Here is a 288,358-nt window from a genome sequence, read left to right as displayed (position 1 = left end):
ACCACGAAATTTTACAGATATTTCATGTTGCAAACGTAATTCATCAGCAGTCATTGTTAAGGCCAAGCGTTTCAATTACTCTAAATAGTCTGTCAAAGTAAAGCTTACAAAATTTTTGAAAAGAAAGTCAAACGTTTTGTGTAATGATTTGTATAAAAGTATGAAATAAAAAATACTAAGGAAACGTTTGGTGCACCTCATTTTCTGTTCATGATTTCGAGCGTCGTTCAAAGACACGTAAAACGTTTGTCTGACCTAAATATTTCTTTTACACAAATAATTTCATAAGTTTTTGAGTGATTTCTTCAATTTTTTAATTTCAAGTTTCATTCAGAAAGCTTGAGCTTACTGACTGCTCGTTTGCCTTCCTGACGTACTTGATTCGAAGGAAGCCTTTTTGACATTTGAATACCGCACCAATGTATCTTTTTATGTGCAAGATAGCTAGGTCTTGAACAGACAACATTTATGACACTTCATTTAAAGCTGCTTTTCGTGAAATATTTCAAATTTTCCTCAGCTTATTAATTAAGTTCTCGTTCATTACCCTGATTACTTTCAAGCAGTTAAATATTTTCATGCCAAACTAGACCTCATGCTGGTCACTTTGATATTCCGTTTATCTGTTTCTCTCCCTTTGTTTGCCTATGAAAATTTGGACAAAACCTCAAGGTGTAAGTTATAGGGAGTGTTGTTTTCGCTGTGCTCACGCGTTTACAAAAACTTATCGAGTGTTAATCATATGATAAGATACTCCTTTCTGCGTGCTGTCATTTCCAAAAATCGTCCTTTCGATATCTCGAACCTTTTACGAGATACGACGATTTTTACTAGCACTTGATTCCCGAAGCGCAGGAAAGGTTCGGACGCGACGTGAGCGACCCGTCCGCGGATATAACAACCAATATCTTAAGAATGAAAAGAGATATCATTCCGGTCTCAACTTTAAAGACAATTTAGATATATTGATCACATTTCATACGCAATAATGTATGGCCTTAAATGAACGATACGGATAGTCTACACAATGTGACTTTACCTCTGCAAATTCTTAAAAATTTCGTTAGCCATGTACTCAATTTCTTGCAGCACAGTAACTATGACGAATAACGAAAGTAAATTCTGACCTTTATCATTTAAGAATATCAAACTATAGGTTGTTGAAGAATCAAATTTTTTCACCGAATAGTCTTCTTAAAATTGGATGTTAAGTAATTCATAGCTGCCGTCGCGTCCGCTCCACTGCTTTGCCAAGAAGGCACGTGGCTGTCGCTCTGTGTAGCGCGTGTTGCAGCGACAAGATTCGAACACGTTTGAATTCAAACCTCGCCAGTTGCAGCTGGAGACAGGCAGCGACACAGATGTCGCTCACGTAGGACACTTCCTTAACTACACCTGTGGTTGTTTTTTGTCGCCTGAAGCTGTAGCGCGCTGTCGCTCGCTTCTGTCGCTCACTTAGGACATGGCCTAACAGCACAAACACGTCACTGCCTACCGTGTTTAGCCTATCCTTTCGGAACACCGTTAGGTTCTTCGCAAAAGTTTCGGCTGAGCTTATATCCGGCTTTAGCCAGCTTTCACTGCCCCTAACGATTTGAGCATCAGTGCTTTCTATCAGCACTTGGAGAGCTGGTACTTTACCAACACAGCCACGACAGTTCGACTCAGATCACAATTTAGTAGGCTGAAGCTTAAGAGACCAGTCAGAAAGAATCAATGCGAAATGGGCAATCACAGAAGTTGTAAATAGAAACCTAAGTCCAAAGAAGATAGCTGCAAAGAAACCATGGTATCAGAAGAAATACTTCAGTTGATCGATGAAAGAAGAAACAACAAAAATATTCAGGGAAATTCAGGATTACAGAAATACAGGCCACTTAGGAATGAAATAAATAGGAAGTGCAGGGAAGCTAAGGCATGAAAAACGCGAAGAAATCGAAAAAGAAATGATTGTCGGAAGGACTGACTCAGCATGTAGAAAAATCAAATTAACCTTTGGTGAAATTAAAAGTACATGTGGTAACATTAAGAGTGCAATGGAAATTCCACTGTTAAATGCAGAGCAAAGGGAGGACAGGTGGAAAGAGTACAATGAAGGCCTCTATTAGGGGGAAGGCTTGTCTTAGGACATGATAGAAGAAGAAACAGTGGTCGGCATAAAAAGATAGGTGATCAAGTATTACAATCAGAATTTAAAAGAGCTTTAAAGAACTTAAGATCGAATAAGGCAGAAGGGACAGATAATATTCCATCAAAATTTCCGTAATCATTTGAAGAAGTTGCAACAAAACGACTGTTCACGTTGATGTGTAGAATGTATTAATGTGGCGACATACCATCAGACATTCGGAAAAATGTCATCAACACAATTCCGAAGATTTCAAGACTTGGAAGTGCGAGAACTATCGCAAAATCAGCTTAAATGCTCATGCATCTAAGCTGGTGCCAAGAATAATGTACAAAAGAATGGATAAGAAAATTGAGGATGAGTTAGATGACGATCAATTTGGCTTTACGACAAGAAAGGCACAAGAGAGGCAATTCGGATGTTGCCGCTGATAATGGCAGCAAGACTAAAGACAAATCAAGACACGTTCATAGGATTTGTCGACCAGGAAAAAGCGTACGATAGTGTGAAATGGTGCAAGATATCCGACATTCTGAGGAAAACAGGGGTAAGCTATAGGCAGAGGATGGTAATGTCCAGTGTGCACAAGAGTCAAGAGGGAAGAATAAGAGTAGAAGCCTAAGAACGAAGTGCTAGGTTTAAAAAGGGTGTAAGATGAGGATGTAGACTTTCGCCCCTACTGTTCAGTCTCTACGTCGGAGAACCAATGATGGAAATAAAAGAATAATCCAAGATTGTAATTAAAATGCAAGGTGAAAGGATGTCAGTGATAAGATCCGCTGATGACAGTGCTATCCTCAGTGAAGATGAAGAAGAATTACAGGATGTGTTAAATGGAATGAACGGCCTAATGAGTACAGAATATGGATTGAGAGCAAATTGAAGGAAGACGTGAGTGATGCGAAGTAGCATAAATGAGAGGAGCTTAACATCATAACTGGTAATCACGAAGTAGGTGAAGTTAAGGAATTCTGCTGTCTAGGCAGCAAAACAGCCCGTGGCGGACGGAGCAAGAACGACTTAGAAAACAAACCAGCACAGTTTCCACAACGAAACTTTGTCTCGAAACCTGGCAGAAAATCCAAAGAGATTCTGGTCGTATGTGAAGTATTTTAGCGTCAAGAAACAATCAATGCCTTCTCTGCGCGATAACAATGGAGATACTATCGAAGACAGTGCTGCCAAAGCATAGTTAATAAACACAGCTTTCCGAAATGCCTTCACAAAAGAAGACGAAGTAAATATTCCAGAACTTGAATCGAGAACAGCTGCCAACATGAGTAACGTAGAAGTAAATATCCTCGGAGTAGTGAAGCAACTCAAATGACTTAATAAAAGCAAGTCATCTGGTCCAGACTGTATACCAATTAGGTTCCTTTCGGAGTATTCTGATGGAATCATATACTTAAGAATCATATACAACCGTTCGCTCGACGAAAGATCTGTACCCAAAGACTGGAAAGTTGCACAGGTTATACCAATATTCAGGAAAGGTAGTAGGAGTAATTCACTAAATTACAGGCCCATATCGTTAACGTCGATATGTAGCAGGATTTTAAAACATATATTGTATTCAAACACTATGAATTAGCTCAAAGGAAACAGTCTATTGACACATAGTCAACATGGGTTTAGAAAACATCGTTCCTATGCAACACAACTAGCTCTTTATTCACATGAAGTGCTGAGTGATATTGACAAGGGATTTCAGATCAATTCCGTATTCCTGCATTTCCGGAACGCTTTTGACACTGTATCACACAAGCGGCTTGTAGTGGTGACTAGATTTTTGATTTCCTGTCAGAGAGGTTACAGTTCGTAGTAACTGACGGAAAGTCATCGAGGGAAGCAGAAGTGATTTCTGGCGTTCCCCAAGGTAGTGTTACAGGCCCTTTGCTGATCCTTATCTACATAAACGATTTGGGAGACAATCTGAGCAGCCGTCTTCGGTTGTTTGCTGATGACGCTGTCGTTTATCGACAAATAAAGTCATCAGAAGATCAAAACAAACTGCAAAACGATTTAGAAAAGATATCTGAATGGTGCGAAAAGTGGCAGTTGACCTTAAATAACGAAAAGTGTGAGGTCGTCCACATGAGTGCTAAAAGGAATTCGTTAAACTTCGGTTACACGATAAATCAGTCTAATCTAAAAGCCGTGAATTGAACTAAATACCTAGATATTACAATTACGAGCAACTTAAACTGGAAAGAACGTATAGAAAATGTTGTGGGGAAGGCTAACCAAAGACTGCGTTTTATGGGCAGGACATTTAGAAAATGTAACAGACCTACTAAGGAGACTGACTACACTACGCTTGTCCGTCCTCTTTTACAATACTGCTGCGCTGTGTGGGATCCTTACCAGGTAGGACTGACGGAGTACATCGAAAAAGTTCGAAGAAAGGCAGCACGTTTTGTATTATCGAATAATTTGGGAGTGAGTGACACAGAAATGATACAGGATTTGGGCTGGAAATCATTAAAAGAAAGATGTATTTCGTTGCGACGGAATCTTGTCACGAAATTCCAATCACCAACTTTCTCCTCGGAATGCGAAAATATTTTGTTGACACCGACCTACATAGGGCGGAACGATCACCACGATAAAATAAGGGAACACAGAGCTCGTACGGAAAGATATAGGTGTTCATTCTTTCCGCGCTATACGAGATTGGAATAATAGAGAATTGTGAAGGTGGTTCGATGAACCCTCTGCCAGGCACTTAAATGTGATTTGCAGAGTATCCATGTAGATGTAGATGTAAGGAGGGCACTCCCATGCCCCCTCCGACGGGGGCAGCCGCGCGAGCCGTGGCAAGGCGCCTCGGACCGCACGGCTACCCCGCGCGGCACGGCGAGTGTTCATCAAAGGCAAGGGTATCGTCAGGAGTGCCCCAGGGAAGTGTGATAGGACCCTGCTATTCTCTGCATACATACATGATTTAGGGAACAGGGTGGGCAGCAATCTGTGATTGTTTGCTGATGATGCTGTGGTGTACGGTAAGGTGTCGAAGTTGAATGACTGTAGGAGGATACAAGATGACTTATACAAAATTCCTAGTTAGTGTGATGAATGGCAGCTAGCTCTAAACGTAGAAAAATGTAAGTTAATGCAGATGAGTAGGTAAAACAAACATGTAATGTTCGGATACAGCATTAGTAGTGTCCTACTTGAAATAATCACGTCGTTTAAATACACTCCTGGAAATGGAAAAAAGAACACATTGACACCGGTGTGTCAGACCCACCATACTTGCTCCGAACACTGCGAGAGGGCTGTACAAGCAATGATCACACGCACGGCACAGCGGACACACCAGGAACCGCGGTGTTGGCCGTCGAATGGCGCTAGCTGCGCAGCATTTGTGCACCGCCGCCGTCAGTGTCAGCCAGTTTGCCGTGGCATACGGAGCTCCATCGCAGTCTTTAACACTGGTAGCATGCCGCGACAGCGTGGACGTGAACCGTATGTGCAGTTGACGGACTTTGAGCGAGGGCGTATAGTGGGCATGCGGGAGGCCGGGTGGACGTACCGCCGAATTGCTCAACACGTGGGGCGTGAGGTCTCCACAGTACATCGATGTTGTCGCCAGTGGTCGGCGGAAGGTGCACGTGCCCGTCGACCTGGGACCGGACCGCAGCGACGCACGGATGCATGCCAAGACCGTAGGATCCTACGCAGTGCCGTAGGGGACCGCACCGCCACTTCCCAGCAAATTAGGGACACTGTTGCTCCTGGGGTATCGGCGAGGACCATTCGCAACCGTCTCCATGAAGCTGGGCTACGGTCCCGCACACCGTTAGGCCGTCTTCCGCTCACGCCCCAACATCGTGCAGCCCGCCTCCAGTGGTGTCGCGACAGGCGTGAATGGAGGGACGAATGGAGACGTGTCGTCTTCAGCGATGAGAGTCGCTTCTGCCTTAGTGCCAATGATGGTCGTATGCGTGTTTGGCGCCGTGCAGGTGAGCGCCACAATCAGGACTGCATACGAGCGAGGCACACAGGGCCAACACCCGGCATCATGGTGTGGGGAGCGATCTCCTACACTGGCCGTACACCACTGGTGATCGTCGAGGGGACACTGAATAGTGCACGGTACATCCAAACCGTCATCGAACCCATCGTTCTACCATTCCTAGACCGGCAAGGGAACTTGCTGTTCCAACAGGACAATGCACGTCCACATGTATCCCGTGCCACCCAACGTGCTCTAGAAGGTGTAAGTCAACTACCCTGGCCAGCAAGATCTCCGGATCTGTCCCCCATTGAGCATGTTTGGGACTGGATGAAGCGTCGTCTCACGCGGTCTGCACGTCCAGTACGAACGCTGGTCCAACTGAGGCGCCAGGTGGAAATGGCATGGCAAGCCGTTCCACAGGACTACATCCAGCATCTCTACGATCGTTTCCATGGGAGAATAGCAGCCTGCATTGCTGCGAAAGGTGGATATACACTGTACTAGTGCCGACATTGTGCATGCTCTGTTGCCTGTGTCTATGTGCCTGTGGTTCTGTCAGTGTGACCATGTGATGTATCTGACCCCAGGAATGTGTCAATAAAGTTTCCCCTTCCTGGGACAATGAATTCACGGTGTTCTTATTTCAATTTCCAGGAGTGTATCTGGGTGTAAAGATGTAAAGCGATATGAAATGGAGCGAGCATGTGATGATTGTGGTAGGGAAGGGGAATGATCGATTTCGTTTTTGAAAGAATTCTAGGAAAGTGTGGTTCATCTGTAAAGGAGGCCGCACACAGGACGCTGGTGCGACCTATTCTTGAGTACTGCTCAAGTGTTTGGCATCCGTACCAGGTCGGAATAAAGGGAGACATCGAAGCAATTCGGAGGGAGGCTGCCAGTTTTGTTACAGGTAGATTCGAACAACACGGAAGTGTTACGGAAATACTTCGGGAACTCAAATAGGATTCCCAGGAGGGAAAGTGACGCTCTTTTCAGGAACACTATTGAGAACATTTACAGAACCGGCATTTGAACCTGACTGCAGAACGATTCTGTTGCTTCCAACATACATTATGCTTGAGGATCACGAAGATACGACACGAGATATTAGAGCTCATACGGAGGCATATAGACAGTCGTTTTTCCCTCGTTCTATTTTCAAGTTGTAATAGTACCGGTTATCCTCTACCGCGGGCCGTAAGGTGTACGATTGCGAAGTATCGACGTAGGTGTAGAAGAAAAGTCTACTAATATCAAACATAGGCCTTAATGTGAAGAAGAAATTTCTGAGAAAGTACGTTGGGAGCCCAGCATTGTATGGTAGTCAGACATTGAGCGTGTGAAAACCGTAACAGAATATAACCGAAGCATTTGAGAAGTGGTGCTGCAAAATAATGCTGAAAATTAGATGGACTGATAAGGTAAGGAAAGAGGAGGTTCTCCGGAGAATCGGAGAGGAAAGGAATATATGGAAAAAAAACACTGGCAGGGAGAAGGGACAGGATGGTAGGATATCTTTTGAGACATCATGGAATAACTTCCATTGTACTATAGGGTGCTGTAGAAGGTAAAAACTGTAGAGGAAAACAGAAATTTGAATACATCCAGCAAATAACTGAAGACGTAGGTTGTAAGTGCGATGAAGTGGTTCGCACAGGAGAGGAATTCATGACGGGGTGCATCAAACCATTCAGAAGATTGATGACTCAAAAAAAAAAAGGTACTAAAGGGTGTACTAGATAATATTGATTCTTTTAGTGTTGGACTACTGAGAGAAGTTTTAAGTAATTGTCATAATTGAAGTGTTGTTAATAAAATTTGCCATGAGATAGAAGTGGAAGCACAGGTTCTTGATGGAATGTGATTATCACATGTTTTGACATAACTATTCGAGGAGCAGTTGTATAAAGGTGGAAAAAGCAGAACGGATTGAAATGCAGGCCTGTATGTGTAGCTGTAATTATTTTGAAGGCTTGTTAACGTCGCTGTACATTTACGCATGCAGTTGTATTCAGGGTCAATAATTTCGTTGTGTATTATCGAACTGAGTGAACCTGTTGCGTAATGAATTAGTGCAGCCTGTATGCAAACTATGTGAAACGTAGTGGATGCAACTAAGTGTCCCTGTTATGTGCTAAATTTGTGCAGCTGGCATAGTTATTTCAGAAACCTTGTTGAAAAGTAGAAAGTGAGTAGAATTGACTACTATGCACATGGATATATGAATATTGCGCATATTTGAAAAAGTTAAGGGACTGATTTGTTTCTGTGTAGACATGTCGAGGCGTACTGGAAAGATTATTTTGCAGATTAAGGTAACATTTATGGATAGCTGGATGCATGTGAAACTTCAGTGGCCTTAGTATGTTTAATTGTTATTTATAACTGAAAAGTTACACTACTGGCCATTAAAATTGCTACACCACAAAGATGACGTGCTACAGACGAGAAATTTAATCGACAGGAAGAAGATGCTGTGATATGCAAATGATTAGCATCTCAGAGCATTCACACACGGTTGGTGCCGGTGGCGACACCTACAACGTGCTGGCATGAGGCAAGTTTCCAACCGATTTCTCATACACAAACAGCAGTTGACCGGCTTTGCCTGGTGAAACGTTGTTGTGATGCCTCGTGTAAGGAGGAGAAATGCGTACCATCACGTTTCCGACTTTGATAAAGGTCGGATTGTAGCCTATCGTGATTGCGGGTTATCGTATCGCGACATTGCTGCTCGCGTTGGTCGAGATCCAATGCAGCAGCATGGACTATCAGCTCGGAGACCATGGCTGCGGTTACCCTTGACGCTGCATCTCAGAGAGGAGCGCCTGCGATGGTGTACTCAGCGACGAACCTGGCTGCACGAATGGCAAAACGTCATTTTTTCGGATGAACCCAGGTTCTGTTTACAGCATATGATGGTCGCATCCGTGTTTGGCGACATCGCGGTGAACGCATGTTGGAAGCGTGTATTCGTCATCGCCATACTGACGTATCACCCGACGTGGTGGTATGGGGTGCCATAGTTACATGTCTGGGTCACCTCTTGTTCCCATTGACGGCACTTTGAACAGTGGACGTTACATTTCAGATGTGTTACGACTCGTGGCTCTACCCTTCATTCGATCCCTGCAAATCCCTACATTTCAGCAGGATAATTCACGATCACATGTTGCAGGTCCTGTACGGGCCTTCCTGGATACAGAAAATGTTCGACTGCTGCGCTGGCCAGCACATTCTCCAGATCTCTCACCAATTGAAAACGTCTGGTCAATGGTGGCCGAGCAACTTGCTCGTCACAATTCGCTAGTCACTACTCTTGATGAACTGTGGTGTCGTGTTGAAGCTGCATGGGCAGCTGTACCTGTAGACGCCATCCAAGCTCTGTTTGACTCAATGCCCAGACGTATCAGGGCCTTTATTACGGCAAGAGGTGGTTGTTCTGGGTACTGATGTCTCAGGATCGATGCACCCAAATTGCGTGAAAATGTAATCACATGTCAGTTCTAGTATAATATATTTGTCCAATGAATACCCGTTTATCATCTGCATTTCTTCTCGTTGTAGCGATTTTAATGGCCAGTAGTGTAGTCATCACCAGAGATGGCAGAAAAGAATAGAATTCTGCAGATGATCAAATGATAATACAATACTTAAGACATTGCCTGATATTATACACTGAAGAGCCAAAGAAACTGGTGCACCTGCCTAATATCGTGTAGGGCCCCGCGAGCACGCAAAAGTGCCGCAACACGACGAGGCATGGACTCGACTAATGTCTGAAGTAGTGCTGGAGGGAACTACACTCCTGGAAATGGAAAAAAGAACACATTGACACCGGTGTGTCAGACCCACCATACTTGCTCCGGACACTGCGAGAGGGCTGTACAAGCAATGATCACACGCACGGCACAGCGGACACACCAGGAACCGCGGTGTTGGCCGTCGAATGGCGCTAGCTGCGCAGCATTTGTGCACCGCCGCCGTCAGTGTCAGCCAGTTTGCCGTGGCATACGGAGCTCCATCGCAATCTTTAACACTGGTAGCATGCCGCGACAGCGTGGACGTGAACCGTATGTGCAGTTGACGGACTTTGAGCGAGGGCGTATAGTGGGCATGCGGGAGGCCGGGTGGACGTACCGCCGAATTGCTCAACACGTGGGGCGTGAGGTCTCCACAGTACATCGATGTTGTCGCCAGTGGTCGGCGGAAGGTGCACGTGCCCGTCGACCTGGGACCGGACCGCAGCGACGCACGGATGCACGCCAAGACCGTAGGATCCTACGCAGTGCCGTAGGGGACCGCGCCGCCGCTTCCCAGCAAATTAGGGACACTGTTGCTCCTGGGGTATCGGCGAGGACCATTCGCAACCGTCTCCATGAAGCTGGGCTACGGTCCCGCACACCGTTAGGCCGTCTTCCGCTCACGCCCCAACATCGTGCAGCCCGCCTCCAGTGGTGTCGCGACAGGCGTGAATGGAGGGACGAATGGAGACGTGTCGTCTTCAGCGATGAGAGTCGCTTCTGCCTTGGTGCCAATGATGGTCGTATGCGTGTTTGGCGCCGTGCAGGTGAGCGCCACAATCAGGACTGCATACGAGCGAGGCACACAGGGCCAACACCCGGCGTCATGGTGTGGGGAGCGATCTCCTACACTGGCCGTACACCACTGGTGATCGTCGAGGGGACACTGAATAGTGCACGGTACATCCAAACCGTCATCGAACCCATCGTTCTACCATTCCTAGACCGGCAAGGGAACTTGCTGTTCCAACAGGACAATGCACGTCCGCATGTATCCCGTGCCACCCAACGTGCTCTAGAAGGTGTAAGTCAACTACCCTGGCCAGCAAGATCTCCGGATCTGTCCCCCATTGAGCATGTTTGGGACTGGATGAAGCGTCGTCTCACGCGGTCTGCACGTCCAGCACGAACGCTGGTCCAACTGAGGCGCCAGGTGGAAATGGCATGGCAAGCCGTTCCACAGGACTACATCCAGCATCTCTACGATCGTCTCCATGGGAGAATAGCAGCCTGCATTGCTGTGAAAGGTGGATATACACTGTACTAGTGCCGACATTGTGCATGCTCTGTTGCCTGTGTCTATGTGCCTGTGGTTCTGTCAGTGTGACCATGTGATGTATCTGACCCCAGGAATGTGTCAATAAAGTTTCCCCTTCCTGGGACAATGAATTCACGGTGTTCTTATTTCAATTTCCAGGAGTGTATTTTGTATAATCAGTGTGTGTATCGTTAGCCAATCAACTGACTGTAATGATACTTAGAAAGAGTATTTTGCAAGAATACACTTTTTAAATGGAACAAGCCTATTGACAATAACAAAGAGTGGGTTAAATCAGAATGTCATAGGCGTTTGTTTCAGAATTCTAGTGCAAGTCATTTACGAGATATCACATTTTGGAAAGTTCCCACAACGACACTTGTACAGTGCCTGTGGCAGCATACAATAAACCACAACACAAGTGCATGCAATAGTTATGTACATTATGACCAGTAACGACATAATTCACCATAACAGAGTGTGCTCAAAATGACTACCGGCAGCGGCAATACACGCTTCCAGTCTGGTATGGAACGAATGCTACATTTTAGCGAAGATGTCTGAGCATGCCTTAGTGATAATTCTTTGCGTATCATCGGGTGTAGTTGGTGTGTCCTTGTAGACAGCGCCTTCAGCTCTCCCCACAGAAAAAAGTCTACGCCGTCATACCTGAGGAATGGTCCGACCAAGGTACAGGTCCTCTGCGTTCAATACAACGATCTGGACACAATTTGTGAAGACATGCGTTAGTACTTCGTGCTCTATGGGCTGGGCAACCATTACGCTGGTACCACAGGTTCCTGCTAGTCTGCAGAGGAACGTCTTGTAGCATCCGTGAAAGACTACAATACTTGTGCGCTCTGTGCTGTATCTATGAAAAATGGGCCTATGGGCTGATGGTTCACTGCCCCTACCACACGTGTATACTCCATGGGGGCTGACGTTCCACCTGACGAAGCCAACGGTGTCGTCAACAAACCAATAGTTCATGTTTCGGCGGTTTACCTGGCCATGATTGGTAAATGTGGCTTTATCAGTGAACAAGATACATGATACATCTGGAGTATTCTGCCTCTATGCCCATGTACAGACGTTAACACAATTCTTATAATCGTTTCCATGCAGCTTCTGATACAGAGAGGTGTTATAGTGATGGAACCAATGTAGATGGAGAATGCACAGGACTCTTGCCTGACTCATTCCACTTCCTCGTGCGATTGAGCGGAAGTTAACATGCGGATCAAATGCAACAGCAACAAGAACATTAATTCCCATCTCTTCTGTCGTCACTTGTTTCCTTCTGTTACGTTGTCTAGGTGTTACACTTCCACTTTCACGTAACTGGTTGAGGAAATTGATAAACAATTGCTGAGTCGGTTGACGTCTATTGGGATATCTTGCCTCATACACCATACATGAATGAACTGCATTCTTCCTACACCCTCCATACATCACGAGTATGTTGGCTTTTTCTGCACTGGTAAATACCATCAACCTATGGCTTTTTGTGCTACTGTAGGCGCCCCGGTGGTCCCGGTCGCCTACGGTGGACTGGAGGCTGAGCGGTGACCTCTCCAGTTGTCAGGATGCTAGCAAATGACTGTGGACGCGTCAGAAACGCCAAAGAAACATTATTAATTCATAACACCTTTATTCCTGCCGAGTACAATGTGGCCTGCGTAACACAGGCTGGCTGAGCTTGGTGATATCAACGACCTTCCCCGAGTCCTCGCTGACTCGTAGCGATGACACCAGCCCCGGGCCGCACTAGTCTTGCTAACGCAGCGCCGCGTGCTGTGATGTAGCTGGTGGAATGCCCTTACGTCGGCCACGCGTGGCTGGTGGCGCCTGGCTGGTCGGCGGTGGACAGCAGGCCACTGTGCGTGGAGGCTCCGGGTTGGAGTCCCGGCACTGTCAGCACGAGAGGCGTCCTCGTAGTGCGGGGTGTACTCTATCCCACCCCGTCTCCTTCCCTGCTCCTCCTGGTGACTCTTCTGCGGTGGACGGGCGGAACGGGCTGCAGTCCCCCAGTGTCGTCAGCTCACTCGGTTAATACGGCGGACGCACAGTCCTAGGCCCCACACGATCTCGACGACGGCTCACTGATGTGGTCAGCATTGGTGGCGAGCGAGTCTGCCGCGATGTCTGCTAATCCTGGGTTGATGACTGACAGCGGCAGCAGAGAGGACCAGAGCCGGTACTATCCCCTCACGTCTGCTGCTGGATGGGCCACCCTTACTGCAACATCTTAATAAAGATTAACATGTTGATCACCGAGCTGAGCGCTACGCAGCGTCCCAGTACACATCTAACTGCAAGTCTAACTGCGGCTGCCTTGTTGTTATCAAACCTGGTGTATTTAAAGGAAGCACTAGCGACGTCCTGACGTCATGCTCGTTTGTAATGAACGCATTCGTTCCACTTATACTGCTGATTCATATGTCGTACTCGCTCCTTAGGTGTTCTTGCGACAGAGTTACGTGTTGTTACGGCAGACCTACGCGAAGTTGTGAAACGCAGTACAGCTGACACTATACCTCTGTCTTACACTCTACAAAAGTCTCCGTCTAACACAAACCCGTGTGCTAAGCAATTCTCTCTCGCCTGTTGTGTGTAACCAGGTCATTGCCCCTGTGTGACGACGCATTCCAATACATGTGCAATCCTCTTACCTCTTGGCTAACCTACTGCCTCTGGCTCTCGGCATAGGCAATGAAACTTTGACAATATTCCACGTTTCCAACCCTTTACTATTCCACAACACTACACATCCCCGTCCTTTAAGAAAATTCGTCCTGGATTTTACAATTCTGGACTTACTGGTTGTGCATGCCATACTTCCTTATACTCTACAGGTATTTTAAAACTACTCCTTCAACACTGTCAAACTTTTCTTATCCACTAATAATCTATCTACACTTAATACTGATTCCAATCTTATCATTGGTTATCTATTTATATTACGTTCCACTATTCCCGATCCATCTCATAGGTATTTGATGCACTGTTGTTATTTCAAAACGAGACATCTTTTTCTGTATACAAAAGTAAGTTGCACAAATAAACACTAGAACTAAGATTATGCTAGTCGTTGACACACCAAAAATAATTGTGTTTTGCTTACATTTCTCCCGATATTGCTCCACGTGCTGCAGTAGTTGATTAACTGAGACCTGCGCTTTTTTGAGATAATCAGGCTATCTAAAGATTGTAGCAATGTGGGATCCAAGGACTCGTTAATAAACGTTAGGTTCTGGCGAGGCAATATGTGTGGCGGTTTCTCTGGATAATACAAGATAGGCTGTGTCACGTTAATCATTGTTGTACCCATGAAAGTAGTTGGTAGGTGAAAATGCTTCCCCACTATTTCACATCCAGTGCCATTAATCAATAACCCACTGCCCTGCAATTCAAGCTTTGATATATCTGTCAATCTACCATTTCTGTAACAAGTGGCAATTACAGTCTCTAGTTCGAACACAGAGTAAATCCAATGTTCCCCAACTTCCTGAAATTTCGGTCTCAGAAGTAACACGTTCTTTTCGCATTCTAAGGTTCCCATAGTCCCCAAGAACAACTGCATCTCACACGAATGATTGTGGGTTGCCACCTCCTTTGCTGGACAAATAAAAACACTTCCCCTAAAACAGTCTGTCCAATCTTCCGTAGACATTACCACATGAGCACTCCTCCATCTTGACACTAACAACACTTCCTGAGTTTGCACTTGCACCCACTTCCCAAGTGCACCGCATCTAATTGGATACGGGTGTACTGTATAACACTGGTACCGCCAATTGATACCCATCACTGGTATTTGCACTTCTACGTGTATACTCTCCTGATCCGTAATTGCTCTCACTTTAGCAATGCGATAGAATAACGGTAAATTCCGCTTCGCCGGAGGCACGACGTGACGTACTCCTTCCGAGAATTCTTTCTGCGCTTTCAGCAACGCCTTCAGCATCTGATCTGGACCTAACAAAGTGGCACTCAATTGCCCATACACTGCATGATGCATAGCTTCATACAACGCTTCCAGTTTGACACGTGCATCATCCACCCTGTCTGCTAATGCGCTCAATAAAGCTGCTACTTGTATTTTCCCGTCTATTCGGCTCAATCATGCCTGTATAGCCTCTATATCCCCATTCAACACTTTCCTGGTATTTGCTGGATACCGTTCCAGGTCAACTCCCGCACTGTTCTAGTGACGTTCAATATCCCCTGCTCCATGTTACCTATACACGTCGTGTGCCAATCCACTTTAGACTTTGTCTCCTCCGCCAACTCCTGCACCTCCCCCACCATACTATTTAATCTCCATTGTAACCTCCCCAGAAAATTTCGAAGGACAATTATTTAAATGTTAACGAGAATAGAACCTAGTGTAACCTACCAGCAAATAAAATAATTTATTGACAATGACAATTAAATGAGAACTAGCAATCTGACCCATGTGTAACCTCCCCACAAAAATGAAAGTCAATTTAATAAGAAATGAATGAAATCTCAATGACAATGAAAACACAAATAGACCGAAATGTCGATCTTTAGGCCCTGATTGAACTCAAATTCTTACCTCAGTAAAACTGGATCTGCTCTTATTTTTCGCCATAGCTTGGAGGAAATGCTTCGTAAAAATTCTTTGAACTTAAGTAAAAACTTTTCTTTAAGGAAATGCAAGGGAAATATTATTTCAAAAAAGGATTCTTTGTTAAAAATGGTTGCTTTAAAAACGAAATTATTATTGGGGCGATTCTTGAACAAATTAGTTACAGTTAATTTACATTACATTATCAGATGTGCGCAAAGCTGCTTCATTACCTTATTTAACAATATACCTCGTCCTGAATCCCGACCATAGAGCCATGTCGACGCCCGCCGACTCCTCACACACAACACCGACTGTCTCTCTCGTACTACTAGCACCGACTACTTACATGCAACTGCACTGCAAACTCGCAACAAAACTGAACTCTCGCGCGCTATTACTCTCTCGCAACTGAGCTGACTACATGCTCTCTGGTCAGAGATTCTGTGGCTCGCCATCGCTGCCTATGAAACGTACGCGTTTCATAACCCTCCACTGGGGGGGGCAAAAATTTGGCAGCGATGGTGAGTCATTTGGACTTGCCAATCGCGGCAAAATTTTTTTTAACTAATTAACTTTACAATTATAAAGAATATACAGATATAGAACATGAGATAAATATGGTGCACTTGCACCGAGTACAAAATATTTCAGACAAAGACAAAAATATATACAATGAATACAGAGCAATTCGCAAAAAAGGTATATACAAATCGTATCGCTAAATGACAAAAGTGCACATTTACTGTACTTCAGAATATATCAACAAATCGAAAAAAATGTCTGTAGCATTTTTACAACAAATAAACATAATGACAAAAAATCATGTTGACAAGTGACATGAGTGCACATGCACTGCAGTTTAGAACATATCATCAAATCACAAAATGTATTAATAAATGGCAAAAGTGCACATGTACTGTAGCACAGAAGATATTTTTCTACAACAAACAAACTAATTAAGGAGTGTAATAAAGTACACATGCATTATAGAAGTCTTTAGTAATTTCAGGATAACTGATCTCATCAACAAAAGAAAAGAAGTGCACACGCACTGTATATGACTTTTTCATTTTACAATAATTAGGGAAGGAATAGGAAGGATTGCGTCATGGTTGTAGCACTTAGGTTGCACGCAGCTGCACTGAAAGTCCATATCTTTCCACAGAAATACAACACCAAGTGAGACAATCTGCAGTTCTTTTCCCAGAAGTATTTATCAGTGTATCCAAGACACTGAAATGTCGTAGTAATATTCCCTGTTATCATATTAGCAGTACATCAGGTACACCAAACAGTGGGACCATAATAACGTCTTCATCGCTCACGGTGGTGGACAGCATGTCATGTCAACACCACGCTCTTACAAAGCACACCAACGTAGAATTAGTGCAAAAACCAAATATAGTGCTCTATGATCATGAGGATGGACAGGACAAATGGATATTACAGTAATTCAGGGTAGTTAGCTCAGAAGGTGAAGGACATTAAGTCACATACAAGTCGTCATTAGTAATTACATTAATAGTTTGCGGCATTCACAATTATTGAACATTTCTGTACCATGAATGTAGTATTACAGAAAATGTTCATAAAATTAAATTATTGGCATCATGGGTAATCGTATTACAATAAACAGTGGCAGTCCTTGGCCAGTTATAAAGCATACTTAGTATGACAGAATAATGTTCATCAGAAATCATCATTGAAAAGGAGAGTCAATTATTGGCATAGCATTAACATAATTCATTGAGTTATACTAATTATTGGCACTCAGTGGCCTAGCAAGTATTGAATAGTACAAAACATTATACTAATTATTGGCACTCAGTGTCCAGCAAGTATTAAATAGTACAAAACATTTATCATCATTCAGTATTATCATGAGAAGTCATCATTGAAAACAGGAGCTAATTAATGGCATAATTATTAACAATTCATTTAGTTACATTAATTATTGGCACTCAGTGTCCAGCAAGTATTAAATAGTACAAAACATTTTTCATCATTCAGTATTATTCAGAACTCTCTTAAATGAGTAGCATTATTTGAAACTGGTGTTACACACTAAGAAGTCATTATTAAAAATCAGTTAAGTACAGTCATAGCATTAATAATCAATATTACTCAGAAATCTCTTAATTCATTATTAAAAATCAGTTAATTACAGTCATAGCATTAATAATCATACACGTTATAAGTAGTCTCATTACAATAAACAGAGCAGTTATTAGCCAGTTACAAAACACATTTTTAAGAAGTCATTACTGAAGTGACATACTACTCAAAGCTAATCAGTATTATTCAGAATTCTCTTAAACTAGTATCATTATTTGGGACTGGTAATACATTTTTTTGTTTTGCTTTGTGCTAGCAATGCATTGCGTTGGGATCGATAATTAATTGCTGAGGCATAACAATATTTGCTTTTGACCTATTGCTGCAAATGAGGATAGGTAACGTCATTCGTCATGAGTCAGCTGTAGCAAGGTTATGAAACAAGGCAGTATATGTGATCACATTTATAAATGATAGACACAAATGGGTAAAAAAAAAGTAAGTGCTAGTACAGGTATAATAAGTAACAGGTTTAGTAAGTATCATGAAAAGCTTCTGCTGGAAAAAATACAAAATGGATAATTGAGCTGAAAGAAGAAATGCATACTATGCTGAAAAGTAGTGAACTTCGAATTAACAGATAGTGAAATGTGTATAAAATGTGTTCCATAGCTGTCCTTTCCAAAACCTTCAGTCATCCTACTATGCAATATAACACCTGCTGTCAAAGCAAACTGCAACAAATGCTTAAATAACTACATAGCATAAATACATAAACTTCAACATCATCCTCATCTGTAAAGAAAAAAACTTCATTATCCATCACTTCATTATCCATAACCCCATCATTATCATCACCTGTAAAGAAAAACTTCATTATCCATCGTAGCATATTCTTCATCATTATTCATCATCACTCATTATCATCTGCAAAAAAAATATCACTTCATTATTCATTATACAATTATTCCTTATCTCTATCATATTTCATCACTAAAACTAAGATGTGTAGTGCTGTCTGACAGCCTGCATCAATCGCCTCGTATTCTGAAAAAAAAAATTAGTTAGGACTGCTATTCTGCGATGTGTATTGTGTATTCTTGTTAATGCTTGTTAATCCTGATCCATTTACTCTTCCTCATAAAGTTTTTGCATCTTCTTTCGTTTATTCCATAGGTGAAATTCCCATTTCTGTTTCATTTATTTCCTTTACACGTTATTTTTTTCTGAAAATGATGACCAAAGATTAATGCCTTGCATTTACATCATATACCCACTAAATAATGACTGATTTATAGTAACATATTTAAGCATACAGCATAACATGACAGAAAACGTAATATGTCAAAAGCATAGACAGTGTTTAAAGGCAAAAATGTACAGAGAATATCACAATGCAGCAGCAAAAAAAGAAAAAAAAAAGAAAAAATGTAAAATAGTCACGATGTTGAGATATCATAGGGCAAAAAATGTCAAAGTCAACTGGTGTGTTATACCTTAACTATTTCACAGTGCATACAAACAAAACAGGAAAATAATCATACATACAAAAAAATATGAAAAATGTGCACGGTCTGATGTGTAACGACAAGAAAAGCGACCTGCTAACCTTACCCTGCCGGGCACTTGCCAAGAAAAATACGACAGTCATCAGTAGGTAATCACATAAATATAATTGCATAAATGGTCATAAAATGTGTAAGTTCGTCTGGAAAAATATGCACGGTCTGATGTGTAACCGACAAGAAGAGCGACCTGCTAACCTTACCTTGCCAGGCACTTGCCAAGACAAAATACACTCCTGGAAATTGAAATAAGAACACCGTGAATTCATTGTCCCAGGAAGGGGAAACTTTATTGACACATTCCTGGGGTCAGATACATCACATGATCACACTGACAGAACCACAGGCACATAGACACAGGCAACTGAGCATGCACAATGTCGGCACTAGTACAGTGTATATCCACCTTTCGCAGCAATGCAGGCTGCTATTCTCCCATGGAGACGATCGTAGAGATGCCGGATGTAGTCCTGTGGAACGGCTTGCCATGCCATTTCCACCTGGCGCCTCAGTTGGACCAGCGTTCGTGCTGGACGTGCAGACCGCGTGAGACGACGCTTCATCCAGTCCCAAACATGCTCAATGGGGGACAGACCCGGAGATCTTGCTGGCCAGGGTAGTTGACTTACACCTTCTAGAGCACGTTGGGTGGCACGGGATACATGCGGACGTGCATTGTCCTGTTGGAACAGCAAGTTCCCTTGCCGGTCTAGGAATGGTAGAACGATGAGTTCGATGACGGTTTGGATGTACTGTGCACTATTCAGTGTCCCCTCGACGATCACCAGTGGTGTACGGCCAGTGTAGGAGATCGCTCCCCACACCATGATGCCGGGTGTTGGCCCTGTGTGCCTCGGTCGTATGCAGTCCTGATTGTGGCGCTCACCTGCACGGCGCCAAACACGCATACGACCATCATTGGCACCAAGGCAGAAGCGACTCTCATCGCTGAAGACGACACGTCTCCATTCGTCCCTCCATTCACGCCTGTCGCGACACCACTGGAGGCGGGCTGCACGATGTTGGGGCGTGAGCGGAAGATGGCCTAACGGTGTGCGGGACCGTAGCCCAGCTTCATGGAGACGGTTGCGAATGGTCCTCGCCGATACCCCAGGAGCAACAGTGTCCCTAATTTGCTGGGAAGTGGCGGTGCGGTCCCCTACGGCACTGCGTAGGATCCTACGGTCTTGGCGTGCATCCGTGCGTCGCTGCGGTCCGGTCCCAGGTCGACGGGCACGTGCACCTTCCGCCGACCACTGGCGACAACATCGATGTACTGTGGAAACCTCACGCCCCACGTGTTGAGCAATTCGGCGGTACGTCCACCCGGCCTCCCGCATGCCCACTATACGCCCTCGCTCAAAGTCCGTCAACTGCACATACGGTTCACGTCCACGCTGTCGCGGCATGCTACCAGTGTTAAAGACTGCGATGGAGCTCCGTATGCCACGGCAAACTGGCTGACACTGACGGCGGCGGTGCACAAATGCTGCGCAGCTAGCGCCATTCGACGGCCAACACCGCGGTTCCTGGTGTGTCCGCTGTGCCGTGCGTGTGATCATTGCTTGTACAGCCCTCTCGCAGTGTCCGGAGCAAGTATGGTGGGTCTGACACACCGGTGTCAATGTGTTCTTTTTTCCATTTCCAGGAGTGTACAATAGTCATCAGTAAGTGTTCATGTGAGTATAATTACATACGCGGTCATAAAAAAAATTAGGAAATGGCATTACACTGTGATAAATCATGAAGTATGTTCACTCAATAAAAGGTTTAATGTTTGAGACATGGTGATTGCCTTTACTCTTTCTCGTTCTCAAAGTTTCGACGTGTACAACATTGGGGTGAGGAATGCTGCGAATCCGATATGGACCTGCGTATAGAAGTTCAAATTTACTGCACTTACCTTTTATTCTGCTGGATAAATGGTGTGTACGTACTAATATCTTCTGTCCCACGTGAAAGTCTCGGCGTGTACAAACCTGTTTTTGCTGTCTTCTCCGGCGCTCTGCGGCACGTTTGATGTTGTTCAGTGCAATGTCAATTATTTCACGGTGTCGTAGTCGACGAGATGTAGGAAATGTTACTAATTCTTTAATTTTGTTAGGTGGTTCAACATTTTTCAGTATAACAGACGGAGATAGCATAGTGGATTCATTTGGAATGGAATTAATTACGTCCTGGAATGAGTGTATGTGTGTGTCCCAATCAATATGTCTTTTATGGCAGTAAATTCTACACAGTTTACCAATTTCTTTCATTAATCGTTCACAAGGGTTCGAAGAAGCGTGGTACTTGGATATATAGATCGGAGAAATGTTTCTAGCTCGTAACATGCGTGTCCATACAGTAGAACGAAATTGTGATCCATTATCAGAAATTACTTTCATCACATGCCCTACATGAAATAGAAAGTGCTTTACAAATGCTTTTGAAACAGTTTTAGCAGTAGCTTTACGTAACGGAGTGAAGGTAACAAATTTTGAAGTGAGTTCAACAGCGACAAAAATGTAGCAAAAACCTCTATTAGTTCTCGGAATCGGACCAAAAATGTCTACAGCGGCCATATGTCTTAATTTAACAGGTATAATGGGATATAACGGAGGAATGTGTGAAGTGGTGTCTGACTTAGCTTTCTGGCAAATTTTACATGACGCTAAAACTCGTCGAATACGTTTCTCGATGTTCGTAAAATAACAGTTCTGTCTCAGTATAAGAAAACATTTTCTGGCTCCGTAATGTGCATAACTTAAATGAGTGTACCAGATTAATTTGTTAACCAGTTCGTCAGGAATGCATAATAACCAATTGTTGCTGTCTGGATGAGAGCGGCGAAACAGAATGTTATTGCGTACAGTGTAGTGGTTTCTAATCGTAACATTATTCTTATCTTGCCAAAGGTGTTTAATTTCTTTCCACACGTTGTCTTTACTTTGCTCTTATGCTATGTCCTGTAATGACGATGAAATAAAATTTTCAAATGCAACTTGCTGAATGTACATGATGCTGGAATTTGTTTTGCAGAAGTTGGTTGCGACGTCTTGCTGATTGTTGCTGAGAGAACGAGATAGTGCGTCTGCTATAACATTTTGTGTTCCGGGAATGTGAACAACTGTAAAATTAAATTCTTGTAAATAAAGTTTCCATCTGCTTAATCTGTCGTGGGTAAATTTAGCTGAAAGTAAAAATTGTATCGCTCTATGGTCTGTGTAAACTGTAGTGTGTCTTCCATAAAGAAAGTGCCGAAATGTCGTGAAAGCCCATACAACACATAATGTTTCTAGTTCTGTAACGGAATAATTTCGTTCAGCAGGTGACAAAATGCGGCTTGCAAATGCGATGTTTTTGATTACTATAGAGCCATCTTCTTCAATTTCCTGGAAAATACGTACGCCTAAAGCGGTGTTGGAACTGTCGGTGGCAATGGAAAAATTTCTGGTAAGATCTGGGTGCGATAAAAGTGGTGCATTCAACAAGGCGTGTTTCAAGTTCATAAATTCAGAATGTGCTTGCTTATCCCAAGACCAAATAGCGTTTTTGCCAGTCAATTGGCATAATCTAGGTGTGTCTAAAGCAGAGTGATGAATAAATTTACGAAAAAAGTTAATTAGACCCAAAAAAACTGTGTAATTCTTTCTTTGTCGTAGGAACAGTAATGTCACGTAGAGCTTGAAGTTTTTCCGGATCAGGCGCAATGCCTTCTGCTGAAATTACGTGTCCAAGAAATTTTATACAAGTTTTGCCAAAATGCGATTTACTAAGATTAATTGTAAGTCATTGTGCATGAAAAGTTTGCAACAGTCGTTCTAAAATCAGATTGTGTTCAGACCAGGTAGCTTCTGTAATAAGAATGTCGTCTACGTACGTCGTGATTCTGTCTTTAAGTTCTGTTGGAAGTATTGTGTTCAAACCGCGAATAAAAGCTGCAGAAGAAATAGTTAAGCCGAATGGTAATTTGTAAAATTGATAACAGTCGCCAAAACAGAGAAAAGCTGTATACTTCCTGCAATTCGGATGGAGCTGAATTTGCCAAAATCCCGATTTCAAATCTAATGTAGAATAAATAGCAGTACCGTGAAATTTCTGTAGTAGTTCCTCTAGTGTCTGTGGTCGATCTGTTTCATTAACAATTATGTCATTAATGTGACGCGAATCAAGTACAAGGCGAAGTGAGCCATCTTTTTTCTTAACAATATGTAGCGGGTTTATGTACGGACTAACTGCTGGTTCAATAATTCCTTGGTCAAGCATATCCTGCAATTCTTTCTTAACCTGTTCTCTGTGGATATATGGAATGGGATAATGCTTGGCTTTAAATGTATCATGCTGTTTGACTTGGAATTCATACATAAAACCGGACATAGTACCAGGAATGTTGTCAAAAACTGGAGCTTGCTGTAAAAGAATTTTGTGTAGTTGCGTGCGTTCGTCGTCTGTATTTGCACAACTCTGTTTAACCTTATCAGAAATCATCTGCATTACATCATAGTCAGCTTCGTCTGGAGTATTACAGTTATGCACATACGTATCTGTGAACAATGTGGAATTATTGTCTAAGTGACCTCTGTGCGATTAATTGTCTGTTCTTCCGCAGATAAAGAGTGCTGAAATTCTAAAGCCAATTGTACATCTTCATCCTTTAGCATTAAATAGGAATTCTGAAAATCAACCACTGCGTCGTGTTGTACGAGAAAATTAGTACCTAAAATAACGTCTGTTCTCAATAAAGGAACAATCCAAAAATTTGAGTGAAATGTGTGACCTGCAATACAAAATGATAAATGTGTCTGTAATTTAACGTCTATTCCTTTACTCGATACTGCTCCTTTCACTTTCACTTTGCCTAATGGTAATGTAGGATACTTATTCTCTTTGTTACACTCGTTAAAAGTTTCTTCATTTATTACTGACATAGGTGATCCGGAATCGATTACTGCTGAAAATTTCGATGAACCAATTTTAATTTCGATGACAGGGTGTGAAATGGTTTTTTGAACAACTGGTCTTTCCTGTAAAAGAGTGTCTCTGATGTCGTCAAAAGTAATTACATTTTCGTGAACAACATTCTGCGTGTCTAAAGTAGTGCTTGTGTTACTGGAAGATGTGGCCTGTACAGTATCTAGTCAGATTCTATCTGACGTGTTATTATTGTCAGGACGATTCTGTGGCATTTCTACTATTTGAACTGTTCTATTACTTCTTCCAGACGTATTACGTTCTGGATGATACCTATTGTCGGGTTCATTCATGAGAATATGTTCTTGTGGATGATTTTGCTGTTGGTAAGACCGACTGTTATTATATGTACGCTGATAATTGTGCTCATCGTTTTTACGTCTGTCGTAATAGTCATTCCTATACGGTGCACTGCGATAGGAATTGAAATACTGTGTTTTCTGTACGTAGTTGTTTCTTTGCTGCGGTGCGTTACTATTTGTTGTACCAGGGACTACACGCGCACGCGGCGAAACATTAAAGCTTGGCTGACCTTGTGCATAACATTGTTGGTTAGGTACGCTAACCGACTGGTTTTGATGTTGTTGCGGAGAAAAACGTCTATTGTTACCAAAATGTGATTCCTGTTGCTCAAAATTTTGACGATATTGATAATTAGAATTTTGTCTGCTATTAAAGTTCTGGTGGTTGTCGTTCCTAAAGCGTCTGTTACCTTTGCTATTGAAATTACTTGGTTGACCGTAATTACTGTAAGTTTGTTGGCCTTGGTTGTTATATGAAAAATTTTTGTTTACGAAGGAATAATATGATTGCTGCACTTCTAAAAGCTGCAGCAGATCCCTGAATGCCGAAATATTTTCTTTTTGCTGACCCGTTAAAAGTGACACTCTTAATGATCGTGGCAATTTAGAAATACATAATTGAATGAGTGCAGATTCACTATATGGCTCACTTAAGTACTGGTTTTGTTGGACCATATGCTAAAAAAATTCCGTGACACTGGGAAAATTTGTATTCTCATAATTTGGTAAACTGATTAGTTAATCTTTAATTCCGCGCTGTGTCGTTTTCGACCAATACGCTGATAGAAAAGCATTCTGAAACTCTTCTACCGAATAACATTGTCTCGCGATCGGTCTCATACGAGTTGCCGGTTCGCCTTCCAAAAAACTACAAATAAATTCAAGTTTATGTGTTACGGGCCAAGTCGGTGGAAAAGCAAAGCTAAATTGTTGTATCCAATCTAGTGGGTGAATCTGTGTTCTGTCATTTCTAAACACTTTAAATTTTCTCACTGATAGAAAATGTTTGTAATCAAAATTATCATCTCTGTATGACGGAACAGGTTCACGATTGTAAGAGAATCTATTTGTCTGTGTCTGTTCGGAATCTAAGTCCCGTACTCTCTGTAGATTACCCAAATTATACGCGCTGCGTGGGTCTGAAAAATGTTCGTGAAGTGGCGTCTGCTGTGATGTGTTATTAACTGAAATACTTTTCATCTCTGTTACTTCTTGCTGTAAACTTGACAATTTTCTACGCAACGTGTTATTAGACGAATCGATCTCATTAATTGTCTGCTGTAAATTTTGGAATTCAGGTGTTTGGTTAAATGAAATCGGTGCAGTGTCGTCTGATTTGTTGTCATTATTACTTTAAATAACATCAATACGACTGGCCAATTCATCATATTTTTCAGTCAGTATTTTTGCCTGATCATCGATTTTACTGTCAGAAGCATTAATCTGTTTTTGTAATCTACGTGTGGTTTCGTTCAATTTTTTAACGTCAGCTTTGACGACATCGGAATCCTGTGTTAGTTCTAATTGTTCGAATCTATCTGTCACTGTTTGAATATCTACTGTGTGTGTATCTGTTTTTGATTTAAGATCAGAAATTTCATCACGTAATTCCGCGTTCAACTGTTCGATGGTATTAATTTTGTCGGGCACTATAGCAATATTGTTGTCTACGTATGTTTTTGCCTTCGCAAACATTTTACGTTTATCTTCTTGTCTCTGTGCAGTGATAGTTTCCATTACTTGTCGTTTTACTTTATTTTGATCCTGTATAAATTTACGGAAACGCGTATTACTGTTTTCTATGTGAAGATTAAAACGTTCGTCAATTTGAGTGTTCTGTTGTTCGAATTTCGCGTCTATCTTTTCATCCATTCTGCGCGAAAGTTCTGCTGTCATTGCTTTAAACTCGTCGCGTAATTGTGTAGCCTTTTCAGAGCATTGTTTAGCGACTCCGCTAATTTCGTCTCTAAGTGTTTCTGTTGCAGCAGTTTGCATATCCCTTAATTCTTGAGCAACAGATCTAATTTCTTCGCTACTTTTCCTTGAACAAGCCTCAATTTCCTCGCGTAACTGTTCCTTAGTGTCATGACACTGCGCGGCAACGGCTCTAATCTGTTCACTAAGCTGTCTGGAATTGTTGTCTAATTTTTCACTAAGTTTGTCTTGTTTTTCACTCTGTTGTCTGACCTGTTCACTAAGTTGTTTGAGATTTTCGTCATTGTTGTCTAATTTTTCATTAAAGTATTGTTTGAGATTTTCGTTATTTTCATTAAGTTGCTTGAAATTTTCCCTAAATTGTTTGTTATCTTCACTCTGTTGTTTGGAATTGTTGTCTATTTTTTCGCTAAGTTGTTTAATCATTTGTAGCAACAATGCCACAATTTGATCCGACCCAAAATTAGCAACACTATTCTCTGTGTTGTTTGATAGTGTACCTGCAATTGTCACGTTTTGTGTATCCGTTTGGATATTCTGTGATTCTAGAAAATGTTTGCTGATCGTATGTGCACTATCTGTCCCTACCTCGGAATTAAATAAATCCGACGCACTCTGACTACACTGTTCATTTTCATTAGACAAATTTGTCTGTTCATTACCTGAATTTACAAACCGGGTGTGTTAAGTTGGGCAGCACTCATTGCAGCAGAGTGCCCCGCGTCATCAATTGTCGCCAAATTAACAGAGGACACAATTGAGTTCGCTTGTTCATCATTAGGATGACTGTCAGTAAACGGTGAATTGTCATCATTATATTGCGTGTCGCAAGTACTATCGGTGAAGTTATTTAATTCGGTTATTTCATTCATAATACCTCGCGATATACTATTCATAGTCTTTCGCGGCATTTTTACAATAGTCACAATTATTCACAAAACAAATAAGCACAATGCAAAAGCAACACACAAATACAACAGAGCAACGAATTGCCGATGATCTGAGGAAAGAAAGTCACAAAATTAGTAAAAGCGTTGCGCCAAATGCTAATTATATTTAAGCAAACAAGAGCAGATATCTGACTACTTTTCAGAAGATTCTCAACGAAGTACGATCCTGGACCGGATGTCGCCAAGTGTAACCTCCCCAGAGAATTTCTTATGACAATTATTTAAATGTTAACGAGAATAGAACCTAGTGTAACCTACCAGCAAATAAAATAATTTATTGACAATGACAATTAAATGAGAACTAGCAATCTGACCCATGTGTAACCTCCCCACAAAAATGAAAGTCAATTTAATAAGAAATGAATGAAATCTCAATGACAATGAAAACACAAATAGACCGAAATGTCGATCTTTAGGCCCTGATTGAACTCAAATTCTTACCTCAGTAAAACTGGATCTGCTCTTATTTTTCGCCATAGCTTGGAGGAAATGCTTCGTAAAAATTCTTTGAACTTAAGTAAAAACTTTTCTTTAAGGAAATGCAAGGGAAATATTATTTCAAAAAAGGATTCTTTGTTAAAAATGGTTGCTTTAAAAACGAAATTATTATTGGGGCGATTCTTGAACAAATTAGTTACAGTTAATTTACATTACATTATCAGATGTGCGCAAAGCTGCTTCATTACCTTATTTAACAATATACCTCGTCCTGAATCCCGACCATAGAGCCATGTCGACGCCCGCCGACTCCTCACACACAACACCGACTGTCTCTCTCGTACTACTAGCACCGACTACTTACATGCAACTGCACTGCAAACTCGCAACAAAACTGAACTCTCGCGCGCTATTACTCTCTCGCAACTGAGCTGACTACATGCTCTCTGGTCAGAGATTCTGTGGCTCGCCATCGCTGCCTATGAAACGTACGCGTTTCACCATATATCTTCCTCGTCCGCGGTTTCAAACACTGTTTTCAGCAGTTTTCCGCCTGCATCCAACCACCCTCGTTTCCTGCGAACGAGCGTTTGCGGGAACACTTCCGTTACTTTTTGCAGCTGCCTTCTCAGCTTTTCGTATGAGAACTTCAATTCCTGATACTCGTTCCGTATGTCTTGAAACAACCCCTCCTTCTCCGTGGCCGCCTGTAGCGCCGTAAACCTATCCTGTAGTGTCTGTACATCATTCCTCACGCCCCATATATTATATGTGAACACAATTGTCCACCTGCGGCTTGACAATACCACATCTAATTGCCTTGCAAACAAAATTCCCTTATCTAGTGGTTGCACCTGCACCACCTCTCCTCTGCAACAGCGTAGCAGTACCAGACTGACGAAAAGTTTTTCTTGGGGCACATCCTGGCATGGCACCTGAAGGAAAAGGAAAGCCATGTCAATTGCTCCCTTCCTTACCACGTCTAAAACACACAAATGACAAGTAAAAACTACACATACCCTATTACCTAATAACAATAAATACGACACCCTCCTCCCCGAGGACACTTAATCTACTTATCCCTAGACCTAAGTGCGTAAGGAACGTTCCTCTACTGTTCTTTTAGCTTCGGTACCCTCACACCCTTTGTTACTTCTGGAGGAATCTGCGATAACGCATCCACTGCGCCCTTAAACAGCTTAATCCTACTCACATGAACTACTGACGACTTGGTTGGTAACTGCAACTTTACGTTCACTGGAGACACTATTTCATTTACCTGATACGGTCCAGAATATTTCGTCAAAAACTTCTTAGTTTTATCCTTCGGAACATAAGGATTGGCCAACAATACCCATTGACCAATTCTGTATTGCGGCAGTTTACCTGTTCTTTGCCCAATACTCTCTTGTTTCTCCAAAGCCGTACCCTTTGCCAAACCTCTCTCAATTTCTTGGCGAAATTCTCACTGACTCATCCTGTGAACCTACCTGAGGTTTGAGCACATCAAATGGTGATGGCATTTTCCGATCATAAATTACCTCATATGGAGAGAGCCCCGTTCCTGTATGAAATTTCGCGTTATATGCGCTTGTCAACAGATTTAAATACACGTCCCAATCCGTGTGTTCTGAATTTACGTAATGACTAATCATCTTAACTAACGTCTATGAACCCGTTCTGTTCGTCCATTCAACTGAGGATGAAATGGGCTTGTCCGCAATTTCTTAACTTTCAATAAACGGCATAACTGCTTCATCAGCTCCGACATAAAGATACTACCCTGATTTGTAATTGTAGTATCACGCACACCATACTTCAGCAACCAGTTATTTACTAAGGCTTGCGCAACAGTGCTTGCCTTCTGATCTGGAATAGCTACCATTATCAGGAATCGGGAAAAATGATGTAATATTGTTAATACATATCGATTACCCGCTTGGGTCTTGTTAAATGCTCCGATTACGTCTAATCCGATGAATGCGAACGGACGATCTGCGTCAGGTAGTCTCTGTAACTGAATTTTCTGATGACTTAAATCTGCTCTCTGCGCACACGGTATACAATTTTGCACATACTGCTCTACATCATTGCGACGTGTCTTCCACCAAAACCTTTCAGCTACCCGTCTATCAGTCGTTCTTTTACCACCATGACCCGACAATACATGGTAGTGCGCTTGTTTCAACACTTCCTTCCTCAGCGACTCCGGTACTACGGCGCGTAGTCCGCACTTCGTCTTCCTGCAAAGCAACCCATCCTGCATTTCAAACTGCGGTTGCGTTCGGAACAATTGACACTTTCTGTCAGTGGCTTGCGCCTTTATCCACACCTTCTCACTTATGCCCACAACTTGTACAGCTGCTATTTTTCTAATAAGCGCATCTGCATTCGTATGTTTTAGCCCTGGTTTGTGAATTACCTCGTAGTCAAATTCACTTCGTTTCAGTGCCCATCTCGTTAAACGACTCGAAGGATCTTTCAACCCCAACAACCACTTCAATGCTGCGTGATCTGTAATCACCTTGAACTTACGCCCATATAAATAACAGCGAAAATAAGAGATACCGTAAATCACTGGTAACATTTCTTTCTCTGTAGTTGAATAATTCTTCTCTGCCTTATTCAGTTGCCTGGAAGCACAAGCCACTGGATGTTCCTGTCCATTAACCCTCTGAGAAAGAATACAACCTACAGCAATATTACTAGCATCACAAGATAGTATGAACTCTTGTTCGAAATCAGGAAGTATCTACATCTACATCTACATGATTACTCTGCAATTCACATTTAAGTGCTTGGCAGAGGGTTCATCGAACCACAATCATACTGTCTCTCTACCATTCCACTCCCGAACAGCGCGCAGGAAAAACGAACACCTAAACCTTTCTGATAGAGCTCTGATTTCTCTTATTTTATTTTGATGATCATTCCTACCTATGTAGGTTGAGCCCAACAAAATATTTTCGCATTCGGAAGAGAAAGTTGGTGACTGAAATTTCGTAAATAGATCTCGCCGCGACGAAAAACGTCTTTGCTTTAATGACTTCCATCCCAACTCGCGTATCATATCTGCCACACTCTCTCCCCTATTACGTGATAATACGAAACGAGCTGCCCTTTTTTGCACCCTTTGATGTCCTCCGTCAATCCCACCTGGTAAGGATCCCACACCGCGCAGCAATATTCTAACAGAGGACGAACGAGTGTAGTGTAAGCTGTCTCTTTAGTGGACTTGTTGCATCTTCCAAGTGTCTTGCCAATGAAACGCAACCTTTGGCTCACCTTCCCCACAATATTTTCTATGTGGTCTTTCCACCTGAAGTCGTTCGTAATTTTAACACCCAGGTACTTAGTTGAATTGACAGCCTTGAGAATTGTACTATTTATCGAGTAATCGAATTCCAACGGATTTCTTTTGGAACTCATGTGGATCGCCTCACACTTTTCGTTATTTAGCGTCAACTGCCACCTGCCACACCGTACATCAATCTTTTCTAAATCGCTTTGCAACTGATATTGGTCTTCGGATGACCTTACTAGACGGTAAATTACAGCATCATCTGCGAACAACCTAAGAGAACTGCTCAGATTGTCACCCAGGTCATTTATATAGATCAGGAACAGCAGAGGTCCCAGGACGCTTCCCTGGGGAACACCTGATATCACTTCAATTTTACTCGATGATTTGTCGTCTATTACGAACTGCAACCTTCCTGACAGGAAATCACGAATCCAGTCGCACAACTGAGACGATACCCCATAGGCCCGCGGCTTGATTAGAAGTCGATTGTGAGGAACGGTGTCAAAAGCTTTCTGGAAATCTAGGCATACGGAATCAACTTGAGATCCCCTGTCGATAGCGACCATTACTTCGTGCGAATAAAGAGCTAGCTGCGTTGCACAAGAACGATGCTTTCTGAAACCGTGCTGATTACGTATCAATAGATCGTTCCAAAAAATGGTTCAAATGGCTCTGAGCACTATAGGACTCAACATCTTAGGTCATAAGTCCCCTAGAACTTAGAACTACTTAAACCTAACTAACCTAAGGACATCACACACAACCATGCCCGAGGCAGGATTCGAACCTGCGACCGTAGCAGTCCCGCGGTTCCGGACTGCAGCGCCAGAACCGCACGGCCACCGCGGCCGGCAATAGATCGTTCCCTTCTATCTGATGGTACCCACTCTTTAGATATAGTGTCGAAAAATATTCACACCGACCTAGGTTGTCCAATGTTTCCGAGATGTTCGGTATTGGATACGCATCTGTTACAGTTCGTGCGTTCAAAAAACGATAGTCACAACAAAACCTATACTTTTTAGTACCGTCCAATGACTTCTTAGGAACTACCACTATGTTGGCAGACCATGGGCTTTCACTGTTCTCTGTAATACCGTCCCTTAGGTGTTGATTAATAAATTCTTCCACTAGTGGTTGTAGGTGTTTAGCTATCCTGTATGGTTTTCTATAGACCGGCGGACTATCGCCAGTTGGTATACGATGCTGTGTAATAGGAGTTGTTGGTAATGGACCTTCTGAATTAAACAAATCTAAATACTCTAATAACAAAGCTTCCATAGCTTTACGATCACCATTCTCCAAATGACGAATCTTATCACGTAGTACATATGACTTGACGGTTTGCTTCACGTTATAATAACCTTGGGATTCACCTATATCCTCATCGTCGAGTATTTCCAAACTGGCTACCACTAAACCCTTTGGGAGATCCACTTCATCTGCCCCAAAATTATCTACACTGACCGGAATCATCAGTTCCCCATTTATATCCGTTACGCGCGCAACGCTCCTCCTAATAAAACAATGCATTTCATCCAATGCTTCATTGCTCTGCAGTGGCTCCACCACACACAGTCTCTGCTTTGGTACATCCGTACCTACTGACAACCAAACTAATTTCCCTGTACCCGAAGGCACTTTGACATGCGTAATCATCTTTAATGCCCTTGTACGCGGTTCAATTGGTGACATCTTAGCAACGGATGCACCTCGCGACGTAGAAACATTTACAGCTGTTGTACCCTTTGAAAACAAGTTTCCACTAAGTTCAGCTGTACGCTGTGAAAGACTAATTTTGGCATGATGTTTATCGAGGAAGTCCAGTCCGAGAATCACAGAATACCCTTGTCCCACAGTTGGCAGCACTTCCATTTGCTCTCTGAACTCTACAGTTCCAATCTTAAAAACGAGATGTGTTGTACCCAGTGATTGCAACTGATTATTCCCTACTCCACGTAATGTATACCTAGGAGTACCTAGTCTTCTCCTACCCACGAGGTCTAGACTAGCAACAGATACATGTGCCCCTGTATCAATCAAAAACTTACATCTGTTATTCCTTACAACACCCATCAAGCAACATTTCGTCTCTGTACTAGTTTCACCGTACTTCCGCTTACCGGGAATGTCTTCCGACGGACGAAACACTCCCGTTCCCGTTTAACGCTTTTTCCTGTTTATTCCCGTTACCATTTTGCTTACTACGACACTCATTCGCCTTGTGACCGTAATGTTTACAAGCATAGCACTGCGGCTGTCTGCATTGAGCCTTCACGTGACCTTTCCTCCCACAACGGTAACAATTCCTCTCCGACGCAAATATGCGTTTATCATTGCGAACCCTTGTTGCAATGTCTATTCCTGCAGATGCGTTGCAATACGCAGTGCTGCAGCTAAATCCCCAGGATTCTTCATCCTAACCCTACGAGAAAATTCTGCAGGAATTCCCCTGAGGAATACATCGAGGGCTCTGTTTTCCGCCTCTTGTAGTAACACACGATCCGCATCAGGATTACCCGATAATTCATAGGTCTGAGAATTAATTTTCCGTATCCTATCTGAAAAAGGCTCCACTGTCTCATTGACTTTCTGTGTCAAATTAGCTAACTTCTCCCTAAAAAATCTTGCACTATTCTGCTTACGATATTTTTGTCGTAACCCATCTGCCAATTCTTCAAACGTGCTCGCCTTACTCATGGCTTCCCCTGCAAGTCGCAAATTTGCCATACGTAACGTAGTTATGTCCGACCAATTGCTCATTGCAGCTGTTGCCAAAATATCGTTAATGAACGCTGTGACATTCTCTGTTGTTTTACCCGAGAAAGGCGTGATCAGGTTAGCTACTGAAGTATATATTGCAAGGTTGGACATTGCTACTGACTTGCACTCACTTGAACCCGTTTGCGACTCTTGGGCCGAACGCACGGTCTCTATTTGCGCCATTAATTCTACATGACGTAACTTATGCTGCGCATTCTCTTCTAACAATTTTGAGACCTAAGGACACAACCTGACGGGATACCAATTCGATTCTACACAGAGTACGCGAAAGAACTTGCCCCCCTTCTAACAGCCGTGTACCGCAAGTCTCTAGAGGAACGGAAGGTTCCAAATGATTGGAAAAGAGCACAGGTAGTCCCAGTCTTCAAGCAGGGTCGTCGAGCAGATGCGCAAAACTATAGACCTATATCTCTGACGTCGATCTGTTGTAGAATTTTAGAACATGTTTTTTGCTCGAGTATCATGTCGTTTTTGGAAACTCAGAATCTACTATGTAGGAATCAACATGGATTCCGGAAACAGCGATCGTGTGAGACCCAACTCGCTTTATTTGTTCATGAGACCCAGAAAATATTAGATACAGGCTCCCAGGTAGATGCTATTTTTCTTGACTTCCGGAAGGCGTTCGATACAGTTCCGCACTGTCGCCTGATAAACAAAGTAAGAGCCTATGGAATATCAGACCAGCTGTGTGGCTGGATTGAAGAGTTTTTAGCAAACAGAACACAGCATGTTGTTATCAACGGAGAGACGTCTACAGACGTTAAAAACCTCTGGCGTGCCACAGGGGAGTGTTATGGGACCATTGCTTTTCACAATATATATAAATGATCTAGTAGATAGTGTCAGAAGTTCCATGCGGCTTTTCGCGGATGATGCTGTAGTATACAGAGAAGTTGCAGCATTAGAAAATTGTAGCGAAATGCAGGAAGATCTGCAGCGGATAGGTACTTGGTGCAGAGAGTGGCAACTGACCCTTAACATAGACAAATGTAATGTATTGCGAATACATAGAAAGAAGGATCCTTTATTGTATGATTATATGATAGCGGAACAAACACTGGTAGCAGTTACTTCTGTAAAATATCTGGCAGTATGCGTGCGGAACGATTTGAAGTGGAATGATCATATAAAATTAATTGTTGGTAAGGCGGGTACCAGGTTGAGATTCATTGGGAGAGTCCTTAGAAAATGTAGTCCATCAACAAAGGAGTTGGCTTACAAAACACTCTTTCGACCTATACTTGAGTATTGCTCATCAGTGTGGGATCCGTACCAGATCGGGTTGACGGAGGAGATAGAGAAGATCCAAAGGAGAGCGGCGCGTTTCGTCACAGGGTTATTTGGTAACCGTGATAGCGTTACGGAGATGTTTAACAAACTCAAGTGGCAGACTCTGCAAGAGAGGCGCTCTGCATCGCGGTGTAGCTTGCTGGCCAAGTTTCGAGAGGGTGCGTTTCTGGATGAGGTACCGAATATATTGCTTCCCCCTACTTATACCTCCCGAGGAGATCACGAATGTAAAATTAGAGAGATTAGAGCGCGCACGGAGGCTTTCAGACAGTCGTTCTTCCCGCGAACCATACGCGCCTGGAACAGGAAAGGGAGGTAATGACAGTGGTACGTAAAGTGCCCTCCGCCACACGCCGTTGGGTGGCTTGCGGAGTATAAATGTAGATGTAGATGTAGAACACACATCATTCCCCTAGGCAGGATTCGAACCTGCGATTGTAGCGGTCGCGCGGTTCCAGTCTGTAGCGCCTAGAACCGCTTGGCCACCCCGGCCGGCTGAGGTGGTTTCTCAGGATCTATGCACCCAAATTGCGTGAAAATGTAATCACATGTCAGTTCTAGTATAACATATTTGTCCAATGAATACCCGTTTATCATCTGCATTGCTTCTTGGTGTAGCAATTTTAATGGCCAGTAGTGTATATTTCGAATGCAACCCACATACAATTAATGGGGGTTACAAATTAAACGGACTCCGATTACTCTGTAGTGAGCGACCGGAGATCATGGGTCCTTCACATCAAAACAACTTCCGAAACCTTGTCGGTTGAGAGTATATTCGCAGTGTATAAGGTTTGGGTGAATAAGTAACCGGGAATGTGGGTGATCAGCTGATGTGCCGTAGGCTTGAGCGAGACATGCTCTTATTTGTGAAGGGACAGCCGCACAACCGATGCAGCCCAGTGCTTACTTATGCCGCCTAATTGATGCTAGCGGGCGTCCGGAAGATGTCTGTGTCGCGGCTCTTAATTCGTATTTAAGGCCACTCGTTCCCGTGAGCAACGGCCCGACCCCAAAGCGTCACTTCCAATACAGTCAGGAACGAGCTGAATTATTTAGTGACATCGTTCCACTTGCGGGTAAATTGTTTAGAGAAAGTAACAGGAACAGGCTACTACAAATACAGTGGAACCTCGTTTACCCGACCCCCATTAATCTGGACTCCGGTTCATCCGGACCTGTTCTTTTAAGTACGAGGTGCGTTAAAAATGAAATGGGAATTTAAGAATTTATATGTTGTATTAGTCTGCTTCGCCCGATTTCTTCGTTGTTGCGTTGATAAACATGTCTGAAAAGTATGTATACAGCGTTAACCATCTGTCGAAAAGGTTACCTGTCAAAAAGGTTTGGCAGTATCGGCGGTAATTTATTTTGTATAAAACTGAATAAGAGAATCTGTATGAAACTTTGTTATAAGAAGGGAATAAAAGGTGGAAAATTTTTAAAAATGTTAAATATTGCTTTTAGTGAGTCGACTATGAGTAAACCAAAGGTTAAAGAGTGATATAAGAGTTTCGAAGGACGTTCTAAAGACGTTGAAGGTGATTAGCGTCCTAGGAGCCTCACCACATCCTTATCATATGAAACCTTGGAAAAGTGAAAGAAATCATTGCGGACTGGCGGCGAAAACAGTCAGAGAGGGCGTTGATGATGATGTCATATAAAACGCGCGAATACAAAATTGGTGCCAAAACGGTTGAATATTTAAGGAGGAAAAAAGGGCAAATTGATGTTGCACAACAGTCGCTATACGACGTTGACAAAGATACAGAGCTACTGAAACGTTTTGTAGCAGGTGATGAAACATTTTTTTACTTACAAGAAACCGCTTGACTGCGAGGTCACAAGTTCAGTCCTTAGGAAGGCTTACTTTAAAGAGTTGTGTGACCAATTATGACAGTAAAAATATTAGCTGCTAATGGATCACCATGTGCATCAATAGGGCGGCAGCAAATGAGAGTCCGGGAGATGCAGAGATCACCCTTCTATGAGATGTACGTATTACAATTCACAAAATGGACATCGTCGACATTCAAAAAATGTTCAAAACAAACCATTGTCTTGCATCGTGAACACCGAATGAGAAATGGCGCTCTACAGTGATCTCGAACTCCTTGGGAGCTACACTACTGGACATTAAAATTGCTACACCAACAAGAAATGCAGATGATAAACGGGTATTCATTGGACAAATATATTGTACTACAACTGACATGTGATTACATTTTCACGCAATTTGGGTCAATACATCCTGAGAAATCAGTACCCAGAACAACCACCTCTCACCGTAATAACGGCCTTGATACGCCTGGGCATTGAGTCAAACAGAGATTGGATGGCGTGTACAGGTACAGCTGCCCATGTAGCTTCAACCCGATACCACAGTTTATCAAGAGTAGTGACTGGCGTATTGTGACGAGCCAGTTGCTCGACCACCATTGACCAGACGTTTTCAATTGGTGAGAGATCTGGAGAATGTGCTGGCCAGGGCAGCATTCGAACATTTTCTGTATACAGAACGGCCAGTACAGGACCTGCAACATGCGGTCCTGCATTATCCTGCTGAAATGTAGGGTTTCGCAGGGATCGAATGAAGGGTGGAGCCACGGGTCGTAACACATCTGAAATGTAACGTCCACTGTTCAAAGTGGCGTCAATGCGAACAAGAGGTGACCGAGACGTGTAACCAATGGCACCCCATACCATCACGCCGGGTGATACGCCAGTATGGCGATGACGAATACACGCTTCCAATGTGCGTTCACCGCGATGTCGCCAAACACGGATGCGACCATCATGATGCTGTAAACGGAACCTGGATTCATCCGAAAAAATGACGTTTTGCCATTCGTGCTCCCAGGTTCGTCGTTGAGTACACCATCGCATCCGGTCCTGTCTGTGATGCAGCGTCAAGGGTAACCGCAGCCATAGTCTCCAAGCTGATAGTCTATGCTGCTACAAACGTCGTCGAACTGTTCGTGCTGATGGTTGTTGTCTTGTAAATGTCCCCATCTCTTGACTCAGGGATCGAGACGTGGCTGCACGATCCGTTACAGCCATGCGGATAAGATGCCTGTCATCTCGACTGCTAGTGATACGAGGCCGTTGGGATCCAGCACGGCGTTCCGTATTACCCTCCTGGACCCACCGATTGCATATTCTGCTAACAGTCATTGGATCTCGACCAACGCGAGCAGCAATGTCGCGATACGATAACCCGCAATCGCGATAGGCTACAATCCGACCTTTATCAAAGTCGGAAACGTGATGATACGCATCACGAGTCATCACAACAACGTTTCAGTAGGCAACGCCGGTCAACTGCTGTTTGTGTATGAGAAATCCGTTCGAAACTTTCCTCATATCAGCACGTTGTAGGTGTCGCCACCGGCGCCAACCTCGTGTGAATGCTCTGAAAAGCTAATCATTTGCATATCACAGCATCTTCTTCCTGTCGGTTAAATTTCGCGTCTGTAGCACATCATTTTCATGGTGTAGCAATTTTAATGGCCAGTAGCGTAGTTACGACAACGAGACTGTATCGAAACTGGGCAGAAAATTCAATGAGATTCTGATCGTATGTAAAGTATGCTAACGGCAAGACACAGTGCCTTCTCTGCGCGATAGGAATAGAAATACTATCGATGACAGTGCAGTTAAATCGGAGTTAGTAAACACAGCCCCTCGAAATCCCTTTAGCAAAGAGGTTGAAGTAAATTATTCTAGACTTCAAATCAAGAACAGCTGCTAACACGTGTAAATCGCATGTAGATATCTTCGGAATAGTGAGAAACTTAAAACACTTAATAGAAGGAAAAGCAAATCTTCCCGTCCATATTGAATACCAGTCAGGTTCCTTTCTGAGTATGTTGATAAAATAAATAGCTCCACACTTAACAATGTATACAAACGTTTGCGCGACGAAAGATCCGTACCCAAGTCGCACAGGTCGCACCAATATTCAAGAACGGCAATACGAGTCATCCACTAAACTATGGGCCCATATCAACTTCGATATGCAGCAGGATTTAGGAACACATTTTCTGTTCGAAAATGCAGGCCGGTGTGGCCGAGCGGTTCTAGGCACTTTTGTCTGGAACCGCGCGGCCGCTACGTTCGCAGGTTCGAATCCTGCCTCGGGCATGGATGTGTGTGATGTCCTTTGGTTAGTTAGGTTTAAGTAGTTCTAAGTTCTAGAGGACTGATGACCTCAGATGTTAAGTCCCATAGTGCTCAGAGCCATTTGAACCATTTTTTGTTCGAAAATTACGAATTACCTCAAAGAGAACTGTCTATTGACACACAGTCAACACGGATTAAGAAAACATTGTTCTTGTGAAACACAATTAGCTCTTTACTCACAAGAAGTGTTGAATCCTGTCGACAAAGAATTTCAGTTGATTCCATATATCTAGATTTCCTGCAGGCCGTATCTCACAAGCGGTTTGTAATCAAATTGTTTGCTTATAGACTGGCGTCCCAGTTATGCGACTGGATTAGTAATTTCCTTTCGGAGATATCATAGTTCGTAGTAACTGACGGAAAGTCATCGAGTAAAAGAGAAGTGTTTTCCGGATTTCCTCAAGATATTGTTATACGCCTTCTGCGGTTCCTTATCTACATAAGCGATTTAGAAGACAATCTGAGCAACTGTCTTCGGTTATTTGCAGATGATGGTGTCCTTTATCGTCTAGTAAAGTAATCAGGCAATCAAAACGAATTGTAAAACAATTTAGGTAAGATACCCACCTCGTGTGAAAGTTGGCAATTAACCCTAAAAATGAAAAGTGTGAGGTCATCGACATGAGTGGTAAAAGGAATCGGTTACACGATAAATCAATCAAATCTAAACTCCCTAAATTCAACTGAGTACCTAGGATTTAAAATTACAAACAACTTAAATTGGAAAGAACACATAGAAAATATTGTGGGGAAGGCGAACTAAAGACTGCGTTTTATTAGCACAACACTTAGAAGATGCAACAGAATTAATAAAGAACCTGCCTACACTACAATTGTCCGTCCACTTTTTGGAGTGGTGCTGCTCGGTGTGGAGTCCTTATTAGACAGGATTAACGGAATCCATCGAGAAAGTTCAAAGAAGGGCAGCATGTTTTGTATTATCGAGAAATAGGGAAGAGAGTGTCACGTATATGATTTGTATTTGGAGTGGACATCATTAAAGTAAAGGCTTTTCTCGTTGCGGCGGGATCTTCTCACAAAATTTCTGTCACCAACTTTCTCCTCCGAATACGAAAATATTTTGCTGACGCCAACCAACATAGGGGAAAACTACCATCATAACAAAATAAGGGAAAATAGAGCTCTCACTGAAAGATAGAGGTTTTCCTTTTTTCCGGAGCTATTCGAGATTGGAATAACAAAGAATTATTGTGAAGGTGGGTCGATGAACTCTCTGCTAGACACAATTTTTGTAAATCTACAGTTTTCAATCTGCATGTGTGAAAGTTTTACAGTGTGTAGACACATCCTTCCCTCTTGTTTTCAAACTTACTTCAACCTGTCCCCGTGAGTGGCGCCGTCACAGCATGTCTTCAAGATGGCTGCTACACTTGACGTTTGTCAGAAGCAACGTTCTGTCAGAATTCCTGTGCTGTGAAAACGAGACTGTGGGAAACATCCACAAGAGGTTGAAAAAGGTGTATGGAGATGCTGCTGTCGATCGCAGTACAGTTAGTCGGTGGGCAAGCAGGTTACGTGATGAAAGCGGGCACGGCAATATTGAGGATTGTCCTCGCAACGGCAGTCCTCGAACTTCACACACTTCAGACAATGTGCAGAGAGTTAACAAACTGGTGACTGCTGACAGACGCATCACAGTGAACGAATGGTCACGCTACGTTGGGATAGGGGAAGGAAGTGTTTGCAGAATACTGAAAGCGTTGGCGTTAAAAAAAGGCTTGTGCCAGGTGGGTTCCCAGGACGTTGACAGTGGCTAACAAAGAAACAAGAAAAACGGTGTGCAGTGAACTTTCGGATCAGTACGAGAATGGTGGAGATGAATTTCTTGGAAGAATTGTGACAGGTGATGAAACATGGCTCCATCATTTTTCACCAAAAAAATTCAAAACCACGCCTTCTGCTGGAAAAGTTATGGATACGGTGTTTTTTTGATTCAGAAGGATTCTTGCTTGTGGACATCATGCCAAGTTCAAAATGGTTCAAATGGCTCTGAGCACTATGGGACTTAACATCTGTGGTCATCAGTCCCCTAGAACTTAGAACTACGTAAACCTAACTAACCTAAGGACATCACACACATCCATGCCCGAGGCAGGATTCGAACCTGCGACCGTAGCGGTCCCGCGGTTCCAAACTAAAGCGCCTAGAACCGCACGGCCACACCGGCCGGCATGCCAAGTGGAACCACCATAAATTCTGATGCATATGTGACGTCACTGAAGAAACTTCAAGCTCGACTGAGTCGTGTTCGACCACATCGGCAAAAGCAGGATGCTTTGCTGTTGCACGACAATGCACGGCCACATGACAGTCAAAAAACCATGGAAGCGATCACAAAACTCGGATGGACAACCCTAAAATACCCGCCTTACAGTCCTGACCTGGCTCCATGTGACTATCGTCTCTTTGGGAAACTGAAAGACTCTCTTCGTGGAACAAGGTTTGAAGATGATGACTCCCTTGTGCACACTGCCAAACAGTGGCTCCAACAGGCTGGTCCAGAATTTTACCGTGAGGGTATACTGGCGCTGGTTCCAAGATGGCATAAGGCAGTTGATAGTGATTGAAATTATGTGGAGAAATAAAAAAAAATGTTCCTATAGGATGTATGTACACACTGTAAAGCTTTCAAACATGTAGAATAAAAGATGGAGTTTAAAAAAAAATAGTGTGCATTTGTTTTGGAGTGACCCTCGTAGATGTAGATGTGCTTCATCAGACAGTTGGTCATTGGTGTGTACGGCGTGTAACATCTGAAAGGTAACAACCTGCATGCATTATGAGCTAGGGAGTGTTTTCGTCGCATTCGTTGGGTGATCTCCTCATTAAGGAAGCGCAATGGATCAGGCCAAGTATACACGTTCCATAGGGACCATGTCTATCCCTAATGTAGTTTGTTGTTCCTCTGGATGATGGCATCTATGAGCAGGACAGTTCCAAGTGCCACACAGCTCGCAGGCACGTGAGTGGTTCAATGAGCGAAGGATGGGTTTACCGCGCACTTCTGGCCATCAAAGTCCCCGGATTTAAACCCAACCGATAATCTGTGGGACCACCTCGGTCGAGCTGTTCGCGCCATAGATCCTCAACCGAGAAGTCTAGCTCAGTTGAGGGTGCCTATTCTGTATCTTTCCGCTATTGTGCCGATCGTTTCGGTACTCCAGAGCACTGCATTATCCAGTATGCTTTACGAAAGCGACACCGTTCGGGTCTAGAGAACCGAAGCGCTGTTGTCGGTTCATGTCGTGCAAGCCAATCAAAAGCAAGCGGCCGCAGATCCGCGCATGCGCAATGCAGCGCGCACAGCGCCACGAACACAAAGCGGCTAGCAGACGACACAGGCGCGCTATTCTTCGAAGCACCGAAAATTGCGTTTCCGTTGCCATAACGCATGACGTCGCATTCCATCGAGCTGCGTGCCCGCCTTCGTCGCTCTTCCCTCCTCCTTAACAGTATCAGGTGCAGCATATCCATTTCCATGATTCTCGGCTAAAATGCATAGAAATTTTTACAGTTTCCCTGACCACATGTTTCCATGAATGCATAATAACGATAGCGTATTTGACTGCATTCTGCAGATTGTGGTAAATGCCGCATTATGTCATCTTATTCTCATTCACGATGACATCGTGTTTTGGATTTTACGTTTCGGAAAATGAGTTAGGAACACTGTTTAGTACCACATTGTACTAATACATGTATAAAAACACCCGAAAAATTGATTCTGAGAGTTTCAAAGAATAAGGAGATAAACAGAATGTGGTTATAACTCGCTCCTAGAGATCCAAATGATTAAGCAGCCCACTTCCCTGTATGATACGTCAACGATTTCGGTCTTGAAAACAAAATTGAAAAAACGCATTTTCGAGAGCTCCTGCAGTTCGTCGAAGTTTATAACATGCATCTCATGAATGAAAATGTTCTGTATATGGTGCTACAGTTTAAAAATATTACGGCAGAGATCTTTCATGTCTGTCTGCTGTTGTTGAGGATTCGATCGCAGATAAATACTTGTGACAAGCAAGATTATGAAGATGACTGCTGCTAGTTACATTCCCAGTAATTTAAGCTGTGCGTTTAGATTCCTGTCTAACCGCATACTCGGAAATCGCTACATATTCGGAAAAAATGGTGAATTATTTCTGACAAGAAAAATTATAAAGATCACTGTCGATTGTTTCACTCACAGCAATTTCATCTGCATCAATTTCATATTTCGTTTTTTAAACACACAGAAATCACGAAATCATTACTGCGGATGTGCGCTCTTACATGTAAGTAATAACGAATATTGCAGAAAAATCTTAACTTCCATGAATAACAATGTCTCAGAACGTGTTGCTTATATGAAGAGGAAAAAAATTTTTGCTCCCATCCATGCGCTAACCCGCCTCATTTCGTATCTCATGCTTGGCCACGCCCAACGATAGGAACACGGGCCTCAGTTCTTGTACTATTGCGTAGAGGAATGTAGGCTGACTTTGATGCCAAACGGTTCTGCGTAGTCATAAATGCGTGATAGTTTGGAAGGTTTCCAATATCAGGCTTCACATAATTGCTTTCCATTGTTACTTGAAAGCTGTAAACACGTTTCCATAATTACTAACTAAACCATTTGTGGGAAAAAGTACACAAAATCACTAGTAACGTCAGTTCACACTCATGTAATATACGTAAGCAGAGCCGATATCTTGATATTTAATGATTTTTAAACTCTTATTTGCATAAAAGTAACACGTATTTTGAGAGAATATTGACCGAAAACGTTCTTTTTTTTGGATATAATCATTCACAGTAACAACCTAACCTAACTATATTTCTCATAAAGGAAAATAGTCTATTATGAACTCACTTTCCAGCCAGATGCCTCCTCTGACGATTCTTTAGTAACACGACCACTACATCGAAAGTTAAAACCGCTAAATATGTTTAAAATAACAAACTATAGGTGTACATAAACCACAGCTCACCGATCGACAGGGCTACACCGATATACAAAACCTCTCGGTAGAATTGTCGTAAAATCGGTGGGAGGACCGTTCGGTAACAGGTCTCAGAAGCTTACTGAACAGCATATTTCGATAAAAAACCGAAAATGACATCACTACCGAGACTAACCTACTACACCGATCGGTATGAATGATATAGAATAGGGCCCCTGTCCACGGCACTGGACTCGGTATCGCTCCACATCCCTGTCAGTACGTTCCAGGACATCACAGACTCATCCTGCACGCCTCATAGCGGTTCGTGCTGCAAAAGGTGATTATTCAGCCTTTTTACACGTGATCAGCTTAATGTGTTAAGGCTCTGACCAGTCGACTTCAATGAAGAACTGGTCGTTTGTAAGCTTTCTACGGTTTAGTTCTAAGCGATAGTAATTATTCCCATTTACAAGTTGTCCACCTTCGAAATTAGTACGTAAGCCTGATTACGATACTCTTACCTTTTGATCCATCTTGTTAGATAGGCATACAAAACTTGTTTGATGTGGGTAAAACCCCACACAAGTGCCATCGCAGCATCTGTTCGTGCCGACCACCTAGCGTCCGACAACCTTTTCAAAATCTGAATTTTTGTTCTTGTTACTTTCAGTACTTTCGAAAGAAGACCCCATCGATAGGTAGAGGTGGAAAAAATGCGTGGAGGGTTTCAACGAGATCGAAGAAAATAAATGTTTCTGTACAGCACTTTGCAACGCACTTGGCAACAAAATTTAATGAATGTGCAAAGCAGGGACTGGTATTGTCATACCTTTACCCACGACAGTCTTTGATATCTAAGTTTTTGGGTGTACACATAGATGAGAATCTTAATTGAAAAATTCATATTTTGGATCTTCTATAGCGACTAGGTTCAGCAACTTTGCAATCAGAATAATTGCCAAATTTTGAGGATATAGAAATTAATAAGCTAACATACTTTGCATACTTTCACTCTTTGATGTCATACGGAATAATATTTTGGGGTAACTCGACATTTAGACAAAAAGTATTCACTTCTCAAAAGAAAGTGGTTAGAATAATGCGTGGGGTTCATAGTCGCACATCTTGTAGGCATCTTTTTAAAAAATTGGGAATTCTTACAACAGCCTCACAGTACATTTACTCACTTATGCAGTTTGTGACATTCATGATAATAATACCACAAAAAGGAAAGACTTACACTATCCTTTATTCAGTCTATCTTTGGCGCAGAAAGGGGTAAAATATGCTGCTACAACAATTTTCGATAAATTACCAGATGAAATAAAATGTCTGACAGACAGGAGTAATAGCTTCAAAAATAAATTGAAATCATATCTCCCTGACAACTCCTTCCATATCATAGATGAATTCTTGACTAGGAATAACTAAATGTATAAATATAGTATATGCATTTTGTGCCATTTAAGGTAATGGGGTAAATAATAGTGAAAGGGTACAGTACCGCCCGACATTGAAAATAGGTACTACATTCTTCGTTATTCTTGTCAGTACAACATATTTTTTGTAAAAATAACTCAATTTCAATTAATACAGCGAAGCCAGATACCAGTGTGGGAAAGAATGACAATTTATTTATTTAATTGATCACATGTGCACTCCCACAAAATATATCCCTACATCCAGTTTGGTGAGATCTGTGAAATGAATGAATGTATGGTCGTCTGCTAACTGCAGATAGTGAATGTGAATATATGATCATCTTTGAGGCGATCCTATGGCCACCTTTGGTGGAACCAAAGAGATGAAACTTACCGGAGCTTTGACCACCTGAAATGTGGTAGCATGGTCTTCCCTCACCTCGACAGAGGTGCGAGATGACCTGAAGAACGGCCATGTTTTCAGCACTCTGCTGCTGGATCTAGTGTTGGTAAGACCAGTCTTAGGCGTACTCCGTAAGGACAAAAGAGTGGAGACATGGTATGCATGTGAAATACTTAAGAGTAGTTTAGAATAATAATTTCTCTATTTCAGGAACTTTTGTGGGAAGAATTAAATGTCAGGCAGGTAATATTAATGGAATCGTAGTAATCTTCGGAAGTGACCAACGGTCACAATGAAACCACGTGTAGCAATAAGTTGAAATACTTCCGAGTGCTTAAGTTAAGCTGAATTACTAGCGTGTGTACTATAAGTTGGAAATATTTAAGAAATGGCGTGTGCAGGACTTGAAATTAGAGACGAGTACTTCCACGTGGTGAGTACTGTGTGAGTCTCAATCTGTGTATGAGACAAAGGATAAAGAGAAGTACTCGTCCATGGAATCAGTTGAGGACTCGCGTGTGTGATGAATATGTTCTTAATATTACTTTGCGTGTTGTGTTTCCGTGTGACGCTTGATTCAAACTATAATACTCTGAGAGAGAAGCAAGGTGAGTCAGCCGTCTATCCAGCAACGCCACTTGGCTTGCATTGCACAGGAAGACGTGCATATAACGTCCAGAGTTAGTAGTAGGAAAGAAAAGTTACGAAGTGGGGCAGTGTCGTGTGGAACTGCGATGAATACTAATTGAAGTGGGAAAGCTGAAAGTGATGGGATTATAATGTTGTGACTATTCCTATGTTGTATTCCATGTTGCAGTGTGGTGTATGTCATGTAATTTAAGTATGTGTGGTTTGCATGGGAGAGTAGCAAGGTAGTTTTAGAGGTAGTGGGTTATGCATGTTCCTTTTGTACCGCTCGGTCTGGAGGAAAGTTTCGTGATGATGGTTGTGAGAGTCAAAGTGTGAGTTATAGCAAAAGATCCACCATCCTATCCAGAAAGTGCACTGTAGCATTAAATAATTACGAGACCATAAGATAGAGAATCATCAATGTAAAGCCATGCCCACTGGGCGGAATTTCTCATGTGTTATTGTTGTGGGTTATAGAGTTTGTGTGTTTAGGTTATAGAATTTATCGGAATAAATAAGATAGTGAAAAGAAAAAGATTGGTGGCCTTTTCCTTCGAATAGTGTGTTGCCATGATACCCAGAATTTATAATGTGTGCGCCATTCATATGCAGTGCGATGGCCACGTGTTGATCAAAGCCGTTGAATAAGAACGAAAATGTGGTATTGCCAGTGCGTAGTGAACAGTCAGAGTTGTGTAAATTACTAATAGTCAGATGTGTGTTTCCGCTGCGCAATATCCAAGCAGCAGAATAACTTTTAACTTAATTGTGAGTACTAGAGTTCATGTTACTTGATAACAAAAAAAATGAATCCACTCGCTTGGCAAACCACTCATCTTGCAGGCCTGACTGCTTGATGCCACAGTATGAGCAATGCATGGGGTGCCTCTCAATAGAAATATTAATCCTAAACTTTATAATGTAATATATATATATATATATATATATATATATATATATATATATATATATATATACTCCTGGAAATGGAAAAAAGAACACATTGACACCGGTGTGTCAGACCCACCATACTTGCTCCGGACACTGCGAGAGGGCTGTACAAGCAATGATCACACGCACGGCACAGCGGACACACCAGGAACTGCGGTGTTGGCCGTCGAATGGCGCTAGCTGCGCAGCATTTATGCACCGCCGCCGTCAGTGTCAGCCAGTTTGCCGTGGCATACGGAGCTCCATCGCAGTCTTTAACACTGGTAGCATGCCGCGACAGCGTGGACGTGAACCGTATGTGCAGTTGACGGACTTTGAGCGAGGGCGTATAGTGGGCATGCGGGAGGCCGGGTGGACATACCGCCAAATTGCTCAACACGTGGGGCGTGAGGTCTCCACAGTACATCGATGTTGTCGCCAGTGGTCGGCGGAAGGTGCACGTGCCCGTCGACCTGGGACCGGACCGCAGCGACGCACGGATGCACGCCAAGACCGTAGGATCCTACGCAGTGCCGTAGGGGACCGCACCGCCACTTCCCAGCAAATTAGGGACACTGTTGCTCCTGGGGTATCGGCGAGGACCATTCGCAACCATCTCCATGAAGCTGGGCTACGGTCCCACACACCGTTAGGCCGTCTTCCGCTCACGCCCCAACATCGTGCAGCCCGCCTCCAGTGGTGTCGCGACAGGCGTGAATGGAGGGACGAATGGAGACGTGTCGTCTTCAGCGATGAGAGTCGCTTCTGCCTTGGTGCCAATGATGGTCGTATGCGTGTTTGGCGCCGTGCAGGTGAGCGCCACAATCAGGACTGCATACGACCGAGGCACACAGGGCCAACACCCGGCATCATGGTGTGGGGAGCGATCTCCTACACTGGCCGTACACCACTGGTGATCGTCGAGGGGACACTGAATAGTGCACGGTACATCCAAACCGTCATCGAACCCATCGTTCTACCATTCCTAGACCGGCAAGGGAACTTGCTGTTCCAACAGGACAATGCACGTCCGCATGTATCCCGTGCCACCCAACGTGCTCTAGAAGGTGTAAGTCAACTACCCTGGCCAGCAAGATCTCCGGATCTGTCCCCCATTGAGCATGTTTGGGACTGGATGAAGCGTCGTCTCACGCGGTCTGCACGTCCAGCACGAATGCTGGTCCAACTGAGGCGCCAGGTGGAAATGGCATGGCAAGCCGTTCCACAGGACTACATCCAGCATCTCTACGATCGTCTCCATGGGAGAATAGCAGCCTGCATTGCTGCGAAAGGTGGATATACACTGTACTAGTGCCGACATTGTGCATGCTCTGTTGCCTGTGTCTATGTGCCTGTGGTTCTGTCAGTGTGATCATGTGATGTATCTGACCCCAGGAATGTGTCAATAAAGTTTCCCCTTCCTGGGACAATGAATTCACGGTGTTCTTATTTCAATTTCCAGGAGTGTATATACAGGGTGAGTCACCTAACGTTACCGCTGGATATATTTCGTAAACCACATCAAATACTGACGAACCGATTCCACAGACCGAACGTGAGGGGAGGGGTAGTGTAATTGGTTAATACAAACCATACAAAAAAGCACAGAAGTATGTTTTTTAACACGAACCTACGTTTTTTTTAAATGGAACCCCGTTAGTTTTGTTAGCACATCTGAACATATAAACAAATACGTAATCAGTGCCGTTTGTTGCATTGTAAAATGTTAATTACATCCGGAGATATTGTAACCTAAAGTTGTCGCTTGAGTACCACTCCTACGCTGTTCGATCGTGTGTATCGGAGAGCACCGAATTACGTAGGGATCCAAAGGGAACGGTGATGGACCTTAGGTACAGAAGACACTGGAACAGCACATTACGTCCACATGCTAACACCTTTTTATTGGTCTTTTTCATTGACGCACATGTACAGTGCCATGAGGGGTGAGGTAAACGTACACACGTGGTTTCCGTTTTCAATTACGAAGTGGAATAGAGTGTGTCCCATTGGAAACGCGTCGACGTATGTGGTATCAGCATGATGGTGCACCTGCACATTCCGCAATTAACACTAGGCTGACCCTTGACAGGATGTTCGACGGGCGTTTCATAGGACGTGGAGGACGCATGAATTGGCCAGCCCGTTCTCCTGATCTTACACCTCTGGACTTCTTTCTGTGGGGTACGTTAAAGGAGAATGTGTACCGTGATGTGCCTACAACCCCAGAGGATATGAAACAACGTATTGTGACAGCCTGCGGCGACATTACACCAGATGTACTGCGGCGTGTACGACATTCATTACGCCAGAGATTGCAATTGTGTGCAGCAAATGATGGCCACCACATTGAACATCTATTGGCCTGACATGTCGGGACACACTCTATTCCACTCCGTAATTGAAAACGGAAACCACGTGTGTACGTGTACCTCACCCCTCATGGTAATGTACATGTGCGTCAGTGAAAAAGATCAATAAAAAGGTGTTAGCATGTGGACGTAATGTGCTGTTCCAGTCTCTTCTGTACCTAAGGTCCATAACCGTTCTCTTTGGATCCCTACGTAATTCGGTGCTCTCCGATACACACGATCGAACGGCGGAGGAGTGGTACTCAAGTGTCAACTTTAGGTTACAATATCTCCGGATGTAATTAACATTTTACAATGCAACAAACGACACTGATTATGTATTTGTTTATATGTTCAGATGTGCTAACAAAACTAACGGGGTTCCATTTAAAAAAACGTAGGTTTGTGTTAAAAAACATACTTCCGTGCATTTTTGTATGGTTTGTATTAACCAATTACACTAGCCCCTCTCCTCACGTTCGGTCTGTGGAATGTGGAATCGGTTCGTCAGTATTTGATGTGGTTTACGAAATACATCCAGCGGTAACGTTAGGTGTCTCACCCTGTATATATATATATATATATATATATATATATATATATATATATATATATTGGAACACGCAACCAACTAACTAACTAGCTCAATGTCATTCCCATTCAAAATTTGTCCACGACGATCTTTGATATTAATGTCACTCATTTAAAAAATGTAGTAAACTTTGGGCTAGTTGCTCAGCAGTGCAGTTATCTATGAGTGTTGCCCAGAAAGTAATGCATCGCATTTTTTTCTTCAACAATTCTTTATTGAACATAATGAGAATTACACACGCGAAAGAATGGTGTTTTATGTACACACCCTATTTTTCCACGCAATCTCCATCCCATTCTGTGGTTTTCATCCAGCGCGGAACAAGGGCGTGTATGACCTGTCGGTAGCAATCCTTTTCCTGGTGGCGGAATCTGTGTGGATCACCTCCTCATCGTCCTCAAAATGTCTTCTCGAGCCGTATTGCACCTGTCCTCGCGAATGACAACATCAGCTTGCTGCAACATGTCAGGTGTGACAGCCGTTGATGATCTCCCTGACCGCTGCAAATCTTGGAGCTCCGCCGAACCGCCTTCTGATGACCTCACCCTCTGTGCCCAGATACTAACCGTACTTCTGTCGACAACAGATACTCCACAGACTTTGCACAATGGTTTGCTAATATTTTCACAGTTCCTTTCTCTGCGGTGAGAAATTCTATGACGACACGTTACTTGTAACGTACATCACCTACAGACACCATTTTCAAACTGTCCTGCAGCTATGCTATTTGTCTGAAGTGACGGGAACTTGGCGCGCTCACTCACGAGACTACAAATAACACATACGTAATGTTTCGCATTCGTAGCATTCTTTTCGGCTGAGAAAAAAATGCGATTCATTACTTTCTGGGCAACCCCCGTATGTCCCAGAACCCTGTAAATCTTTCCACTGGTTCAGATGGTGGGACATAGTGCAATATCAGAGTCATTTGGTCTAGATGCACGATGTCTAGATTAGGATCCAATGAAACAGAATAATATTTGTATTTCTTAATTTCGCAAATGGCTTGCTGCCGTATGCTTGATGCAATTACATGGATAAATTCCTCACATTTGGTTTCTGACAAATATGATGTTTGTTGCTTTCCTTTATATGCATGAATATGAAAATGCCGTGCAAGAAAAATGTAGATTTTGGCTATTAATTCTAATAAATCTAAATAATTTCCATTGTGATGTGATCTAGAATTTCATCACTGTCCCTAAAAGCAAGACCTCGTTCTGCTAAAAACGTTATAACTGTAGTAATTTCTTGTAGTAGTGTCCACCACTACCAATACTTTTGTTCGGACTCACAAGTTGAGAATCGACACCAGCATTCTTGTTCTTGCGAACTGTTGTTGTGGTCTTCAGTCCAGAGACTGGTTTGATGCAGCTCTCCATGCTACTCTATCCTGTGCAAGCTTCTTCATCCCCCAGTACTTACTGCAACCTACATCCTTCTGAATCTGCTTGGTGTATTCATCTCTTGGTCTCCCTCTACGATTTTTACCCTCCACGATGCCCTCCAATACTAAATTGGTGATCCCTAGATGCCTCAGAACATATCCTACCAACCGATCCCTTCTTCTGGTCAAGTTGTGCCACAAACTCCCCCTCTCCCCAATCCTATTCAATACTTCCTCATTAGTTATGTGATCTACCCATCTAATCTTCAGCATTCTTCTGTAGCACCACATTTCGAAAGCTTCTATTCTCTTCTTGTCCAAACTATCTATCGTCCACGTTTCACTTCCATACATGGCTACACTTCATACAAATACTTTCAGGAATGACTTCCTGACACTTAAATCTATACTCGATGTTAACAAATTTCTCTTCTTCAGAAACGCTTTCCTTGCCATTGCCAGTCTACATTTTATATCCTCTCTACTTCGACCATCATCAGTTATTTTGCTCCCCAAATAGCAAAACTCATCTACTACTTTAAGTGTCTCATTTCCTAATCTAATCCCCTCAGCATCACCCGACTTAATTCGAATACATTCCATTATCCTAGGTTTGCTTTTGTTGAAGTTCATCTTATATCCTCCTTTCAAGACACTGTCCATTCCGTTCAACTGCTCTTCCAAGTCCTTTCCTGTCTCTGACAGAATTACAATGTCATAGGTGAACCTCAAAGTTTTTATTTCTTCTCCATGGATTTTAATTCTTACTCCGAAGTTTTCTTTTGTTTCCTTTACTGCTTGCTCAATATACAGATTGAATAACAACAACCCTGGCTCACTCCCTTCCCAACCACTGCTTCCCTTTCATGCCCTTCGACTCTTATAACTGCCATATGGTTTCTGTACAAATTGTAAATAGCCTTTCGCTCCCTGCATTTTACCCCTGCCACCTTCAGAATTTGAAAGAGAGTATTCCAGTCAACATTGTCAAATGCTTCCTCTAAGTCTACAAATGCTAGAAACGTAGGTTTGCCTTTGCTTAATCTATCATCTAAGATAAGTCATAGTGTTAGTATTGCCTCACGCGTTCAATATTTCTATGGAATCCAAACTGATCTTCCCCGAGGTCAGCTTCTACCAGTTTTTCCATTCGTCTGTAAAGAATTCGCGTTAGTATTTTGCAGCTGTGACTTATTAAATTGATAGTTCCGTAATTTTCACACCTGTCAACACCTACTTTCTTTAGGATTGTAATTATTAAATTCTTCCTGAAGTCTGAGGGTATTTCGCCTGTCTCATACATCTTGCTCACCAGATGGTAAAGTTTTGTCAGGACTGGCTCTCCCAAGCCTGTCAGTAGTTCTAATGGAATGTTGTCTACTTCCGGGGCCTTGTTTCGACTTAGGTCTTTCAGTGCTCTGTCAAACTCTTCACGCAGTATCATATCTCCCATTTCATCTTCATCTACATCCTCTTCCATTTCCATAATATTGTCCTCAAGTACATCGCCTTTGTATAGACCCTCTATATACTCCTTCCACCTTTCTGCTTAACTAACAACGAAATTATAGCTTGCCTATGTGGAGCACTTTTTTCGTGCCTTTTCAACACGATTTTCGCGTTCTTCCAGTCATCTAATCCATCCTTCGTAAACCGTGGAGAACCGGCTGAACGGCTGAATGCTTAACTTTGCAAAAACAGAGAATTTTCCCTTTAGATTCTGAATAAGATAACCACTCTCTCACGTTTATTCTGTAGTTTATGTCCTCCATGAGGAAAATGACTTGACATAATCGTGGTTTGTTTTATTTCTCGTATATTTTCTTTGAAGACAGAAATTACTGTTCAGATGTTGTACTTCGCTATTTCCATTCGCAATAAAATAATCTCCATCAAAGTTGCTCAGCCATTCACCAGCTTCGTTCGAATACAGTTTACATTCGTTTTGTTTATGGCTTGTACAATATGCAGTAACATCATAAGCATACTACATATTTTCCTTCTCTCTCTAGCTTGATGAAGTCGTCTCAGGCGGGACAGGGCTTGCCGCGCTTTTAACTTTTCTTTGATTGGAAGACAGTGTGGCGGAAATGAGAGGACTTGCTGTGCATCCGATTACAGTATCAGTTGCAGAACGGTGCGGTGCAACTTCTATATTTTTGACTTCAGATGTCTTTAGATTCAGCAACATCATTCTAAACACTAGAAAAATTCAGGATACGTACGATGGGGGGCCCTAAAATAACCGAAATTCCTTTCTAGGAAGCATGTACTTTATTGTTTTCAAATACAATCTTAAACTCCTTCGAAGTACTCTCCATTAGCATTAATACACTTGTACAAACGTTCATTCCAGTGTTCGAAGCACCTTTTAAATTCGTCCTCTTTGGTACCTGCCAGCACTTTCATGACAATGCATTTTACGTCTTCCATATCCGCAAAACGCTTCCCTCTCAAGTCTCTTTTCATCCTTGGGAATAGGAAGAAGTCTGAGTGTATTAAATCCGGCAAATAGGACGCGTGGGTCTAGGTAGTCGTCTTCGTCGAGGCCAAAAACTGGCGAACGCTGAGAGCTGTGTGCACGGGAGCGTTGTCGTGATGCAGGAACCACACGCCAGAATCCCACAAACCCGGACGTTTTCGCGACAAACTTCTGCGAAGCCGTTTCATAACCTCCAAATGGAATTGTTGGTCTGCTGTCTGGTTTCCAGGGACAAATTCAGAGTGTACGATCCCTTTGATGTCAAAAATACAGATCAACATCGTTTTCACATTCGATTTCACTTGTCGAACTTTTTTTTGGCCGAGGTGAGCCAGGTGACTTCCATTGTGATGACTGTTGTTTACTTTCTGGATCGTACCCATAGCACCATGACTCATCACCTGTAATGGTTTTGCTGAAAAAATGTGGATCATCTTTGAACGCGTCCTTCATTTCGAGACAGGCTTGAACGGACGATCCCTTTGATCTTCGGCGCCAATTTTGTTGCCACTCTTTGCATCCCCAAATCGATGGTCAAGATGCGCAGAATTGAGCTCCAGGACAACCCGGACAAGTTCTCGAGTTAGTCGATTGTCCTGTGTCGATCTTCACTGATGAGATCACGGATTTTGTTGATGTTGTCTTCGCTTCGAGCAGTTGAAGGTCGACCGGAACGGGGCTGATCTTCAACCACCATTTCTCCATTTTTAAACCGAGAAAACCATTCGCACACTTGCGTTTTACTAAGAGCATGGTCTTTGTAGGCTGTCTGAATCATCGCAACAGCTTCTCCTGCGTTCTTGCCGAGCAAGAAACAAAATTTTACTGCCGCACGTTGTTCGTAAGAACTAGCCATTTCCTCGTGTAACATCTTCACTGTACACACACTCAAACTACTGCAAAAGAAACCACACTTTTCACTGTTGGGTGACGCCGCGTGGCAGAATGACTCAGCAGAGCTCCTACTAAAACCCTCTGGCGGCACAACGTGCTACTACAAGTACACGATGTGCAGCATTACGATTCCGGTTACTTTTTGGTCCCCCTCGTATTTTTGATGTAACAGTTTTTCACTTTGTTTTTTCCCCCTTTTTATCTGTTGCTTTTTAGATACGTAGTGTTCAGTCGTATCTATAGGCCTGCAGCTAATGTTTGCTATTGCGATCTGCCTAGATGAGAAATACAAAATAAAATTGAATTCTGCTATTTAATCTGACGGCGTCACACATCAGTATTATAATTTACATCAGTTTTGTACTGAAGCCAGTCCTAGTTAGCTGTGTTAGGTGTAAGAGAGAATAAGTTCTCACTGGGGAGAACTGACATGGTGAAACAGACTTTCCGAAACCACCTATACAGTGGTGTAAGGTTGGGTTCCAGGCTTCACAGTCTTCAGTCGTTCATCGTGGTGGCTCTCGTTTGCGAAAAATTTAAGCAGATTAATTACTTGTGGTACGGTATACCTAATGTGACCATCTTTTTTTTTGTCAGAGAGAGACGCTTGCAGAATTTAAGAAAAAGACATATTTTACTATTTATAATTTATTCAAAAACAAAGACATATAAGAGAATATATTAATTATAAATAATTTGAATTAATCAATATCAGACTGCAGTTGCAGACGCATTTTTTCTATTTGTCGATGGAGGTAATCAGTTTCAAAATGTCGGGTCTAATTTTCAAGCGCCGGTCGATGTGGCCGAGCGGTTCTAGGCGCTTCAGTCTGGAACTGCACAACCGCTACAGTCGCAGGTTCGAATCCTGCCTCGGACATGGATGTGTGTGATGTCCTTAGTTAGGTTTAAGTAGTTCTAAGTTCTAGGGGACTTATGACCTCAGATGTTGAGTCCCATAGTGCTCAGAGCCATTTGAACCATTTTAATCTTCAAGTAGGAGTGGAGCTTATCACATGATTTGCTGATGTTAGTCTTCTTAAACAAAATGGCTTTCAAAACTGCGACACTTAACTGTGTTTTGTCGCTTGTCCATGTCTTATTCATTAAAGAAAAAACTGTTTCGAGAGGTGCGTTACTTCCAGGCACACATAAAACGTATTCAATAATAATAAGAAATTTCGTACAGTTCAGATTGTTATCACGGAAATGTGTGAACAACTCCACCCAACTGTCTCCAGTAGGAACATTTTTAGCTTTCCAGCTTGATATTTTTTCAGCTCTGACGTAGTTGGAAATCAGAGAAACCTCATCGAATACGTCCGTATCTTGGTCACTGCTGAGAAACCCTTGTGTAGTCAGCAAATCCGTCACATTTTGTATTTCTTCCCACGTAGATACTTTAGTCAGAGTTGTCCATCCAAACACTTCTAAGTCTGCATCGAACTGACACCACTGATCCAAGTATTCCTTGCTAGTCTTATAAAATTCAGCCGCCGCAGTTTCTGCACCCGGAACGACAGCGTCAGTTTCTTGTACTTTCGTTATTAGATTACGGACGGTGTGAGGAAGAAAAGGCGAACTCTCTTTACGTGCCAAGTTATCCCGGATACTTCTTATTTTCTTTGTAGATTCTATAGCAGATACGCATTGTGCTTCAATTTTTAACACCGTTTGATTGAAAGTCGCTGCCTGTGAATGCAAAAAGTATAACCATAATTCAGAAGTGGTATTTTCGAAAAACGTTTTTAAGATATTTGGGCATTTTCCGATGTTCAGAAAACAGCTTTTTAAGGGCTGTTATATTTATAAAATTCTTTCAAGACATTAACGCGAGACACTTGGTTTTGCTGTAACCTAGCAGTTTCTGATACAGTGTCGTTGGAGTCACAGAACTCTTTAACAGCTTCTGTACGAAAACTGTAGATGTATAAAACAGTAAATTTACACAGTGAACATTAGAAGCCCACAGGGAGACAGCCTGTAGCTGTTTCGATTGCGACGTGAACTATAAGGGCTCCACATCCAGTCCCAACGAGTTGCCCTCTGATCGATAAGTTCAATTTTGCAAAAACATTATTACTTCCTTCTCTATTCTTTCCTCCAAAACTGCAGTTGGTATTGTCTCCACAAAATGCCACAATTTTCTTATTTAAATCATTGCACGACAATACCTCCTTCAAATAATCTACAACAATATCCTATGTTTCACCAGGCTGCTCTCTAAACTCTAAAATCTTGACTGTCACACCTTCATATGGTAAAAAATATCGAATCAAAACAGGGAATTATTTTATTGAGCCATGATTAGAAGCATCCGTTAGTAAAGATGTGCAGTGGGCTCTTTCAATTCACCCATCAGCATAGGTGCCAGCACATTTATAACAATAGCGTGGGATTCTGGACGAGTATATCTAATTTTTTTTCTCAAGACATGTTTTAATTGAAGTAGACACACAGTCATTTGGGCGAAGGCTGTGGTTTTCTTGAACCATGTGATACGCACATTCACCTTCCACCGCAGCTACATCCAAATCCTTCGCAACCGACAAATCAATTCTTTCGAAAAAAGCAAGCATTGACAAGCTGGAAGCAGCAGCGCGATCGGAAAACATGTTTTTTTCCGATTTTAACTGTTTCTCAGTACCGCTGGCACCACCATGACCAACACTAAAATCGGCACGACACTTTTCACACGCAACATCTGATGCACCACGCATTTGTTTTGTAAATGGAAACTTATTTTACAGAGTAATATTGAAAATACACGTACGTTCAGGCATGTTTCTAATGTTACAAACACACAAACATGAAAACGTTGAATGGATTGTTTGATTGTGCACTTAACCCCCAACGTTCCAATACGGACTAAAACTAAACATCTACATCTACATCTACATTTATACTCCGCAAGCCACCCAACGGTGTGTGGCGGAGTGCACTTTACGTGCCACTATCATTACCTCCCTTTTCTGTTCCAGTCGCGTATGGTTCGCGGGAAGAACGACTGTCTGAAAGCCTCCGTGCGCGCTCGAATCTCTCAATTTTACATTCGTGATCTCCTCGGGAGGTATAAGTAGGGGGAAGCAATATATTCGATACCTCATCCAGAAACGCACCCTCTCGAAACCTGGCGAGCAAGCTACACCGCGATGCAGAGCGCCTCTCTTGCAGAGTCTGCCACTTGAGTTTGCTAAACATCTCCGTAACGCTATCACGGTTACCAAATAACCCTGTGACGAAACGCGCCGCTCTTCTTTGGATCTTCTCTATCTCTTCCGTCAACCCGACCTGGTACGGATCCCACACTGATGAGCAATACTCAAGTATAGGTCGAACGAGTGTTTTGTAAGCCACCTCCTTTGTTGATGGACTACATTTTCTAAGGACTGTCCCAATGAATGTCAACTTGGTACCCGCCTTACCAACAATTAATTTTATATGATCATTCCACTTCAAATCGTTCCGCACGCATATTCCCAGATATTTTACAGAAGTAACTGCTACCAGTATTTGTTCCGCGATCATGTAATCATACAATAAAGGATCCTTCTTTCTATGTATTCGCAATACATTACATTTGTCTATGTTAAGGGTCAGTTGCCACTCCCTGCACAAAGTGCCTATCCGCTGCAGATCTTCCTGCATTTCGCTACAATTTTCTAATGCTGCAACTTCTCTGTATACTACAGCATCATCCGCGAAAAGCCGCATGGAACTTCCGACACTATCTACTAGGTCATTTATATATATTGTGAAAAGTAATGGTCCCATAACACTCCCCTGTGGCACACCAGAGGTTACTTTAACGCAATGTTGCCGCAAGTGAAGTTGGCACCCGCGTGATGCGATTGTTTGCTGAGTTGAGCGGCATCATCTGTCTCGCTCTCTCTTCTCCACGCTGCCCGTGCTGCCACCGTCATGCGAGCGTTTCGAATGTAATGAATATAGGCAGGTAGTGGGTATGTCTCATCAATTTATCGTTTACTCTGTTTGCAAAAGTAAGACATTTTTGCACTGGCTGGGGACAATGGAACAGGCAGCCTGAAAGCGGGACTATCACGCCCAAGGCGGGGTCACGTTAAGTATACCCACGAAAATAGCAACTGCATGGGTACTGCCGTAGTCTCGCTGTACGCAGTTATGTTATGCAACATCCACTTCTTTTCTGTAAAATTTCTTGAGTCTTAAGTGGTTACAAAGGAACTTTTTATTTATCTGAAAGGTCTTAACTGTCTTCATACATTCTTTGAACATTATAACAACACATTTTAATTTATCTACCTCAGGTTTATGCAGCATCTTTCCTTTAGGAGTTTCTTCCCTGCCTTGCGATCTGCCTACATAATTCTTCTTTGGGATTTTGGGGATGTGTCTTCAAATCCCAATCTCAAGTTCTGGAATGGACATTCAAATGAGCACTGGCCCCAAATTTATGCAGTTTTCTGCTGCGAGTTTACATCTGACAGTGCTGCTCTATATAGTCTCTCTTACTTGTATTGTATGTTAACTGGGGACCTAGAAACGATGGAGAGGCTCCGTCCCCGCCGCAGCCGCAGTGGTCCACAACCCCACGATGACTACCGCAGTCCACTTCACCCCTCCGCCATCCCACACCGAACCCAGGGTTATTGTGTGGTTCGGCCCCCAGTGGACCCCCCAGGGAACGTCTCAAACCAGATGAGTGTAACCCCTATGTTTGCATGGTAGAGTAATGGCGGTGTACGTGTACATGGAGAACTTGTTTGCACAGCAATTGCCAACATAGTGTAACTCAGGCAGAATAAGGGGAACCAGCCTGCATTCGCCGAGGCAGATGGAAAACCGCCTAAAAACCATCCACACACTGGTCAGTTCACTGGACCTCGACACAAATCCGCCGGGCAGATTCGTGCCAGGGACCAGGCGAACCTTGCCGCCTCGAAAGCCGTGCGTTGGACCGCACAGCCAACTGGGTGGGCCTCTCTCTTACTTAATAAACATTCTACTGAATGAGTAACTCGAATGCCAAGAGTTTGGTTTCAGTTACTGATTTACTCTTGCTCTACATACTTTGGGATGAACTAGAGCATCACCTTTTCTGTATTATTGTCCTTGGAGATTGCTATGTAGACATTTTTTCTTCCTTTATGTGACTGTAAACTCCTTTTGGTGATCTTTTTCTTATCAGTAATTTTTTGTGGTAGCTTAAATGCATCTTTTTACAGGAATCTGTAAAAACTGCCATAGCCTCAGAAGAGAGAGAAGATTTGTGACACATGCTGTGATACTTCTTAAAGTATGGAATGGAGAGAAATATAAACATTTTTATCATATGAGAGCAGACAGACATGAAACCAACAGACTATACACAATGAAAAAGAAATTGATGTCAAATCAAAACCACTCCACCTGAATTACAGATTTTAAAATTATTAAACTGGCAATGGAAACATCCACAAGTTTAGGCAACAACTGTAAACCACGTGATACTTAGTAATTAACTTTTAGCAATAACATTCAATTCTTTGTGTAAATATAGTAAGTACTTGATTAATAACTCATTGGCTCCAGTATAAATGAATAATTTTCTGGAAGTTGCAGAATTTTCCCATTGGAAGCCTATAGTAAGCAGCATTTATTTATTAGTGGTTTGTTTCATTACAGGTCAGGTTTTTCAGCTTGCCACACATATAGTATAATTCATTACAGTCTTTCATTCTTTTTCTTCTCCAATCTTCTTGATGTTTACAGAATACAAAAATAAAAAAAGACAAAATATCAATTCAATGAGTAACATATTAGTATTGATTATGTATTATTGTATTAGGAACCCAGAAAATAAAGTAATGTTCTCAAATTAGTATAAGAACAATACTTTTACAAGATAAGGGGCTGTATAGTCATCATTCAGAACTGCTTCCAGCTTTTCATTACATTTATTTTGAGTGTACGATTATCCATCTTATTCTTCCTTCTTGCCAACAGATATGAGTCACAACATTGATTAAAATGAAACATGAAATTTATTATTCAAATGAGCATGACAAAAATGTACATAGCACAGGATAAAATGTTTTGTACTCTTAACAATGCATGGAAGTCTTCACATAACACTTTTACATCTGACGTTCAAATAAAAACTCATTCACAGAGCACATTAATCAATAACACACATGTCCAGTCTATCTTGCATAACGTCAAAAATACATGGTTATGTAGCACCTGTAGTTTCCAGTTTTGTATTCAGCAAACAACACGTGGGACACTAATTATTCATCATCGGTATTTACATTGTGTCTCAATCATATTAAAGTCTCTCTTTTATGTAATATTTACAGTATTCTATTTCAACATAGACTTCAGTGCAAGTAAATGAACACTTAGAAAGAAAAATGTCTGATCATATTCTACAGACACATATCTGATACTTCTACGTCCAATCCCACAAACATTGACAACGGGCTAATTAAATGCCATCAAGGTTGGCCCAGAATCTGCTGCTTGTGTAACAGCTCAATAATAATTTTCTGTTGTGACTGTTATGGTACACATCATACCTCGTCAGAATCCTACTTTATTCTTGTGAGTATTAGGTGCAAAAATGCCTCACAGCATGTTTTGGCCATAAATAATTACAGCCATTTCACTTCATGTATTAGCTGTTGCAGCTGCCTGTTGAAGAATTATTTGTCCTCTGTTTTTCAACTGTGCTCATCCTTCTGAAGAGAAAAATTAAACAAATACAATTAAATAGTTCAGCATGATCTAACTAAAGTATACATCATTACAATTAAATCATTCTGTTATGATTTTCGGTAGTATATTAGACTAATTAAAAAGAAAATATATCTGCTTCAATTAATATTTACTCTATTACAGCTTATATTTGATGTTATGTTTTACTTGTGATAGTGCTTATTTTATTTCAGTCTGTTAATACTAACTGATTGTTCAGTGTTTACTTATATTCATTCCTGTATTCCTGAAAAACTTTCTGCTGTGTAGAATTGTGATAAATGCTTATGGAAGCATGAATATATAATGCAAGACATACATTGAAAACTGTAGCAAAAGGAGAAAGATCCTGACATGATGTTCTTCAAATCTGGAGCTATAAAATTTTGATACAAACTAAATTACTCCTTCCACTGACCACTTTCATTTAATTTGGTCTGACACTCCCCTCAGGTCACAAATATATCTGTGTCAGACATCTGTTACATGCTCTAACATGTTTAGAGGCCTGATGGATAAATTATCACTTACTGTTCACTGTCACAATCATGTAATATCACACACAACTCCCATACAGTTTCATGGTGGTTAGGAATACCATTGACTATACTTTCTGGATATCCACATGTGGTACAGTTGCAAATCAGTGTCAAATTACTATAATCACATTGCACATTAGCTTTTTGGTGCATCTTGTAAAACATCATGGAAGAAAAATGAGTGAAAAATGAGGGTATCTGCACAGTGTTCATAAACAGTCACTTTGCATTTCTTGCAATTTCAGTATTAATGATGATACCATGGTAACTGAAACTAAAACAGCATCAGCTATGTGGTGAAAAAGGGTATTCCATTTATGTGTATTAAGGGAGTTCATCTGAAGATAATTTAATAAACTCACTTCATCTGAAGATAATGTAATAAACTCACAAAAAGACATGAGATCTAAGGAATAAGAGAAATACTGTCTAGTCAGAGCTGGCAAAACCCTACAAGAAGAGAAAATCATTTTTCCAACGTGCAAGCAGGAGTTAAGAATTATTTTATGGGAGGCAACCCAATTCTAACATATTTCTTACTTTTTCTGAAGAGACTTCCATAAGGGAAATCTGCATTTTACTAGCCAGTGAGAGGATGAATTTAGAGAATATTTTTCTAGACAAAGTAGTCCAGAAGGAAGAAGGTAGAATAAAGCTAGAGGTCTTCAAGAACTAGGTACATGTCAAAATGTACACCTCATGCCAGAATGCCGAAAGAAGTACCTGGGTTTGATTTATCACAACAGTGGGGATTTTTAATTAGTGAAAGGACTGGTAAAGGCTGCACTCAGCCTTATAAAGACAACTGCAGAGATATTCAGAGAAGATGTAGTGGCTTTAGTTTTCAAAAACTGGCATCACTTGTCTAGAGACCAATGTGGAAACCACACACTCCACAAGTACAAAATAGGGGAGAGTGCGTCATGAACATGATACACAAGTTGGGGTGGCAATTACTAAAACAAAGGTGCTTTTTGCTGTGACAGAATCTTTTCATGAAATTTCAATCACCAACTCTCTACAGTCTACATCTACATCCATTCTCTGAAAACAACTACAAAGTGCATGGCAGAGGGTACATCCCATTGTACGAGTTCTAGAGTTTCTTCCCATTACATTCATGTATGGAGCACAGAAAGAATGATTGTTTGAATGGCTCTGTGTGTGCTGTAATTATTCTAATCCCAAGTGAGCATTACATATGGAGTTGTAGTATATTCCTAGAGTCATCATTGAAAGCCAGTTCTTGAAACGTTGTTAATAGGATTTCTTGGGATATTTTACATCTGTCTTCAGGAGTCTGCCAATTCAGTGTCTACAGCATCACTGGAACATTCTCCCACCGGTCAGACAAACCTGTGATCATTTGTGTTGCCCTTCTCTGTATATATTTAATGTCCCCATCTGATCCTATTTGGTATGTGTTCCACACACTTGAGAAGTGTTCTAGAATGGGTCACACAAGTGATTTTTAAGCAATTTCCTTTATAGACTGACTGCACTTCCCCAGTATTCTACCAATAAACTGAAGTCTACCACCAGCTTTACTCACAACTGAGCCTATTTGATCATTCCATTTCTTATCCCAACAAAGTGTTACACCCATTGATATTATAATCATAGAATACAATGTCTTTTTGTTTTGTTTTGTGAGGTCCACAGTTTTACATTTCTGAACATTTAAAGCAAGTTGCAAATCTTTTCACCACTTTGAAATCAAACCAAGATCTAACTGAATATTTATGCAGCTTCTTTTGGGCAATACTTCATTACAGATAACTGCATCACCGGCAAAAAGTCTGAGATTACTGTTGATATTGTCCACAAGGTTGTTAATATACAACATGAACAGCAAGGGTCCCAGTACACTTCCCTGGGACACACCCGAAGTTACTTCCACATCTGATAATGACTCTCCAACCAAGATAACATGCTGTGTCTTCCCCACCAGAAGGTCTTCAATCCAGTCACAAATTACAGTTGATACCCCATATGGTCAAACTTTTAACAACAAGCATGTGTGTGTTACTGAATCAAAGGCTTTTTGGAAATCAAGAAATACTTCATCTACCTGACTGCCTTTATCCAGAATTTTAATTATGTTATGTGATAAAACTGCAAGTTGAGTTTCATATGATTGATGTTTTTGGAAACCATGCTGGTTGGGATGGAGGTCATTCTGTTCGAGATATCTCATTGTGTATCAGCTCAGAATAAGTTCTAAGATTCTACAAATAATCAATGTCAAGGATATTGGAAGGTAGTTTTGTGGATCACTTCTACTACCCTTGTAGAAAGGCATTACCTGTGCTTTCTTCCAACTACTGGGCATGGTTTTTTGTTTGAGGGATTTATGATAGATTATAGTTAGAAAAGGGACTAACTCACCTGCAAATTCAATATAGAATTTGATAGGCATTCCAATGGACCCTGGAGCTTGATTCAATTTTAATGATTTCAGCTGTTTGTCAACACCACAGACACTAATACTGATTTCACTCATGTTTTCAGTGGTACAAGGATTAAATTGGGGCAGCTCTCTTGGACTTTCCTTTGTCAAGGAACATTTGAAAACACAGCTAAGCATTTCAGCTTTTCCTTTGATACTTTCAGCTTCAGTTCCTGTCTCATTTGCTAGGGACTGGACACTAAATTTGGTGCCACTAATGGCATTTACATAAAACCAGAACTGTTTTCAGTTTTTTGAAACATAATTTGACAATCTTCTGCTACAGAGGTCACTGAAGGCTTAACACAGTGCCCTCTTGACAGCCAAATGCATTTCATTCAGTATCTCTCTATCTACAGTTCTATGTTTTGTTTCACACCTGTTATGTCATAGTCTCTGTTTCTTTAGACATTTCTTTATGGTGACTGTATACCCATGGAAGGTTCCTCCCATTATGAACTGTTCTACTGACTAAATATACTCCATTGCATGGTCAACTATTCTTTTAAACTTGAGCCATAGTTCTTCTACATGCTCCTGCCCTGTGCTGAAAGTTTCAAGATCTGTATTGAGATATGACACTACTGATTTTTTATCTAGTTTACTGAATGTGCAGGAAAATAGTTTGTTACTAACCATAAAGAAGACACATCAAGTTGCAGACAGGTATGATTAAAAGACACTCACCTATAGCTATCGGCCACAGCCTTCATCAGTAAACGACCGCCAACTCCAGCATCTTGGGCTAGAATGTCGGCCCGAGATGCTGGAGTTGACGGTCCTCTTAAATGATGAAGGCTGTGGTCGAAAGCTATATGTGAGTGTCTTTTTAATTATGCCTGTCAGCAACTTGACATGTCTTCTTTATAGTAAGTAGCAATCTGTCTTTTCCTACATTGTTGATAGTCCTACCTTGAGTTTCCATTGTTTGATTTGTGAACACATATATCTTTCTGCTTGTTTTAGTTGGGCTTTGTACTTTGGTAATCATTGTTGCCACAACTGTGTCATGATCACTGATAGCAGTTTCAGTATGGATGTCCTCAAAGAGGTCAAGTCTGTTTGTTGCCATTAGATCCAATATATTTCCATCATGAGTGTAGTTCTGAATTATCTGTCCTAGGTAGTTTTCAGAGAAGACATTTAGTAATATTTCAAAGAAGGGCTTATCACACCCACCGCTAACAATTCTATTATTTTTCCACTTCATTGTTGGATGATTAAAGTCTCCACCGAGGATTACAGTGTGATTGGGGAACTTAGGTACAAGTGAATTGAAGTTTTTTCTAAAGTTTTTGTTTACTTCAGAATATGACTAATGAGCAATAGAAGGACCCAGATACAATTTTATGCCCACCCCTGATACTGAGTCTTGCCCAAACAATCTCACATGCAGCTTCAATTTCTATCTCGGCAGATTTGAGTTTCTTGTGTAATGTGAAAAAATTTTTTGTTGCCAATTCTTCAGCAGTTGACCCTAGGCTTTTCATACTTTCACCTGTGAAAAGCATTTCTTTAGAGCTGACACTGATACTTCTGAGTTTCCTACAGCTATCATCACCTGGATTGGATGGAGAGTCACCTAATCAAAAAAAACCTTGTGTGCACACCACACACAGTTAGCTACTTGGATAGCAGCCTCTGATGTGAAGTGCACACCTGACCCATTTAGGGGCACCCTACAGTTCTCAGCTCTATGGCGCATGTCCAGGAAGTCACAGCCTAGCTTGCCACAGAACCTTTGAAGTATTTGGTACAGTCCTTCCACTCGACTCGGAATGAAAGGGCCATGATTAGTTCTGAGTCAATGCTGGTGAGCTCTGTTGAAACACCATTCACAAGTCTGGTCTTCTCAACCTTCTCTGCCAGTCACTGGAATGATCAAAATATGACCTCAGAGCCCAGAAAACAGGCATCATTTGCTCCAATGTGCACCACACTCTGCAGTTGCTTGCACCTGGTTCCATCAGTGGCTGCTGAAACAGCCTCTTCAACACACTGAATGAGGCCACCAGGCATACATACTGAGTGCACCTGGTGTCTTTTCCTGTCCATTGCTGACATTTCCCATCATTTTCCATAGTTTGAACTTCTGACAAATAATAGACCCCTACCCTTTTGCATTTGCCTCCTCTTGAAACTAGACAAAACAGGTTTCCCAAAAACAGGTGAAGTGAGTCCCACTGGCTGAGGTTCAGTTTCACTGAAAGACAGCACCCTGAACTTGGTTAGTGGGATTTCATATAACACACCGGGTCTGCCCTGGTCCCAGTCCACATTGTACAGAATGCCTGGATCTGCCATTGAAATGCCATTCAAAGTCAATTGAATGAATAATGACCAATCATGTATATCCTGTAGAGGAGATGGGATCCACAGGAGAGGATAGTAGTTGCGGTAACTTTGGCAGCCGTATCACAGGTGTATGACCCTCAGGAGCTCTTCCAACAAACTGATTCGCAGCAGATTCCAATTATTTGACAGTAGTCAGGGCTATTCCCACCTACCTACAAATGCCAACCAACTCATCTTGTGTTTGAGAGCAGCATTCACAGTAGGGCTGCATTGTGGCTGGTGCAATGTATTACATGACAGTGAACAAACTTCAAACTAAGCCTGCTGATTATCTTTTGTATCTGTTCAGCTAAAAAAAAAGAAAAATACTAATTCTGCATGAGAATTAAAGAAAATGAGATTTCTGTTAAGGCAACAGAAAAATTTGTAGTATAAATAACTAGTTTATTAAAATTTTTTTGGTTAATTATAGTTATTAGCAAACTTGAAAATAGAGTTAATTTATGATAAATCCAGATAAAATGCACTCTTCCTTATGGGAAAACTTTGTTATAAAATCTGATACAGTTACTAAATCACAATCACCAATTTACTACAAATTTGATTATGCACAGGATAATGGTAAATTCTGAAAATTCTCCTCTGGATACAAAAATATTTTGTTGCTGCACACCTACATAGGGAGGAACTACCATTGTCATAAAATAAAAGAAATCAGAGCACACACAGAAAGGTTTAATTGCTTGTTTTTCCCGTGCACTGTTCAAAACTGGAATAGTAGAGAAATAGCTTGAAGGTGATCCAATGAACCCTCTGCCAGGCACTTAATTGTGAATTGCAGAGTAGTCATTTAGATGTAGACAAACTAACAGTCAGTGAAACCCTTCTCAGAAGATGATGTCACAGTTGGCCAGCAGCCTATAGTTCACGAATCCGAATGAAGTTAATATTACATTACAATCAAAGCAACAGAAATTAGTAAACTCTGTACAGAAGGGTAGTGATTTCAGCATGTGATGCAGGTTAATGACATTCATAGTAAATGATTTTCAGAAGAGACAACAACATACCACACAAGCAAAAGTTTAATCATTTGAAAAAAAAAAAAATCATATCTATGTTGGTGCACTACATTTTGTTGTTCTTGTCCATTCTGATACGTAAATACACCCAATTACAAAAATAAACTTACAATTGAGGATTGGTTACATAAGGGTATCTGGTGGTCTTTCACAACTATTCAGCTGAAATCAGTGTGGATTCTTCATTATCATTATGAAACCATGCAACATTGGACTTGTATTCTGCAAGATTTGATTTCCTGTTTGATCATTGTGATTCAGGTTTTCATTACTTCCCCTCATTTGGTTTAGACAAAGTGCTGGAACGGTTCATTCAAAAAGGTCTCAACAAATTTCCTGCCCATCTATGTCCAGCTTGACTAATGCTGTGTCTTTAATAACTCCTGTTTCAACAGGTCATTAAAGGGCAAACTTCACCTCCTTTCTCCAAACATCTGATATAATATAATGCTTGTAATTTAACAATCACAGGCACAACCTGCCATCAAATGGTACACAAAAGAAGGAGAAGAAGTTATCAAATGTGCTGAAATTAAAAATGAACAGTGAAATACCAGTAATGGAAGTCTGATAATTATAATAATATTCATATTTGTTTACATCTAAATTTTGTAACATATCACTGAGAGGAATATCTATGCACTACAGTGAAAAGGCACATCATTTCAAACTGTGCTAGTTGATGCATCATGGAACACTTAAAAACTTATGAAAAGATGGAAGTTTATCTTTAATAAACTACTGCAGGCAATGACTTCTCTATTTTAATCAAGATGATTAATTGATTTGAGTCCCAATGGGACACGCAAATTATCTCATTCTTGCCAGTGAGACAGCCTTCCTTAAGTAAGCACATTGTCCTCTGGAGGATTCTCCCTGGGTATCAGTTTGTAAAAGGAATGAGAAATTCCATTGGTAGTGACATTGTTAGAGATGAGGTACAAACTTGGATAGAGTAAGGATGGCAAAGGGAACTGATTGTCACCTTTTTCAAAGAAATTAGCTTTGCATTTACTTTGATCCATTTAGGGAAATCATGGTTGGTTTGTTGATTTGGGGGGGGGGGGGGGGAGGAGGGGAAACAAACAGTGAGGACATCAGTCCAATCTGATTAGGGAAGGAAGTAAGCTGTGCCCTTTCAAATGAACTATCCCAGCATTTGCCTGATAGATTTAGGGAAATCACGGAAAACCTGAACCTGGATGGTTGGTTGTGGGTTTGAACCATCATCCTCCTAAATGGAAGTCCAGTGTGCTAACCACTGTGCCACCTCTCTTGGTAATAGAAAACCTACATCTGGGTGGTTAGACAGGAATTTAAACCGCACTTCTCAGTAATATGAGTCCAGTGCCCTAACCGCTGTGCCATCTCATGCAGTGGAGTGAGAAGCATCTACTTATTCAACAGTGTAAATGCATAGAATGCTTAATAGTCAGAATTAAGTCTTTAAATGCATTGTACTTAATGCAAATAAAGCAACTTGCACTGGAATTCTCCCTTTACCCAGTACCCACTATACCTGCTATTGGTTCTAGCTATACCTGCCCAAGAATATGATCCCTTGGTGCTGTTTTATCCTTATGGGATAATTTGCTTTGACTTGCATTAAGTGCCTTCTATTACTAAATTTGACAGCATCTAAAACATGTCTTCCTATGATAACTTTTTAAATTTCCATTCACTTTTTTATACAAGGTATTTCAGAAATACTTTTGCTTTTACAAACTTTTCGTGCAGCTTTCTCACACTAAAACAATAAGTCTATGTAGCTATGAGCAAAAGTCCTATTTTTTGGGTTATAAATGAAAGTTTATGTTTAATACATATTGAGGTAAGATCTGTAAATGATGACTGTAAGTAATGATGAAAATTAATTTTGTTATGTAATTGGCTGATATTATCTACAAAACTGAATCCAATGTTGCAGGCAGTGTATTCTGGATGGCTTGGTAGCAATGGCAGTTTTAAGTTAACATATGAGATGGAAGCATATGAGTCTGTCCACTGGGTCCACATCTTCACTCAGCAAGTCTAAAACAATGGAGGCAATGCTCGTTTGGTAAAGCCCATAAGCACCATTGCATGATTAGACAGGCCAGATTGGTATCCAGTACATGCTTTCACTTGCAGGGAGATATATAATAAAATATAGCCTGAGATAATATAGGAATGCTTTTAAAGGAGACCTTCATTGTCAAGAGGGTGTTATGGAGCTGTAACGAAATAGGCTACCAAATAATATGATTGGAATATAATAGAGGGAAACATTCCACGTGGGAAAAATATATCTAAAAACAAAGATGATGTGACTTACCAAACGAAAGTGCTGGCAGGTTGATAGACACACAAACAAACACAAACATACACACAAAATTCAAGCTTTCGCAACAAACAGTTGCTTCATCAGGAAAGAGGGAAGGAGAGGGAAAGACGAAAGGATGTGGGTTTTAAGAGAGAGAGTAAGGAGTCATTCCAATCCCGGGAGCGGAAAGACTTACCTTAGGGGGAAAAAAGGACACATATACATTTGCACACACACACATATCCATCCGCACATACACAGACACAAGCAGACATCTTGTCTGTGTATGTGCGGATGGATATGTGTGTGTGTGCGAATGTATACCTGTCCTTTTTTCCCCCTAAGGTAAGTCTTTCCGCTCCCGGGATTGGAATGAGTCCTTACCCTCTCCCTTAAAACCCACATGAAAGTCTTTCCTTCTCCTTCCCTCTTTCCTGATGAAGCAACCGTTTGTTGCGAAAGCTTGAATTTTGTGTGTATGTTTGTGTTTGTTTGTGTGTCTTTCGACCTGCCAGCACTTTCGTTTGGTAAGTCACATCATCTTTGTTTTTAAATAATATGATTGGTAAGATAAAGATTCTGAGCTGGCCAATCAGTTGGATGGACACACCCAAACCAGTTCAGTAGAATGTGTGGAAGACATAGATGCTATGCCCTGTGTGAATCATTTTAATGACTGCTGAGAGGTTGCACACAACATTGCTAGTGCATTTAAGCTCCACCAACAGTCACAAGGGCTTCTCCTTCTGGGGCACAGCATGGACATCATACAATGGCTGAAGCACTGACAGTTTGATCTTCACCTCGTATAAACAAGCACTAAAATATTCCTGTAAAAGTCCACCTGCTTTGATCCATTTGTCTTTGAGTAGCAACAAAAATATATGAAAATCAAACAAGTGAGACTTATTAATACAGTTGGCATGTCATTGTATTCTTTTGTATGAAAATGTATGAGGGAAGGTTAATTATTGTTTCATAATGGTGTTTTATAAAGGGAAAGAGAAATCAAAAGACATGGCTCCAGAACAGAATATTTTGTGAAAATGAAAGCAAATGTTTTGATTGATCATTCAGTCAGTTCTCAGTACAATATATCATAGACTGGTATATTATGAATGAAACACACATGATGGGTGTAATGTTCACAAACTGGTTTTCAACTGTTATTCCATCATCAGGAATGTGTGGTGCAGTGAAATTTTTGTATGATCAATGATTTTAAACTAGTGCATCTACAGGGTATCTCTATTACCAAAGATCAAACTTATTAATATCATATTTAGGAATCAAATGAAAGGAATCATTTCAGTGAAAATGCTATGTAAGATTATTTAGCTCAGATAAAATATGTGACACATTAGCTAATGAACTATATAACAAATTACAACAAAAATCATTCTTAGAAGAAAATAAATTGAACAACAATCTTGGGTGACATGTTACAAGGGAGAAGGTGAACAAAATAATCTTGCCTTTAACAGTTCCTTAAATACAAACATACAAGATATGCTAGTGAGATTAAGCAGGTAAGTGGAGTACCTGTTGATTATACAAAGTATATTTTTTAACAGGACAGGAGAAATTATAGTGTCTGAAATAAAGGAAAGAGTGGGACATGTGATTAAGATGGGCGATTTAAAAAATGGCCTAGATGGGATTATGAGTGTATCTGTGGTTCGAAGTGATGAGTAAGGAAACTGTATCTGGTCATTCAGTACTAAGCTTGGGGAGATGGACATACATTTATTAATTTCCATTATCTCAAGGTAGTTCATCCTCCATCTTGTACCGATGTGATGGAATACTTCATGTTACACCTTGTAACAATGTTACCAGGTGTCCTGCAAAAGTAGAGTCTCCTTTTCTAAGTTTCCAACTTCTATGGTGTTCCTTCAAGTGGGTGCATATTGCCCTTCCAGACTGACCTATATAGAATCTACCACAATTACAATTTGATATTCCACTCTTTTGAAAAACTGAAGTTCTGTCTTTACCTTTGGGTGAGAAGTGTCCAACAGTGCCATGCTCATAACATGCTGAGAGACTCTTCCTCAATATGGAACTGTATATCATTTATTGTGTTCTTGAGCTGGTGGGTCAAGAACAGGGTAAAGCAGAAAGTACAGCTGTTTTTGTGCATTATGGAGTCTACCATGATAGGAGGGTAGCCATTGGTTGATGCTATTTGACTGACTGCATGTAATTCAATTTTGGAAGTTGTCTCTAATCATGGTGATGGATATTATGTGATGTATCACTGAATTGTGTTTATGGGTCACTGGGTGTCGAGAATTGGCAGGTAATACACCACAGATATTGCACCCCTTCTACCATGGTGGAGTCCATAATGGACAAAAAGCAGGAGAGAACCCTGTTCTCAATCCACCAGTCCAAGAACACAATAAATGGTGCACAATTCCATATTGAGGAAAAGTCTCACTGAATGTAGCCACAGCATTTTTGGACACTTTTGCCCATGGAAGATACAAAATCACTTGTAATTGTGACAAATTCTATATAGGTCATTTGGTGAGGCAGTATGCACCATTACTTGAAGGAACACCATAGAAGTTGGAAACTTAGAAAAGGAGACTCTACTTTTGCAGATCACCTGCTTGAAGAAGGCCATAGTTACAAGGTGCAACATGAAATATTACATGACAACCATAAAGGAAGAAAGATGAAATAATGAGAATTAATAAATTTGGCCATCTGTCCAAGCTTAGAAATGAATGACCAGACACATTTTCCTTACTCATCATTTCTAACTGCAGATACTAATGATAATCCCATCCAGGCCATGTTGTAAATCATCCCTCCTACTCATATGCCTCATTTTGTTCCTTTATTCCAGTTACTATAACTTCTCTTTTTCCATAATAAAAAAATCACTTTTTGTAATCACAGCTGCTTCACTTACCTGCTTAATCTCAACAGTATATCTCATATCTTTGTAACTTAGGACCTGTTAAGGAACGTTTATTTTGTTCAGCCACTCCATTGGAACATGACACAAAAGTTTATTGTTCAATTTATTTTCTTCTAAGAACAATTATTGTAATTTGTTATATTGTTCATTAGTTTTGTTGTCACATATTTAACTTAGTTGAATAATCTAGGTCTGACAGCTCACTGGGTTACAGTGCATACCGCAAGCCTACACACACTGACATGTACCTACATGCCTCCAGCTGTCACCATCCAGCGCAGCTTAATGGAATGCTCAACACCTTGGTACATAGAGCACACTCAGTCTCTGAGGAACTGAACTTGCCAATGGAACTCAAACACCTGGAGACCATGTTCCACAAGAATGGGTATGGCAACCGCCAAATCCAAAGGGCCTTCCGACAACAGAAGTGCCCCAAGAACCGAGATGAAGAACAACCCAAAGAAGAGAAGCAAGCTCAGGCCTTTCTGCCATTTTCTGGCAATGTGTCATCAAAAATAGGGAGACTGTTAAGACGACACAAGATTGACAGTCTTCTGACCACCAGCAAAGATTCGTGACCTACTAGGAACTGCAAAAGATGATGTAGGCCCTAAGAAAGCGGGCGTATACAAAATCCCGTGCAGCTGTGGCAAATCCTACATCGACCTAACAGTTTACACGGTCGAGGACAGATGCAAGGAACACGAACATAGCACCCACTTACACCAACCCAGCCATTTGGCCCTAGCAGAACACTGCATTTAAACCGCACACAGCGAAATTCGAAGAGACAAAAATCCTGATGGCCACAAGTGCCTACTGGGACAGTATCTACAAGGAGGCCATAGAAATTCACATAACAAATAACCTCATCAACAGGGACACTGGGTTTCAACTTAGCAAGGCCTGGAAACCATTATTAAACACCATCAAAGAGCAACGATGCGAGCGGGCGCGAGATCCTTCCGCTATGGCGCATGGAGGTGAACTGCACCTACCACTGGATGTGGCTGCAGAGCTACCCCACTACCTCACCCCCCCCCCCCCCCCCCTTCCCACTACGCGTCACTCCGCCGGGCTGTCTGCACCAGGGTACGACTTGGGACCTTGCGGATATAAATACCATGGACACAGTGCAGACAGATCATTCCATCAGCACCACCTGATGATGGCGGAACAGTTATTCACCGAACTATCATGGAACTTCAGTGATCAGATCCGGCTGGACACTCGAGAACCTTGGATACAGCACATTCACCGGGAAAGCCTCAGATCACATAAGTATCAATTTTGTTTGAGTCTTATTCCAATTCCTCTACCATATCACCAGCAAAACAAAATATGCTCGTACTGGAAGATAATGCCTCTAGATTCAACTGCATTGGCTTCCCCAGCATGTAAACTTATTTGTCTCTGTTCTGGTTTGTTTATGGCCACTATCCAACCAAATATGTGCAATATCTTGGTTGCAGTGTCACCCACAGTGACCTGGCAAGTAGGTGCACCACTTCACGCCATCCTTTCCGCAAAGCAGGCGCAGCATGGAGTTGCCTCAACCAGCAGGCTGATGTCTTTGTGAGCAGCGAGAGGTGGCATGACTGTGACTCTGCCAATGGTAAACACCTTGAAGGCCATGTCCTGTCCAGTTTTGTCAAAAAGCACAACCACTAATAGCTTCCATTAGTCCACACTAAGTTAGTGGAAGCATTCTTTTCAAAAACTCTGCATGTAGTATACTGTAAGAGGCAATGATGAACATCAACACTGTTTACATCAGCTTTTCATTCACTGTGTTCTTACGACAAGCAGAATACAGATCTTTCACTGCACATTTATTACTTCATTTTATATAAGAAAAACTTTACCACTGAGAAAGATGAGTGGAAAAGAATGCTTGATGTATTTTGGTACGTGTCATTCTGAAAGTATTCCTTCTAAGAAAGAATTATAGGTGTCGGAAATTCTGTGCTGTTGGCTGAAAAGGCTCATTCTGTAGCTCATTTGAAGTCTTGCATAGGTATACATGATGTACTGCCAGAAAAACAAACAACCGCATGACAAAACCTTGATTCATCAATGCAAAAAGTCTTGTCTGGAACATAATTAGTGCTCGTGATGATAGTGAAACATTCAAACCTGTTCTAATTTTGTAGAGTCAGTCATTGGACTGCAGTGAGTTGTCTGAAAGTGTAGGTATCTCAATAACAGGAGAACAGTTTTTTACTCATAACAAACCTCCAGAATGTGACATTGTAAAAAGGTCTTGTACTCAAGTAATGTTCCATCAGTGGAAAACAACAAGATCCCATGTGCAGCAACAGCTCCAAAAATACTTTTATTTCCACAACATCCATATCCCTCCATCTCAAGAGTATGGTTGATCTTCTCCCCCCATGTTTTTCTGCTCCCTGGCTCTCATATAGACTTGTTTGTTCACATAATGACATTAGGAACACTTTGGAAAAAAACAGATCAATAAGTGTATTGATGCCTAAATTTCATATAATTTCAGTTCCACATCCTTGATGCTCACGAACGCTGGTGGATCTTCAGGAATGTCACTCACTCATCACTGGTATTTGTCATGCCTGTTACTGGACCAAACTACTCATCATCTTAATTTCATTTGCTGTTGTCTGCACCTGAATCCTCACTTGAATACTCACATGAAGAGGGTTTGTAGAGATTTCCAGCATCTGACAGTTCGTTCATAAGCTCATCTCATTCTGATTCATTCATGTTAACTAGCTGCTCAAGTTCTACATTCTACATCAATTGTTCAAGTTCTACATCATTCAGTTTCCTCTTATTCTAGCCTTTTTATGAGGAAAATTGAACACAGATAATGATAAATATCAGTGAACCATCTACAGAACAGCTACTGATGCTCATACAACAAAGACACGGATTGTATTGATGAACATGCTTCAAAATACACAAGCTGTTGAGTGATTATTGACAACAATTTATCTTGTAGTTGGCATATGAGCTGTACTTTCAACTCTGTACACCAACTATGAGATAACTAGCACCAATAAAAATGATGAAACAGATGGACTACAGATGAGATGACAAATCAAATGGTATGAACTGATTAACATGGCTTCTGGGTGTAGTTTACTCATTTTAGCCATAGGCAACGTGTTAATAGTGTCATAAACAGTTGTGACTTAGTAGTTGTATAATCATGGATATTTAAGTCTGTCTTTTGGACCATTAACTAGCAGCAAATTTCAGTGCATGTAAGTTGTGGAAGAAATATAGGTACTGAAATAAAAGATACATGGCTGTATACATACCTTGAATTATCTTCACCCTCTGCAAGAGTTCCTGGCAAGGGTCGATCAGCAGTTTCTGGCAGCAGCAAGACACAGAGACCCCCAACTACAGCACACACACCCAATAATCCCATTGGGACACGATCATCCATCTCAGACTGGAAGATGATTTAAAGCTTTTTTTTATTAATGAATCCCATAATGAGGACAGCTTCCATTAATCATTGTAAACATTTAATATAAACACTGCAGTCACTTGAAAAGAAATTGTAAATTAGTTCTACTTAAAACTGACAAGCAAAACACAAAACAGATTTCACCCTTCTTCATGGGATGGGCATGTATCAGAACTATTATGAGGTATTTTCTTGTTTTGATTTCTGCAGCTGGTCATCAAATGCAGTATAACAACAAAGTGACAGAAGTGGTGAAGCAGACACATTGAATGTGTTGAACAAATGAAAAATATTGAATGGTATTCAAACAAGGGAAGGAGTTAAAGTAGCCACTCACAGTGTAATGGATGTGACAGAAAGAAATCATTGGACATTGAACTTCAACTTATGCTGTGCGCTGTGGCAAAGTAACTGTGCACTCATTTTTTCAGAAGTGGAATGAAAGTCTGTAAGATAAGATGGATGTTCCAAATCTCTCTCTCTCTCTCTCTCTTTCTTTTTTTTCCCCTCAACTCTTCCATTTGTAATGGGCACTGTATAGATTTATTTTGACTTGCAAGATACACTCCAAGAAGGATATAACAACAGGTCATTTGTACTACAGTAGTGTATTTGAGTATTGTAACATGTTTTTTTGTGTTATTACTCACTCAAAATAACCTAGTTATAGATTCATTTGCAATGCACAAACAATATATTTCTCTCAATTTTTTCATATGTACGTGATTGAAAACCTAACATTTGCAGTAAAATTAGATAAGACTTGTACTCTGTAAACTAATAATTATCATTTTTCATGACCTGATTTGTTCAATATCTTTAAAGTTTTATATCATTAAAAAATTGGCTCTCTGTGGAAACAAAAAAGTAATTTCAAGAGAAAAGCTGATTCAGTTTTGATGAGAAGTGATTACATAAGAAATCCAATGAACCTCTTGCAGCAATAAATTATTCCCTAGACAACAGATGTGACAAGAACATTTGAAGAATGATGGAGCAACATTTTTAGATAAGTAGAAAGCTTTTATACTTATATTTATACAAAGATCGGCTAAGTGTTCAGATTGGCCCTCATATTCTGGGCACATTTTATTAGCAAACACACAGTATAGTTATATAAAAATGCAAATTGATTTATCAGTCAGCAACAAACAAATAGGGTGAGGCAAGCTAGACGCTTTACAGTGAGTAGCTATCTTTGCTCTTGCCTTTGTTAAAGAACTGTATTATGCAGCACACAAAATGTCAGCACCTCAGAATGTAGCTTTCAGTGATTTGCATCTTTACTTGCTAATATGAGAAATTTTCTCCTCTTTTTCAATAATAAAAAAAGTCATCAATAAGTGGTGGGAGATACAGTATCAATACAGTCACCAATTTTTTATGTATCCAGGAAGCCTTTCCATAGTACAGTAACCTAATGATGAAAACACATATTCAGAAACTGTTATAATTTTCATGCACAATGCCTCATACTCAAGTTATATTCAACTTTCATTTGTATATGGACTTTGAGTCTCTTCTATGCCTGATGGTTAGTGCAATATACAGTTCTTGCAATGTGATTGGATATAACAAACGTTATGTTGCTAAGATATTGACACATTTCTGCTGCAAATGGCATACACTGACAACCAAAAAAACATGGAAGGTACTACATATTGGGTGTAAAGTATCACAGTGTGTCTAAGGTTGTGATGGTGGAGATGAAACATGGTTTTCCTAAATGTGACTAATAATTATATGAAAACACAGGAAAAAATGTAACTGATGAAAATTTTCATGGATTATCAGCCAAGTGACAGCATCATCTTGAAGAAGCATTTCAACAAATTTCCTATGACACTGCCACTCAGACCCTTATCTGAGAAAATTCTAAATGAAGTACTTGTCACAAGTGCATTGAAGAAATATGCTGCAGTTATTGTGTTTAGAAAAAATAACCTTTCACATATGGTACAGAAATTATTATTTTCAACAATACTACAGGAATTATGAAAAAGTATACTTCCATTGTTAACTATTTCATTATATACACACCTCAACAGAAGTTTGAAATATAGAGTTTACTACGATGACTTCTTATAGTACACCCATTGAGGCTTGTACAATACCTTATTAACAAAATAAACATAATTCTTCCTGAAATCAAGAGCAATTTTAGTTGCTTAAAAAAAAAATCACAAAACAAAGCAGGCTCATGCCTAAGTGTACATCATGAAAACAAAAACAGTCAAAATCTTTATCTCATGATGATTATTGTCAGTCTTTTGTAGTGAGTATGTCCACCCTACACATGGATGAGTTCTTCAACTATGCAAGGCATGCTGTGGATGAGACCATCCAATTAATCTTGGAGTATGAGGCCCCACCCCACAATGGCCGCTCCAGTGAGGTCCTGAAGATTGTCACATGGATTCACATGTTGTGCAATGGCCACCTTCAACAGGTCCCATGAATGCTTAATTGCATACGTGCCTGGAGACTGTGCTGGCCAATGCATCTGGGTGATGTTGCATCTTTGAAGATACCGAGACACTGCTAGATAGAGTACAGTGTGGTCTTGCATTGTCATCAACTAGGATGAAGCTGTCACTGGCTTCACATCTGCTGGGCCTTACAATCATTTGTAGCACTTCTTGGAGGTGTCAGGGAGCAGTCTGTAAGGGCCTTACAATTATTTGTAGGATTTCTTGGAGGTGTTGGGGACCAATCTGCCAGAGGATCAAAACGCTCATGACAAGTGTTTTTTCTAGAAGTGATAAATATGACACCATTGCATTGCCAACAGCAAAAGAGATCTGCAAAGTATCTTGCACAAGCAAGGCTGTAAATGACATGGAAAGCCCTGCCTGCCTAATGAATCCAGCTGTAGCAGTGCTAGAACATAGAGAAGGAACAGATCTAGTAGTAAGTGGCAACAGGAAAACATTTGTAACAATACCAGCAACAGTAGCAATAAAAGACCTAGAGCCAATGTCTGCAGAGACAAAGGGAATGGTCACAACATGTACATCTACACAACCAACATGAAAAACGGCAATAGATGAATCAGGAGCAACTCCACCAGAAGAAAAGGAAACAACAGCAAGTAAAATGCACAGTGTAGCAAGCAGGTGGGACACAGTGCCTCCACACCAGCTGGAAAATATTTTAACATGAAGATGAGGAAGCCACCACAGTATGTACAACTAAGTGTTTAACAGTACTTCAACAGAATAAACAATTGATAAAAAACAAAGTTCAGCAAATAGAAGTAAATTTACAAACATTAGACAGTTCAGTTGTATATCTTATGGAACACTGGTGCAAAGGAAATGAAATCTCATATTTAGCCTTAGCCTCATATAAACGTGTTTGTTTCTACAGTAGACCTCTATGAAAAGTGGGGGTTCATTTATGTGAAGAGAGGTATTTCATTTAAAGACAGAAATGACCTTACTGCATTAAGTGCTGATAAACATTTTGAACTCTCAGCTATTGAAGTAACAGAACACAACATGTCAAAAAATTAATGGTAATTTGTGTGTACTGATCACTGAGTGCTGATGTGGATATTTTTTTCTCAAAACTAAATTAGAAACTAGCTAAGGTATTTTGCTCAAAAACAGGCATAATCATCTGTGGGGATCTCAATATCAATACAATGAAGTCAGATGATGTCAGCCATGCCTATTTAAATGTTTTTTACAGTTATGGCATGACTTCACTTGTAAGCTGTCCCACTAGAGTAACCAAACAATCTTCAACATTGACAGACCATGTAGCAACAGATATAGACAGGATAAAAATACTATATACATGTTCAAGATCTAGCCTTATCAGGTCATTTGTGTCAGATATTAAAAGTAAATTTTTGTGTAGAAAAGCCCCCTACAATAAAAGTATACGAAAGGCTCTTCTCAAAGTCAAACCTGCATGAATTTTCAACCCAGATACAACATGAAGGGTGGTAGGAAGTCTATGCGGAAATGAATGTGAACAAAACATATAATAATTTAATGTCCATTTTTAGACTAAAATTTGAGGAAGCATTCCCCAAAACTTTTCATACCATTACAATTTCAGAAAAAAATATATGGATAACCAGAGGGATTAAAAATCATCTGAAACTCCTAGGTATCTTGCTTCAATCAAAAATAGACAGACTGAGCCAGCCTTTTTGCAGTTTTATAAAAACTACAAGAAAATCTACAGAAAAGTACTACTAGCTGCTAAAAAACCCACAAACCATAAAATACTACTGCAGGCAGAAAACAAAAGCAAAGCTACCTGGAATATTATCAAACCAGAAACAGCAAACACAGGGCAAAAGCTTTTGAATTCACAAATTAAGAACAAAAATAGACAAATGAACCACCCAAAAGAAATAGCTAACTTTGTAAAAGTGTACTTCAACAGCATTGCTAAGAAATTACAACAGAACTTTCCAGACATGTATGTCTTAACCACCCAGAAACATCCACCAAATTGAATGGCACTCTATCTGGCAACTGAGAAACAGGTCGCACAACTTATACAGCAGTTAAAAAATAAAAAATCAACTGGCAAGATGAAAACCCAGCTTTTGTCCTTAAAGAATGTGCAAATTCCATGAAAGATCCATTAAAAAAAAATCAATGAATCATTCAAATCTGGCTGTTTTCCCGAGCACCTAAAACAAGCGAAAGTAATTCCCATACTTAAAAATGCTGATGTGGAAAATGTAGAAAACTGCAGATCAATATCCCTACTGTCCACCATTTCCAAAATTATTGAACAAGTAATGAAAAATAGGTTAATGCAGTATCTAAATAAGTTTAACCTTCTTTGCAAACAACAACATGGTTTCAGGCCCAAAAAAGGTATAGAATTGGCTATTGCAGAGCTTACATAGGTCATTCTTGAGGCACTGGATGAAGGTGACCATGTGAATGGAATCTTCTTGGACTTACCAAAGGCATTTCATACAGTGGACCATATAATTTTATTAGATAAATTAGAGTTAGTAGGAAAAAGAGACGTGGTTATGAAGTGGTTTAAGTCCTACCTAGAAAACCGGATGCAGCATGTTGAGATTTAATGTGCTTCAGAAGGATTTCAAGTATAACACTTATCAGATCCAAAAAACATTAATATAGGCATCCCACAAGGTAGTATATTAGGTCCAATCCTTTTTCTTATTTACAATAATGATTTTCCGCAGAGTATTAGATGCGGGGAAAAATACTATTTGCTGATGACAGCAAAAGTTACAAATAGACAAAATACATGGTATACAAAACAGCTGTCTACTATGAAAAATCAAGTTATGTTGTTGTACAATATTTATAAAAATCTGAAAACCGACCATGTTAAGCTAGCCTATGTTAGATCTAGGAATGAGTACAAAAAAGCAATTGTGGAAGCCAAACAAGCACACAATCTCAGAAGTATTGAGAAATCCACCAATAAGCGCAAAGCAGCATGGACTCTAATAAATAGTGTCACCAAAGATAAAAGAAGTGACAAAATTAGTATCTCTCCCCAGGAATTTAATGACTTTTTTATTAAATCAGTTGAGGAAGTAGGAAGTGCTATAATTAAACCTGAAATCAGCTCATCGCAGTTGCTGTCAAAAAATATTGCTAGGTCATCAACAAACACAAGTACCTTCAATTTTTCTGAGGTCTCACCTGGTTTTGTGTTAAGAATAGTGAAGCAGTTAAAATCATCAGACAGTGTAGACATATACGACCTGTCTTGTAACATGCTTAAGAAAGTAATAGACTGTATAGTGTACCCCCTAACATATTGTATAAACAAGTGTATACTGGAGGGTTTTTTCCCTCATGAGCTTAAACTGTCTAGGGTAGTTCCAGTACATAAAAAAGAAGATAAAAATTCTGTCTCAAGTTACAGGCCAATATCCATAGTCCCAGTTTTCTCAAAAGTTCTAGAATGCATAATTTACCAACAATTATCTGTTTACTTTGATAACATAGGATTAATAAGTGGATCACAGTATGGCTTTAGGAAAAGCCTGTCAACCATTGATGCCATAGACAATGTTGTTAAATACATCCATCAAGTATTTGAAGATAAATGCTTTGCCCAAGTGACTTTTTGTGACCTAAGCAAAGCCTTTGAGTGTGTAGAACATACACTACTACTCGAAAAAATGGACTTTTACGGTGTTAAAGGTAACAGCCTTAAGCTATTAAGATCATATTTACAAAACCGTAAGCAAGCCGTCTGTGTTGGGAAAGAAATGTCCAGTATAGAACAAGTTGAGGTAGGTGTTCCGCAGGGATCCGTGCTGGGCCCTTTCCTTTTCCTAATAATGATAAATGACCTGCCATCATTTATCAAATCCAGAACAGTACTCTATGCTGATGATACAACATTTCTGAACAGCAGTAATGATCTTAATAGCCTTAAAACATGTGTTACAGAGACAATTGAGCAAGCTTCACTCTGGTTTAAAGCAAATGGGTTCTAGCTTAATGAAAGCAAAACCTAGCAGATGGTATTTAGTTTAAAAGACAAGTTTCCATCAGATGATCCTAGTTGTGTTAAATTTTTGGGGGTATATTTGGATGATAAACTTTCTTGGAATCCACATATTAAGTATATTAGCGGTAAATTGTCTAGGGTAATATATTTGTTAAGGCGATTAATGCACTGTGTACCTAAAAATTATGTTAGAGTATCTTACTACTCATTTTTCCAAAGCATCATATCCTATGGCATTATTTTATGGGGAAACTCCACTTGTGTGCATGATATACTATTGCTGCAAAAGAAAGCTATTAAGATAATTACAGGCTCACCATACAAGGCTCATTGTAAACCTTTGTTTACTTAACAAAAAATCATGACAGTAATAAACCTATATATTTATTATGTTTTAATCTACACAAAAAAGAACTTACCTAAAGTAAAACGCAGGGCAAATATACATTGTTACAGCACTAGGACAAACAGCTCTATCTATACGCCCTACCACAGACTGTCAAAATCAGTTAACAGTTATGAACTTATGGGCCACAAATTATTTAACAAACTTCCACAAGGTATACAAAATTTACCAGAGCAACAATACAAACAAACACTTTATGACTGGTTAGTTGTAAACCCATTCTACAATGTAAAGGATTTCATGACGTGTGATATTAAACTGTAAAGTTCTTAACAATTCTGTCCTTCTATAGCATGTACTGTACTCTATTGTATTATATGTATAACTTTGTCTATTGCTGTAATGGCTTAAAGACAATAAAATTATTATTATTATTATTATCACAGTCAAACTCAAATACAGCTGACAGAAAAGGCTAATGCAGCCCTCAAAGATGTTCACAAGTGGTCATTGAAAAATAAAGTAACTTTAAAATTATGGAAAACTAATTGTATGTACTTCCAGTTACAATGATGATAAATTATCAATTAATGACAATGTAATACAATGTGTAATGGATACCAAATTTTTGGGGTTGAAGGTAGATTGTCAGTTAAAATGGAGAGAAAATGTAAAAGTTGTATCAACAAGACTAACCACAGCATGCTATGCTCTATGAATACTTGCACCTGTGTGCAATTTTCATGCCTGAAAATGACATATTTTGGATACATACACTCAGTCCTCAATTATGGAATCATGTTTTGGGGAACAAGTGATGGGAATATTAAGTCTGTCTTCAAGGTACAGAAAAGAGCTGTACTCATAATAAGGAATAGCAAAAATAGGGACCATTGTACTGATTTATGCAAAAAAACTAGAAATTCTGACTGTCCCGTGTGAATACATTTTCCAGACTGTTATGTATGTAAGGAAAAATATTCATCTGTATGCTACAAACAGTTCAATACATGACCATGAAACTAGATCCAGCCAATACTTATACCTAAACAGGAGAAACAAATCCAGAACACAGAACAGTATGCTATATAATGACCTAAAACTGTACAACAGACTGCCACAGGAAATAAAAGGTGTAGATGAGCTTCATATCTTTAGCCAAAAGCTAAAAATGTATTTATTAAGCAAAAGTTGTTACAAGGTAAATGAATGTTTAGAATAATTATAGATAGCTATTTAGTAGACACAAATACCACATAAGCCTATATAAAGCAACAGCATTTGTTATAATTATAAATATTGTAAGAATTGACCTGTAAAAATTATAAGAATTGAATTGTAAACATTGTAAGAACCCATGTACTTTATTTCATAAGACACAATTGACAACATCCATATAATTTGTATTGTTATACAGATGAATAAATGTATCAAATCAAATCTTGTAGATGGAGATCAGAGGGGCCTGCCATCCCATCATTATTGCTGCCCTGAATATTACACTTACACCTGCAAACACATGGAACTACTGAACATATCAACATTCCTAGTGTCATCTAGCACTTCACCAGATCCTAACATGTCTAGTGTCTGGTTGCAAAACTATCCTGGTCTTGTCAGCAAACATGACATTACTCCATTCTGCAATGATCCAACGTTGATATGCAAGAGCCCAGGTCCTTCGATTTCGTTGGTTCCATTGGTTCAGTGTAAAATTCCCACTGGTCTTCTGGAATAAAGACCACCGTAATGAAATCTTCTATGCTCTTTTTATTCTGTGATATGAATCCATGATGCCCAGAAGAAGTCATTTCCAACATTTCTGGCAGTTGATGTTGGGTGCCTGTGAGCTGACAGTTGGATGAAGCAATCCAGCACTGGTGTTGTCATACAAGCGTGACCACTGCGAGGCCTGTCATTTACATTTACCATCTCTCTGTACTTTCTCCACACCTTAGACACACCACTTTAAGTGGCATCTTGCTGTGTTTGAACTGCTGAAAGTAAAGTCACTATCCTGGTTCTATCAAAGTATTGTATGACTGTACATGGCATGCTACTGCAGAGCTGAACACAAACTGAATGAAGCTCTTGTTGATATGAAGCTGTTGTGTGCCGCTGCAGCAGTGGTATGTTTACATGACTAGGAAATGATCATAAAGTATGCCAGTATAAACATCATCCAGTATACAGGCTCTAATTGGGTAATGCATGAAGTGCCTAGGTCATTGAGATCTGTAGTGTTCTAGACTACATTTTATGATAATATTCCAAACTTCTGTTGAGCAGTGTACTATATAATAGCTTTCAAACCTTAAGTGCTTCAAATGACACCTAAAATAGACTAGTCACTTGAGAATAGTAGCCTAAAAGCTAAATAATAAGTGTACTTCTGAAAGTAATTCATTACAAGATACATACCAGATTCCATAGATAGGGTACAAGCATGAGTGCTATTCCTGCAGATACATTTGATGCACCTACTCCCAGGTTTCTTATCACTGTAGGAAACAGTTCTGCAGTGAAAACAGGCATTATCACATTTGATGAAGATATAGCAAATTTTCCTGCCATTGCTAAGGCAATTGTTACCCATTGCAGATCTTTATCTGAAACAAGAAATAGTTCAATGTGTGAAATCTTTTTAACCAGTAATAAATATATGCAGTTAACTTCAAAAATGGGTGCTGACAGAACAATTGAGGTGTTGACATGGGAAAGCCTGAAACAAAAATAAATAAATAAACTGAAAATAAGTTTTTTTGGTGGAAAATGTAGTAAGAACTCATGCCAGTGACATGGTAAAGTCAGTAAACTGGAGTGTTAATATATTGTTTTTGTAATACATATATATACAAACTGTAATTGTAATGTAAATGTAATGTTGATGAGTCCCCAGTACATCAGATTCTGATTTGACTTTGTATGTTATGGGATAACAAAAATTTTGATTCTGATTCTGAGTAAGTCACTGTACAGTGTAGTTTAGTCTGTCCAGCAAGTTTGAAGATCTATACATGGAGAAGGAAGTAACTCCATGTTAAAGGACAATAGTATGATCAAGAGTAACCTTTTAAGCAGAGTATCACATAATTTTGTTGTATGTTTAATTCAATGAACTCATGTAACAACCAAGATACTGAAGCAAGTAAGTTTGTTTTTGAATGAAATGAACGAAATGGTGTACATTTTAATGACATTCAGAAACTTTTGAAATGAGGAGTACAGTGATATAATACTTTTTAATGAATTAAAACTTAAAGGAAAAATGGCCAAAGTGAGCTATTTGGTTGTAAACACCACAAATTGTTGCGCTCATGGCACACTCTGTCATCATATGCAGCAAAAATCACTTGTGAGTGTGGCTACAAGTGTCAAGATATCAAAGAACTCAGATGTAGACACTATAGCAAGTTTTAGAAAAAAGTCACCTAAAGTAAAAGACATTTTCTTTTTATGCTCATACATTTTGTGATAATAAAATACGATGTCATTTAATCAAAATGCATGTCATCTTTCCTGACATAAGGTAGTCATTATTCATGAGAAAAGTTAACTAAACTATTCTGAAGTCTAGATTTAAACATCTACAGAATGTAGATGTCAGATCACTCATAACACAATAAACATTAATAAGAGGTTCTGTTGCTGTGTGTTTAGTAAATGTTTCAAGAAGCATTTCTTCCATCAGCCTATTCAGATACTTATGCAACGATGGACCTAATGATGACCAAAGGGAAAATAAATATGTACCAGATAAGCTAAGATGCACAGGTAGCAAAAGAATATATGTACATAAAGCAGAAAAGCCACAAAAATCTTTAAATATGAGAACAGTAAATCCTGAATGCCATCAAGTGCCATCTTCACACATTTTTGGATATGCAACAAGTGATATTCATACCAATGCTGAACCATTGCAATACGTTTTATGATAAACAGCTGTGCAGCTACAATCTGTGCCAGTATATTCATAATACTGGGGAAAGTTTCATGTGTTTGTGACACAAGAGTTTGTTTTACATGAGTTTTTTTATGTTTTACAGCCAGTTTATATAATTGAAACTTCTTTTTTACATACCAACAAACATTTTTAACTTCTCCTGTAAAATCTAGCTCTTTTATGTTACATGATTCCCCTTGTCAACACTTCAGTTTCTGTACTTCCTCAGTAGTAAACCAATCCATATTGAACATGATGTGTTTGTCCCAAAGTTATATTATGTCTATATCCATGCATGTCAATTTTAACACCTATATATGAAATTTGAATGTGACGTGCAGCAACTATAATAACTTGTTAAGCAGAAGAACACTTCTATGAAGTTAAATACAGTTCTACACTTTGTGCCGTCAGCATCTCGGGACCATATGGAAAGATGGAAATTTGATGTCAGATGATCACATTATGCAGTGTTAAATTCTGAATGTACTTCCATAACTCAAATGTTAAAAGCTATTGTGCAGTATAACAAGAAAACTTCAAAATCAAATTGTGAATAAATATGAACAGGTATTTGCAGATGTTACACACTTACCAAGTGGTACTGGAATTGTAAGTAGACAGGCAATGCCTGACAGTAGCAATGTCAAGCAAAATGGCCATCGGCGTCCCATTTTCAGTAGGAACAAAATACTTATAGCAATGGAAGGCAACTCAACTACACCTATATATAAGAAATATAAATGAGTCAGTTTGTGAAACATACATAATTGAATAAAAATCACTATAAAGCAGTTGTTATTTCCATATCTAACATATTGTAAATGAGTAGGGCTCCCTTACGTACCTGAAAGCACAGTATTTATATACACATTTCCACCAATGTTTCCCAAGTTCAGCACCAGACCATAATAGACTATGTACACACTAAACCATATAACATACAGCACAAGGGAATTCTTTCTTAGATTAGGGGTGCGAAACAAATCAAGACAGCCAGCGCTTGCATTCTCAGAACCCTCCTTTTGTGGTATCCCCTGAAAACATATTCAGAAATTATTACTATGAAATGTAGAAATCTCATGCACACAAGAAATTATTTTCAATTATCATTATCTGTCTACTACAAGTGTACATTTTGCTTTCCACTCAGAATTATCTGATACATACCCCTTTTTACATTATATCCTAGAAAGTGAATTATGACATTTATGGACAATATTTGTTGATCACACCTGAGAAAGCAACAAAACTCAAATGCCAAAGCACATAAAAATATTATTGCCTACTTATAACCCGTTTCTTGCAGGATTAAAATCACGGGATTAAAATTAAGGTTACCCAAAACTTACAATTACATTTTCTCTCTGTATTAATAAACAGTACATACCCTAGTTAACAAACTATTTATACCGATACTCGACAGAAATAAGTGTGTGTGTTTGGGAGTGATTATTTCCACAAAATTTATCTCCCTCTTCTTCCATAAATCATACAGGCAAAATGTACAATACTGATTGCAACACAGTGATGCATTTATCAGATCTGAATAATCTTGTACATGCTGTCAGATTAGTGAATCAAGAAACACCATATATTGTAATGGAATAGCTGTATGCTAAAGAAGACAATAATTTCCAAGAAGATTGACTTAGTAACTGTTCCATGTCATCTTCAAAAACAAGCTTATCACTATTTCAGTGAGACTGCAGAAACCTTTTTCAGGAGTAATCTTTTCTTTACAATTATTTTTAGACTTATGAATAGAAAAAAACTCCTTTAGAAGCATCCTACAATGGCACTGAAACTTTGGCAGGACTATTGTTAAGTTGTTGTTCTACATTTACCTAAAATACTTCAACTGGCGTAACTGTAACGGCAACAGCAAAGCAGTGGCCTGTGATCAGAGGTGGAAAGGGAGGCCAGGCCTCCTCACTTTTCTGTAGTAGAAGTAGTAGTAGTTGCAGCAATAATTATTTTTAGAATAAACATTTATGCACTTTTGCCAAACGTGAGAGACATTAACTTACGTTATTTCTTCTAAATTGCCAGCACTAGAGAGCAAGTCAAAATGTGAAAGCTTAAGGCTAATCTAAAGCATACGGAGTCACAAAGCATATGGCAAACCCCAAGGAGGCCAGACACATGCCAGGCCACCTGTAAATGCTCAGTTACCATGGTAACCATTATGTCACTGCTAGAAACAGGAGAAGAAGTACAGGCTGCCTTAGCCATGCTGCTGTGTGCCTCTGTGCCGTGGCAGACCACTTGTGGTACCACCTCTCTAGGTTTCCCTTATGTTGGTTGTCCTGTGGTAGTGAATCCTATACAAGTACTGATGTAACACTTTTGAGTGAGGACATCATTACTTCCTTGCAAGAGCTTTCATTTTCAAGGAGAGGTGAAACTGAACGACATGAAACAGTGAATGTCCAACACCAGCTTTCTTCAGAAATGTAAATTTAAAACATGGGCACTACAAACTTCATGGTATGAGCAGCACAAGTGGTTATGTGCTAGCCCTACAAAAGGAAAATTCTTCTGCTGGCCATGTTTGCTCCTAAGCACTAGAAAATCTGTATGGTCTGCGGAGGCATTTGACGATATGAAGAACCTGTCTAACGGTTTAGCATGGTATGTTTCTTCTAAAAATCACCTAAGTAGTTTTATTTCATTTCAAGAACCATCCAAACAAGTGTTTAGTTTTTCAGAGCTACTTAATGACCATCCCCAACCATGAAGTGAAAGCGAACAGAGATCATAAAAATTCTAGTTGATATCACTAGTCTTTTGTGTAAGAGGGAGGTAGCCTTCAGAGGTCATGATGAGACAAAAGATTTATTGAATCCCAGAAATTTTAGAGCCATTTTTAAATTTGTGCTAAACAGAAACAAAGATTTGAACACACATTGGAAGAAAATGGGTTATTTCCAGGGATTTTCAATTTTGCTATTCTCAGAAATCATTCAAGTGTGTGGGCCTATAAGGAAAGACTAATTGAAAAGACAACACCTTGATCTATATGGTACCAGGCTTTCTTAATTGTCAGAAAGCTTCACTGCAAAAAGTAACTAAATCTTAATTAAGAAAAATTTCAAGTTGAATACTGTTCTTCATAAAAAAAAACTGATTTTGATTTCTGAAAGGTTGTCTTCTGCTTTTGCATCATCACCTTCATGTGAAGACAATATCAATACAAACTGGAATAATTAGTGTTACCAACAAGTAATGCGTCCAATCACTCTGCACAAATATAAGGGAAGGAAATTCAGGTGACACAGGACATTTTTGGTGGAGTAACAAAGGTGAAAACTGATGAAAGTGCAGTAAATATGCACTTAAAGTAATGCTGTACAGACTACCAACACAAATAATATATGGCATTTGAATACCATGGTGTCACTGGCAGTACTGCAAAATGTTTCAAATCGTATCTTGCAAACAGGAAACAAAGAGTGTCAGTACAGGATACCAGTGAATTAAGCCATAAGTCATCATCAGATTGGGAATATATTAGGAGTGGTGTTTCACAAGAGTTCATCCCTGGCCATTGCTTTTTCTTTGTGTATGTTTATGACTTTCCACCAGTTACATTGTCAGATGTAGAGTGTGTGTATCTCCAGATGATACAAGTACTGCAATAAATAGCAAGTCAAGCACCATTTTAGTAAGTTTTGTGGACATTGCCATAGAAACTGATGGTGTTAAATTCCTGGGTTTACAACTTGACAATAAATTTAGTTGGGAGGTGTGGCAGTGTGCCCATATACTCTGACACCATGACCTCAACATTTGTATTCTGCACCCTCTATGAGAAAGCAATGCAGAGACACCTGTTTCACTTGATGTCAACACGACTGCTGGATGAGTGTTCCCAGCAGCATGCTGCCAATGCAGCCTCACTCTTTTGTGCTTCAGGTGTGCTAGGTGAAATTCTACCCTCAGACTTGGACAGTTAAGTGTTGCTCTAAGATGAACATTGAATGTGTTTGGATTCAACCTGGACTTCTGTTCAACTAATGTCGGTTCATGCTTGTATAATTCCGGTGCTTGACTCACCGCCATTGTAAATAAATGTGTGTTGTTGTTATTGTTTTCGATAAAAGACAGTAGATATTACAGGAAAAGCATACCACAGAACTGTGAAATGCTTAAACAAATTCTTATTAAAATGAGGGGTGGGGGGGATGGGGTGAGGGAGGGGGTGGGGAGGGGAGGGGAGGGGAGGGGAGAGGGAGAGGGAGAGGGAGAGGGAGAGGGAGAGGGAGAGGGAGAGGGAGAGGGAGAGGGAGAGGGAGAGGGAGAGGGAGAGGGAGAGGGAGAGGGAGAGGGAGAGGGAGAGGGAGAGGGAGAGGGAGAGGGAGAGGGAGAGGGAGAGGGAGAGGGAGAGGGAGAGGGAGAGGGAGAGGGAGAGGGAGAGGGAGAGGGAGAGGGAGAGGGAGAGGGAGAGGGAGAGGGAGAGGGAGAGGGAGAGGGAGAGGGAGAGGGAGAGGGAGAGGGAGAGGGAGAGGGAGAGGGAGAGGGAGAGGGAGAGGGAGAGGGAGAGGGAGAGGGAGAGGGAGAGGGAGAGGGAGAGGGAGAGGGAGAGGGAGAGAGACATAGAACCTCTGACATTTATTTTCATTTCATGTTATGTAGGGTAACTTTTCAAGTAAAACAAAAGTTTTCAGAGTCCAAAAGCATTTGCAGTGTGAATTCACCAAGATCCTACAGAAGCCTGTTCAGGGAACTGGATTATACTAACTAAGGCTTATAAGTATATGTATTCATAATAAACTTTGTTGTAAATAATATGTCCACTTTTCTAATAAACAGCTGAGTTTACAAAATCAGTTCTAAGAACAATAACAGTATCCACACAGACTTGAAGGCATTTACTTTAGTCCAGAAATGGGACCACTGTTCAGGAGAACATACACTCCTGGAAATGGAAAAAAGAACACATTGACACCGGTGTGTCAGACCCACCATACTTGCTCCGGACACTGCGAGAGGACTGTACAAGCAATGATCACACGCACAGCACAGCGGACACACCAGGAACCGCGGTGTTGGCCGTCGAATGGCGCTAGCTGCGCAGCATTTGTGCACCGCCGCCGTCAGTGTCAGCCAGTTTGCCGTGGCATACGGAGCTCCATCGCAGTCTTTAACACTGGTAGCATGCCGCAACAGCGTGGACGTGAACCGTATGTGCAGTTGACGGACTTTGAGCGAGGGCGTATAGTGGGCATGCGGGAGGCCGGGTGGACGTACCGCCGAATTGCTCAACGCGTGAGGTCTCCACAGTACATCGATGTTGTCACCAGTGGTCGGCGGAAGGTGCACGTGCCCGTCGACCTGGGACCGGACCGCAGCGACGCACGGATGCACGCCAAGACCGTAGGATCCTACGCAGTGCCGTAGGGGACCGCACCGCCACTTCCCAGCAAATTAGGGACACTGTTGCTCCTGGGGTATCGGCGAGGACCATTCGCAACCGTCTCCATGAAGCTGGGCTACGGTCCCGCACACCGTTAGGCCGTCTTCCGCTCACGCCCCAACATCGTGCAACCCGCCTCCAGTGGTGTCGCGACAGGCGTGAATGGAGGGACGAATGGAGGGACGAATGGAGACGTGTCGTCTTCAGCGATGAGAGTCGCTTCTGCCTTGGTGCCAATGATGGTCGTATGCGTGTTTGGCGCCGTGCAGGTGAGCGCCACAATCAGGACTGCATACGACCGAGGCACACAGGGCCAACACCCGGCATCATGGTGTGGGGAGCGATCTCCTACACTGGCCGTACACCACTGGTGATCGTCGAGGGGACACTGAATAGTGCACGGTACATCCAAACCCTCATCGAACCCATCGTTCTACCATTCCTAGACCGGCAAAGGAACTTGCTGTTCCAACAGGACAATGCACGTCCGCATGTATCCCGTGCCACCCAACGTGCTCTAGAAGGTGTAAGTCAACTACCCTGGCCAGCAAGATCTCCGGATCTGTCCCCCATTGAGCATGTTTGGGACTGGATGAAGCGTCGTCTCACGTGGTCTACACGTCCAGCATGAACGCTGGTCCAACTGAGGCGCCAGGTGGAAATGGCATGGCAAGCCGTTCCACAGGACTACATCCAGCATCTCTACGATCGTCTCCATGGGAGAATAGCAGCCTGCATTGCTGCGAAAGGTGGATATACACTGTACTAGTGCCGACATTGTGCATGCTCTGTTGCCTGTGTCTATGTGCCTGTGGTTCTGTCAGTGTGATCATGTGATGTATCTGACCCCAGGAATGTGTCAATAAAGTTTCCCCTTCCTGGGACAATGAATTCACGGTGTTCTTATTTCAATTTCCAGGAGTGTATTTCTGAAAACTTTTTGGTAAATATAGAAAATTTAGTTACAAATAAAGTTCAGTTTAAGAGGAACCTGAAAGACATGGTTGTTGCCAGCTCCTACTTCATTGATAAATTTATAAACACAAACAGCTGATGTACAGCGTGTACAATGGCTCCATGAAATAAAGAGTTTACCTAATCTAATTTTTTTAAAAAAAGCGTGGAGGACATAACAGTTAGGAAGCCAGAAATAAAGTTCTGCCTCTTTGAATGCTCTACCACCTTATCTCTCAACAGGTATTTATCATGTGGGCCACACAACTGCATGAAGTTTCAGACACATTGCAGAATTACATTAAATGTAATATTCTGAAATTTTTCTGTTGTTAAATTAATTTATTGTGAAATATTAATACACACACCCCAAAAATAAATATTACTCACTTGTTGTAAAATTTTATCTGCACGTGGTGGTAATTCTATTTTGTTAAATCTAGCTGCTTCCTCCAAAATAACAAGAACTTCGTCTTTGCGGCCAAGAGCAAGAAGCCACAATGGAGATTCTGGCAAAACCCTGGTGAACAGAGCAAACACATTTTCATTTATTGAAATGACACACACATAGGTACACTGTTTCATACAAGGATATGGTTAAAATATGTGACTTATATTAAAATTAAAGCTACATGTGTAACACTAAGTAAACATAAATGGCACAGATTTCTTTCAGATTGTTCACTTGGTATTCAGACTCACTCTCACTGTTATTGGTGTTTGTTTTCATGTGAACAGTCAGCTGTAGAACTCATTGGTTGGGTAGCAGCTCCCATATTTGCAACAGCATTTCAGAGCACAGTGATTTCCTTGTGAGTTGTAAAATGCTTCTAATAACTAGAAAGAACTTATTTTGACTTACTGTTTGCTTTTCAGTTTAAATTCTTAAATTTCTTGTATGTTTGTGTATCTAGTAGCCATAGTTTCATGTTTTAATAACTATGTACAGTATATTTCTTGTGTTTGTATTGAAAGAGGTGCTTGTTTTCATGCAAACAGCCAGTTACTGTTGTAGGACTCATTAGCTAGGTGGCAACTCCCATCTCTGCAGCAACAGTGTGTTTGTACCCACAGATCCATGCTTCAATAACTGTCTAATGTGTAGTTCCATTGTCTATAGTATGGAGAGGGACTGTGATTGCTGTGTTCAGAGGCAAGTTAAGCTGGTGACACTTTGCCCACAGCTCCAGGTGGTGCTGGCTTCAGTTACACAGCTTGAGTCTGTTGCCAAAGGGCACCACTGTGGGTGTTTGAGATGGCAATGCAAGGTGCATCTAGCACGTCCCTCATGTCCCCCAATAAATCCACTAATGTGACTACTCTTGTTACTGCCCACATTGAGGATGACCCCTGACCTGTAGTTGAGTGACAGGTCAAATGCATTAATGGGACTGCACCTCTTCCAGCATGTGGATGTATGCTGGCCCTTAATGAAATCTGCCTAGTGGATTAAAAATGATGGATCGGTGTGCTGACCCGCCTGAGTGTGGTTTATAGGCAGGTCCCCACATCCCACTATGTGAATATCGGGTTCCCATGTTCCACCTCAGAAACATGCTACATCATCATTTAGAACACTTTATCATACTTGCATACAGAATTTATGCTATTCAGACAAAGATCCTGAGCAAGATGCAGTTGCTTGCCCTTTTCCATAGAAAGCCTTCTGGCTTGCACAATGAGGAAATTTACAGAGGGTGGGTGGGAGCTCTGGTGTTAGGTGTGCAATGGGACCCTTATGGATATGGCTGCCAAAGAGGGGAATAAATCCAGTGAGCACTCAATGAGCTTACCAGGAGGAATCATTCAAGATGTGGAACGGGCACCTCCGGATGCCATGAAGAGCACAGGGTGCAGCCAGCTGCCAGTAGTGGCTCATGTCAGTACCAACAATGTGGGCCCCTTTGGATCAGAAGAGATACTCTGTGGTTTCAGGTTATTAGCTGAAGTGGTAAAGACGGCCAATCATGCTTGTGAGAAAAAGGCAGAGTTCACTATCTGTAGCATCGTTGACTGATCTGACTGTGGACCTTTCGTACAAAGCCAAGTGAAGGATCTGAGTACGAGGCTCAGATGGTTCTGTGACCACGTAGGTCGCAGATTTCTCAACTTGCGCCATAGGGTGGTGGGGCTTTGGTTTTCTTTTCTTAGGCAAGGGGTCCACTACACACAGGAGGTGGCTTGGCTACAACGGTAGCGGAGGCTATATGGAATGGACTGGATGGTTTTTTAGGTTACAAGGTCTTGGGTAAGTACAGTAAGGCTTTCAGTCTCAAATGGTGCAGGACAAATACAGGAATAGGGTAGTCTTAAAAACAATCTGTATTATTGTTGTAAATTGTCATAGCCATGTTGGGAAAGAACCAGAATTGCAGACGCTAAAAGAAAGCACTGAAGTTCAAATCATTGTAGGTACCAAAATCTGGCTAAAGCCAGAGATAAGTTCAGCCAAACTTTTTTGCAAAGAACCTAGCCATGTTCAGAAAGGACAGATTAAATACAATTGGTGGTGGCATGTTTGTTGCTGTTATAAGTAGTTTATCTTGTAGTAAAACTGAGGCAGATAGTTCCTGTTGTGAGTTAGTATTGGTAGTGATTATACTTGACAACCAGAATAAGTTAATAATTGCTTCCTTTTACCAACTCCCATCCACCTTCCCCCCCCCCCCCCCCCCCCACCACCACCACAACCGCCACCACCACCACCGCTGCCCCTGACTCAGATGATTGTTACTGAACAATTCAAAGGAAACTTGAGTATAATATCAAATAAGTGTGCAGCTCATATAGTTATAGTTGGGTGATGACTTCAATCTACCCTTGATACAAATATGTGTCCAAAGCCAATGGTAGGTATAAACTATTGTCAGAAATTGTACTAAATGCTTGCTTCTAAAATTATTTTGAACAGTTAGTTCAGGAGCCCATTGGAGAGGTGGTTGTAAAAACACACTTGACCTCTTAGCAATAAATAATCATGATCAGATAGGGAGCATCATGAGGGATACAGGGATTAGTAATCACAAGGTCATTGTAATGGGACTGACCAACGCAATAACCAAATCCATCAAACATAAACCCAAAATATATTATCGAAAAAAGTAGATAAAAATTCCCATATGCCATCATAAGACACAGTCTCATTTCCTTCCCAACTAACTATGTAAATGCAGACCAGATGTGGCTTAGATTCAAAGAAATAGTATCAGAGGGAATCAAGAGATTTATGCTAAATTAATGAATAAAAGATGATATTGATCCCCCATGGTACACAAAAAAGGTGAGAACACTGTTGCAGAATAAATGAGAAAAGCATGGAAAATTTAAAACAATACACAATCTTGGAAAATTTAAAATGATACACAATCTCTGAGATTGACAACATTTTACTGAAGCTTGAAGCAGATTAAATTACTTAATAATGCCAAATCTTCCAGCCCAGATAGTACACCACTTAGGTTCCTTTCACAGTATGCTAATACAATAGCCCCTTAGCATAGCAATCATACACAACAGCTCACTGAATTAAAGATCTATACCAAAAGACTGGAAAGTTGTACTGGTGACAGCAATATTCAAGAAAGGAAATAGAAGTAATCTCATGAATTACACAGCCATACCACTGAAGTCAATTTGCAGTAGGATTTTGCATATTTACTGTGTTTGAACATTATGAATTACCTCAAAGAAAATGTTCAATTGACAAGTAGTCAGCACGGATTCAGAAAATAATGTTCTTGTGAAACACAACTAGCTCTTTATTCGCATGAAGTAATGAGTGCTACCAAAAGGGGATATCAAATTAATTCCATATTTCTAGATTTCCAGAAGGCTTTTGACACTGTACTTCACAAGCAACTTCTGATCAAATTGTGTGCCTATGGAGTATCACTTCAGTTGTGTGACTTGATTCTTGATTTCATGTCAGAAAGGTCACGGTAAACGGTAATCAATGGAAAGTGTTTGAGTAAAACAGAAGTGATATATGGAGCTCTGCAAGGAAGTGTTGTATGACCACTGCTGTTCCTAGTCTATTTAAACAAATTAGGAAGAAATCTGAGCAGCCCTCTTGGATTGTTTGCAGACAATGCTGGCGTTTATCAGCTAGTAACGTCATCCCAAGATTAAAACCAACTGCAAAATAATGTAAACACAATATCTGTATGGTGCAAAAAGTGGCATTTGGTTCTGAGTAAGTTGTCATCCACATGAGTACTAAAAGAAATCCATTATATTTCAGTTACAAGATAAATAACACAAATCTAAAGGCTATCAATTTGAAGACTTGAAATAAGAAAAGGCTCTAAGTGCCCTAATAAGCAATTTTGAAGTTTTGTGTGAAATGGCATCTACACACCAAGTCCATCACTGTATAAAAAGCTGTAACTCCTATGAATGAAAATGTAGTGACAAATGCAATCAACAGATAGCATGCAGTTTGACAGCTACTGCTGTTAACATACAAAAGGCTCTGTGTTCTGCACACTTCATCCTCAGTGTTGGATAAAATGGTGGAGGAAGAGATGTTTGTAAAAGTTAGAGTGGAAAGAAATGTAGAATGAAATTAGAAGTTACTGTGGTAGCAATGAGGGCAAAACTTCACGCAATAAATGTATTTCTGCAAAAGCAAGAAAAACACATGATACATGAAATAAAACATTCTATCTTCAGTACCATGAATGCATCTGACTTCTTAGATTTCAAGAAAGCAGCAGATTGTAATACAAATGCAGCAAACCTAACCATGTCCAAAGTACAGTGGCTACTATTAGACAAACATAAGCCTCATGAAGTTATGACCAGGAGAAGCTTAAATGAAATTGAGGCCTGGGAAGGAATTTCTATTTTGAGAAAAGGTGTATGAGCACAGGACATCAAGAAAATGCAACTACGTGTTCTGGATGTTATAAACCACATCTGTGAAAAAAGAAGAAACATTGATTGAAATAATGCAATAAATGACAAATAATGACCACATAAAATTTTGCAAAAGTAGAATGAACTTTTACTATCTTTTACCTGCATTCTGAACTGTGGCACTTTTTCATTGCATTTCCACTCTCAGTAAGTTTTTGGTGCTATTACAATACAAAGTTTGTAATTTCCTTTGGAAACTAGGTCCATATTATGAATAGGTTTCAAACAAAACACATTAATAGTGCAAATATGACCATTAATCATCTAGCATACTTAAAACTCATTTTCCTCAGATTCATGATTTTGGCACTTAGAGCTTTTTTTTAATTTCAAGTCATCTTATTCAACTAAATACCTAGGAATTACAATTGCTAACAAACTGAATTTGGAATTATCACATAGATAATGTTGTGGGGAAGGCAAACCAAAGACTGTTTTATTTGCAGAACCATCAGAAGATGCAAGAGGTCTATTAAAGAGACTGCATACACTGTGCTTGCCTATCCTCTGCTTGAGTAGGCCTACTGCTGTGCGGTGTGGGATCCTTAGCTGATAGGATTGATAGAGGACACTGAAAAAACCTAAAAAAAGGGCAGCTCATTTTCTATTATCACAAAATAGGGGAAAGAGTGTCACAGATATGATAAGCAAGTTGGGGTGGTAGCCATTAAAACAATGGCATTTTCTCATTGTGATGAGATATTTTCATGACATTTCAGTTACCTACATTCTCCTCTGCAAGCAAAACTATTTTACTGTCACTACCTATGTAGGGATAAATGATCATTGTAATAAAATAAGAAATATCAGAGCCTGTACAGAAAGATCTTTCCTACACACTGTTAAAGAATTGAATGATAGAGAAATAGTTTGAAGGAGGTTCGAAGAACCCTCTGCTGGGCACTTATGTGTGAGTTGCAGAGTATTCATGTAGAAGTAGATACAGGACACACAACCATCTTTCTTATAAAGCCAATGAAACATAGCTAGTATTATTTCTGAAATAATGTGTGGCATTGTAGTCAGTTGATACCACACAAGGGGCAATCGTTCTGTGTACAGAGGTTGGCACTAAAGGTTTGGCTGTTGTCTGACAGAAACTGGTGTTGCACAAATCCTGGCAGCATGAGTGCCACACCACCTGAAAGGTATATGGTATACCTAAGATCCTGATCTTGAACAACCTTGAAAATCTTCTTAATATATTTTCCATTTCTGAGGTACAGAGATTGAAAGTTACCCTAATTTTTCACATAAAATACACATGTAAAATCCAATTTGAAGCAAAAACATAGTTTATAAAGTGATGTAGCATGGATAAATACACTGCAAAGCGCCTCTGATATCATCAGAACGGTTCTGGGAAGCCTATGTTGTAGTACTGAAGCACATATAAAATTTTTGTGCACATAAATTCTGGTCTGAGGTGTAAAATAATACAGTTCTGCATCATTTCAGTTTCATATATTTGTAAGTAAACTGTCAAAATTTTACTGTCCCATAAAGTTCTTCTCATACAGGTGACATTCTGTGTGCAATCACCGCACGTAAGATGCAACCACTGCCTTCTCAAGCACCGTGTGTCAATATTCCAGTGGCAGCAGCATGGCATACTTCAAAGTGTTCACAGTGGGGGTGCCACAAGAGATGAAGCAGTCATACTACTGGAGTCGATGGCTACAATCTGAATGCAGCCACACATGATTAAGTCACATCGGTGTGGCCTGGAAGGGGAGTCATCTGGTGGGCCTGCTGGAGTACGGAGCAGGTCACCTCTCATTCATGGTGCTTACTGTGACAGTGTTGGGAAATGAACTTTGGCTCAGACCTGGACACAAATGATTATGCTGAGTTATGTTTCACCTTGTTTTCAGAATAAATCTTCTTAGTTTTAATTAATTCCAACTTTCCATTTGGTAGTCTGTGTCTGAGACACAACACATTCCCTGCTGCAGCAAGGAAAAGAAGGTAACAAATGGAAAAATGCTGCTATCAGAGAACAAAGAAGGAGAATATGTACTTGTTTATTAAAAAACTCTGACTGAAAAGTGGGGTACCAGTTACCTCATTCTACCTCCCTCAGCATCTTTAAAAATGTTCACAAAAATTTTGGTATGAGAACATTTTTTTTATGCTCAGAAAGAAGAAGACAGTGGAACTGGTAGTGGGCAACAGATGGAAAAGTAATAAATGCTGGAGATAGTTTACTAGACAGTGGCTGTGATACAGAAAGAGCAAAGGATACAATGGCAGTGCGAGAGAAAGAGAAGGACACTGGCAGCAGAACACAGTTGACAGTGACATAACAGTGACAGGAAAAAGAGTGAAGGAGACAGTGCCAGTGAGAGAGGAATAAAAAGATGGAGAAAGTGGAAGTGAGTGAGAGCCAGTGATAATGAGAGACACATTCTATGACAATGACAACGAGGGAGAGAGAAATAGTGACAGTGAGAAGAAACGACAGCAGTGAGAAGGAATGAATGAGATAGTAGTACTAAGAGAGGGCAAGAGGGAGAGTTGTAGTAGGAGGGGGAGGAGGCCAGAACAAAGGAGACTGTGTATGTGAGACAACAGACAGTGACAGGTAGAGAGACACAAAGAGATAATGACAATGAGATGAGCTGAATGAGTGAGTGAGAATGGGCAAGTGGGAACAGATGGGTATGAGTGACTTAAACCAATGGACTAGTGGGCGTGAGCAAGTTACAGTTAGGGGATCTTGAGGGACTGAGATGTGAGTTGTGTGCTAAAAAGGACCCAAATATGAAACTTCCTGGCAGATTATAACTGTGTGCCGGACCAAGACTCGAACTCGGGACCTTTCATATCAGCACACACTGCACTGCAGAGTGAAAATCTCATTCTGGAAACATCCCCCAAGGCTGTGGCTAAGCCATGTCTCCACAACATTCTTTCTTCCAGGAGTGCTAGTTCTGCAAGGTTTGCAGAAGAGCTTCTGTGAAGTTTGGAAGGTAGGAGACGAGGTGCTGGCAGAATTGAAGCTGTGAGGACAGGGCGTGGGTCATTCTTGGGTAGCTCAGATGGTAGAGCGCTTGCCCGCGAAAGGCAAAGCCCCCGAGTTCAAGTCTCAGTCTGGCACATAGTTTTAATCTGCCAAGAAGTTTCATATCAGTGCACACTCTACTGCAGCGTGAAAATCTCATTCAGGACGCAAATATCGGGTGATCAAAAAGTCAGTATAAAAGTTTGAAAACTGAATAAATCATGGAATAATGTAGATAGAGAGGTAAAAATTGACACACATGCTTGGAATGACATGGGGTTTTATTAGAACCAAAAAAATACAAAAGTTCAAAAAATGTCTGACAGATGGCGCTTCATCTGATCAGAATAGCAATAATTAGCATAACAAAGTAACACAAAGCAAAGATGATGTTCTTTACAGGAAATGCTCAATAAGTCCACCATCATTCCTCAACAATAGCTGTAGTCAAGGGAATAATGTTGTGAACAGCACTGTAAAGCATGTCAGGAATTATGGTGAGGCATTGGCGTCGGATGTTGTCTTTCAGCATCCCTAGAGATGTTGGTCGATCACAATACACTTGCGACTTCAGGTAACCCCAAAGCCAATAATTGCATGGACTGAGGTCTGGGGACCTGGGAGGCCAAGCATGACAAAAGTGGTGGCTGAGCACACGATCATCACCAAACAACACGCTCAAGAGATCTTTCACGTGTCTAGCAATATGGGGTGGAGCGCCATCCTGCATAAACATTGTACGTTCCAGCAGGTGTATATCAGCCAGGCTGGGGATGATGCGATTCTGTAACGTATCGGCATACCTCCCACCCATCACGATAGCAGTTACAAAACCAGAATCATGCATTTCCTCAAAGAAAAAATGCCTGATAATGGTAGATGTGGTAAATCCAACCCATACCGTGACTTTCTCGTCATGCAATGGAGTTTCCACGACAGTTTTAGGATTTTTGGTAGCCCAAATTCTGCTGTTGTGGGCGTTGACAGCTCTTCGGAGCATGAAACGAGCTTCATCGGTCCACAACACGTTACTCAACCAATTGTCATCTTCCGCCATCTTTTGAAACGCCCACACCACAAATGCCCTCCACTTCACTAAATCGCCAGGTAACAGTTCATGATGCCGATGGATTTTGTATGGATAGCATCAGAGGGTACGCCTCAGTGCCAACCAAACAGTAGTGTATGGAATGCCGGTGCGACGTGCGACTGCACGAGCGCTGACTTCCCCGTGCATAGATGAACCCGCTACAGTCTTCATTTCTTCCTGAACTGTCTCAGCAGCATTACACCTTGTGCTCGGTCAGCTACTACGGGGTCTATTGTCTAAACAACCCGTGGCTTGGAACTTCGAAATCATTCTCGCCACAGCTGCATTTGTCAACGGACCTTTACCCATTCGAATCCCCTTCCTATGGCGATAAGATCATAACGCTGAACTAGCACATTCCCCATTCTGATAATACAGCTTCAGTAAAAGCGCCTTTTCAGGTAACGTCAACATGCTGTGACTGCTGGCGCATCTGATTCTCTCTCTCATTACAGCTCCTTTTATACATGATTGTCATGTGCAGTTACTGACGTTTTGTGTCCAGCGCCATCTGTCTGACATTTTGTGAAGTTTTTTTTCCTTTTTTCTGTTCTAATAAAACCCCATGTCATTCCAAGCATGTGTGTCATTTGTTACCTCTCTATCTACATTATTCCGTTGTTTATTAAGTTTTCAAATTTATACTGACTTTTTGATCACCCAGTATGTTTGCATGTTATGTCTCGTTGCAGACTGAAATGATGAATGGGGGGCACTGGCAAAGCCACATTGTCCCTCAGCTTCACAGCACCTCCACATTGAGACACCTATATACAGCAAACCAGAGAAATGCTGTTTGTGATCAACAGTAGGATGACACAATTGTCTTAGATAGGGCATCAGTGTATTTCATGTCTTATGCTGAACTTTAACTATGAACATTATGGCTATTTACTTCAAGTGAATTGTCTCATAAAATTGTCTGTATTCAGTGATACTTTAACATACTCAGAACACTCCTGTGGAAATGGATCATACAAAGTTAAGTAATTCTTCATATCTATCTTGTAGCAATGTGAACTAATATTTTACATGTTCTAGATTGCACTGAATCTCTTTTTTGAGCAAGTAGAGAACCCAACATTGAATTTAGGATTGTATTTTCATCAGGTAGAACAAACATGCAACAAGAATTGATGGCTTGTTCACCTGACACATGGTTTCTGTGTGCACATTGTGGACATACTTCAAGGGCTGCCTGGTGTTGCCAGATATCTGTTTTTGAGTTTTGCGTATCTGAGCTACCATAGGAAATGTGTCCAACTCATACTGTACAGTTTCAGGTGCAGCAGACTGAATGTCTGCAGCTCACTGTATGGCTACTGACATTACTACTGTCGCCAAGCAATGCTAAATTTCTCCCATACCATAGTCAGGAAGCAGAATGTTCAGAATACTGGGCACAATTGGATGCCCATTTTTCTGCTTATAATAAGATGTTTGTTGTCTGTATGTGAGGCTCTGTTCAGACATTAGATCAGAATCAGTCAAGTATGATGATCTTGTTAAACTGCTCAACAAGCTTTTTGATGGTGAGGTTCATGTCACAGCAGCAAGGTTTAAATGTATAAGGTCTCCTCAGTGAGTTGTTGCCTTTGCTCCTAAATTATTTACATTCAGCCAGAATTTTCTGTACCCTATTTAAGTTCAGATTAAAATTGATACAGATGCCTATTTCATTAAGATACTGCCAATACAGATTGCTGACTCAGCATTCTCTCTACTACAGTGAGAGAAAAATTAATATTTATCCATATTAAAAGTTGCACTTATGATACAACATGGAAACTTTGTGAAAGAAAGGTGCCAATGTACTTGAAGAAATCAGACAGCATGTGTGTTAGTGCAATCCACTGTAAATTAAAACAGAAGTGATAAATAATCTCTTTTTTTCACAAGTGAATCATTTTTTAAGCAAACTGTACCTTATTTGATTTTTATAGCTGCACTAAGATACATTAGCTACAATTTATATGTATTACTGAGTATATATTTTAGTTTTAGATACTGCACAATACACTACTTACCACCACAGACCAAGCAGAATAACAGAAGGCAATGTAATCGCTAACTGGAGATTGCTCCAACCTCGAACCAGATACGCAATACCTGCTATTATTATGTAGGCCACAGGCACTGGAAATAAGTAAGACACTCCAGAAATGGTACGCCATTTGCCCCCAACGAGTTCCATGCCTATAGGAAAATAATTCATTTCATTCAAAGTTTTGTTTTTCACTATTACTGCTTATGTATCTATAATTGTAATGTTTTCAGTTCATTAAATATTATTGAAAACTTTGGAATTATTGTGTGGAATGGTTTCCTTATATTGTTAAAGCTTAGTGTTGCTTCACGTGCTACATATTTCATATTTCCCGTATTCCATCTATTTTCCTAAAACACAAAATATGTATTTCAGTATCTTTCACTAACTTTTTTTTGCATTACATATGTCCTTCTTGAACATCACAGTTTGGCTGCACTTACATAATTATTACTATTTTGGTCTTGAAATATGAGTTTGTAGCTACAGATAAAAATTATTTATTATAATTTTAAATAACACAAACAAAACATCTTAAGGGAGTGGTCATTCCTCCTTTGCTTTCCTCTCTTTCCCAACAACAATATAATTTAGAATTTGTGCCATATTAAATTTACAAGTCATAGTCTTTCAAAAATTTTGAGGATGTGTAAATCACTAAGTTGTCATTGGTTTTTATGGTTGTAAAATACCTAATTAATTTTTATTATACTCACATAGTACAAATCCACTGAAGACAATTCCCACAGAAATGAAACCCAGTATTAGACGTAGAACCACATAGAGTTCAAACCAAGGAGAGAATGCCATCACTGTTGCCACACTTATCTGTAGTGCAAGTGAGACCATCAATGTTCGTTTTCGACCAAATCTGGATAGAAAGAATTAAAATGTTGTATATCTTGTTGAAAAACAACTCTTAAAATAGATAATATGAAAGGTAATGTTTGATCAGCTCTTAAAGTACCTCACTTGCTTTTAATATAAAAATACCAGAAAAAATGAAATTCAATATTTGTTTGACGCCAAATAAATTAAGTTGGACAGCTCCAGTAAATGCTGCAAAGAAAATTTTTCATTTCAGATTAAATCCATTAGTATATCTTTTCAGATTTCAGAAAGTCTCCGTTAAATTCTGAGTGAGAATTCTTCGTCCTGCTTTGAACTTTCTTATCAAACAGCACAGCAGAGTCAAAATGACATGAGAATATAGTTACTAAATGGAGAATAAATCAGTTTTAAAAATGGACACTAAACCAGTTGCAGAATATTTATTTCATGAAAAGCAAAGTCATTACAATCAGGAAATGCATTTCACATTTAGAAAGATATCCAGAAATAATTTGTAATTGCTAGATGAGAAAATCTGCATACCACGATGAAATGCAAAGGATAAACCTCAGACTTTTTTCACCCCTATAATATATTTATGAAAATACAGAGTAAATAAAATTTATTTACTCTGTATTTCATCATTTGGAGGTTAGTTATGTTCACATAGGCCCCTTCTAACAGTGTTTTCTACCATAGGGCACCAACACACCAAGAATATTTCGCCACAATGGAAGAATAAGAATTGAAAACTGATGATTATGTAAAATGTATCTTGCAAATCATGTGAACAGCCACCTGATGATGAACTTGTCAGTTTGAAACCACTTATGGCGCTATTTACTTAAATAAATAGCAGTATTAATAGTGGATGGTTGCTGTTTTCTTCTTTGTAAGAATCAACCTACATTACCTTTAAGCTACTTCTGTACTGTTCCACTCTCAAACAGTGTGCAGGAGGAACAAATGGTTAAATTTTTTCATTTGAGCTTTGATTTTTCTTATGTTATTACAATGATCATTTCTTTCTAAGTAGGTGTGCAACAACAAAATATTTTTGCTTTTGGAGGAGAAACCTGGTGATTGAAATTTCATGAGAAGATCCTCCTGCAGCAAAAAATGCCTTTGTTTTAATGACTGCCACCCCAATTTGAGCATCACATCCATTACCCTCTCCCCCCTATTTCATGATAATCCAAAACAAGCTGTCCTTCTGTGAAAATTTTTGATGTCCTCCATCAATCCTATCTGATGTGGATCCCATGTCATACAGCAGTACTCCAGAAGAGGGCAGACAAGCATAGTGTAGGCAGTCTCTTTTGTAAAGTTGTTACATTTTCTAAGTGTTCTGCCAGTAAATCAAAATCTTTGGTTTGGTTAGCCCCCAACATTATCTGTGTGATCATTCCAGTTTAAATTATTCATAATTGTAATCTCTAAGTATTCAGTTAAGTTTACATCCTTTAGATTTGTGTGATTTATCATGTAGTGGAAACTTAGTGCATTCTTTTTAGTCATCATGTGGACAACTTCACACTTTTCATGATTAGAGTCAATTGACACTTTTTGCACCACACAGATATTTTGTCTAAATCAATTTACAATTCATTTTGATCATCAGATGACATTACATGATAGTAAATGATAGCATCATCTTCAGACAATGTAAGAGGACTTCTCAGATTCTCTCCTAAATCATTTATGTAAATCAGGAACAACAGAGGGCCTATATCAATTCCTTGGGCAAAGCCTGATGTTATTCTGTTTTACTCGATGACTTTCCATCAATTATTGTGAACTGTGATCTTTCCTATATCACTGGTGAAGAATTGTTTCAAAAGCCTTCTGAAAATCTAAAAATATGGCGTCAAATTGACATACCCTGTTGATAGTGCTCATTACTTTGGTAGAATAAAGAGCTACTAGTGTTCCACAAGAACAATATTTTCTGAATCCATGTTGGCTATTTGTCAATAAATCATTTTCTTCTAGATGATTCATAATGTTTGAGCACAGTATATGTTCCAAAATCCTACTGCAAATCGACGTTAGTGATGTGGATCTGTAATTTAGATCATTGGTTATCCCTATTTGCTTTCTTGGGTATTGGTGTGACTTGTACAGCTTCCCAGTCTTTGGGTACAGATATTTCTATGAGTGAGTGGTTGTATATGGTTGTTAAGTATGGAGCTATTGTATCAGCATACTCTGAAAGGAACCTAACTGCTATACAATCTGGACCAGAAGCCTTGCCTTTCTTAAAGTGTTTTAAGCTGTTTCGCTGCACCAAGGATATCTGCTTCTCAGTTACTCATGTTGGCAGTTGTTTTTGATTCAAATTTTGGAATTTTTACTTCATCTTCTTTTCTAAAGAAATTTTAGAAAATTGTGTTTAATAACTCTGCTATAGTGGCACCATCAATAACATCACTATTGTTGTCTCTGAATGCAGGTATTGATTGCGTCTTCCCATTGAAGTACTTCACATATGACCAGAATCTCTTTGGGTTTTCTGCCATATTTTGGGACAGTATTTCATTGTGGAAACTATTAAAAGCATCTCACATTGAAGTTCACACTATATTTTGAGATTCTGTAAAACTTTGTCAATCTTGGGGATTTTGTGTTCCTTTAAATTTGGCGTGCTTTTTTGTTGCTTTTGCAATAATGTTCTGACCTATTTTGTGTGCCAAGGGGAAGAGTACCATCTGTAATTAATATATTTGGTCTATATCTCTCAACTGCTATCGATACTATTTCTTTGAATTTTAACCACATCTGGTTTATGCTTACATAGTCAGAGTAGAAGGTACAGAGACTGTGTCTTAGGAAGCTGTCATTCTCAGTATACTTCTGTCTTCTGTCCCTGCAATGCTTCATCTGAATTTTCCATTGATTGAAACAGTGCCGGAAGTCTTCCTCTGTGAGCTACTTGATGATGCATGTTGCTTTCTCTTTCACTGCTTCAACAGGCTGAAATCTTGTTCCTTTTAATACAGATTTGACCTTGGAGAATAAATAAATTTCACATGGTGCTAGGTCAGGTGAATAACATGGATGGTGTAACACTGTTATGCCATAGTTCACTAGGAACCTCTTAACAGACAAAACAAATGGGCAAGTGTGTTGCCTTGATGCAGAACCCATGACTTGTTCTTCCACAATTTGGGCCATTTTTCTCTTATTTTCTCTCAGAGTTGAGCTAGATTCTCAAAGTAGTAATGCTGGTTAATAACTTGAGTTTCAGGAACCCTGTGAAGATATACAATCCCATGAATGTTAAAAAAATCATCATCACTTTGAATCTTGATTTTCTTTTTCCAGCTTGTTTTGCTCTCAGTGAATTTCAGCCCTTCCAGTGAATGGACTGGAGCTTAGTTTCTGGATCATAAGTGAAAAACCAAGATTCATCACATGTTACTCTTTCCAAGAAATTTGGATCAATTTCAGTGGTATTCAAAGTGCAGTACACACATTTTCATGAGCTTTCTGTTCAATCATGAGAATTTTTAGCATCAGTTTCTCAGGAACTTTTCCCATGTTAAACTGGTTTGAGAAATTGATCAAATAATCAACTGATGGTCAGATTGAATCAGTTTATCTAGTTTTTCAGTATTTTTGTTTGCTTTTTATGTTGAATGGCATCCTGGGCATGACTCATCTTCAGCATCTTCTCAGCCACTTTGGAAATGCTTGAACCACTCAAAAACTAACATACATAGTAAACAGTCTGCATCATACACTTCTTTTAGTGAAAGATAGATTTTAGTAGCAGTTTTTCCAAGTTTCATATCAAACTTTACAACAATTCATTGCTACATTATTACACTTCTCATTTTTCACACAAATGAAAATAGCTCTTACACAAATGGAGGCCATGGGCCCACTGACTTGTCTACAGACACCAGAGATGCTGCATTCAACTGAGAAGGCTTCATGGTTCACAGCTGTCAGTCATTTGTATATGGCACAAGCATACTGACTCTGTGACAGCATCAGTTCCAGTATTTTATAACCAGATTAGTTGCAAGATTATACAACCAGCTATATCCAAACTACATAATTGACACATTGAAGATATCTCTGGCTTCTCAAATTACATCCTAAAATAAATCATTTACATTATAGTGCCTCCTCTGACTTATGTTATAAACTGCATGTTTGAAGCCAAAAAATTCCTTGATGTTTTGAAAACCAAAATTATTTTCCCAATTAAAAGAAGGGAGATTAAAAACTGTCCCAACAGTTCCAGGTCAATAGCCCTTATTCCCATAATATATCCGGTCAGAGAACACTTCATGAAAGAGCACTTTTGAGCACAAGAAGCTAATCTCTTCTTCACTAAATGGCTGTAGATCTGGTCTATCCACTATTGAAGTTGTAAAATCTATGGCTGCAGATATTCTGGAAAACTTTGAAAGCCATTCTTTTGCTTGTGTTATGCTCCTTGATTCAAGCAAAGCATTTCATACTGTATCACATGATATGTAAATTTTAAAAATACAGAATCAAGGATAATGAAGTATCATTAATCAAATCATATACCTTAGATAGGAAACAAGTTGTCAGTGCAAATAATTGTAGGTCAACTGCCATCTTTGTTACTACAGGAAAACCATAAGGTTCTGTCCTGGGCCATTTTGTCTTTCTTATATATACACTCCTGGAAATTGAAATAAGAACACCGTGAATTCATTGTCCCAGGAAGGGGAAACTTTATTGACACATTCCTGGGGTCAGATACATCACATGATCACACTGACAGAACCACAGGCACATAGACATAGGCAACAGAGCATGCACAATGTCGGCACTAGTACAGTGTATATCCACCTTTCGCAGCAATGCAGGCTGCTATTTTCCCATGGAGACGATCGTAGAGATGCTGGATGTAGTCCTGTGGAACGGCTTGCCATGCCATTTCCACCTGGCGCCTCAGTTGGACCAGCGTTCGTGCTGGACGTGCAGACCGCGTGAGACGACGCTTCATCCAGTCCCAAACATGCTCAATGGGGGACAGATCCGGAGATCTTGCTGGCCAGGGTAGTTGACTTACACCTTCTAGAGCACGTTGGGTGGCACGGGATACATGCGGACGTGCATTGTCCTGTTGGAACAGCAAGTTCCCTTGCCGGTCTAGGAATGGTAGAACGATGGGTTCGATGACGGTTTGGATGTACCGTGCACTATTCAGTGTCCCCTCGACGATCACCAGTGGTGTACGGCCAGTGTAGGAGATCGCTCCCCTCACCATGATGCCGGGTGTTGGCCCTGTGTGCCTCGGTCGTATGCAGTCCTGATTGTGGCGCTCACCTGCACGGCGCCAAACACGCATACGACCATCATTGGCACCAAGGCAGAAGCGACTCTCATCGCTGAAGACGACACGTCTCCATTCGTCCCTCCATTCACGCCTGTCGCGACACCACTGGAGGCGGGCTGCACGATGTTGGGGCGTGAGCGGAAGACGGCCTAACGGTGTGCGGGACCATAGCCCAGCTTCATGGAGACGGTTGCGAATGGTCCTCGCCGATACCCCAGGAGCAACAGTGTCCCTAATTTGCTGGGAAGTGGCGGTGCGGTCCCCTACGGCACTGCGTAGGATCCTACGGTCTTGGCGTGCATCCGTGCGTCGCTGCGGTCCGGTCCCAGGTCGACGGGCACGTGCACCTTCCGCCGACCACTGGCGACAACATCGATGTACTGTGGAGACCTCACGCCCCACGTGTTGAGCAATTCGGCGGTACGTCCACCCGGCCTCCCGCATGCCCACTATACGCCCTCGCTCAAAGTCCGGCAACTGCACATACGGTTCACGTCCACGCTGTCGCGGCATGCTACCAGTGTTAAAGACTGCGATGGAGCTCCGTATGCCACGGCAAACTGGCTGACACTGACGGCGGCGGTGCACAAATGCTGCGCAGCTAGCGCCATTCGACGGCCAACACCGCGGTTCCTGGTGTGTCCGCTGTGCCGTGCGTGTGATCATTGCTTGTACAGCCCTCTCGCAGTGTCCGGAGCAAGTATGGTGGGTCTGACACACCGGTGTCAATGTGTTCTTTTTTCCATTTCCAGGAGTGTATATGAATAAACTACCTAGTTCTTTACCATATCAGACAGCAATATATGCTGATGATACAACTCTCATACTGACTGATCCTAATTAAGATGAAGTGGAATGGAGAACACTGACAGTGGTGGATATGTCTACACAGTGGGTAATATATAAATAAACTAACACTATATAAAAACAAAGCTGAAACAATATACTTCTGTCTCCACAAACTAAGTGAGCAGATAAATAGGTCTGAATCTTTTAGACTACTAAGAATTTATTTGGACCCACAACTGAAAAGGGATGCGCACAGATATCAATTTAACATTAAACTACCACATGTGACTTACAGGGTGGTTATAATTAAACTTCTGCTACTTGAGCCATTGCATATGCAAAACTATTTACTGTATAAGCACCCAAACTGCATAGAAATGATTTTCCGACAGTGTGCTGCAGGATTTGCATTGTTAGTGGTGTTAGTGCCATGACTTCCCATTAAACACTTATACTGGAACCAGTACAGTGACACAGGGTTGAAACACGAGTATTCATGTACACTAAAGTTGCTGACAGTCAGAATTGTTCTGGACAGTATCAGCAGGGCTTTACTCTTAAAACTGTTTTATCAAAACAACAGCAAGAGTGCTGCTATTCTTCATGAGTATCACTGCATTAAAGGAATATGGAGAGGTCTTCCTTCCACAATGGGGTTGAGGAACATGATTCGGTAGTTCAAATTAATTAACGATTTGGGAATTGCTCCTGGGAGAGGCTTACAGCCAATTGCACCACAAATTGTTGAAGAAGTTACTGTTGCCAGGGCTGAGAATGCTGGACACAAAGTGTGATCTTCAAGTAATGCACAAGCTGCATCATGAAAACAGAACATTCCATGTTTCTCTATTCAGAAAATGCTGTGAACAATTGGAAATGGTTTCTCTAATGCAGTTCCAGGCTGTCATGGTTGCAGATGAACATCACACTGAGTAACGTTTGTAACCTGGAATGTAAAGATCATCTACAATTAACAAATGTTACCCTCTCATGTGGAAATTAAAATGATGGTTTATTCTTTATTTCTCTTCTTCATAGCCGTACAAATGTTTCCTTAAAATCTCATTGTCTCATTTTTAACGGGACTCACTCAAGTAAAAAAAGTTTAATTTTAACCACCCTGTAATTAATATCGAACTAAAATGCTGTGTCAGTACAGAACAGCTTCAGGCTTTGTATTATGCTTTCTTCCACTCTCACTTAAATTATGGAAATATTCTGTGGGGCAACTCTTTTACTGCAAATACTGTGGTCATGTAGCAAAAAAGGCAACTTGCAGCCTCCATGGTATTGTGATTAAATGTTACATGTATCTCATGGTCATAAAAGAGATCAGATAGCTTTTACTTTCATAAGGAGTAAATTTCATTGTACTACACTGGGTACTTTTGTGAACTGTCTTCACAACTTTCTTGAGTATCAGTTCAATCTTCTCCTTTATATAGCAGCACAAAGTTTAGATGAGAAATTTACCTACATCCAAACTCTTGCCATACTCCACTCCACACTTATAGGCTGCTGAGAAGTAACTTTCTGAGTAAGAAAGTCACTACTGCTATTTTTCTCATAATGCTATCTGGTTGTTGTTTGTCTATTACTATATAATTAACAATCATGTGAATACAATGGTTAATACTGAGGAATAACTTTAAGGTCCAGAATTTTCTGTACTATATTTATACATCTAGTAGCTCTTATTTAAAACTCAGTAACTTGAGCTTTCAGAGGCTAAGCCATTCATTGCAGGATAGGTATAGTTGTAATGGTATATTAAACAGGGTAACATTTACTATTTAAAGCACTAAATTACAGAAAATAGAACTTACTTGTCTGATACCAGTCCAGAGACCAGACCACCAACAGCAACACCTGTTAGGAAAGTCATCTCCGCCACATTCGTCAATTGAGCACGGTCACACACCAGCGACCACTGCCAACATAACATAAAAATTTCCATAGTAAAATTAAATTTTATGTATAGGAAGAGTGAAGGATGAAATAGACAAAAATACATTACCATCTGAAAGATGGAAGTGCAAAATGAAGTGGAATTTTATCATGAGAAGTAAAAGCTACACAAAAAATTATTAACCTAAAATTTTATTAACAGTATCTAGAACTGAAGGGACCGTGATACTCCTAACTGTTATATCCAATAACATAAAAGTTGTAGTGAATGTTTCATTCATGTTGAGTTCTGCAGCTACCATATGTTGTGCAAATGCAAAAAACATAGTTCTTTGTTGTTTGCACAATATTATAATTTGTTATTCTTTTACTACACACTTGGCTCCAACTGTTTTGCTGTTTTCATGTGGAACCTATCTACAACCCAAAAATTGTGTACTGTGCAAGAAATATATGCACATAGCAAATACCTGTCAGGAAATCACTTTATTTCAAAAACTGTATAGCAGTAATGAAAATTCCTGGATGGAAAAATGCATGAAATGAGAGAATGTGAATCACTTGCCTATAACAGAGAGATCTGAGGATCATAGAAATATGTAACAGAAAACAGTATTCACACAAGTTTTCAAGCTCTACAGGCATTCACAAACACAACTGTATAAGCCCCTAAACACACACTCCCATGGCAACAGTGAGACTGATTACTGATTATTGATAATTGAAAGCTGTTGCCAGGATTGATCGAGGTGGGGAGGGGGATAGTGGAATAAAATGGGTCAGATCTTTTGACAGAAGACTCAGCAGCTGCACAGTAAGAAGAAAGGAGTTCAGAGGGTCGAGAATGCAAGAGACGTAGAATGTTAGAAGGGGGAGGAAAGGAGAGGAAGGTGGAGAAGAAGAGGGGAGAAAGGGAAAGCAGTGGAAAAGGGGGACAGGGAGATAGGGAGAGCTAGAGCCAAAGAGAGAGAGATACGTAAGTGGGGTGGTGGGGAGGGGGGAGTGGTGGGGGAAGGTAAGATTAGACTGTGGGAAACAGGTTAGCAGAGGTTTAGGTAAGGGGATTGTGGGAGCATGTGATATGCTGGAGACACAGTTCCCACATGTGTAGTTCAGAGAAATTTGTGTTGGAAGGGAGCATCCAAATTGCCCACATAGTGATGCAACAGTTGATGTCACTTGTGTTGTGGCGTGCAGCCTGTCTTGCAACTGAATAGTGAAGTTTGTGGTTTGCCGTAGTTTAGCAGTGACTATTCAAGTGAGCCAACAGTTGGTATCTTGTCATCTCCACATCGTATGGTGTACAGGAATTGGCACATACCTGGTATATTACATGGGTGATTTCACAGGTGGCCCTGTCATTTATTGGGTAGGAAATGCCTGTGACTGGACTGCAGTAGTATGCAATGGGTGGGTTTATTGTACAGGTGTTACATTTGTGACTACCAGAAGGGAATGATGACACATTGGGTGCGGGGCTGGGAGCAGGATTGGAATAGAGGTGGCCAAGGACATTCTGTAAGTTGGGTGTGTGGCAGAACACTACTATGGGTTTTGGTCATGATATCCCATATCCTGGGGAATGACGAGAGATGGTTGAAGCCCTTGAGAAGAATGTGGTTGATAGTTTCCAGTCCAGAGCAATACTGGGGGATCAGAGGAATGCTGCTCTGTGGATGGTTAAGAGGTCCACTAGAGTCACAGCAGGAGATGGCATGGGAGACCTGTTTCTGGATGAGCTTCATGGGATATTGTCTTCCAGTAGGGGCTCTGACAAGGTCATCACTACATTTTAACAACTCTTGCATTTTATTGCAGGTGCAGCATCGATGGGTAGTGATACTGCAAGGAAGAAACTTTCTGACATGGAACAGGTTGTCACCTGTTCCATGTCATGCTGAAAGTACTCTTGGTGGTTGGTGCACTTGATATGAACAGGCATCTTATGGAGTCATCTGAGAGATGGTGATCAACATTTAGAAAGATGACTCACTGAGTTGATAAGGACCATGTGAAGTGGATTTGGAACTAAGTGTTCAAGCTATAGAGAAGAGAGTAAAGGTTGTCCTTGCCAGGAGTACAGACTATATTACTAAAAGTTCTTGGTAAAATGCAGGATACTGCATTTGGGGTTTTGAGAGCATTTTGGAGAAAAACCAGAGTGGTTGCACTTGCTTATCAGTGATTGTTGGAGTACCGCCCCCATTGCTACCTTACTGGCATCGGTAGTCACTGTAAGAAGTGCGCCCACACCAGGTGGGCTAAAGCCACTGCTGAAAGCAAACTGTCGACTATATGAGTGAAAGCCATGTGCACGTCTCTGGTCTATGTGAGCTGACAACATCTGTGGGTGTTCGGTCCTTTTAATTCATCAGTGAGTGGAGCCTGGATATCCACTGCTTGTGAGATGTTTTGCCTGTAAAAATTTAAGATGCTGAGATGCCGCCTGAGGCCGTGGAATGTTTGTGGTCATGGAAGACTTCGTACCAGTGCCAACTGGCTGTCCATCTGACATTTTCCTCAAGTGGAGTCATTGTATCCAAGAAACGTGACTTGTTTCTGGTGAAGCTGTAACTTGTCCTTTATGGTGTCGACCCCTGCTCCATTTAAGGCACTGACAACTTGTTTGAAGTGTCTGTCATGCACTTATTGTCTTTGGAGAACACTAATACATCGTCTATGTAGGAATAGTAATTGGGGATGTTAAAAAGAACACGGTCGATGAAATGCTACCATGTTTGTGCAGCATTGTTTAGTCTGTATGGCAGTACCAAGTACTTGAACAAACCAAAAGACATGATGATGACAGTTTTTTGAATATCATCCAGGTGCATGGGAATTTGGTAGTATGCTTTCTTGCAATCAATGACAGAAAACACAGTAGCCTCTGCTTGTTTGTGGGTAAAGTCTTGGATGTTTGGTACAGGGCAGGAATCACGCACAGTTCAAGCATTCAGTGTATGATAATTACTGCACATGTGGACTGATCCGTCTTCCTTTGGAACCACTTTTATTTGTGAGGCCCAAGGGCTGTCAGATTATCGAAGCACACCACATAACACCATTTGATCGACTGTTCTTTCCCTACATTGAGTTTTTGAGGATCTAACGTATGTCCCTTGTGTTGTGCCATGGATCACAGTGTAGTTATAATCCTGTGGATCGTTCCATATGGCACACGAATACAACATTGAAGGGACACTGGCATGGGCCAGAGAGCCAAGTAAAGCAGAGCGCAAAGTACAGGGTTATTACAAATGATTGAAGCAATTTCACAGCTCTACGATAACTTTATTGTTTGAGATATTTTCACAATGCTTTGCACACACATACAAAAACTCAAAAAGTTTTTTTAGGCATTCACAAATGTTCGATATGTGCCCCTTTAGTGATTCGGCAGACATCAAGCCGATAATCAAGTTCCTCCCACACTCGGCGCAGCATGTCCCCATCAATGAGTTCGAAAGCATCGTTGATGCGAGCTCGCAGTTCTGGCACGTTTCTCGGTAGAGAAGGTTTAAACACTGAATCTTTCACATAACCCCACAGAAAGAAATCGCATGGGGTTAAGTCGGGAGAGCGTGGAGGCCATGACATGAATTGCTGATCATGATCTCCACCACGACCAATCCATCGGTTTTCCAATCTCCTGTTTAAGAAATGCCGAACATCATGATGGAAGTGCGGTGGAGCACTATCCTGTTGAAAGATGAAGTCGGCGCTGTCGGTCTCCAGATGTGGCATGAGCCAATTTTCCGCGAGCTACGCGTGAAACTTGCCTGCACGCGTTCAACCGTTTCTTCGCTCACTGCAGGCCGACCCATTGATTTCCCCTTACAGAGGCATCCAGAAGCTTTAAACTGCGCATACCATCGCCGAATGGAGTTAGCAGTTGGTGGATCTTTGTTGAACTTCGTCCTGAAGTGTCGTTGCACTGTTATGACTGACTGATGTGAGTGTATTTCAAGCACGACATACGCTTTCTCGGCTCCTGTCGCCATTTTATCTCACTGCGCTCTCGAGCGCTCTGACGGCAGAAACCTGAAGTGCAGCTTCAGCCGAACAAAACTTTATGAGTTTTTCTACGTATCTGTAGTGTGTCGTGACCATATGTCAATGAATGGAGCTACAGTGAATTTATGAAATCGCTTCAATCATTTGTAATAGCCCTGCATGTACCTTCGTTGACTTGTCTGTCAAGGTTGGCTTTGGGTGTAGTTCTGGTGTAGCTGACGAGAAGGCTGTGGGTCCCATAGATCAGTGGGCGCATTGCTGTTTTAATGCAGCGATTGTAGCGCTGGTGGTTTTGAGCTCCTGTTTAAAGCCGGGGCCACACGAGCGGATTGTTTCCGCAACGGTCGACGGCCTGCGGCTAGACGCAGTCCTGTAGCCATGCGGCTAGCTGCGGAATGTTCGTGCGGAGAGTAAAATACCTAGTCATCTATTTTGTCTCGAGAAAAATTGTTTCATGTAAACGAAGGAAAGCTACATCCGTCCATGTAGTTAGTTTCTCATTACAACTAATACTTTTCGTGTAAAAAATTAAAAACCACTGTTCTGGAATTCGTCTGTGTTCTTCGCTACGCAATTTCTCTCATTCGATTGTGAGGAAACTATACGACGAAAAAAATGTATTTTTACGCATGTTATAGCCTGATATCACAGCTTGATAATGAACAGGTTTTCTTTTCGCTGCTGCCCATGGTTATCGTGATACTTCATAATTAAGTAAAATACAGCGCATATTTCGAAAAGTTTGCAGTAAAAATGTCGTCGCTGCCTACTTTGCGTTTGGTGCATTTGAGGTCGTATAATGCTGCGTACGAATTGTAGCTAAGATATCGAAATTGTTTTTAACACTGGAAGGAGAGCCATATCTCTTTCCAGTCTCGAGTAATCGAGTGATATATATTGGCGCTTGGCCGCAGCTGCCTACGGCGCGCCACGCTCGAGGCTATTCTCGCTCATAATGCAGAGTTGTGCCGTGTTTATTTTCCGCATGTCGTTATTCAAGGCACTGTTGGTTCAAATGGTTCAAATGGCTCTGAGCACTATGGGACTTAACATCTATGGTCATCAGTTCCCTAGAACTTAGAACTACTTAAACCTAACTAACCTAAGGACAGTACACAACACCCAGCCATCACGAGGCAGAGAAAATCCCTGACCCCGCCGGGAATCGAACCCGGGAACCCGGGCGTGGGAAGCGAAAACGCTACCGCACGACCACGAGATGCGGGCCGAAGGCATTTACAGTCACACTTTATGTTAACGTTGCATCTTTGAGAGGTTCATCATTTTAAAAAGAGGAAAAGACACTTGCAGATTCAGGTGCAGAGTTAGCTATTTGCTGTATGTGTCATTTTTTCTTGTCTACACTGTTTCATTCACGAAACATTAAATAATTATTATCAATACAATTTTTAAGAAAGTAAATAAAGTCGACCTGGTAACTGTTTACCTTGAGATTAAATGACAATAGAGACGAGAAAAAAAAATACACTTTTCATTCTAGTACAGCGCGATATGTTCTTAGAATGAAGATAGTTTGCTTTGTAGCCGCGAGGAGGCCAAACAAATAGAATTGTTCTCTCCTTTTTTTAAGCTGGTAGTCGCGATGGATGCTCGACACTGTGCAGTAGTGGCATACGTAGGGTTAAAAATACTGAAAAAGAGAAAAATACACCGAAAGTACTGGGTGCATCCAGTAGTGAGTAGTCGGTTGTTGCAAGGAGCGTTTTACGTTATATTTAACGTGCTACGAGAGGATGAAATGAAAATTTTCAACTATTTCCGAATGTCTTTCTCAAGCTTTGATGAATTACATCACACGCTTAGAAACGCTTTACAGAAGCAAGACATGAACATGAGACTCGCTATACCTTCAATGGAAATGCTGGCTATAACTTTAAGGTAAGTGAATTCTGATGTGTAAGTATCCTGTCTCAGCCAAAAATTATCTCAGCTAAAATTAAAGAAACCCAGTAATGTCTATCACTAGTTTTAACAACACTTTCATTTCAATTTTTGAAAAAAAAAAAGATAATGATTAGGTCAATAAACGAAGAAGTTTATTTCTCTTTTCTTTATTGATATTGAATGAAATGTTACATGTAAATCTGTCTTTTGAGGATAAGAAACATCAATTAACTGTAAATGAAATTAACAGAATGGACATGCAAAAAGGGAAAGTAACTCCTTTTAATTCACTTTTCTGCAAAAACCCTCTACTCAAGAGTCAGAATCAATAAACTCAGGTGAAATAGAAGGCGATTGTTCTCTAGACGTCAGAATTCTTTCAGCTCGATACTGTTGAGACTGCATCTGCACTAATTGAGGAGCTGCACGCTGGTTGTACATATCTCCTTGTGTATGTAATGTTTGGCAATGTCCTGGGCTTACTGCATGCGTTGGTGCATGTTGCATAGGTTGCTGACACGCTGCATAACAGCCATGAAATGGTTGCGATTTTGCGTTTCGGATGCGCTGAAGTAGGCGTAAAACTTCCATACGGAATTCTAGTTTTTGATCTAAATCAAACTTACGCAGCGTGGGCAACAAGGAATAAAAAAAACGGCCTCAGCGGACGGAGAACGAATTGGAGGACTATCCAGAAATTTGCATAATTTAGCTTCAAGATCTGTGTTCACGCTTCTCACTTTCGTTTTCTTTTGTGGAACTGATGAGCCTACTGAAATCTGCTCAGGTGTTGAGGCGTCAACTGATGTTACTGGATTGCCGGTGTCGTCTTCTGCCAGGGAAAATTCCAAAGTATGTTCCAAGTGCTGAATTTCGTCTTCCTGTAGACTTGAAACTGAATCTCTTGTTTCTAAAACAGGTGCCAAGAACCCCAGCTGGTCAGCGTACACATATTTTAATATTCTTACTGCTTCTGAACCAGATTTCTTCACGTTCCTTACATATAATAGTCCCTAATGTTACGTCACTTTTGTTGTGCCTTCTGGCCTACAAAGGAGAAAAAAAGAAACGGAAATTTAACGTAACTTTAAAATCTTTAACATCATTAAATAATGACTAAATATTGAACGTAATTTTTATACATTTATATCTTTGGTTTTAGGTATTTGGCTACTGGTTGTCACTTAGTTGATCTGCACTATACATACAGAATAGGCAAGTCAACAGCCAGTGACATAGTGAGGAAAGTGTGCTGTGCGATTTGGGGCTGCCTGCGTGACAAGTGTCTGCCTCAGCCGACAGAGGAGGAGTGGAAGAATATTGCCAATGGATTCTAAATCCGTGCAAATTTCCCAAATTGCATAGGGGCAACCGATGGTAAACACATTCGGTTGGTCAAACCTAAGACGAGTGGTTCACTGTTTAATAATTATAAGGACTTCTTTTCCATTGTTCTTTTAGCAGTGGCAGACTTGTATTATAGATTCGTTTTTGTTGACATTGGCTCGTTTGGAAAAGATTCAGACAGCACAATTTTTAAAAAAATCTACCCTGTGGAAACGTCTGAACGAAAATACATTGTGTATACCAGAGCCCTCTCGCTTACCAAATGCCACTGGGACGTGGGCGTACCCAGAAGATATTCGAACTCGTTCGCCCAGATCCGGGAGTAATTTTTTCGTTTTCGGCACGTTACTGTCGGCAGGGAAGTTTATAGAAATAATAAATTTACCGATAAGCAATCCGCTCTGCTATTCGCAAGCATGTTACGTCGCCAAGGAACAGCGTATTCACTTGTAGGCAGTAAGGGATCATGACTACGCGAAGTTTCTAACGAACATCATTTCTCCTACCATATTTAAATGTAAAATGCTTTTCTGCTCCTAAACTATTAATTTTTTAGCTACAGCTGACGCTAACTGTAGATTTATAGCAGTTGACGTGCAGGTTATGACAAGCAGTAGATGGGGAGACATTTAGTGCAAGTGATTTATAAAATAATTTTTAGAACGTTCTACAAAACTGGCCATCACCGAAAAATCTATCGGGCACTTCAGTAAAAGCCCCATTAGGGCTGACTGAAGACCTTGCTCACTTGCATGATTTAATGAGTCCATTTTCTGGATTCTTACTAAGTGACGAAGAAGATTATTTCCCACGAAATTATCGGCGACTAAAGTGCTAGTGGAACGCACTTTCGGATTTTTGACGAGCAAGTTGCATATTCTCCCAAAGAAATAAAAACTCCTTTAGAACACGAAGACATTGTTATTCAGTGCATCTCCTTCTTTCACAACATATTAATCGATAAAGGTAGATCCAAAATCTCCCTTCAGTTGAGTTTTTACTAGGACATAATCGAAAACAGCGCTTTGAAGCATGCTTTCAGAAGCAAACAGTGGAGCTTCAAGAAGGATGAGGAGCGGAGGAGAGGTGTTCAAAACCTGTCAACTGTCATTACTGCAAATTTACCTCATGAATCGTTTATTGAATATTGTACCTACTGGGGCTATCATTTCTTTATTAAAATGATAAAATTTGTACGTAACTCAAATATGATAATATACCAAAGTTTATGCGTGTCTTGTCTGTAGTATTTTTGGTAGTGGTTTATTTTAATTTTTTGTACTTATACAGTTCATTCCAAGCTTGGCATGCCAGACCTCTGTCGTGGCAGTGTTTGTTTTTCTGATCCCACAACACGGGATGTTGACGTACATATGGGACTTTCGATGTCCATCGCAAGAAATCGCATCCAGCTATCGCACGAAACAAAAATCGGAGTTACCGTGCAGCACTGTTCTGCATCGCTCTGCTCAGCCCGCAATCTAAACGGGCACCTCGCTATGCTACTGTTGAAACCAAGCTGCCCCCCACCCCCACCCCCGCTCATTACACGATTTCAGCTTCCATTCCATTGTCATCGCTTGGTTCGGCTCGACATCGCATTGCATTTCATCGGGGGAGCAGTGTAAATTTAAACTAAGCTACCAGTTTTTTTTATAGTTCCATGGAGTTATTTAACCATCAAATGTACATCAGGACATTTTTTAAAAAAGGTGAGTTTAGTTACATTACCTACTTCTTTGCTCGCGTTTTTTAAGAGGCAGGATGTTTAACTAAATTTTATTTTTGTGTGGATATTATTTTATTATACTGTAATCTGTGAAGCAATAATAGTGGTTATTAGTATTCGATGTTCTCTATACAATCTGCGATATGGTGCATAAACAAATTAATGCTGTTTATGCTGGAACAGCTCTACTGACATGTTCAGCGAATAATGTATAATGAAATGTGACTCGAAATATCTTGAGAGTGTTACAACAGCAAATTACTTTCGTTCCAGACATAAATTGATTATTGGTTGAACTACAATTCTGTCTGCTTCGTGTTGCATTTACTAAAAATCATAGGAGTGTAAATGATGTGAATATATTAACAAGTTCACAAATAACAATAATATCTCATGGCTCACGGCCAGGTGGAAGTAATAACCTGGCAATTGAAACTTATTATAGGGTAGAGTTGCCTTAGTTGGACCACATTCGTATTTCGCTATGTGTCGATAACTTAAAACCTTCAAGTTGGTTATACTGGTGAGAAATGCAGTCAACGTCGTGTGGCCCAGTGGTCAATTGACCCTACCAAGTGAAGCAAGAATATCTGCCATTGTTGTATTCTCTTCGTCTTTGTTGTGTTACAAATCAGACTTCTGTATAGGCAGTATAGTTCGTAAGTGCCTTTCATTGGTCAATAACTAGATATCGCAAATTAGAACTTAATTTTGTATGTTCCCGTAGCATTATAATGTTCGTTCTAGCGGCTGCCAAAGAGCTACTTTCGAGCGCTAGAAAACGCGTTTCTGCTCATGCGCAGCTACGATGACGTAAAAACCCGTTGCCGGAGAACTAGAACTATGGTACAATTTGTGGAGGAAAAACAATATAACTGAAGCTAAATTAAAGGATATGGAAGTCGTTGACCTGTTTAGCGAGACCAATATTTTTTCCCTAGCATGAAAAAAGCACTAAAAATTTTCAGCACTATTGCATGCACAACAGCGACTGTGGAACGATCCTTCAGCACACTTCGAAGAGTAAAGACGTCGCTCAGAAGCACTATGGGAGAAGAAAGGCTCACAGGACTGTGCCTGATGAGCGTACACCGCAATTATGTAAAAGAAAACTGCGAGATGTTAGAGAAGAAAGTAATTGAGAAATTTGCGGCAAATCCTAGAAGATTATTACAGAATTAAAAGTTGTATTTTTAAACAAGTGCATTCTTATATTTAAAATGTTTATTGAAAGCAGTTTTTCACTAGTTTACTGTTTTATTTAATAAGAAATGCTGCATGTTTTCTCGGATTGTACAAGTACATTCTTGTATTTAAAATGTTTATTAAAAGCAGTTTTTCACTGGTTTACTGTTTTATTTAATAAGAAGTGCTGTCTATTGTCTCGAGTCCTTGTTTCCTGAGACTAGTATGACCTGCCCCCTCTAGTTCAGATCCTGGGTACGCCCTTGCACTGGGATAGTTACACCGTATGTGTTTGTTGGTGACGAAGCATTTGGACTCTCAGAACACGTACTACGACCATATGGTGGTGAAATGTTAACACGCGAGAAGAGAATTTTCAACTACCGTTTGTCACGGGCTCGTAGGTACGTTGAATGTTCCTTCGGCATATTGTCGAACAAATGGCGCGTGTTCCAGCGATCCATGAATGTGAAATTGGATTTTGCTGTTGACTTAACAAAAGCATGTTGTGTTCTGCATAATTATGTGCGCGAGAGAGATGGGCACCAAATTGAAGAAACATTTATTGTGAATGGATTTGAGACTGCAACAAACTTGGATGAAAGAAGAAGAAGCGTATCAGCAATAAGAAACAGAGATGTAATGGCAAATTATTTTGTATGTGAGGCTGGTAAAGTGCCTTGGCAGGACAACAAAATCTGAGGTGTTACATAGAGCAGAAAATGAATTTTTTATGCATTTCCCTTAATATTTACAGTTTTATTAATTTTATTGTTCTAGCTTGTTATTATCGGTAATAACACCTTTAAATTCACCTGAGACTTAATAAAACTAACTAATCAGCTATTGTTGACTCTGTCATACACTATCCAGAAACTCGTTTGAGAGCAGTGCTTACTGAACCTGGTTTGTTTAATGTTCTATTTTTAGTGATTTATCACTCTATCCAATATTGTAATTGTCCAAGGCAATCATGTGGCTTAATTCATGCAATGCAAAAGAATCGATCCGTTACTGCCAATTCTTACATATTATTGTCCAAATAGGCTGTTCTTTTCTATTGTTATATTTGTGCATTGTTGTTACATTATCAATGTGTAACATGTCAACAATAATAGAAATGCAGGACTTTCTCAACACTTATCATTGTTCAGCAATCTATAAGCAAAAATACTTAACGAGTTCCAGAAAACTAATTTGCTAACTATGTTGCAATTCAGAGTGATCTTTTAACCAATTGTATTATTATAATAGTGTACGAAAAACTTACCAACGGATTTTTTCTCTGTGCTTGAATGATCTGCGAAATCATCGAATAATGCACAGCAGATTTCATGCCATGCTGCATCCTTCTTATTTCTGTTCTTGTATTCCTCGGTCCTTACATCCCAAATACAAGGCCTTTTTTCCACTTCCATTATCAGAATCTCCGTATCTATTTTCTCAGTGTCTAGTGGGCACATCGTGGAAGTCACTTTGAAATCACACGGAACGGAGCACGCAACTGCCTGCTGCAAATGGCCACTCTACTCCGCTCCCAGCACTGACTGCTGTCAGCTGCCCCTTCTCCGCACACCTGTCGCACCGCCCGTGTGAAATGCCCAATTGATTCTCATGACCCATAGCGCTGCTTGTGCCGCAGCGGGTTTTCCGCCTCGCTATGGGCAATGTGGCTGGCAAGCGGCAAAATTCCGCAGCCGCTGACGTTCCGCCCCGTGTGGACTGCTGCATCTACCCCATGCGCCATAGCGGTGCGGTCATTTACCGTGTGTCTGGCGTGCCGCAGCTATTCCGCTCGTGAGGCCCCGGCTTAGGTGACTAAAGTCATAGGCACAATGAGTGGTTTTCTTCACATGCATCCAGGAGCTGTAATTGGTTTGTAGTCAGCATATCCAGTGCAGTGAAGGTTTGTTGCATTATGTGGCACTGATGTGGGGGATGAACCGGTGGACTGCTGCTGGTACGTCCCCATGTTGTAGGTGCGGCCCCGATGGCAGTGTGCGTGTTGTGGTGGTACAACACAGACTGATGCTAGTCAGGGGAACATAAGTGTCACAAGAAGTCCACCCCGAGAACTGTTGGCTATGTACAAATTCCATTTGCGTTATACTCTGTTGGTGAAAGTCACTGTTCTGGTCACGATGTCGCATACTCATATAGGAACGTTGTTGGTGGCCAGGAGGTGCAGAGGTTCAGAGGTGGATTGTGCCAAGGCGAGGTGCCACAGGAATATACTGAGGTCAGACCCTGTGTCAATCAGAAAGTAGATGCTGTCTAAGATGTCTGTGACGAAAATATATCCACCTCTTATTGGGGTGATCATGACCAGAAGGCAACTTGTTGTAGCATGGATGGCGAGTGCACCTATTCCTGCCCACTGGCGACGTTTGGGTGCTGGCAGAGATTGGCATTTTTGTGCCTTATCACCTAATGTTTGGTGGTACCAGCTTGCAGCATTAGCACTGTCCGATACGGACATGGTTGTTCATCGTGACAGCTGAACATCGATAGTGCTGGGGTGGTTCAGACATTGTGTTGTAGTGGGTTGTGGTGAACTGATGTTTTAGTGTGGCGTGTTGCCGTGGGGCGGTCCGTATGGACGGTGGTTGTCCCAACATGCGAGGGCATATATTCTGTCGGCCAATGTAAGTCTGTCTTCTGCTGGTTACTGCATGTGGGCTATCAGTCCTTTCTGGACCACAGTCGGCAACTTTGCAAGCCAGATAGTCCACAACATGCGATCGTTGATGACTTCTGGATCAGTCAAGTACCACTGAGATAGGTGGTGTACTGATTAGCACGCTGGACTCACATTTGAGAGGATGGTGGTTCAAACCAGTCCAGCCATCCTGATTTAGGTTTTCTGTGATTTCCCTAAATCATTTCAGGCAAATGCCAGGATGGTTCCTTTGAAAGGGCATGGCTGACTTCCTTCCCCATCCTTTCCTGATCCAATGGGATCAATAACATTGCTGTTTGGCCCCCTCCCACAAATCAATCAACCAACTAACCAACCAGTCAAGTGCCAGAGGTGGCGCCACAGCTATGACAGAGTGCCTTCGTCAAACCATGCTCTGTACAGCACTTAATGTCATTGTTGCTCCAGTGGGTGTGTGAGTTTTCTCAGAATCGCTCATGTCACTGTCTCATTATTTTGGAGTGCAGCGGTGACAGGATGATGTCACTTGCTGGTTCAGTGTGCTCACCTAAGTGATACAGTAGAGTGACGGATTGTTTTGAATTGGCATTCAGCTGTAGCAAACCATAACATCGCATCACTCATTTGGTAGTTGGGGGAGCTTAATGTTCAGTCCAGTAAGGGGTCATGGCATGCTGACAACTGACGTGCACAGTGCATGTTGTAGTATGTAGTTGCTGTGCTGTCTGCTGAACAACTGTGGTGACGAGGCCAACATGGCACAGTGATTTTTGCCACTTGCTATTCATCTGTCTTGATATGGAATGCTGCCGAGGCGAGTCCATAGAAGCTCAAAATGTGAGATAATCACCACAATTAACAGGTGAAATTATTCCGCTGAGGTCGGCGCTAGTGGCAGTGACTGTCAGAAGGAGGCCAGTTGACAACGTGGGGGCAGAAGCCCATTGTTGTTGTGTGGCCTGCACTGGTGACGTGGTGGGTGGTCGAGGTACAGTTTATCGCATGAAATTTTCTACACTCCTGGAAATTGAAATAAGAACACCGTGAATTCATTGTCCCAGGAAGGGGAAACTTAATTGACACATTCCTGGGGTCAGATACATCACATGATCACACTGACAGAACCACAGGCACATAGACACAGGCAACAGAGCATGCACAATGTCGGCACTAGTACAGTGTATATCCACCTTTCGCAGCAATGCAGGCTGCTATTCTCCCATGGAGACGATCGTAGAGATGCTGGATGTAGTCCTGTGGAACGGCTTGCCATGCCATTTCCACCTGGCGCCTCAGTTGGACCAGCGTTCGTGCTGGACGTGCAGACCGCGTGAGACGACGCTTCATCCAGTCCCAAACATGCTCAATGGGGGACAGATCCGGAGATCTTGCTGGCCAGGGTAGTTGACTTACACCTTCTAGAGCACGTTGGGTGGCACGGGATACATGCGGACGTGCATTGTCCTGTTGGAACAGCAAGTTCCCTTGCCGGTCTAGGAATGGTAGAACGATGGGTTCGATGACGGTTTGGATGTACCGTGCACTATTCAGTGTCCCCTCGACGATCACCAGTGGTGTACGGCCAGTGTAGGAGATCGCTCCCCACACCATTATGCCGGGTGTTGGCCCTGTGTGCCCCGGTCGTATGCAGTCCTGATTGTGGCACTCACCTGCACGGCGCCAAACACGCATACGACCATCATTGGCACCAAGGCAGAAGCGACTCTCATCGCTGAAGACGACACGTCTCCATTCGTCCCTCCATTCATGCCTGTCGCGACACCACTGGAGGCGGGCTGCACGATGTTGGGGCGTGAGCGGAAGACGGCCTAATGGTGTGCGGGACCGTAGCCCAGCTTCATAGAGACGGTTGCGAATGGTCCTCGCCGATACCCCGGGAGCAACAGTGTCCCTAATTTGCTGGGAAGTGGCGGTGCGGTCCCCTACGGCACTGCGTAGGATCCTACAGTCTTGGCGTGCATCCGTGCGTCGCTGCGGTCCGGTCCCAGGTCGACGGGCACGTGCACCTTCCGCCGACCACTGGCGACAACATCGATGTACTGTGGAGACCTCACGCCCCACGTGTTGAGCAATTCGGCGGTACGTCCACCCGGCCTCCCGCATGCCCACTATACGCCCTCGCTCAAAGTCCGTCAACTGCACATACGGTTCACGTCCACGCTGTCGCGGCATGCTACCAGTGTTAAAGACTGCGATGGAGCTCCGTATGCCACGGCAAACTGGCTGACACTGACGGCGGCGGTGCACAAATGCTGCGCAGCTAGCGCCATTCGACGGCCAACACCGCGGTTCCTGGTGTGTCCGCTGTGCCGTGCGTGTGATCATTGCTTGTACAGCCCTCTCGCAGTGTCTGGAGCAAGTATGGTGGGTCTGACACACCGGTGTCAATGTGTTCTGTTTTCCATTTCCAGGAGTGTATATAGGAAGGGCACTGCATTGATGGATGTGTGGAGCACTGATGTAGTGTTCCTGTTGTTGGACCGGTAGAGTAACTATTGTTGCAAGTTGTCATTGTCAACACACTAGATACGCTAGTAATTTAAAGTTGATCAAAAGTTTTCACTCTGTTCACTATGCTAGTAGACACCGTCACTTCACACATCCACAGCACTCACACTAGTTACGTCAAATATTTGGCGAGATGATGATGTAGTAAGCACGGAGCGGACATGGGTGATCATGATCACGAATACAAATGATGTAGTCACGACTTGGTGTCACCAATGTGGTGAGTTTCCACAGTCTAGGTGACACAACAGTGCATTATTACCAACAGTACTGTGTTCTGTACACACAGTTTTATTTCCACTTAGTATTATACATAGTGTCTGTTCAATACGAAAGCAAAGAGCATACTAACTATGGCTCAGAAGAGAGTGTATACATTGTCAATCGACGGTATTATTGTTCAGAGTCCCTACAAGGAGTTTTTTAGCTGTTGATTGGATTTGTGGTATCATCCAGATGGTCTATATTCAATTAGTGTAGGACGGTGCCATGCTAGTACCTATGGCAGTGCCACAGATTTCTTTTTAACAGTTGGCCTTCAAACTTAAAATAATAGTGGGTCAGGATGTGGATGGGTTGGAGGATTAGGAAAGAAGTGGTGGGTTTGATACCACGAGGACACTGGGTAAGGTAGTGTTCCATGGCTCCATGGCCATGGGCATGCAAGATGTTGCGGAGCACAAGGCGTTGTATCAACAGTGACCAAAATTAAGTCTGGTGGTAGTGTAAAAGGAACAATGGAGAGATGGTGAAGAAAGTGAACAGGTCTTCAATGTAGAATGAGAGGTTACAGGTAATAGTTTGGAGGTGTTGGTCATCAAATGCTGAGGTTCATTCTGCAGGAGCATTTTACTTAGTCACAGTGGGACAACCGATATGGAGACCTGTGGGATTCAAATTGTTGAGACTGGGAACTAGGTAAAAGAGAGGAGTTCTGGGGGCTGATAGGGTGAAGAGAAAGGTGGACTCAAACATCAGATTTTCGGATGGACCTAAGGTCTTGAGAAGCTGTTGGAAAACATGCCAGTCTTCTGGCATAGGATAATGGTTGTCAAGTTTGTATCCAGAGATAGTGTGAAACTGGCAGAGACCCTCAGCCCCACAATCACTACGATTCATGACCACTGTGGCAGAGCCTCTGTTTGTGTAAAGGATGATGAGGTCTGGATTGATTCTCAGGTTGAAGATAGCTGCGTCTTACATGGGAGTGATGTTGGACTCACTGGGAAGGGATTGAGGAAAGGAAGGTGACGCCAGGTTATAAGTCAGGAATTCATGAAAGATTACTGGGAGAAGGGGAGGAGGATCACACGTTGAGGAAGATTGGAACTGTTTTCAACATGGTGCTATGTGGGGTTTTTAATGACTGTAGACAGTGGCGTACCTGGCAAAGAAACATTTCTACTGCAGAGAATAATTAAAGGAAAGAAGGTTTACACATTACTTTATGATGTGAATGTAAAATGATTCAGTCCACATCATTACAATTTATCACGCAACATGATCCATAGAACAGGAAAGTAACAAACTAACTAACTAACCAACTAAATACACAAGTGCAGCATTTTGAACTCGTGTTTTGGGCTAAAAGTGAGGCCTCTAGAGAGTAATGAGATGTCTGCTGGTGTCAGAGTTTTGGCAGAAAGGTTAACAACAGTACCACTGGGTATTCAGGAGCAGTGGGTTACACCTTGACTGGAGGACTGCTTGGGGATGTGGAAGGCAGAGTAAGTTAGCACAGCATGGTGTAGTAGCTATGAAAGATTTCTAGGCAATTGGATCAGAGTGGTACGCTCGTTCTTGGCTACAGGTAATCCCAAGTGGGCATATGACAGAAATGGCTGAGACAGTTTCCTGAGATAGTGCTGTGACTGATGTTCACACTGTTGAAGAGGAATAGTTTCAGCTGCAGTGATTGCATTCAAGAAGTTGTGGTGGCAGTGTAAAAGGATTTTGCAAAAGAAGTAGAGAATGTCAACTATTGTTTGAGCTTGATTGTATGATTATGAAAGACCAGACTGGTGAGGCTAGGGACTGATGGAAATGGAAAAATGGAAATGGAAAACGTGAAGATTATTGCACTAGGTTTGGCATGCCAATTTTTATAGTAAGCCCCATAGGTGGGATACCATACTCCTGACAAGATTACAGTAATAGGATGTGTGACTGAAGTTTTTCCAGGTGAAAGGAGAGTTTTTGGATTTCCTGAATGCAGAACAAGCAGGGATTCAGGGTTGGCTGAAATTACAGTACAGTATTCTATGTGGGCATCACAAGTAACAAACTGTCTACTCACAGTAATGGCCATCACAAAAGAGTGGAAAACCAAAAACTTGAGCATCAAGTTGCTAAACATGCTGCACACCACAACACAAATGACTTCAATAGCTGCTTCAGTACACAGGTCATTGTGATACTCCCTTTCAGCACAAGTTTTTCTGAAATAAATAGGTTGCAATCGTCTCCCAACATACCCTGCACTGTCTTAATCCCCCTAAACTATGAAAACTAACAGAAAAAGTAACTCGGTAGCTTCTGGGTGCCTCACCAATGGAAGCTGGCAGCTGAGTAAGCTGTAATCAACAGTTACTGGCAGTCCAAAAACAATCAAACAAATGACAACTGCATGAATCTACATGTTACTGTTATTAAAATGCATTACTGTGCCTCTCAGATACAAAAATATGCAGTAAATTTAAGAATAAAACTTCACAAGGTCTTATGAAGCATGATGGCATCCTTTTATATGACTGAAGAGATCAGACTCATATCAAGCACCAATGAAAATTCTTACAATTCCACTTCAAAATGACATCTCATATTAATTAATCATATTAATCAGTAGAGTCATATTTGAATGTATTTGCTTTGTTTGGTAAGGGACTGATATATTTACCACTTAAGCAATTAAAACAAATATAGTAGACGTAGAAACAATGGAGGTCTCGAAATGACTGACATGGTAAAATGATAAAATTGTTGTAGAAGGCGTAATGTATTGCTGATCTAAATTTAAGCAAAACGACCTGTTTCTAAATTTGATACCATTTGGTTGGAGCAAATCAGTAGTAAAGAGGAAGCACGCATATTTAAAGTGGCGAGGTGTAACCCATTTTTGTAGTATATTGTACCATGCGGCAGGCAACAGAATTTATTTTCACAAAGACAGCAGTGTAGTTCAATTTAGACATTTTTCAATGTGTCGCAGCTCAACTTGGACTCAGAGTATCACATATGGACTATCATTCATACAAGGCAATCTGAACAGTAACTCCTACACCATTAAATTTTAGAGTCACAGGTACAGCTCATTCATTAGTCAACTTCACATGTCAAACTTGAAAACAACAGTGCTTGTCCAAGGTTCAACGATATTGAGAAAGCTTTTTACTTAGTTTCAACAAAATATGTATCACCAGCCCTTGGAAAAAAAGTAATTTCACATTTATAAACCAGGAAAAACAAGACTGAGTTTATATTAATGGTGCATATCTAACCCATCTTCATTTAGAAACTTCCTGGCAGATTAAAACTGTGTATGAAACTGGGACACGAACCTGGAACCTTTCCCTTAAAGGGGCAAATGCTCTACTGACTGAGCTATCCAGGCATGGCTCATGACCTCCCACACAGTTTTACTTCTGCCGTACATCTCCCCTACTTTCCAAATTCCACAAAGGTTCTCATGTAATGTTTTGAGACTAACCCTTCTGGAAGAAGGATGTTGCAGAGAAATTGCTTAGCCACAGTCAAAGGGATTGTTTCTAGATTGAATTTTCTCTCTGCAGTGGAGTTCACAATTACTTGCAATATCACAGCAAATTAAGGCTGTGTGCCTCTCGTGCAGATAAACGTAAGCAATTAATGGAAAAACTCAATACATCAAGTTTAGAAATACACCTGAAAATCAATTACAATATGCTTAGACTAAAAAAGGAATATGTAAGCAACAAAGAGCAACAGGAATTGGTCTAAATTAACAACAAAAACATAAAACCAGTTGCTGAGATGATATATTTAGTGCAACTGAAAACAGAGGCTAGTTGGATAGTAGAAAAAATAAATATATGGATCTTGTGCTGCACTTCTAGTATATCTACCAAATAGTGTTTTCAAAATGAAGATGCCAATGTGTCTGAAACAGAAAGTTAACTACTGCTATTACTAGTTTCACTTATGGCAGTGAGACATTGACATTAGATATGAAATCCGTTGAAAAACTGAAGGCTGCTCAGCAAAGCAGTGTAGATACATATGTTCAAAATTACTGATAAAGGGAGGAGAACATACAAATGTAGCAGGAAACAAACTGGAGAGCAAGATTAAATTATGGCTGTAATAAACATTAAATAATTTTTTATTCTTCTGATCAAAATATGCAACAATAATGTCTCAAAAGATTATTTCAATTTTATTTATAAACATCTAAACATGTATTGTTAATATAAAAAAAATTTGAACTGTATCTCAGTTATTTAAAAAGACTTCCTGTCACTTGATGTTAACATTTGAGTAATTGTAGTATCACTGATTAGGATGACATCTTTCATGAAGAGCTGTAGTGTAAGTTAGTCAGAGAGATAAAGGGCCCTGCACATGCCCAGATTGGCTATAGACATATAACTCAAAAGAATCAAATCTAGATCTATGTAAAAGCCTTGGAACAAGATTTGTCTGAGTCAGTTGTGAAATTTACTTCTGAGGCCAAAATTAACATTCTGTAACTAACAGCAAATATATCAATGCAAATAAATCAATTTACAAGACAAAAAACTGACATGATGCAGAAATTATGAGCAACTTGGGATCAGAATGGAAACTACAATCAACCTTCAAGGAATTGAACAAAAATATAACTAAAGTAAAACATTGCACTTCTCTTTTGCTTAATGACCTTCATATTACATGATGCACATCCATTGAACATTGGATACAGCATAAAATCAGATTTACTGAACTAGTAGTATGCAACAAGAGAAAAGTTCAATAGGCACACAAGAGACAGCAAATAACAAGAACAGTACATTTTGTATTTGTTGGGGTTAGAACTACCTACTTCTGCCATATAAGTGCAGGTATACAGACGTACCTGGCTAATAACAGTCTCTCCAAATTCTGATGTATCAAAATTCCATTCTGTGCACGGCCTCGTTGTGAGACCTGGTCGTCTTAGCTCATCAAGGATCTCCTGTGCTGAAAGATTGTAGTTCACATCCCATATGTGGCATGAGTCAAATGTTCCCTGAAACACAAGTGCAAAGACATTGTGTAAAGTCTTAATAATTAAGGATACAGTACTTGCAACTAACAGTTCATAAGAGCCCTGCACATGCCCAGATTGGCTATAGACATATAACTCAAAAGGATCAAATCTAGATCTATGTAAAAGCCTTGGGACAAAATTTTCATTTTGTCAAATAGTATTTTATGTTTGTTTGTGTGGCTGTGCTCAGCAACTGTCTTCTGTTTCAGACTGCTCGGAGCGACACCAATCTATCAGCAGTCGCCGTTTTTCTTCTATTCATGGCGATGTATTCCAACAGACTTAATTATTTTCACAGCATTTGCTACAAATCAGCACCGTGTTTGAAACTGGCCATCTCTGTAATGAGCAGAGCCCGAATTTCCATACAAATTCGAGTATTAACCATTTTAGGGAATAAGTGCATATGTCGAAGGATTTTTTATTTGATATCTTGTATTTATAAATTTATATGGGGTACAGATAATTTTCCTGGCTTCGCTGGAGTTGTTGCAATTACTTGCATAGCCATAACAGGTACTATCTCTCCTCATATGAATTGTGACCAAATTGATGATGATGTAAAATTTTTGCTAATTTCGTTGAACTAATTATTATTCTAGAACTGAAAAATCTTGGGAATTTTTGGAGTGCTTCGTTTCATAGAATCGTGTGTAAAATACAACACAATACGTCTAAACCATTTTCTTCCCATGTCTGTGTTAAGATGTTAGTCGACAAAGCAAAAGTGTTTCCTTGTCACCCACAAAGTAAAGTGACCGAGGGAAGTACAATAAGCACATTTTTAGTTAGTCTGCCAGTGACATGTCATAACTTTTTGTATCGATAAGCCTCTTTTTCCCATTGGCGCCATCGTCAAAATCTTTCTGTTGTGGCACTAAAAGACTCGACGGAAGTGGAGCTGTCTCATAGTGTATTGTCTGACGTTGACAATTAAAACAATAAAGCAATCAGCGATCAATTACTAGTGGTAATAATTGATGTTATATAAAATTCTCAGACACGATCTGAAACGCTCAATTTTTTTTTGGTCATCAGTCTACTTTCCTGTGCTAACCTCTTCATCTCAGAGTAGCAATTGCAACCTACGTCCTCAATTATTTGCTTGACGTATTCCAATCTCTGTCTTCCTCTACAGTTTTTGCCCTCTACAGCTCCCTCTAGTACCATGGAAGTCATTCCCTCATGTCTTAGCAGCTGTCCTATCATCCTGTCCCTTCTCCTTATCAGTGTTTTTCGCATATTCCTTTCCTCTCCGATTCTGCGTAGAACCTCCTCATTCCTTACCTTATCAGTCCACATAATTTTCAACATTCGTCTATAGCACCACATCTCAACTGCTTCGATTCTCTTCTGTTCCGGTTTTCCCACAGTCCATGTTTCACTACCATACAATGCTGTACTCCAGACGTACATCCTCAGAAATTTCTTCCTCAAATTAAGGCCGGTGTTTGATATTAGTAGACTTCTCTTGGCCAGAAATGCCTTTTTTGCCATAGCGAGTCTGCTTTTGATGTCCTCCTTGCTCCGTCCGTCATTGGTTATTTTACTGCCTAGGTAGCAGAATTCCTTAACTTCATTGACTTCGTGACCATCAATCCTGGTGTTAAGTTTCTCGCTGTTCTCATTTCTACTACTTGTCATTACCTTCGTCTTTCTCCGATTTACTCTCAAATCATAATGTGTACTCATTAGACTGTTCATTCCGTTCAGCAGATCATTTAATTCTTCTTCACTTTCACTCAGGATAGCAATGTCATCAGCGAATCGTATCATTGATATCCTTTCACCTTGTATTTTAATTCCACTCTTGAACCTTTCTTTTATTTCCATCATTGCTTCCTCGATGTACAGATTGAAGAGTAGGGGCGAAAGGCTACAGCCTTGTCTTACACCCTTCTTAATACGAGCACTTCGTTGTTGATCGTCCACTCTTATAATTCCCTCTTGGTTGTTGTACATATTGTACATGACCCGTCTCTCCCTATAGCTTACCCCTACTTTTTTCAGAATCTCGAACAGCTTGCACCATTTTATATTGTCGAACGCTTTTTCCAGGTTTTTGAAATATTGTTTTTCTGTATTAATTGATTAGTGCTAAGACATCTTTAAAACAGTTTCATCTTCCTTGATTTATGTGAGCAACGCATTTGAAGATGAACGTCTGTCTGTATAATGCGAAATCTCGAATCTATGTTTCTTCCGCATCAAATTTATAACATTGTAGCTTTTTGGTACGCCGAGCGCTAACTCGTCAGTTGCCAACCCCGAACCCGAGGCAGATAAACATTCCCCCCTCACACGTCACCCCACAGCGCAGCGACACTGGTACTCTCTCGCTCTCGACCACATGCACGTCCTTGAGATAAAACACTAACTTCAGATGAAACTTCCTGGCAGATTAAAACTGTGTGCCGTACCGAGGCTCGAACTCGGGACCTTTGCCTTTCGCGGGCAAGTACTCTATCACCTTTTTATTTTATTTAATCTCATTTTTTTCGTTTTCGTTCGTTGTATCTGCTCAGGGTGGACGTCGCAAGACACCCGTTCCAGTTCGTCGTTGATCCATTAACTCAGTTCTTTTATTACAGAGGCAGCGAACCCCCTGACCTCACACGCTGAGTTACCATCTGTGCTACCATCTGAGCTACCATCTGAGCCATCCAAGCACGACTCACGACCTGTCCTCACAGCTTCACCGAGCGAGGTGGCGCAGTGGTTAGCACACTGGACTCGCATGCGGGCGGACGACGGTTCAATCCCGTCTCCAGCCATCCTGATTTAGTTTTTCCGTGATTTCCCTAAATCGTTTCAGGCAAATGCCGGGATGGTTCCTTTGAAAGGGCACCGCCGATTTCCTTCCCAATCCTTCCCTAACCCGAGCTTGCGCTCCGTCTCTAATGACCTCGTTGTCGACGGGACGTTAAACACTAACCACCACCACCCACCACCTCACAGCTTCCGTTCTACCAGTACCTCGTCTCCTACCTTCCAAACTTCACAGAAGCTCTTCTGCGAACCTTGCAGAACTAGCACTCCTGGAAGAAAGGATATTGCGGAGACATGGCTTAGCCACAGCCTGGGGGATGTTTCCAGAATGAGATTTTCACTCTGCAGTGGAGTGTGCGCTGACATCAAAATTCCTGGCAGATTAAAACTGTGTGCCGGGGTACTGGCAGAACTGAAGCTGTGAGGATGGGTTGTGTGGTGTGCGTACTGTAAGACCTTCGGTACACACATCATCAGATTATTTGACTTGTCGCTCTAACGAAGTAGGCGAGTGTCAGCAATATGTCTCGTGGTCTTATCGTGGCGTGTTTATCTTCTGCCGTTAGGTCAGACGATAGAAATGCCACTTGCACGCTTAAAGTGGCAGATTGACTTTAAACAGAACTTGATTAATTTTCACACACATTTATTAAAATAATAACAAGCCTAAAAATAACTTAACTTGGTTCTGGATATTATTTACAATTGACAATCTGAAGTCCCTTTGGTCTTGATACGTTAATCTTTTTCTCACATATCTCTGATACTTGACATAGTGTCTATACATTTCTCTTCATGGCTATGTACAGGAATATGATAATCTTATTAGGCGCAGACTGAAACTTGACTACAGACTAATGCAGACTGAGTCATCGGAGGTCTGTACACTCGTTATATTACCTCAAGCGTTCAGGTATCACTGCGCGAGTGTGATCCGCGAATAGAAAAGGTTCTACGTTAGCAGCAATCTCATTGGTTGCGTTACATATTAATACGCGGATCGGCGGAAGCAGAATTTGGTCCGTCTTTATGGCAGCGCCATCTCAAAGAGCGGAGACGGACGGGCGCTGCTCCTGCGCTGTTGTGCTTAGCGGGGCGCGCTCTGTTGGGAAATCGGTGTACGGGCTGACTACGCGGAACTATGTACACAACAGGTTGTGAGTCGTGCTTGGATAGCTCAGATGGTAGAGCACTTGCCCGCGGCAGGCAAAGGTCCAGAGTTCGAGTCTCGGTCTGGCACACAGTTTTAATGTGCCGGGAAGTTTCATATCAGCGCACACTCCGCTCCAGAGTGAAAATCTCATTCTACTAACTTCAGATGTTCACACTGTAACAAATACTCTACCGCTCATAATCCAATGAACGCATGAACATCAGTACAAATTTCTGTAGAAGTGTGAAGTATACTCATCACACTTACCAGTATTACAAGATGAGACCTTGTCACTAAATGAAGTGAGGAAACAATTTGGGAGCAGACGTTGTTGTGGTTGTTAAAATGTCGTGTGACTAGGGCCTACCGTCAGGTAGACAGTTCGCTTGGTGCAAGTCTTTCGATTTGACGCCACTTCGGCGACTTGCACGTCGATGGGGATAAAATGAATGGGGGCGATATTGGACGACCGAATTACGTCCAGTCGCAACTATTCGCACGGCTAAGGATGTTGTTTTTGTTGTGGTCTTCAATTCTGAGACTGATTTGATGCAGCTCTCCATGCTACTCTATCCTGTGCAAGCTTCTTCATCTCCCAGTACCTACTGCAACCTACATCCTTCTGAATCTGCTTAGTGTATTCATCTCTTGGTCTCCCCCTACAATTTTTACCCTCTACGCTGCCCTCCAATACTAAATTGGTGATCCCTTGATGCCTCAGAACATGTCCTACCAACCGATCCCTTCTTCTGGTCAAGTTGTGCCACAAACTTCTCTTCTCCCCAATCCTATTCAATACTTCCTCATTAGTTATGTGATCTACCCATCTAATCTTCAGCATTCTTCTGTAGCACCACATTTCGAAAGCTTCTATTCTCTACTTGACCAAACTATTTACCGTCCATGTTTCACTTCCATACATGGCTACACTCCATACAAATACTTTCACAAATGACTTCCTGACATTTAAGTCTATACTCGATGTTAACAAATTTCTCTTCTTCAGAAACGCTTTCCTTGCCATTGCCAGTCTACATTTTATATCCTCTCTACTTCGACCATCATCAGTTATTTTGCTCCCCAAATAGCAAAACTCCTTTACTACTTTAAGTGTCTCATTTCCTATTCTAATACCCTCAACATCACCCGACTTAATTCGACTACATTCCATTATCCTCGTTTTGCTTTTGTTGATGTTCATCTTATATCTTCCCTTCATAATAAGAGCAAAAAAAGAAAAAGTTCATAAAATTTATAACATAAATGTCTTGTTGTAGACATATATGATCTGCAGACACATTTGGTTATAAAAGCAAATAAGTCAATACGATAGCATATTTTTGCAAAAATTTTCAGTTCTTGGCTGAATGGAAGAAAGTGCACGGCGTAAATCACTAGCAATACTCAGTTTGTTTCTGGATTTCGTTTTCATTGCTACAATTGCTGAAAACGCCCTCTCGCACAAATAAGTACTTGAAAATTGTAAGTACAGTTGTAGTGCTTGCTGTGCTATGCTGGATAAACTTTCAGATATTTTACCCAAGTAATGACTTATCCATCTTCTCAAAGTCATATTTGGCTGCAGAATCGTTTTTAATTTCCAAAGCTTGTTCTTGCAGTGTTCCCGACAGCACATCTATGTCAAGATGAAAAGGATCTGTGGCCAATCTGTAAATATTATTCTCACACGAGCTAGCGAAGTAGCGTTTGAATTCGTCGGGTAGACGCTCCAAATGATTTGATATTTTATTCGTGGTACGAGTTTGCTTAAAGATTTCCATAAAGAGTGTTTCTTGCAGAATTCCAAATAATTTCTGGGAAACAGACATAATTCCAGGCTACGATTTTATGTCTCCAAAGTTGCAACTTAGCAATATACGCTGTAATGGCATCCGGATGATAAATTATGTTCGAATCTCCACCTTGCGATTTTAGATTCAGTGAGTTCAATTAATCGAAAATATCTCACAGATAAACCAACGAAGTTTGAATCTTGGCTTTTGGAGTTCCCATATTCAATTCAGTTTTGTTTTGAATTTCCAAAAACCGAATCACTTCATCGCTAAGTTCCAATAATCTAGCTAACGTGTTTCCTTTTGAGAGCCAGCGTACTTCCACATGAAATAACAGTTTTTTAATGTTCTGTCCCCAAATGTTCACAAATGGCCGTGAAAAGACGGGTGTTTGACGCACTCTTTTAAACGTGATTCATAATTTGGTACATAGTTTTTAGACATTGTTGAGTTCGTTTGGAAGTGTCACAGTGAATTGAAATAACATTGGGATTCTTTTCTCTGACCATCTACACGAATCCTGAGCGAGATCCAAGCATTGACGGAGCGCCGTCTGTGCTTTCGCCGATCAGCTTTTGTCACGACAGTTCGTATTTGCAAAAGAATTCATATATCGCTGTCGTAATATGGATCGCTTTTGAAGTAGTCTTTAGGTATGTAGAAAACAGCATCTCGTTTTTAGTTGTTTCGTTTTGCATGTATCGAACTAAAACTAATAGTTGGCAACAATTTGCAACATCTGCACTCTCGTCTAACAGTATTGCGAAAAATTCCGATTCTTTCATGATCTGCACTACCTGATTTGTTATTTCTTCGGCCATATTATCAGTCCGACGTTTCACAGTCAGAAAGCGGTATTTGTGATAGATTTTATTTTCTTTCTGTTGCAAGGACAATATTAGCTGCTATCAACAAACAGGATCTGACAAGTGTTTCTCCGACACTAAGACTTTTATTAGCCTTTGCGATGAGTAGCGATAACTGATAGGAAACTAGGATCGATTTTTCAGAAGACTGAGCAGGACTCAGTACTGTTCAACGACATAGTTTCAAACTCGCACATTTTGCAGCAAAAAGCTCCATCGGCTTAACTCTTAAAGCGCTATTTTTAGTCCACCAATGCTGTTCGAGACAACAAGGTCATTGGTCAGTACTTCATGACAAAAAAACACATTGCGGCTAGTCTACACGATTGGTTTGTACAGCAACAAAACCGTATCACTGTATCTGAGTTTCGTGTACAAACTCCTGACAAAGTAAAAAAAAAATTGCTTTACAAATCGACAGTTCAGTTTTAGATCAGAGGTACACACGACTAAACTACTACTTGTTTGATCGATACTGACTGAGCAGTCCAACTGAGACTCGAGCGCTAACGCTGCTTAGAAACAAAGGCACTACTGGCGACAATTATTATATCGATGAAGCTGTGAGAAATCCTATACACAGAACAGTTGGCACGGAGTACTCCGCATCGGGCCGACGTGCGACGATCGGCCAAGTTTTCGCACGTCTGTTGTACGCTACGAATTCCAGCAGTCGGACTGGCTACGGTCAGTTACTGCGATTACATTCAGGCTGATGATCTAAGACGAAAATGAATCTTAGAGAACACAGGAGGTAGTGTGTTGGCAGAAGACAGTTCGTCGCAGGTACTAACACCTTTGAGTTGATTAAATAGCTACTGTTTTAATGAAAAATGAAATGATCGTGTGGCATTGTTGGCGTGGACTCCCCAAACGGGAAAGTTCGGCCGCCAGGTGCAAATCTCACTACAGTCGACGCCACATTGGGCGACTTTGCGCTTCAGTGATGACGATGAAAGGATGAGGAGGACAACACAACAACCAGCCCACGAACGAACAAAACCCCAAGCTGGCCGGGAATCGAACCCGGGCTCCCTGCATGGCAGGCAAACACATTGCCACTCGGCTAAGCAGGCGGATAACTTTTTTAAGTTTTGAAAACCAATGGTCGAGGCCATTCCTATGAAACAATATCGAGAACCACGTCTTTAAACCATTAGAAAAGCAGATGAGGTATGTAAAATATTGATGTTCTGGTAGGTGAAAATACAGATCATGGGAAATTTATGGTCCGAGCAACCAACTGCGTGTACTATGGAATGTTCCCAAGTAACACTACATCTTATGTACAATTCAACACATATAAGAGAGTTTATAACTACAAACATATTTCAACAGTGATTCAGTTTTCAAGTACCGGTAGCATCTAACAGTGAATGACGTAGTATAGTTAGGTGTTACATCAACAGAATATCCTAAAACCTCAATTCAGTAGAGTATAATGTTGATAAGTCTCCTTCACAGTAAATGACTCATGTAACTTGTATGTTACAATACAGTAAACTTCAGATTGTGATCCAAATGTTTGTTACTAAGTCTTTGTATACATCTATCTCGTTTCTGTTAAATGCATTTATTCGTCTTTGGAAAAATCGCCATGGCAGTCTGAATACAAAAAATGCATTGTTGCAACATTTGCCTAACTAGAGTGATGTGCAAGTAAAAGGTACTTCTGCACACAGAGAGATTACTTTGCTCTCTGTCTCTATCCTGCTGTTGTCTACCATGTTATACTCCACATGAAGACACCATAAATAAGAACAATAATAATAAACATCTATGTCGTTTCAAATAACACCTCCAGTTTGCGATGTTCTCTTTTTTTCTTTTCCGGAAAACCTTACCCAACAGTTCTTGGACGTGTAATACTAACACATTACCCTCTTTCTGAACTCAACAATTCACTCATCATACAGGGCTGCTGATTCAATTTTTCCGTTAACAAATGGGAAGTTCCTGCACACGAAATGGATTCCAAGCACAGCAGTCATGGTCCTGATGTCAGCTGATAGTATGTGTGGTGAGACATTACGAAATAATCTGTGCATAGGGTGCGCAGTGATTGGAAGTAAGAAGTGAATGAAAAGTCTAGCGCTATCCTTTTCGTTATTAAATACAGAGTGTACATAAAGTGCGAGAACACTTTCAATTATGTCCTGCACAGGAACTAAACATTGTATAGATGTCATACACATTGCATTTCGAATAGAAACTCTGAAAGTTTTTTTTACAAACACTCGATATGCGAACCATGTGTGACCCGGCAGACATCAATATGGTAATCGAATTCTTGCCATACCCGTCCCAGCATGGCATCGTCGACTGCGGCAGTCGCTTCCCGTATCCTCTCCCGGAGATCTGCTACTCGTACATCACGTGGTAGAGGCGGTACATACATCAGATCGTTAATGTGTTCCGACAGAAAAAAGTCACACGTAATGAGATTTAGTGTCTTTGTTGAACTCCAACCACAGAAAGCTCGCTGCGCACCTGAACTCGCCATGTTTGTGACTAGCGCTGACTATCGGCAAATTAACAAACTACGCTCTGGCGGTATACATGAAAAAAGACTTTTAGGGTTTTATCTTCAAAATGACATATGTGTGATATCTGTACAATGTTTGGTTCTTGGGCAATAAATAATTGAAAGTGTTCCCGGAGTTTATGTACACCCTGTATTTTATTTGCAAAACGGTACTGAACGCTAGGGATAAACTCAACGAGGCTGCGTTCTTTTAAACAGGTTAGCTCTCTCCTTGGGAGCATGAGGGCTCCAGTCTTTATTCAGCCATCTTCATTTAGGTTCCTCTGCCTTCTCTAAATTTCTTCAAGAAAACGCTGGAATAGTTCTTGTTTGAAGGCCATGTCTGACTACCTGTTCCATCACTGTCAAACTAGACCTGTAGGTATGTAAATGTCTGTGTACATGAATTATGTTTTTCCTTTTGTTCTTAAACTGTAATACCATGAAATGTCCTATACCCTTGTAAGATTGATCCATGGATCAATAAAACTGCTACTACTCTTGCTACCACTTTCTCTTTCTCGAAAAACTGATACAGTGTAATCAGTAAACTATCATTGTCGGTTGTTACTACAATAAATTATGTATCTCGTTTCTGTTACCAGTATGGAACACTGCATACTGCAAATAGCCTGATATTAGGTGCACTATCACCATACTCGGTGCTATACTTTCTGTGCACACCCCAAAACGGATGCTACGGGCAATTTTTCTTGGATTACACCTCACTTTTGTTTCGTTGCATGTCTAAGTTAGCTGAGTGAAATTTGGACTCAGTAGGGTACGGGGCTACCTGCCTCCGTAACTGAGATCACTAATGCACGCTTGTCTGGTGGTACTCAACTTAGACGTAAGCCGGTTCAAATCCTGGTGATGGACGAAATTTTTACTGCCAGTATCTGGCCAGTAATGGAAGGAAAAGTGGTGGCGTAAAGTTCAAAATCACCAGTCTTCGTGCCAATGTCCTGGATTAAATTCCAAACCTCTCTGCGGGGTCTCATGAAGTGAGGGAATGTGACACTACACTACTGGCCATTAAAATTGCTACACGAAGAAGAAATGCAGATGATAAGCGGATATTCATTGGACAAATATATTGTACTAGAACTGACATGCGATTACATTTTCACGCTATTTGGGTGCATAGATCCTGAGAAATCAGAACCCAGAACAACCACCTCTGGCCGTAATAACGGCCTTGATACGCCTTGGCATTGAGTCAAACAGAGCCTGGATGGCGTGTACAGGTACAGCTGCCCATGCAGCTTCAACATGATACCACAGTTCATGAAGAGTAGTGACTGGCGTATTGTGACGAGCCAGTCGCTCGGCCACCATTGACCAGACGTTTTCAATTGGTGAGAGATCTGGAGCATGTGCTGGCCAGGGCACCAGTCGAACATTTTTTGTATCCAGAAAGGACCGTACAGGACCTGCAACACGCGGTCGTGCATTATCCTGCTGAAATGCAGCGTTTCGCAGGGATCGAATGAAGGGTAGAGCCACGGATCGTAACACATCTGAAATGTAACGTTTACTGTTCAAAGTGCCGTCAATGCGAAAAAGAGGTGACCGAGACGTGTAACCGATGGCACCCAATACCATCACGCCGGGTGATACGCCAGTATGGCGATGACGAATACACACTTCCAATGTGCGTTCTCCGCGATGTCGCCAATCACTGATGCGACCATCATGATGCTGTAAACAGAACCTGGATTCATCCGGAAAAATGACGTTTTGTCATTCGTGCACCCAGGTTCGTCGTTGAGTACACTATCGCAGGCGCTCTTGTCTGTGATGCAGCGTCAAGGGTAACCGCAGCCATGTTCTCCGAGCTGATAATCCATGCTGCTGCAAACGTCGTTGAACTGTTCGTGCAGATGGTTGTTGTCTGGCAAACGTCCCCATCTGTTGACTCAGGGATCGAGACGTGGCTGCACGATCCGTTACAGCCATGCGGATAAGATGCCTGTCATCTCGACTGCTAGTGATACGAGGCCGTTGGGATCTAGCATGGCGTTCCGTATTACCCTCCTGAACCCAAAGATTCCGTATTCTGCTAACAGTCATTGGATCTCGACCAACGCGAGCAGCAATGTCGCGATACGATAAACCGCAATCGCGATAGGCTACAATCCGACCTTTATCAAAGTCTGAAACGTGATGGTACGCATTTCTCCTCCTTACACGAGGCATAGAAACAACGTTTCACCAGGCAACGCCGGTCAACTGCTGTTTGTGTATGAGAAATCGGTTGGAAACTTTCCTCATGTCAGCACGTTGTAGGTGTCGCCACCGGCGCCAACCTTGTGTGAATGCACTGAAAAGCTAATCATTTGCATATCACAGCATCTTCTTCCTGTCGGTTAAATTTCGCGTCTGTAGCACGTCGTCTTCGTGGTGTAGCAATTTTAACGGCCAGTAGTGTATTTACGGTGGTCCATCCATCAGTTGAGGCCGTTACGCTCGGTGGATCCTTCGGTGCTGTTTGCGAGGCGCAGGCTATGTACCGCCACCACGTGTCACCCATCCTTTCATCCATAACAACTGAAATCCAACACTACACTGTACAAACACTGATCACAGTCATCCACGCGAGACCTATTCACACTTAACACTTCATAACACGTCGGCAGAAGGCAATGTTAAACCACCTCTACTGTGGTTGTATAGAATATACTCATATTCTGAGTATGGGACTATTTATTATCAGGATAAGAGGAAAGGCTGCTGCTGGGCAGTCAAAGTTAGAAAACGTAGAAAAAAAGCCATTAACTTCGCAATACATAACTTCTGACAACAACTTTGTTTATTACCTAAGGTAACCAGGAACTGACTTAAATTTTCGTAACTGAATACATTTTCATTGCAGAGATGAGTCAATGATCCCAAGACAGGTGGAAAGAGGACAAGAGCTACCCAAAATATTGCTTGTTGGCACGCACTCTGGGTCACTCCTTTAGGCTTTCACTTTCAGGGAAGAGTAGATGATGTACCAAGATTAGATTAGATTGGATTAGACAAGATGTTCTTTTCGTTCCAATAGATCCACAGTATGGATACCTTCCAGGTCATAGAATATGACGAAAAACAAGAATACAAAATAATTATTTTCGAAGAAAAACACATATGATATCCTAATGTACCTTCCACAGACCCCAAGTGAAATGATCCTCATGGGAGCACAATAAGTAAAAAATTTTTAAAATATTTTAATTTGAAAGGTAATAACAATCTTGGCACTAAACATGTAAATGTTCAGTATGCTGAGGTGCATACGATAATTCTTAGGCTGTGGTAGCCATGCATCATAAATAGGAAAATTATTTCACAACACTTCTACATCTACATCTACATTTATATCTTTAACAACATATACAGGGTGAGTCACCTAACATTACCGCTGGATATATTTCGTAAACCACATCAAATAGTGACGAATCGATTCCACAGACCGAACGTGAGGAGAGGGGCTAGTGTAATTGGTTAATACAAACCATAAAAAAATGCACAGAAGTATGTTTTTTAACACAAACCTACGTTTTTTTTAAATGGAACCCCGTTAGTTTTGTTAGCACATCTGAACATATAAACAAATACGTAATCAGTGCCGTTTGTTGTATTGTTAAATGTTAATTACAGCCGTAGATACTGTAACCTAAAGTTGACGCTTGAGTACCACTCCTCCGCTGTTCGATCGTGTGTATCGGAGAGCACCGAGTTACGTAGGGATCCAAAGGGAACGGTGATGGACCTTAGGTACAGAAGAGACTGGAACAGCACATTACGTCCACATGCTAGCACCTTTTTATTGGTCTTTTTCACTGGCGCACATGTACATTACCATGAGTGGTGAGGTACACGTTCGACTGGCGTTTCATATGACGTGGAGGACGCATAAATTGGCCAGCCCGTTCTCCTGATCTTACACCTCTGGACCTCTTTCTGTGGGGTACGTTAAAGGAGAATGTGTACCGTGATGTGCCTACAACTCTAGAGGATATGAAACAACGTATTGTGGCAGCCTGCGGCGACATTACACCAGATGTTCTGCGGCGTGTACGACATTCATTACGCCAGAGATTGCAATTGTGTGCAGCAAATGATGGCCACCACATTGAACATCTATTGGCCTGACATGTCGGGACACATTCTATTCCACTCCGTATTTGAAAACGGAAACCACGTGTGTACCTCACGGCAACGTACGTGTGCGTCAGTGAAAAAGACCAATAAAAAGGTGTTAGCATGTGGACGTAACGTGCTGTTCCAGTCTCTTCTGTACCTAAGGTCCATCACCGTTCCCTTTGGATCCCTACGTAATTCGGTGCTCTCCGATACACACGATCAAACAGCGGAGGAGTGGTACTCAAGCTTCAAATTTAGGTTACAATATCTCCGGATGTAATTAACATTTTACAATGCAACAAACGGCACTGATTACGTATTTGTTTATATGTTGAGATGTGCTAACAAAACGAACGGGGTTCCATGTAAAAAACGTAGGTTTGTGTTAAAAAACATACATCTGTGCATTTTTTTATGGTTTGTATTAACCAATTACACTAGCCCCTCTCCTCACGTTCGGTCTGTGGAATCGATTCGTCAGTATTTGATGTGGTTTACGAAATATATCCAGCGGTAACGTTAGGTGACTCACCCTGTATACTCCGATAGCCACCAAGCGGTGTGTGGCGGAGGGCACGATTCGCCTCAGTACGAGCTCTCATTTCCCCTATCTTTGAATGATGATCATTACGCGATTTGAAAGTTGGTGGTAATAATATATGCTCTACATCTTCGGTGAAGATTGGATTTCGGAATTTAGAGAGCAGCTCCTTCTGGTTAGCGCGTCGTCTGTCTGCAAGTGTGGCACACTTCAAACTGTCTATGAGATTTGTAACGCTCTCACGATGGCTAAATGTACCAGTAACGAATCTTGCCGCTCTTATTTGGACCTTCTCAATCTCTTGAATCAGACCCAATTGGTAAGGGTCCCATACTGGCGAACAGTACTCTAAGACTGGACGAACTAACGTATTTTAAGCTATTTCCTTTGTTGAAGGACTGCATCGGCAACAGCCTTGCCGCAGTGGATACACAGGTTCCCGTGAGATCACCGAAGTTAAGCGCTGTCGGGCGTGGTCGGCACTTGGATGGGTGACCATCCAGGCCGCCATGCGCTACTGCCATTTTCGGAGTGCACTCAGCCTCGTGATGCCAATTGGGGAGCTACTCGACCAAATAGAAGCGGCTTTGGTCAAAAATACCATCTTACGACCGGGAGAGCGGTGTGCTGACCCCACGCCCCTCCTATCCGAATCCGCCATCGAGGATGTCACGGCGGTCGGATGTTCCCGGTAGGCCACTCGTGGCCTGAAGACAGAGTGAAGGACTGCATCGCTTCAGGATTCTACCAATAAACCGAAATCTAGAGTTCGCCTTACCCGTTACTTGTGTAATCTGTTCACTCCATTTGAGATCCTTTCGAATAGTCACACCCAGATACTTGACCGATGTTACCGCTTCCAAAGACAGATCATTTATTTTGTACTCATACATTAATGGGGATTTTCGCCTTGTCGTATTAAGAGATAACTGCCAGTCATTACACCAAGCATTTATTTTTTGCAAATCCTCAGTGGTTTGTTCACAATTTTCGTGTGATACTACTTTCCTGTAGACTACAGCATCATCGGCAAACAGTCTAAGGCCACTGTCAATACCATCAACCAGATCGTTTACGTTAATCATAGGACCTATTACGCTGCCCTGGGGCACACCTGAAGTTACTCTTCTTTCTGTTGAAGTTACCCCGTTCAGGACGACATGCTGCTCCCTGTCCGCTAGAAAACTTTCTATCCAACCGCATATGTCATTGGATAGACGGTAAGCGCGCATTTTTTGTAGCAAGCGACAGTGCGGAACTTATTTACAATGATATCATTACTGCATTAAATTTGTACAAATGTCAGATGGTACATTATCAGTTAGATATACACATCAGTTATTTCTGCTAAGAAATTCATTAGTGGAGTAGAAGGAGTTAAACATCAATAAATCGTTTAGTCTTCTTTTAAAATGAACTTTATTAGTAGAGCAGGTTTTTTTTTTTTGCCTCATGGAAAGTTACTGACCCACGCCCGGGTTCCCGGGTTCGATTCCCGGCGGGGTCAGGGATTTTCTCTGCCTCGTGATGGCTGGGTGTTGTGTGATGTCCTTAGGTTAGTTAGATTTAAGTATTTGGTTGGTTGGTTGGTTTTGGGGAAGGAGACCAGACAGCGAGGTTATCGGTCTCATCGGATTAGGGAAGGACGGGGAAGGAAGTCGGCCGTGCCCTTTGAAAGGAACCATCCCGGCATTTGCCTGGAGCGATTTAGGGAAATCACGGAAAACCTAAATCAGGATAGCCGGACGCGGGATTGAACCGTCGTCCTCCCGAATGCGAGTCCAGTGTCTAACCACTGTGCCACCTCGCTCGGTGTTTAAGTAGTTCTAAGTTCTAGGGGACTGATGACCATAGATGTTAAGTCCCATAGTGCTCAGAGCCATTTGAACAATTTTTTTTTGGAAGTTACTGAAAATGTTCAACAACTACCGATATTTCAACAGGTGGAAACCCTGTCATTTTCACTAGTGATTTGGGGCAGTAAAGTGAGGAGCAGCTCCCTCAGGTTCTCTCGAGAGTGCTCGGCTAAGTGGCAGTTAGTAGCAAATGCAAAGTACGAGGCCGGCAAGTACTGCAGGCCCTAACGTTACAACCCTGCACACCTGCACAGGTCGTACGTTTTCGAGGTCTACTCAGTCTGCAATGAGTACCGTGGGCAGCCCTGGGACCAAGGTGAATCACTGACAGCGTGTCCGGCCACACAAAGGCCTCTGTGACAGGCCCCAGCCGGCAGCGGTGGCCGAACGGTTCTAGGCGCTTCAGTCCGGAACCGCGCTGTTGCTACGGTCGCAGGTTCGAGTCCTGCCTCGGGCATGGATGTGTGTGATGTCGTTAGGTGTAAGTAGTTCTAAGTTTAGGGGACTGATGACCTCAGCTATTAAATCCTAGGCCGCGCGGAATTAGCCGAGCGGTCTCAGGCGCTGCAGTCATGGACTGTGCGGCTGGTCCCGGCGGAGGTTCGAGTCCTCCCTCGGGCATGGGTGTGTGTGTTCGTGCTTAGGATAATTTAGGTTAAGTAGTGTGTAAGCTTAGGGACTGATGACCTTAGCAGTTAAGTCCCATAAGATTTCACACACTTTTTTTTTTTTTTTTTTTTTTTTTTGTTAAGTCCCATAGAGCCATTTGAACCATTTGAATTTGACAGGCCCCAGCCCGCAAAGGTTGTCGCGCTAGTGGGTTTGAATTATAAGGAAGTTACTTTAACGAATATTCTCAAAATATGTAATCGTAACACTAATCGAGTCTTACTGCATTAAATTATTTGACTTTTTTTTCAACTTTTAATTCACTAACAAAATGCCAGTTCGCTCTGTATCAGGTATAGTATACTTTAAGCAACTCACATGCACAGTGATTGAAAGAGGCAACGATGTTATCAACACGTTACTAAAAGAAAATAACACATTCATTCAAATTAAAACGAGAAAAAGCTTCCTAAATCAGTTTTAATTTATTGGAGAAAAAACTATGCAAAGATTTATTTCTGAACAGAACTACAAAATACCTAACTTTACATATCAAATAATTATCATGACATATTAACTTAAGAGTATAACACACTTTCCTTCTAAGGTCATTTTCACATACGAATTTGTTTGCAATTTTGGTAATATCAATAGTCATTTCTTTATGAACATTAAAAATTGCCAAATCATTCAGTCTTTTGTGTATCATTGTTGACTGCAAACACGTTTTCAACGGTCTAAGTGCTGAAAACGACCGCTCAGACGTACAAGAAGTAACAGGTATCGTTAAAATAATCCAAACAAACCTCGCAAACCCTGTGAGCATTTCACGCCTGGTATCACTGTTTCCTCTACTTAAAATACCGTATTTGCAATGTCTGACAAGCTGGCCACTTCCTCTTCCTTCGTTCTGCAAACATCTTGAAACATGTCCCTATGCAATGTTAGCTTGTCTGTATCAAAGTCTACCCAAGAGAACTGCAGCATTCAGTCAGCACCAGTCCGACCGACGGCAAAAGCTTCCAGTTGTGAAATAATTCCAGAACCTTTGAGTCAGATCCACGATTTAGTGAATCCACAGCCACATCACCGGCCGTTGTGGCCGTGCCAATCTAGGCGCTACAGTCTGGAACCGAGCGACCGCTACGGTCGGAGGTTCGAATCCTGCCTCGGGCATGGATGTGTGTGATGTCCTTAGGTTAGTTAGGTTTAATTAGTTCTAAGTTCTAGGCGACTGATGACCTCAGAAGTTAAGTCGCATAGTGCTCAGAGCCATTTGAACCATTTGGAACCACAGCCACATCAATTATTTCAAAAAATATTTGTCTGTACATTTTCTCCGGCGTTTGATACATATGATGATCACTACCTTCGTGGTAGCGTTTTAGCATCTTCCTTTTCTAGAAAAAACTGGTTTATCAGTGTTAGGTTCCTCCGCTTTCCTAATGGTTTCATTCTAAAACTCAAAAAATGAATCCCTTTGTGAAGCTAAACTTGTAGACAAAGTTTCCACCACTGTTTTGATTTCTCGGCATAACACTGATTTCTTCTTAAAAGATGAATGAAGTTTCCTAATCCTGCCGAAAACTGAAATTAACATTTTCAGGGAAGTAAAATTTGAATTGACACAGGTTTGAAAAATATCCACTAGCCTTCCCACTGACTTCACTTCTTTCTTGTGACAGGTCTTCCAATAATTTCAAGAGAACGTCATAATTACTTTCCAACGATTTTAGTGATTGTACCCTGACACACCACCTCGTAGGATAGAAAGGTCGCAAAGTCAGTTTGTGAACGTTTCTTACAACACCGTCTTCGTTGTCTTCTTGTAGCAATTAAAACACCGCTAGTCTCTTTGGCGAATGTCTTACGAATGATTTTAATTCACGAAGAATCACCAGAAAGTCTCGCACATAACTGATACCTTGGTTCGCATCTTCTACTACCAAATTCAAATTATGCGCCGAACAATGTACAAATATGTAGGAATGCAGAGTCTCGCGGCGATAACATTGAATAAAATGTTCTCGGGTTTCCAACCGCGTCAATTGCTTAAAACAACACGACCTTTCGGGCAAGCACTCCTTGGCCATTGTCAAGTGGTATGACTGTCAGTGGGCTGTTGGTGCGCTCCATTCATTGCCTCTTCGTCTCTGGTGAAAAGCGATGGAGCCATGTTTCATCACCTGTCACAATTCTTCCAAGAAATTCATCTCCACCAGTCTCATACTGTTTCAAAAGTTCGCTGCATACCGTTTTTCTTGTTTCTTTGTGAGCCAATATCAACATCCTGGGAACCCACCTGGCACAAACCTTTTTTAACGCCAACACTTTCAGTATTCTGCAAACACTTCCTTCCCCTATCCCAACGTAGCGTGACAATTCGTTCACTGTGATGCATCTGTCAGCAGTCACCAATTCGTTAACTACACATTGTGTGGAATGTGTGCAGTACGAGGCCTGCCGCTGGGAGGACAATCCTCAATATTGCCGTGCCCGTTTTCATCACGTAACCTGCTTGCCCACCGACTAACTGTACTGCGAGCGACAGCAGCATCTCGATACATCTTTTTCAACCTCTTGCGGATGTTTCCCACTGTGTCGTTTTCACAGCACAGGAATTCTATGACAGCACGTTGCTTCTGACGAACGTCAAGTGTAGCAGCCATATTGAATACATTCTGTGATGGCGCCACTCACGGGAACAGGTTGAACTAAGTTTGAAAACAAGTGGGAAGGATGTATCTACACACTGTAAAACTTTCACACATGCAGAATGAAAACTGTATTTTTACAAAAATAGTGTGCATTTCTTTTGGAGTGACCCTCGTAGTTTGAGAGTTCATTAATTTTCATGTCCCGTTAAAATCGTTGTTGCTGAACAGCTGTCTGTTGATTTACTGCCGGGATGTGCTTTCATACACAGAACAGGTTGTGTTTTGGACTATTCAGGGAAAGAATTTTTAAAGTTCTGTCCATGTGAGGGGTCTCAATTATGCAGTCATGGTCAACGTTATGCGCTCAATAATGTGAATTCCAGGGAGTTCTGATTCGATGTTGGAGATTTGGGGCAGGATGAAGCATAGCGGTTACGAGAGTTGTTAGATAAATTCCTGGACGTTTTGATCCGCCGGTTGGGAGCAACGGATAGAACAAAGTATCGAATCAAACACATCAGATCCCAGTGCGACTACCGACTTACAGTTTGTTACCGCCCAAGAGCTGAGGAGAATTCATGAAAAGTTGCTCTTGGAAGAGGTAATTGCACCATCTACTTCTCCATATGCCTCACCAATGTGTTTAATCACCAGATCCAATGGCGAAGGGTATAGGCTCATTGTCAACTACATAATTTTAAATGAGAAAGTGGTTTTTGAGTCATTTCCCATGCCTGACCTTCACACATGCTGCACTTGGTTTGTGGGAGCACGTTTTGGACCTGAGTCAGGCTTACCACCAACATCTCTGTATGACGGTTTTCTGCACTGATTGGAACTTGTAACAGTTCAACTGCAGCAGTCTTATCACGTTTTAGGGGAGCTGAAATATCGTTGTGTGTACCGGGTGATCAAAAAGTCAGTATAAATTTGAAAACTTAATAAACCACGGAATAATGTAGATAGAGAGGTCAAAAATTGACACACATGCTTGGAATGGCATGGGGTTTTATTAGAAGAAAAAAAAATTCACAAAATGTCCGACATATGGCGCTGGACATCAAAACGTCAGTGGCTGCGCATGACAATCGTGTATGGTTGGTTGGTTGGTTCGGGGAAGGAGACCAGACAGCGAGGTCATCGGTCTCATCGGGTTAGGGAAGGACGGGGAAGGAAGTCGGCCGTGCCCTTTGAAAGGAACCATCCCGGCATTTGTCTGGAGCGATTTAGGAAAATCACGGAAAACCTAAATCAGGATGGCGACAATCGTGTGTGAAAGGAGCTGTAATGAGAGAGAGAATCAGAAGCGCCAGCAGTCGCAGCAAGTTGACGTTACCTGAAAAGGCGCTTTTAGTGAAGCTGTATTATCAAAATGGGGTTACGATCCTATCGCCATAGGAAGGGGATTCGAACGGGTAAAGGTCCGTTGACAAATGCAGCTGTGGCGCGAATGATTTCGAAGTTCGAAGCCACGGCTTATTTAGACGATAGACCCCGTAGTGGCAACCGAGTACAAGGCGTAATGCTGCAGAGACAGTTCAGGAAGAAATGGAGACTAGCGGGTTCGTCTATGCACGGGGAAGTCCGCGCTCGTGCAGTCGCACGTCGCACCGGCATTCCATACACTACTGTTTCGTTGGCTCTGAAGCGTACCCTCCGATGCCATCCGTACTATATCCATCGGCATCATGAACTGTTATCTGGCGATTTAGTGAAGCGGAGGGCATTTGCGGTGTGGGCGTTTCAAAAGATGGCGGAAGATAACGATTGGTTGAGTAACGTGTTGTGGACCGACGATGCTCATTTCACGCTCAGAGGGTCTGTCAACGCCCACAACTGCAGAATTTGGGCTACTGAAAATCCAAGAACTGTCGTGGAAACTCCATTGCACGACGAGAAGGTCACGCTATGGGTTGGATTTACCACATATACCGTTATCGGGCCTTTTTTCTTCGAGGAAATGCGTGATTCTGGTTTTGTAACTGCTACCGTGACGGCCTGCTGGAACGTACGATGTTTATGCAGGATGGTGCTCCACCCCATATTGCTAGACGCGTGAAAGATCTCTTGCGCCCGTCGTTTGGTGATGATCATGTGCTCAGCCGCCACTTTCGTCATGCGTGGCCTCCCAGGTCCCCAGACCTCAGTCCGTGCGATTATTGGCTTTGGGGTTACCTGAAGTCGCAAGTGTATCGTGACCGACCGACATCTCTAGGGATGCTGAAAGACAACATCGGACGCCAATGCCTCACCATAACTCCGGACACGCTTTACAGTGCTGTTCACAACATTATTCCCTCGACTACAGCTATTGTTGAGGAATGATGGTGGACATATTGAGCATTTCCTGTAAAGAACATCATCTTTGCTTTGTCTTACTTTGTTATGCTAATTATTGCTATTCTGATCAGATGAAGCGCCATCTGTTAGACATTTTTTGAACTTTTGTATTTTTTGGTTCTAATAAAACCCCATGTCATTCCAAGCATGTGTGTCAATTTGTACCCTCTCTATCTACAGTATTCCGTGATTTATTCAGTTTTCAAATTTATACTGACTTTTTGATCACCCGGTATAATTAGCTGGACGACCTATTTGTTAACATTAAGATCTTTGATGAACACCTTAAACATCTTCAGCAGGTGTTAACCTACAGTATTTTAGGGACGCGGGATTAACAGTCAAACCTGCTAAGGTTTATTTAGGCCGTTCTGAGATACCTTTCTTGGGTGATCTGATTTTCGCAAATGGTGCCAAGATCGGCCACGACCGCACTAAGGCTATTTATAAATTTCCGCCACCTCGACATAAGTAGGGGATTACCCAGTTCGTCAGAATGGTAAATATTTTTAGTAGGTTTGTGTAGAATTTTGTCCAACTAGCCGCTCCCTTGAACTGACAGCGTCGTAAAGGAGAACCACTCAGGTGGTCTAATAGCCATCAGTCTGCCTTTAACATTCTGAAGCAAGCGCCCAGCGGTTTCCAGTGTTAGCCATTCCCGATTATCAGCATCAGCTGATTCTCCAGATGGACGCTTCCAATTCCGGAGTGGTTGCTGTTTTGTTACAGGATTTTGATGGTGACCGTAGGCCAGTCGCCTATACTTTGAGGGCTCTGTCAGGGACAGAGGTCAGATACTCCGTGTATGAATTGGCAACTTTGGTGGTGCTATTTGGACAGGAAAAACTTACGGTGTATTCGGAACACCGTCATTTCTTATTGGAAACTGACAGTCAGGTGCTATTCTGGGTGTTGGCGAGGACCTGGAAAACCGACAGGACAGCCTAATGGGCAGCCCAGAAATCAGCTTTCCAGTTTTGATGTCACCTACAACCTATCAGAGTTTGTCGGTTTAAATACTTTTCACCCTGTAAGTATACAAAGTCCCATATGTCTTCAACCATGCGTCTGCATCCTGTACTCGAACATCTATTATGTACCTTCCTACACAGCGGGGGACATTTTACTTGAAAGTCACTTGCCCAGTGTCGGCGAATAAATACGATAGTGCCGGCCGGAGTGGCCGTGCGGTTCTAGGCGCTACAGTCTGGAACCGAGCGACCGCTACTGTCGCAGGTTCGAATCCTGTCTCGGGCATGGATGTGTGTGATGTCCTTAGGTTAGTTAGGATTAATTTGTTCTAAGTTCTAGGCGACTGATGACCTCAGAAGTTAAGTCGCATAGTGCTCAGAGCCATTTGAGCCAAATATGATAGTGCAGTGCCTGTGTTATTCCAGCCGGCCGGAGTGGCTGAGCGGTTCTAGACGCTTCAGTCTGGAACCGCGCGACTGCTACGGTCGCAGGATCGAATCTTGCCTCCGGCATGGATGTGTGTGATGTACTTAGGTTAGTTAGGTTTAAGTAGTTCTGAGTCTAGGGGACTGATGACCTCAGATGTTAAGTCCCATAATGCTCAGAGCTATTTGAATTTGTTATTCCGAACTACGATGTAATACTCCTTTATTTTTGGTCTTCAGTCTTCTGACTGGTCTGATACGGCCCGCCACGAAGTCCTCTCCTGTGCTAACCTCTTCATTTCAGAGTAGCACTTGCAAAAAAATATGGTTCAAATGGCTCTGAGCACTATGGGACTCAACTGCTGTGGTCATCAGTCCCCTAGAACTTAGAACTACTTAAACCTAACTAACCTAAGGACATCACATACACCCATGCCCGAGGCAGAATTCGAACCTGCGACCATAGCAACAGCGCGGCTCCGGACTGGAGCGCCTAGAACCGCACGGCCACCGCGGCCGGCTAGCACTTGCAACCTACGTCCTCAATTATTTGCTGGATGTATTCCAGTCTCTGTCTTCCTCTACAGTTTTTGCCTTCTACAGCTCCCTCTAGTACCATGAAAGTCATTCCCTCATGTCGTAACAGACGTCCTATCATCCTGTCCCTTCTCCTAATCAGTGTTTTCCACATATTCTTATGCTCTCCGATTGTACGCAGAACCTCCTCATACCTTACTTTATCAGTCAACCTAATTTTCAACATCCGTCTATAGCCGTCACAAAATAGATAAAATGTTTTGCAACGGCGAATATGACCAAGGACTCGAACCGGAATTTTCCGCTTATTGCGCCTTAGTCGCCGCAGCGCCTGTTCCTTTGGACATGTATGCATGTCCAAATGAATATTGCATCCTGTATGGGAACATACACTACTGCCATTAAAATTGCTACACCAAGAGGAAATGCAGATGATAAACGGGTAGTCATTGGACAAATATATTATACTAGAGCTGACATGTGATTACATTTTCACGCAATTTGGGTGCATAGAACCTGAAAAATCATTACACAAAACAACCACCTCTGGCAGTAATAACGGCCTTGATATATCTGGGCAATGAGTCAAACACAGCTTGGAAGACGTGTACAGTTACATCTGCCCATGCAGCTTCAACACGATACCACAGTTCATCAAGAGTAGTGAGTGACATACTGTGACAAGCCAGTTGCTCAGTCACCATTGACCAGACGTTTTCAATTGGTGAGAGATCTGGAGAATGTGCTGACCAGGGAAGCAGTCGAACATTTTCTGTATCCTGAAAGGCCCGTACAGGACCTGCAACACGCGGTCATGCATTATCCTGCTGAAATGTAGGATTTAGCAAGGATCGAATGAAGGGTAGAGCCACCGGTCGTAACACATCTGAAATGTAACGTCCACTGTTCAAAGTGCCGTCAATGCGAACAAGAGGTGACCGAGACGTGTAACCAATGGCACCCCATACCATCACGCCGGGTGATACGCCAGTATGGCGATGACGAATACACGCTTCCAATGTGTGTTCACCGTGATGTCGCCAAACACGGATGCGACCATCATGATGCTGTAAGCAGAATCTGGATTCATCCGAAAAAATGACGTTTTGTCATTCGTGCACCCAGGTTCGTCGTTGAGTACACCATCGCAGGCGCTCCTGTCTGTGATGCAGCGTCAAGGGTAACCGCAGCCACGGTCTCCCAGCTGATAGTCCATGCTGCTGCAAACGTCGTTGAACTGTTCGTGCAGGTGGTTGTTGTCTTGCAAACGTCCCCATCTGTTGACTCAAGGATCGAGATGTGGCTGCACAATCCGTTACAGCCATGCGGATAAGATGCCTGTCATCTCGACTGCTAGTGATACGAGGCCGTTGGGATCCAGCAAGGCGTTCCGTATTACACTCCTGACTCCACCGATTCCATATTCTGCTAACAGCCACTGGATCTCGACCAACGCGAGCAGCAATGTCACGATACGATAAACCGCAATCCCGATAGGCTACAATCCGACCTTTATCAAAGTCAGAAACGTGATGGTACGCATTTGTCCTCCTTACACGAGGCATCGCAAGAACGTTTCACCCGGCAACGCCGGTCAACTGCTGTTTGTGCATGAGAAATCGGTTGGAAACTTTCCTCATGTCAGCATGTTGTATGTGTTGCCACCTTGTATGAATGCTCTGAAAAGCTAATTATTTGCATATCACAGCATCTTCTTCCTGTCGGTTAAATTGCCGGCCGGAGTGGCTGTGTGGTTCTGGGCGCTACAGTCTGGAACCGAGCGACCGCTACGGTCGCAGGTTCGAATCCTGCCTTGGGCATGGATGTGTGTGATGTCCTTAGGTTAGTTAGGTTTAATTAGTTCTAAGTTCTAGACGACTGATGACGTCAGAAGTTAAGTCGCATGTATTCAGAACCATTTTTTGTCGATTAAATTTCGCATCTGTAGCACGTCATCTTCGTGGTGTAGCAATTTTAATGGCCAGTAGTGTACATAATGGATGTACGAGTACAGGTTGTAGACACATGGTTGACGACATACGGAAGTTTGGGTCTGCTCGTGAGTCGTGTTCCGATAGCCTATTTGTATGATAAGCGAGTAACGCTGGTCCGGCACAAATTTTCATAGTCCCCACTCCATTGTACAGCTGATAGTTGTTCATATTCGCAACTGGGCATACATTTCATGCACAAAAATGGCCGACGTCAGAATTTACTGATGTCGAGTAATAATAATCAACATATGAGGTTGCAATAATTCTGTCCCCTTGTTTATTTGAAAAGGAATAGAGCAGGAGTTCATGTAGCATTTAAGCAAACATTTCCATCTGTATTAACAAAGTCATTCGATAATTTAATTTCAACTGCTTCCTTGGTAACGCTAATCCAGTAACTAGAAGTGCATGCCAGAATCTCCGTGGTGTCTTATTCCAAAGAATGACCGGTGCCAAGACAATTTTCTGCTATAGCAGATTGTTGTGAATGTGTGTGGTGCTTGTGCTCAGTACACCGGTCCTCCTGCAGTCTTTGTGGTCTGACCAACAAACAACACGCAGCAAGCAATATACATGAGGGCTCGTAGTACCGCTTCGAGCGTCGAGCGGGAAGGTTCTTGTTTATTTCACTTGCCGCAGAGTCGCTTGTGTGGAGTTTTCCTCGTTAGTGTTGTCCTGTCTGCCGAGTGAGTCGTAGCGCCTCCGCTCCGCCTGTACTGTCTTGTGTTCGTCCACTTGCAGCGGCGACGGCCGCTCCGCTATGGCTACCACGGTTTCTACGTGTGTTCCACGAAAAGGTACTGTGAGCTTTACTTTCAATAAAACAACGCGACACGTGCTGCCCAGGTCTCTAGAAAGCCGCGATTGGCTTGTCGATTCAATCCAAGTGAACTCCGATCAGGTCCACACCGCTTATTTGGATGCAGACGAGTACGTGTTTTACGTGAAATTTACGGGTCCCCTTCACGTAGAAAGATTACTGTCGCGACGTTGTTCTCAAGTCCCGTTCAAGCATCGCGACAGTTCCGTTAGTATGGTGTCCTTCGCAGATGCTGAAATCGAATATAGTAATGTTCGACTGTTCAACCTCCCGCCGGAAGTTGATGACAATTTTCTGGAGGACATACACTCCTGGAAATGGAAAAAAGAACACATTGACACCGGTGTGTCAGACCCACCATACTTGCTCCGGACACTGCGAGAGGGCTGTACAAGCAATGATCACACGCACGGCACAGCGGACACACCAGAAACCGCGGTGTTGGCCGTCGAATGGCGCTAGCTGCGCAGCATTTGTGCACCGCCGCCGTCAGTGTCAGCCAGTTTGCCGTGGCATACGGAGCTCCATCGCAGTCTTTAACACTGGTAGCATGCCGCGACAGCGTGGACGTGAACCGTATGTGCAGTTGACGGACTTTGAGCGAGGGCGTATAGTGGGCATGCGGGAGGTCGGGTGGACGTACCGCCGAATTGCTCAACACGTGGGGCGTGAGGTCTCCACAGTACATCGATGTTGTCGCCAGTGGTCGGCGGAAGGTGCACGTGCCCGTCGACCTGGGACCGGACCGCAGCGACGCACGGATGCACGCCAAGACCGTAGGATCCTACGCAGTGCCGTAGGGGACCGCACCGCCACTTCCCAGCAAATTAGGGACACTGTTGCTCCTGGGGTATCGGCGAGGACCATTCGCAACCGTCTCCATGAAGCTGGGCTACGGTCCCGCACACCGTTAGGCCGTCTTCCGCTCACGCCCCAACATCGTGCAGCCCGCCTCCAGTGGTGTCGCGACAGGCGTGAATGGAGGGACGAATGGAGACGTGTCGTCTTCAGCGATGAGAGTCGCTTCTGCCTTGGTGCCAATGATGGTCGTATGCGTGTTTGGCGCCGTGCAGGTGAGCGCCACAATCAGGACTGCATACGACCGAGGCACACAGGGCCAACACCCGGCATCATGGTGTGGGGAGCGATCTCCTACACTGGCCGTACACCACTGGTGATCGTCGAGGGGACACTGAATAGTGCACGGTACATCCAAACCGTCATCGAACCCATCGTTCTACCATTCCTAGACCGGGAAGGGAACTTGCTGTTCCAACAGGACAATGCACGTCCGCATGTATCCCGTGCCACCCAACGTGCTCTAGAAGGTGTAAGTCAACTACCCTGGCCAGCAAGATCTCCGGATCTGTCCCCCATTGAGCATGTTTGGGACTGGATGAAGCGTCGTCTCACGCGGTCTGCACGTCCAGCACGAACGCTGGTCCAACTGAGGCGCCAGGTGGAAATGGCATGGCAAGCCGTTCCACAGGACTACATCCAGCATCTCTACGATCGTCTCCATGGGCGAATAGCAGCCTGCATTGCTGCGAAAGGTGGATATACACTGTACTAGTGCCGACATTGTGCATGCTCTGTTGCCTGTGTCTATGTGCCTGTGGTTCTGTCAGTGTGATCATGTGATGTATCTGACCCCAGGAATGTGTCAATAAAGTTTCCCCTTCCTGGGACAATGAATTCACGGTGTTCTTATTTCAATTTCCAGGAGTGTATTTACTCCATATGGTAACGTGAAAAACGTTCGCCGTGAACGCTGGTCCACTCAACACAGATTGCAGTGTTATAAGTGGAATTCGCTCCGTGGAAATGCATGTCAAAGGCAATATTCCATCACATTTACAAGTGTGTAGTTACCGCGCCCGTGTCATGTATACTGGTCAAGAGGGAACCTGCTTCCTATGTAATGAAAGTGGACACGATCGCTGATCTTGTTCCTTCCACTCCCGCCGTCGCCTACTTCTGCTTCGAATTATAATGAACAAACAGTCAGTTCCGATAATCGTGTCAATAAATTTCCGCCTTTACCTCCTCGATAGGTTCAGAATCCTATTGGCCCCAGGATGGAACCTACAACGGGACTAAAGCGACGTCACACACAGGATGGTGATGGTGAGGATTTCGCTGTGCCTTCTGCGCCAACCTCCTCCGCATCGATTGTGTCCCCTGCTCCTCTCGATCCTACAGTACCTCCCGTCCGTGGAACGGTGAGTGGCGAAGAAGTTATCTCCAGCATCCCTCCTGCTCGCGAAGTGGCTCCTTCTGAGCTGCCTGTGTGTGAAGAGGGAGCGGAGCCCCCCCCCCCCCCCGCCCCCCCCCCCCCCACCCCGCTTTCATCTTTGTGTCCTCTGTTACAGTCTGAGACGATGCAATGTCCTCTTGCTTCTCCGTCTTGAGCCGCCGACGGTTTCCTGCATTTGCCGACTACAGCAACTCCCAAGGAAAATAAAATTAGCGACCAAGTACCACCTGTTGTATTGGCAGTTTCACAGAACGTTTCCGCCTTAGTGACTGGAACTGCATTAGATGCTCCTGGTTCTGATTGGCACGAAGCTGTGCCTATGACCCCTCCCACACCTCCGTCTGCAGAGGCTGCCATCCCACGCAGCCGACAGAAACAGCGTATACAACATGACCGTGCAGTGGCACTTAAGAAATCTAAGGAGAAAGGTTGCGATGACAGGGGTTCTGGTCCCCTGATGTCTGATTCCTCTGTGGATTCCGCAGTGGACCTTGACTCTCGGCTGTCTACCTAATTCTACTCGGAGATTCCATACATACTTGTCCAGCTGTGATCAATGACCCAAGCCTACACTTACTTTCCTTAAATGTTAATCGTGTGGAATCAGAATTGCGATTGGCTTCACTGCGTCAGTTCATTTATGATTCATGTGTCGACATAGTCTTCTTACAGGAGGTGCAATTTTGTAATTTCTCCTTACCTGGTTTTCGTGCGATCTTTAGTGTAGCACCCGAATATTCTACGGGGACCGCCTTATTCTTTCATGAAGGCATTCCTATTGCTGAGATGGAAATATTAGATTCTGGCAGGGGCATAGGTTGTCAACTTTTTTATCTTACCTTGGTTCTTTTATATGCCCCTTCTGGCACTGGTCACACAGTGGATCGTTCGTGTTTTTATATAGAGGATATTGTTTATCTGTTGCCTAAGAGCCCTCTGTGTAGTCTGTTGGGTGGTGATTTTAACTGTGTATTGCGTCCTGCAGAACGATCTCCCAATTTTAATTTCTCTCGTGAATTACATGATTTGGTCTGCTCCTTACGCCTAAGAGACATGTGGATATGTAAATACCTGTTGTGTACATAGTTCCGCGTAGTCAGCACATACACAACTTTCCCACTAGAGTGCGCCCCGCTAAGCACAACAGCGCAGGCGCAGCGCTTGTCTGTCTCCGCACTATGAGATGGCGCTGCCATAGAGACGGACCAAATTCTGCTTCCGCCGATCCGCGTAGTAATATGTAACGCAGCCAATGAGATTTGCTGCTAACGTAGAACCTTTTCTCCTCGTGGATCATACTCGCGCAGTGATACATGAACACACGAGGTATTATAACGAGTGTACAGACCTCCAATTAGTCAGTCTGCATTTGTCTGTACCAGTCTGCATTTGCCTGCACCAGTCAGTATGAGTTCTATATTTGTCTGCACCAGTCTATAGTCAAGTTTCAGTCTGCACCTAATAGGATTACCATATTCCTGTACATAGCCATGAAGATAAATGTATAGACACTTTTGTCAAGTATCAGAGATATACATGAGAATAAGATTAACGTACCAATACGAGAGGAACTACAGATTGTCAATTGTAAATAGCATCCAGAACCAAGTTAAGTAATCTTTATGCTTGTTATTATTTTAATAAATGTGTGTGACAATTAATCAAGTTCTGTTTAAAGTTGGTTACCGTCAATCTGCTACTCTAAGCGTGCAAGTGGCATTTCTATCGTCTGACCTAACGGCAGAAGATAAACACGCCACGATAAGACCACGAGACATATTGCGGACACTTGCCTACTTCGTTAGAGCGACAAGTCAAATAATCTGATGGTGTGTGCACTGAAGGTCTTACAGTACACACACCACAATACCGACGTTAGCTAAATATACTCACTTTATTGCGACTTCTAGTAGCAGGTTCGATAGGTTTTACTTATCATACTGCCTGAGCGACAGTATTCTTAACGTTGAAGTTATCCCAACTTCCTTCACGGATCACTGTGCTGTGGCCACAACTCTCGATCTTGAACGGCAACCAGTCAAATTGTTTCGCCCTCCCTGTATGTTAAACGTCGCTCGCCTTGCTGATCCCTTTCTCGATGACGTGATGCAAGTCGTGTGGGAGTATAGTGTACGGTCCACTGGGAAATACTCTTCCATCCTTGACTGGTGGACACAGCTAGCAAAACCGAGGCTCAGGCAAACTTTGGTACTTTTCTGTGCTGCCAGAGCGCGAGACTTTCAGAGAACTTATGAATATTACTGTTCCATCCTGCGTGAACTTTATGCTGCTTCGGTTCACGCTCCTATGCGAATTGCAGGTGTTAGGCGTGTAAAAGCAAAATTTTTTACCTTGAGGAGAATACAAATGGAAAGTTTGAAAATCCGATCGACGCCACCTTCATTGGTGACGGAAGAACTGACTTCCTTATATCATTTGCTTCGGTATCGGACTCGTCGCCGCCTCGCTTGTATTCATTCTCTCACTACAAAATGGTTCAAATGGCTCTGAGCACTATGGGACTTAACTTCTGAGCTCATCAGTCCCATAGAACTTAGAACCACTTAAACCTAACTAATCTATGGACATCAAACACATCCATGCCCGTTGCAGGATTCAAACCTGCGACCGTAGCGGTAGCGCGGTTCCAGACTGTAGCGCCTAGAACCGCTCGGCCACGCCAGCCGGCTTCTCTCACTACAAATAATGGACGTACCCCAATGGCGCAAGCTGATGTAGTGCGTATCTTACACCAGTACTATGTAGAAATCTTAGACGTCGATGAGTCCAATGAAACATTTTACGACCCATTTGTCAGCATCTTGGATACGACAATTACACCTGAAAATAATGCAACGCTAAAAAAAGGCTCTGAGCACTATGGGACTTAACTTCTGAGGTCATCAGTCCCCTAGAACTTAGAACCACTTAAACCTAACTAACCTAAGGACATCACACACATCCATGCCCGATGCAGGATTCGAACCTGCGACCGTAGCGGTAGCGCGGTTCCAGACTGTAGCGCCTAGAACCGCTCGGCCACGCCAGCCGGCTTCTCTCACTACAAATAATGGACGTACCCCAATGGCGCAAGCTGATGTAGTGCGTATTTTACACCAGTACTATGTAGAAATCTATGACGTCGATGAGTCCAATGAAACATTTTACGACCCATTTGTCAGCATCTTGGATACGACAATTACACCTGACCATAATGCAACGCTAAAAAAAGGCTCTGAGCACTATGGGACTTAACTTCTGAGGTCATCAGTCCCCTAGAACTTAGAACCACTTAAACCTAACTAACCTAAGGACATCACACACATCCATGCCCGATGCAAGATTCGAACCTGCGACCGTAGCGGTAGCGCGGTTCCAGACTGTAGCGCCTAGAACCGCTCGGCCACGCCAGCCGGCTTCTCTCACTACAAATAATGGACGTACCCTAATGGCGCAAGCTGATGTAGTGCGTATCTTACACCAGTGCTATGTAGAAATCTATGACGTCGATGAGTCCAATGAAACATTTTACGACCCACTTGTCAGCATCTTGGATACGACAATTACACCTGACCATAATGCAACGCTCTTAGCTGCCTTTCAGCCTGAGGAAGTGTACGAACTTATTGTGGGATCGCCTTCTCAAAAGTCCCCGGGTCTAGATGGACTTCCCAGGGAATTTTACGTGCGCTGTTGGGTGCCACCCTTACCTCCCTTTTGAATGAAGTTTTACAGGGTAGAGTAGTGCCGACCTTATTCAAAGTGGGAAAAAATTTTTTGATCTCGAAACGCACTGGACCGCCTGTCCTTTGAAGCTTTTGCCCACTTACTTTGTTCAACTTTGATTATAAGACTGTGGCGAGGGCAGTTAACAGTAGGATGTCGGCTATGATGGAGACGATTGTTGCAAAACATCAAAGCTGCGTACCTGGTCACACCATTCTTAACCGTATAGTCGAGTGTCGTGACGTGGTTTCCGTTGCTCCTGTAACGTCCGTTTTTTGTGCCCTTGGTTTTCTAGACTTCGATAAGGCATTTGATAGTGTTAATCACGACTTTCTGCTCCGGATTCTGGAGGCAGTTGGTTTCACTGTTGACACACGGCGAGTGCTCTCAAATCTGTTTACGGGTATTTCGGCTTCGGTGGTTGTTAATGGCCAACTGACACCCCCAGTAAATATCCATAGGGAAGTGCCTCAAGGAAGCCAGCTGTTCATGACTTTGTTTGTGTTGTCTCTGGAGCCCCTGCTTCGGATGCTAGAATCCCAGCTGATAGGTTGGACGTTTTCCGGCGGGACAATAGCTGTTCGTGCATGTGCGGATGAAGTGATGGTTCTACTTCGCGATCCTGCTGAAATGTCTCGACTGAAGGCTGTAATCGATGATTTTTGTCAGAGTTCAGGTGCTAAACTTAATGAAGGTAAATGCAAGCTTCTTCCCTTGCGAGGTTTTGATGACGCGGTTGTTCCATGGGCTACTGCGGTGCATCGGCATACATCTCTCGGTATCATCATTGATCGTTGTCCACTCAAAATGGCGACACTCAACTGGAAGTTCGTTACGGACAAAATTCAGGGAGCGATACTAGAGCATGAAAGGCGTTCTATTACGATGCTCCAGAAAGTCCGAATACTGGATACATATATCTTATGCAAAGTTTATTACGTGGCCCAAGTTTATCCGCTACATGGCGAAGAAACTACAACAATTCTGTGGTCGTTTCTTGTGGAAGAGACACATATTTCGCTTACGGTATGAGGTGATAACGAAGCCTCGTTCGTTTGGGGGCTTGGGCAGAGGAAGATGCAGATGCTATATGTGCGGCGTACTATTTTGACGATGAGTCAAGTCTCATTTATTTCTCTGTGTCCGTCCTGCTAGTCTTGAACCCCCTATTGATATCGGTAGCATAAATTTTAAGTTAAAACACATTCATTAAAGAATAAATATACTGGGAAGCAGTAGTTAGTATTTCCTAGTCCCCTAAACAGGCTTCTGCACCACGTTCATGAACTACATCACAGATAATTCCTATTACACGGTTTGAGATTCGGAAAACTTTAGCTTGGCTAGATGAGATGTCAACAAAAAATTATTCGGTTTGATATTTTGGAATGAAATTAAGCAAAGTATACTTGTTTTTAGGCTTCCGTACTTCGGTCGATAAAAACGGAATTCTTACAGTATAACTTCGTTATCCATCTGTCTGTCTGCCCGACTGTTAAGACCCCTTTGTCTCAGGAACGGATAGACTTGGGAAGCTGAAATTTGTCACATACTGAGGTCTGTGATTCCTAACGATGTAGAAAAGTTAGGACTGTACTTCAATGCAGTCCAAACCTATAGACTACTTCCCATTCACCTAGGATCACGAAATTTGGCAGGAAGCAAGGTTCCACAGTACATGTAAAGGGAAAAAATCAGAAAATTGTTAATTTGTAATTATATCACACGAAAAAAATACTTTTGTGCCATTTGTTATCCGTATATCTGTCCGTTGCTCTGTTACGATACCTTATTCTCAGGAACGGGTACACGCATGAAGTTGAGATTTATGTCACATACTAAGATCTACAGACCTTAAGCGAGGTAAAACATTAGAGCTTCTGAGGCAAAGAAATCAGAAGTATGGGCATTTACGTCCCATATTTTGATACCCGGAAAAACGCTCATCAAAACCTATAGGGCTACTTCCCGTTGACCTACAATCATGAAATTTGGCAAGGAGCAAAGTTTCACTGTACAAGTAAGGGGAAAAATTCTTTTTAATTTGTATCTGTATCACTCGAAAAAAATAGTTTGTTTGGTCATTTGTTATTCGACTGTCCGTCTCTTCATATGTTGACCCTTTTCTCTCAGGAACGGGTAGACGTATAAAATTGAGATTTATGTCACATGCTAGCGTCTATCGTTCCTTGGCGGTGTAAGAAATTTAAGGTTCTACGTCATGCAATCAAAAGATACGGCCACTTATGTCACATACTTTGATATCTTGCCGGCATAGATATCAATAACAGGCAAAAATCGTTGATGTTCTAGAGTCCAGGGATAGGTGAACTGTGTATATACATAATTAAGTTTCTATGGAAACACGGTGCGTGAGTCTTACTCGTACTTACCCAGATTTTTTTTAAAAATTTCTATATCAGCTACAATAACTCACGTAATTCTTCGGATACTCATTAATAACTAGGCTTAGCGACACACTGGCCTTATGGTTCAAAGAAAATAGTGTGCACGCAAACTAGTTGTTAATATCCATGTTCGACAGAGTCAACACCACGGTAAAATGTTTACGTTTGGGAAACAGAGGACAACCAGTGACCCTGGAACCTCAGAACGCCGTTAACGTATGTGAACAAAGTTATTCGGACACACCCAAGTTGTTCTGCAGGGGTCGTGTGCGTAAAAGCCACGGACCACGAGGGCATGAACATTTAGCGAGGTAGCGTGGTATGTACAGCTGAAGTAATGATGGGCCTCAGAGGAAGAGGGAGCACATTCTAACAGCGGCAGCTAGTAATTTTTCACAGTGCTAAAGGCAAAAGCTGTCATAAAATCACTCGAATGTTACAAATGAAGAAAAGTACAGTTTTTCATATAAGCAGAAGGTTCCCGTGAGAAAGGCAGGATTGACAATCTACAACATATGGAGAGGAGTGTTATATCATCAGAAAAACGAAAATTGTCCCCAAGTTAAGTGCTCCAAAACTCGCTACGGAGGTTGCCAAAGACATCGGGAAGAAGGTGCATCTCGCAAAATACGGAGCATGCTCAGAGGAGGTAACTTTCACGGCCGTATTGCTAGACGGAAGCCCTGCACAAGTAAAATAACTCAAAGAGAATGCTGTTTGCCAAAGAGTATGTTAGAGATGACAATATGTGCTGAAATGACGTTATATTCGCTGACGTATTTCGATCTGATGGGAGGATAACGGTTTATCGGCGACGTAATACTGAGCTTCAAGAAAAAATCAGAAAGCAGCTGTGAAGTATGACGGTGAACATGTCAAAATGTGGGGGTGATGTCCTTATGTAAGTTAGGTTCAAGTAGTTCTAAGTTCTGGGGGCTGATGACCTCAGATATTAGGTCCCACAGTGATCAGAGCCATTTGAACCATTCCATCCATCGGTGTAGTACAAAAGGCTTTGATCGCTTCAGTTAAATTTTCCGTTTACAGACGCCACCATCCATCGTTTCTCGTTTTATCCTATGCAAAGCGAGCAAAAAAAAAAATCTCTGCAATAACTAGCCATCATTCTCGACAGATGACTCGATTTCGCCTTATCTTATTTACAGCTGCTGGATACATCTCAGCGCTTTAAATGATTATTGCTCGCTTTTTTTTCCTTTCCAAGTAAAACGTACAGTGTCACGGCATTGATGTCTTTAGTGTATTCTTATGACTCCAGTGGGCACAGAGCAGTACGCTATTACGCATTCAGCTGAGCAATTCTGCCACATTATTAAGTTCCATAATGCTGCGACTATGGCAGCGATCAGACATTTATAATTGCACATGTGCTGAAAAGCAAGCTACATGTGACGACTGGTTATCGGCAAACAGTGTACTGTGTGTATCCGACCATTGGAACAGTACATGAACTTGCTCATTTGGCGAAATAATACCGCCATACCATCATTAGATGTGTTGTGTAGAGTGATACATGCAGAACTGTTTACTGCGGGCCCAATATGTCTTGACAATAGTAAATGACTGCTTTTCTTTGGATATTCTGTTAATCTAACTTGGTGAGAGTCCCAGGCTGATGAGAACCATATTTTGATGTACTGTAAATACCTTTTTCAAGGGAATACAGATGTGAATGGCTGTTTGTAAAAAAAGTCTTAGTGCTCTCTAATATACTAAACGTCCGCGGATCCACAGATTTCTGCAGTAGCTCCAACGTATGTCCCTTTTTCATTGCTATTAACAGTAACTGCTGGTATTCTCTATGCCACAGTCGTAGCCAAAGTTCTCATTACACTGTTTAAAGTAATATGTACGCCTTACCCTCATTGCTGCAGTGGTCTACTCTTTTCCCAGTAAAAGTTTAAATTCTTCTATTATGCTAGCTGTTTCCGCCAAATTACTCCAGTTCTTGATCTCTCCTTCATTTCCACTTTTTCTTTTGCGTATGCGTAACACGTTAACAATACTTAAAGGAGTAATAGGGGAAGGTTTAAGACCGTTATGGGAATGACCATTTTGTGGGAATAATGTCCGAAAGCGACATGTACAGCTAGCCCCAGATCTATTTGTGATGCTTCTGATGATTAATCAGCGATGAGAGATCTGTAATCAAATGTGTCTCTTACGGCAATCAACCTGAATCTGCTTTATATGCACACAACTATTCTACACCGTCAAAATGTCTACTTGGAGGGGAAGAGAATTATCGGCGTTTATATAGGAGGGGCATTCAATAAGTAATAGAACACAATTTTTTTCTAAAAGCTCCGTGGTTTTATTCATAATTCCAATACACCATATTATTCCACGCTCTTTTGGCTACAAAACCTTATTTTCCAACATACAAAAAATATGGCTCTGAGCACTATGGGACTTAACATATATGGTCATCAGTCCCCTAGAACTTAGAAATACTTTAACCTAACTAACCTAAGCACATCACACAACACCCAGTCATCACGAGGCATAGAAAATCCCAGTCCCCCCCCCGGGAATCTAACCAACATACACTACTGGACATTAAAACTGCTACACCAAGAAGAAATGCAGATGATAAACGGGTATTCATTGGACAAATATATTATACTAGAACTGACATGTGATTACATTTTCACGCAATTTGGGTGCATAGATCCTGAGAAATCAGTACCCAGAGCAACCACCTCTGGCAGTAATAACGGCCTTGATACGCCTGGGCATTGAGTCAAACAGAGCTTGGATGGCGTGTACAGGTACACTGCCCATGCAGCTTCAACACGATACCACAGTTCATGAAGAGTAGTGACTGGCGTTTTGTGACGAGCCAGTTGCTCGGCCACCATTGACCAGACGTTTTCAGCTGGTGAGAGATCTGGAGAATGCGCTGGCCAGGGCAGCAGTCGAACTTTTTCTGTATCAAGAAAGGCCCGTACAGGACCTGCAACATGCGGTTGTGCATTATCCTGCTGAAATATAGGGTTCGCAGGGCTCGAATGAAGGGTAGAGCCACGGGTCGTAACACATCTGAAATGTAACGTTTACTGTTCAAAGTGCCGTCAATGCGAACAAGAGGTGACCGAGACGTGTAACCGATGGCACTCCATACCATCAAGCCGGGTGATACGCCAGTATGGCGATGACGAATACACGCTTCCAAGTGCGTTCACCGCGATGTCGCCAAAAACGGATGCGACCATCATGATGCTGTAAACAGAACCTGGATTCATCCGAAAAAGTGACGTTTTGCCATTCGTGCACCCAGGTTCGTCGTTGAGTACACCATTGCAGGCCGTCCTGTCTATGATGCAGCGTCAAGGGTAACCGCAGCCATAGTCTACGTGCTGATACTCCATGCTGCTGCAAAGGTCGTCGAACTGTTCGTGCAGATGGTTGTTGTCTTGCAAACGTCCCCATCTGTTGACTCAGGGATCGAGACGTGGCTGCACTATCCGTTACAGTCATGCGGATAAGATGCCTGTAATCTCGACTGCTAACGATACGAGGCAGTTGAGATCCAGCACGGCGTTCCGTATTACCCTCCTGAACCCACCGATTCCATATTCCGCTAACAGTCATTGGATCTCGACCAACGCGAGCAGCAATGTCGCGATACGATAAACCGCAATCGCGATAGGCTACAATCCGACCTTTATCAAAGTCGGAAACGTGATGGTACGCATTTCTCCTCCTTACACGAGGCATCACAACAACGTTTCACCAGGCAACGCCGGTCAACTGCTGTTTGTGTATGAGAAATCGGTTGGAAACTTTCCTCATTTCAGCACTTTGTAGGTGTCGCCACCGGCGCCAACCTTGTGTGAATGCTCTGAAAAGCTAATCATTTGCATATCACAGCATCTTCTTCCTGTTGGTTAAATTTCGCGTCTGTAGCACGTCATCTTCGTGGTGTAGCAATTTTAATGGCCAGTAGTGCAATCTGCGTTCAATACGACGGCCTTTTTTTTTGGTCATCAGTCTACTGACTGGTTTGATGCGGCCCGCCACGAATTCCTTTCCTGTGCTAACCTCTTCATCTCAGAGTAGCACTTGGAACGTATGTCCTCAATTATTTGCTTGACGTATTCCAATCTCTGTCTTCCTCTACAGTTTTTGCCCTCTACAGCTCCCTCTAGTACCATGGAAGTCATTCCCTCATGTCTTAGCAGATGACCTATCATCCTGTCCCTTCTCCTTACCAGTGTTTTCCACATATTCCTTTCCTCTCCGATTCTGCGTAGAACCTCCTCATTCCTTACCTTATCAGTCCACCTAATTTTCAACATTCGTCTATAGCACCATATCTCAAATGCTTCGATTCTCTTCTGTTCCGGTTTTCCCACAGTCCATGTTTCACTACCATACAATGCTGTAGTCCAGACGTACATCCTCAGAAATTTCTTCCTCAAATTAAGGCCGGTATTTGATATCAGTAGACTTCTCTTGGCCAGAAATGCCTTTTTTGCCATAGCGAGTCTGCTTTTGATGTCCTCCTTGCTCCGTCCGTCATTGGTTATTTTACTGCCTAGGTAGCAGAATTCCTTAACTTCATTGGCTTCGTGACCATCAATCCTAATGTTAAGTTTCTCGCTGTTCTCATTTCTACTACTTCTCATTACCTTCGTCTTTCTCCGATTTACTCTCAAACCATACTGTGTACACATTAGACTGTTCATTCCGTTCAGCAGATAATTTAATTCTTCTTCACTTTCACTCAGGATAGCAATGTCATCAGCGAATCGTATCATTGATATCCTTTCACGTTGTACTTTAATTCCATTCCTGAACCTTTCTTCTATTTCCATCATTGCTTCCTCGATGTACAGATTGAAGAGTAGGGGCGAAAGGCTACAGCCGTGTCTTACACCCTTCTTAATACGAGCACTTCGTTCTTGATCGTCCACTCTTATTATTCCCTCTTGGTTGTTGTACATATTGTATATGACCCGTCTCTCCCTATAGCTTACCCCTACTTTTTTCAGAATCTCGAACAGCTTGCACCATTTTATATTGTCGAACGCTTTTTCCAGGTCGACAAATCCTATGAAAGTGTCTTGATTTTTCTTTAGCCTTGCTTCCATTATTAGCCGTAACGTCACAATTGCCTCTCTCGTCCCTTTACGTTTCCTAAAGCCAAACTGATCGTCACCTAGCGCATTCTCAATTTTCTTTTCCGTTCTTCTGTATATTATTCTTGTAAGCAGCTTCGATGCATGAGCTGTTAAGCTGATCGTGCGATAATTCTCGCACTTGTCAGCTCTTGCCGTCTTCGGAATTGTGTGGATGATGCTTTTCCGAAAGTCAGATGGTATATCGCCAGACTCATATATTCTACACACCAACGTGAAAAGTCGTTTTGTTGCCACTTCCCCCAATGATTTTAGAAATTCTGATGGAATGTTATCTATCCCTTCTGCCTTATTTGACCGTAAGTCCTCCAAAGCTCTTTTAAATTCCGATTCTAATACTGGATCGCCTATCTCTTCTAAATCGACTCCTGTTTCTCCTTCTATCACATCAGACAAATCTTCACCCTCATAGAGGCTTTCAATGTATTCTTTCCACCTATCTGCTCTCTCCTTTGCATTTAACAGTGGAATTCCCGTTGCACTCTTAATGTTACCACCGTTGCTTTTAATGTCACCAAAGGTTACGCAGCCTTACTGGAAGGGCGTGTATATCTGCATGGTACCACTCTACTGAGCGACGTCGTGGCCAACGTCTTACTGCATCAATAACCTCCCCATCATCCACGTACTGCTTCCCGCGGAGTCCATCTTTCTCTGGGCCATACAGTTGGAAGTCGGAACGTGCGAGATTCGGGCTGTAGAGTGGATGAGGAAGGACAGTCCTATGAAGTTATGTGAGCTCCTTACGGGTGCTCAGAATTGTCAGACCTTACATTGACATGGATAAGGAAATGTTTTTTCGAATTTTTGTGGCTCGACCACGCTCAAGTTATTTCTTCAATGTCCTGAGGGTAGAACAATACACTTACGAGTTTCCAGAATGAGATTTTCACTCTGCAGCGGAGTGTGCGCTGATATGAAACTTCCTGGCATATTAAAACCGTGTGCCGGACCGGGACTCGAACTCGGGACCTTTGCCTTTCGCGGGCAAGTGCTCTACCGAAAGAGCTACCCAAGCACGATTCTCGCCCCGTCCTCACACCTTTACTTCTGCCAGTGCCTCGTCTCCTACCTTCTAAACTTTACAGAAGCCCTCCTGCGAACCTTGCAGAGCTAGCACCCCTGAAAGAAAGGATATTGCGGAGACATGGTTTTGCCACAGCCCGATGGATGTTGCCATAATGATATTTTCACTCTGCAGCGGATTGTGCGCTGATATGAAACTTCCGGGCATATTAAAACCGTGTGCCGGACAGAGACTCGAACTCGGGACCTTTGCCTTTCGCGGGCAAGTGCTCTACCGAAAGAGCTACCCAAGCACGAGTCACGCCCCGTCCTCACAGCTTTACTTCTGCCAGTGCCTCGTCTCCTACCTTCTAAACTTTACAGAAGCCCTCGTGCGAACCTTGCAGAACTAGCACCCCTGAAAGAAAGGATATTGCGGAGACATGTTTTTGCCACAGCCTGATGGATGTTGCCATAATGATATTTTCACTCTGCAGCGGAGTGTGCGCTGATATGAAACTTCCTGGCAAATTAAAAATGTGTTCCGGACCGAGACTCAAACTCGGGACCTTTGTCTTTCGCGGGCAAGTGCTCTACCGAAGGTGAGGACGAGGCGTGAGTCGTGCCTGGGTAGCTCATTCGGTAGAGCACTTCTCCGCGAAAGGCAAAGGTCCCGAGGTCGAGTCTCGGTTCGGCACACAGTTTTAATCAGCCAGGAAGTTTCACTTAAGAGTCGATCGTTGCACCATGAGGAAGATCACCAAACAGAATAACCCTTTTGGAGACCCAGAAGACCGTCGCCATTACTTTAACGGGTGGGGTGCAACTTTGAACTTTTTCTTCGGAAGAGAAGTGGTGTGGCGCCACTCCATGGATTGCCGTTTTGTTTCCGGTTCGTAGTGATGAACCCATGTTTCATCGCTTCTGGCGATGTTCAATAAGTAATCGTCACGATCAGCCACGTAACGCGCAAGCAGCTTCACACAGCTTCATTGCTCCTCGTGATCTTTCGTCAGGCGGCGAGGGACCCAGTCGGCGCACACCTCTGAGTACCCCAACTGGGCCAGCCGGAGTGGCCGAGCGGTTCTAGGCGCTTCAGTCCGGAACCGCGCTGCTGCTACTGTCGCAAGTTTGAATCCTGCCTCGGGCATGGATGCGTGTGATGTCCTTAGGTTAGTTAGGTTTAAGCAGTTCTAAGTTCTAGGGGACTGATGACCTCAGATATTAAGTCCCATAGTGCTCAGAGCCATTTGAACCAACCCCAACTGGTGTACTGGAGTGTCTGCACTACCGACAGAGACGTCGTGGTGTGTAACAAGGTGTGTGATTGGTATCCCTCGGTCACCTCGAGAGTCACACGTGTCTGCGGCCGGCCAGCACGCAGGAGATCGGGCAGGTTTGATCAACCTTGTTGCGATGATCACAAACATCTCGCCCAACGATTTACCGTGTTTTTGTTCACAGACATGCCTCTGTAGACATTTTGCAAGCGCCTTTGAGTATTTGCGATACTCTGGTTTACCGCCAATAGAAACTCAATGACAGCGCTCTGCTTTGAACGTCTCTTCATTAAAGCCGCAATTTTGTAAGCTACGTATAGCGCTACCACCTACCGGAACTTCGTGAAGCTATAGGTGCTGAAACGGTAATATTCCACTATGTACTGCAACAAATTTGGCAACGGCCTTGCCGCAGTGGATACACCGGTTCCCGTGAGATCACCGAAGTTAAGCGCTGTCGGGCGTGGTCAGCACTTGGATGGGTGACCATCCAGGCCGTCATGCGCTGTTGCCATTTTTCGGGGTACACTCAGCCTCGTGATGTCAATAAAGGAGCTACTCGACCGAATAGTAGCGGCTTCGGTCAAGAATACCATCATAACGACCGGGAGAGCGGTGTGCTGACCCCACGCCCATCCTATCCGCGTCCTTCTCTGAGGATGACACGGCGGTCGGATGGTCCCGATGAGCCACTTGTGGCATATAGACGGAGTGGTACTGCAACAAATTTCGTATGTTTTGAACTGTAATTGGCCGAGAAAAAAGAGTGTTGCATTATTTATAGAACGCCCACGTATTAAAATATTACCCTCGGAGTTTTTCTTTTCTACTCGAGATCTTATCCGAGGGGATGTTGACGTCAGAATGACATCACTCCGATTAATATGTGGTGCTATCGAGTCTTGGTCACCTCGGCCATTACTGGACACGAGGCAATTGTCACCATTCGAGACGGAGGCCTGCTGGATTCCATCACCTTATCGCAACCGTCACTGGACCACGGCCAGCATCGCCCCTTCTGCATCCTGTAGCCAGCTTCCACCCAGCGGCAGTCCGCCCCGATAGCTGAATGGTAATATGGAAATGAGCATTGGGCGTCATTGGCCGGGAGTCCCCTTACAGGGCAGGTCCGGCCGCCTTGGTGCAGGTCTTATTACATTCGACGCCACATTGGGCGACCTGCGCGCTGGATGGGGTTGAAATGATGATGAAGACAACACAACACCCAGTTCCTGAGCGGATAAAATCACCGATCCAGCCGGAATCGAACCCGGGCCCATAGGGCGGCAATCCGTCACGCTGACCTTTTTTTTTTATCTCATTTTCTTCGCTGCGTCTGCTCGGGGCGGACGTCATAAGACATTCGTTTAAGTTCGTTGACGATCGATTAACTAAGTTATTTATTACAGACGGCACGTAACCCTCTGACCGAACACGCTGAGTTACTGTGCCGGCGACCTCTCAGCTATCGGGCTGGACAGCTGAATAGTCAGCGTGACGGACTGCCGTCCTAAGCCCCCCCCCCCCCCCCCCCATCTGGCGCGCAGGTCGCCCAATGTGGCGTCGAATGTAATAAGACCTGCACCAAGGCGGCCGGACCTGCCCCGCAAGGGGCCTCCCGGCCAATGACGCCAAACGCTCATTTCCATTACCCAGGGGCAGCAAACACTAACGCACAGAAAACCTGTGTATACCAGTACAACTACCTACAAGGCTATTACAAATGATTGAAGCGATTTCATAAATTCACTGTAGCTCCATTCATTGACATATGGTCACGACACACTACAGATACGTAGAAAAACTCATAAAGTTTTGTTCAGCTGAAGCCGCACTTCAGGTTTCTGCCGCCAGAGCGCTCGAGAGCGCAGTGAGACAAAATGGCGACAGGAGCCGAGAAAGCGTATGTCGTGCTTGAAATGCACTCACATCAGTCAGTCATAACAGTGCAACGACACTTCAGGACGAAGCTCAACAAAGATCCACCAACTGCTAACTCCATTCGGCGATGGTATACGCAGTTTAAAGCTTCTGGATGCCTCTGTAAGGGGAAATCAACGGGTCGGCCTGCAGTGAGCGAAGAAACGGTTGAACGCGTGCGGGCAAGTTTCACGCGTAGCCCGCGGAAGTCGTCGAATAAAGCAAGCAGGGAGCTAAACGTACCACAGCCGACGGTTTGGAAAATCTTACGAAAAGGCTAAAGCAGAAGCCTTACCGTTTACAATTGCTACAAGCCCTGACACCCGATGACAAAGTCAAACGCTTTGAATTTTCGGCGCAGTTGCAACAGCTCATGGAAGAGGATGCGTTCAGTGCGAAACTTGTTTTCAGTGATGAAGCAACATTTTTTCTTAATGGTGAAGTGAACAGACACAATGTGCGAATCTGGGCGGTAGAGAATCCTCACGCATTCGTGCAGCAAATTCGCAATTCACCAAAAGTTAACGTGTTTTGTGCAATCTCACGGTTTAAAGTTTACGGCCCCTTTTTCCTCTGCGAAAAAAACGTTACAGGACACGTGTATCCGGACATGCTGGAAAATTGGCTCATGCCAGAACTGGTGACCGACAGCGCCGACTTCATCTTTCAACAGGATGGTGCTCCACCGCACTTCCATCATGATGTTCGGCATTTCTTAAACAGGAGATTGGAAAACCGATGGATCGGTCGTGGTGGAGATCACGATCAGCAATTCATGTCACGGCCTCCACGCTCTCCCGACTTAACCCCATGCGATTTCTTTCTGTGGAGTTATGTGAAAGATTCAGTGTTTAAACCTCCTCTACCAAGAAACGTGCCAGAACTGCGAGCTCGCATCAACGATGCTCATTGATGGGGACATGCTGCGCCGAGTGTGGGAGGAACTTGATTATCGGCTTGATGTCTGCCGAATCACTAAAGGGGCACATATCGAACATTTGTGATTGCCTAAAAAAAAGCAAAGCATTGTGAAAATATCTCAAATACTCAAATAATAAAGTTATTGTAGAGCTGTGAAATCGCTTCAGTCATTTGTAATAACCCTGTACATACATTCTGAGACAAGAAGAAAATGACCCACCATGGAGGAATTACCCGAATGGGACGGAAATCGTCAGATGTGACGTACATTTACAGACAAATGATTACAATTTCAGAAAAGTTGAATGATTTACTAAAGAGTGGGCGCTTCACAAATTGAACAATTCCATAACGTATTTATTAACATTTAGCCCTTATGTAGGCATTTACTTGGCTTGGCACTGATTGACAGTGTTGTTAGATGTCCTCCTGAGAGATATCGTGCTATATACTGTCATACTGGTGCGTTATATCGTCAAAACCCGAACTGGTAGAAAGGCCCTGCCCACAATGATCCAAACATTTTCACTTGAGGAGGGATTCTGCTACCTTACTGGCCAAGGCAGGGTTTGGCAAGCACGAAGACAAGCAGTAGAAACTCCCTCCGTGTGAGAGCAGTCATTATATTGCTGGAATGTAAGCCTAGGATGGCTTGCCATGAAGGCCAACAAAACGGGTCGTGAAATGTCGTCGAAGTACCGCTGTCCAGTATGTGGGCCGCGGATGCAAACCAGAGGAAAGGAAATGGCACCCCGTAGCGTCACTCTTGGTAGTCGGGCCATATGATGGGTGACAATCAAGTTGGCATCCCACCGCTGTTGTGGGCATCTCCAGACACGTCTTCGCTGGTTATTGGGGCTCACTTCGAAGCGGGACGCATCACTAAAGACAATTCTACTCCAGTCAGTGAGCTGCCAGACCGAGTTTTGAGCATTATGGGCAGGACCCTCCTATCAACTCGGAATTTCGACGATCTAATGCGCCAGTTGGACAGAATTTGGTATGATATTCCTCAAGAGGCTATGCAGGAGGCGTTCAATGAATTCGAAAGTGAAGTTCTATGTACTGACTTGGCAGAAAATCCTAAGCAATTTTGGTCTTATGTCAAAGCGGTAGGTGGATCAAAACAAAATGTCCAGACACTCTGTGACCAAAATGGTACTGAAACAGAGGATGACAGACTAAAGGCCGAAATACTAAATGTCTTTTTCCAAAGCTGTTTCACAGAGGAAGGCTGCACTGTAGTTCCTTCTCTAGATTGTCGCACGGATGACAAAATGGTAGATATCGAAATAGATGACAGAGGGATAGAAAAACAATTAAAATCGCTCAAAAGAGGAAAGGCCACTGGACCTGATAAGATACCAGTTCGATTTTACACAGAGTACGCGAAGGAACTCGCCCCCCTTTTTGCAGCGGTGTACCGTAGGTCTCTAGAAGAGCGTAGCGTTCCAAAGGATTGGAAAAGGGCACAGATCATTCCCGTTTTCAAGAAGGGACGTCGAACAGATGTGCAGAACTATAGACCTATATCTCTAACTTCGATCAGTTGTAGAGTTTTGGAACACGTATTATGTTCGGGTATAATGACTTTTCTGGAGACTAGAAATATACTCTGTAGGAATCAGCATGGGTTTCGAAAAAGACGATCGTGTGAAACCCAGCTCGCGCTATTCGTACACGAGACTCAGAGGGCAATAGACACGGGTTCCCAGGTAGATGCCGTGTTTCTTGACTTCCGCAAGGCGTTTGATACAGTTCCCCACAGTCGTTTAATGAACAAAGTAAGAGCATAGGCACTATCAGACCAATTGTGTGGTTGGATTGAAGAGTTCCTAGATAACAGAACGCAGCATGTCATTCTCAATGGAGAGAAGTCTTCCGAAGTAAGAATGATTTCAGGTGTGCCGCAGGGGAGTGTCGTAGGACCGTTGCTATTCACAATATATATAAATGACCTTGTGGATAGCATCGGAAGTTCACTGAGGCTTTTTGTGGATGATGCTGTAGTATATCGAGAGGTTGTAGCAATGGAAAATTGTACTAAAATGCAGGAGGATCTGCAACGTATTGGCGCATGGTGCAGGGAATGGCAATTGAATCTCAATGTAGACAAGTGTAACGTGCTGCGAATACATAGAAGGAAAAGATCCTTTATCATTTAGCTACAATATAGCAGGTCAGCAACTGGAAGCGGTTAATTCCATAAATTATCTGGGAGTAGGTATTAGGAGTGATTTAAAATGCAATGACCATATAAAATTAATCGTCGGTAAAGCAGATGCCAGACTGAGATTCATTGGGAGAATACTAAGGAAATGAAATCCAAAAACAAAGGAAATAGGTTACAGTACACTTGTTCGCCCACTACTTGAATACTGCTCACCTGTGTGGGATCCGCACCAGATAGGGTTGATAGAAGAGGTAGAGAAGATCCAACGGAGAGCAACGCGCTTCGTTACAGGATCATTTAGTACCCGCGGAAGCGTTATGGAGATGATAGATAAACTCAAGTGGAAGACTCTGCAAGAGAGACGCTCAGTAGCTCGGTACGGCTTTTGTTGAAGTTTAGAGAACATACCTTCACCATGGAGTCAAGCAGTATATTGCTCCCTCCTACGTATATCTCGCGAAGAGACCATGAGGATAAAATCAGAGAGATTAGAGCGCACACAGAGGCATACCGACAATCTTTCTTTCCACGAACAATACGAGACTGGAATACAAGGGAGAACCGATAGAGGTATTCAAAGTACCCTCCGCCTCACACCGTCAGGTGGCTTGCGGAGTATGGCTGTAGATGTAGAAGAGGACATCCAGTAACTCTATCAGGTAATGCCGAGCCCAATAACCGCTCGCATAAGCGCCAGAGATGAACCCACGCGTTACTGACTTGCCCAGTAGGTGAAGCTCTTTCTCTTGAATAAATCATCCACTTTTTTTGAAATTGTGATTATTTTTTGTCTGAACATGTACGGCACATCTACCGATTACCGTCCCATTCGGATAATTACTTTGTGGTGCACCTTTCTTTTTTGTCAATTCAGTACAAGTAGGAGTTAACAGTCCTCGCAATATTGTTATTTAAGCAATTTGTGTGATAAACTAAATGTGTAGTTACATATAGCGGTAATTGAGGAAGTGAACATCTGGAGCGGGGATGAATAGCGAAATATTTTCTCTGTAGAGCTTAGGGTTCGGTAACATGTAGTTCTGATTCTGGAAAACCTACACATTAGCTCAAATTTTATAGATTTTTCTCATCTGGTCATTTCACGAGATGTATGTTGGTCGGAACATTATCTTAAATCTCACGTGGAAGGGTGAGCCAAAGACGGCATTTATTTGGAAGAATATTTAGAATATGTGGAAAGTGTACTAAAAAAAACACTGCCTATAAAACACCTGTCACCCCTTATCTGAAATGTTGTATTGTATTGTATTCCTGTCAGATGGGGTTAATGACTGGTCAGAGATAAAGATGCGTGCGGTTTGCCTCTCCATCCTAATACCACTGTAATTTGTTCACCATCTCACACAGACTAAATGATCGCGTATATGCCGCTATGCATTGGATCTTATCTTCCTATTGCGTTAATGCGACCTAAGACTGACGAACAATACTAACCTTATAATTTTCTGTACATTATATTTATGCAGTCGGTCATTCCAGATGGTTACTTAAAGGTATTTCTACCACTGTTACGGCTTGTATTGATTTGTCGTCAATAGTGTAATTGTACTGTAGTGGATTTCTTAGTCTGTTTGTCCACATAATGCTACATTTACTTCTGAACCTTCTCTGTTTTTCATAAAAAAAAAGAAACCTGAGACGGTTTCTAGATTAAAGCAAAGAACGTGTTTCTACTCCAACCTATTTGGCACTCATAATCTGGCTGTTCTTCTACTGGGTTCATAATCAAGGTGGTAGCACCACATTTTGGCTCGGTAACTGACTTTGTTTTGTTATACGACGAAACAGTATTCAATGCTTTATGGGTGAGTGCCCAGAACTCTCTCTGCCCACGACAAAAAGCCGTTAATGTCAAGTGGTTGTTGTTAGTTTAATCTATGGAAACTGAATTTGGTGTGACGTCACGTGTGCTGTACTGCTGTTGAAATTGCTCGTTAATATTTTATAAAATTTTAGTCTTCAGTTACTTATTTTAAAGTTTATTTGTTTTAATATTCGCTGTAAACGTAACTTATTAGTGGATTTTCATTAATCTCAGTCATTCTTCCTTTGTTATTGACTGGAGTGAGTGTGCTTACGTCGTTCGTCTTAGCCTCGCGCCTCAGTAGTGTGTTTACATTTTGCGGTATTCACTGCAGCTGTTGCGGTTATAAAGATAAGTACTGATAAACTTATTTGTGCACTGTTATACAGTTATTAAATTTAATAATTTTCAGCGGTGTTTCGTGCCGTTTGTAGCGAAATAACGATTTAATAAACTTTTGGAAACGTTCGCGCGCTGTTTTTTAGAGTTTTCTGTGCGTTGAAGTCGTTCAGTAAATTTCGTGCTTTACTTTTAAACTAATGTTTCTTATTGTTTCTTGTGAAATATTTCAGTAAAATTTTCATTCAGTGTTCTAACCTCGTTTATTGTTCTAGTGGCCGTTTGAATTTTTTTGGTTTTAGCTAATAATTTAGTGAACTTTTGTTGGTATTGGTATTAGCTGTGGTGTAGTAGTATTAATACAAGTACACTCCTGGAAACGGAAAAAAGAACACATTGACACCGGTGTGTCAGACCCACCATACTTGCTCCGGACACTGCGAGAGGGCTGTACAAGCAATGATCACACGCACGGCACAGCGGACACACCAGGAACCGCGGTGTTGGCCGTCGAATGGCGCTAGCTGCGCAGCATTTATGCACCGCCGCCGTCAGTGTCAGCCAGTTTGCCGTGGCATACGGAGCTCCATCGCAGTCTTTAACACTGGTAGCATGCCGCGACAGCGTGGACGTGAACCGTATGTGCAGTTGACGGACTTTGAGCGAGGGCGTATAGTGGGCATGCGGGAGGCCGGGTGGACGTACCGCCGAATTGCTCAACGCGTGAGGTCTCCACAGTACATCGATGTTGTCGCCAGTGGTCGGCGGAAGGTGCACGTGCCCGTCGACCTGGGACCGGACCGCAGCGACGCGCGGATGCACGCCAAGACCGTAGGATCCTACGCAGTGCCGTAGGGGACCGCACCGCCACTTCCCAGCAAATTAGGGACACTGTTGCTCCTGGGGTATCGGCGAGGACCATTCGCAACCGTCTCCATGAAGCTGGGCTACGGTCCCGCACACCGTTAGGCCGTCTTCCGCTCACGCCCCAACATCGTGCAGCCCGCCTCCAGTGGTGTCGCGACAGGCGTGAATGGAGGGACGAATGGAGACGTGTCGTCTTCAGCGATGAGAGTCGCTTCTGCCTTGGTGCCAATGATGGTCGTATGCGTGTTTGGCGCCGTGCAGGTGAGCGCCACAATCAGGACTGCATACGACCGAGGCACACAGGGCCAACACCCGGCATCATGGTGTGGGGAGCGATCTCCTACACTGGCCGTACACCACTGGTGATCGTTGAGGAGACACTGAATAGTGCACGGTACATCCAAACCGTCATCGAACCCATCGTTCTACCATTCCTAGACCGGCAAGGGAACTTGCTGTTCCAACAGGACAATGCACGTCCGCATGTATCCCGTGCCACCCAACGTGCTCTAGAAGGTGTAAGTCAACTACCCTGGCCAGCAAGATCTCCGGATCTGTCCCCCATTGAGCATGTTTGGGACTGGATGAAGCGTCGTCTCACGCGGTCTGCACGTCCAGCACGAACGCTGGTCCAACTGAGGCGCCAGGTGGAAATGGCATGGCAAGCCGTTCCACAGGACTACATCCAGCATATCTACGATCGTCTCCATGGGAGAATAGCAGCCTGCATTGCTGCGAAAGGTGGATATACACTGTACTAGTGCCGACATTGTGCATGCTCTGTTGCCTGTGTCTATGTGCCTGTGGTTCTGTCAGTGTGATCATGTGATGTATCTGACCCCAGGAATGTGTCAATAAAGTTTCCCCTTCCTGGGACAATGAATTCACGGTGTTCTTATTTGAATTTCCAGGAGTGTAGTTGCTTTCTGAGTAGGCAGAAAATTTGGAGACCATTATTCTATAAATAGTTCTAATGGTGTAACTGAACTTTGGTAACGTAGACGTATAGTTTTTCTCAGTAACAGTAAAATTTCACCATGAGTGAGAAGCGTGGGCTCTGTCGTAGGTTTGTAAGTAGTGGGTTACGTTGTGGGATTTGTTCAAAGTATTTTCATTGGGGGAAATGCAGTGGGGAAGCCAGTGGTTATTTTAGTGAGATTCTCATCTACAACTACACCCCGCAAGCCACCCAACAGTGTGTGGCGGAGGGCACTTCACGTGTCACTGTCATTACCTCCCTTTCCTGTTGCAGTCGCGTATGGTTCGCGGGAAGAACGACTGCCGGAAAGCCTCCGTGCGCTCTCGAATCTCTCTGATTTTACATTCGTGATCTCCTCGGGAGGTATAAGTAGGGGGAAGCAATATATTCGATACCTCATCCAGAAACGCACCCTCTCGAAACCTGGACAGCAAGCTACACCGCGATGCAGAGCGCCTCTCTTGCAGAGTCTGCCACTTGAGTTCGCTAAACATCTCCGTAACGCTATCACGCTTACCACATAACCCTGTGACGAAACGCGCCGGTCTTCTTCGGATCTTCTCTATCTCCTCCGTCAACCCGACCTGGTACGGATCCAACACTGATGAGCAATACTCAAGAATAGGTCGAACGAGTGTTTTGTAAGCCGCCATCTTTGTTGATGAACTACTTTTTCTAAGGACTCCCTCAATGAATCTCAACCTGGCACCCACCTTACCAACAATTAATTTTATATGATCCTTCCACTTCAAATCGTTCCGTACGCATACTACCAGAAATTTTACAGAAGTACTGCTACCAGTGTTTATTCCGCTATCATATAATCATACAATGAAGGATCCTTCTTTCTAAGTATCCGCAATACATTACATTTGTCTATGTTAAGGGTCAGTTGCCAGTCCCTGCACCAAGTGCCTATCCGCTGCAGATCTTCCTGCATTTCGCTGCAATTTGCTAATGCTGCAACTTCTCTGTATACTACATCACCATCCGCGAAAAGCCGCATGGAACATCGGACACTGTCTACTAGGTCATTTATATATATTGTGAAAAGCAATGGTCCCATAACACTCCCCTGTGGCACGCCAGAGGTTACTTTGACGTCTGTAGACGTCTCTCCATTGAGAACAACATGCTGTGTGCTGTTTGCTAAAAACTCTGCAATCGAGCAACACAGCTGGTCTGATATTCCGTAGGCTCTTACTTTGCTTATCAGGCGACAGTGCGGAACTGTATCGAACGCCTTCCGGAAGTCAAGGATATTGGCATCTACCTGTGGGCCTGTATCTAATATTTTCTGGGTCTCGTGAACAAATAAAGCGAGCTGCAGCTCACACGATCGTTGTTTCCGGAATTCATGTTGATTCCTACAGAGTAGATTCTGGGTTTCCAGAAATGTCATGATACGCGAGCAAAAAAACTTCTAAAATTCTAGAACAGATCGATGTCAGAGATATAGGTCTATAGTTTTGCGCATCGGCTCAACGACCCTTCTTGAAGACTGGGATTACCTGTGCTCTTTTCCAATCATTTGGAACCTTCCGTTCCTCTAGAGGCTTGCGGTACACGGCTGTTAGAAGGGTGGGGGGGGGGGGGGGGGGCCGGCGGCAAGTTCTTTCGCGTACTCTTTGTAGAATCGAACTGGTATCCCGTGAGGTCCAGTGGACTTTCCTGTGTTGAGTGATTTCAGTTGCTTTTCTATTCCTTGGACAGCCATTCCTTGGTCAGCCATTTTTTCGTTTGTGCGAGGATTTAGAGAAAGAACTGCAGTGCGGTCTTCCTCTGTGAAACAGCTTTGGAAAAGGTGTTTGGTATTTCAGCTTTACGCGTGTCATGCTCTGTTTTAATGCCATCATCATCCCAGATTGTCTGGATATGCTGTTTCGAGCCACTTACTGATTTAACGTAAGACTAGAACTTCCTAGAATTTTCTGTCAAGTCGGTACATAGAATTTTACTTTCGAATTCACTGAACGCTTCACGCATAGCCCTCCTTACGCTAACTTTGACATCGTTTAGTTTCTGTTTGTCTGAGAGATTTTGGCTGCGTTTAAACTTGCAGTGAAGCTCTCTTTGCTTTCGCAGTAGTTTCCTTACTTTGTTGTTGAACCACGGTGAGCTTTTCCCGTCCCTCACAGTTTTACTCGGCACGTACCTGTCTAAAACGCATTTTACGATTGCCTTGAACTTTTTCCATAAACACTCAACATTGTCAGTGTCGGAACAGAAATTTTAGTTTTGATCTGTTAGGTAGTATGAAATCTGCCTTCTATTACTCTTGCTAAACAGATAAACCTTCCCCCCTTTTTTTATATTCCTATTTACTTCCATATTCAGGGAAGCTGCAACGGCCTTATGATCACTGATTCCCTGTTCTGCCCTTACAGAGTCGAAAAGTTGGGGTCTGTTTATCAGTAGGTACAAGATCTTATCCTGCGAATGCAGAATCTGTAGTAGAAATATGTTGATAGAGGAGCAGGAGCGTAAGCTCTGTGCGCTTCAGGTGCAGTTACAACGCACAATGGAGGAACTAGGTAGATTGAGGAGGGTGAAGGGTGGTGGGAATGGGAACTGGCAGTTGGCAAGAAGGCAGCTAGGGAGAGGAGGTATTCAGACAGTTTTACTTCCCGTATTTGCAATAGATTTGGCCAACTGTCAGTTGAGTGGAGAGGAGCCTCGTGTAGCTGTAGATGTAGGGAACATGCAGCAGTCCTCACAAGGGAACCTCCCCATCGCACCCCCTCAGATTTAGTTATAAGTTGGCACAGTGGATAGGCCTTGAAAAACTGAACACTGATCAATCGAGAAAACAGGAAGAAGTTGTGTGGAACTACGAAGAAAATAAGCAAAATATACAAACTGAGTATTCCATGCGCAAGATAGGCAACATCATGGATAATCTGAGCTCAGGAGCGCCGTGGTCCCGTGGTTAGCGTGAGCAGCTGCGGAACGGGAGTTCCTTGGTTCAAGTCTTCCCTCGAGTGAAAAGTTTACTTTTTTATTTTCGCAAAGTTATGATCTGTCCGTTCGTTCATTGACGTCTCTGTTCACTGTAATAAGTTTACTGTCTGTGTTTTGCGACCGCACCGCAAAACCATGCGATTAGTAGACGAAAGGACGTGCCTCTCCAATGGGAACCGAAAACATTTGATCGCAAGGTCATAGGTCAACCGATTCCTCCACAGGAAAACATGTCTGATATATTCAATACGACACTGGTGACGGCATGTGCGTCACCTGACATGAATATGTTGTCGACCAACCTAACTTGTACACTTGGCGAATGGGTAAAAACATTCTTCTACCTTGCCCGATTTAGGTTTTCTTGTGGATGAGATAATCAGTCCCAAAAAAGCGATGAAAACATAAAAGTTTGTCAGATAATAATTGTCTGAAAATAAAAAATTGAACTTTTCACTCGAGGGAAGACTTGAACCAAGAGCCTCTCGTTCGGCAGCTGCTCACGCTAACCCCGGGACCACGGCGCTCTTGAGCTCACATTATCCTTGATGTTGCCTATCTTCCCATGGACTACTCAGTTTTTATATTTTGCTTATTTTTTTCATAGTTCCATACAACTTCTTCCTGTTTTCTCGATTGATCTGTGTTCAGTTTTTCAAGGCCTATCCACTGTGCCAACTTGTAACAAAATCTGAGGGGGTTGCGATGGGGAGGTTCCCTTGTCAGTAGTTAGGAGGCCTAGGTTAGTTGCAAAGTCTAACAGAAAGAAGGTTCTGCTGCTAGGTAGTTCTCACGATAGAGGTGTGGGCCAGCAGTTGTAGGAAGTGTTGGGGAGTCAGTACCAGGTCACCAGCTTTGTCAAGGGTAGTGCAGGGTTGGCTCAAGTGACTGACAGCATAGGGGAGTTAGGTAGGAATTTTACAGAGGATCAGGTAGTGATAGTGGGTGGAGCAGGGAACAATCTTGATAGGGACTGGGAATATGATGGAAGTGGTGACCTGGTAAAGATAGCTACTCAAACTGGTGGTACGAAGGGCATATCGTGCAACTGTTTCGGCATCATGATCGGCCTCACCTTAAGGCGGATGTTAGGTCCATTAACATGGGGATGGACCGAGCGAGGTGGCGCAGTGGTTAGCACACTGGCCTCGCATTCGGGAGGACGACGCTTCAATCCCGCGTCCGGCCATCCTGATTGAGGTTTTCCGTGATTTCCCTAAATCGCTCCAGGCAAATGCCGGGATGGTTCCTTTCAAAGGGCACGGCCTACTTCCTTCCCTAATCCGATGAGATCGATGACCTCGCTGTCTGGTCTCCTTCCCCCCAAAACAACCAACCAACCAACATGGGAATGGGGAGGGCGCTGATGTCAGAGGGCATGGGTCACAGCTCAGTGGTGCCAGTTCAGTCTAACAGTACATCGGCTTTCACTAGGCATGGCCTGCACCTCAATAGGTGTGGGAAGGGGAGGCTGACTAAGCCTATAGGCTACGGTGGTGGTTGTAGTGTCACTCATGGAAAAATTCCTGTAGTAGTTGGTGTTAGAGCTATACCTTTTTTTACATTGAAGTCAGCTGATAGGTGTACCTCCTTAAAGGAAGTCTCTCTAACTAAGGCCTCACCTTCCAAGGATGTAATGTTTCCAAATAGAGAAGGAATTAGCATATTTCATCTAAATATGAGGTATTAGAGATAGTTTGTGAACTGCTTATAGATGTTGACTCTGAGATTACTGGTAAATCAGAGCACCGCTTAAATAATTTAATTCAGAGGCTTCCTTTACCAGGCTACAGATTAGCTGGCTGTTTCTCAAGTAGTTCCTTGTGGGGTGGGAGACTGTCTATGTACGTACAGGGTGTTTCAAAAATGACCGGTATATTTGAAGCGGCAATAAAAACTAAACGAGCAGCGGTAGAAATACACCGTTTGTTGCAATATGCTTGGGACAACGGTACATTTTCAGGCAGACAAACTTACGAAATTACAGTAGTTACAATTTTCAACAACAGATGGCGCTGCGGTCTGGGAAACTGTATAGTATGATATTTTCCACATATCCACCATGCGTAGCAATAATATGGCGTAGTCTCTGAATGAAATTACCCGAAACCTTTGACAACGTGTCTGGCGGAATGGCTTCACATGCAGATGAGATGGACTGCTTCAGCTGTTCAATTGTTTCTGGATTCTGGCGGTACACATGGTCTTTCAAGTGTCCCCACAGAAAGAAGTCACAGGGGTTCATGTCTGGCGAATAGGGAGGCCAATCCACGCCGCCTCCTGTATGTTTCGGATAGCCCAAAGCAATCACACGATCATCGAAATATTCATTCAGGAAATTAAAGACGTCGGCCGTGCGATGTGGCCGGGCACCATCTTGCATAAACCACGAGGTGTTCGCAGTGTCGTCTAAGGCAGTTTGTACCGCCACAAATTCACGAAGAATGTCCACATAGCGTGATGCAGTAATCGTTTCGAATCTGAAAAATGGGCCAATGATTCCTTTGGAAGAAATGGCGGCCCAGACCAGTACTTTTTGAGGATGCAGGGACGATGGGACTGCAACATGGGGCTTTTTGGTTCCCCATATGCGCCAGTTCTGTTTATTGACGAAGCCGTCCAGGTAAAAATAAGCTTCGTCAGTAAACCAAATGCTGCCCACATGCATATCGCCGTCATCAATCCTGTGCACTATATCGTTAGCGAATGTCTCTCGTGCAGCAATGGTAGCGGCGCTGAGGGGTTGCCGCGTTTGAATTTTGTATGGATAGAGGTGTAAACTCTGGCGCATGAGACGATACGTGGACGTTGGCGTCATTTGGACCGCAGCTGCAACACGGCGAACGGAAACCCGAGGCCGCTGTTGGATCACCTGCTGCACTAGCTGCGCGTTGCCCTCTGTGGTTGCCGTACGCGGTCGCCCTACCTTTCCAGCACGTTCATCCGTCACGTTCCCAGTCCGTTGAAATTTTTCAAACAGATCCTTTATTGTATCGCTTTTCGGTCCTTTGGTTACATTAAACCTCCGTTGAAAACTTCGTCTTGTTGCAACAACACTGTGTTGTAGGCGGTGGAATTCCAACACCAGAAAAATCCTCTGTTCTAAGGAAAAAACCATGTTGTCTACAGCACACGTGCACGTTGTGAACAGCACACGCTTACAGCAGAAAGACGACGTACAGAATGGCGCACCCACAGACTGCGTTGTCTTCTATATCTTTCACATCACTTGCAGCGCCATCTGTTGTTGAAAATTGTAACTACTGTAATTTCGAAAGTTTGTCCGCCTGAAAATGTACTGTTGTCCCAAGCATATTGCAACAAACGGTGTATTTCTATCGTTGCTCGTTTAGTTTTTATTGCCGTTTCAAATATACCGGTCATTTTTGAACACCCTGTAAAAAACAGTATTCCATTTGAGTCCATAGACGTACCACGACACTGCACTGAACAGATATGGGAACGTTGTGCAGGGGCAATTGAATTTAGTGAAACTAAACTTCTAATTGTTGTTGTTTGTAGGTCCCCTAACTCCGACTTCATAGCATTTCTGATCAAGCCAGAGGGTTTTCTTGATTCAATTTAAAGGGAGTACCAGAAATTAATTATATGTGGTGACTTAAATATTAATTTTGTATATGATGGTGCAAGAAAAAAGATGTTGGTAGATCTAAATTCATATGATCTGATGCATACTGTGTTTTTTCCAATTAGGGTGCGGGATTCTTCCTTACTAGATGGGCATTTTGTTAGTAAAAGTGTGAATGGCCTTTCAGACCATGATGAACAAATTTTAACACTAAAAGGCTTTTGCCGGCCCCGGTGGCCGAGCGGTTCTAGGTGCTCAGTCCGGAACCGCGTAATTGCTACGGTCGCAGGTTCGAATCCTGCCTCGGGCATGGATGTGTGTGATGTCCTTAGGTTAGTTAGGTTTAAGTAGTTGTAAGTTTTAGGGGACTGATGACCTCAGATGTTGAGTCCCATAGTGCTCAGAGCCATTTGAACTAAAAGGCTTTTGTACTCCAACCATTGTCATGGATTTTTAAACCTTGCCAAGGGGCAATAGTGGCAGGATGTTTATAGTGCCGATAACATAGATGATAAATACAACGCTTTCCTTAACACATTTCTCATGCTCTTTGAGAGTTGCTTTCCATTAGAACGTTCTAAACGGGGTACTATCAGTGATAGGCAGCCTGGGTTGCTGACTAGTGGGATATCTTGTAGAACAAAGTGGGAATTATATCGAAATGTTAGTAGTCACAATCAAGCTACTGTAGCCCATTACAGACAGTATTGTGAGGTGCTTAAAAATGTTATTAGGAAGGCAAAGAGTATGTGGTATGCAAATAGAATAGCTAATTCACAGAATAAAATTAAAATCATATGGTCAGTTGTGAAGGAAGTGTCTGGTCAGTAGCACAAGGTCGAAGATATAAAGTCAGTTCGCAGTAAAAATATTTGTTACTGATAAATCAGATATATGTACAGTATTTAACTATCATTTTCTGAGCATTGCTGGTGAATTAAATAAAAATTTAGTGGCTACAGGAAATCATAACTTTCTTGGCAAATGCCTTTCCGAGACTGATGTCTGAAATACTCCTCTGTGACACAGACAAGAGGGAGATTGAGTCAATAATTAAACCACTGAAGACTAAGGACTTTCATGGTTATAATGGAGTGTCTAGCAGAATATTTAAGTACTGTGATGCACATGTTAGCCCTGTATTTATCCATATCTGTAATTCCTCCTTTAGGAATGGTCAGTTTCCTGAACGATTAAAGTACTCAGTAGTAAAGCCGCTTTATAAAAAGGGAGAAAGGGATAAGGTAGATAATTTTAGACCTATTTCTATGCCATCAGTTTGCAAACATTATTGGAAAGGCTGTGTATGTAAGGATAATTGATCATTTTATATCACACGATTTGCTATCAAATGTACAGTTTGCCTTTAGCAGTCGTTTAACAACTGAAAATGCTATATTCTCTTTTCTCTGTGACGAACTGGATGGGCTAAACAAAAGGTTTCGAACGCTTGGCATAATTTTTGATTTAACTAAGGCATTTGATTTTGTTGATCACAAAATATTGCTCCAGAAGTTGGACCATTATGGAATACGTGGAATAGCTCACAATTGGTTCACCCCTTACTTTAGCAACAGACAGCTAAAGGTCATCATTCACAATGTTGATAACGGATGTGATGTGGGGTCTGAGTGGGGTACTGTCAAGTGGCGGGTGCCCCAGGGATCAGTGTTGGGGCCGCTCCTGTTCTTTATTTATATAAATGATATGCCCTCTAGTATTATGTGTAACTCTAAAATATTTGTTTGCTGATGAAACTAGCTTGGTGGTAAAGGATGTTGTGTGCAACACTGGCTCGGTTTCAAATAGTGCAGTACACGACCTAAGTTCATGACTTGTAGAAAATAAACTACCGCTAAATCACAGTAAGATTCAGTTTTTACAGTTTCTAACAAACAATTCAACAAAACCTGACGTTTTAATTTCACAGAATGGGCATATGACACGTGAAACCGGACAGTTCAAATTTCTAGGTGTTCAGATAGTAAGCTGTCGTGAAAGCCCACGTTCAGGATCTTGTTCAAAGACTTAATACTCCCACCGGCCGGGGTGGCCGAGCGGTTTTAGGCGCTACAGTCTGGAACCGCGCGTCCGATAGGGTCGCAGGTTCGAATTCTGCCTCGGGCATGGATGTGTGTGATGTCCTTAGGTTAGTTAGGTTTAAGTAGTTCTAAGTTCTAGTGGACTGATGACCTCAGAAGTTGAGTCCGATAGTGCCAGAGCTATTTGAACCATTTAATACTGCCATTTTTACTATTCGTACGGTATCAGGAGTGAGTGATCGTTCGACACGAAAATTAGTCTACTTTGCTTATTTTCATTCGCTTAGGTCGAATGGTATTATATTTTGAGATAACTCTTCCCATTCTAAAAAGACATTTTTGACTCAGAAACGGGCGGTTCGGGCAATAAGTGGTGTAAGTTCACGAGCCTCTTGTCGATCCCTGTTCACACACACACACACACACACACACACACACACACACACACACACACACACACATATACATATACATATATATATATATATATATATATATATATATATATATATATATATATATATATATATATATATTACTCCTTACTGTCATTTTTGTTAACAATATTAACTTATTCCAAAGAATAAGCAACTTTCAGTCAGTTAATAATCGGCAGAAATCAAACCTGCATTTGGATCAGACTTCCTTAACTCTTGTGCAAAAAGGTGTGCAGTATACTGCTGCATCCATTTTCAATAAGCTACCACTCGAATTAAAAAATCTTAGCAGTAATCCAGGCTCTTTCAAATCGAAACTGAAGAGTTTCCCCATGGGTCACTCCTATTCTGTCGAGGAGTTCCTTGAAAAATTAAGCTGATTCATATGGTATTGTTGATTGCGTATACTTAAACTTATGGACTGACTTTTTTCGGGTTCATAAACATATATTTTTGTCTGTTATTACTTTTATGTTGTAATTTCGTGTACTGACACGTTACATGACCTTATGACCTTGGATATTTGCTCCTCAATTTGGTCCTACGGAACTTGAATGTAAATAAAATAAAAACTAGTCACTGTGCATCTCAGGATACAAAACCGTTCAGTTGATTTACGTAGATTGGTCCCAGAATTGATTATCATCAGTATATATAAAGACGTGGGCTATCATGATTGGTAGACAGCAACTGCGATAGCGCTGTAGGTAACCCACCAGCTCGCCTAGCCATCAATGCTGTGTTGGTGTCCGCCAATATTTATCTTTTGACCGCCAACAAGTTTAAATGTGTTAATATTGGGATAACATCTGACACTGAGTTCGAAGATATAATAGAAACAGAAAATGTATGGGGTATCAAGGTGAGACTCATTCCAATAGTGGGAGCAGCTGCGTAGGAATGTGGCATATATCGTGGCTAAGTTGACAATCACATACAGTCCTTTCTATCTCAACATTCATGCGGTTCACAGCAACAGCAGCAGAAACAACACTATCAGAGGTTGAATAGTCAATGTGTTTGAAGAGGCTATGTTGAAACTCAGTACTATTGCATAGTGTATTTCTTAAGCTCAAAGTACTGCAAAAATATGTGATTTGCAGGATTCAGTGCTTTATGGGTGAGTGCCAAAACACTGTCTGCCCACGACACAAAGCCGTCAATGGCAAATGGTTGTTGTTAATCTATGAATTTTTTTGTAGGCATTAAAATGATATCGCAATGTAGCCCCAGAGCAGGCATCTTGGCTGTGCTCAAAACTATCCGAACGATCTGAATTTTTGCGCAATGTTCAAATGTGTTTACACAGAAAACGTTAAAAAGGTCTATACAGGGTGTTACAAAAAGGTACGGCCAATCTTTCAGGAAACATTCCTCACACACAAATAAAGAAAAGATGTTATGTGGACATGTGTCCGGAAACGCTTAATTTCCATGTTAGAGCTCAATTTAGTTTCGTCCACCTACGCTTAATGCAGCACGTTATCATGATTTCATACGGGATACTTTACCTGTGCTGCTAGAACATGTGCCTTTACAAGTACAACACAACATGTGGTTCATGCACGATGGAGCTCCTGCACATTTCAGTCGAAGTGTTCGTAAGCTTCTCAACAATAGATACGGTGACCGATGGATTGGTAGAGGCGGACCAATTCCGTGGCCTTCACGCTCTCCTGACGTCAACCCTCTTGATTTTCATTTATGGAGGCATTTGAAAGCTCTTATCTACGCAACCCCGGTACCAAATGTAGAGACTCTTCGTGCTCGTATTGTGGACGGCTGTGATACAATACGCCATTCTCCAGGGCTGCATCAGCGCATCAGGGATTCCATGCGACGGAGGGTGGATGCCTGTGGACATTCTTCGTTCAAATGGCTCTGAGCACTATGGGACTTAACATCTGAGGTCATCAGTCCCCTAGAACTTAGAACTACTTAAACCTAACTAACCTAAGGACATCACACACATCCATGCCTGAGGCAGGATTCGAACCTGCGACCGTAGCAGTCGCGCAATTCCAGACTGAAGTGCTTAGAACCGCTCGGCCACCACGGCCGGCTGTGACCGAACTGATGCTGCTTACAAGAAAGGCGGGGGTTGGCTTTGCATGTTATATGGTCGTTAGGAATATCTTTCTTAAAAACGAATAAAAACATTAAAATGCAAGTTAATACGCCCTGAAAAAGCCTAGCTAATAGGGTGAACTTTTTTGAATGCTACGTAGCTACATTCGAACGGGAAAAAGAGTAATGGTTTAAAATTTAGGCACTGCGGGATAATATTAAGTCACCAGGTGTGTATTGCATCAGGTGTGAGATTTCAAGTACGGGGTGTACATAAAGTCCGGGAACACTTTCAATTATTTATTGCACAAGAACTTAACATTGTACAGATGTCATACGTATTGCATTTTGAAGAGAAACTCTGAAAGTTTTTTTTACAAATATTCGATATACGAACCATGAGTGACCTGGCAGACATCAATACGGTAATCGAATTCTTGCCATACCTGTCCCAGCTTGGCATCGTCGACTGTGGCAGTCGCTTCCCGTATTCACTCCTGGAGCTCCGCTACACCACGTGGTACAGGCGGTATATACGCGTGATCTTTAATGTGTCCCCACAAAAAAAGTCTCACAGAGTGAAATCTAGTGATCGGGGAGGCAATTTCATGAAACAGCTGTCCCCTTCTGTAGCACGGCCGATCCATCGATGCGGCAGCTTCGCGCTCAGGTACCCACGAACTTCACGATGAAAATGGGGTACAGCCCCATCCTGCTGAAAGATGAACGGAGAGTCCGATTGCATTTGAGGCGTCAGCCATTGCTGGAACATGTCCAAGTAGAAATATCCAGTGACTGTGCTCTCGGCAAAGAAGAATGGCCCGTACAGTTTTCGACGTGACAAGGCACAAAAAACATTTACCTTGGGGAATCACGCTAAAATTCAATTCATTCCTGTGGATGCTTTGTACCCCAGATCCGACAATTATGACTGCTCACTTTCCCCTTAGTGTGAAAAGTGGCTTCGTGCCAAAAAATTAAGCGATCAATAATTTCATCCCCATTCAATTGTTGCAACTGCGAATAAAACTCAAAACGCTTGTCTTTGACGTCATTGAGCTTCTGCACTAGCTCCAATTTGGTTTCATAGACAGCTTCTGTCGCGGGACTTTCCACACTGTCATTGGAGCCATTTCGAGTTCACGGAATGCACGACGCACCGATTTCTTTGGATTCCTTATGAATATCTCTTGTACGCGCTCCACATTCACTTCACTCACACTGGGACGTCCGCTTCTCTTTGCCGGGCACAAGCAACCTGTCGTAACGAATTTGTTGTGCCAGTGGTAAATGGCCTCCCTTGTTGTTGGCTTCTTACCGTACTTGGTTCTAAACATACGTTGAACAGCTGCAGCACACTTGTTTTGTCGAACTCCAACACACGGAAAGCTCGCTCCGCACCTGAACTCGCCGTGTTTGCGACTAGCCCTGAATATCGGCAAATTACCAAACTACACTGTGGCGGTATAGATGAAAAAAACTTTCAGTGTGTCTCTTCAAAATATCTACATTTATACTCCGCAAGCGGAGGGCGGAGGGCACTTTACGTGCCAATGTCATTACCTCTCTTTCCTGATCCAGTCGCGTATGGTTCGCGGGAAGAACGACTGCCGGAAAGCCTCCGTGCGCGCTCGAATCTCTCTAATTTTACATTCGTGATCTCCTCGGGAGGTATAAGTAGGGGAAGCAATATATGCGATGCCTCATCCAGAAACGCACCCTCTCGAAACGTGGACAGCAAGCTACACCGCGATACATAGCGCCTCTCTTGCAGATTCTGCCACTTGAGTTTGCTAAACATCTCCGTAACGCTATTACGCTTACCAAGTAACCCTGTGACGAAACGCGCCGCTCTTTTTTGGATCTTCTCTATCTCCTCTGTCAACCCGACTTGGTACGGATCCCACACTGATGAGCAATACTCAGGAATAGGTTGAACGAGTGTTTTGTAAGCCACCTCCTTTGTTGATGGACTACATTTTCTAAGGACTCTCCCAATGAATCTCAACCTGGCACCCACCTTACCAACAATTAATTTTATATGATCATTCCACTTCAAATCGTTCTGTCCGCATACTCCCAGATATTTTACAGAAGTAACTGCTACCAGTGTTTGTTCCGCTATCATATAATCATACAATAAAGGATCCTTTTTTCTATGTATTCGCAATACATCACATTTCTCTATGTTAGGGGTCAGTTGCCACTCCCTGCACCTAGTGCCTATCGGCTGCAGATCTTTCTGCTTTTCGCTGCATATGTATGATATCTATACACTGTTTGGTTCTTGCGCAATAAATAACTGAAAGTGTTCCCGGCCTTCATGTACACCCTGTTTATAGGCCAGATAGAAAGAAGCTCTGAGGCCCGTTTTAGAGAACATCGAGCCCAAGGTCGGTTTTAAGCACCCATTCACGTGAAGCAGCCCATTCAGTTACCTGCCTCCATTCAAATTTGCAGATACTGCACTATGAAAATAAAGGTATTACACTCAAAATTTTAGAGGAAGTTGAAATTTATCGTTCTGGCGCTGCAGTCCGGAACCGCGGGACTGCTACGGTCGCAGGTTCGAATCCTGCCTCGGGCATGGGTGTGTGTGCTGTCCTTAGGTTAGTTAGGTTTAAGTAGTTCTAAGTTCTAGGGGACTGATGACCTAAGATGTTGAGTCCCATAGAGCTCAGAGCCATTTGAACCATTTTTGAAATTTATCGGCCACTAAAGAGTTCCCCAAAACTACAGTAACCCGCACACAGTAGTGCGCCATAAAAGTGTGCTATCCAAGTTTGATTGTCTACGTAGGTAAGTTAGCCCACCAAGGTGTTGTATTTCTACAGGACACTTATTTTTTGTTGTGACTTTTGTTTTCGTAAGACTTGATTTTCTTTTGATTTCTTGTCAATTAACATTACTGGCTTTTTTAAAGAAAGCTTTATGTGCCCTGCAATACTGTGGATATGTTATATCTTGGGTGGTTCTAAAAATAATGCAATGTAGCATTCAAAAACGGTCACGCTTATTACCTAGGATTTTTCAGGTTGTATTAACTCGCATTTTAATATTTTCATTCGTTCTTAACTAGAAATGTTTCTAAAAAAGATATTCCTAATGACGATGTAACATGCAAAGCCAACCCCCGCCTTTGTAATAGGCAGCATCAGTTCGGTCTAGCGCCACCTCGCCCACGTGGGCACCTCAGTGTTGTCTATGACGTAGTAAGACATTCGAGACTTTATTATACTTCTCTGTCGAAGTTACGACGTGCTTATTTCGTGTTTTTAGTTTGTTCCCATAATTACACGGGAGTCAGAAATTTAAATACACTACTGGCCATTAAAATTGCTACACCAAGAGGAAATGCAGATGATAAACGGGTATTCATTGGACAAATATATTTTACTAGAACTGACATGTGATTACATTTTTACGCAATTTGAGTGCATAGATCCTGAGAAATAAGTACCCAGAACAACCACCTCTGGCCGGAATAACGGCCTTCATACGCCTGGGCATTGAGTCAAACAGAGCTCGGATGGCGTGTACAGGTACAGCTGCCCATGCAGCTTCAACACGATACCACTGTTCATCAAGAGTAGTGACTGGCGTATTATGACGAGCCAGTTGCTCGGCCACCATTGACCAGACGTTTTCAATTGGTGAGAGATCTGGAGAATGTGCAGACCAGGGCAGCAGGCGAACATTTTCTGTATCCCGAAAGGCCCGTACAGGACCTGCAACAGGCCGTCGTGCATTATCCTGCTGAAATGTAGAGTATCGCAGGGATCGAACGAAGGGTAGAGCCACGGGTCGTAACACATTTCAAATGTAACGTCCACTGTTCCAAGTGCCGTCAGTGCGAACAAGAGGTGACCGAGATGTGTAACCAGTGGCACCCCATACGATCACGCCGGGCGATATGTCAGTATGGCGATGACGAATACACGCTTCCAATGTGCGTTTACCGCGATGTCGCCAAACACGGATGCGACCATCATATGCTGTAAACAGAACTTGGATTAATCCGAAAAAATGACGTTTTGACATTCGTGCACCCAGATTCGTCGTTGAGTACACCATCGCTGGAGCTCCTGTCTGTGATGCAGCGTCGAGGGTAACTGCAGCCATGGTCTCCCAGCTGATAGTCCATGCTGCTGCAAACGTCGTCGAACTGTTCGTGCACATGGTTATTGTCTTGCAAACGTCCCCATCTGTTGACTCAGGGATCGAGACGTGGCTGCACGATCCGTTCCAGCCATGCGAATAAGATGCCTGTCATCTCGACTGCTAGTGATACGAGACCGTTGGGATCCAGCACGGCGTTCCGTATTACCCTCTTGAACCCACCGATTCCATATTCTGCTAACAGTCATTGGATCTCGACCAACGCGAGCAGCAGTGTCGCGATACGATAAACCGCAATCGCGATAGGCTATAATCCGACCTTATCAAAGTCGGAAATGTGATGGTACGCATTCTCCTCCTTACACGAGGCATCACAACAACGTTTCACCAGGCAACGCCGGTCAACTGCTGTTGGTGTATGAGAAATCGGTTGGAAACTTTCCTCATGTCAGCACGCCACGGCGCCAACCTTGTGTGAATGCTCTGAAAAGCTAATCATTTGCACATCACAGCATCTTCTTCCTGTCGGCTAAATTTCGCGTCTGTAATACGTCATCGTCGTGGCGTAGCAATTTTAATGGCCAGTAGTGTAGCTTTATCCTGCTTCCTGTCACAGGTGCAACGCGACCTCAGACACGATGATCATAGGTAACTGCTTTTAGCGCGCTATTCGTTTAATCTTGACGGTGGACTATAGGACTGGGTTCGTAGCATCTACTTTCCACTAACATGTTTGTTTAAAAAGATAAAGAAAATTGCGACTACTCAGTTTACATTGATATATGGCGCTTCTGAAACCATTGTAGTTCTTTTATGTGTCAATCTCTTGTACTGATCATCTGAAGATGCGTCTCCACTGATGCAAAACCGGTTGTGAATTTTTAATAAAGGTATTTTAACAGCCACAGAAGATATTATTCACCATGTGAAACTTTGGCTGCGTTTGCCCGACCTCTAAAATAATAGGTCTATTGAGGCATTTAAGCCGAATTGTATGAAGGATGTAGTTAAGGGTGAGGTGATAATTTGATGTCTCGGTAGGGTTTCCGTTACCACGATTTGGGTTACTGTGAACACGAATTTCCATGTCGTCAATGAGCAAATATTGCTCTCTTTAACATTCTCACGACGAGTATACTTACTGTTGTTGACAGTGACAACTGCCACATCCACACGACTGCAGTTACACGTTCCTTGTTTGACTAACGTTCATCTCCACTGGCCCGCTGGAAATGTGTGGCACTATTGGGAATAGCGGGTTTAATGTGTCAGTCCACATTCCCACAATTTGATAGCTCTGTAGTACTTAATCGCTGATGAGTGGACCAGCTGGATATGGCATAGCCGAAGGAACTCGTGGACACTCTTATTCTCCAAATCGAAGCATTTATTTGTGCCAGTGCGGACGGTATTTGCTTCGTGGTGCATTGCCCGTGTTAAAATGGACCGTTTACCCATTGCGGAAAAGGTCGATATTGTGTTGATGTATGGCTATTGTGATCAAAATGTGCTTTGTGTGCTGCTCGGTATTCTGGACGACATCATCCAAGTGTCCGGACTGTTCGCCGGATAGTTACGTTATTTAAGTAAACAGGAAGTCTTCAGCCACATGTGAAACGTCAACCACAACCTGCAACAAATGATGATGCCCAAGTAGGTGTTTTAGCTGCTGTCGCGGCTAATCCACACATCAGTAGTAGACAAACTGCGCCAGAATCGGGAATCTGAAAAACGTCGGTGTTAAGAATGCTACATCAACATAGATTGCACACGTGCCATATTTCTATGCACCAGGAATTGCATGCCGACGACTTTGAACGTCGTGAACAGTTCTCCCACTGGGCACTAGAGAAATTACGGGACGATGACAGATTTTTTGCACGCGTTCTATTTAGCGACGAAGCGTCATTCACCAACAGCGGTATCGTAAACCGGCATAATATGCACTATTGGGCAACGGAAAATCCACGATGGCTGCGACACGTGGAACATCAGCGACCTTGGCGGGTAAATGTTTGGTGCGGCATTATGGGAGGAAGGATAACTGGCCCCCATTTTATCGATGGCAATCTAAATGGTGCAATGTATGCTGATTTCCTACGTAATGTTCTACCGACGTTACTAAAAGATGTTTCATTGCATGACAGAATGGCGATGTACTTCCATCATGATGGATGTCCGGCACATAACTCGCTTGCGGTTGAAGCGGTATTGAATAGCATATTTCATGACAGGTGAGTTGGTCGCCGAAGCACCATACCATGGCCCGCACATCCACCGAAGCTGACGTCCCCAGATTTCTTTCTGTGGGGAAAGTTGAAGGATATTTGCCATCATGATCCACCGATAACGCCTGACAACATGCGTCCGCACTTTGTCAATGCATGTGCGAACATTACGGAAGGGGAACTACTCGCTGTTGAGAGGACTGTCGTTACACGTACTGCCAAATGCATTGAGGTCGACGTACATCATTTTAAGTATTTATTGCATTAACGTGCTATTTACAGGTAATCACGCTGTAACAGCATGCGTTCACAGAAATAAGTTCACAAAGGTACATGTATCATATCGGAACAACCGAAATAAAATGTTCAAACGTACCTATTTGCTGTGTTTTAATGTAAAAAAAACCTACGTGTTACCAACTGTTCGTCTACAATTGTGAGCCTTATGTTTGTGACTATTACAGCGCCATCTATCACAAAGCGAAAAAAGTGGTCCAACTAAAACATTAATATTTCTTTACGTACTACACGAATATGTAATAAAAATGGGGGTTCCTATTTTAAAAAATGTAGTTAATATCCGTTTGGCTTATGGCAGTGCTATCTAGCGGGCCAACCATAGCGTCATCTGGTTTCCCCCTTCAAGTTAGATAAGTTTCGTTCTTTGTAGTTTTTTCGTTTGACGCTTATTTCGTGAGATATTTGGCCCGGTCACGATCAATGGACCAACCTGTAGTACATAGACTACCTGCTCAAAAGTATCTGGACACCTACTGGTGGACATCAATATGGGCTTTGTTCACCTTCGCCTTTATGACGGCTTGAACTGTGCCAGCGACGCCATCAATGAGGTGTCTGAATGACTGTGGAGCAATGGTAGCTCGTTCTTCTGATGCGCCGAAACCAGAGAAGGTCGTGATGTTGCACGCTGGAGTGTGGAGCAAAATGAAAGTTCTAGCTCATTCCAAAACTTTTCCACTGGCTTCAGGTTGGGACTTTGGGTAGATCTGTCCATCTTAGGAATGTTATTTTCCACAAACCATTGCCTCACAGATGCTGTTTTATAACAGGGTACACTGTCGCTGATACAATCACGTATCCGAACTGTTCGTCAACTGTACAGAGTACACAAGGCTGTGAAATGTGTTCGTATCATACGGCATTTAGCGTTGCTTTAAGCGTCGTTAGGGGACCACAGTCTAACCAGGAAAACACACCCATATCATAATACCACATCCAATGTAGTTCCATATTTCTCTGTCGGCACAACACCCGATGACAGGTAGTTTTCCAGTCATTCGCCAGACTCAGTGCATTCCATCAGATCACTTTTAATTACACCTGTCCAGTCACCCACTGCCCAGGGAAGTCGCTCATTACACCATCTCAAGTGTCGTCCTTTGTACGCAGTTACTTAACAAGATAAGTGGTTTCTAAACTTTAAATCACCCTATATATGGATGTATGTATGTTCCACATCTCCTAACCAACTTGACCGATTTCAACCAAACTTGGTGCACATATTACTTACTGTCTGGAAGGAATCGCTGTGGGGGTAAGAACCACCTATGTATCAAAGGTATGGGGGTGGGGGAGAGAACGCAGTCTACCCCACAACGTGCCAGTTCTCATACTATAGTAACTCAGAATTTTGAGAATGAGGCCACTTAGTGGCTTACTACAAACTTTGCACATAATTTCAAACCTTTGCGAAACTGTTTCTCACTGATAACCCTCACAGAACGATGAAAGGTAAACAGTTTATCGGGTACGAAGTGCGACGATAAAGTAATGAGACTGATTTTCTTTGCAAGATGTGGCAACCTTGCAGGCTTGCATAGGCACAATATCTTTGACCTCGGTCTACAAGCTGCTTCTAGTCCAAGTGGCACATCGATGCAACTGCTCAGTCGTGAGTTGTGCTGTAATAAGTTAACACGTGTTTGTGTCTCTGGTCACGGAAATGGAACCGCATAATATTGCGCAACGGTATGCCATTTCTTTTTGCGTTAAATTGGGCGAAAACGCGACGACAACTTACATAACTTACGGTAAGCGTAAGAAGGCTTTTGGAGAGGTTATGCCAAGAGCTCAAATTTTTCGTTGGCATAAAATGTTTAGTGAAGGCAGAGCGAATGTTGAAGATGAAGACTGAAGTGTACGACCAGAACCTCACGGACGGATGTCGACTTGGCCAGGGTGCATGACATCGTAAGATTATCTCGAAGATTATCCATGAAAATGATTGCAGAACAACTGAACATCAGTCGAGAAACGGTTCGTCTAATAATAACTGAAGATCTTGGTATGAGAAAGAATTGTGCAAAAATGGCCCCCAAAAATCTCACACCACAACAGCGAGAAACACGGAAAAATGTGGCAGCCGATCTGTTAGAGCAAACGGAAGTCAATCCAGAAATGTTGAGCCGTGTTATAACTGGTGATGAAAGTCGTTTTTTTTTCAGTACGATCCGGAGACAAAACGCCACAGTTCGCAATGGTGCTCAAAGGGATCACCCAGGCCAAAAAAGCTCGCATGTCAAAGTCAAAAGTGAAATGCATGCTTGTGTGCTGCTTTGATTCCAGGGGAATTGTTCATAAAGAGTGGGCGCCTCCTGGACGAACAGTTAACCAATATTACTACAAAGAAATTTTAGAAATACTTCGTAAAAGAGTTCTTTGTGTCCGTGCCAACATTGCTGATAATTAGATTCTGCATCAGGATAATGCGCCATCCCATACTGCTCTCAGTACAGCAGTTTCTAACGTCAAAACAAATTTTAGTACTACCACAGCCACCTTATTCACCAAATAACGCTCCGTGCGACTTTTTTCTATTTCCAAGAGCCAAAACGGTGGTCAAGGGTCACCATTTTCAAACAACGCAAGATGTCCAAAAAGCTGTGACGAGGGTCTTGGAGGATATTACAGACGATGAGTTAGAGAAATGTTACCATCAATGGCAGAAGCGCTGGAAAAAGTGTGTACAATCAGAAGGGAACTAATTTGAAGGAGACAACACTAAACTAAAACGGTAAGCACCATTTTTTTCACATGTCTCATTACTTTGTTGTCGTTACTTCATACTACATTTTACCTGTTTGTGCGGCAAAACTAACGTACGTAGCGTGACGTTTTAATATATTACTTCATTACTACTAACTACATGTGTGGCACGGTTTGTAGATAGAATTCACTTATGCCACAGAACGTACCAGCAAAATCATATTATTGTAAGCACATAGTTTAGGAGATACGAGGTCATAAACACTGAATGCGTGAAAAACTACCACATCGTGCAAGACGCTAAAATTTATTACTTCATTGCTACTCGTTCCAGTCGCAACAGTTTTGGCAGAAAGTATCCACATACGCTCCGGAATGTATTTAGAAATATATATCATTGTATAATACATAGTTCAGGAGATACGGCGTCGTAGCCGGCCGGGGTGGCCGAGCGGTTCTAGGCGCTACAGTCTGGAACCGCGCGACCGCTACTGTCGCAGGTTCGAATCCTGCCTCGGGCATGGATGTGTGTGATGTCCTTAGGTTAGTTAGGTTTAAGTAGTTCTAAGTTCTAGGGGACTGATGACCGCAGATGTTAAGTCCCATAGTGCTCAGAGCCATTTGAACCATTTTGTGTGAAATATGTTAAGTACATGTAAAATATATTTTCCATGTGCATAGATGGGTAAAGCTGTGGGTAAATAGTTCGTCTTAAACCCATGTATCGATTTGAACCAAATTTGGTATACACATTAGTTTTGATCTGGAAAGAAATTTTGTGAGGGTAAGAACCACCAGCTACTACTGGGGTGGGGGTGCTAACATGGACAAGGAAGGTTGCAGGAAGAGATGGACAGACACAGAAGGGGAAGGAGGAAGATGGACACACATAGAAGGGAGCAGGAGATGGGCAGAGAGGAGCGAGGAAAATGGACAGAAGAAGGGGGAAGGCGGAGATCGGTAGATAAAGGTTAGAGGAGGACATGGACAGAGATGGGCACAGGAAGAGAGAGGCAGAAAGAAAGCGAATAGGAAATGGGCAGAGAAAAGGAAGAGAAGGGGCGACAGAGGGGGGAGAGGAGGAGTTGGTCAGAGAAAAGAATGGGAGGAGACGAACAGCGAGAGGGGGAGGAGGGGGTGGAGTAATAGAAGACTGAAATACATACATATCCGGGTATTCATCTAGTAGTTGATAAACAATGTGTCTTAGCGATCAGAGTACAAAAGTAAGTTGCCATTGCAGGGTGACTTTTATAAACGGGATTAAAGCAAAATATAGAGACCAGCTCAAGTGACAATTTTTATGACAATTAAATTATTTAGAAATTAGGTAAGAGATCATTAAATAATGTAGATTCTGATCTTTTGCGCGTCAGGTAAGCAGTGACGGATGACACAAGTAACTGGAAAAGTTCAGCTGTGTCTTGCACTGAATGTACGCATCTTAGACTGATGATACCCAGACGCATCAGGGGTAAGTAGTGTAATTAGAAACTAGATGTAGCTTTAACTTAATTTCATACAAACAACTTAGAATGCATATCTCGAAGCAGATCAGTACTATTTTAGGTTGACGTTTATGTACTAACAGGTACTGTATTATGAAATTGTGGTATACCTTTCTTTTTCAAATAACTTGTGTGTGTGTGTGTGTGTGTGTGTGTGTGTGTGTGTGTGTGTGTGTGTTTGTGTTTGTGTGTGTGTCCATACATAGGACTTCCATTACTAAGTACCTTGTATAATAAATTGTTTTCGATCTTCGAGCATTAAAGCCTCTCTGAATGGAGACATCAAAATTTTTAAAAGCATGAAAGAATTATGATGTAACGTGACACGTGGTTCCAGGAATATGGAACAGACTTAATAAAAACCATTAATATGATCTAATAATCAGTTAAATTATTTAAAGATAAAATCTTATTGAAAGATTTTCTTTTAATTTGATGTTTAACGCTCTATCGAACGCGCGAAGAATGGCTGATGTAATAGGAGTATAGAAGCGACATATACCTTGGCATAATCCCCCTCCCACAAGCCACCATACATAACAAGGCGGTGAGAAAATCGTAGCAAAGTTACGGATATTCTTATTCAATTGGTGAGGACAAATAATTGTCTATATGCATCTAACCTCGTTACCCTCACGCGAGATATACGTTGATGGCACAATCTTCTTCGAATAGAAGTTCTCTACATTTACACAACAAGGTTCCACTAGTACTAAGTTGCCTTTCTTCTACCGTTTCCTATATATTTTATTTTAGTATTTCTGTTAAACTTTCGTATGGGCTATACCAACCCGTCAGGATCGTAGAACAGAGCCATCAAATTTCTTAGAGGTGTTGCCGTGCGTACATGACTCCAAGCGCTGGAACAATTCTGTAGAACTAGGCGCACTGGTGCTTTATATGCCATTTGCTTCACGTACGCATCACATTTACCTACAACTCTTCCGGCAAATCTGACTTCACATTGGCGTTACCTAATGACTTGATTCCCTCCCTTGATATCGGTCGTTAGTATTACCGCTAGGATGTCGCGTGCTGGAGGCGTTCACCACTAAACTTGTAATTATATGGTAAACGGTTCTTTCTCTCGGATGTCGGCATTGTCTTCGGAGGAATGCAGATCGGTATTACTAAAGCTGGCTGATATGCAGAAGCTAATGAACGTTACACCAGAGTGAACAAACAGGGATTTAATTACAGTCAAGGTATCTTCACTCTGAAACCAAAACTAATAATTTGACTGCCTTGAGAACTGTGCTCAGAACAGGTGTTACAGTCTCAAGAAGCGAGTGGACTGCTGGACCACTTAAAAAATCGCAGCAGTCTTCCTCTAAGTGCTGTCCTATCTGTCTACACTACAACTACACAGGCCAACGATATAAAAACTTTTTTGCTGAAGATACCTTATTCTTATGTTTTTTAGGGTGGGAAAGCCAAGTACGATAAAACCTGTATCACTCACCATTTCTTCACATTTTACAGTTAAATTTATTGAATTAAGCGATTTTTAAAGAATTTACCAGCTTTTATATACAGGGTTATTACAAATGACTGAAGCGACTTCACAGCTCTACAATAACTTTATTATTTGAGATATTTTCACAATGCTTTGCACACACATACAAAAACTCAAAAAGTTTTTTTAGGCATTCACAAATGTTCGATATGTGCCCCTTTAGTGATTCGGCACACATCAAGCCGATAATCAAGTTCCTCCCACACTCGGCGCAGCGTGTCCCCATCAATGAGTTCGAAAGCATCGTTGATGCGAGCTCACAGCTCTGGCCCGTTTCTTGGTAGAGGACGTTTAAACACTGAATCTTTCACATAACCGCCGGCCGCGGTGGTCTAGCGGTTCTAGGCGCTCAGTCTGGAGCCGCGTGACTGCAACGGTCGCAGTTTCGAATCCTGCCTCAGGCATGGATGTGTGTGATGTCCTTAGGTTAGTTAGGTTTAAGTAGTTCTAAGTTCTAGGGGACTGATGACCATAGATGTTAAGTCCCATAGTGCCATTTTTTTATTTCACATAAACCCACAGAAAGAAATCGCATGGGGTTAAGTCGGGAGAGCGTGGAGGCCATGACATGAATTGCTGCTCATGATCTCCACCACGACCGATCCATCGGTTTTCCAATCTCCTGTTTAAGAAATGCCGAACATCATGATGGAAGTGTGGTGGAGCACCATCCTGTTGAAAGATGAAGTCGGCACTGTCGGTCACCAGTTCTGGCATGAGCCAATTTTCCAGCATGTCCAGATACACGTGTCCTGTACCGTTTTTTTCGCAGAAGGAAAAGGGGCCGTAAACTTTAAACCGTGAGATTGCACAAAACACGTTATCTTTTGGTGAATTGCGAATTTGCTGCACGAATGCGTGAGGATTCTCTACCGCCCAGATTCGCACATTGTGTCTGTTCACTTCACCATTAAGAAAAAATGTTGTTTCATCACTGAAAACAAGTTTCGCACTGAACGCATCCTCTTCCATGAGCTGTTGCAACTGCGCCGAAAATTCAAAGCGTTTGACTTTGTCATCGGGTGTCAGGGCTTGTAGCAATTGTAAACGGTAAGGCTTCTGCTTTAGCCTTTTCCGTAAGATTTTCCAAACCGTCGGCTGTGGTACGTTTAGCTCCCTGCTTGCTTTATTCGACGACTTCCACGGGCTACGCGTGAAACTTGCCCGCACGCGTTCAACCGTTTCTTCGCTCACTGCAGGCCGACCCGTTGATTTCCCCTTACAGAGGCATCCAGAAGCTTTAAACTGCGCATACCATCGCCGAATGGAGTTAGCGGTTGGTGGATCTTTGTTGAACTTCGTCCTGAAGTGCCGTTGCACTGTTATGACTGACTGATGTGAGTGCATTTCAAGCACGACATACGCTTTCTCGGCTCCTGTCGCCATTTTGTCTCACTGCGCTCTCGAGCGCTCTGGCGGCAGAAACCTGAAGTGCGGCGTCAGCCAAACAAAACTTCATGAATTTTTCTACGTATCTGCAGTGTGTCGTGACCATATGTCAATGAATGGAGCTACAGTGAATTTATGAAATCGCTTCAATCATTTGTAATAGCCCTGTAGTTAAAGTAATTTAAAACGGTGTAATGAATGTAGATGACGTTAGTAGCACTGCTGAAATACATTTGATGGGGAAAAAAGGTCGATTCTATATTTGTGTTAACAGATAATGATTTGTTTACTGTCAACCTGGTGGTGATTGTAAAAACTCTGCTGACACTTTTTGTTATATTTGTGGCGAATTTGTTATTAAAAAAACCAAAGAAACATTACAAACTTTGTGAAAAATGTTTATCATTCTTTGGACCTAAACTTGGTGCTAAAGATAAATCTTCAGCGCCACATAAGGCATGTTATGTGTATTGAAGATATGAGAAAATGGTCCAAAAAGGAGGAAAATCCTTTAGATTTGCTGTTCCTGTGATATGGAGGGAGCTAAGAAATCATTCCGATGATTGCTACTTTTTCATTGTTGATATTACTGGTCATAATTCGAAAAACTAGATGGTAATAAGCTAACCTAACCTTCTGTCCACCATCCGACCAGTAGGGCATGGTGTAAATTTGCCGGTTCCTGAACGACAAGATGATTTAAATTCTTTCCCAACAGAAGTATTTTCTGATGTACAATCTGATTTAGATAAACCAGATGATGATGAATTCCATTGTAATACAGAAAGTCTAGAGCCCAAATTGTTTACTCAGACCGAGTTTAACGATTTGATTAGGGATCTGGGCTTAACGAAAGAAAAAGCTGAATTGCTTGACTCTAGATTAAAGGAAAAAAACTTATTGGCAGTTGTAACCAGCATATACATGTGTAGAAAGAGAGAGCAGCAATTTTCGAAGTTTTTCAAACAAGGTGATTTAGTGTATTGCTCAGACATACCCAGTCTGATGAATGAGTTTGGTATTGAATACAAAATGGAAGACTGGAGGCTGTTTGATTCATTCAAAACTAGTTTAAAGGCTGTTTTATTACACAATGGTAACATGTATGCATCTATACCTTTGGACATTCTGTACATATGAAAGAATTCTATGAAAAACCTAGAAATAACGCTAAATAAAACAGGCTACTCTGCTCATGGTTGGATGATATGTAGCGATCTAAAAGAAACATCCACGCTCCTTGGTCAGAAAGGTGCCTTTACCAAATTTCCATGTTTCTTGTGTGAACGGGACAGTACGGCTAAGGATCAACACTGACGCAGAAAGAACTGGCCTGTGAGGGAGTCTTTAAAACCTGGTGAGAAGAACATTCTACGCAAAAACCTTGTAGTTCCAAAAAACGTACTCCTACCACCTCTACATATAAAGTTAGGCCTAATGAAAGTTTGTAAAGGCTTTGCCTACAAGTGGACCATGTTTTAAGTATCCCTGCCAAAAGTTTCCACACCTTTCAGAAGCTACACTAAAAGGCGTCTTTGTCGGACCTGACATTAGAAAATTGATGTTTGGTGTTAACTTTGAAGCCACAATGACCTTAAATGAGAAAGCATGGGTATCATTCAAGCAAGTCGTTACAAAGTTCTTAGGACATGAAAAAAGACCCAGAATATGTTTTTATTATAGCTACAATGTTAAAGAAGTTTAATACTTTAGGATGTTTAATGAGCCTGAAAGTTTACTTTTTGAACAGTCACCTTGATTACTTCCTGGACAATATGGGAGATGTTAGAGAGGAGCAAGGAGAGCTTTTCCACCAGGATATTAAAGTGATAGAAAAACGCTACCAAGGCTGCTGGAACACCAACATGATGGGGAACTGCTGTTGGTCACTTCTTCGAGAAGTTCAGCAAGAGATTCGTCGTAGAAAAAGCTACTCAAGAAGCTTTAATGAAAAAATAGAAAGAAAAAACAAACCAATTCCATCTGACAAGTGAAACCTCTATTAACACACATCATTGCTTTAAGTAGCTTACTTTAAATACAAACCATGCTTATGTTGTAGCAAAGCGTTTCATTAATTTCCTTGTTTACCGTATAACATAGGATTTTTACACCGTATAATGAAAAGAATAATGCTCGAAAACTATGGGTGATACAAAAGAAACTAAAACTAGAATTGGATTCAGCTCACAAAAATCTATCAAGTTCAGCTAGCAAAGTAAAAAACAATTGCAAAAAAATTTTCGTTGGCCTGTGTTATCGTCAGATACATTCAAATTATATTTAGTGAATTTTAACTGATTTGATAACTGCTGAAAGCAGTTCGGTGAAAGTTTCACTACCATGTATAATCTCGGAAGGCCGATATAAACAGAAAGATAAACACGTTAAACGTTAAAAAAAGGACCGAATGGATATTGCTAGCGCTTTCCCTTAGACAGCAGCTGTGGAATTACTTCTGCTGCAACAAATACTGCTTGTAACTGATAAATTCACTAGAGCATGCAGCAGTGCGCGATCGACAACACTCAGTAATCACTTTCAGCCTGGGAGCCGAATCATAACTAAGATGAGCTTATTTATCCAAATACGCTGACGGAAAAAGACCGCAACACCAACAAAGAGTTGCACGACGTGAAACTTGGTAGTCGTGTTCCTCCATCTGAAAGATAATGTCTGTCCAAATTTCGCTCCAGTCGCATAAGAATGTCGCTAGCAGTGCCACTATGAGGATACAAATCAGGTTTGCTTTAAATACACGCTGTAACGGTCGTAGACTTAGAGAAAGCTTTTGACAATGTTGACTGGAATACTCTCTTTCAAATTCTGAAGGTGGTAGGGGTAAATTACAGGGAGCGAAAAGATATTTACAATTTGTACAGCAACCAGGTGGCGGTTATGAGTTGAGGGGCATGAAAGGGAAGCAGTGATCGGGAAGGGAGTGAGACAGGGTTGTAGCCTATCCCCGATGATATTTAATCTGTATATTGAGCAAGCAGTAAACGAAACAAAAGAAAATTCGGAGTAGGTATTAAAATCCACGGAGAAGAAATAAGAAAAATTGAGGTTCGCCGATGACATTGTAATTCTGTCAGAGACAGAAAAGGGCTTGGAAGAGCAGCTGAATGGACTGGACAGTGTCTTGGAAGATATAAGATGAACATCAACAAAGGAAAATGAGGATAATGGAATGTAGTCGAATTAAGTCGGGTGATGGTGAAGGAATTATATTAGGGAACGAGACACTTAAAGAAGTAGATGAGTTTTGCTATTTGGGGAGCAAAATAATTGATGGCCAAAGTAGAGAGGATATAAAATGTAGACTGGCAATAGCAAGGAGTGCGTTTCTGAAGAAGAAAAATTTGTTAACATCGAGTATAGATTTAAGTGTCAGGAAGTCGTTTCTGAAAGTATTTGTATGGAGTGTAGCCTTGTATGGAAGTGAAACATGGACGATAAATAGTTTGGACAAGAAGAGAATAGAAGCTTTCGAAGAATGCTGAAGATTACATGGGTAGATCACATAACTAATGAGGAGGTATTGAACAGAATTGGGGAGAAATTTGTGGCACAACTTGACTAGAAGGAGGGATCGGTTGGTAGGACATGCCCTGAGGCATCAGGGGATCACCAATTTAGTACTGGAGGGCAGCGTGGAGGGTAAAAATCGTAGAGGAAGACAAAGAGATGAATAAACTAAGCAGATTCAGAAGGATGTAGGTTGCAGTAGGTACTGGGAGATGATAAAGCTTGCACAGGATAGAGTAGCATGGAGAGCTGCATCAAACCAGTCTCTGGACTAAAGACTAAAACAACAACAACAACGGTCGTGACCGTTAGATACATTTAAGATTGGACGTGGTGAGTAGATGTCAGTCAAGAATGGCTTTAAGGCGACAAGGACGCCATTACCAACACCTCAATGAGTTTATATGAGATCGTGTAATAGGGCTACGATAAGCTGGATGTTCCTTCTACGATATTGCAGAAAGACTTAGAAGAATGTAACCGTTGTACATGATTGCTGGCAGCGATGGTCACGAGAATGTACAGTTCCAAGAAGACAGGGCTCTGGACGGCCACGTGACACTACCGGGAGGGAAAACCATCGTGTTTGGCGTGTGGCTCTGGCGCATAGTACTGCAACTGCAGCAGCAATCTGAGCAGCAGTTGGCATCATAGTGGCATAACACTGTTACAAATCCGTTACAGCTCCACAGCTCTGAGCCAGACTCCCTGTAGCATACATTCCACTGACCCCAAACCACCGCCATTTGCGACTTCAGTGGTGTCAATAGAAAGCTTCTTGGTGTTTAGGATGGAGGGTGTGACCGCTCAATGTCATTCAATACGATCACAACGACACCCCTCGATCGACGTTACCACTCGTGGTGTCACTCGCCTTCATACATGGCAGTGGACGTTTGAAAATTCGTGACCCTAGCTCAGTTGTCGTCAACTGATTTAAATGTTACTCCCGGCTGACTCTTAATTCAATTACTGTCACGGGGGTGAGGAGAAAGAACACATCCTGGTGATACCAGCATTATGCGTATTTAGATGTTCGATTAATCTGAATGGTTTGCAATGTTCCAGCGATTCTATTCGAACTCTATGCTGATGCACCGACAAGGACCATTTTCGCAGATAAACATGCAAGTACGCAATGGATGTTCAGTTTCTCAATATAGTTCCTCGCAATCACACATTATACATCCGCTGTAAGAACAAATTTCATGCTTTACATTTCTGGTGTCCCACAATATTGCTTGGCTAAATATTATGACGATTCGTTGTATACAACTTCCACAGATATTGTTTATCATGTAGTCAAGACTACGTAATGAAGCCAAAATCGTGGATAAAATTGAAATATAGTTTGTTTATTAACACATTTCTTTTCACTAACTAAATATGAAATATGAATCGGGATTGGGGGTGATGATCCTACCCTTCTTTTCAGTACTAAAATGGTCGATATAGTGTTCTGAATAACGCGTGTCATATAATGTTCAAATATCGACACTACCCAGGCTATCAATTCGGCACTTAAATGTCTATTCTTCGCTCTCGAAATGTTCGATGTGATTGTCTTTCACATGCAGGGTTCAATTTAACGGTGTATGCACTGTTTTTAGTATTTTAGGTCCCAGTTAATTAATATCTGGTAGTTAATAAGCGAACTATTTTTATGCTGGCGCCTTGTTTGTATCAGTTACCCCCCGAAACCGTCCAAGGATAAGATTCTCTTTACGTTCCGCGCACACGCGTTTCACAATTTCATAAAATGCAGAATTACGTAAACGATAGCTTTCCGTTGCGTACAACTTTCGTGGGTTCCACAACCATAATAGTTTCCCAAGAGTATTTTTCCCAGATAACACAAAGTTCGAATTGTGTTGTCGGAATCATTTTCACTTCACCCGACAATAAACTTCTCTGACCACTTCGTCACACGTAATGTATTTTAAACGTACTTGAAGAGTCTTTAAATAATCTCCTTAACGAATTTCGCAGTCGCATACCACTTTTTCATCGACTAGCCCGATCGCGATAACTGAAGGTAGAGGGCTCAATAATGTGTTACATGTTCTTGTATATGTATTAAAAAACAAACGCGCCCCTATATCTTTCTGTCCCGCTTGGTCTTTGCTACTTCGCTTTTTATTACTTTTCATTATATTGCTTCTTAGTAATACTGTGCAATTATTAAAGTTTCGTATTACTTTCCCCTTTTTAATTCTTCCAAAATAAAGTCTATTTATCCCCGATTTTAATTAATATGATGCTAATTGACACGCCTGCCCGCAAAGTACCGTTATAAGGGCTGTTGTGTTTTGTGATGAAAGCTGGTCCTGCCCTGCTGCCAGTGATGCCTGTGTAGGGTTGGTTAGGAGGAGGCCAGGTGAGGGCCTGCAAAACACCTCTGCCAGGCACTTAAATGTGATTTGCAGAGTGTCGATGTAGATGCATGCTAGACAAACTGGACCTACACATGGAATTACGGCCTGGGGTGCGATTTCGTATGACAGCAGGAGCACTCTTATGGTTATCACACACACCATGACTGCAAATCTGTAAGCACTTCAGTCTGGAACCGCGCGACAGCTACGATCGCAGGTTCGAATACTGCCACGGGCATGGATGTGTGTAATGTCCTTATGTTCGTTAGGTTTAAGTAGTTCTGGGGGACTGATAATGAGCTCAGAAGTGAAGTCCCACAGTGCTCAGAGCCATTTTTTGCATATCTGTACGTCGGTCTCGTGATTTGATATGTTGTGCTGTCATTCATCAACAGCATACCATGAGGTGTTTCCAACAGGATAACGCTCTCCCAGATACTTCTGCTGTAACCAACTCAACAGAGTGCGGACATGTTGCCTTGGCCCGCTTGATCACCAGATCTATGTCCAATCAAGTATACAGGGTTATTACAAATGATTGAAGCGATTTCACAGCTCTACAATAACTTTATTATTTGAGATATTTTCACAATGCTTTGCACACACATACAAAAACTCAAAATTTTTTTAGGCACTCACAAATGTTCGATATGTGCCCCTTTAGTGATTCGGCAGACATCAAGCCGATAATCAAGTTCCTCCCACACTCGGCGCAGCATGTCCCCATCAATGAGTTCGAAAGCATCGTTGATGCGAGCTCGCAGTTCTGGCACGTTTCTTGGTAGAGGAGGTTTAAACACTGAATCTTTCACATAACCCCACAGAAAGAAATCGCATGGGGTTAAGTCGGGAGAGCGTAGAGGCCATGACATGAATTGCTGATCATGATCTCCACCACGACCGATCCATCGGTTTTCCAATCTCCTGTTTAAGAAATGCCGAACATCATGATGGAAGTGCGGTGGAGCACCATCTTGTTGAAAGATGAAGTCGGCGCTGTCGGTCTCCAGTTGTGGCATGAGCCAATTTTCCACGGGCTATGCGTGAAACTTGCCCGCACGCGTTCAACCGTTTCTTCGCTCACTGCAGGCCGACCCGTTGATTTCCCCTTACAGAGGCATCCAGAAGCTTTAATCTGCGCATACCATCGCCGAATGGAGTTAGCAGTTGGTGGATCTTTGTTGAACTTCGTCCTGAAGTGTCGTTGCACTGTTATGACTGACTGATGTGTGTGCATTTCAAGCACGACATACGCTTTCTCAGCTCCTGTCGCCATTTTGTCTCACTGCGCTCTCGAGCGCTCTGGCGGCAGAAACCTGAAGTGCGGCTTCAGCGGAACTAAACTTTGAGTTTTTCTACGTATCTGTAGTGTGTCGTGACCATATGTCAATGAATGGAGCTACAGTGAATTTATGAAATCGCTTCAATAATTTGTAATAGCCCTGTACATGGGCTATCATCGGACGACAACTCTAGCGTCATCCACAAACAATATTAACCATCCCTGTGTTGACCGACCAAATACAATAGCCATTGAACTCCATACATATGGCACGTGTACAACAAAATGCATGCACGTTTGCATGTTCAATTCAACATTTTGGCGGCTACACCGGTTATTAATTTACCAGCATTTCGTATTTACAATAGCCTATCTCTAGCTTAAATTAACCTGTGACCTTGCAATGCCGGCCGGGGTGGCCGAGCGGTTCTAGGCGCTACAGTCTGGAACCGCGCGACCGCTACAGTCACAGGTTCGAATCCTGCCTCGAGCATGGATGTGTGTGATGTCCTTAGGTTAGTTAGGTTTAAGTAATTCTAAGTTATAGGGGACTGATGACCTCAGAAGTTAAGTCCCATTGTGCTCAGAGCCATTTGAACCCACCTTGCAAATGTTAATCGCTTGAATATGTTACCTATACAAATGTATTCCCGAAAGTTCACTACTCTACATCACTTACTTCTTGGTGTTGCGGTTTTTTTTTCGTCAGTGTAGCATGTAGAACGTGATACGTAAGCTTACGGTTCCGCCACCGTAGTTAGTATTTACACACATCAAAAAAAGATTTGCATCACCCTGGTTTCCAGAACTCCTGAAGATAGAGGGTGACTCCGGATATTGTATCACAGACACAGTTCCTTTGACTGTTCAGAAATGTCACTAAAGAAGAATGAAGTCATACATGTATCTCTCACTCGATTTCTCTTTTTGTGCAGATGAGGTGAAGCCATCACAGTTACTTGACGTGAAAATAATGTTATAGTTTAAAAAGCAGTTACAGCAAGCACATCAGGATGGGAATGATGTCAGATCGTGAATGCAACCCAGTGGTGGCTTTGAAAAGTTCTCAACACAGTGATATTATCCTTGGATGAGTGGATTTGTCTGTGTGGTACTTACAAGGGAACCTCCCCATCACACCCCCCCTCAGATTTAGTTATAAGTTGGCACAGTGGATAGGCCTTGAAAAACTGAACACAGATCAATCGAGAAAACAGGAAGAAGTTGTGTGGAACTATGAAAAAAATAAGCAAAATATACAAACTGAGTAGTCCATGAGCAAGATAGGCAACATCGAAGATAGTGCGAGCTCAGTAGCGCCGTGGTCCCGTGGTTAGCGTGAGCAGCTGCGGAACGAGAGGTCCTTGGTTCAAGTCTTCCCTCGAGTGAAAAGTTTAATTTCTTTATTTTCGCAAAGCAGTGATCTGTCCGTTCGTTCATTGACGTCTCTGTTCACTGTAATAAGTTTAGTGTCTGTGTTTTGCGACCGCACCGCAAAACCGTGCGATTAGTAGACGAAAGGACGTGCCTCTCCAATGGGAACCGAAAACATTTCATCGTAAGGTCATAGGTCAACCGATTCCTCCACAGGAAAACACGTCTGATATATTCTATACGACACTGGTGACGGCATGTGGTCACATGACAGGAATATGTTGTCGACACACCTAACTTGTACACTTGGCTAATGGGTAAAAAGATTCTTCTACCTTGCCCGATTTAGGTTTTCTTGTGGATGTGATAATCACTCCCAAAAAAGTGATGAAAACATAAGAGTTTGTCACATAAACTGCAACAAATGAATGCAACAGTCGTACAGTTTTCCCTGTGCTCTGTCAAAACATATGTTTTTAACGTTTTCAAATTTTTCCGTGTGTAGACCGTCAAATCCTGCATATGTCCAAGCAAATCTGAACATGTCCTGGAATTTTGGAGAGCGAAGTTGATTATGTGTGAGGGCCTGAACTTTGATAATTGTTTGAAAATAAAAAATAAAACTTTTCACTCCAGGGAAGACTTGAACCAAGGACCTCGCGTTCCGCAGCTGCTCACGCTAACCACGGGACCATGGCGCTCCTGAGCCCACATTATCCTTGATATTGCCTATCTTGCGCATTGACTACTCAGTTTGTATATTTTGCTTATTTTTTTTCACAGTTCCACACAACTTCTTCCTGTTTTCTCGATTGATCTGTGTTCAGTTTTTCAACGCCTATCCACTGTGGCAACTTGTAACTAAATCTGAGGGGGGTGCGATGGGGAGGTTCCCTTGTTAGATGCAAACTGCGGCCATGTTCAATGGAATTGCACAAACTCCCTCAGTGATACCAGGTGATCATACGATCTCCGTGAGCAGTCTCCCACAGATGGTTAAACTCTATAACTAGGGGCAGCTTAAGAACGCCACCATCAGGATCGTAGGCCTTTGTAGTATATGCTTACTTAAAGAGCCTCCTAACTTCTGTGACATACTATGACGATGATCCCACAGCCTTCCATACAAGTTTCATAGAGGGTACGTACCGTATACAGTGGTGTACTAGATTGTATTAATATTTGACTCAAATCTTAATCATTTTGAATCAGATGTAAGGGATAATTCTGTGAGATAGTATCTCTCTGAGCTATCTCAACCTGTAAGGAATGTTGAGATTAATCACACCAACATTCCAATGACCAAATTGCAGGAGAACGATATATTATACGAGAATGCAGTTGGCTGTCATATCTGTGGATTCCCATTAGACAGAGAAGCAGCAACTCTATGTATGGACCACAGTCAACTAACGGAGAAGTTCCAATGGAGCAGGCAACTTGAAACACCAACTGCCATGACACACGTTTTCTTCCACAATATGAGGGGGTATGGTGCTTCTGATAAGTTTAGTGTCCCACCAGAGAACATCGAAAAATTCATTTCATCGTACAGTTGAATGACCAAGAACGTTACACTCCGGTTCCTAGCCTCGCTTCGATTTGTGCACGCACCACTTCAGAAACTTGCTGAGACACTGTGTCAGCAGAACATGCTCCTCACTAGAGCTGCACATCCTTATCATGCGAAGCTTCCGCTCATGACGAATAAAGGGCCCTTCCCAATCAAATATCTGGATCTGATAGAGATGCAACAAAATCATCCTACCTGACATTTCATTCACCAGTAATCTTAAGGGCAGTGCTATAGCGGATGCAAAGTATAGCCATGTGGTGAATCTTTGGCAAGAATTTAACATTTCTTATTTTGGGAAGTGTGAAAAGATTTATACTGAGACAGAAATACACTTGCTTGCGGATGTTTTAGAGAAATTCTGGAGTGTGTACATGACCACATACATGACAGATGCTGATTTCTATTACACTGTGCTAAGGCTTTTGTGGGAACAATGTTGAAAAAGGAACATGTCAACATCAACGTACTGGTTGATGTGGACAAGCTGCTCTTCTTTGAACATGGAATTTTTGGGGGTCTTTGTCAGTGTACCTACGGGCATGCCAAGGAAAATAACTCACAAATGGGTGGAGAGTTCAATGCATCTGATGATTTCAGTTACAGCCTATACCTGGATGTTAACAACTTACAGGGGCACGCTATGCAACATTGTCTCCAAATTGGACGGTTTCAATTGCTGGGCGGTAGGGAACTGGTCAGATGAGGTAAAGTCTCGACTCTGGCAATGGATTCTGGTGTAGGTTATATAGTGGAGGCAGATCTGGCAAATGCTAATAGTGTGCATGATGTACGCAGTAGTTTGCTGCTATTCCAGAGTGACTAGTTACAAGGAAAGTTTCCATCCCCAAGGAGATGAGAACACTGGGGAGTGAACAGAGGTACATTATGCACTACAGAAACCTTCAACTATGTGTCTGTAAGGGAATGACACTGATTAGCTACCCACACTGCCATCTTCAAGCAATCATGCTGATTGAAAGAGGCTATTGATTTAAATACCGAACAGACGGTTCTCGTGATGTATGACTTTGAAAAAGATGTTTATAAACTAATGAATAATGCAATATTTAGAAAAATAATGTAGAATTTAAGCAACCATCACAAAATTCACGTTTTCCGGTGGGAGGGGCATTATGACGCTACGAATTTTGCTGCCAGGCTAAATTTTAAATACCCAACAATCTTCAATCAAGAATTAGAAAGTCTGGAGATGGATGATTATGTCAGTATGTGTATGTTGGACTCCTCAAATTACACATGCGCCAACTTCAATATGGGTTCACGAAAACTCATTTTGCAGGTATAAAGGTACTTTATATAGATGTTGACAACTTCTTTTATTTGGTGAATGGTTGCAATCCACATGAAATAACAAGGAGCCCCTCGACACATGCAACATGTTTGCATACGTGGCAGATAATCCTTGTAGCGTAACATCAGCAAGCGAAGAGGTTGTCAACCTTATGAAAGACAAGGTGAATGAGTTGCACATAGTGGAGTTTGTGGGCCTTAGATGAGATGAAAAATGTATGTATACTCTAAGAAGACATACGACACCCATACGTGGGCAATGGGCGTACATCATGTGGCTTCAATGTCTCTCATGATCGATAATTACAAGGAGTGCCTGTGCGGTTGTGTTGGTGGTACTCTACCTTCTCCGCCATATACAGTGCACCAAGTAAGTGCTTACAGGATCATGAGACCATATGGTACACACTGTATCGCAAATGAAAATTGGTCTGTCATGCCATGGTGACAAACAATTCATCTGTGAGAATGGAATCAAAGCCTTGCACACTCACACTGTTCACCTGGGTGATGGAGAGAAAGTGTGGGTATATTTATTTGATGTCTATGTAGTGAACATTGTGTGTTGTGTGTGTGTGTGTGTGTGTGTGTGTGTGTGTGTGTGTGTGTAGTCCGTATTGTAAATAGTTTAAATTATGAAATGAAAGGCAGTTTAGAGAGACAGTCAACCATTTCTTTCTGTTTTCAATTTCAGCTAGCAATTCTGGATATATGAACATGTACAAAGAGGTACATATTTAATTAGCAACATGAGGTACAGTTGATGCTCTTGCTTACTGTGTGCAGAAGCACGACACATATCAAAACTGGTAGCGAAAGCATCCTCTGAAGTGCTCTTATGAGTGAGTTTCATGGGTGTGATAAAAGCACACACATACCCACTACCTGACATGATCATTCACAATATACTCAATGGCAGAGGTAGCATACTAAAGGTTTCTGAACGTTAATTCCTGGTAGTGAGTGCAGTGTGTAGTATACTCCTTGTTGTATAGTTTAATTTTCCGTCGGTAGTCCCCAACACATATTGTATGACAGGCCAGACACAAAGGAGCCATTTGATTGAACAGGGAAGTTATCTTTCCGAAATTTTGACATTATTTGTATCTTTCTTAAGGTGAAAGCACTGCCTTCATTACACTAAATAGGGGATTTTCAAACACTGCCACTGTGTTTATCAATAGAGGACGTGCTCACACCTACACGTTTGCTTCCACTTATACACTACTGGCCATTAAAATTACTACACCAAGAAGAAATGCAGATGATAAACGGGTATTCATTGGACAAATATATTATACTAGAACTGACGTGTGATTACATTTTCACGCAATTTGGGTGCATAGATCCTGAGAGAAATCGGTACCCAGAACAACCAACTCTGGCCATAATAACGGCCTTGATGCGCCTGGGCATTGAGTCAAACAGAGGCCGGAAGGCGTGAACAGGTAGAGTTGCCCATGCAGCTTCAACACGATACCACAGTTCATCAGGAGTAGTGACTGGCGTATTGTGACGAGCCAGTTGCCCGGCCACCATTGACCAGACATTTTCAGTTGGTGAGGGATCTGGAGAATATGCTGGCCAGGGCACCAGTCGAACATTTTCTGTATCCAGAAAGGCCCGTACAGGACCTGCAACATGCGGTCGGGCATTATCCTGCTGAAATGTAGGGTTCGCAGGGATCGATTGAAGGGCAGAGCCACGGGTCGTAACATATCTGAAATGTGACGACCACTGTTCAAAGTGCCGTCAATGCGAACAAGAGGTGACCGAGGTGTGTAACCAATGGCACTACATACCATCACGCCGGGTGATTCGCCAGTATGGCGATGACGAATACACGCTTCCAATGTGCGTTCACCGCGATGTCGCCAGACACGGATGCGACCATCATGATGCTGTAAACAGAACCTGGATTGATACGAAAAAATGACGTTTTGCCATTCGTGCACTCAGGTTCGTCGTTGAGTACACCATCGCAGGCGCTGCTGTCTACGATGCAGCGTCAAGGGTAACCGCAACCATTGTCCCCGAACTGATAGTCCATGCTGCTGCAAACGTCGTCGAACTGTTCGTGCAGATTGTTGGTGTCTTTCAAACGTCCCCATCTGTTGAGTCAGGGATCGAGACGTGACTGCACGATCCGTTCCAGCCATGCGGATAAGATGCCTGTCATCTCGACTGCTAGTGATACGAGGTCGTTGAGATCCAGCACTGCGTTCCGTATTACTATCCTGAACCCACCGATTCCATATTCTGCTAACAGTCTTTGGATCTCGACCAACGCGAGCAACATTGTCGCGATACGATAAACCGCAATCGCGATAGGCTACAATCCGACCTTTATCAAAGTCTGAAACGTGATGGTACGCATTTCTCCTCCTTACACGAGGCATCACAACAGGCAACGCCAGTCAACTGCTGTTTGTGTATGAGAAATCGGTTGGAAACTTTCCTCATGTCAGCACGTTGTAGGTGTCGCCACCGGCGCCAACCTTGTGTGAATTCTCTGAAAAGCTAATCGTTTGCATATCACAGCATCTTCGCCTCTGTAGCACGTAATCTTCGTGGTGCAACAATTTTAATGGGTAGTAGTGTAATTGAGACAGAGCACGCTGTAGGTGCGCATGTGGTGGCACGCCATGGCACGAGTCGTTCGTCGAAATCATATTTTCTTGCATTTTCTTCGATCTGCAGTTGTTCTGTTCATTAACAAGGGTCGATTCCGCGTCACTCTTACTCGTATTTTTCGGACTAGTGTTTTTTTCTGAGATGCTGACCTTTTCCGGGATGGGCAGGTGCGAGAGGTTACGCCACTGCTCGACGGGCAGGTCGGCGAGCTGGGGCGGCGGCGCGCACCAGAAGTCTTCGTGTGCCGACTGGAAGGTGGGCACGAAGATGTGCCACGTGCACGGCACGTTGAACAGCGCCAGCGCCAGCGTCATGAGCAGCTGCCAGCGGCCGAAGTCGCCGATCAGCTGCGACACCGGCTCGCCGTCGGCCTCTCTCTCCGGCGTCATCGGGGCTACAACGACAAACACAGCGCGTCACGTCTCGTGTGACGTAGGCAGCACAGCGCAGTAAAGATGTGCATTGCAAGATGGTTTCATTAAACATATTGAATGTTGACTCTGCAGTGGAATCTGGACTGGTTTGGTAACGTCCTGTGCACATGAAAAATGTGTGCCGAAATTTTCGTCGGCTGAACTATCCAGAGCCGATTCGCGACCCTTCGAAGCTTCACTTATCATAACCCATTTGCTACATTATAAATTTCAGAGAAGCTCTACTGCATAGTTTGTGAGACTAGCTCTTCTAGAAGAAAATACAGGGTGGTCCATTGATCGTGACAGGGCCAAATATCTCACAAAACAAGCGTCAAACGAAAAAAACTACAAAGAACGAAACTTGTCTAGCTTGAAGGGGGAAACCAGATCCCGCTATGGTTGGCCCGCTAGATGGCGCTGCCATAGGTCAAACGGATATCAACTGCGTTTTTTTAAAATACGAACCCCCATTTTTATTGCATATTTGTGTAGTACGTAAAGAAATATGAATGTTATAATTGGACCATTTTTTTCGCTTTGTGACAGATGACGCTGTAATAGTCACAAACTTATGGCTCACAATTTTAGACGAACAGTTGGTAACAAGTAGGTTTTTTAAATTAAAATACAGAACGTAGGTACTTTTGAACATGTTATTTCGGTAGTTCCAATGTGATACATGTAGCGTTGCGAACTTATCATTTCTGAGAGCGCATGCTGTTACAGCGTGATTACCTGTAAATACCACATAATTGCAATAAATGCTCAAAATGATGTCCGTCAACCTCAATTCATTTGGCAATATGTGTAACGACATTCCTCCCAACAGCAAAGACTTCGCCTTCCGTTATGTTCGCACATGCATTGACAATGCGCTGACACATGTCGGCACGCGTTGTCGGTGGATCACGATACCAAATATCCTTCAACTTCGCACACAGAAAGAAATCTGGGGACGTCAGGTTCAGTGAACTTACGGGCCATGGTATGGTGCTTCGACGACCAATCCACCTGTTATGAAATATGCTATTCAATACCGTTTCAACCGTACGCGAGCTATGTGCCGGTCATCAATCATGTTGGAAGTACATCGCCATTCTGTCATGCAGTGAAACATCTTGTAGTAACATTGGTAGAACATTACGTAGGAAATCAGCATACATTGCACCATTTAGATTGCCATCGATAAAATGGGGGCCAATTATCCTTCCTCCCATAATGCCGCACCATACATTCACTCGCCAAGGTCCCTGATTTTCCACTTGTCGCAGCCATCGTGGATTTTCCGTTGCCCAATAGTGCATGTTATGCCAGTTTACGTTACCACTGTTGGTGAATAACGCTTCGTTGCTAAATAGAACGCTTGCAAATAATCTGTCATCTTCCCGTAATTTCTCTTGTGCCCAGTGGCAGAACTGTACACGACGTTCAAAGTCGTCGCCAAGCAGTTCCTGGTGCATAGAAATATGGTACGGATGCAATCGATGTTGATGTAGCGTTCTCAACACCGACGTTTTTCAGATTCCCGATTCTCGAGCAATTTGTTTGCTACTGATGTGCGGATTAGCCACGACAGCAGCTAAAACACCTACTTGCGCATCATCATTTATTGCAGGTCGTGGTTGACGTTTCACATGTGGCTGAACGCTTCCTGTTTCCTTAAATAACGTTACAATCCTGCGAACGGTCCGGACACTTAGGTGATGTCGTCCATGATACCGAGCGGCATACATAGCACACGCCCGTTGGGCATTTTGATCACAACAGCCATACGTCAACACGATATCGACCTTTTCCGCAATTGGTGAACGGTCAATTTTAACACGGGTAATGTATCACGAAGCAAGTACCGTGATACCACGTACTTATACCTTTGTGACTATTACAGCGCCATCTATCACAAAGCGAAAAAAGTGGTCCAGTAAAACATTCATATTTCTTTACGCACTACACGAATATGTAATAAAAAATGCTGGTTTCTATTTTTTTTAAAATGCAGTTGATACCCGTTTGACCTATGGCAGCGCCATCTAGCGGGCCGACAATAGCGCCAGCTGGTTTCCCCCTTCAAGCTAGACGAGTTTCGTTCTTTGTAGTTTTTACGTTTGATGCTTATTTCGGTGAGATATTTGGCCCAGTTACTATGAATGGACCACCCTGTATACTGCGGGGAAATGGCTTACCACAGCGTAGGGGATTGTTTTGAGAACTAATCTTTCACTCTGCATGAGAATGTGTAATGTATGCACCAGAGCTTCTTGAGATTTGGAAGGCTGGAGAGCGATAATTGCCGGAGTAAATCGTGAGAGTGAGTCGTGAGTCTAGGTCAGTCAACAAAGTAACTTCTAGCTAAAGGCCAAGTTTCCGGTTTCGAATCCCGGTTCAGCACATAGTTTTAATTTGCCAGGGACATATAATTTTTTCATCAGTATCTCGCAGTATTTCCTTCCGAAGTACCTGTCACACTCGTGCATCTTAGTTCAGTCAGATTCTGATAAGAAAATGGATATGCTGATGTTATTGTACAGGGTGATACACGAGAGACGGACGGTTTTGAACTGCATAGTACTGAGGGCGCGGTGGTGGGAGGTGGTCGTGGTGGGGATAGTTCTGATCCACACAAGACGCCATTTCATTTATTCAGTCACTATGGAGCAGTGGGACTTACAACGTCGAGTGTTTGTCTATGACAGTTTCGTGAAAAGTGGTGAGTCTATTATTGCTACGCAGTGATTGTTTCGTGCGCGGTTTAATGTCGGTCGACATGGAGCTGTTCCGAGCCGTAACACAATCTTCAGATGGGTGGAAAACTTCAGATCAACTGGAAACATACTGGATAAGAACCATCCTGGCCGGAGACGCAGAGTAACGACACCAAAAAATGTTGAAATGGTAGGACAAGCGGCAGTCAGAAGCCAAGGACGATCAGCTAGACGTCGTGAATCGGTTAGACGAATTTTGCATAAAGAATTAAAATTCCATCCCTACAAAATGCTCATTGTCCAACAACTTAAGGAAACTGATTTTGATGTACGAGAAGACTTCGCTTACAGAATGCAAATGATTTTGGGATCGAATGAAAATGAAATTTTTATTGATGAGCGATGAAGCTCATTTTCATTTAAACGAGAGCGTGAATAAGCAAAACCTACGTTACTTGGCTCCAGAGCATCCACACCTTATCCACCAGCGTCCTCTACACTCTGAAAAAGTAACAGTCTGGTGTGCTCTTAGCTCTGTTGGCATTATTGGACCTTATTTTTTTGAAGAGGACGGGGCCACAGTTACTGTTAATTCGGTTCGTTACACTCGTATGCTTGAAACATTCTTGAAACCAGAACTAAGAAGACGACGAATCCCTTTAAAACTTGTTTGGTTCCAGCAGGATGGGGCAACATCGCACACCGCAAACACGTCAATGACAGTTCTTACACGCATGTTTCCTGGCCGGATTATCTCACGTTTTGGCAATGTTCCTTTCCTCCCAGGTCTCCCGACTTGTCAGTATGTGACTTTTTTCTGTGGGGGTACCTTAAGAACTGTGTCTATAACCACAAACCACGAAATTTGGACGAGTTGAAGAATGCAATCATTCAAGAAATTGCTGCCATCCATGCAGAGTTTAGTCCGTGTGATGAAGGATTTTGAGAAGAGACTTAAGTCGTGCATTCGAAATGATGGACATCATCTTGACGACATTATTTTTTCAAAAATCACTTTAACTAAAATGGCAAATAATGAGCTTTGATTTTGTGTAAATAAACATGCATTGATTTTAAAGTTGGCTGAGTATTATTTCATTAAAAACCGCCGTCTTCCGTGTGTCACCCTGTATAATGTTTCAAAATGAAAAAAAGGAAAGGGAAACAAGATACATAAGCAAGAGGAAAAACTAGCGCTAAATGCGCGTACGTCTGTGTCTTGTGATAAACGCTTTACTAATTAGTTTAGTTTTTCTCTGAGTCAGTTCCACGAGTTTCTCGAGCTTGTGCGAAAATCTATCTTTTCTGAAATTTGTAATGTCCATTTACCAAATCGAAGAAGGAAGCAAGGTAAGTGTTAACGTTTCGACGACATCGTGATCGTTACACATGGAGCGAGCGAGATGGCGCAGTGGTTAGCACACTGGACTCGCATTCGGGAGGACGACGGTTCAATCCCGTCTCCAGCCATCCTGATTTAGTTTTTCCGTGATTTCCCTAAATCGTTTCAGGCAAATGCCGGGATGGTTCCTTTGAAAGGGCACAGCCGATTTCCTTCCCTAACCCGAGCTTGCGCTCCGTCTCTAATGACCTCGTTGTCGACGGGACGTTAAACACTAATCACCACCACCGTTACACATGGAGTACAAGCTCGGATTATGAAATGATTGGGGGAAGCAACTGACAGTGCTCTTTTGCAAGGAACTATCCCGGAATTTCCATAGGGCGATTTATGGAAACTGCAGGAAACCTAATTCTGCATGGCCGAATGGGGATTTGAATCGTTGTCTCACCGAAAGCGATAGCAGTTCAAAAAATGGTTCAAATGGCTCTGAGCACTATGGGACTTAACTACTGAGGTCATCAGTCCCCTAGAACTTAGAACTACTTAAACCTAACTAACCTAAGGACATCACACACATCCATGCCCGAGGCAGGATTCGAACCTGCGACCGTAGCGGTCACGCGGTTCCAAACTGACGCGCTTAGAACCGCACGGCCACACCGGCCGGCTGATAGCAGTTGGAAGTTACAAAAATCTGGCTGTGTTCATGACATAAGTTTTATTTACAGTTTAAAAAAAACCTAAATATAAATTCCGTAATTCTCATATCTCGACAGGTGAAATAAAAACAAGAAGTGCATACGAAGGCTATGCCAAAGTTTTTAGCAGAATGTATGAAAAAAATTTATTTGCAGAAAAACGTCTACAACTTTTAAAATATTCTCCATTAGCATGTATACATCTTTCCATTCACTGAAACCACTTAGAAAATGTTTCAGTCCAAGCAGTGTCACTTAGTGCACTCTCGTACGCTGCAATGGCCTCTTCATCTGATGAAAACCGCTGCCCTCGAATTTTTTCCTTAGTCTTACGGAACAGAAAGAAGTCACAGGAGGCCAGGTCAGGTGAATAGGGGGGGATGGGGTAACACTTGCACTTTTTCCTTCTCCAGAAAGTCCATCGTTCTGGCAGCTCTGTGCGCAGATGCATTGTCGTGATGCAACAGAAGGTGCCCACTCTTGGACTTTGGATGCTGTGACTTCCATGTGGCGATGACTTTTGGAAGACAATCGTTCGTGTACTATTCAGCATTGACCGTACGACGTGTGTCCAAGGTCACAGAGGTGAGATGCCTGATCTTTGTGAAAAAAGTTGCCACCATCTCGAACTTTTGTGGGTGGTTCCTCCCCTGGAAAGCACCACACAGAAGACTGTCTCTTCATTTCAGGGTCATAATGGTAGACCCACGTTTCATCACCTGTGACGATATTGTAGGTGTCTTGGGACTTCCCTCCATGGAATTTTTCGAACATGAAACGACACCAGTCCACTCTCGCCTCCTTTTGGCTTTCTGTCAGGGAATGTGGCACCCAACGGGCACAGCTCTTAGTAAGGCATAAGTGAATATGAACGATGGTCTGTGCTCCTGTTGATCCAATATTTATGGTCCCTTCAATGTCACAAAATGTAAGATGTGGATCTTCTTTGATCATTTTCCTCACAGCATCAATGTTTTCAGGAGTCACAGCTGTTGCTGGCCGACGAGAACGAGGTTCATCTCCAATTGACTGCCGACGCCTCGAAAACTCGCGAAACCAATTTCCAACTGTGGCCCTAGAAGGGGAAGCTTCACTAAAAACACGCAGCAAAGAAGAATGGCATTCTTCGGCACTTAAACCATTTTTATAATTGTAAAAAGTCACGGCGTGAAAGTCGCGGCGAAACAGCCCCATCCTGCACCGTCTCTGACTCAGCACTGCCTGTGCTTTCTTGCGGCGCTGTGGGGTATATCACCGCCAACCAGGGGCTGCGCACGCACGTCCCAAGGTCGAAAAACATCGCTCTTTCGAATGAAAATAACCCCATTGTCCTCCGCCTTACGGTTTACGGGCTGCTAAAAACTTTCGGCATAGCCCTCGAACACTAATGAGCCGAAACATCATGACCACCTGCCTAATAGCGTGTCGGCCCACCTTTGGAACACATTTTAGCAGCGAGTATAAGGGCATTATACATAGGTAGGCATTATACGTAGGTATGTGGCACCAAAAGTCTAAGCAGATGCCATGCAATACCAGCAATAGGTAGGCATTATACGTAGGTATGTGGCACCAAAAGTCTAAGCAGATGCCATGCAATACCAGCAAATGATGACACTGTGGTCTGAAGGGACGGAGTTTGCACAAAATAACATCACAGGTGTGTTTAATCGGATTCAGATCACGCGACTTTCGTGGCCGAGATATCAACGTGAGTCCAGTATCCTGTTAACCAAGCCACTGTAACACGATTGCGGCCTCATGGCGTAGACAGTTATCCTGCTGAATATCATAGCAGTTGCAAACTTAGAAAAGGAGACTCTTCTTTTGCTGATCACCTCTTTTAAAAAAGGACGTAGTCATAGGTGCTACGTGATTTGTTACGTAACCTCCATGAAGGAAGGAAGATGAACTAATCTTGAAATAATGGAAATTAATAAACATACGTCCATCAGCCCAAGATTTGTACTGTTACAGCACTGAGTAGTCAAGGGAAGGCAGTTAGAAACCTGTATTATAACTCGTTAACATTGCCATAGGCAGAGCGGTGGAAGCAGGAAGCTAGCTGATACGTCACAAGTGGGTCAGGCCCTTGACACATTATGACACTGCCTGTTGAGTGAGAATACGCATCCAGCAGAAAGAAGGCTGGCAGAAAACCAAGTGAAGTCAGACAATCATATCTGTTAGCTCATGAGACCTGCTGCAAGACTCCTACACAACAGCACATAGCAAGGAACTTGACACAGCAATTAACAGTCTGTTGAATGAATATAGCAGAATAAGGAATGTACATGTGATCATTACGAACTGGGCCTACATTTACATTTATACTCCGCAAGCCACCCAACGGTGTGTGGCGTAGGGCACTTTACGTGCCACTGTCATTACCTCCCTTTCCTGTTCCAGTCGCGTATGGTTCGCGGAAAGAACGACTGCCGGAAAGCCTACGTGCGCGCTCGAATCTCTCTAATTTTACATGCGTGATCTCCTCGCGAGGTATAAGTAGGGGAAAGCAATATATTCGATACCTCATCCAGAAACGCACCCTCTCGAAACCTGGACAGCAAGCAACACCGCGATGCAGAGCGCCTCTCTTGCAGAGTCTGCCACTTGAGTTTGCTAAACATCTCCGTAACGCTATCACGCTTACCACATAACCCTGTGACGAAACGCGCCGCTCTTCTTTGGATTTTCTCCATCTCCTCCGTCAACCCGACCTGGTACGGATCCCACACTGATGAGCAATACTCAAGAATAGGTCGAACGAGTGTTTTGTAAGCCACCTCCTTTGTTGATGGACTACATTTTCTAAGGACTCTCCCAATGAATCTCAACCTGGCACCCACCTTACCAACAATTAATTTTATATGATTATTCCACTTCAAATCGTTCTGTCCGCATACTCCCAAATATTTTACAGAAGTAACTGCTACCACTGTTTGTTCCGCTATCATATAATCATAAAATAAAGGATCCTTCTTTCTATGTATTCGCAATACATTACATCTGTCTATGTTAAGGGTCAGTTGCCACTCCCTGCACCAAGTTGCCTATCCGCTGCAGATCTTACTGCATTTCGCTGCAATTTTCTAATGCTGCAACTTCTCTGTATACTACAGCATCATCCGCGAAAAGCCGCATGGAACATTGGACACTATCTACTAGGTCTTTTATATATATTGTGAAAAGCAATGGTCCCATAACACTCCTCTCTGGCACGCCAGAGGTTACCTTGACGTCTGTAGACGTCTTTCCATTGACAACAACATGCTGTGCTCTGTTTGCTAAAAACTCTTCTGTCCAGCCACACAGCTGGTCTGATATTCCGTAGGCTCTTACTTTATCAGGCGACAGTGCTGAACTATCGAACGCCTTCCGGAAGTCAACGAAAATGGCATCTACCTGGGACCCTGTATCTAATATTTTCTGGGTCTCATGAACAAATAAAACAAGTTGGGTCTCACACGATCGCTGTTTCCGGAATCCATGTTGATTCCTACAGAGTTGATTCTGGGATACCAGAAACGACATGATACGCGAGCAAAAAACATGTTCTAAAATTCTACAACAGATCGATGTCAGAGATACAGGCCTATAGTTTTGCGCATCTGCTCGACGACCCTTCTTGAAAACTGGAACTACCTGTGCTCTTTTCGAATCATTTGGAACCTTCGGTTCCTCTAGAGACTTGCGGTACACGGCTGTTAGAAGGGGGGCAAGTTCTTTCGCGTATTCTGTGCAGAATCGAATTGGTATCCCGTCAGGTCCAGTGGACTTTACTCTGTTGGGTGATTTCAGTTGCTTTTCTACCTCTTGGACACTTATTTCGATGTCAGCCATTTTTTTCGTTTGTGCGAGGATTTAGAGAAGCAGCTGCAGTGCGGTCTTCCTCTGTGAAACAGCTTTGGAAAAAGGTGTTCAGCATTTCAGCTTTACGCGTGTCATGCTCTGTTTCAATGCCATTATCATCCCAGAGTGTCTGGATATGCTGTTTCGATCCACTTACTGATTTAACGTAAGACTAGAACTTCCTAAGATTTTCTGTCAAGTCGGTACATAGAATTCTACTTTCGAATTCACTGAACGCTTCACGCTTCCTTACGCTAACTTTGACATCGTTTAGCTTCTGTTTGAGAGGTTTTGGCTGCGTTTAAACTTGCAGTGAAGCTTTCTTTGCTCTTGCAGTAGTTTCCTAACTTTGTTGTTGAACCACGGTGGGTTTTTCCCGTACCTCGCAGTTTTACTCGGCACGCACCTGTCTAAAACGCATTTTACGATTGCCTTGAACTTTTTCCATAAACACTCAACATTGTCCGTGTCGGAACAGAAATTTTCGTTTTGATCTGTTAGGTACTCTGAAATCCGCCTCCTATTACTCTTGTTAAACACATAAACCTTCCCCCCCTTTTTTTTATATTCCTATTTACTTTCATATTCAGGGATGCTGCAACTGCCTTACGATCATCAGAGCCGCATACTAGCTCGCTTTAAACACTCGAGTGTTCCAGCTCTAATCATGAATTGATCATTCGGATCGATGGATTAACAGTAATAGTACTCAATTCCATGATTACGAAACTTTAGTGAGTTAATTTCGTAGATGCTCCAGACAGTTTACGAGCTAGGTGACGAAGTATTAGAGATTAAGGTCTTCACTTGGTGAGTTTCATGCTCCTCGCCAACAACCCTCTGCTGATGGAGAAACCGACTGTCTTCTGACAACGTAACATCGTAAGGTGCTGCCACCACTGAAGTTCGAGGCAGAAACCAGCAACAGGGCCTCTTGGGGCCTACATTCCTGCTCAACGCTCACTCACCTCCGGGAGCTGAAACCCACCAAGCAGTAGGTTGGATATGAACCAGCCACACAATTACTGGCACACGTGCAGTACGGATTGGTAATAATAGATCATCATAGAAGGAAGGAAGATCAGAATTTAACGTCCCGTCGACATCGAGGTCGTTAGAGACGGAGCGCAACCTCTGATAGTTTCAAGGATGGGGAAGGAAATGGACCGTACCCTTCCAAAGGAACCATCCCAGCATTTGCCTAGAGCGCTTTAGGGAAAACACGAAAAACCTAAAGCTGGATAGTCGGACGCGGATGTGAACTGTTGTCCTCTAGAGTACGAATCCAGTGCGCTAATTACAGCGCCACCTCGATCGGTGCTACATTAGTGTTGGGATCCATGACTCGATGTCGTAAGACTTCGGATGATTGAAAATTGTACGACCTTGCATACAGTGCGCGCGCACCATGATGTAAGTCGTGTGCCGAATTTTATGTGCGTGTCTTACTATGGTTAGTACAATACACTCGAAGCTATGTGGTACCAATCTAGGTATGGTGGTTCTGTCATTTCCATTTCACAGCCGGCCGCAGTGGCCGAGCGGTTCTAGGCGCTACAGTCTGGAACCGCGCGACCGCTACGGTCGCAGGTTCGAATCCTGCCTCGGGCATGGATGTGTGTGATGTCCTTAGGTTAGTTAGGTTTAAGTAGTTCTAAGTTCTAGGGGACTGATGACCTCAGCAGTTAAGTCCCATAGTGCTCAGAGCCATTTGAACCATTCCATTTCACAGTAACGACGCGAACAGTGGACTGGGTCCAGTACAACAGCTGTGGAATACAGTGATATGACCTGCTGGCGTCGTGGGAACGTGACGTGACAAGGAAGGTGTTTAAGCTGAGCAGAGACGAATAGAGAATCTAGAAAAAGTACCTGCAAAACACAGTTCGAACCACTCTGGAGATCGAATCAGCTGGAACAGTCCAATCAGCCGTTACGTACATCACGAAGCAACTTAAAGAGAACCCGTGATAATAACAGTAGAAAGAAATAATAGGAACAGAGGGCACGCTCCACTACTCGTGGAACTTAAGCTGCAAAAAAATCGATTCAGAAAATAATGGAAAACGCACGAGGCCTACGAGACAGACGACATATGCACCGACTACAACGTTAATTAAGGTCGAGACTGGCTGAACTGAGAAGAGAAACGCAGTAATACAAGATCGGCTCCTTCCTTCTGTAGAGTTGCATTTGCTTAGAGTGCTCTAAGCCGGGAAACCACCATGTTCTGTTAGGGTAACAGCAAGTAGCCTCTCATATGACCATCTGACGATTGCCGAAACATTCGTCTACAGGAACGAAGAGCAGAATACTCTACCGCAGAAGCAGCTTACCCCTCAATAAACCCTGGGAGAGAGAAACGTCGAGCAAATAATTCAAAATTTTCGCGGAAGACAGACAAACCGCGCACAAATAGCGACACCTTGGGAAGTCAAGAGTATAATGAAAATCAGAAATGGCACATCAGTTCATAAAGACGATACCGATACTAGGTGAATATATCAGGCCCACTCGAGACAACAGATTAGGTACAAAGTGTCAGTAAACTTACAAGGGGAGGCCACGACGTTTGGAACGCGAATTACTGCAAACTTCGTACACTCGTAGTACTCCATGAGGACAACAAAATGTGTAAGCAGTAACGCGTACTTCTCAAGCGTTATTGAGAAAATAGCAAGATAATTTCGCTCGTCAAATGTATATCTGTGCGTTGCCTTGTTTACAAGGAAGCATCGGCAGACGAGTGGTTAGCGTTCAAGCCCCGAAATCGCTGGATCGAGTCCCGCTCATCAGTTTTTTTGTATCTAACACAGTCATTTTCTTTACTATTTATATTAAAATTGATGTAATGGGTAAAATACGTGTAATCGGATGAACTTTCATTAAATTTACAATGGTATTTGGCAGTCTACAAATTTTTATCACTAATAATATAATATTCACAACTACCGACTAGTAAACGACCAAACGCATAAAGTGGTACTGAAAATGTAAACTTGTCCGTGTCTTCGAAATTGTTCGTATTTAGTCGAAAGAGAACGAGAAATTGCTTCTCGTGAAGACGCTATTAAAATACACTCGATACTGCATGACCAATGGTCAGCGCCGATATTTAAGGAAATGCTGCGTTATGCATGGTTTGCTTCCAAATTATCGACTGAAAGAGAGGTTTTTGAAAATGTTAACGAGGTTTGTTTTTCCACGGAAAACCTCAAAAGATCTTGCGTGTGCGGAAATATACCATTTATGAAATGCAGCTGGTGCCGTTTAACTTTGTTTTTCATGTTTTTGCGAAAAATACTATCCCGCAACGTGTAATGTCAAAAACGACGATTTATTGTGCATCTTTCAAAAGCCGTCTGTGCCGTTCAAAACTTGGAGGTAACAAGTCGGTTCTGCCTCCTTCCAGGTATAAGGGATTTCTCAAATCACGGACAAGCATACATTTTCAGTATCACTTTATGCGTTTTGCCGTTTAATAGTCGGTAGTTGTGAATACTATATTATTTGTGATAATGAAAATTTGTAGACTGCCAAATAGCATAGTAAATTTAATAAAATTTCATCCGATTACGCGTATTTTTCCAATTACGATTACGCGTATTTTTCCAATTACATCAATTGTAATATTAATAGTAAAGAAAATGACTGTGTTAGAAATAAAAAAAAGTCATGGGCGGGACTCGATCCAGCGACCCAGAGATTACTGGGCTTGAACGCTAACCACTTTTTTCCCATTTTGTTCGGTATTGTTCGTTGCATTTAGTCTGGACGGACATCACAAGACATCCGTTCAAGTGGATCGTTGATTCCTTTACTCAGATTTTTTATTACAGAGGGCGAGCAGCCCTCTGACCGAACACGCCTACCATGCCGGCACTACTCGGCTGCCGTCGCTTCACGGTAAAAATGGCCACACACAGGTATATATCTGAGGACCGAAATTATCTTGAGATTTTCTCAATGACGCTTGAGAAGTACGCGCCACTGCTTACACATTTTGTTGTCCTCATGGAGTACCATGAGTGTACGAAGTTTGCAGTAAATCCGCATTCCAAACGTCGTGCCCTCCCCTTGTTAGTATTGCATAGCTCAGCAGAATCATCACGCTCTGAAGCATTAGGGACATCCAGTGATCCACACCTTCCCTGAAACTGACATGAAATGTGATCTTAAATCTCACCATCCAGATAGAAAATGGGAAACTTTAACAAACGGTAGAGTTTTGTGATTCGGTGCCTCAGAACGACTATCTCGGATACGACGAACTTAGTCGACTATTCGCTTGCTAATGTTGTGAGCATCCATGAGAACTGGTTAAGGAACTATGAAACCACAGGTAGGCGACAAAATGTTGGACGACCACGCCTCATCACAGAACGTGGAGGTTGGACGCTTGCCCAGTCTGTAACGCAGGATAGGCGTTGATCTGTGGGAGCCCTGACGACGAAGTAGGCGCAAGTTTCTCGCAGCGCACCGGTCAGCGAAAATTGTTGAACATGGTGCTCTTCAGAAGACAACCCCTACAGCTTTCCGTGTTGACAAAACGACGTCATTTCCCAAGGCAGTGGCCCATGACAGCTGTGGACAACGCAACCATAATTGCAGACCAACTGCATCCGTTCAGTTTGATGTCTTCTGCGACGGCGACGGAATATCTCAGCAAAATAATTGACCGTGTCACAACTCCAGAATAGTGCTGCTGTGGTTTGATAAGTATGATAGTGAACTCACGTTGATGTCGTGGTCACCAAATTCACGTGATATGAACCCGATGGAACACGTCTGGGAAGCTATCTGGCTCCAGCTCCATGGCCACAAACCACTGGCTCGTAATTTACGGGAAATGGGTGACCACTGCCTACGCAATTGTCTCTACTTACGGAAAGGAGTTGCCGAATCCGTGCTACACAGAACCGCTGATGTACTGCGTTTCAAATGTTGACCAGCACTCCATTAACCAGGTGGTGAAATTGTTCCCGGCGGGGTCAGGGATGTTCTCTGCCTCGTGATGACTGGGTGTTGTGTGATGTCCTTAGGTTAGTTAGGTTTAAGTAGTTCGAAGGTCTAGGGGACTGATGACCATAGATGTTAAGTCCCATAGTGCTCGGAGCCATTTGAACAATTTTTTTTGATGAAATTGTTTGGATACACCAGTGTACCAAGTGGTGTCACTTCGACCTTGACAGGAACGGAAATCTTCCGACCCAATTTCGTGCAGTTCCTTTTCAGACAAGTAAATCTTTGGAACTTCCTGGCAGATTAAAACTGTGTGCAGGACCGAGACTCTATCTCGGGACCTTTGCCTTTCGCAGGCAAGTGCTCTACCAACTGAGCTACCCAAGCGCGACTCACGATCCGTCCTCACAGCTTTAATTCCGCCAGTACCTCGTCTCCTACCTTCCAAACCTCACAGAAACTCTCCTGCGAACCTTGTAGAACTAGCACTCCGGGAAGAGAGGATATTGCGGAGACATGGCTTAGCCACAGCCTGGGGGATGTTTCCAGAATGAGATATTCACTCTGCAGCGGAGTGTGGGACGGGGCGTGAGTCGTGCTTGGGTAGCTCAGTTGGTAGAGCACTTACCCACGCAAGGCAAAGCTCCCGAGTTCGAGTTTCGGTCCGGCACACAGTTTTAATCTGCCAGGAAGCTTCATATGAGCGCACACTCGGCTGCAGAGTGAAAATATCATTCGAGTACGTCTTTGACTGTAGCTCATATGTGCATATTATGAACGGACATATTTTGAGAAGCATTCACAATCATTTCCTGAGGGCGAATAAACAAAGACGTGCACAATTAGCGTAGTGCTGGGTAAGCATGAAAGATGTACTGGAAATGTTACACTGTCAGCAATAATAAGAAAGAATAAGAATCACGCTCAATTAAGGAATATTCTTTCAACATCCTCGCGTCGTCTATATTACTACTGAAATTTATTTTAATTATTAAAGTATTTTGCTGAAAATATGGAACGTAATGTTACGTTCACTTTCCTAATGGTCAAAGTAAAATTATTTCTGTTTTGCCTAAGTATTAGCTGCTAGCAAAGCTACAGTCTTTTACAGACTCTCCACAATTGTGGGCACTCCGTTTTGTTCAGTTCGAACTCAGTTCTCGCTGGCGAATCCTTCTTGTGCATCGGGCCTGTTATCAGTCCCTAATGAGCATACCCAGACGTCACATTACAGTGTCCGGATACCTCATTCTGTCTTGTTTTTATATTTGCTATGCAAACAGAAGTATAGTTTATCGAGACTATATGTAAGTAAATCCTTCGATGACTGAACTTTGATAGTGATGAAGCGGTGCAAGAAGTGAAGTAATGGCTCCGTCAACGAAGTCAAACGTCCTATACATAAGGTATCAACAAACTGGTCTATCGTTAGGTGACGTTTGTTCGCCGCCAGGGTGAATACGTTGAGAAATAATTATGTAGACACGAAGAATAAAGTTGTAAAATGTTAATAACGTTTGTGTTATTTAAAAAGCTTTAAGAGTTGAAACATAAAATTCGGAGGCATTACTTTTCAGCACGTCCTCGTATATGGAAATAACGTGTAAGAGAGCGGACGCAGTACACAACACTAGATGCCACGAAATAAACAATGTATTTCCAATACTTCTGGTTTTAACTTTGGATCGGCAGTGGCTGTACATTTTCATGCGTATTTATTGCATGTTGTTACACTGTTCATGACATACAGATTTAATTTTACGTAACAAAGACGAATATATGTTATTAAATCTTCATTTAGAAAAGAAACATCCAGCTACGCTCAACAATAAAAATGCTTTTCCATACTACGTGACCGGTGAGTGAGTCAAAGTTCTCTCAGCGCTGTTACTGCTGTTGAGTTTTAAATTAAGCATTAGTTATCACGCTGTTGCACTATGTACTGTAGCAATAATTTTATTATTTTATTTCACTATCAACCGATAGACTATGGACAGAAGAAAAATTAACAGAAATGTAAACGGAATGGCTAATTTTATTAAAGGTGACTTTATATACTACTGTCTGATGCAGCTTTCGACGCTAAACTACCCTGTGCAAGTCTCTTCATCTCCTCATAGCTATATCCATTTGAAACTGAAGACTGTGTTCGACAGTTTGCCTTCCTATACAATTTTGACCCTCCACATTTCCCTCTACTGCTAAATTGATAATTCCCTCTTGCCTCACAGTGTCTCCTACCGACATCTCCCTTCTTTTAGCCAAGTTGTGCTATAAATTTTGTTTCCTTCCCAGTTGTATTTAGTAGCTCCCCATTAGTTACTCTATGTACCCATCCAGTCTTCAGGATTCTTCTATTGCACTACGTATCAAACGTTCCTGGCATCTTCTTGTCTGAAGTGTCTATTAATCACGTTTTACTGCCATACACAGCTACACCCCAGACACCATCACAAAGGACTTCCGATATTTACATTTACACTACTGGACATTACAATTGCTACACCACGAAGATGACGTGCTACAGACGCGAAATTTAACTGACAGGAAGAAGATGCAGTGATATGCAAATGATCAGCTTTTCAGAGCATTCACACAAGGTCGGCGACGGTGGCGACACCTACAACGTGCTGACATGAGGAAAGTTTCCAACCGATTTCTGATACACAAACAGCAGTTGACCGGCGTTGCCTGGTGAAACGTTGTTGTGATGCCTCGTGTAAGGAGGAGAAATGCGTACCATCACGTTTCCGACTTTGATAAATGTCGGATTGTAGCCTATCGCGATTGCGGTTTATCGTATCGCGACATTGCTGTTCGTGTTCGTCGAGATCCAGTGACTGTTAGCAGAATATGGAATCGGTGGGGTCAGGAGGGTAATACGGAACGCCGTGCTGGATCCCAATGGCCTCGTACCTCCAGCAGTCGACATGAAAGGCATCTTATCCGCATGGCTATAACGGATCGTGCAGCAACGTCTCGATACGTGGGTCAAGAGATGGGGACATTTGCAAGACAACCACCATCTGCACGAACAGTTCGACGACGTTTGCAGCAGCATGGACTATCAGCTCGGAGACTGTGGCTGCGGTTACCATTGACGCTGCATCACAGGCAGGAGCGCCTGCGATGGTGTACTCAACGACGAACCTGGGTGCCCGAATGGCAAAACGTCATTTTTTCGGATGAATCCAGGTTCTGTTTACACCATCATGATGGTCGCATCCGTTTTTGGCTACATCACGTGGAACGCACATTGGAAGCGTGTATTCGTCATCGCCATACTGGCGTATCACCCGGCGTCATGGTGTGGGGTGCCATTGGTTACACGCCTCGGTCACCTCTTGTTCGCATTGACGGCACTTTGAACAGTGGACATTACATTTCAGATGTGTTATGACCCGTGGCTCTACCCTTCATTCGATCGCTGCGAAACCCTACATTTCAGCAGGATAATGCACGACGGCCTGTTGCAGGTCCTGTACGGGCCTTTCTGGATACAGAAAATGTTCGACTGCTGCCCTGGCCAGCACATTCTCCAGTTCTCTCACCAACTGAAAAAGTCTGTCAATGGTAGCCGAGCAACTGGCTCGTCACAATACGCCAGTCACTATTATTAATGAACAGTGGTATCGTGTTGAAGCTGCATGGGCAGCTGTACCTGTACACGCCATCCAAGCTCTGTTTGACTCAATGCCCAGGCTTATCAAGGCCGTTATTACGGCCATAGATGGTTGTTTCGGGTATTGATATCTCAGGATCTATGCACCCTAATTGCGTGAAAATGTAATCGCATGTCAGTTCTAGTATAATATATTTGTCCAATGAATACCCGTTTATCATCTGCATTTGTTCTTGGTGTAGCAATTTTAATGGCCAGTAGCGTAGTTCTAAGTCTAGGGGACTGATGAACACAGTTGTTAAGCCTCATAGTGCTCAGAGCCATTTGAACCAAAACACATCTTGGAAAAATGAAGAAATAAAAGCAGAAAAGAACTGAAACTCTGACTGGCTGTGTTATATTTTATAACTATACGTTCTTGATAACGAATAGCTTAAAAAATTCTGTTTTGCCTGGCAGTGAGGGCAAGCTCTCGTTCGTCCGTTAAGTCACGGGTGTCGTGCGTATGGGGCATTTGAACCCTCTCCTCCTGAATGTGACTGAGTGTGTCACCTGCTGCATCCATCATCCTCCTCCTCCTCCTCCTCCTCCTCCTCCTCCTCGTCACTGTGGCTTAGTCCATTGTACTAGTAATGGCTTTCTCGTATACGGACTTGCACTTACACTGGCGAACATTGCCCGCCACGATACTGAAAGCCACTTGGCGGCTTTGCGGTCACGTCACACGGTACGGGAACTACGAGGGTTGCCCAAAAAGTATTGCACCGAATTTGTTTCTCAGCCGAAAACAATGCTACAAATCCGAAACGTTACGTCTGTATTATTTGAAGTCTCTTGAGTGAGTTAGCCAAGTTTCCGCCACTTCCGACAGATAGCGTAGCTGCAGGACAGTTTAAAAATGACGTCTATATGTGATGTACGTTACAAGCAACGTGCCGTTGTTGAATTTCTGATTGCAGAGAAAGGAACTGTGGGGAATATTGACAAACGCTTGTGCAAAGGTTATGGATCATCACAGCAGTACAGTTAGTCGTCAGAAGGCAGTTCGGCTGAGTTCTCCACGATTTGGAATGGTCGGACAGACCATCCACGGTTCTAACACCTGACATGCTGCAGCGAGCTGCTGTCATTCGCGAGGACGACTCGGCAGTTGGCACTGCATCTGTCAATCAGCAAAGGAAGTTCACACAGTGAAGCGCTGGCCCCGCCACCAGAACAAGAATTGGTACCGACAGGGCATACACGCTCTTGTTTCGCGCTGGAGGAAGGCCATAGAACAGGATGGAGATTACGTGAAAAAGTAGGACATGTAGAATAAACACCATTCTTTCGTTTGTGTAATTCTCATTATGTTCAATAAACAACTGTTCAAGGAAAAAAAATGTGGTGCATTACTTTCTGGGCAACCCAAGTACATATAAAGTCACTGTTATAAGCGACTAACGCAAAGGGAGGGTTATTATGGCCCAGCGCCTGTTTCTATCTACATCTACATTTATACTCCGCAAGCCAGCCAACGGTGCGTGGCGGAGCGCACTTTACGTGCCACTGTCATTACCTCCCTTTCCTGTTCCAGTCGCGTATGGTTCGCGGGAAGAACGACTGCCGGGAAGACTCCGTGCGCGCTCGAATCTCTCTAATTTTACATTCGTGATCTCCTCGGGAGGTATAAGTAGGGGGAAGCAATATATTCGATACCTCATCCAGAAACGCACGCTCTCGAAACCTGGACAGCAAGCTACACCGCGATGCAGAGCGCCTTCCTTGCAGAGTCTGCCACTTGAGTTCGCTAAACATCTCCGTAACGCTATCACGCTTACCAAATAACCCTGTGACCAAACGCGCAGCTCTTCTTTGGATTTTCTCCATCTCCTCCGTCAACCCGACCTGGTACGGATCCCACACTGATGAGCAATACTCTAGGTCGAACGAGTGTTTTGTAAGCCACCTCCTTTGTTGATGGACTACATTTTCTAAGGACTCTCCCAATGAATCTCAACCTGGCACCCACCTTACCAACAATTAATTTTATATGATCATTCCACTTCAAATCGTTCCGTACGCATACTCCCAGATATTTTACAGAAGTAACTGCTACCAGTGTTTGTTTCGCTATCATATATTCATACAATAAAGGATCCTTCTTTCTAAGTATTCGCAATACATTACATTTGTCTATGTTAAAGATCAGTCGCCACTCCGACCACCAACTGCCTATCCGCTGCAGATCTTCCTGCATTTCACTGCAATTTGCTAATGCTGCAACTTCTCTGTATACTACAGCATCATCCGCGAAAAGCCGCATGGAACATTGGACACTATCTACTAGGTCTTTTATATATATTGTGAAAAGCAATGGTCCCATAACACTCCTCTCTGGCACGCCAGAGGTTACCTTACGTCTGTAGACGTCTTTCCATTGACAACAACATGCTGTGCTCTGTTTGCTAAAAACTCTTCTGTCCAGCCACACAGCTGGTCTGATATTCCGTAGGCTCTTACTTTATCAGGCGACAGTGCTGAACTATCGAACGCCTTCCAGAAGTCAAGGAAAATAGCATCTACCTGGGAGCCTGTATCTAATATTTTCTGTGTCTCATGAACAAATAAATCGAGTTGGGTCTCACTCGATCGCTGTTTCCGGAATCCATGTTGATTCCTACAGAGTAGATTCTGGGTTTCCAGAAACGACATGATACGCGAGCGAAAAAATGTGCTAAAATTCTACAACAAATCGACGTCAGAGATAAAGGTCTATAATTTTGCGCATCTGCTGGACGACCCTTCTTGAAGACTGGGACTACCTGTGCTCTTTTACAATCATTTGGAACCTTCCGTTCCTCTATAGACTTGCAGTACACTGCAACTGTCGCCAGCATGTGTGGAAAATGATTGCAGGGCTGGGAAACGGCGTTTACGGGACAACGTGTTCGACCTCTTTATCTTACTTAACATTACAAACTTTCGCGCGCTTCAAGAATTCATATCCAAAGAGCAGGTCTATTTTACAATTCACCCGAAACTCCGAGATGAAATCCTCAAAGGCGGCTTTCGTAGCCGGATAGATACTTAGTGCCCCCAACCCCCTCGCCCACCTCCCCACCCCTTGAATTTTTCATACTTTAAGCACGACATACGCACATAATTTGCATCAAAATACGGGTCGGAAATTTGTCTATTGATTAATACATCTTTCCTGAATTAAGTTTGTTATAACGACAACTGCCTTATACAGATGACGCAAACGCCGTGTTATACTGCACTACTTTTTATTATTTGAAGAAAAAAACAAGCAGCCACTTTTGTACAGCTTTATTCATACCAAGACGTGCTTAGTGTCTTAATCCACCTTCATCTGGCGTAATACATTTACATCTTCATCAGTGTAACGTTTCTATCGACTGCGTTTTAAAGCTGCAGCTTCCGTTTTTCTGTAATTTGTGGCTCCTTTTTTCGCCTTTATGGCTCCTTTTTCCGCCTTTATGTGTATAACACACTTCGCCGATGTAGCGTAGCACTCATAATGTGGCGACAAACGCATAGATGAACCTAAAAGTATTTATGGAACGCATATAAAGGCGAAAAATGAGTCACAAGTACAGAACAAAAAAAAAGTTCAAATGGCTCTGAGCACTATGGGACTTACCATCTGAGGTCATCAATCCCCTAGAACTTAGAACTACTTAAACCTAAGTAGCCAAAGAACATCACACACATACATGTCCGAGGCAAGATTCGAACCTGCGACCGCGGCAGTCGCGAAGTTCCGGACTGAAGCACCTAGAACAGCACGGCCACACCGCCCGGCTACAGAACAAAAGGAAGCTGCAGCGTCTACAGTGCAGTCGAGAAAAACGTTATGCTGGCGAAGATGTAAACGTATTACGCCATTTGATGGTGAATGATAACGCGAAACATGTTATGGCATAAATCAAGCTATACAAAAATTGGATGCTTTGTGTATTTCTTAGAGTAAATCAGCGCGAAGACAAGGAGCTGAACCAGGATTAGTAATCAAAAGACTATTGTCACATAACGTTAGTAGGCTTCTTTAACTCTCAATGAAACTGTCACCTTTCAAAATAACCTAACATCCATCTACAGTAAAATTAAGTCTTTCACCGTAATCTTTGAAAAGGAAAGAGAGCCGACGATGAAGTCATTTGTCAAAGCAGAGTAGCAGTATACCGAACTTGAATACACTAACCGTCTGACCCGCACCCATGTGCGTCTAGTATATAACAAACGGTTGGCTTACTCAGTGGACCTACGTATCCGACAGGCCCGCTCAACCACAGTTAACATATAGGCGCCCTATAAGTTAATAATAACTTCTATTCCGTATTTACATTCGACGGCTTCGTGAACTCACTATCACACCTAAACTAGATGTCTGACTACGCCAGACACGCGTCGGTTATCACAACCGAGATTCCGATAGGTGACACTATCGCACTCTACCACTCTGACGCAGAAAAAATGTTTGTTACCACTGTACCGCCGCGAGACGATCGGAGACGGTGGCGGAAAATTGCGAAGTGACGACGAGGGCGCGTGGCATTGTTGTTGATGGGCTGGAGTGACAGGAAGAGAGACTCACCTCTGGCGGCGGCAGGCGACTGAGTGCGCACCCAGCGGCGGCACGCCCTTTTAATACGCCTTCCTGCCGGGCCGGCCGCGGCAGCGCCGCCACGCGACAAGTGGCGCAAACAAGTTCGCACATGATAGTGCCCAGGGCACCGTATCTCCCTTCAATAAAACTTGCCGTCATCCCCACAAATGCGTAGCTTGTAAAGAATATAATAGACGAAATAATCATATACAATTGAGATTCGTTAAAGAAGGTGGTTGATGGATGACATACTATCATTAAAGTCGTCGCTACTCAATGTTTTTAACAATATTAATTGTGCTAGTCTCGTGTAAAGTGCCACAAACGATAACTACACTACTGGCCATTAAAATTGCTACACCACGAAGATGATACAGACGCGAAATTCAACCGACAGGAAGAAGATGCTGTGATAAGCAAATGATTAGCTTTTCAGAGCATTCACACAAGGTTGGCGCCGGTGGCGACACCTACAACGTGCTGACATGAGGAAAGTTTCCAACCGATTTCTCATACACAAACAGCAGTTGACCGGCGTTGCCTGGTGAAACGTTGTGATGCCTCGTGTAAGGAGGAGAAATGCTTACCATCACGTTTCCGACTTTGATAAATGTTGGATTGTAGCTTATCGCGATTGCGGTTTATCGTATTGCGACATTTCTGCTCGCGTTCGTCGAGATGTAATGACTATAAGCAGAATATGGAATAGGTGGGTTCAAGAGGGTAATACGGAACGCCGTGCTGGATCCCAACAGTCTCGTATAACTAGCAGTCGAGATGACAGGCATCTTATCCGCATGGCTGTAATGGATCGTGCAGCCACGTCTCGATCCTTGAGTCAACAGATGGGGACGTGTACAAGACAACAACCATCAGCATAAACAGTTCGACGACGTTTGCAGCAGCATGGACTATCAGCTCGGAGACCATGGCTGCGGCTACCCTTGACGCTGCATCACAGACAGGAGCGCCTCCGATGGTGTCTTGACGACGAACCTGGGTGCACGAATGGCAAAATGTCATTTTTTTCGGATGAATCTGGGTTATGTTTACAGTATCATGATGGCCGCATCCGTGTTTGACGACATCGCGGTGAACGCACGTTCGAAACGTGTATTCGTCATCGCCATACTGGCGTATCACCCGGCGTGATGGTATGGGGTGCCATTGGTTACACGTCTCGGTTACCTCTTGTTCGCATTGACGGCACTTTGAACAGTGGACGTTACATTTCAGATGTGTTACTACCCGTGGATCTACCCTACATTCGATCCCTGCGAAACCCTACATTTCACCAGGATAATGCACGACCGCATGTTGCAGGTCCTCTACGGGCCTTTCTTGATACAGAAAATGTTCGACTGCTGCCCTGGCCAGCACATTCTCCAGATCTCTCACCAGCTGAAAACGTCTCGTCAATGGTGGCCGAGCAACTGGCTCGTAACAATACGCCAGTCACTACTCTTGATGAACTGTGGTATCGTGTTGAAGCTGCATGGGCAGATGTATCTGTACACGCCATCCAAGCTCTGTTTGACTCAATGCCCAGGCGTATCAAGGCCGTTGTTACGGCTAGAGGTGGTTGTTCTGGGTACTGATTTCTCAGGACCTATGCACCCAAATTGCGTGAAAATGTAATTACATGTCAGTTCTAGTATAATATACTTGTCCAATGAATACACGTTTATCATCTACATTTCTTCTTGGTGTAGGAATTTTAATGGGCAGTAGTGTATGTATGGCGCTCTAGATTGATTTTTAAAATGGGAATCAACGGTGTAGAAACTAACGCTTTCAAATTCACATGTGTTACATGTCGTTCTCACCATACAGGTGAAAAAAGGCAATTTATTGTTTTACGAATACTGTATCTCTGAATAAAATACACTAAGTCTGATCTTCATAAACATTGCATCCGTTAATACACAGGGTGGGCATTAAGAAAACCGGCAAACTGCAGGGACAGGTTCCTGATTGGAAATTGAGGAAGAACGGTCCTACGAACATCTGTGCGGAAATGCAGTGATAACAAATCGTCCCGTAACACAATACAAATGGTTCAAATGGCTCTGAGCATTATGGGACTTGACATCTGCGGTCATCAGTCGACTAGAACTTAGAACTACTTAAACCTAACTAACCTAAGGACATCACACACATCCATGACCGAGGCAGGATTCCGGTCTGTAGCGCCTAGAACCGCTCGGCCACATCGACCGGCTACCACAGTACAGAGAAGCATCGCATCCACGTCACAACACATGTCCAAAGTGGCCTCAGTGACAATGCAGGTGACAGGGATAGTAGCGGTTGTCATGCAGGATACACAGAACCGTACTTTGGCTTATACCATGTTGGCGGGCCACTTGCCTGGAGCTTGTACTGGGGTTCGTCTTAATATCCTGTAGGACCCGGTCCTCCAAATCTGATGTATGCAACAGTCCGCCGCATTTCTGAAAGGGCCTATGGTCTCTCAAACTCCCAAAAAGGTCTTGAAATGTTGTGTGATGTGATTGGTGTCTGTGAGGGTACTTGTTTTGGTACATCCGTGCTACCTCTCGACCGATTCCATATGATTGGCCGTAGAGAAACACCATCTCGCCTTATTCCTGACAGTGGTTAGACACTGGACTCGCATTCGGGAGGACGACGGTTCAATCCCGCGTCCGGCCATCCTGATTTAGGTTTTCCGTGATTTCCCTAAATCACTCCAGGCAAATGCCGGGATGGTTCCACTAAAAGGGCACGGCCGACGTCCTTCCCCATCCTTCCCTAATCCGATGAGACCGATGACCTCGCTGTCTGGTCTCCTTCCCCAAAACCAACCCAAACCAACCCCCTTATTCCTGACATGAATTCCAGACCTTTCTGCTGGTTACAGTATGCTGCTTCAGTCACGCAGCCTGCAACACACAAGGAACACACGGCAGGCGGTCAGAGGAATTATCATTCGTCAGCACCCTCTACCGTGGCATCGATGCATTCCCAGACACAAGTTCATACCGCTTGTTCCTCTCCATTTCCAGTCAGAAATCCGTCCCTACAGTTTGTAGATTTTATTAATGTTCACCCAGCGTAATACTGTGTAAGAAATTATTTTGGTAATACCACAGTATAGAATTTTGCTGCGAAGTGTTTTCATTAAGCTCATGGAAACATCTGTTTCCGTTTGCCGCGATGAATAACGAATAGTCGTCGCCACATGTTACGATAAACTTATCGATGCGTTCCGACATAGGTTCCCAACACTACAATTATTCTTTCGCATATGGTTTTAAATCGAGGTACAAAATAGGCGGAATTTCGTTCCTTCTTCGTCGAATTGACGCTTCTACAAAGATATTCCAGATACTAGGTGGTACTGTCTTAGTGCGGCAGGCGATATGCATTGTATACCAGAGTGCTCTTACCAGCACATCGCATTCGTCGGGAAACAACGTGAATTCGACGATGCTGTGCTCATTTGTGACTATCCAGTGAGGAAAGAAAGAGAGACATGTACTGCAAGTGTATGTACGTCGCAGGAATAGCACCTTCAGTTACGTAACAGAGAAAAAATAAACGAAAAATATAGTTCGAAAGATGGATTCGTGATACTGTTCGGTAAAACAGTTGTCTCCTTATAGCAACAAAGATTTACGGAGCTCGTGAGAAGACCAGTACTGAGCGAAACGATGCAGGACACAATGATGCCGGCCGTGTTGGTCGAGCGGTTCTAGGCGCTTCAGTCTGGGACCGCGCGACCGCTACGGTCGCAGGTTCGAATCCTGCCTCGGGCATGGATGTGTGTGATGTCCTTAGGTTAGTTAGGTTTAAGTAGGTCTAGGTTCTAGGGGATTGATGACCTCAGATGTTAAGCCCCATAGCGCTCAGGGCCATTTGAACCATTTTTGACACAATGATACATACCCCGCATCGATAGCGGAAAACAGGAATCTAGCTACAACTACATGAAACGGTATTTATAAGTCCCCCACTAATAATGTAGACTGCCAAATTCCGTGGATAAAGTTGCCTTGGCTTGATTGTATTTTCCTCCAGGGTTGCAACTTCACGGCATCGTTTTCGTTTGAAATGATTGTTGACGTAGTACGTAATAAAGAAAAAGTTTGTGGAAAGGTGATTTATTTGGCTTCCATGTGTAAACAACGATACAAGTGAGCCGATCTAAACTCTGTCGCTGGATCACTGTAGCCAACTTCACACTAGGCGAAAGCAATACAGCGCCACTCGTCCCAGTAGACATACCTATTAACACGATCGCTTTCGGGACGGGGAAGTATGCCGGCTCCGGATCGAATTTGCCCGGCTCATTAACGACGAGATATCGACGTGCCGGCTAGTCTGGCTGTGCTTTTTAGGTGCTTTCCCACGTACCACTAGGTGAATAACGGGATGGTACCCGCCTCAGATACACGCTACGCAAACAGTTTGAACGATTTGTCATACTTGCCGCGGAATTTACTCTGTATGCAGACAGACTGGGTACAATGTTTCTGTCCTTGGGGTATGAATAGAAGACTGATCAGCTTCGGTGTATGGTCTCCTTAAACACTCACTCACCATCGGCAAAACAGCGTCATCTTGAAAACATGTATGTACAGCAGCAGCTGTCAGATCGTGCCAAGACAGTCACTCCCAACTGAGGGGTCTGCTTGTTACGTCATTTTTATGGCGTCAAATGAGTTATATTACAGAATTATTGTGTGTATTCTGATGCAAATTAATTGTCTTGCAATCTTAAATTACGGCGATGATAATTTATATGGATAATTCGGTGCATACAAATGGCATTCTGGGTCCTTCAGAAGATGCCGGTTCAGTTCACATGCAAAATTTTTTTTTTTTAAATCATAAACTAGCGTCCGGTGTGGCCGTGCGGTTCTAGGCGCTGCAGTTTGGAACCGCGAGACCGCTACGGTCGCAGGTTCGAATCCTGCCTCGGGCATGGATGTGTGTGATGTCCTTAGGTTAGTTAGGTTTAAGTAGTTCTAAGTTCTAGTGGACTGATGACCTCAGAAGTTAAGTCTCATAGTGCTCAGAGCCATTTGAACCATTTATAATAAACTGATTGAACCGGTCTGAAAGGGGGAAAGTTTCAAGGAGTAAAAATATACCACAGTGGCAACAACAGAAAAAAAATACCAAGTAAAGATCAAACAGAATGTTCTTGTGATGTATATCAAATGACACTGACTGATCAGAGGATTACGAAACTGAAATGGGGTTTTAGCTTTGCAAAGAAGTACGAGAGTTATCTGCCTTTGACGTACAATTAGTTTCCAGAATCGAAATGGTTTCACTGAAATACTTCAATTGTCTCAAAATGATTTTATAAAAAACAAAAAAAGGCTTTGCAGAATTAGTGTACGAAGCTATTGATTAACAAAACCTGTAACACCTGGTTCTGGCTACATGTTCTGACTACATGTTAACACAGCTTGGGATAGTTACTAAAAAAGAAACAAATACAAAAACTTCAATCACACGAAGAAAACTTATAAAGGAAATGCAAGTGAAAAAATAGATATGAAAAGGGACGGAGAATTTCGAGCCATTTCATTTACTGATCGACAGTGGCTGTTACGCAATATGAGAACCAACTTTTATTGCAAAAAAAATTAGACTGTACTTTAGAAAAGAGTTTTTATCTCAAGAAATCGATAAGATGCTCGGATTGATGAAAAGAGCGGCGAGTTCCGCGTAAATATATCGCATCCTCTATTACGTACCATCTCGTAAAGCTTATAACATTAGTCAGTATCGACCTTCGTCACTCCCGTTCGGCTTGATACGAGCAATCAGGCCGCTTATGGCCCTAACGCTGTTCTTGACCGTTGCGGAAGAAGGAAGGCAAGTTTGCAAGGCTACACAACCCGCAGAGGTCACTAGGGGACGAAGGCGCTGCCGACAATCGGCTGCAGCATTTCGTAGCAACCGTCCCGGTGAATCTGCGGAAACGGAGATGTAAACCTTGCTATTACCGAATACGACATAACTGTCGTCGTAAATGAGAAACTACACTACTGGCCACTAAAATTGCTACACCACGAATATGACGTGCTACAGACGCGAAATTTAACCGACAGGAAGAAGTAGCTGTGATATGCAAATGATGAGCTTTTCAGAGTATTCACACAAGGTTGGCGCCGGTGGCGACACCTACAACGTGCTGACATGAGGAAAGTTTCCAACCGACTTCTCATACACAAACAGCAGTTGACCGGCGTTGCCTGCTGAAACGTTGTTGTGATGACTCGTGTAAGGAGGAGAAATGCGTACCATCACGTTTCCGACTTTGATAAAGGTCGGATTGTAGCCTATCGCGATTGCGGTTTATCGTATCGCGACATTGCTGTTCGCGTTAATCGAGATACAATGACTGTTAGCAGAATATGGAATCGGTGGGTTCAGGAGGGTAATACGGAACGCCGTGATGGATCCCAACGGCCTCTTATCACTAGCAGTCGAGATGATAGGCATCTTATCCGCATGGCTGTCCCTCGCGTCCATCTAGAAAAGTTTTTACTGAGTTTAACGAAGGCGATGTTGGCCTGAAGTATTGACGATGCCCTTTGGCTACACTGTTTAAGGGATCGTTCTAAGAAATATCAAATTAAGATCAACCTGAAGATTCCTAAATAAAGCGAAACGCGTAGTTGAAAAATAAAAAAATAAAATTGCAGCAAAGACTTTTTTTAACCAATACGGAAATCCAATATGACGTCACCTATGTTCTGGCTTTGCCGCAACAATCGACCTTACATCTCATTGACCACTCACCTCTCCACGCAACAAAAATCTGATGAGTCTTATTCCGACCGAGCGAGGTGGCGCAGTGGTTAGCACACTGGACTCGCATTCGGGAGGACGACGGTTCAATCCCGCGTCCGGCCATCCTGATTTAGGTTTTCCGTGATTTCCCTAAATCGCCCCAGGCAAATGCCGGGATGGTTCCTCTGAAAAGGCACGGCCGACTTCCTTCCCTGTCCTTCCCTGATCCGACGAGACCGATGACCTCTCACTTTGGTCTCTTCCCACAAACAACCCAACCCAACTCTTATTCCGATTTTCACGCTTGGAAATACTCCGCAACGTGAAAGTTTGCGTTTTCACGTCACAAAAATCGGCCAACTGCTCGCCCAGGTTGTTTTTTATGTCCCATCTGAGGACGATTTCAGCCAACTTTCACATTTTTCCCCCCTTACTTACGGACACAATGCAGTAATATTCAGCGTCGGGATTCTACGAACTTTTAAATACATTCCTGGAAATTGAAATAAGAACACCGTGAATTCATTGTCCCAGGAAGGCGAAACTTTATTGACACATTCCTGGGGTCAGATACATCACATGATCACACTGACAGAACCACAGGTACATAGACACAGGCAACAGAGCATGCACAATGTCGGCACTAGTACAGTGTATATCCACCTTTCGCAGCAATGCAGGCTGCTATTCTCCCATGGAGACGATCGTAGAGATGCTGGATGTAGTCCTGTGGAACGGCTTGCCATGCCATTTCCACCTGGCGCCTCAGTTGGACCAGCGTTCGTGCTGGACGTGCAGACCGCGTGAGACGACGCTTCATCCAGTCCCAAACATGCTCAATGGGGGACAGATCCGGAGATCTTGCTGGCCAGGGTAGTTGACTTACACCTTCTAGAGCACGTTGGGTGGCACGGGATACATGCGGACGTGCATTGTCCTGTTGGAACAGCAAGTTCCCTTGCCGGTCTAGGAATGGTAGCACGATGGGTTCGATGACGGTTTGGATGTACCGTGCACTATTCAGTGTCCCCTCGACGATCACCAGTGGTGTACGGCCAGTGTAGGAGATCGCTCCCCACACCATGATGCCGGGTGTTGGCCCTGTGTGCCTCGGTCGTATGCAGTCCTGATTGTGGCGCTCACCTGCACGGCGCCAAACACGCATACGACCATCATTGGCACCAAGGCAAAAGCGACTCTCATCGCTGAAGACGACACGTCTCCATTCGTCCCTCCATTCACGCCTGTCGCGACACCACTGGAGGCGGGCTGCACGATGTTGGGGCGTGAGCGGAAGACGGCCTAACGGTGTGCGGGACCGTAGCCCAGCTTCATGGAGACGGTTGCGAATGGTCCTCGCCGGTACTCCAGGAGCAACAGTGTCCCTAATTTGCTGGGAAGTGGCGGTGCGGTCCCCTACGGCACTGCGTAGGATCCTACGGTCTTGGCGTGCATCCGTGCGTCGCTGCCGTCCGGTCCCAGGTCGACGGGCACGTGCACCTTCCGCCGACCACTGGCGACAACATCGATGTACTGTGGAGACCTCACGCCCCACGTGTTGAGCAATTCGGCGGTACGTCCACCCGGCCTCCCGCATGCCCACTATACGCCCTCGCTCAAAGTCCGTCAACTGCACATACGGTTCACGTCCACGCTGTCGCGGCATGCTACCAGTGTTAAAGACTGCGATGGAGCTCCGTGTGCCACGGCAAAAAGGCTGACACCGACGGCGGCGGTGCACAAATGCTGCGCAGCTAGCGCCATCGACGGCCAACACCGCGGTTCCTGGTGTGTCCGCTGTGCCGTGCGTGTGATCATTGCTTGTACAGCCCTCTCGCAGTGTCCGGAGCAAGTATGGTGGGTCTGACACACCGGTGTCAATGTGTTCTTTTTTCCATTTCCAGGAGTGTAGAAGCCTCCCGTTTGATTTACGGGTGTGACGTGGTTCAAATGGCTCTGAGCACTATGGGACTTAACTTCTGAGGTCATTAGTCCCCTAGGACTTAGAACTACTTAAACCTAACTAACCTAAGGACATCACACACATCCATGCCCGAGGCAGGATTCGAACCTGCGACCGTAGCGTTCGCGCGGTTCCAGACTGTAGCGCCTAGAACCGCTCGGCCACTTCGGCTGGCGGTGTGACGTGCATATGGCGGATAAGGAAAAGATATACGTGAACGGTAGGCCCCACGTCTCTTCCACATGAAAGCTCGCTTGGTACATGGCCCACAATTCTCTCTGCGAGTGTAGATGCTGGCAGCAAGAAAAACTTTCGCCGTGTGGAGTGTGTGCGCGGTTAGAGGAGCCATGTCACGAATCGCGCGGTCCCTTCCGCCGGAGGTTCGAGTCCTCCCTCGGGCATGGATGTGTGTGGTGTTCTTAACATAAGTTAGTTTAAGTAGTGTGTAAGTCTAGGGACTGGTGACCTCAGCAGTTTGGTCCATTAGGAACATTTGAATATTTTGAAACCTATCGCCCTTTTACATCAGTCGACTGCCATTCCTTGCTAGCTGCTCCATTCAGCTGGACTGCTCAGAAGCTGCAGCTTGCGTAAGGCATGACCACACGCTTTCGCAGCGGATGTGGGCCGCAGAGAGGATTTGCGACACGCAGTTTGACAGCGCTGCTTCCTGTGGTTAGGAGGAAGAGCTTACGTATACCAGCCAAGCGACGAAATATTAAGTGTTCTCATAGGACAGACAGATAACGCACGTAACAATGTGCGTCAAGATGACTTGTACGGCACAGGAACTACTTCCAGTAACATAACGTGTTCCGTAGATGGAGTTACATGTCACGTTCGATTGCTTCCGCATATTTTTCGTTGCATAATCACACCATTTAAACGTTAGTACTTAAAGTATCCTTAACGTAATTTTCATCCCCACTCGTACATCGGAATTTACTGTAATAGTCTGTGTAGGGTGTCAAATGGTTCAAATGGCTCTGAGCACTATGGGATTAAACATCTGAGGTCATCAGTCCCCTAGAACTTAGAACTACTTAAAGCTAACTAACCTAAGGACATCAAACACATCCACGCCCGACAAACCTGCGACTGTAGCAGTCGCGCGGTTCCGGACTGAAGCGCCTAGAACCGCTCGGCCACTGTAGGGTGTCATTGTACGTTCACACGCAGTACTTTTTCTTCATTAAACAATCAATGCCGGTCAGTGGAGGGCATTCTTCAGATTATCTAGGTCACAATGAAAAATAAATTTACTGTATTTTCTTGTCAAATTTTGATTCAGTTTTTTTTTTTGTATTGAATCAAAGAACACACAAAAAATGCCCGTAGATGCGGGGTGTAATTACTTTGTTTCTTAGAAAGTCAACTTGCCTCTGATATCAATATTACAGATCGCAAACATTTTATCTTTTACTTTTCTTATTATTGTTATTGTAGTGTTGGCAGAAGAGCCAACACCGTGTTACAACTGGAGGCCGAAATGCACGCGTTTTAGCTCACGCAGGCTGGCGTGAGGAGGGAAGGACTATACTGACGTGAGGTCTGGAACATGACAAGGAACTAGAATTCAGAAAGCGGACGTAATTAGTTTGATACTTAACTTTAATCCATTAACGATGAACGTCGCTCTTCACGGTACATGATTCACAATATTATCTGTTCAGAAGACATAGTAACTGAATGTGGCGCCTTGCTAGGTCGTAGCAAATGACGTAGCTGAAGGCTATGCTAAACTGTCGTCTCTGCAAATGAGAGCGTATGTAGTCAGTGAACTATCGCTAACAAAGTCGGCTGTACAACTGGGGCGAGTGCTAGGGAGTCTCTCTAGACTAGACCTGCCGTGTGACGGCGCTCGGTCTGCAATCACCGATAGTGGCGACACGCGGGTCCGACGTATACTAACGGACCGCGGTCGATTTAAAGGCTACCACCTAGCAAGTGTGCTCTCTGGCGGTGACACCACAGTTATTCTTCATTATTTCTTTCCATCTGAGTACCGCGCTACGCTGACATTCGTTGCTCGATTCTTCATTTCTCTACTTTTTCTTTAATCCTGCCATTATGATGAATTTCCCTGCACCGAACTTGTGCTTCGATCTCACGATAACTGACCCTCATCTCTTGGTGGTCCGTTTCCACTTGGTAGAATCAATCAGTCATTTTTGCCCGCTCCAGAAAATAAATACAAAACCGGCGATATGGCTAGCTAATTCTCATTTCTATAAAAGCAACTCATCGTCCACACATCACATCAGTGAACTGGATCATGCCGTCATCTGTATTCATCATTTCCTTTGAACGAGATACAGGGCGTTTTCAAAATCTTCTGTTCCCTCCAATTTCTCGTTCTGTCATTTTTAGTTTGTTTAGTGGTTCTCCGCCACACAAGTGTGCAATAATGCACTGCTAACCATTGAAATTGCAACACCACGAAGGTAGCATGCAAACACTCACATGACATGGACTGTAGTCATTACCTGTATATGCAAATGACTAGCATTTGAAAACAATCACAGAGAGAAAGAACGCATAACGCCGTCTAGATTCTACGCATAAGGATAGATCAAGCAGAGGGTTTCATATTAAAAATTCGCATTTGGGTGTCTGCTGATGGTAAAAAGATGGTGTCATTAATCGTGTGAGAAAGAGCAGTCTAACAGCGAATGTGGGAATAGCTCAGTTATAGGTTCGCGGCCAGTCGAAGCCGTGGTCAATCGTTCCGCAATACTGCGTTGGTGATTGTCATGCGAATATGGATCTCAGCAGCCCCACGCGATATGTGGATCAAGGTGCAGACATAGTGTTCCTCAGCCGTGGAGAATCGCGCGGCCACGTCATGGTCGAAATGGGCCCGTTTCCAGCGAGACGCGTATCCACACGGTGACCACTGCGGCGGCTTCCCTGAACACGGCAGCTGGAGAAAGCTCACTGGAGTCGGCACACGTCACAAGAATCACGAATACGAGGGGCATATCCGTTCGTCGAGACTCTGAGAAGAAACAACGTGACGAGATTTCATTCGTCAAAGTCATACAGGTCCAGGACCAGCCCTCACGGTAGGGTTGTCATGAGTCCATACCATAATCACCAGTAGGTAATTTAGTCAGGAGGCGTTGCATTACTACCGTGATGAGGCAGGAAGCTGTGTCCTGTCTTCGAGGTCTCTTTGACATTAGTAGTATACGGTCACTTCGAACACAATCACAGTCCCTTTTAGATATTCCACGCCATCGGTTCGCTAGCGTCAACTAGACAGTGTATATAATCAGTCTGAATATAAAAAAACAACTGTGACTACGCTGAAGGTGTCGATATATTATTTTTACTATCTTTCCAGGTGTTCAAGCTGAATATAAATATATGGCGTTCTGCTTGCTAGTTAACCAAATATCTAAGAGGGTCACTCCAAAAGAAATGCACACTATTTTTGTAAAAATACAGTTTTCATTCTGCAAGTGTGAAAGTTTTACAGTGTGTAGATACACCCTCCCCGCTTGTTTCCAAACTTAGTTCAACTTGTTCCCGTGAGTGGCGTCGTCACAGCATGTCTTCAAGATGGCTGCTATACTTGACGTTCGTCAGAAGCAACGTGCTGTCATAGAATTCCTGTGCTGTGAAAACGAGACAGTGGGAAACATCCACAAGAGGTTGAAAAAGGTGTATGGAGATGTTGCTGTCGATCGCAGTAAAGTTAGTGTGTGGGCAAGCAGGTTACGTGATGAAAACGGGCACGGCAATATTGAGGATTGCCGGTCGAAGTGACCGAGCGGCTCTAGCCGCTTCAGTCTGGAAGCGCGCGACTGCTGTGGTCGCAGGTTCGAATCCTGCCTCGGGCACGGATGTGTGTGATGTCCTTAGGTTAGTTAGGTTTAAGTATTTCTAAGTTCTAGGGGACTAATGACCTGAGATGTTAAGTACCATAGTGCTCAGAGTGATTTGAACCATTATTGAGGATTGTCCTCGCAGCGGCAGGCCTCGTTCTGCACACACACACACCAGACAATGTGCAGAGAGTTAACGATTTGGTGACTACTGACAGACGCATCACAGTGAACGAATTGTCGCGCTACGTTGGGATAGGGGAAGGAAGTGTTTGTAGAATACTGAAAGTGTTGGCGTTAAAAAAGGTTTGTGCCAGGTGGGTTCCCAGTATGTCGACAGTGGCTCACAAAGAAACAAGAAAAACGGTATGCAGCGAACTTTTGGAACAGTACGAGAATGGTGGAGATGAATTTCTTGGAAGAAATGCGACAGGCGATGAAACATGACTCCATCATTTTTCACCAGAGACGAAGAGGCAATCAATGGAGTGGCATCATGCAAATTCACCGAAGGAAAAAAAATCAAAAGTACACCTTCTGCTGGAAAAGTTATGGCTGCGGTGGTTTTCGATTCCGAAGGACTTTTGCTTGTGGACATAATGCCAAGTGGAACCACCATAAATTCTGATTCATATGTGACAACACTGAAGAAACTTCAAGCTCGACTGAGTCGTGTACGACCACATCGGCAAAAGCAGGATGTTTTGCTGTTGCACGACAATGCACGGCCACATGTTAGTCAAAAAACCATGGAAGCTATCGCAAAACTCGGATGGACAACACTGAAACACCCGCCTTACAGTCCTGACCTGGCTATCATCTCTTTGGGAAACTGAAAGACTCTCTTCGTGGAGCAAGGTTTGAAGATGATGGCTCCCTTGTGCACGCTGCCAAACAGTGGCTCCAACAGGCTGGTCCAGAATTTTACCTTGGGAGTATACAGGCGCTGGTTCCAAGATGGCGTAAGGCAGTTGATAGGGATTGAAATTATGTGGAGAAATGAAAATATTGTTCGTAAAGGATGTATCTACAGACCATAAAACTTTCAAACATGTAGAATAAAGTAAATGGATTTAAAAAAATAGTGTGCATTTCTTTTGGAGTGACCCCTCATATAATACGTTGGGACATCAGAAAAACAGCTACGTATCTACACTGAAGCGACAAGGAAACGGGTGTAGGCATGAGTATTAAAATACAGAGTAATGTAAACAGGCAGAATACGGCGCTGCGGTCGGCAGCGGATCTATAAGACAACTGTCTGGCGCAGTTGTTAGATCGGTTACTGCGGCTACAATGGCAGGTTTTTAAGATTAAAGTGAGTTTGAACGTGATGTTACAGTCGGCGCACTAACGATGAGACACAGCATCTCCGAGGTAGCAATGAGGTGGGGATTTTCCCGTACGACTATTTCACAATTGCACCGTGAATATCAGGAATCGAGTAAAACATCAAATCTCTGGCATCGCTACGGCCGGAAAAAGATCCTGCAAGAACAGGACCAACGACGACTGAAGAGAATAGTGCAGCATGACAGAAGTGCAACCTTTCCGCAAATGCTGCAAATTTCAATGCTTGGCCATCAATAAGTATTGGCATGCGATCCATTCAACGAAACATCATCGACATGGGCTTTCGGAGTCGAAGGTTCACTCGTGTACCCTTGGTGACTGCAGGACACAAAGCTTTACGCCTCGCCTGAGTCCGTGAAGACCGACATTGGACTGTTGATGACTGGAAACATGTTACCTGATCGGACGAGTCTCGTCTCAAATTGTATCGAGCGGTTGGACGTGTGAGGGTATGGAGACGACCTCATGAATTTATGGACCGTGCATGTTAGCAGGGTACTGTTCAAGCTGGTGGAGGCTCTGTAATGGTGTGGGGCTTTCGCAGTTGGAGTGATACGGGATCCCTGATACGTCTAGATACGACTCTGACAGGTGAAACGTACGTAAGCATCCTGTCTGATCACCTGCATCCATTCATGTCCATTGTGCATTACGATGGGCTTGGGCAATTTCGGCAGGACAATGCGACACACCACACGTCCAGAATTGCTACAGAGTCGCTCCAGGAACACTCTTCTGAGTTTAAACACGTCCGCTGGCCACCAAACGCCCCAGACATGAACATTATTGAGCATATATGGGATGCCTTTCAGCGTTCTGTTCAGAAGAGATCTCCACCCCCCCGTACTTCTACTGATTTATGGACAGCCCTGCACCATTCATGGTGTCAATTTCCCCCCCCCCCCCCTCTCCCCTCCAGCACTATTTCAGACATTAGTCGAGTCCATGTCACGTCGTGTTGCGGCACTTGTACGCGCTCGCAGGGCCCCTACACGATATTAGGCAGGTTTACCAGTTTCTTTGGCTTTTCAGTCCATATACGGCACATAATTCAGGGGGTAGATACTGAGATGCGTGAGAACTGACACATTTCGCAGACAATAGGCACATATACCACTGGATGTACCTGAAAAATTATATCACTGCACAGTACATAGTTCAGGAGATACGACGTCATAAACACTAAGCTGCGAAAAAATGAAACTGCACGGCGAAACTTGCTAGAAATACAGGTAAAATATGTATACAAATATGCGTGAGATAAATTATACAGATAGTGACGGGAGACGAAAATTTAATAGTCATGGGTGACTGGAATTCGATAGTAGGAAAAGGAAGAGAAGGAAACGTAGTAGGTGAATATGGATTAGGGCTATGAAATGAAAGAGGAAGCCGCCTGGTAGAGTTTTGCACAGATCATAACTTAATCATAGCTAACACTTTGTTCAAGAATCATGAAAGAAGGTTGTATACATGGAAGAACCCTGGAGATACTAGAAGGTTTCAGATAGATTATACAATGGTAAGACAGAGATTTAGGAACCAGGTTTTAAATTGTAAGACATTTCCAGGGGCAGATGTGCACTCTGGCCACAATCTATTGGTTATGAACTGTAGATTAAAACTGAAGAAACTGCAAAAACCTGGGAATTTAAAGAGATGGGACCTGGAAAAAACTGAAAGAACCACAGGTTGTAGAGTGTTTCAGAGAGAGCATTAGGGAACGATTGACAACAATGGGCGAAAGAAATACAGTAGAAGAAGAATGGGTAGCTCTGAAGGATGAAGTAGTGAAGGCAGCAGAGGATCAAGTAGGTAAAAAGACGTGCGCTAGTAGAAATTCTTGGGTGACAGAAGAAATATTACATTTAGTTGATGAAAGGAGAAAATATAAAAATGCAGTAAATGAAGCAGGCAAAAAGGAATACAAACGTCTCAAAAATGAGATCGACAGGAAGTGCAAAATGGCTAAGCAGGCATATTCTCTACCTACATCTTGATTATCGAGTGCGAAATTATCAAATAAAATAACTGAATTGTCTTCATATTCAACTAATGGAATAATTTCATCACCAATTTCAGTAATAGTAGGAATCCTCTCATTGTTGTTATTTGAAATTTTCTCGCTACTTTTCATAGATTCTTGATATTTCGGTTAATTTGGACTCTTAGATTAAACATACAAATGATTAATTTTGGTTCAGTTCTATCATCCTGGAGCTAAGATATAATTATCGATCATTAATGTCGTTTTTTCCACAACCACTCAGACCATTTATTGCACATCTAATAGAATTTGGCAAAAGCTTCCCATGTTTATTTTTCGGTTTCTTCTTCAGAAGTCTTATTTTTGGTTCCCAATCCATCATTTATTTGTGTAACATTTTATTGATAATAAATGAGTCGTCTTTTTCAGTTGACAGATGTGTTCTCAAAAAAAGATTAACTATTCCTGTAAGAGATACTTATAAAAATGTAGCAGTAGTTGTTTTCTATACAACTTTTTTAACACTGAATATTACATCGAAAAATAATAAATTATATTGCGATGGAGAAACGATAGAAATTCCTGTTGGTCAATATAGCTTGAAAAACGTGTAAAAATTTATTCATTCAAAAATCCCTTATATGCACATTAAAGCAGATGAAATTTTAAGCAGTTATTATTAAGATCAATGTTAAATTATGTATTGATATAAAAGATAGTACTGAAACTGCAGTTAGATTCAGTAACCAAGTTGTTGAAGCTAACAAAAAGATTGCTGCTAATGATGTCCATAAAAGTATTCCAATCCAAATATGAATTTTTAATTTGGCCAATGGAATATTCGTAAAACACACTGATCAGTTTCATCGAGGAACAAATATTTTTGTTTCATTCATGCCAAATGCAGAATTTTGAGGATAAATAATTTATTAATCAAATTATCCTGCATATTTTCCGATTTTTTTTATACTATACAGGATTTAAAAACTATTACAACTCATAAAAGTGGTAATCTGATTGACTTTAATAGTACCTCTGTAACAGTTATTTTAAAAGTGTCTTAATAAGTCTTTTCCTTTATAAAAGAGTAAGACTGAAAGTTACCAGTTTCACTCATTCCCTGTGAATGAGAAAATTAAAAATCATTAAATCTCGTTAACAAAGGAATGGAGATTAATATAAATATTGGTGTTGGATGGATTCACCCTAATCATGCACAAATTTACATGAATTTCAGTTTTGCAGAAATGAAGGGAAGGCAAGGGCCTGACTTATCGTTTAAAATACCGAATATTTTCACAGGGACAAATATCCTAAGCCTCCTATAGATACACAGCTTTTTTCCTGGTGTCCCAACTGGTTATAGATATTCGGTTAGCCAGCAAGTAAAACTCCAAATATTTTATATTCATTCTGAACATCGGAAAACAATCCTAGGGAAATAGTATATGGGTATTTTGAGCGCAGTCACCTATGTTTTTTGATATTCCAACTGTTTACAGATATTGTCTAGCTGACGCCAGCAAACGGATGAAGTGGGATATCTTTGAATTGTATTACATGTAAATTAAGTAAAATACCGTTGTTTACTAATGTTCCTGGTGTTCCTTCTTTATCCTAAGTTTTTAAATTTATAAAAATAAACGGCTACCGAGTAACATTCGCTTACATTATATAAGGAATAACTAAATTCCCTTTACGGACTTTGAGGATAGGTTCCTTACACCAAAACAACAACAAATGTCTAGTAAACATGGGCTTTAAAATGCATACCTTAAGCGCTATGAGCAGTCGTTCAGTAGAAGAGATGTGTTCCACAGCAGCGAAGACGAGCAAGTGCACATAGTTCTCAAAACATGCACTTTAGAGCACATGTTGATGGGACTTTTTTTCTTGTTTTAAAACATACCGATTCCTCCCTAGATTTGGAAAACAAAGGATTTGCAGCGGAAGAGGTGTCTTTCACAGTATCGAAGATGAACATGTGCTCATTGCCCTTAGGTTATGCATTTTAGAGTCCATGTTAGCTAGACAGTATTTTGTTTTTGAGTGTAAGAAACCTGTCCTCACAGGTCCTAAAGTCTATACAGGGAACTTAGTTACACCCTGTATGCGCAAAGCTTTTTACTGACGTTAAACTCCTCCCGTTACGATTTTATCTACTATTTATGGGTTTTCGTAATTTGGCATTTTATGGTTTCTTTTGTCGAAGTTTTCCACGCATCTTTAGTTATGTAGATATGTCTGTTTGTTTAGCAAGTTGACTGATTGTTTATACAGTTCATTCAAATGTTTGTTTATGCTGTCTCTCCTAAAATGTTCACATACAGTCAGTTCCACAAGAAAGTGTATGCCGTTATCTGTATGAAATAAAAGACACTATTATAAATATATGTTTACATGAAAATTCATGTTATTAGTAATTGTACAATTACCTAATAGTTAATCCAGTCGCCGCCATTAACGATTATAGCTTGGTACCTCAGCTCTCTCTCCGGTAAATCGTCTACGATTCCAACCTCTAAATATCGTTTGACCCACTTTGCAACCAACGTATTTGCCTTCCCAAGAATTTTAACAGCAACCCCATATGAAAGCTTTGGTCCCTTTGGAAGATATCCAAGGAACACGGCCTCGTGACGCTTCAGATATTTTGCACTCATTTCAAACTGCAAGCGACAAAGCAAAATATTCAGCTCTTACTCTGTTTATTTATACACTGAGCAAAGGCGCATTGGTTACAGATTCGAGACCACTACCACAGATTTCACTGCGGACGTTACATTTAAATGTATGGCATTGACTTTCTTGTGCAACTGACTGTATCTTCGTTTCAAAAAATCCCAGACATAATACGTAAGCATAAATGTCATACAAAGAAAAGAAAATAAAATAAAATAAAATAAATACAACAATTATCTGCTCAAGCTGAACATATCGATCCTTAACGGAAGTGGCATCCACAAAATTACTGACAACGATAGCGATCACATCACTGGCGAATAGACTTAACAACAAGTAAACGTTCTGCACTGAATCGCCGATGTAAGGACGCTGTTCCAACAAGTGAAACAATGTAATTTTAGAGTGAGATTGTCACTCTGCAGCGGAGTCTGCGCTGATATGAAACTTGCTGGCAGATTAAAACTGTGTGCCGGACCGAGATTCGAACTTGGGACCTTTCCCTTTCATGGGCAAGTGCTCCACCGACTTTTTTTTTTTTTTGCTCTCATTTTGTGCGTGATGGTTCGTTCTATTTGTTCAGCGCAGACGTCCCATGACGCTTGTTCAAGTTCATCGTTCTATTAAGTAAGTTTTCAATTACAGAGGGCGGCTAACTCACTGACCGAATATGCTGAGCTACCGTGCAGGCATGCGACTGGGCTACCCGCGCGCGTCTCAGGAGGTCTTCTCATAGCTTTACTTCCTGTGGTTTCTCGTCTACTACCTTCCACGCTTCACAGGAGCTCTCCTGCGAACCTTGCAGAACTAGCACTCCTGAAAGAAAGGATATTACGGAGACAAGGCATAGCCACAGCCTAAGGGATATTTCCAGAATGAGATTTTCACTCTGCAGCGGAATGTGCGGTGGTATGAAACTTCCTGGCAGATTAAAACTGTGTGCCGGACAGAGACTCGAACTCGGGACCTTTGCCTTGCGCGGGCAAGTGCTCTACCGTCTGCGCTACTCAAGCACGACTCCCGCCCCGTCCTCACAGCTTTACTTCTGCCAGTACCTCGTCTCCTACCTTCCGAACTTCACAGAAGCTCTCATGCTTGCCGACGAAAGACAAAGGTCCCGAGTTCGAGTGTCGGTCCGGCGCACAGTTCTCATCTACCAGGAAGTTTCAACGTAATTTTAGTCTCAGCTGTATATTCCTATCAGCTTGATTTTATACAGGCGTCGCCTAACAACGAGCACAGCTCAAAACTAGCAGTGAAATAAAAATACAAATAATAGCACCTCTCGTGAAGTCCTGCATTTCACACAAAGTATATAAATTGCTGATCGGCGTAATATACAACAAATCAACGAACGATGACAATCTATCATAGTATATAGTCTGAGGCTACGCTAAAACGACAGGTTACTGTAAGAAAATATTTCGGTTTGGTGGTGACAGGTACGTCCACCGTCTTTCTCCAACTTTCTTTTCTGGTATGATTGTTCCCTCAATTTTATAGGTTTTGTTTCTGTTCTTAGACGGAAGTTTCCTCTTCATAGTTCTAATTTATTATCAATCCAAGTACGTTTTGGTCTTTTTTTTCTTCTACTAAAATGTTCTAAAGTTTATCTATAGGTAGATTCATTTTCCGCAAGCCACCATACGGTTGATGGCGGAAGGTAGGTTGTACCAATGTTAATCATTTCCTTTCCTGTTGCATTCGCAAATGGAGTAAATCTTCGCGGTCATTGCGCGAGATGGACGTTACTGACACTAAAATCGTTCTGCAGCCTGTTGCAAACGTCGGTTTTTTTAAACTTTCTCAGTAGTATTCCACGAAAAGAAAGTCCTCTTCCAGAGACTCCCATTTGGGATCACAGGGCATTTCCGGAATACTTGTGTGCTCATCGAACCTACTGGTGACAAATCTACATCCACGTGATTACTCTGCTATTCACAATAAAGTGCCTGGCAGAGGGTTCAATGAATCACCTTCATGCTGTCTCTCTACCGTTCCACTCTCAACGGCACGGGGAAAATCGAGCACTTAAATTTTTCTGTGCGAGCCCTGATTTCTCTTATTTTATCGTGATGATCATTTCTCCCTATGTAGGTGGGTGCCAACAGAAAGTTTTCGCAATCGGAGGAGAAAACTGGTGATTGAAATTTCATGAGAAGATCCCGTCGCAACGAAAAACGCCTTTGTTTTAATGATTGCCACTCCAATTCACCTATCATGTCTATGACACTATCTCCCCTATTTCACGATAATACAAAACGAGCTGCCCTTCTTTGTACTTTTTCGATGTCATCCGTCAGTCCCACCTGGTGCGGATCCCACTCCGCACAGCAATACTCCGGAATAGGGCGAACAAGCGTAGTGTAAGCAGTCTCTTTGGTAGACCTGTTGCACCTTCTAAGTGTTCTGCCAATGAATCGCAGTCTTTGGTTTACTCTACCCACAATATTATCTATGTGATCGTTCCAATTTAGGTTATTTGTAATTGTAATCCCTAAGTATTTAGTTGAATTTACAGCCCTCAGATTTGTGTGACTTATCGCGTAATCGAAATTTAGCTGATTTCTTTTAGTACTCATGTGAATAACTTCAGACTTTTCTCTATCCAGGGACAATTGCTACTTTTCGCACCATACAGATATCTTATCTAAATCATTTTGCAAGTCGTTTTGATCATCTGATGACTTTACAAGACGGTAAATGACAGCATCATCTGCAAACAAACTAAGACGGCTACTCGGATTGTCTCCTATGTTGTTAATATAGATCAGGAACAATGGAAAGCCTATAACACTTCCTTGGGGAACGCCGGATATTACTTCTGTTCTACTCGATGACTTTCCGTCTATTACTACGAACTGTGACCTTTCTGACAGGAAATCACGAATCCAGTCGCACAACTGGGGCGATACTACGTAGGCACGCAGTTTGGTTAGAAGACGCTTGTGAGGAACGGTGTAGAAAGCCTTCTGGAAATCTAAAAATATGGAATCAATTTGACATCCCCTGTCAATAGCACTTATTTCTTCATGAGTATAAAGAGCTAGTTGTGTTTCACAAGAACGATATTTTCTGAAACCGTGCTGACTTTGTGTCAATAAATCGTTTTCTTCGAGGTACTTCATAATGTTCGAATACAGTATATGTACCAAAACCCTACTACAAATCGACGTTAGTGATATAGGCCTGTGATTCAGCGGATTACTCTTACTTCAATTTATTGGTGTGACTTGAGCAGTTTTCCAGTCTTTAGGTACGGCTCTAACAGTAGAACTCTGAATTGCTTCGATGTCTTCCCGTAATGGCGGACGTGGTAGCGATACCAAACATCCGTGTAGTATAAGAGTTCTGTACGCGGTATCCTTTATACATGAGCTACACTTTCCTAGGATTCTCCCAATAAATTGTCTGTCCGCCTTCCCTACCACAGATTTCACGTATCCATTCAGTTATGTCTTTCTGTAACATTACGCCTATATATTTACTCGATGTTACTGTGACAAGTAGTATGTCATTAACACTGTATTCGAACATTACAGGATTATTTTTCCTCCTCATCTACATTAACTTACAGTTTTCTACATTAAGAGCAAGCTGCCATTCATCACACCAACTAGAAATTCTGTCTACGTTAGCCTGTATTCTACTACAATCTCTGAACGAAGGCAGTTTCCCCTCACACTTCAGCGTTATCTACATCTACATCTATACTCCGCAAGCCACCTGACGGTGTGTGGCGGAGGGTACCTTGAGTACCTCTATCGGTTCTCCCTTCTATTCCAGTCTCGTATTGTTCGTGGAAAGAAAGATTATCGGTATGCCTCTGTATGGGCTCTAATCTCTCTGATTTTATCCTCATCGTTTCTTCGCGAGATATACGTAGGAGGGAGCAATATATTGCTTGACTCCTTGGTGAAGGTATGTTCACGAAACTTCAACAAAAGCCCGTACCTGCCACTGAGCGTCTTTCCTGCAGAGTCTTGCACTGGAGTGTATCTATCATCTCCGTAACGGTTTCGCTATTACTAAATGATGCTGTAACGAAACGCGCTGCTCTCCGTTGGATCTTCTCTATCTCTTCTACCAACCCTATCTGGTACGGATCCTACACAGGTGAGCAGTATTCAAGGAGTGGGCGAACAAGTGTACTGTAACCTACTTCCTTTGTTTTCGGACTGCATTTCCTTAGAATTCTTCCAATGAATCTGTCTGGCATCTGCTTTACCAACGATTAATTTTATATGGTCATTCCATTTTAAATCCCTCCTACAGCCTACTCCCAGATAATTTACGGAATTAACTGCTTCCAGTTGCTGACCTGCTATATTGTAGCTAAATGATAAAGGATCTTTCTTTCTGTGTATTCGCAGCACATTACACTTGTCTACATTGAGATTCAAATGCCATTCCCCGCACCATGCGTCAATTCGTTGCAGATCCTCCTGCATTTCAGTACAATTTTCCATTGTTACAACCTCTCGATATACTACAGCGTCATCCGCAAAAAGGCTCAGTGAACTTCCGATGTTATCACAAGGTCATTTATATATATTGTGAATAGCAACGGTCCTACGACACCCCCTGCGCCTGCCGAAGTGGCCGTGCGGTTCTAGGCGCTGCAGTCTGGAACCGCGAGACCGCTACGGTCGCAGGTTCGAATCCTGCCTCGGGCATGGATGTGTGTGATGTCCTTAGGTTAGTTAAGTTTAACTAGTTCTAAGTTCTAGGGGACTAATGACCTCAGAAGTTGAGTCCCATAGTGATCAGAACCATTTGAACCATTTTTCGACACCCCCTGCGCCACACCTGAGATCACTCTTACTTCGGAAGACATCTCTCCATTGAGAATGACATGCTGCGTTCTGCGTTTTGTGTCATCAGCAGTCACATACTGCTATTCACGTTATCCGTCAGATCGTTTATTTGCACAGAGAACAAGAGTGTTCCTATTACATTTCCCTCAGGCAGTCCCGATCATACGTTTGTGTCTGATGAACCCTTGCCGTTCTGCATCTACATCTACATTTATACTCCGCAAGCCACTCAACGGTGTGTGGCTGAGGACACTTTACATGCCACTGTCATTACCTCCCTTTTCTGTTCCAGTCGCGTATGGTTCGCGGGAAGAACGACTGCCGGAAAGCCTCCGTGCGCGCTCGAATCTCTCTGATTTTACATTCGTGATCTCCTCGGGAGGTATAAGTAGGGGGAAGCAATATATTCGATACCTCATCCAGAAACGCACCCTCTCGAAACCTGGCGAGCAAGCTACACCGCGATGCAGAGCGCCTCTCTTGCAGAGTCGGCCACTTGAGTTTGATAAACATCTCCGTAACGCTATCACGCTTACCAAATAACCCTGTGACGAAACGCGCCGCTCTTCTTTGGATATTCTCTATCTCCTCCGTCAATCCGACCTGGTACGGATCCCACACTGATGAGCAGTACTCAAGTATAGGTCGAACGAGTGTTTCGTAAGCCACCTCCTTTGTTGATGGACTACATTTTCTAAGGACTCTCCCAATGAATCTCAACCTGGTACCCGCCTTACCAACAATTTTATATGATCATTCCACTTCATATCGTTCCGTACGCATACTCCAAGATATTTTACAGAAGTAACTGCTACCAGTGTTTGTTCCGCTATCATATAATCATACAATAAAGGGTCCTTCTTTCTATGGATTCGCAATACATTACATTTGTCTATGTTAACGGTCAGTTGCCACTCCCTGCACCAAGTGCCTATCCGCTGTAGATGTTCCTGCATTTCGCTACAATTTTCTAATGCTGCAACTTCTCTGTATACTACAGCATCATCCGCGAAAAGCCGCATGGAACTTCCGACACTACCTACTAGATCATTTATATATATTGTGAAAAGCAATGATCCCATAACACTCCCCTGTGGCACGCCAGAGGTTACTTTAACGTCTGTAGACGTCTCTCCATTGAGAACAACATGCTGTGTTCTGTTTGCTAAAAACTCTTCAATCCACCCACACAGCTGGTCTGATATTCCGTAGGCTCTTACTATGTAGATCAGGCGACAGTGCGGAACTGTATCGAACGCATTCCGGAAGTCAAGAAAAATAGCATCTACCTGGGAGCCTGTATCTAATATTTCCTGGGTCTTATGAACAAATAAAGCGAGTTGGGTCTCACACGATCGTTGTTTCCGTAATCCATGTTGATTCCTACAGAGTAGATTCTGGGTCTCCAAAAACGACATGATACGCGAGCAAAAAACATGTTCTAAAATTCTACAACAGATCTACGTCAGAGATATGGGTCTATAGTTTTGCGTTCAGGACAATGTACTCAGTTTTGTTATCTAAAAAGTCTTAGAACCACTTACATATCTGAGAACCTATACTGCTGAATCGAACTTCGTCAATAGCCTGCACTGTAGCAGTGTGTCAAACGCTTCACAGAAATTTGGGAATATAAAATTTGCCTATTGTCGTTCATCCATTGTTCACAGAATATCGTGGGATAAAAGTGCAAGCTGAGTTTTGCACAAGCGATGCTTTCTAAATCAGTATTGTGTTATGGACAGAAACTTTTCTCCCACAAGAAAGTTTACTGTATTTTAACAGAGAATATGGCCAGGACGATGCTTCTGCAGATTTAGTGCGAATTACTACGGCCGTATATTACCCGACAAGTCCATGCCAAGAAGGACGGAAGCCTTTTTTGACGATCAGGATGGACACACTATAAAGTGGGAAATGAACATAATACATTAACATGCTCCGGGTCCCGAATGTCTTTCTGGAAAGGTGATTGCCAAAAGGTTTCGAATGAAAATTTCACTGCTATGATCAAGCATCGATGCGCAGTGTGAACGCTAGGAAGTAACACACGTGACACTGCAAGGAATTTGTGCACACGACAATTAAATTCTGTGACGGCACTGGCGGCGGGGTGACGTCAGCGTGACTCTAGACTTTAATCGGTCCAACCGAGGGCCCTAAATTGAAGTGTGAGTTGCTCTTCTCGCGTTAAGACGTCGCTGACTTCACACTATTTAAGCCCAAATCCCGCTTACAAGTTTTCACGCCCGTCGAGAACGTTAAGTCTTTACTTTGTTGCTGAACAAGTGTATCCAGCGTAGGACATTTTCTGGTTACCTGGGTATTGTCGTGTCTGTGTCTCCCTCGTGAAGGTATATCGAAGGTTAGATTGCGGTTTTTTTCAGCTTTTGTTGTTTCCCGCTATCCTACCAAGTATTTTGTCATCAGTGTGCAACAACCAGCGGCTATTATTCACACACTACTCGTACATACACTCAATTCTTAGGTATGGAATATTTTTTCTGGGGAACAAATGCACAAGATATGAACACAGTTATCAAACTATAGAAAATGACCATAACCATAACAACCAAGCATAGCAATCGGTCTTACTGTAAAGATGTGTTCAAAACGTTGCGGATTCTTTCACTACACAATGTAACTACTTTTACCAATTAGTTATGCCGATTTAATTCGATTACTTTCCCGTCACTAGTTTTGTTAATGTCTTGAAAATATATTAGATTAGAATCAGCGCAAGTAAAACAAGGGTAACGCAATGCAGTCTAATTAAATCGGGGGATACTGAGGGAATAAGTTTAGGAAATGGGGCATTAAAATTAGTGGAGTATTCCCATTAAGCAAAATAAGTGACATTGGCTGGAGTAAAGGAGATATAAAACGCCGAATGGCAATAAAAAAATTTCGCATATAAATGTACGTATTCGGAAGTCGCTTCTCAAAGTAGATGTCTGGAGCGTAGCCTTGTACGGAAGTAACAACGAGGCACTGAATCTAATTGAGAAGAAAAGGAATGTTTGTCACAACTTGACTCAGAGAAGGGATTGGTTGGTAGAATACAGACTGCAACATCAGGGAATGTCAAGTGTGTAATGGAAAGGAGTGTGCATGTAAAAGTTGTAACAAGAGACCAAGGATTGACCATAGAAAGCAGGTTCCAGTGAATATAAGTTGCCGTAGTAATGCCGAAATAAAAGGACTTTACAAAGGATAGATTAGTGGGGAGATAACCGTCAAACCAATATTTGACCTGAAGACCACAACAACGACATAGTTTCTGGCTAGATTATGACTATGAAGTGGCACCGTACTTGTTAATAGACAAGGCTAGCTGTATACCGGGCTAGGGTGTAGCACCGTCGTATTAACGACCAGAAAGCAACGAGGACAGGCAGTAACAGTCAATGTAGTTGAGGAATGCCAGTTCTGACTCAGGTAACGAATTAAGTCAACGTCACTGCCCACGCATCCAGGACAATTACGTGTGATAAATTCAGGGTCACTATGTAACCTGATACCTATTCTGTGTCAATATAACACCCCCTCCTGCTGCCTACACCTATACACAACTTGCATGATATAAAAATGGGAGGGAAATGAAGGTCACCCGTCCACTCTGGGCTTACGACTCACTCTCAAGGTCATCATCTCCTACTGATCAAGACCAACAGCATGACTTAAAATGGCGAGAAGATCAAGTCCCCCTTCTCCATCTCTCTCTAGGCTAATTGCATGAATTTCCTCATTCAAGGTATCTGAACCATAGTGAAAGGATCATCATGAAGAGTCATCACATGTCATTGCTTCCAGATAGAATAAACCGTTAGAAGACTGACACATTCGGATGTAACTATTCATCCATCCACCTCATTATCACATTATCATTAATTTATTAATATTTTACGTGTTTTTCCTTGCAAATACTTAACTATTTTTCCTTTTTTCCAACTCTGCAATGCCCCCTGATACTACGGAGCGGGAATCACCAGCAGCTGATATGTTGGACCAGATCACACAGCTATTTGAATTTCTATTGTCTGCACCACAGCAGCAGCACATACATGTATGCACTCAGAGAAAGCATCCGCAGTATACACCACCAGCAGCACAGCAATAGCCTATCAGCGCAGTTGTTAGGGTTACCTCAATTCGATATTGTTATAAGTGGAATGTTATGACCCACTGCAAGCTTGTACATCAACGCCCTGTACAACACAGTAAGTAATCATCGACTGGAGCTTATGTTCGAGAATTTTCTTCACTCATTATCACTGTGACAAAGCTTACCTACACTACGAAGCGTTTGAATTCACATTTCTTCTGAATAGGTCACTGCCTGCTTCTGATGCTTCCTATTTCGTAACAGTGTCTTTTTTTCAAACTATGCCGTCTAGTTTACATACGATATTTTGTTTGTTCTGGCACCCTTTAAACCCAAATCTCATCGACAAAGAAATTTTCTCTGAGTTTCATTGCTAAAGCTGATGTCCAAAGCTGTGAGATAATAGCTGCAAAGTTTTTCTTTCCCATATTCATATCACCGAAGCTGCTGCCAAAACACATTTCTCATCTATGAGATATTTATTGTTCACATTTTGCTTCTTTTTCTGTGGGTTAACGTAAACAGCAAGCCACGCTCATGGCCGCGCGGGGTAGCCGAGCAGTCTCAGGCATCTTGTCACGGTCCGTGCGGCTCGCCCCGACGGAGGTTCGAGAAGTCCCTCGGGCATGGGTGTGTGTTGTCCAGTGTGTGTGTGTGTGTGTGTGTGTGTTGGGGTTTATGGGCGTTCAACATCGAGGTCATCAGCGCCCATGTGTTGTCCATAGCGTAAGTTAATTTAAGTTAGATTCAGTAGTGTGTAGGCTTAGAGACCAATGACCTCAGCAGTTTGGTCCCATAAGACTTTACACCAATTTTTTTTTTCCGTCGTGCATGTCCGCGAAGTCATTTTTGAGATCGCTTCCCTTGCTAGCACTGCGAGGAGATAACGCACACTACGTACGGTTGGAACGCGGCATCGCTGGTCACCTGACCAAGTAAATTCTGGTACGACCATACCTGTCGATTAATACTTTCCGTGCTGACACAAAGACAACAAGTAGCTTTTAAGGATTTAAAAAATTTGATTCGCAAATTGCGAATCTATATTTACTTCAGCTGTGCCATTTATCGGTAACGTGTGAAAATTTGTGTCGGACCGGGACTCGATCCCGGAATTCCCAAATGGTTCAAACGGCTCGAAGCACTATGCGACGTAACTTCTGAGGTCATCAGTCCCCTAGAACTTAGAACTACTTAAACCTAACTAACCTGAGGACATCACACACATCCATGCCCGAGGCAACCTGCGACCGTAGCGGTCGCTCGGCTCCAGACTGAAGCGCCTAGAACCGCACGGCCACTACGGCCGGCGGAGCGCCTGGTCCCCGGCACGAATCCGCCCGGCGGATTTGTGTCAAGGTCCGGTGAACCGGCCAGTCTGTGGATCGTTTTTAAGCGGTTTTCTATCTGCCTCGGCGAATGTGGGCTGGTTCCCCTTGTTTCGCTTCAGTTACACTATGTCGGCGATTGCTGCGCAAACAAGTACTCCACGTACGCGCGCACCACCATTACTCCACCACGCAAACATAGGGGTTACACTCGTCTGGTGTGACACGTTCCCTGGGGGGTCCACCGGGCGCCGAGACTCACAATAACCCTGGGTTCGGTGTGGGGCGGCGGAGGGGTGAAGTGGACTTTGGTAGTCGTCGTGGGGTTGGGGCCCACTGCGGCTGCGGCGGGGACGGAGCCTCTACGTCGTTTCTAGGTCCCCGGTTAACATACAATACAATACAATACAATACAAATACTAAATGCATGTAATCTACTTGTACATCTGAAGACGAGCGGGTAAACCATCGAAACGCGTCTCTGAGGAGAAAAAGTATTTCTAACATAAATAATTCTTTTAATTTTCCTGTCATAAACAGTCGCTCTTTCCAAAATACGGTCCGACAAGGACGGTATAAGGTTGAAATACAACGCAGCCAAAATGAAACTGTGTTTTCAGCATTTCGTGACAAAATTAGTCTGAAATGAAGCATGGAAGCGTGTTGGCAAAAGCTCTGGGAAAACCTCAGAGGCAAACGCGATAACTCTTCGAAACGAGTCCGAACACCTCAAGCAAAAGATAAGTCAGAAAAGTTTTTACTTGTAATTTTTTACGTGTCGGGCATGCTGAAGGGTCACATTTAATCAAGGAATGCCAGCGCAGTGGAAAAATTACTTGTGCCGCCCTCAGGCATATCCGTGCCTAAGAATTTGATAACCGCTAACGGTGTTGTATTGACGTCAATGGTGGCCGTTTACTGCATCTTGTATTAGGAATACTTCCCCTTTTCGGTAACATACTCCCTGTCAGTTTCGGTCCGGCCGCCCTGTTCGTTTCGGATTGCGTGTAAATGCACGAAACGTGCCTACTTCCTATATCAGTCCCGTTCTGTAAGGGTCTCACACTGAAGTAACCGTCAAAGTAGGTTTCTGCAAGCCACCTTCTTCGTGGGCGGACTACACATCCATCTAATCTTAATCAGTCATCTGCCTTTCCTACCATTAGTTCTATGTGGTGGTTCCGCTTTATATCACTCTGAAATCATACTCGCATATATTTAACGTTGCGACTGCTTCCAATGATGTTTTGGCAATCACTTAACAACGCAATAAAGGAAATTTCCGTATATTTATGCTAAATACGTAATTTATTTATATTGAGGATCAACTGCCAACCCTGGTACCAAGTGTCGATGCTGAGCAGGTCTTGCTGCACCACGTGCAGCTCTTCTGAGGTCCTCTAGTTGATCTTTTATGATGGCAGCGCTATTCGTAGCACTAACGATCAATCCGTTTGTTGTGCTTTCTGGAGACATAGGCAGCCAAGACACGTGCCCATTACTGCAGATCCATCCTCCGGGAATGTTAGGTTTAGATGATGTGTCACCTGACGACTAGTATGTGCAAAAGGAGGGATGAAAAATTAAGGTTAACGTCCTGCTGACATCATGGTCAATAGAGACAGAGCACCCTCTAGAAGCCGGCCGGTGTGGTCGAGCGGTTCTAGGCGCTACAGTCCGGAACCGCGCGACCTCTACGGTCGCAAGTTCGAATCCTGTCTCCGGCATGGATGTGTGTGATGTCCTTAGGTTAGTTAGGTTTAGGTAGTTCTAAGTTCTGGGGAACTGATGACCTCAGAAGTTAAGTCCCATAGTTCTCAGAGCCATTTGAACCAACCCTCAAGGAAGGAAGATAAGGGTTTAATGTTCCATCGACATCAAGAAGGAGCAGAATCTCGGATTGTTTCAACGATGGGGAATTAAATTGGCCGTGCCCATGCAAAGGAACCATCCCGGCATTTGCCTGGAGCGATTCAGGGAAATCACCGGAAACCTGACATTGGATGGCCGGACCAGATTTTGAAACCTCGTCCTCCAGCCTACTGTGCAAATCACTGCTCGGATAGAATGAGCAGGGGCTCCGTCATGTTGTAAGAACAAAAAAATGGTTCAAATGGCTCTGAGCACTATGGGACTTAAGTTCTGAGGTCATCAGTCCGCTAGAACTTAGAACTACTTAAACCAAACTAACCTAAGGACATCACACACACCCATGCCCGAGGCAGGATTCGAACCTGCGACCGTAGCGGTCGCGCGGTTTCAGACTGTAGCGCCTAGAACCGCTGGGCCACCTCGGCCGGCTTGTAAGGACACATCCATCTTTGTGGTGAAGGCAACCTTTTCCAATAATGATGGAAGCTAATTTTCAAGAAAATCTAAATAACGGGGGCTTGTAAGCTGACGCGGAAACACAACAGACCCGAGAAACTGATTGTCTATTTTCTATCATACTACAGCGGGCATTTGCAGAGAAACGTTCTTGAGAATGTCTCTCCTCAGAGGCATGTGGGATAAACAATCTCCTAGCAACTAGAGTAATAACACGCGAAATGGAAACCTATCTCTGTAACCAATCAAAATAGGACACATTATATGGAATGTTAGTCCATAGTAATATATTTATTTCCTCCTGAGACAGCCTGTATACATTCTAGGCTCTACAGTCTGGAACCGCGCTACCGCTACGTCGCAGGTTCGACTCCTGCCTCGGGTATCGATGTGTGTGATGTCCTTAGGTTAGTTAGGTTTAATTAGTTCTAAGTTCTAGGGGACTGATGACCTTACAAGTTAAGTCCCATAGTGCTCAGAGCCATGTGAACCAGCCCTATAGAACAGAATAATCCGCCAACAGCGTCGTTCTCATTCTTTCTCTGCTAGTCTTCAAATACAAATTGGCAGCAGTGTAATCGTAGCCGGTCAAAGACTCTGAGAAAGAGGATATGACACAGACTGATTTAGCCACAGCCTGACGTCATAATTTCCTGTCAAAACGCGTTTAGTTCCTCATGTTTATCGTTACTGCGTCCGAGGCATATGGAACGTGGGAAAGGATACGAGAGGTAGGAGGGGGGGGGGGGGGGAGGCAAGGAGAGTGAAAGGCAAACCCTGCGTCTTGACAAGGTATGCTCCGATAGTTGGGGATCCTTGTTCGAATCCGGTTTGCGGGTACTAAACAACAGTTTAGTACTGCTGAATGTGTAGCTTTGCTAACAGCGAATCATTCTTAGAAGCATGTGAGGCATCTTCCCTCAATGTTTCTTACTGAGACAGATCCTTGCGAGTACAGTAACCTACTTTCAGCAGTCCTCAGCTCGCGTTCTCGCTTCCCGAGCACGGGGTCCTGGGTTCGATTCCCGGCGGGGTCAGGTATTTTAACCTGCCTCGAGATGACTGAGTGTTTGTGTTGTTATCATCATTATTCATGCAAGTGGGAGATTTGACTGAGAAAAGTTTGGGAATTTGTACGGGCGCTGATAACCGCGCAGATGAGCGCCCCACAATCCAATTTATCGCGAATCTCTTGCCCAACGTAAAGTCCCGAGCGACTGGAAAAAAGCGCAGGTGACGCCCGCCTGTATATAAGAATGGTAGAAGGACGGATCCTCAAAATTACAGACCAATATCCTTAACATCTGTTTGTTGCAGGATTCTCGAACATATTCTCAGTTCGAGTATAATGAATTTCCTTGAGACAGTGAAGTTGCTGTCCATGCATCAGCACGGCTTTAAAAAGCATCGCTCCTGCGAAAAGCATCTCGCCCTTTTTTCACATGATATCTTGCGAATCATGGATGAAGGGTATCAGACGGATGCCATATTCCTTGACTTCCGGAAAGCGTTTGACTCGGTGCCCCACTGCAGACTCATTACTAAGGCACGAGCATATGGGATTGGTTCCCAAGTATGTGAGTGGCTCGAAGACGTCTTAAGTAATTGAACCCAGTACGTTGTCCTCGATGGTGAGTGTTTATCGGAGGTATCATCTGGAGTGCCCCAGGGAAGTTTGGTAGGTCAGCTGTTGTTTTCTATCTACATAAATGATCTTTTGGATAGGGTGGATAACAATGTGCGGCTGTCAGCTGATGATGCTGTTGTGTACGGGAAGGTGTCGTCGTCGAGTGACTGTAGCAGGATACAAGATGACTTGGACAGGATTTGTTATTGGTGTAGAGAATGGCAGCTAACTCTGTTGTGTTGGCAGAAGAGCCAACACCGTGTTACTAGTGGACCCCGAAATGCACGCGTTTTAGCTCACGCAGGCTGGCGTGAGAAGCGAAAAACTACACTGACGTGAGGTCTGGAACATGGCAAGGAATTAGAATTCAGAAAGCGGACGTAATTAGTTTGATACTTAACCTTAATCCATTAATGATGAACGTCGCTCTTCACGGTACATGATTCACAATATTATCTGTTCAGAATACATTCATAGTAACTGAGTATGGCGCCTTGCTAGGTCGTAGCAAATGACGTAGCTGAAGGCTATGCTAAACTGTCGTCTCTGCAAATGAGAGCGTATGTAGACAGTGAACCATCGCTAGCAAAGTCGGCTGTACAACTGGGGCCGAGTGCTAGGGAGTCTCTCTAGACTAGACCTGCCGCGTGGCGGCGCTCGGTCTGCAATCACTGATAGTGGCGACACGCGGGTCCGACGTATACTAACGGATCGCGGCCGATTTAAAGGCTACCACCTAGCAAGTGTGCTGTCTGGCGGTGACACCACAAAATCTAAATATGGATAAATGTAAATTAATGAAGATGAACAGGAAAAAGAATCCCGTAATGTTCGAATACTCCATTAGTAGTGTAGCGCTTGATAGTCACGTCGATTAAATATTTGGGCGTAACACTGCAGACCGATATGAAGTGGGACAAGCATGTAATGTCAGGTGTGGGGAAGGCGGATAGTCGTCTTCGGTTCATTGGTAGAATTTTGGGAAGATGTGGTTCATTTGTAAAGGAGACCGCTAATAAAACACTAATACGACCTATTCTTGAGTACTGCTCGAGCGTTTGGGATACCTGTCAGGTCGGATTGAGGGAGGACATAGAAGCAATTCAGAGGCGGGGTTGCTAGATTTGTTACTGGTAGGTTTGATCATCACGCGAGTGTTACGGAAATGCTTCAGGAACTCGGGTGGGAGTCTCTAGAGGAAAGGAGGCGTTGTTTTCGTGAATCGCTGCTGAGGAAATTGAGTACCAGCGTTTGAGGCTGACTGCAGTAAAATTTCACTGCCGCCAACTTACATTTCGCGGAAAGACCACAAAGATAAGATAAGAGAGATTAGGGCTCGTACAGAGGCATATAGGCAGTCATTTTTCCCTCGTTCTGTTTGGGAGTGGAACAGGGAGAGAAGATGCTAGTTGTGGTACGAGGTACCCTCCGCCACGCTCCGTATGGTGGATTGCAGAGTATGTATGTAGGTGTAGATCATCGTCATCTAATTTCAGCAGTGACCAAAAGGGAAACGAAAAACTAATCGACAACCCTGCTACGTTAGTGAGTGGTCGCACTCGTTGCCTGCCCACAGGGGGCGGTGGCGTAGACATTTTACCACGTTTACAACGGAAGAGGCTGAAGTGTTGGCGAAGAAGGCGCCGAACGGATATTTCGGGCAGCGTTCGGCGGGCCATGAACTTGGCGGGAGGCCAGTACGCGACCGTGTTCACAGGTCGCCAGCGCATTTTCGCTTCCAGCTCTACGCCGACTTACACATTGTCCACACGGTTAAGAAGAGTCCGTGGCGTGGCTACACCCCACAGATATCAGCTGTTTTCTGTCCTGTTACATTAGCATACAAGGATCGTTCAGTAAGTAACGCCCCACATTTTTTAAAGCAGTTAATATAGATGGAAACCCACTTCTAAGCAAAGAAGGGAAAGCAGAAAGGTGGAAGGAGTATATAGAGGGCCTACACAAGGGCGATGTTCTTGAGGACAGTATTATAGAAATGGAAGAGAATATAGATGTAGATGAAGATGAAATAGGAGATATGATGCTGCGTGAAGAGTTTGACAGAGCACTGAAAGACCTAAGTCGAAACAAGGCCCCGGGAGCCAGCCCTGACAAAACACTACCATCTGGTGATCAAGATGTATGAGACAGGCGAAATGCCCTCAGACTTCAACAACAATATAATAATTCCAATCCCAAATAAGGCAGGTGTTGACAGATGTGAACATTACCTGAACTACCAGTTTAATAAGCCACGGCTGCAAAATACTAACACGAATTCTTTACAGACGACTGGAAAAACTGGTAGAAGCTGACCTCGGGGAAGATCAGTTTGGATTCCGTAGAAATGTTGGAACACGTGAGGCAATACTGACCCTACGACTTATCTCAGAAAATAGATTAAGGAAAGACAAACCTAGGTTTCTAGCATTTGTAGACTTAGAGAAAGCTTTTCACAATGTTGACTGGAATACTCTCTTTCAAATTCTGAAGGTGGCAGGGGTAAAATACAGGGAGCGAAAGGCTACTTACAATTTGTACAGAAAGCAGATGGCAGTTGCAAGAGTCGAGGGGCACGAAAGGGAAGCAGTGGTTGGGAAGGGAGTGAGACAGGGTTGTAGCCTATCCCCGATGTTATTCAACCTGTATATTGAGCAAGCAATAAAAGAAACAAAAGAAAAGTTCGGAGTAGGAATTAAAATCAATGGAGAAGAAATAAAAACTTTGAGATTCGCCAATGACATTGTAATTCTGTCAGAGACAGCAAAGACCTGGAAGAGCAGCTGAACGGAATAAACAGTGTCTTGAAAGGAGGATATAAGATGAACATCAACAAAAGCAAAACGAAGATAATGGAATGTAGTAGAAGTAAATCGAGTGATGCTGCGGGAATTAGATTAGGAAATGAGACACTTAAAGTAGTAGATGAGTTTTGCTATTTGGGGAGCAAAATAACTGATGATGGTCGAAGTAGAGAGGATATAAAATGTAGACTGGCAATGGCAAGGAAAGCGTTTCTGAAGAAGAGAAATTTGTTAACATCGAGTATCGATTTAAGTGTCAGGAAGTCGTTTCTGAAAGTATTTGTATGGAGGTATTGAATAGAATTGGGGAGAATAGAAGTTTGTGGCACAACTTGACTAGAAGAAGGGATTGGTTGGTAGGGCATATACTGAGGCATCAAGGGATCACCAATTTAGTATTGGTGGGCAGCGTGAAGGGTAAAAATCGTAAATGGAGACGAAGTGATGAATACACTAAACAGATACAAAAGGATGTAGGTTGCAGTAGATACTGGGAGATGAAGAAGCCTGCACGGAATAGAGTAGCATGGAGAGCTGCAGCAAACCAGTCTCTGGGCTGAAGACCACAACATCAACAACAGCATACGTAGACAGACGTCCTTGTTGGTGCTTCACATTTGAAGTTTGTTCCGTGCGCCGGTGGAGTTTCGAACAGTTCTGGCAAATATCAGAGCCGTAGTACAGTGTCAAATTGGCGTCTACGTACGACTCACATTACAAGCAGCGTGCTCCAATTGAATTCTTGTGCGCAGAAAAAGAAACAGTGGTGAACATCCATAAACGTTTTTGTGCGGTGTATGGCGTTGCTGAAGTTGATAGGAGAACAGTTGGGCGATGGGTAAAGAAAGTTACAGCCTCACGAAATGCAGAAACACAGCTCCATGATCAGCCACGCTCGGGACGTCCTGTCACAGCCACTCCTCCAGACAGCCAGCGCTCAGAGTTTCAGGTCGGACAACACTTGCTACTGGGAGATCGATGAGTAAATACACACATCCAAAAAAGTTTCGGATCACCTCGGTTCCGAGAGTTCCGAAATCTGTACAGAAAATTGGAATAGAGATCAACACAAACATCATTCCCGCCCTTTTTATTGCTCATGAAAACCACACATTGCATGTTTTACCACCATATAGCGAGACCTTCAGAGACGTTGGTCCACATTGCTGTACACACCGGTACCTCTACCCAGTAGCACGTCCTCTTGCATTGGTGCATGCCTGTATGGTCAGATTATACTGTGTGTGGCAAAATGGCGCTTTCCAAAACTGGCACTGAAGCAACTAAGATGCACCATGGGCCATAGATGACAGGGGTGAACAATGGATGTGGAGACGTGTACAGATGAATAGACGGGCAACTGTTGAGCAAGCGACCACCCAGGTGAACTAAGGGGGCACCAATAATGTCTCCTCAATGACTGTTCAGCGAATGTTGCTGCTTATGGGCCTCTCCAGCAGGCGCCTGGTTCTTGCACCCATGATGACTGCTGTTCATCGGCAACAAATGCTGGAATTTGCACGCCTATACTGCAACTGGACGTCCCCTGAGCGGCTACAGGTAGCCTCCTCAGATGACAAATGGGCTTTTGCATGTTCAGCTTAAAGTCTGAAAGCAAACATCCTGCAGCAATCGTTTGGAAGATTCCAGGACTGAAGAGGGAGTATTATGTCTGAGGAATGTTTTCTTGGAATTCGCTAGGTGATCTCGTCGTTCTAGAAGACTCTGTCGGCGCTTTCCATAAATTCATTGACTTTCTTCCTGCACATCTCAGAGCGGTTAGCGCTGCAGGTGGTGGTTATTCAGTTTTCTAACGCGTGGCGACATTAGTGCGACTGGACAGTCGACAGACGGTGTATGTACACACAGTGTGCAGTGAGACATTCATACTCACACACACAACTATGACAAGCGGTTCGTACAACTATTCTGCACATACATCAACTATTTAAGAATACATAAATACACACTCACATAGCCAATCATGCAATGAATATTGTGAGTACGGGAGCACGCCGATCCCGTCCCCACAGACGAACCGACACCACGAACTGACAGCCCAGTTTCCAGCAGCAGTGCAGTACGGATCTCACGGTCTTACGATCTGAATACTACTTGGCACACCAAGCGGGGAGCAGTGCCAACGCCCTCCGGCAGGCAACTCTTGTAATCCTCGATCAAGAGAGCCTTAGAGTCCACTTAATGCACGGCTGTAGCTCATCTTTGGGTGGCACTGTACCTTTGCGGTATACACTATGTGATCAAAAGTGCCCGCATCTCGTGGTCGTGCGGTAGCGTTCTCGCTTCCCACGCCCGGGTTCCCGGGTTCGATTCCCGGCGGGGTCAGGGATTTTCTCTGCCTCGTGATGGCTGGGTGTTGTGTGTTGTCCTTAGGTTAGTTAGGGTTAAGTAGTTCTAAGTTCTAGGGGACTGATGACCATAGCTGTTAAGTCCCATAGTGCTCAGAGCCATTTGAACCATATTTTTTTTTTGATCAAAAGTTTCCGGACACCTGGCAGAAAATGACTTACCCTCCATCGGTAATGCTGAAATTCAGTATTGTGTCGGCTCAACCTTAGCCTTGATGACAGCTTCCACTCTCGCACGCATACGTTCAATCAGGTGCTGGAAGTTTTCTTGGGGAATGGCAGCCCATTGTTCACGGAGTGCTGCACTGAGGAGAGGTATTGACGTCGGTCGGTGAGGCCTGGCACGAAGGTGTTCTGTAGGATTCAGGTCAGGACTCTGTTCAGGCCAGTCCATTGCAGGGATGTTACTGGCCACAGGAAAGATGCAATCGCCATCCCCGAATTGCTCTTCAACAGTGGAAAGTAAGAAGGTGCTTAAAACATCAATGTAGGCCTGTGCTATGATAGTGCTGCGCAAAACAACGGATACAAGCCTCCTCCATGAAAAACACCACCACACCATAACACCACCGCCTCCGAATTTTACTGTTGGCGCTACACACGTTGGCAGATGACGTTCACCGGGCATTCGCCATACCCACACCCTGCCATCGGATCGCCAAATTGTGTACCGTGATTTGTCACTCCACACAACGTTTTTCCACTCTTCAGTCGTCCAATGTTTACGCTTCCTACACTGAGCGAGGCGTCGTTTGGCTTTTACCGGCGTGATGTGTGGCTTATGAGCTGCCGCTCGACCGTGAAATCCAAGTTTTCTCAGCTCCAGCCTAACTGTCACGGTATTTTCAGTAGATCCTGATGCAGTTTGGAATTCCTGTGCGATGGTCTGGATACATGTGTGCCTATTAAACATTACGACCCTCTTCAACTGTCGGCAGCCCCTGTCACTCAACAGACGAGGTCAGCCTGTACGCTTTTGTGCTGTACGTGTCCCTTCACGTTTCCACTTCACTATCACATCGGAAATAGTGGACCTAGGGATATTTATGAGTGTGGAAATCTTGCGTACAGAGAGGACACAAGTGACGCCAAATCACCTGACCAAGTTCGAGGTCCGTGAGTTCTGCGAAGCGCCCCATTCTGCTCTCTCACGATGTCTAATGACTACTGAGGTAGCTGATATGGAGTACCTGGCAGTAGGTGGCAGCACAGTGCACCTAATATGAAAAACGTATGTTCGCTCCCGACGTCAATGGCGAGCTCCATCTTTGGAACCACGACACCATGCAGCGCGGTACAGATGGGCCCAACTACATGCCGAATGGACCGCTCAGGATTGGCATCACGCTCTCCTGACCGATGAGTGTCGCATATGCCTTCAACCAGACAATCGTCGGGGACGTGTTTGGAGGCAACCTGGTCAGGCTGAACGCCTTAGACCCACTGTCCAGCGAGTGCAGCAAGGTGGAGGTTCCTTGCTGTTTTGGGTTGGCATTATCTGGGGCCGACGTACGCCGCTGGTGGTAATGGAAGGCGCCGTACCGGCTGTACGAGACGTGAATGCCATCCTCCGACCGATAGTGCAACCATATCGGCAGCATATTGGCGAGGCATTCGCCTTCATGGACGACAATCCGCGCCCCCATCGTGCACATCTTGTGAATGACTTCCTTCAGGATAATGACGTCGCTCGACTAGAGTGGTCAGCATGTTCTCCCGACATGAACCCAATCAAACATACCTGTGATAGATTGAAAAGGGCAGTTTATGGACGACGTGACCTACCAACCACTCTGAAGTATGTACGCCGAATTGCCGTTGAGGAGTGGGACAATCTGGACCAATAGTGCCTCGGTGAACTTGTAGATAGTAAGCCAAATAAGGCTCCTAAATAAGGCCAAAGTCTGGGGAGCATCTGATATAGACAGAAGTACTTTTAGTCGCTGGGTTCGGAGGGTGAGGTCATCAGAAGGCGGTCCGGCGGAGCCCCACGATCTGCAGAGGTCGGGGAGACCACGGCTGTCACATCTGACGCACCTGATCTAGAGTCCCCTCGGACTTCCACTTGTTTGGGTCGTTAAAGGATACCAGTCGTGGAAGGCATTTTGAGGACGATGGGGAATGATTCACACAGTGAAGCACTGGCTTCGCCGCCAGAACAAGAATTGGTACTGACAGGGCATACACGGCGTTTTTTTGCGCTGACGGAAGGCCATAGAATGGGATAGAGATTACGTGGAAAAATAGGGTGTGTAGACAAAATAGCATTTTCTCACGTGTGTAATTCTCATTATGTTTAATAAAGATTTGTTGAAAAAAATGCGGTGCATTACTTTCTGGGTAACCTTCGAATATATTCGTGTTTTTGTGGTTCTTCTTCACATGCTGCCAGTCGCAACAGTCTCGCTTTATTCCATATATTGAATATATTGTATATATTGTATAAAGGTACATAAATAACCAGTAAAGAATGTTGTAATATATATCTGATAAATCTCTGATGAATCTCTATTTGTATACAGGGTGTTCGGAAAGTTCCGTTACAAGCTTCGAGGACTTGTAAAAGGGAGTGAGTAGACAATATTTTGAATTGGAACCCGTGTCCAGAAACGTGCAGTTTCCGTCCGACAGCCGTTTGAAAACGTGTTTGCTAGGTATGTATGCAACAGGGTAGTGATAGTGGGGGTTGCTTACGTCGCATCGGCTAACGTCACTTGGCGTCTGTCTTACCTTTCTGACATGGTTCGAAACTGATTCACATGTCTGTGAGTGTTACAGCAACGTGACTGACTACATGTTTGCAGAATACACCAGCATGATTCTTCTGTATGACGAAGCACACGGTAATAGGACTGATTGTCGCCTTTACGAAGATCACTATCCACAAGGTCCAACTTCATTGCATAACTTTTTCGCCACAAGTACGCAACGGCTTCGAGAAAGGGTACCTTCACCGTTAGCAGGCGTGGCTGTGGTGCTCCATGGAGACGCCGCACACCATAATTGTAAAAGTGTTTGTGAAGACTGATTAAGTTTTCTTTTCGTTTCTTTGGTTATTACTGAGTGGAACGGTAAAACAAGTGACATACTAGGTCACGCCTATTAAATTACGTGGGGAACGTGGGGGCCAGCCCGGTATTCACTTAGTGGGATGTGGGAAAACGCCTAAAAACCACATCCAGGCTGGCCGACACACCAGCCCTCGTCGTTAATCCGCCGGGCGGATTCGATCCGGGGCCGGCGCGCCTACCCGAGTTCAGGAAGCAGCGCTGTCGGCTACCATGGCGGGTACACACTGAAATTTCCAATTATCACTGGCGAAATCAAATAATATTGCTATTAAATTATAGCGTACGCTAGTCAACCACAACTGCTCAACTTGGAAAAGGCAACTT

General features: G+C 42.8%; 1 protein-coding gene and 1 pseudogene across 1 annotated transcript; one reads left to right on the top strand and one right to left on the bottom strand.

Moving 5' to 3' along the window:
• Window positions 1-61,530: 61,530 nt before the first annotated feature.
• LOC126184830 (organic cation transporter protein-like) lies at window positions 61,531-246,994 on the bottom strand. The gene is made up of 12 exons (XM_049927418.1): window positions 246,985-246,994; window positions 224,937-225,181; window positions 134,820-134,972; window positions 114,281-114,384; window positions 106,228-106,382; window positions 105,492-105,660; window positions 94,844-94,973; window positions 88,928-89,117; window positions 88,676-88,804; window positions 86,559-86,746; window positions 77,163-77,299; window positions 61,531-62,245 (listed from the first exon to the last, which is right to left on the bottom strand). The coding sequence occupies exons 2-12, from the start codon at window positions 225,174-225,176 to the stop codon at window positions 62,182-62,184; spliced, it is 1,659 nt and encodes a 552-aa protein (XP_049783375.1). The 5' UTR covers window positions 225,177-225,181; window positions 246,985-246,994; the 3' UTR covers window positions 61,531-62,181.
• Window positions 177,218-177,335, top strand: LOC126185537 (5S ribosomal RNA; annotated as a pseudogene).
• Window positions 246,995-288,358: the final 41,364 nt, after the last annotated feature.

This window comes from Schistocerca cancellata, chromosome 4 (assembly GCF_023864275.1).
Source record: "Schistocerca cancellata isolate TAMUIC-IGC-003103 chromosome 4, iqSchCanc2.1, whole genome shotgun sequence".
In the NCBI taxonomy this organism is placed as follows: Eukaryota; Metazoa; Arthropoda; class Insecta; order Orthoptera; family Acrididae; genus Schistocerca; species Schistocerca cancellata.
The sequence above is the reverse complement of the archived record's forward strand: the minus strand, read 5'-3'. Positions and strand labels throughout refer to the sequence as shown.

Coding starts and splice junctions, on each gene's coding strand:
- LOC126184830 (XM_049927418.1), bottom strand. CDS start 225,176: ATGACGCCGGAGAGAGAGGCCGACGGCGAGCCGGTGTCGCAGCTGATC. Junction 86,747..88,675: donor TACAATTCCAGTACCACTTG/GTAAGTGTGTAA, acceptor TTCTTGTTTCAG/ATAAAGATCTGCAATGGGTA. Junction 77,300..86,558: donor TACCCTATCTATGGAATCTG/GTATGTATCTTG, acceptor ATCATCTTCCAG/TCTGAGATGGATGATCGTGT.